Genomic DNA, 216,573 nt, shown 5'->3' on the forward strand with positions numbered 1-216,573 from the left:
ATACAAGCACCAACAACGACCGGTGCGTAGCTGGGCTGGTGGGGCAACCTCCACGAGTACTACCGATCTGGCGGCACGTGGAGTCAAGTGGAGATCGCCACACGCATGCGCCAGATCAGGTGGCCTCTGATGTTGCTGGCACCTGGTTGTGTCAGTGTGCCCTTGATTATAAATGTCCTTGGTAAGTATAAGCTGCATCAGCCCCGAGTCACAGAAAGCTAGTGCGTCTGCGCTGAATATATCACAACATGGAAGAAGAAGAAGAAGAAAAAAAAAAAAAAAACTATTTTTGATTACAATCACAGCAGTACGCTGTATTGATGAGTTTCAAGCGCTGGCACACTATGAGCCATATACTCAAAATACTGCATAAGATACTCCTTCGATCACAGCCACAATTTCTTCCTAAGGTGGTGTCTCCATTTTATTTAAACCAATTCATAATACTTCCACTATTCTGTTCACCTGCTCATACTAATGTTAACCAAAGTCGGTTGTATACTTTAGATTGTGCGCGACAACATACCATTTATTTAACTCGAACAACATGCCCAGGCCGCCCATCTCAGTTATTTCTTTCTCTATGGGAGCAGCATCTGTCTCAACCAGTCACAAAAACCTACTTTGTCGCAATGGTAGCGGTTTGTATCTTGTATGTATCTTTTTCTACTATGAAAATGCAGATTTCGGACATACATGCTGCGCTCTCCTCTGACGCAACTTCCTCTTTCTCCGGCAAGGCGGGATGTAGAGGGAGAGAGAAGTGACTCTGTATCATAGGGGACGGGGCACCGGAGAAGGAAAGCTGTGGGATTGTTAGTGAGGCGACCTCAGGTATGAGTTTGATCGGGGGAGAGGTGTCGTATCGCGAACAAGGAGGACAGTTGAAGATAAGAGGGAGAGATAGCAGATCATGCGGAGGGGAGATCGATCCCCCACCACCCCCGAATGCATGTGAGGGGACACCGATTCCCCGATCCCCGAATTCGTGTGAACAGACCGGTCCCCCGATCCCCCCCCCCCCCCCACCCCCAAGGAGGTTGGATAAAACAGGAGACGAAGTCAGCAGCCTGTCTAATCTATTATGAACGGAAACAGTTGTTGTAGTAGTACTCCCATAACAATAGCAACGAAATAAGGGGGAGGGGAACAGATTAATCTAATTGGATTCAACGTATTGACGTCACTTCATCTCCAACCTCCTTGGATTCCCCCCGATCCCCGAATGCATGTGAGGAGGGGTGCTCGGCGTGTGAGTGGAATCGAATGTGTGTGACTTGGTATCTTTGCAGTTTGAAAATGTAAGTGTGGCTTCATTTGCGCTGAAAGTTCTATTGTACCACTGTTTAAAGCCTGTTTTCCTTGATTTAATGTTTATTTTCCCACAGGGGCTGTACTCAAATTTCTGAGACCACTCTCTGTCGTCAAGTCCTTACTGTTCAACTAACAGCAAACCAACATGGGTCAAAGTAAACAAACACGAGTATTTCTCCTTAACGATATGGAAAAACTGGAAAAAAGGCTTTACAGGCTTGAACAAGGTAAATGGTGCATTGGATTTTATTATAGTTCTGGTCAATGACCTGATGACTTTTGCTCTCATTCATTGCTGTGGCAGTGATTCTACAAGGCTTATCTACAGTCTGCTTGTGCATGTTTTGAGCTGGAAATAAGTGACTTAGGTGGAAGTTCTATAAATGGCACGCAAAAATCAATGCAGGGAAAAAATCAACTCTAAACACTGTTCTATAAAGGGCGCTCGTATAGAATAGCAGAGCTGATGCCTGCACCCAAAGTTGAGCACTGGTGTAAATACCATGCATTTGAACCCTTAAATGGTGCTATTCTATAAGGCTGTATAATTGTCCCAATTGAAGTTCAGTGGGGAAATGTAGGGCATCCTTTCAGAAGTCTGCCGTAGCTCCTCTAGGGCCTGTTTTATTGTTTTCCCATTCTGCCTCATGGAAAAAGAAAGTCTAATAAATCAAAAGTCGGCAATTCATTTTCCCCAAAGCACTATTAGCAGTGTGCCAGTGCCCCTCTGATAGAAGTGCCAGAGGTGATTCACTTATTAGTTGTGATACGGGTCTCTACCAGTTGTCCTCTCTTTCATCATCCCTTGCATTCTGCCTTTCTTCAGCTGCGCCTCTCTCTCAATCCATCCTCAGTCTACTTTTCTCTTTTGTCTCTCCCATCCTGTTCTCTCTTGTCTTCTCATCAACTCGCATTCTTCACCCAGTCTACCTTCTCAATCCCTCTGTTTCAAGTTCCCCTCTCATTCTCTCTGTTCTTCACCATATTTCTCAACCCCATAGTTCTAATCTTTCTATTCCCAACTCCCCCAGTTGTACTGGTGAATGGGAATTCTCCCTGTCATCTTGCTATCCAATGCTTTTGCTATTGCTGAAACAAGTGTTCCTTTTTGTCTGCAGAACACTTAAGCTGATCTTGCAGTCTCATATCATAAGACTGCTGAATAGCATGAGAGTTCCAGCACTGTGGGGCTCAAACTTGAACTGAGCATGATGTGCACACAAAAAGAATAGACAGAAAAATCCAGAGCACCGGGATATGAGTAATTTATGGTGTCCTGGTGCCTAGGATTTGTTGAGCTTTGGTCTTTTCAGTGGTGACAAGACTACAGGAATAATTTGCAAGGACACAGCCTGGGAACTGTGTGGATCATTTTCAGATCCATTTCTGCAGGTAGTTGGAAACTAAGGTGGGAATTCTTTATTTGCAGAAATGGCGTTCTTACAAAAGTGACTGCCTGATGTGCAGGTAAAGGTACTTGTGAAGTTTTTTGTCCACAGAGAGCAGAGGTGGTGGTGGATTTAGGGAGAAGTTTGCATTTGGATGCATATAGGGCATTTACCAGTACATAAGCTTGTGCCTAGAGCTATTCTCCATTTACAGGATCAAAAGAACCTTTAATTGGTATTTTAAGTGCACTAATTGGTGTTTTTGTATTTAAGGCACTATTTTATAAAGTAGCAGTTCAGTGCTATAGTGCATAACTCCAAGATGGGTATAAACATGGGAGGAACATGGGAAGAGCATGGGCGTGGCACCAAGTTACATGATGATTTATAGAATGCTAACAAGTATGTGCATCACTAAGCACATTTAGGTGCGACTATTTGCAGCTGTCACTAACATGGTGTAAAAGGTCATGCCTGATTTTTGATGTGCCAGTGTGAGTTTAGGCCAGTGGTTCCCAATCCCGGTCCTGGAGGCACCCCAGCCAGCCAAGGTTTCAGTATTCACAATGAATATTCATGAGAGAGATTTGCATGCAGTGGAGGCAGTGCATGCAAATTTCTCTCATGAATATTCATTGTGGATATCCTGAAAACCTGACTGACTGGGGTTCCTCCAAGACCAAGTGCAGCTCAGTGCCGTTAATAGAAATGGTGCTAAGCATGCTCCATTGTAGCACCCAAATCAAAGCGCCAAATTATAGAATTGCCTCCATAGGTTTCAATTTTGAAGGATAGTATGTAAATTTTCCTGAAATCTCCTCAGACTAATAGTTTGCTGGAATCATTTTTAAAGGCCAATACCCACATGCTTTCCGTTCTGAAAACTGATGTCAGGTATATGGGTAGTGGCTGTCAAATCTATGCAGGCTGTAACCTGCAATTACCCCTCTGTTATTGATTACAACTGAAGACCCATTCTAGTCTGTTCTTACAGTCAGACATCAAATTCCTTGGCAGTATTACAAACGGACATTTATTAAAATGATAAACTGTTTTGACAGCAGAGATTTGGACCAGTTTTCTCAAGGAGCCCTTGGAAAGAGTGATTTGCAGCAGGCATTCCTCTTGTGCAGTTCATTTAATCATTTCATATTTAAAAATAGACCTGTGACATTTGCCACATAGGAATGTCCCTCTATAGATATTAAAGACCTTAGAAAAGCAGCACGTACACAAAATGACCCTTCTGAAGTTGGAACAGTATTTTAACAGAACTTTCCTGATAAGGCTGGGTATATAGTATTGAACTCTCTGCATACTAATTATATTGTAATGTGTGCAGCTGACTATTTTTTATTCCATGTGACTAGAAAGTTACAATTATTTGCAAGGGCCAGTTTTCAGTATCTCTGAGCTCTTGCTACTGTGCTGGAAGAAAATTTGATTCACTAAAAAAAAAAAAATAGGAAAGCTGTCCATGTTTGAGTTTATATGATTTTGTTTTACCATTGTAGTTTTCTGTTTATTTTATGCCTTAAAAATAAAAAAATTGAAAGCTATATCTTGGAAGTGGCTGGAAAAAGAGCCCCATTATAGCTCTGGAGAGAGGGCACAGCTAATTTGAGAGAGGTTTTTTCTGGTGTGGCAGAAATGCTGACTGTTGCTCTGAGGATTTAAGCTATCAGTGGCAGATAGCCTGGTGGTCGGTGCTAATTTTAGCAGTCTCATTTGTGAACGGATAGGACAGACAACCAGAATTGACCTAGTGTGCCTTCTCACTTAAGATTTCACATTGTACTCTTGCAGTCAGGATGACTGGTTGGTTTTGAACGCAAATTCATCAGTTTGGATACCTGTCCTAATCTTTGTTTTCTTGTTTGTGGTTGGGATTCACTAATTGATTGGGTACAGGTTTGTCGGTTATACTATCTTGTAGTCTCTCTCTGGCTAAGATCTGAGGGTAACATCTGAGATGAAGTGAAGGATAGACTGTTCTTGACCTTTTGGCTGAGATTGAGAGCCTGTACAACAGAAGAGTGTAAAACCCTGCTACGCTATTAAGGATTCAATTGCATTACTTGTCATCTACTATGTTACAATGGAGCTTATTTTCAAAATAGAAAAACATCCAAAAAGTGGCATAAATCTGAATTTGGACATTTTTCTCACAAAAACATCCAAATTGGTATTTTCAGAACCAAATTTAGACGTTTTTCTATGAAGTTCGTCAGAAGTGCATTCAAATCACAAGGGGGCATGTCAGGGGCAGGATCTGGGCCTTCCTAACAATTGGATGTTTTTCAGCCATAATGGAACAAAACAAAACCGCCCGGGACTAAAACTAAGATGTTTTGAGCTAGCCTGTTTTTATAACAAGAAAGGTGCCCTAAATGACTAGATGACCACTGGAGGGAATCAAGGATGACCTCTCCTTACTGCTCCAGTGGTCACTAACTTCCTCCCACCCCACCCCCAAAAAATGTGATTTAAAACATTATTTGCCAGGCTCATATGTTATACTCAGGTCCATTAGAACAGCATGCAGGTACCTGGAGTAGTCTAGTGGTGGGTGCAGTGCATTGCAGACAGGTGGACCCAGGCCCATACCTCCCCCTACCTGTTACACTTGTGGAGGAAACTGTGCGCCCTCCAGAACTCACCGAAAACCCACTGTACCCACATATAGGGGCCCCCTTCACCTGTAAGGACTATGGTAGTGGTGTATAGTTTGGGGTAGTGGTTTATTTTTTTTGGGGGGGGGGCTCGGCAGACAAGATAGGGAGCAATGGTGAGACGTGTACCTGGGAGCATTTTATGAAGCCCACTGCAGTGTCCCCTAGAGTGTCCTATTGCTTTCCTGGGATGTTTGGGGGACCAGTGTACTAAAAATGCTGGCTCCTCCTACAGCCCAATGGCTTGATTTTGTGCATTTTGGACTTTAACTTTTTTTTTTCCGAAAATGGGCCAAAAACAAAACGTCCAAATCACAAAACCTTGTTCAAAACAGTATTTTCAAAAAAAAGATAAGATATTTTTCTTTTTGGAAAATTACCTTCTTTCCTATTCAGATTTTGATTGTTTTGATTTAGACGTCATATCAAAAATGCCTCTCTATGTATCACAGCCATTGCCCAAGCAGAAGGATTAAATCTCCCGCTTTAAAAAATGCATACAAAATCTTTTAACTGTGCTTATATAATTGAACTCAGAAATTTTTTAGACAATAATGGTTTTAATCAGTTAGTAACTATATATTGTACACGTGGGTACGCACACACTCACATGTTTCTATCAAATACAAGCTACATAACTGCAAGATCCAAAAACCTTCCCCATCCCCAACAAAACCTCAGTGAAGCAATTACTGCTGTTACTCTACTACAGCAATAAGAACATTTGGGGGGTAATTTTTAGCTTCCTTGTAAGCTCATTTTCAAACGGAGTTCCCTGCAGGTACAAAATACTCATGGACATTTTTACCTGCTGGATGGTAACCTTGGATAGCCAAATAAAATTGCCCCATTTTAATTTCAATACCAGCTAGAAAATCATCCTCTTCCCATGAATATTACTGAAATGAAACGCTCAATAAAAGTATTATCAATTTCTTAATTATTAAAATAGGGAAGAAAAGCCTCAACAGACTCCTTGAAAGTTGGACTCCTGGGCACAAGAGCTGTGAACTGTTAACTCTTAGGAGTACTTACTGTCATCATAGGCTGAAAAAAAACTTATATCATGACTATGCCCAGACTCTTCCCACTTTTCACTGCTGACTATGGCCAAAGTTTTGGTGACTTCATCAGGGTCCGTGGTATATCCACTGTTAAGTAGAAAGAACTGAGTCAGAATATCTCCTGACACTCCTTCATAAATACTTTACTCAAGACAGTATATTCTCGTATCTCACTTCACTCTACAGCTGTCTGGTTCAGTTCTTCCCAAAGTCAAAAAATGGTGTTCACAGATATAAACTTATTTATTTATTTATTTAAGATTTTGCTCACACCTTTTTCAGCAGTAGCTCAAGGTGAGTTACATTCAGGAACACTGGATATTCCTCTGTCCCAGGAGGGCTCACAATCTAAGTTTGTACCTGAGGCAATGGAGGGTTAAGTGACTTGCCCAAGATCACAAGGAGCAGCAGTGGGATTTGAACCGACCACCTCTGGATTGCAAGACCGGTGCTCTAACCACTAGGCCACTCCTCCACAATAGTCATCAAAGAGAATTGACAACACTTCAGCTCTAGCTTTGAAATGAGCAAAGTCTTCAATAGAAATGGCACCATTCCACTTTGGAGTTCAAACTTCTCGGATGCAATGTTTGCAGACGAAAAATCCACTTCTGCTCCAACTATGAAAGCATATGTCTCCTATCACCTCCTCTGCTGTTAAATTCCATGTGTTGTAATACAACACACCCTAGCGACTTAAACATATGTTGTTCACTTTCACAGTGCATCACTAAAGGAGCGGATACCTTCTTCATATTAGTATTACTTTTATGCTCAAACGCGTCACTAACTTTCTTGAGGTTTGCCTGATACGTAACTTATTGCAAGGGCACTGAATACAATAAATCACATAATCCATTACACAAGACGTCCTTGACCACAGGGCAAAGCTTCTGCCCGATTTGGGGTCCACAAACTCAACTGTAACCATCATAACATCACACATTTGAGAGGCTCCACATTTAACATGATCTGGTCTGTTGAGATCCTGCTCTTGTGCTATTCTCAACACTGCGGGGCATAGGATCTTTTTCAGGTTTCTTCCCCTGCTATAGGCAAATCTTAACTTCATTTCCGAGAACATAGGTATCGTTTGTATTACATGCCAATGTTTTCTGATTGCTGTTGAGACCTTAGATGTAGCGGCTGTAAATTTCAACACACATGTCAAAACCTCATCATCCTCTTATTCCTTGGAGTTAATAAATAATCATGGTTATTAATTTAATTTGCTCAACCTAAACCTCTGCAATTCGGGGTGGAGCAGTTTTCATTAACAGTTTTAAGTTTAAGCCTAGGTTTACCCACTTAAAGACCTTTGAGAATAACTCACCTTGTAACTGTATTTTATAGAAGGGGTAGCATAAATAACTTTTTGCAATGACTCTCCCCTTAGCCATCAGTGGCTTTATATGTAAATGTATATGTATAAAGCTCTGTATAAAAATGTATTTTTATCTCGGGCATTTAATATACCATCCTTAAAGGGATAGCATAGCAGAGCAGTTGTACAAAGCTTAAAGAAAGATTAAAAAAATAAAACGAGCAAAGAGAAAAATTTACAGAGACTCGGGCAATTACATGGTCTATAAACTCCTGGAAGCTTGCTGAGACATCTAAGTTTAAATAGCTTTATTTTTAAATCCAGGGAAATAAAATTTAAAACAAATATACACTGGGAATACATTCCACTGTAAAGTACTTGAGTAAGAGAAAGTTGTAGCTCCAGAAATGTTTGTGATGGTGGCAGAAGGAAGAGAAGATCAGCTTGAGAGAAACAGAGAATAGGAAAGAGTACGAAGTGAGATAAGTAGCTAAATAGGTTGGAACTTATGAAACAAAAGTTTGATGACAAACTACACAGTTTTTTTGATTTAAATTATTACAGCAGAAATTACCATTTTACCATCATCTTGAGTAGGAAAAATATTTCTCATGTCTTCCAATTATTGTAACACCATATTTTTTTAGTCAATCATGGTCCTTTTATGATCGCTAATCAAAAACCTGAGAGACCCCTGATTGTGCATGTTACTTTGCTTACCATGTTCGTTCTGCTGTGTTCTCTTTGAGGGTTTGAACTTCAGTTTCGACTGGGCCCAACTTTGCAAGGGAAGCCAATTACTGTTCATACGAATTACCCAGCGCCTGGAGAGCAGTTTGTTCGCTGCAAGTTCAGGGCACTGCAGTGGCACAATCCAACGGGGAGAGAAGATGATTCGGACAAATACTGTCAACTTGACCTCAAGATAGCGGGATCATTCCAGTATTACTTCTGTCAGGAGTAAGTCATTTCCTTCTGCATGGCTTTGCTGTAATGTGAAATAGTTTTACATCAGATGACATGATTTACAGCAAAGCATCACAGCTGTTATAAGAGAACTCACCTAGTAAAGAACCACAAAACTATAGTTTTATTGAAAAATATATCGAGATATACTGCAAAGTTCATTCTGAAGATGAAAGCATATATTTATTTTAAACTGAGTCAAGATTAATTGGCTGCATCCAACAAGAAGCAGCATTTCTTTGGGATGGGAGATGAGGGCTGGGAGACATTTCTCAGTACATGGTAGCAGTGCTCTTAATTAGCAGTGACTCTGCTGGAGATTTGCAGCTCTGACCCTTCTGTGCAGTCAAATCTGAACAACTTTCTGAAAGTATAAGTTCCATTTTATTTTTGTAAGGGGTCCCTTTTACAAAGCTGTGTAAAAATTGGCCTTAACAGTCATGTAAAGGCAAGTTAAGACCATTTTTACCACTGCTGTTAAAACACTGATTTTTGTGCTGGGGGGGGGGGGGAGTTCATTAATGGCCATGCACTAATTGCCATTAGTGTTCGGCCATTTCTTTTTTTTTTTTTTAATTACCGTGAGAGCACTTACTGCCACCTATTTTTTAAGCAGGAAGGGCTCCGACGTTATCCTTGCACTAACCAGTTAGCATGTTGTAATGTAGATGCGCTAACTGGTTAGCACAAGAACACCTGCTGTCTGCCCCTGACATGACCCCTAAAAAAATGTCAAAAAAATATATTTACTGTGCGCACATCTAAAAGTAACACATGATTTAGTACATCCACATTGAGCCATTTTTTAAAATTGTTTGGCATGTGTTAGTGCCAAACACAGCTTAGTAAAATGATTCTTAAAATTGTTCCAACTTTATTCTCACTTTTCCAGTGTTAAGTGAGAGACAGCATATAACAAAAATCAATACATACACTTTAACATAACAATAACAAAACAAAAAAAATCAAATAAACCACAGCAAGCATGAAACTGAAAATAGAGAAATCATAACGCCAAGAAACAGTATAGTCTAAAACAATCAAAAGTCCTTTCAAGCCAAGGGGGCAATTCTGTAACTAGGTGGTACAGCTTAGGTGCAAAAGGTTATGTGGCCTTTGAGCCTATTCGATAAGAACACTTGTGTGTAAGTACTTTTATAGAATACTAACATAAGTTGGCATCAGCAAGCCTAAATTTGCCCGAGCACACTCATGCCATGTCACTAGCAGGCTTAAATGCACAGTCTTAGGACCTAATTCTATATATGGCGCCTAGAAAATTGGCACCAATCAAAAAGACACTTAGGCGTGGTTTACAAAATACACATAGCGCTGTCCACTAAAACTTAGGCGCAGTTATTTACACTAATGAAAAGCTGATGTAAACGCTCATACCTAACTTTAGACGCAGAATGGGTTATTCTATAACACTGCGTGTAAATTTTAGGAACGGACACACACCTTTCAGTTCTGCCTGATAGAATTTACGTGGACTTCTTTATAGAATACACTTAGCGAGTAGTGTGTTAATTGCTTGTTAAACATCAAATTATCTGCACTGATTGGCTCATTACTCAAGTTACGCACACGGATTGGTTGTGTGTGCCAATTTGCACGCATAACTCTAGGCACCATATATAGAATCCAGGAGTTAATGCATAAATATCTGACACTCCCATGCTCCTCCCCTTGTAAAGGTATCCTTTTATGCTGCATTAAGCACTAACATATACTTAACCCAGGAAAAATTGCTTGAAGGAAGATGCACTGAAGCATTCTTGGTTAATTTTGCCATCCAAGTGTGCAGTATTTTTTTTTTCTTAATTTTTGTATAGAGGGCATGTCGGGGAGCAGAGAATGGGCGTGGAAGCACTATTCAGCTAGCGCACTGTTATCGTTGCTGCACTGACTGGTTAGCGTGTCCATAACACAAGAGCCTTCTGCACCTCCTAAATAGGAGGTGGTAAGTGCTTCCGTGTTCATTTGGCTGTATGCTAACTCGAACATAAGCACATAACCAGAAACTCAAAAAATATAGAAAAATACCTCTTTATGTAGCTTCCCACTATTCCAGAATCTGTGGGATAGTTCTGTCCATCAACCAGCGGGTGGAGATAGAGAACTGAGCTATCTCTCTTAGCATCCAATCCAGCTCATCAGTATTTTCTATCTCCATCAGGTGGAAGGACAAACTTTTCAGGCTCTGGTTTCTTATGAAGCAGTATATTGCTGGAATTCTTTGCCTTCTAAAATTAAAACTGGAAACCAACTACTTGATTTTTAGAAAACATTTAAAGACTTCTTTTAAAAGTTTTAGTGTATAATTTTATATAGAGGTGTTCTAATGATTTTACTACTGTTAACTTGGATTATTTTTATTTGTTTGTAATTCCTACATATGACCAGTTCTCTTTTATTGTAATCCGTTGTGAGCTTTTATGGCTAAGATGCAGATAGGATATTGTACTGCACTTTGTTTTATTCAAATTTCAAAAAAGAATAATAAAATATCTGTTGGTAACTAGCCTTACGTTAAATCTGTAAATGACATGTACTCAAATCTAAAATCAAAATCCTCATATCCTGGAAGACAATGCTAATCTCAGAAATGCACAGGTTGAGCAGGATCCGAAAGTTAATTGAAAACTTCTAAATAATTCATGTGTAATGTTCGTCACCTTGCTGTTAGAAGGAACTATGTACTTTTATCTTGTGCAATCATAGACTGCTTCAATTTGTCATTTGAAAAGCATACTATACTTTCTCATCAGGAAGAATTCCAGAGATGTTGGTTGATAGAATGCATTTAAACAGCAGGTGCTGTGACTAAAAATTATTGGGAGCATGAAATCAAGGATAAAATCATAGAACATGCAAAACTATTGTGAGATTTTAGAATCCAAACTGATATCAGCAATCATCACAGTCAGAAATTGAGTTAATATGTCTATAATCTGGCAAAAGATATTTTCAAAACTCCATGTTTTGAGGACCATACGAAACTCAAAGTAGCTTGTTAAACTGCTCTGCAGCTAAAGAGCTCTGTAAGAGAGACCCAATGTAACAAAAAGTTGTTTGTTGTGTTGATTTCACAACTGGGAGCGATGGAAGCTGTAATAAACAACGCTGAGATGAACGCAGCAACCGGAAGTACTGTTGCTTGGATAATTTATCCCTTAAATACACTGGCGCTTCCAGATAAAAAGTGTTAAAACACCAAACACAGAAGAGTGGAGGAGTGGCCTAGTGGTTAGGGTGGTGGACTTTGGTCCTGGGGAACTGAGGAACTGAGTTCGATTCCCAGCACAGGCAGCTCCTTGTGACTCTGGGCAAGTCACTTAACCCTCCATTGCCTGCCGCATTGAGCCTGCCATGAGTGGGAAAAAGTGCGGGGTACAAATGTAACAAAACAAAAAAAATCTTAAATGTAACCCTGGCTGAAATTGGTAGCCAGTGCAGTCCTTTCAAAATATATGATCAAACTTCTTACCCTCTGCGACCAAATGAGCTGCTGTGCTCTGAACCAATTGAAGTCTCTGAAGACCAGTTTTTGTGAGACCTTGATGTAATGAATTACAGTAATCCAGCCTGCTAGTCACAAAAGCATGTGTCAACTTGAAGCCTTTTTTTGTCCAAAACTAATTTGGTCAATTGGCAAATCTATCTTAACTGGAAATAATGTGCTTTTATGACATTCCCAATCTGTTTATCAGCTTTTGAGGAATTCTCAACAAGAAAGCCTAAAGTAATAATGTCATCTTTGAAGGGGATAGGTTTGCCCATAAAACATTGGATAAATAGACAGTGGCTTACTAATGCGACACAACCAAAGTGCTTTGGATTTTTCTACAGTAGGCACTAAATCATGTTCAGCTAGCCATTCATTCAACAGGCATAGGTTGATTGAAATCAGACATCACTTTGGGGCTGATCCTCTTTCATAAAAAAATAGTAATTGGATGTCATCTGCAAAAATATGAAATTTACATCCCCAGCTTTCTAAGAAGACCACTAAAGGCATCAAATATAAATTGAAAAACATTGATGACAGCAATGAGCCTTGTGGTACCCTACACACCAAAACTTTACCAGCAGACCGCTCTTGATTCCAACATACCAATTGAACCCGATTAGTAAAATAAGATTTAAGCCATTGCAAAAATACCAATTTTATGCAGCAAATCAAGCATTTTAGAATGAGATACGATATCAAAGGCTGCACTTGAATCCAGATGGACATTGCATCATAACCCTGATCTGCCATAACCAACTCATCAACAATAGACAACAGAAGAGGTTCAGTGCTATGATGGCTATGATAGAATTGAAATACATTTGGTTTTATTAAGTATCAATATCAAGTGATAGTTGGGTTGGAAAAGAGCATAAAGTATTGGGATTTACAAAGTGAAACTTGAAGAATCTGAAAAAAGGAATCAATGACATTGACCAGTAATACAATGCTACAACTTTTAAACCTTGGGTAGGTCTTGAATTTATGGAGGGCACAGGTAAAAGACTGATAACTTTTCCAGCTGGGATGATATTTATGAAGTAGTTCATTGTCACCCCTCTAGATGTAATATTAATAACGGTGGCAAAGTCAAGCTCCCGATTTGTAATGTGCATAGAGGTGTCAACAGAACAAAATAGCTATTGAGCCGTTTAAGTAAACACAAGGTCTTGAATTTAATACCTCTTGGTACAGGAAGGCAATGTAGTGTTTTTGATACTGGCAAAATGTGTTCTGTATTTCAACCTTTGGTAAGATCCTGGCTGTGATGTTCTGGATTAGTTGTAATTGACTAGGCAGATCTTAGTTAAACTACAATATAGAATTGCAGATCTTGTAACAAGTAAGACCTTAACTGCCATAAAAGGTATAAACCGGTGCCGGAAAGAATATTTGAAGCGGGGGAGTCGGAGAAACTAAACAAATTCTCTGTAACCTTGGAGGATGTAATGGGTCAGTTCAGCAAGCTGAAGAGTAGTAAATCACCGGGACCTGATGGTATTCATCCCAGAGTATTAATAGAACTAAAAAATGAACTTGCGGAGCTACTGTTAGAAATATGCAATCTGTCCCTAAAATCGAGTGTAATACCGGAAGACTGGAGGGTAGCCAATGTTACTCCGATTTTTAAGAAAGGTTCCAGAGGAGATCCGGGAAATTATAGACCGGTGAGTCTGACGTCGGTGCCGGGCAAGATGGTGGAGGCTATTATTAAGAATAAAATTGCAGAGCATATACAAAAACATGGACTGATGAGACAAAGTCAGCACGGATTTAGTGAAGGGAAGTCTTGCCTCACCAATCTAATGCATTTTTTGAGGGGGTAAGCAAACATGTGGACAATGGGGAGCCGGTTGATATTGTATATCTGGATTTTCAGAAGGCGTTTGACAAAGTGCCGCACGAAAGACTCCTGAAGAAATTGCAGAGTCATGAAATCGGAGGTAGGGTATTATTATGGATTAAGAACTGGTTGAAAGATAGGAAGCAGAGAGTAGGATTGCGTGGCCAGTATTCTCAGTGGAGGAGGGTAGTTAGTGGGGTCCCGCAGGGGTCTGTGCTGGGTCCGTTGCTTTTTAATGTATTTATAAATGACCTAGAGATGGGAATAACTAGTGAGGTAATTAAATTCGCCGATGACACAAAATTATTCAGGGTCGTCAAGTCGCAGGAGGAATGTGAACGATTACAGGAGGACCTTGCGAGACTGGGAGAATGGGCGTGCAAGTGGCAGATGAAGTTCAATGTTGACAAGTGCAAAGTGATGCATGTGGGTAAGGGAACCCGAATTATAGCTACGTCTTGCAAGGTTCCGCGTTAGGAGTTACAGATCAAGAAAGGGATCTGGGTGTCGTCGTCGATGATACGCTGAAACCTTCTGCTCAGTGTGCTGCTGCGGCTAGGAAAGCGAATAGAATGTTGGGTGTTATTAGGAAGGGTATGGAGTCCAGGTGTGCGGATGTTATAATGCCGTTGTATCGCTCCATGGTGCGACCGCACCTGGAGTATTGTGTTCAGTACTGGTCTCCGTATCTCAAAAAAGATATAGTAGAATTGGAAAAGGTACAGCGAAGGGCGACGAAAATGATAGTGGGGATGGGACGACTTTCCTATGAAGAGAGGCTGAGAAGGCTAGGGCTTTTCAGCTTGGAGAAGAGACGGCTGAGGGGAGATATGATAGAAGTGTATAAAATAATGAGTGGAATGGATCGGGTGGATGTGAAGCGACTGTTCACGCTATCCAAAAATACTAGGACTAGAGGGCATGAGTTGAAGCTACAGTGTGGTAAATTTAAAACGAATCGGAGAAAATTTTTCTTCACCCAACGTGTAATTAGACTCTGGAATTCATTGCCGGAGAACGTGGTACGGGCGGTTAGCTTGACGGAGTTTAAAAAGGGGTTAGATAGATTCCTAAAGGACAAGTCCATAGACCGCTATTAAATGGACTGGAAAAATTCCTCATTTTTAGGTATAACTTGTCTGGAATGTTTTTACGTTTGGGGAGCGTGCCAGGTGCCCTTGACCTGGATTGGCCACTGTCGGTGACAGGATGCTGGGCTAGATGGACCTTTGGTCTTTCCCAGTATGGCACTACTTATGTACTTATGTACTTATGTACTTTCTACACGATTCACAGAATTAATTGCTTGGGACCGTCTGACATCAGTGTCATTCTGGTGTTTCTAACCAGTTTCTTCACATCCAATGTTTTATCAGTTGGAATGGGGATGTACCATTTGAAAATACCCTCTTCATTTTCATTGGTTCTCATAGGGTCTTGATCCCAGTGTTTTTCTGGGACAACAATGTTTTTAATGTTTATTAAAGTTTCCAGTGAATGATACTTGCCAGCTTCTTGTGCCTTCTTATAAAGAAATTTTCTGCCAGCTACAAGAATAGTGACCATTTCCAGCTCTCTTACAGAATCTACAGATGTCATGTTGTACCAGTGTTTTCTATGCTTGCTGTGAACCATTTTATCCGTAGTCTATGGTCCTCAGCTGCATTGCTCATCTTTAGGTTTCAGTTCACCTCTCATTAACCATCCATGTGTTTTGATTTTGATGAACAAATGATTCTTGGAGTAACACTTGCATTTCCCACCGTACTGATGCATTTGCCACTTTTTTTCCTCATTTAGTGATCTGATTCCTTGAAGAATGATTGAAATTGTGTATATATTAGTATTTCAGTTCTAGTTGTTGCCAGATTGTATAGTAGGATATCTTGATTCAGAGTATCAAAAGCTGCCGTTGTCTAATCAAATGGGCCTCATTTCAGTCTCCCTCAGCTCCTAAAAACTTATAGAGCTGTAATATCACCCTTTCGATGCTAAGGTTAACTTAAAAACCAAAAGCAATGGAGAGCAGTGTTTTTCAGTTGATCATTCAATTACTGAAATAAGTAAGGTAAATTGGCAATTGACAGCACTAGCATCATCAAGATTTCCCTTCTTCAAGACTGGCCCAACAATAACTCCCTGCTTCAGTAAGTCTGGAAAGGCCGTTTATGAGAAAGTAAGATGTCCTTCATGGCTTTTACCCATGATGCAGAGGGACTAGATCACTGGGTGAAGTTGTATACATTAAAACAGAGGCCTGTTTACCAAAGTGCGGTAAGGTTTTACAGTTTCTGTGGGATAAGTTTTAGCTCCTAGCCACTACTCAATTGTCCCTTCCTTCTCACCCATTACTTCCCTCACCCGTAACTGTCTTGTCTGTCTGTATTTAGATTGTAAGCTGTTTTGAGCAGGAACTGTCTTTTTGTGTCATATGGTCAGCGCTGCGTGTGTCTGGTAGCGCTATACAAATGCTAATAATAATAAGTAGGAAAACCTCTGTATTAGTTGCTCAGGAGATTCCCAGCATTATCCCAATCCAATATATCAGAATTTCTTTCTTTGCTTAAGCTGCGTGGCTTTAGATACATGTTTTGAAGTGCAGTTAACTGTGTATTATCACCTCGGCATTAAGTGTAAGGTGCAGCCTTGTCCATTTCATGCCCCTTTCTGCATTAGCTGTTTAACAGAGGAGTTAGTGAGTGCTGACAAGTTGCTGCGTTAATTATAAGCGTGGGGCTCACGCAGTTAGTTGTTTAACACAGGAGTTACCATGCATTGACACACTTTAGTAATTAGGCCCCTTTTAAATGTTTTTTTTCCAGATCAGAATTCAGACCGCTGCTAGTCTACATTAGCCCTTGTTTAGGATCTAGCTGATCTTGTAAGTACCCATTCTGAGTCTAGAGATTCTGGCAGATTTTCAAGATTATATTAAAAAAATTTAATTCCTCAGCATCCACTAAGGCTGTCGCATAGCCTAAGTGCCCTGTAGATTTATGAATCTTACTAAGTAGGTCTTTTGGTCTGTTCAAGGAAGCAGCCAAAGTAGATGAGCAGAACTTTATCTGTTTAATTTATGCACAACAGAAAATGGCACAGGCTTTATAAGACATTAAAACAGTAGAAGATCATTTTTTTCTCCGCCTGTGTTTTTTGCAACCGTGTCATTTTGAAACCTGCAAGTCCACGTGGTTTCATAGTGGTTACCCCCACCCCCTCATCTGCTTTATGCATTTAGGGGCCCATTTACTAAGCTGTGCTAAAGCACATCTAATTGAGTTTAAATTAGTGTACTACAGGATGCACTCGGGTGTCCTGTGGTAAGTGGCAAATGTGCATATGCTAACCACGCACTGCTAAACATTTAACTATTTTGAGGGTCCATGTCTGGGGATGGAGAGTGGGCATTGCTGTGCTAATCAGTTATCGCAGCTACATTACCGCATGTTAACTAGTTAACACAGGACTAGCTCGTGAGCCCTTACAAAATTGGTAGTAGTAAGTGCACACATGCTAATTTTTGTTAATAACCACATTAGCGCATGATCATTAACATAAAAGACCATTTTTATGGATGAGGTAAAAAGCGGCCTTAGAGCACAGCAAAAACCTGCACAAGGCTGCACTAATGCCACTTTTTACCACAGCTTAGTAAAAGGACCCCTTAGTAATGTATTACGACTCAAGGTGAGCCCTTGGCCCGCAGCCAAGTTGATGCTACCTAGCCAACCAAGGGGCTGCTAGGCCCTGACTAGCGGCAGCAGAGACACCTGGGCAAGGCTGGAGCTGGAAAACAGGGCTAGAGCAAGGCAGGTAGCATGGCAGGAACAAGGCTAGAACATAGAACAATGCACAGACAGAAAGAGGAGACAAACCTGAACAAGGCTGCAACACACTAGACAACTCTAGGAGATCTATTTCAAAGGCACTGGCTGAGAGTCAGGAACTTCCTTAAATACTACCAGACAGGAAGTGATGACATCAGTCAGTGCCCTCTTGCAGAGCTATACTGGAAGTGCTCGATTTCCAGGAAGTAAACAGGTCTTTCTTGGTGCGGAATTCTGCTGGAGACCACAGAGAACAGGTGAGGGGTGTGACATAATGGATACAAGTGTAAGGTGTTATAGGAGTACTTAATGACTGTTTCCATTCTTTTACCATATTGTCCAAGCAACCATGGGGGAGGGTGTCCTCTCATGAGGATCTGTGTCAGATGAATTCTGAAATTGTAAGTTATACTATCAGGCTTATTTTCGAAAAAGACGCCCATATTTCGACCCAAATCGGGAGATGGGCGCCTTTCTCCCGTGGGCGCCCAAATTGGTATAATCGAAAGCTGATTTTGGGCGTCTCCAACTGCAATCTGTCGCGGGAACGGACAAAGTTGACGGGGGTGTGTCGGAGGCGTGGTGAAGGTGGGACTGGTGCGTGTTTATCAGCCGAGGACAGATGGGCACCCTCGGCCGGTAATCGAAAAAAGAAGGGCGCCAGAAGCGAGAATTTGGGTCACTTTTTCTGGGCCCTTTTTTTCTCACGAACAAGTCCCCAACTGCCCAGATGACCACCGAAGGGGATGACCTTCCCTGACTCCCCCAGTGGTCACTAACCCCCTCCCACCCAAAAAAAGAACTTTAAAAACTTTTTTTTTCCAGCCTATATGCCAGCCTCAAATGTCATACCCAGCTTCATCACAGCAGTATGCAGGTCCCTGGAGCAGTTGTTAGTGGGTGCAGTGGACTTCAGGCAGGTGGACCCAGGCCCATCCCCACCCTACTTGTTACACTTGTGGTGGTAAATGGGAGCCCTCCTAACCGCCCCCAAAATCCACTGTACCCACATCTAGGTGCCTCCCTTCAGCCATAAGTTTCTATGGTAATGGTGTAGAGTTGTGGGCAGTGGGTTTTAGGGGGGATTTGGGGGGCTCAGCACCCAAGGGAAGGGAGCTATGAGCTTGGGAGGTATTTTAATTGTTTTTAATTGTTACAAGTGCCCCCTAGGATGCCTGGTTGGTGTCCTGGCATGTGAGGGGGACCAGTGCAGTACGAATCCTGGCCCCTCCCATGACCAAATGCCTTGGATTTGTTCGTTTTTGAGCTGGGCACCTTCGGTTTCCATTATCGCTGAAAAACGATAACGCCCAGCTCAAATCCGCCCAAATCCGATGCATTTGCCAGGCACAAACCGTATTATTGAAAAAAAAAGATGGACGCCCATCTTTTTCGAAAATACGGTCTGGCCCGCCCCTTCACGTACCCGTCCTCGGAGATAGACGCCCATAGAGATGGGGCGTTTGCGTTCGATTATTATGCCCCTCTATATCTAGTAGTTAACCCTTATTCTATGTTTATTAACATCTTCAAAAAAATCAAATATTGTAGCTTGGTGAGACGCCTTTGCTAAATCCATGTTAGTTCTACCCCCATAATCTATTTCTTGCCATATGGCCAGCAGTTTTACTTTCCAGAATAGCTTCTACCTAATTTCTCCTGCATCAACATTGGTCTTACTAATCTGTAGTTTCCCAGATGAACCGTTGAGCCGTTTTTCAAAATTGACTTTACATTGGTCACCTTCCAAACATCACAGGATAGGAGGCAATGTCCTTTTGTGTATTAGGAATTGTTTATTGGACAGAAAAAAGAAGGTAGGGTTAAATGGCCATTTTCCTCAATGGAAGAGGGTGAATAATAGGGATCTGTACTGAAACCGGTGCTATTTAACATATTTATAAATGATCTGGAAAATAGAATGACGAGTGAGGTGATGAAATTTGTAGATGACAGAAACTATTCCAAGTTGTCAAATACTTGCGGACATTGTGAAAAATTGTAGGAAAACCTTAGGAAACTGGAAGACAGGACATCAAAATGGCAGATGAAATTTAATGTGGATAAATGCAAAGTGATGCAGATTGGGTAGAATAATCTGTTTCATAGTTATCTGATGCTTGGCCCACCTTAAAAGTCAGCACTCGAGAGAAAAATCTAGATGTCACTGTAGACAATATGCTGAAATATTCTGCCCAGTGTGCAGCGTCGGCCAAAAAAGCAAACAGGGTGCTACAAATTATTAGGAAATGGATGCAAAATAAAGATATTGTAATGCCTCTGTATTGCTGTATGATATTACCTCACCTTGAGTATTGTGTTGAATTCTGGTCGCCATATCTCAAAAAATATATAGCGGAATTAGGTTCAAAGAAGAGCAACCAAAATGATAAAGGGGATAGAACTCCTCCCATGTGAGGAAAAGCTAAAGAGGTTAGGGCTCTTCAGCTTGGAAAAGAGATGGCTTATAGTGATGTATTTTAGTTGCTCTTAATCTTCACCATTATCAAAAAATATTTGTTTTCACTCTAGGTATTTCTTGACATCTCCCTCCGTAAAGTCCAAAACAAAAAATAAATTAAGTTTTTCTTATGTGGCCTTATCCTAATGTTTGTTTTCACTCTAGGTATCTCTCTGACATCCTGCTCAGTGAAGTCCAAAGTATAAAATAAATTTAGTTTTTCTTCTATGGCCTTGTCCTCCCATGGCCTTGTTCTCCCAGAGTGCCTCTTTTCACCCCTTGGTACAACTTTTGGTCCAACCAATTCCCTCCCAGGTTTCTTGTTTTGAAGGTACTTAGGGTTTTTGTTTTGGTTTTGGTTTTTTTTTTTTTTGCCTTGTGTAGACTTTTGTAATATCTACAAACTGTGACTTTTTTTTTTAATTTCCTCATATCTCCCTTTTTCCAAAGTTAAATACAGCTACTGTGGTTTTCCTTAATATCAACTGGGGACCCTCTGGGCTCAATTTTTTTTTAAGTATTCCACACTATCGGCATAGCACAAACCGAATAGTGAGTATAGGAAGAGAGCGCCTTCTAAACAGGAAGGGTTGCCTCAGTGTTTGGTGCATGCCTGTTTATTGCTTACTTCCTCCGCCACAACCACCAAAACAAAATAATGCAAGATATAAGCGATATTCAGATAACAAAGAAAGGCAGCTTGTAAGGTAGACCACTAGAGAAATCAGTAGAATAGAGAGAGAGGCATAGGAATAGTTTTAGCAGTCTGGGAGGTACTCCTGTATTTTCAAAGTGCAGCATCTTATTTAAAATATGATGCATTGATGTGGGTTGAATGACTTTCAGTGAGGTTGAAGGATTTGTCTGGGTTTTTTCCCTCACTTGTAACTAGATCATGTTATGACTTTTTTTTTTTAGAAATGAAAAGCGAGGTGAAGGTTACATCGTTGTGGACCCTCTTTTGCGTGTTGGAGCTGATAACCATGTGCTTCATTTGGACTGCATTACTCTTCAGACCTTCCTTTCCAAGTGTCTCGGACCGTTTGACGAGTGGGAAAGCAGACTTAGGGTTGCAAAAGAATCAGGTAATATATGAAACAAGAGGAAAAGAGTGGCTTGCCTGGCAAAGCTTATTTATAAAGCTGTAATAAACAATTTTCTTTTTTTTTAAATTTTTTAACCAATTATGGAACACCAAGAATAAATTCTTTCATATAAAGTCCACTTAAGTGCCTGATTCACTAAAAAGAGCAATTCTATAAGCTGACACCTACATATAGGTGGCAGGGGTGTAGCCAGACTTCGCAGTGGGATGGGGCCAGAGCCTGAGGTGGGGGGCACATTTTGTTCTGCTGCCCCGCATCCGCCTCGCCCCCGCCCTCTCGGCTGCCGCCCTGCCATTCCCCACCCCTTACAGCAGCAAATACCTTGGCTGGCGGGTGTCCCCAACCCCTGCTAGCTGAAGGGTTGTCCAGTGCCGGTCTCCAGTGCCGCTGCATTGCCTGCCGTGCTTTGTCTTCCCCTCATGTGATCTCCTGCATGGTCCATTTAGTGAAATTGAGCATGCTCAGTTTCACTAAAAGGAGTGTGCCCGACGTGAGAGGAAGACAGAGCAGGGCAGGCAATGCTGTGACGCTGGACAATGCTTCAGCTGGCAGCTCTTGGGGACCCCCACCAGCAAAACCAGGGGCCCAGAGGAAATTTGGGGGGGCCCAGGCCCCTGTGGCCCCACGTGTCTACGCCACTAATAGGTGGTAATAGTGCACCTGGTTTATGGAATAGTAGCGCTTGCGTGTATGATTAGTTCTAATAATTGGAGTTTTAGACACATAAGTGCTAGGCACTATTCTATAAACAGTGCGCCCAACTCACTTAAGGCTTCTTTTACTAAGCTGCACTAATGCACACTTCCTGCAGGTTAAAAGCACTTACTGCAGGATGCCTTGTCGCATCCTGGGTAAGTTCCAAATGTGTGAATGGGTGTTTCTACGCTATTAGCGCATGGCAGTGTAGATAGGTTAACTGATTAGTGCAGGACTAGCATGTGAGCCCTTACTGTCTACAAAATGGATGGCAGCAAGGGCTCTTTGCTAATTTTTGGTAATGTCTGCATGTTAAGCGCATGGGAAATTGGGAGGCGGGGATGTACAGTGTAGATCATCAAATAGATGATGTAGACGTAGCAGAGGTAAATTTCAAAACTTTAATGCACAAGTGTAATCGGAACATTACATTAAAGTTTTGAAGTTTACCTCCGCTATGTCCATGTCATCTGTTTGGTGATCTGCTCTGTGTTTGCATCGCAACATTAGCGCATGGCTGTTCAAAAAAAAAAAAAAATAGAAAAGTGACAGTTTTCTGGATTCAGTAAAAATGGCCTTAGTGTGTGGAAAAACCTGCATAAGAGCGCCCTAAGGCCATTCTCTACCACAGCTTTGTAATAGGGCCCATGAGTCTGTTTTTGTTTTGGGGTTTTTTTTCTCAAATATTAGCCACTAATTGATGTGAACCTTTCAGTTTAGAGCCAAGAAGTTTCATGTAGAATTAATGGCACCTACCTTCCAGGACATGTATTCATCGATCTCCCCAGAACATACCTCTCATTGACCCTTTGACAAATCAGCACATACACAAGATGTACCATCATTTGTAAATGTCAGAAAAATAATGCTGACACTTGTCATTTTCCCTTCGAAACACACAAAAGCAAGAATTAAATAACAAAACTTCCATGCAAACCTCATGAAACAGAAGCTTTGTTTGCCTTCACTTACATGAGTTGATACTATGGTCTCCACTATGATGCTTCTGCAAAACTGGGATTGTAAGAAACCATCTAGCTTGGCACAGAGACGGCTTTTTCTGTTCTGCAGAAATACTTGTGCAGCTTATAAAGATAAAGCACTGCTACTAGTTGGATTCTGGAATTCCATCTCTATAATCAGCCCTCTCTATATGGTATATCGTGTCTTTATAGAGGTGGTTACATTGTAGATATTATTGCAGATATCAGTTGCATAGACTTTTAAATAATTCCCCCCCCCCCCCCCCCCCCCAGCCCTTAACAATTTGGGCTACTCTTAAGATGTGTTATTTTACGGTTAACACCAGTTATTGCTAACTAGGTTGCACTACATAAAATGATATGTTCTAAATTAACATGAGTTAGTGGTGAAATAGCGCATCTTAATGGTAGCCTGCATTGATAACGGTGCCCCTTAGATTTAAAGTTAAAATGAGGGCGGAAGTTAAGTGTAACTAACTCGCTACTTAGTCCTTCAGCAAAGTGTCGCATGAGAGAAACACTTATGTGAAACAACTTTTAAGAAATGGAAGCTAGAAGAATGGTCTAAGGTTTGACAATTAAAATTCAATGCGAAGAAATGCAAAGTGATGCACTTAGGGAATAGAAACCCTCGGGAGATGTATGTGTTAGGCGGGGAGAATCTGTTAGGTACGGACGGGGAGAGGGATCTTGGGGTGATAGTATCTGAGGATCTGAAGGCGACGAAACAGTGTGACAAGGCGGTGGCCGTAGCTAGAAGGTTGTTAGGCTGTATAGAGAGAGGTGTGACCAGCAGAAGAAAGGAGGTGTTGATGCCCCTGTATAAGTCGTTGGTGAGGCCCCACCTAGAGTATTGTGTTCAGTTTTGGAGGCCGTACCTTGCGAAGGATGTAAAAAGAATTGAAGCGGTGCAAAGAAAAGCTGCAAGAATGGTAAGGGATTTGCGTTACAAGACGTATGAGGAGAGACTTGATGACCTGAACATGTATACTCTGGAAGAAAGGAGAAACAGGGGTGTTATGATACAGACGTTCAAATATTTGAAAAGTATTAATCCGCAAACTAACCTTTTCCGGAGGTGCGAAGGCAGTAGAACGAGAGGACATGAAATGAGATTGAAGGGGGGCAGACTCAAGAAAAATGTCAGGAAGTATTTTTTCACGGAGAGAGTAGTGGATGCTTGGAATGCCCTCCCACGGGAGGTGGTGGAAATGAAAACGGTAACAGAATTCAGACACGCGTGGGATAAACATAAAGGAATCCTATTCAGAAGGAATGGATCCTAAGGAGCTTAGCCGAGATTGGGTGGCAGAGCCAGCCGGTGCTGGGAGGCGAGGATAGTGCTGGGCAGACTTATACGGTCTGTGCCCTGAAGAGGACAGGTACAAATCAAAGTAGGGTATACACAAAAAGTAGCACATATGAGTTTGTCTTGTTGGGCAGACTGGATGGACCATGCAGGTCTTTTTCTGCCGTCATTTACTATGTTACTATATTGATTAATGGAACTAGATCAGGGGAGTCCAACCTCAACCCTCGCCAGGTCGGGTTTTCAGGATTTCCCCAATTAATAAGCGTAAGATCTATTTGCATACAATGTAGTCAGTGCATGCAAATAGATCTAATGCATATTCATTGGGGAAATCCTGAAAACCCGACTGGATTGCAGTCCTTGAGGACCGAGGTTGGACAACCCCTGATCTAGATAACGAAGCAGAAATATTAACTCTGGGTTTGGGGGTTATTTTTAAGCTTTTTTTATGTATAAAACAGTGCATAGTATGTGTATTGACATGGTATTGGTGTAGGGGTTCTGGTGGTGGAAGGTCAGAGTTGCCAGATAAACATGTATGTTAAAACATGCGAGTATCCTCATAAGTGTAGGTGGAAAAGTTTGCCTGCCTTAAGGCAGGTGTAACTTTGTACAGGAGCATTTGGGAAGGTGGTTTTATAAGTTAGGCCGAACCACATGGCCTACCTGCCTTCACCACTTAGGCTTTTTTCTATAAAATTACCCTCTCTGTTTTCAGAAGTGTTGTTCTGAATATTGAAGCATTTTGAAAGTAAAGCACCTTTTTTTTATTTACTAATATCCTGTTATGTAACATTATGAGAAATCTCTGTTTTTGTGTATTTTGCTAATCTCCAGGTATGTACATTTTAACTAAAGGACTCTTCTTTTTTTTAAATCATTTTGCAGGTTACAACATGATCCATTTCACCCCACTGCAAACTCTCGGCCTTTCTAGGTCATGCTATTCACTGGCAGATCAACTGGAACTAAACCCAGACTTCTCGAGGCCGGGAAAGAAGTACGACTGGGATGATGTGGGAAAACTTGTGGAAAAAATGAGAAAGGAATGGAATGTGCTTTGCATAACAGATGTAGTCTACAATCATACTGGTAAGTTGGTTTTGTTAGAAACAAATGGCTAACTTCAGTTTTATGATATCATCAATTGTAGTCTGATTTCTTTTCAGCTGATATATCTGTGGCAAAAAAATTTATGAAAAAATTGAATTTCTTTGGTCTTTTATCTCAGAGATTCTTGTAGTATTTTGTTTTTTAACTGTGTTTTGTTTAGTATTGTCTAGGGAAAGAATGCATCAATGTATGCAGTGTAATTTGGATTCTTTTTTGTTTTTGTAATTACATGTGTTTGCTGTTGTCCACGTTGAGCTACTACTCTTAAGTGTGAAATTCTAATTCAAATATAAATGTACCTTATGGAAGGAAAACCAACAGAATACATCAGTCTACTGCAACCTATACTTAGAAGTGTTTTCATGATTACAAGCTGTGTTCTTTATACATTATGGCATTATTTGTTCTTCTGAGGCCTGATCCTATAAAAATGCATGTTGAGAATATTCATTTTATGGAATATGAGCAACACCTGAGAAAATTTAAAAAACATGGGATAGGAGGCAATGTTCTGTTGTTGATTAGGAATTGGTTGATAAAAAACAGAGGATAGAGTTAAATGGCCAAGTCTTTCAGTGGAGGAAGGTGAATAGTGGAGTGCCCTAGGGATCTGTAGTGGGACCAGTGCTATTTAACATACTAATTAATGATCTGGAAATGGGAATGATGAGTGAGGTGATTTAAATTTCCAGACAACACAAAACTATTGTTAAAACTCATTCGGATTGTGAAAAATTGCAGGAAGACCGTAGGGAATTGGAAGACTGGATATCCAAATGGCAGATGAAATTTAATGTGGACAAGTATAAAGTGGTGCACATTGGGAAAAATAATCCAAATCATAGTTATTTGATGCTAGGGTCCACCTTAGGAGTCAGCCCCCAAGAAAATGATCTAGGTGTCATTGCGGTTAATATGCTGAAATCTTCTGCCCAGTGTGTGATGGCAGCCAAGAAAGCAAACAATGCTAGGAATTATTAAAGCCAAAGATGATTATAATGCCTCTGTATCACTCCATGGTGCAACCACACCTTGAGTATTGTGTGCCGTTCTGGTCGCCGTATCTTAGATATAGCAGAATTAGAAAAGTTTTAAAGAAGGGTGACCAAAATGAATAAGGGGATGGAAGTCCTCTTGTATGAGGAAAGGCTTAAGACAGAACTCTTCAGCTTGGAAAAGAGATGGCTGAGGGGGAATTTGATAGAGGTCTAAAAATACTGAGTGGTGTAGAAGGGGTAAATGTAAATTGATTTTTTTTTTTTTTTTTGCTCTTTCAAAAAGTATAAAGACTAGAGGTAACTCAAGGAGGTTACATGGTACTACTTTTAAAACAAATAGGAGGAAATATTTTTTCACTCAACGAATTGCTAAGCTCTGGAACTCATTGCCAGAGGATGTGGTATCAGCAGTTAGTGTATCTGGGTTTAAAAAGGGTTTGAACAAGTTCCTGGAGGAAAAGTCTGTTGAGCTAGACATGTGAAAGCCAGTGCTTGTCCCGGGATTAATAGCATGAATCTTGCTGCTGTTTGGGATTCTCTCAGGTACTTGTGACCTGAATTGGCCCTGTTGGAATCCGGTTAATGGGCTAGATGGACCGTTGGTCTGATCAAGTATGGCTATTCTTGCTTTATGAGACATGTGGCCTGTTGTGGTATAATACTCTTTTTAGGGGGGGGGGGGGTCCCTCCAGTTCATGAACCTACATCAGATTTTGGAGAAAACAGAAAATATTAAAGGCATTTTCCTAGACAGTCAAGTGCTGCCTGTATTATCCCCACCACCCTTAGATTGTCTCTGTGCTATGGACCTTGGAGGAACTTTCCAGGCCTGATATTGTTGAAGGGGAAAGGGGGAATGGGATTTGATATATCACCTTCCTGCGGTTACAGTCAGTGGTTTATGTACGGGTGCTTATTTTGTATCTAGGGCAATGGAAAGTTACTTGCCCAGAGTCACAAGGAGCTGCAATGGGAATCAAACCCAGTTCCCCTAGTCTGCGGGCTGATGCACCAACCATTAGGCTACAGCTCCACTTCACTGTTCTTTCATGGGTTAATTAATACATACCCATATCTTGTTTTGAATTGTTCTGTTGGCCATGGTTATTTATTACAGTTAGTACATGGTATGGTGGGAGAGAACTAAGGAGTGTTGTATACTTACCTGCCCAAGAATAACTGGATGGGTTGGCTCGTATTTTTCGCCATCATCTGCTGTTCAACAGTGAGGATTATTTTTGGGGCAGAAATTTAACCACAGAAAATGTAGGTGTGAATGTCTGTTACTGTGGAAGTAGGTTTGTATTTTCCCTTTAAAAATAGGTGGAAAGACCATAAGTAAAATGTAACTGCTGACTTTTGTAGTAGGACGGTACTAAATAGTGCTCTGAGACCCCCTTTTACTAAGGTGTGCTCACGTCTTTAGCGCGTGCTAAGATTGGGCACTTGCTAAATGTTAGAGACGCCAATGCATTCCTATAGGCGTCTTTAACATTTAGCGCGCGCTAAAAACGTGAGCGCACCTTAGTAAAAGACGCCCTGAATACATTATTCATATTCAGCCAAATAGTGGTTTGAATTTGAATATGGATCTGGGGGCTCTACTGTGATAAATCCTACTGAAATAAACACTTGATCTCTGATTTTACATTGAATCTTTTATTTGTTATGGTAAAGCTCAATGTTCATTATTCGTTTTTGGCCAAACAGTAAAATATGCTATTGGTACAGCACTACTTTGTAGCAATGTGGGCAGTTTGAAAACGGCTTCCTAGCTTACAGTTCATTGTATCTATGGTGTCTATCATCCCTTTTTAAAGCATCAGCAGAGTTTGTGCAACTCGATAGTGGGTAAGCATTCTGTACAGTGTGGTCAGTGATGTAAGATTTCCTTTCTTGCTAATTCCTCAGTTCACCCTAGGCTACTTCATCAGTATAAAAAGCAGAAACTGTTTTTTAAAGATAAAGGGGTGTACTTGGACACAAAAAGAAAAAAAAAATTATAATTTAACACATAGTAAAACTGACAAACCTAAGTAATCTGATATGACAGCTTAGTACAGTTTTTGGTAATAAGTGTTCTGCTTTAATTGTGAGGATGGAGGCTCCATCCCTGGCTCACCATCCTCAGAGGGACCTGTGTCTTTAAAATAATATGCCCCTTCCCCAGCATCCCTTCCCAAAATTAAGATAGTAAACCCTGGTGTGCCCTCCCTGCAGAGGGCAGTACTCAAAAATCCCTACTGGGCCATCTAGTCCTTGTGTGGGGCAAAAAGTGAGAATACCCCTCCCCCTTTTTATGGTTATCCCTTGACAAAAAGCAGGACCCTCTATCTCCCCACACAAACCCCAACTTGTTTCTGCCTCAATGTGACCATGTTGTAAAATGGCACCTCCTGACTCCTAACAGTATGTTGAAACATTCCACTCTAGGTTATTCTGCCGCAAAGGGAGCTATTTGGCACACTAAGGCGTAAGGGGTCAGGTGCTGCTATTTTGCAACAGGGCAATGCTGGAGCAGGAGTGAGTGGAGTTTGCCCCTGCAACCTATGGAATTCCCAGACTTAAGGGCCTGTCAGGTGTTGAGCAATCTTCTGACATGGAAGGGGGGGGCACTGGCCCATTAGGACTGTTCATCTTAATATTGAGGAAGGCACTGTATGGGGAGGGGGTATTTGTTTGTTTTTATATGTTATGTATTATGTTTTTACTTACCCTAATTTAGCTGATATTCTTCGCACCTTAATTGTAATAATATGTTGAACGTCTTATTCTGTTAATGTGATTGCCATTGCGACATAATGTAAGCCACATTGAGCCTGCAAATAGGTGGGAAAATGTGGGATACAAATGCAGCAAATAAAAATAATCTCAACACAGCAGCTGATGATCTTTGTGGAAGTTAACTACATCTTCAGAAATGTGTTAACTTTACAGGCCCAACGTGCAGTAAAGGGGTACATGCAAGCCGCGTTAACCGTTTAGTAATGAGCTACTTTGCCTACCTTTCACCTGATATTTTTTTTTTATGCTAAAGGTAGGTTAACATGGTTTAATGTACATTAGTAACCAGGTATGTTAATTACCACAAAACCTTCATTTGATACTACTTAGTAAATAAAGTCCCAAAGCATTTAAAACAATGTTGTTTCCAGTAAGTACAGTATATCTGCTTGCTGGCATTGCTATTAACAAGACATATATTGCATGAGAAAATATTTCCTTTTTCAGACAGTGAAAACCTTCAGATAAGGAAGGCTGCTCCTGTTGTGTGCTCGTCTCTTATGAGTGGGTTACTTTTAATTTGTATATTGGCTATGCTCCATGCTGTAAAGGTCAACCTTCAGTGGAAAGTAACATCTTCCATTTCATTACCGAACTCTAAATGCACTTGAGGTATCCCATATCATAGGGCAGTTTCCAGTAAGAAGCAGCTTTTCCTGTACAGAGAAACTGCATTTCTCATGTCTCCAGTCTTCCATAACTTCTCTAGGCCTTATTCTGTTTCTTGGATGATACTAATGGTGAAGCACTATGCTGAGAGGGTGTGGCACAGGAAGTCAGCACTGTTTCTGTGGCACTGCTACTACCTACTAATCATTTATAAAGTGCCACAGGACATGTATCAATTCCTTGCACTGTTCTGGAACTGCGCAGGGAATTAACTCCTCAATGATCAATGCTAATAACAATCAAGGTTAGGCACGCTATTAGTGTTGATCATCAGGGGAAAGCACCGGAGGATTGTCCCTGGGCGTGTGCACAGGCACAGTCCTTCCGCACTTGTTTGACAGATCTGGGTTGTCAAAATTCAGGACCTGGCAAACATTCCAGGAGCTGGAGGTCTGGTGGATTCCTGGGGACCCCCCACCACCACCACCAAAAGGCAAAAGGAGCTGATGGCCTAGTGCTCCCCAAGCCCCCTCATCCCCCTGGACACCGACACAGCATTGCATAGCTGTAATTCGGGTTCCTCTTTCCCACATGCATCACTTTACACTTGCTCACATTAAACGTCATCTGCCATTTGAATGCCCAGTCTCGTAAGGTCCTCTTGTAATTTTTCACAATCCTCTTGCAGTTTAACAACTTTGAATACTACTACTATTATTATTTGTGTTGTCAGCAAATTTAATTACCTCACTGGTTACTCCCATCTCTAAATCATTTATAAATCAGTGGCGTAGCCAGAAAGCAATTTTTGGGTGGGCCAACAGGTTGGATGGGTGGGCATTAGAGTTGCCAACTTTTTTGAAAAAGAAAAAAACAGCAAACCTGATGCACCCATGCTCTGTCCCTACCCCACTCCCCATAACTTCAATGAGTGTTGCAGTGCAGGCTTCAGTGGCTGCAGGCTGCACTATTCCCGATACTCTCTGGTGGTCATCTAGTCATTTCAGGCACATTTTTGTGCCTTGTTCATAAGAAAAACAGATCCGGGTGAAAACATCCAAGTGTTTGTCAGGGACGTCCTTGTTTTTTTCGATTATGGGTCAAGGATGTCCAAGCGTTAGGCATGCCCAAGTCCCGCCTTTGCTACGCCTCCAACACGCCCCCTTGAACTTTGGCTGTCCTTGCGATGGAGTGCAGCTGGAGGCGTCCTAAATCAGGTTTCGATTATACCGATTTGGACGTCCCTGGGAGAAGGAGGTCCATCTTCCGATTTATGTTTAGATGGACGTCCTTCTCTTTCGAAAATGAGCCCATTAGGCACTCAAGTGTCCATATAGAATAAGCTCTTGCCCTGCATTACGGGGGCACCTAAATGGAGACACCCTGATGTAGAATTGCCCCATGGTGAATGGGTTTGCTCTTAAATGAGCGTGTTAGCATCATGTTTGTTTGTTACATTTGTACCCCGCGCTTTCCCACTCATGGCAGGCTCAATGCGGCTTACATGGGGCAATGGAGGGTTGAGTGACTTGCCCAGAGTCACAAGGAGCTGCCTGTGCCTGAAGTGGGAATCAAACTCAGTTCCTCAGTTCCCCAGGACCAAAGTCCACCACCCTAACCATTAGGCCACATGTTACTTTATAATGTTGCTGTTGTTTGGTCTTTGTATTAGTCAATTGTTGTCAAGCTGGCAGAGATATAAGGATATTGTTAACAATGGGTCTTTGTTTTATTTTAAGAAACCATTAGAAGTTAGGATTTAGCACATAGTTAAATAATAAAATATATATATATATATTTTTTTTTTTTGCTGTAGCTGCTAACAGTAAGTGGATCCAAGAGCATCCAGAGTGTGCCTACAACTTAGTGAATTCCCCACATCTGAAAGCAGCTTGGGTCCTGGACAGGGCACTCTGGCATTTGACCTGTGACGTGGCCAGTGGGAAATATAAAGACAGAGGGCTGCCACCTCTGATTGAGAATGAGCAGCAGCTGAATGTGAGTAAGGACTGTGGAATCATTGTCAACATCTAGAAATGTGAAAACTGCACTCGGGCTAATTTTATATGCTGCTACCTCGTCTTAGTGTAAATGTGCGTAAGTGACAATGTACGTGCATAAATGACCATTTACTTTGGTCATTTATGTGTGGTGTTTACATGGCATGTATTTGCACTGTGGGCATGCACATAGAGTGCCTGCAGAGTGTGGGCAGTGCAGGCAACTCTGTGCATGGATTATAAAATACCATAATTGATGTACTTTCTTGCAAAATGTAGACGCATAGGGCTTGTGTGAGAGATTTGCACCTTTAAGGAGAATTTTTGGTTGCTTATGCTAGTATTGTATAGTAGGTACTTACTTTTCTGTATGAAATAGTCTTGAAATACTTTACCTTACTTTGTTTGATGAAATGCCTCACCAAAGAGCTCAAGGCAAGTTACAACAAACATATCAATACACAAAAGTACATCAACTACGTAATTATTCAAAATTAAAACAAAATCAAAAGCATTTCTTCAATACGCATCAAAAGGTGCCTATTCATAAAAGTCCCTTCTCAGAGGAAGGGAAACAAGAACAAAAAAGATAAAGTATAGGAGGTTAGAGGAAATTGAAAACCATCCCCTTTTCAACTTGAAAAGGAGTAGACTCCTTCCTTGAGATAGTTAACAGAGACACAAGACTTCTAGTCCCACTCCTAACCCCTTTGTATTCTGGCATTTACAAATGGATTTTGCTGTACTGCCTTGCTAGATTAATGATGAGATTGAGGGCTGACCAGCAGAAGCTTAAAAAGCACTTGTGAGTGTCAGTAATAGTGGGGGAAGGTAACCATGGCAGAGTAGCTGCAGGACAGAATCTGCCAGTCAGAAAGTAAACTGGACTCTTAACCTGGCTATTCTGCAACAGCTGCCCTTAGAATCTGTGCTTTTGATTAATGGAGGTACCTTCCAAATCTCTTATCAAACATATAAATTGCGAGTGACCGTACTCACCCGCAAATGCGCAGTGGAGACCGAACTTTCAAGGAGCAACACTCCAAGCCCCGCCTCCACCAGCAGCTCCTGTTCTGGACGTAATGCAGCCAATAGGGAGGGAAGGAGGGGGCGTGGAAATCGGAGGGGGAGGAGCCATGTACATCGGAGGTGCACAACAAATCTGCAACTATGGAGGAGGGCATGGAACTTGCCAACGGGAGGAACGGTGGAGGCGTGCAAAACGGCGCAGGATGGAGGGAGGAAGACAAGGGTGATGCAGTACACACACACACAGAACAAGTCAGGAACACAGGACAGAGGACAGTTGGTGGAAATCGGACGGAGAGGGGCGAAGGAGGGGGCGTGGACATCCGTGGGGGAGGGAGGGAGGATGGACAAGCACAAGGATAGGAGCAGAGGGAGGAGCCGTGGAAATCGCTCTCAAATGGCAGGCTCTCTGTTCGACATGGCATGGAGGGGGAGGAGCCATGTACATCAGAGGTGCACAACAAATCTGCAACTACGGAGGAGGGCATGGAACTCGGCAACGGGAGGGACGGTGGAGGAGGGAGGGAGACAAGGGTGATGCAGTACACACACACAGAACAAGTCAGGAACAGAGGACAGTTGGTGGAAATCGGAGGGAGAGGGGCGAAGGAGGGGGCGTGGACATCCCTGGGGGAGGGAGGGAGGGAGGATGGACAAGCACAAGGATAGGAGCAGAGGGAGGAGCCGTGGAAATCGCATGGGGGGGAGCAGCAGTGTAAATCGCTGGGAAATGGCAGGCTGTAGGGAGGGACAGCAGGACCACTACTATTTTCACTCAGACAACAGGAAGGAGGTCTGTTGTTGGACATGGGCATGGAAATCGGAGCAGGAGGCAGGACCAGGAGGGGCGTGGACATCAGAGGGGGTAGGGAGGGGGAGACTGGACAAAAACTAGGATAGCAGCAGAGGGAGGAACCGTGGAACAAAGATAACCAATGGCCAGAACCGCTACCATCCGGGGAGGAGCCAATGCGGAGACCTGGCCCACGAGAAACTAATGCAGGAGAGAAGAGAACCACCAGAAACCAAGCAGGGATCCAAAACTGTTCAGGAGGCCACAGCAAAGGTAAGCACATGCATTCACTTCGCTGCACACACACACACACACACACACACACACACACACACACACGTCCTGCTTTGCTGCAAGCAAGGCATACCTGTCACGCCCCTTTGGCTCACTGAACAGCACCAGTCAGCAGAAGGGGCGGAACAACAACAACATGTATGGGGGGGGGGGGGGGGGGGGGGGAAGAGACCTGCACGGGACTGCAAAATGAGCCTGCCTTTCAAACTGCTCCAACAACTGCCTACAAGGAGACACTGAACCTCCACTGAGACAGGGAGTACTAACAGCTCACTAGCACTCTCTCTCACTCACTCACTGTCTCACTCACACACACACACACACACACACACTAGCAGCTCACACTCACTGTCAATTTGCCACATAAAAACACTTTCTCTTTCATTCTCACACACTGGCACACACACACAATATTAAACGAAGGGGTGGGGGAAGGCAAATAAAAACAAAACCCTGATTTGCACCTTGCAACAAATGGATATAAGGAGCCACTAACCACCACCACTGTGACAGCTCACTCTCATGCTCTGTCTCTTTCCCAGAAAGACACACTTTCTCTCTCACTCACTCACTCACCCAAGCACACACACACACACACACACACACACACACACAATATTAGAAGAAGGGGTGGGGGCAGGCGAAACAACAAGGAGCACTGATTTTAACCTAAACAAAAAAAAACCATAAGGACCAACTGACCCACTCCACTCTGACACCTCACTCTCATGCTCTCTGTCTGTTTCCCAGAGAGACACACTTTATCTATCACTCGCTGACTCACACACACACAATATTACAAAAAGGGGTGGGGGCAGGCAAGTGGGAAAAAAAAGCACTAATTTGTACCCTAAAATAACTCGCTATAAGGAGCCAATGACCCCCTCCACTGTGACAGGGAGTCCTAGCAGCTCACTGACACACACAAACTCACTTTTCAAAGCCCACAAACACCGGCTACAAGGAGCAACTAACACTCACTCTCTAATACACATACACGCTCTGTCTCTCACTCACACAGACGCACACACACACACACTTTCACACTGCACACTTTGTCTACCACACACACACACAAAAAATATTACAAGGAGGGGAGCCAGACAACAGAAAAAAACATCAAACCATTGACCCTCCACTGTGACAAGGAGTACTACCACCTCACTCTCACACAGACACACACTTTCTCTAACACTCTCACACACACTCAGCTACAACAACATTACAACTGATTTGAACTACTGTGACAAATCAGAACAAGAAAAGGACTGTAACAAAACAGAAACACTACTATTAAAAAAGCAACCTAAAACAACTAATATGCCACGACGAAACTAGACACCACAGGAACTGAGCAGGCAGCTCATGATTTAGAATTGAAGAGGAGGAAAGCTCAAAGAGATAGAATTAGACATGAAAATAAAACAGAAACACAAAAACATGCAGAAAAAGAAAGAGTACGCAATTACAGAAAACATCGCAGTGAACTACAAAAACATGAAGAAAGACACAGACGTCAACAATCAAGAATCAACAAACACTTAGTGGACCTTCAAATGACAAGACACAAAGCTTTAAGAACATTACAAGAGTTTCAGGAAAAAAATATAAACAGTAGCAGCCTTGGCAACTTTTGCGAAATCTGTGAACATTGTCATGCAAAACACTTTAAAAATGAGAGACCAACAGATAAGAAGTTTAATGTTTGCTGCAATAAAGGGTCTATACATTTACCGCCTATACTACAAATGAATACATTAAGAGCTTGATGACTGCACAAGATCCAGATTCAAAACATTTATGAAAATATACGATCATATAATAGTGCATTAGCATTTGTATCAGTGGGAGCAAAAATGAATGTCCCTAGAGGTTTTGGACCATACTGTTTCAAATACACGGACAAATGTAAAAATCATTATTAAATGTTTTCCCCCCTTATTTAATTTCTTTTTTTCATTAATCGATGGAGGGAGGGCAGGGGACAGAGGAGGGTGGCTGCACATGGGGAAGAGCAGGGACAGAGCACAGTTGCTGCACATGGAGGTGAAATTTAAAAAAAACGCCCGTTTTAAACGGGCTTAACGGCTAGTTTAATTAGAAACAAGCCCATAGAGTCCTTTTCTATATAGTGTTCTTTGTGCCTGATCTATGGAGCTGTTTCCATCTAAAGACAGCTTAGATAGAGGATAAATGACAGTTTTTTAGGCTATTTTGTGGATAAATGACGTTTTTAGGCTATTTTGTAACAGGCAACTGGCCTTATAAAACAGTCATGTCTGTGTGTGTGTTCCTATTACTAATTATTCATCTAGTTGTATTAATAATTTTGGCACAGTTGGTAAATCACCCTGTGATTATGGGTTCACATTTCATGCTTAAAAACCCTGCTACCTTTTTCTGCCCATTGGAGAATTTGTGCAAGAATAAGTTCAGTGGACAACAGGTGAGTTGAGAAACACAGTAGAACTCTAAGTTAAGAAGGCAATATTTTTTCAAAGACCTGACACAGCCCTGTGTTTCAGCAGATTGCCAGTATCAGGGGTGTAAAACATACAAATAATTTAAAATGCAAATATTGAAACTTTCTGGCCATGAAACTGTCATATGGCATCTCCTTTTTTTCTTTTTTTATGTTTGGTGTTGTCAGTATACTATTTTAGAATTTCCATGTACATTTGGGGGGGTTTTTTGTATATATTTTTTTTTTATTGGCAAACAGCAACTAAAAAGCATGATAAAATGTTTGGGTTTTGATTTTTATTTTTTGATTTTATTTTTTTATTTTTTGAAGGAGTCGTTAGAGGGAGGGCTCCCTCCTGAGGAGGAGTTGGAGGATCCGAAAGTATTAAGGTTGTTTCATAAAGAGGAGCTCAGTACTCTTATTTCTGAGGGACTGGCTGTGCTTTCTATTGAGGAGCCTTCTGCTTCAGCGTCAGGAGTTCCATCTTCGTTGATCATGAGGGTTTTAGAGGTCCTTCTATTCCCAATGCATCCCGACATTCAGAACCTGATTGCAGCAGAATGGGTCTCACTGAACGCGAGGCTGAGAGTGGGAAGAGCCGTGGCTCACCTCTACCCATTAGTTCCGGAAGAGAAGGATAAATTGCGGCTTCTCAGAGTGGACTCCCTGATTTACGGTGGTGATTAAGAAGACCACTTTGCCAGTGGAAGGGGACATTGCCCTAAAAGACCTACAGGATAGGAAGTTTAGAAGGGTTTGAAGTGGCTTCTATGGGCCTTCATGCGACCAGTGTGCAGCTGATTCGTGGCAAAAGCATGCCTGAAGTGGCTTCAGCAGTACACAAATAATTTGGACGCCATAACACCCAGGTGGAAACAGAGTTGATCTATTTGGAGAATGCTATTTATGACATGTTATGGTTTACGGCCCCCAGTATGTCTTTGGCTGTCATGGTATGTTGGCAACTCTGGTTTGTGGCATTGGACAGCTGATGCAGCATTAGTCATGTCTAGTTAAACTGCCGTTTTGGAGCAAGTGGTTATTTGGAGAAGATCTCAGTATCTTGGTGAAGGAACTGGGGGAAAACTAAGCCACAGCTGTTGCCAGAGGTTAAGCTAAAAGCCTTTGGTCGTCTGTCTTCAGGGGGCTCTCTGTTTTGAGGCAGCAGATGGTATTGGCCTGGTCGTCAGCAATATGGTCTGAAGTCCTACTTTCTGGCACGTCAGTGTTCCTTTCGTGCAGACAGAAGTCCTGTCAGTTAACTAGAGCACCCGATGCCTCCAGAGATTCGCAATGATGTGAGTCTGGTCCACTCTTCTCTTCTCTTCCACTGGTGGGAGGAAGTCTCCAGGAGGAGTGAGCCTAAATTACATCAAACCAGTGATTCTGATTATTCTTACAGAAGGTTACAAGCTGGAGGTCTCCCGCCCAGTCACTTCTCTCTTCTTGCAGCCTCCTTGTTGAAAGGGAACCAAGGCAGTTGAGGTTCAGACCACCGTAGATTCCTTGCTGACATTCTGGGCCATTGTTCAATTCCCCAAACCAAAAATGGACAAGGCAGATATACCATGTACCTCACTGTCCCAAAGAAGGAAGGCACTTTTCATCTGGTCTGAGATCTCAAAGGTTTAAACCGTTGCTTCCTAGTGTCCCATGTTAGCAATGAGACACTAAGAGCAGTCGTTGCCTTGGTTCAAGCAGGCGAATTTCTTACTGCCTTCGACCTCAAGGAAGCGTACTTGCATATACTCATATGGCTGTCGCATCAGAGGATCCTACATTTTGCAGTTCTGGACAGTCACTTCCAGATCAGGGTTTCCCCTTCGTCTCGCCATGGCTCTAAGACGTTATCAAGGTTTTGGTGGTGATGGCATATTTTCTTTCATGCTAGGAATCGGAGTTCACCATATCTTGAAAACTGGCTCATTCGTGCATCATCCTATTTGGACAGCATGGCAGCAATAGATAAATTTGTTCGTGTTCTGCAGTCAGGTTGAGTGATCAATTTTGAGAAGAGCAGACCAACTCCATCACAGATACTGGAGTATCTGGCATTTTATTCGATACAGCACAGTAGAGGATCTTCCTCACAGGCGCAGGAGGTTGAAGCTGGTTCAACAGATTCGTATTCTCAGTCAAGGCACGCTCAGGATCTGGAACTACATCCAGATTCTGTGGTTAGTGATGGCAGAGATGGAAGTGGTGCATTGGGCAGGCTTCTCAGCTGCTGGTCTTCAGTGTCACAAAGTGCATCCTTCATTTTCTTGGACTTTGGTTTCCAGACGGCATATGCAGTGGTGGTGGTCATCCAGGAATTTGACCGTCTGAGCTCCCTTTCTGATAACACAATGGGAAGTGGTATCAATGGACGCCAGCAAGTTGGGTTGGGGAGCGCATTACAAGTTCCATCTGGCACAGGGCGGTGGCTTATATCAGCAAGCAAGGTGGGACCCACAGCCATCCAGTGGCAGTGGAGGTGGTCTCCCTCATGAGCTGAGCAGAGGAAAAATCTTCTCTGCTTGTCGGCAGCTCACATCACTGGGTCCTTTAATGTGGAGGTGGACTTTCTCAGCAGGCACTCCTTGGACCCAGAAGAATGGGAACTATCCAGCCAGAATTTTCAGCTGATAGTGGACTAATGGGATTCTGCACTTCTGGATTTTATAGCAGTGAAAAGGAATGCTGAAGTGTATAAGTTATTCAGCCATCGGAAAGAACTGGGCTCAGTGGGGATCAGTGCCCTACTGCAGCCCTGATCGGAGACATATCCACTGTGTCTTCCCTCCGTGGCCCACGGTAGAATGTGTTGTAAAGGATCACATTGCACCGGGATCGAATAATTCTCATAACCCCGGATTGGCTGTGGAAGCTGTGGTACACAGACCTGATTCGAATGCTGAATGGAGGTCCTCCATCTTCCACAGGTGCACAGCCTACTGAAGCAGGTCCGGTGCTCATGAAGGATTCCTGCACCTTTGGTCTTACACTTTGTTATTGAAAGGGCTCAGTTGAGGTGAAAAGGTTATTCTGATTTAGTCATTACTATTTTGTTTCAGGCATATGCCAAAGTGAGGAAGATGTTCAAGGGCTGGTGTGTTGAGCGCAGACTTCTTGCCTTTCTCCAAGCATGCCAACAGAAAGCATTGGTGTTGGGTTCTCTAAAAGTTTAAGTTGCAGCTTTGGCCTGTTTCAAGGGCCAACTACAGAAGATGTCTCTTGAGGCTTACTCAGATAGCATTTGATTCTTGTGGGGAGTGGGCTGCTTGCAGCCTCCCTTTGGTACGCCGTGTCGAGAGTGGAACCTTAATTTAGTCGTTTGGGCTCTTCAGAAGCCTCCTTTCAGCCACTCCGGAAGGCCTCCTTGAAAGATCTTGCACTAAAAACAGTGTTCTTAGTGACTTTTGCATCAGCACATAGGGTTTTGGAGCTTCAGGCTTTATTGGGATCCATTTCTTTGCTTTTCAGAGGCGGGGACTCCATCGTTTTGCAGAAGGCAAAGAGGCTCTGTATTCTTCCTTGAAGATTTTCGATGTTTATAGAGTCCTCGTTTGATATCTGGAAGTCAAGAATGAGTGTCGCAAATCATACAGATTGTGTGGTTTTTGGTAAACGGAGACTTGACCTTAGAGCTAGATGGCTGAAGGAGATGATTGCGTCAGCTTATTTACTTGCGGGGAAGCAGGCCCCTTAGACCTTGTGGGCTCATTCTATGAGGCGGTCAGTGATATCCTGTGTGAAAACTACCTTACTGTTTCCAGTGGATATTTGTAAGGCAGCAACGTGGTTGATACTGCATACCTTTACAAAGCACTACAAGGTGGATGTTGCAACACACTCTGAAGCTAGTTTTGGGGCTTTGGTCCTCAGAGCGGCGGCACCAAGATCCCACCCTCTCTAGAGATTGCTTTTGAACATCCCACAGGTTCTGGAATAGTGGGAAGCTACGTAATAGGAGACATTGTCTTACCTGATCATTTTCTTTCTATTAGTCTTTTCCACTATTCTAGAAGCCCACCCAAGGTATCTGAAATGTTTAGTTGGTACAAAATAATGGGTCAGATAACGACTGTCGCCTTGCATGGTGCTTCCTGCATATTTCTTGTTTGCTACAAGTTGTCCAGAGATGAGGTGTCTATACATGTTTGCTCGACTGGTTCGTGTTAGGTTAACAAATTGTTTAAGATGGTTGTGTTTTTATTTTGAGTTTCTTTTTACTTCTTGTCTACGTAAATACTGAGGGGCTGGACTGGATGCCAAGAGCGAGATGTTTCAGCTCAGTTTTCAGTTCTCTGTCTCCACCTGCTGGTTGATGGACACAGCTGTCCCAGAGGTTCTAGAATAGTGGAAAGGACTAATAAAGAAAATTACCAGGTAAGACCTAATTTCTTCTTAGCACTCCCTTTCGCGGGTCTTTCCCTCACGCTAAGGCCATTTTTATCATGGCTGAAAAACTCCTGATTTTCTGGGTGGGTTTTTTTTTTTGTTGTTGTTGTTGTTTTCCCCCCTCATTAATGACCATGTGCTAATATTGTCATTAGCATGCAGCCATTTTTAAAAATTACCACAGGAGCACTTAGTTGCAGACTAGTTAAGAGATGATCTTCTAAGGGTAGATGCATAGAACTGTGGCGCTGTTCCCTAGAGCGCCAGAAAGTACCGTCTCACAATGAGAAACAAATAGCAGCCAATGCTCAACACTATCAGCGTGCATATAATTTGGATGCTGGTAGTGTTGAACATTGGTTGGTAAAGGAGTCAGAACGTTCCTGGCGCATTCCCACAAGAGCTAAGCAGTAGGCACAGCTCTTGTGCACATGTCCAATGTACCGGGGGGGTGCTCCCAATACACTTAATAGGATTTTTTGCTCTCCAGAAGCAAGGAGTCGGCGGCCTCCTCTGTCAGACCCATTGCAGTACTAAGCCTGCGCCTGATCTTTAGGAAGATGCAAAAAAAGAAGCAGCAAGAACTATCGCCTTCCTTCCAACAGTCACTGGAGGCGCCTCAGACAGGTGCAGCAGCCCAGCCTTTGTTCTTCTGTGTCCTCACTTTCATGCTCCAACAGAAATCCTGGGCAGAGAGGACTATAAAAGTCACCCTGCCCTAACAACTAAAACCTACCGACAGCTCAGGAGCTGTTGGTAGATTTTAGGGCAACAGTTTTCCATGTGTTTTTTTCTTTGTGTATTGCACAGAATCACTAATGAGCTCATTTAAATACTAGCAAGCTAATTAGCATGGCACTTTGGGTCACTGCTTCTGTGCACAGTAAAGCAGTGGCCGAAAGCCTCTGACATTAGCTTTGTCAATAACGTTTCATTTAAATTGGCTAAAACAAGTCTAAATGAAATGTTACAAGCACGGTAACATTTGAGCATCTCCCTTCTAGTGATGAACATGATACTTGCTTGATTATAGGGAGGTCTGAGCACCTGAATCTTGTACCAGTTTTTTGTGGTACTCCAATTGCTAATAATTGACTATCGGCTTACTTTTATTTAGCAAATTGCTGAGTGGAGGAGCAGCCTGGTGGTTAAAGCACCAGTTGACATTCAGAGGTGCCAGTCCAAATTCCATTGCTGTTCCTTGTGATCTTGAGCAATTCACTTAACCCCTATTGCTTTAGGTACAAAATTAGATTGTGAGCCCTACAAGGACATAGAAATACCCAGTGTACCTGAATGTAATTCACCTTGAGTTACTACTGAAAAAGGTATGAGCAAAATCTAAATAAATAAATAATTTTTCTTCACACTGTGTCAGATATATACCTTAAAAGGATTCATAGCTAATAAAACTCTTCACTCACTGATACATTCTTTATTTATGTCTAGGTTGGATTATGGAAACATTATTTATGCAAGCCTTTCAAACATGACTGTAAAACACCTTCAGAGCTTACAAAACACTATCTGTCTTTTGAGCAACGCTCTACATCGAGATCATGTTTGCCCTCTCTTTGTTTTTCGCTGGCTCTTAATAAAATGCCATATCCTTGCTCATAAGGCATTCTATGAACAGATTCCTAGTTATCTTGCAGTTTTGGCCTCCCCCCCCCCCCCCCTCCCCAACCCATGTTCCTAACAAACCCTTTTGTTTCCTAACTGACTTTCGAATGGTCAGTACTCACCTTTGTAGAGCTCACTTGGCTACTACTCAAGAATCTGCTTCTTTTTTTCTATTTAGCCCCCTTCCTTTGGAATCAATTTCCTCGCAGCCTTCGAGCTGAAGGAATTACAGTGGGGGAAATAAGTATTTGATCCCTTGCTGATTTTGTAAGTTTGCCCACTGACAAAGACATGAGCAGCCCATAATTGAAGGGTAGGTTATTGGTAACAGTGAGAGATAGCACATCACAAATTAAATCCGGAAAATCACATTGTGGAAAGTATATGAATTATTTGCATTCTGCAGAAGGAAATAAGTATTTGATCCCCCACCAACCAGTAAGAGATCTGGCCCCTACAGACCAGGTAGATGCTCCAAATCAACTCGTTACCTGCATGACAGACAGCTGTCGGCAATGGTCACCTGTATGAAAGACACCTGTCCACAGACTCAGTGAATCAGTCAGACTCTAACCTCTACAAAATGGCCAAGAGCAAGGAGCTGTCTAAGGATGTCAGGGACAAGATCATACACCTGCACAAGGCTGGAATGGGCTACAAAACCATCAGTAAGACGCTGGGCGAGAAGGAGACAACTGTTGGTGCCATAGTAAGAAAATGGAAGAAGTACAAAATGACTGTCAATCGACAAAGATCTGGGCTCCACGCAAAATCTCACCTCGTGGGGTATCCTTGATCATGAGGAAGGTTAGAAATCAGCCTACAACTACAAGGGGGGAACTTGTCAATGATCTCAAGGCAGCTGGGACCACTGTCACCACGAAAACCATTGGTAACACATTACGATATAACGGATTGCAATCCTGCAGTGCCCGCAAGGTCCCCCTGCTCCGGAAGGCACATGTGACGGCCCGTCTGAAGTTTGCCAGTGAACACCTGGATGATGCCGAGAGTGATTGGGAGAAGGTGCTGTGGTCAGATGAGACAAAAATTGAGCTCTTTGGCATGAACTCCACTCGCCGTGTTTGGAGGAAGAGAAATGCTGCCTATGACCCAAAGAACACCGTCCCCACTGTCAAGCATGGAGGTGGAAATGTTATGTTTGGGGGTGTTTCTCTGCTAAGGGCACAGGACTACTTCACCGCATCAATGGGAGAATGGATGGGGCCATGTACCGTACAATTCTGAGTGACAACCTCCTTCCCTCCGCCAGGGCCTTAAAAATGGGTCGTGGCTGGGTCTTCCAGCACGACAATGACCCAAAACATACAGCCAAGGCAACAAAGGAGTGGCTCAGGAAGAAGCACATTAGGGTCATGGAGTGGCCTAGCCAGTCACCAGACCTTAATCCCATTGAAAACTTATGGAGGGAGCTGAAGCTGCGAGTTGCCAAGCGACAGCCCAGAACTCTTAATGATTTAGAGATGATCTGCAAAGAGGAGTGGACCAAAATTCCTCCTGACATGTGTGCAAACCTCATCATCAACTACAGAAGACGTCTGACCGCTGTGCTTGCCAACAAGGGTTTTGCCACCAATATTAGGTCTTGTTTGCCAGAGGGATTAAATACTTATTTCCCTCTGCAGAATGCAAATAAATTCATATACTTTCCACAATGTGATTTTCCGGATTTAATTTGTGATGTGCTATCTCTCACTGTTACCAATAACCTACCCTTCAATTATGGGCTGCTCATGTCTTTGTCAGTGGGCAAACTTACAAAATCAGCAAGGGATCAAATACTTATTTCCCCCACTGTATGTAAAGATTTAAAACCCATCTTAAGGCTCATTTTTTTTCACCTTGCTTTTGATGGCTAAACTATGGGTTGACTATAATTTCTTCCCATTGTCTAGATCTGGTTCTTCAAAAAAAAATTTCTTGTGTGACTGTCTTTTCTTAGTCTCTTTTCTATTTAAGAATGAACTTCTTTCTTTTTACTTAATGTAAATTTTATTATACATCGCTGAGATCCTTTTGGCAAAGCGGTATATCAGATTTCAAATAAAATATAGGTGGTTAAAGGGGTCCTGAGTTAGTATGTGGTAATGTTGATGTGCTAACTGGCTAGCACAGGAATAACCCACTCTGCCCTGACGCCCCCTTAAAAAATACAAAAAAATTACTACGTGGTTAGTGTGCAGACATGGCAAAACTGATTTTAATGTGTGTCCCATGTTAGGCCATTTTTGCTGCATTGGGTGTGTGTTAGCACCTAGCATGCCTTAGTAATAGGGCCCCTTAGAGCCCTACTGCTGTTTCTGTCTCATTCATCCCACCTGTGGCCCAAATCACTTGTTCTTTAGTTACTCGTCTGTGTTGCTGGTTCCCTCTGCCTTGCCTGCCTTTAGGGAATTGTGCCAGTTCAGTGCAATTCAGCTGTAATCATAGGGACACTAAATTGTGATGTTGAGTATTTTGAAAGCTGCTCTGTTACTGGTTAGCAGTTACAACCATATGCAAATTTGTGTACTAAAGGAAGAAAGCTGCATGAAATGTTTGCAGATCGCTTTGTGTTTTGTGTTCAAAATATTTTCAGATGCTTGAAAATTATTCTGTTTTGATTGTGGTAGAATGCTTTATCTGGCATACCTATGTTGTTCCAGGTAAGTATCTCGTATCATTTGTCAGTATTAATATGGTATAATTGCTTAAATATTTAGGACAATTTTCTAAGCTGTCTGTGTGGGTAAATTGATTTTTCTGAAAATTTGCTGGTTGAAAGTCTTAAGACTTCCACAGTTCATGTGCTTTCAGCTGTGGAAAAAGAGGCATTCTGGGAAGAGAATGGTATTTTAAGCTAAAACAGTACATGCAAAGCATGTAGGCACTTTCAGCAACCATTTCTTTGCACTTGATAATTTTCAAGGAAATGTAGGGTAACTTCTCTTTGAAAATTGCCTAGAATAACTCTTTGCAATAATTGCCCATGCACATAAGAAAAATAATGCAAGCTATTCAAACTGCCCTGTTATATATAATTTATCTGGAAAACATATTTGTAGCTTGATTTTAGTACCACATAAAGATTGAAAAATGTATAAAATTAAAATGGAATATGGTTTCATTGTTTTTTTGGGGTTTTTTTCTGCAGTGCATTCGTAAAATCATGTGGGAGGATGTTTATCCCAAAATAAATCTCTGGGAATTTTATCAAGTGGATGTTTCGAAAGCTGTTAGTCAATTCAGAACTCTTCTTGCCAAAGGTAAATGACATGCTGTATGCTATCTGTGTAGTTGAATTGATCTCTTCAGTAGCAGAGAAATCGTGAAAGCAGAACAGATTTCAAAACTCAAGCTATCGGAAACGAAACCTATATTGCACAAGTTCTACACAAGGTGTGGGCAACTTTTATACACAGAGGGCCACGTAAATGTCAGTACTATCCCTAGCAGGCCAGACACAGAAAATTCACAAATGCACCTTACAATTCATTGCTAACAAAAATCAATGTGATGACTGAATGTGCATGAATTTTTACCAGAATAGTCTGTCTTTTCAAACAGTTCTTGTCCCTTTGTTGTATCCTTCAGCAGTTCCACTGACAACTAACTGTGGTTAATGATGTTTTCACTTGAATCTTGTGTGGCAGTACATGAACTCATGTATAGCTGCAAAGCTCTTAAGGGTCAGGGCAGCCTGGAATATTATTAAGGGCCTGCTCCACCTTCTTGTTTTGTCTAAATTCTGAGATTATGCTACAGACAACAGCAGACATTCTGTTCTTATAGGGGCAGTTGTAAGGGGAAAAACAGTTTGTTTTATTGGAAAAAAAAAACAATTCAGTAAAACATATCATTATCTGTGTTAAAATACCATGCAAGTCTATGGACTTGATCAGGGGGCAAGTATATCTATAGAAAAGATACCCTGGTTCTCTGAAAAAGCATGTGATTTTTCTCAGTGGAGGAGGGTAAATAGTGGAGTGCCACAGGGATCTGTACTGGGACCGTTGCTATTTAACATATTTATAAATGATCTAGAAATGGGAGCAACAGGTGAAGTGATTAAATTTGCAGATGACATAAAACTATTCAAAGTTTGTTAAAACATGCGGACTGTGAAAAATTGCATGAAGACCTTAAATTGAAACACTGCGTGGCCAAATGGCAGATGAAGGCATTTGGTCATGGGAGGAGCCAGCATTTGTAGTGCACTGTTCCCCCTGACATGCCAGGACACCAGCCGGGCACCCTAGGGGGCACTGCAGTGGACTTCATAAAATGCTCCCAGGTACATAGCTCCCTTACCTTGTGTGCTGAGCCCCCCAAACCCCCTCTAAAACCCACTACCCCCAACTGTACACCAGTACCATAGCCCTTACGGGTGAAGGGGGGCACCTAGATGTGGGTACAGTGAGTTTCTGGTGGGTTTTGGAGGGCTTGCCGTTTCCTCCACAAACGTAACAGGTAGGAAGTGGGATGGGCCTGGGTCCGCCTGCCTGAAGTGCACTGCACCCACTAAAACTACTCCAGGGACCTGCATATTGGTGTGATGGACTTGAGTATGACATCTGAGGCTGGCAAAAAATATTTTGAAAGATATTTTTTGAGGTTGGGAGGGGGTTAGTGACCACTTGGGGAGTAAGGGGAGGTCATCTTGCCCTATTCTCTCCGGTGGTCATCTGGTCATTTCGGGCACCTTTTTGTAAAGTAAAGTCATCCAAGTGCTCGCCAGGGGCGCCCTATTTTTTTTTCCATTATGGGTCGAGGACGTCCATGTGTTAGACACGCCCAAGTCCCGCCTCCGATATGCCCCCTTGAACTTTGGCCGTCCCTGCGACGGAAAGCAGTTGGGGACGTCCAAAATCGGCTTTCGATTATACCGATTTAGACGACCCTGTGAGAAGGACGCCCATCTTCCGATTTGTGTTGAAAGATGGGCGTCCTTCTCTTTCGAACAAAAAAACCAAAAAAAAAAACAGCACCACGGGCCTTTAAAAATGGAACACAGTTCTTTAATGAATGAGCCTTGACAAAAAGACCCGACACGGGCCGTGTTTCGGTGACTAGCACCTGCGTCAGGGGTCACAGTGATGACGTGGAAAACTTGGGGAATAACTCGAATATATTCCTCTACAATATATTATTCCTTACCCCACGTCTCATATAGTAAAAGCTACAAAGCACCGTGTCGGGTCTTTTTGTCAAGGCTCATTCATTAAAGAACTGTGTTCCATTTTTAAAGGCCCGTGGTGCTGTTTTTTTTTTTTTTTTGGACTTTAGTTTGTACTTCGTTCCCTCTCTTTTGTTATATCCACGTCCTTCTCTTTCGAAAATGAGCCTGATAGTGGTCTTAGGCAGAATTTTCTTAATTCATTTGCTTTAATTGACAACCTTATTTTCTCGTATGTGGGGGCTGTTTATCTGCCCTTTCTATTACATGCCTCTCATTGGCATTAATTGGGGCTAATGACCAATATCATATATTTCTGTATTATTTCAAGTTGATAAATAGGCCTCATAGTTTGATAATTACCAATAGCACAGTAAGGGAAATGGGACTTGATATACTGCCTTTCTGAGGTTTTTGCAACTACATTCAAAGCGGTTTACATATATTCAGGTACTTATTTTGTACCAGGGGCAATGGAGGGTTAAGTGACTTGCCCAGAGTCACAAGGAGCTGCAGTGGTAATTGAACTCAATTCCCCAGGATCAAAGTCCACTGCACTAACCACTAGGCTACTCCTCCAGTCAGTCAGAAATTTGTGATTTAATAATTTGACTTAATAATGTTACATTTTTAGTGTGCAGTGACATGTAACACACTAGTCTCTAGAATGCAGATATTCAGTCATGATCTCTTTTTAATCAGGCAACAGCTTGCCCATTTAGAATTTAGCTGGTCAGCAGTGAGATGGATATTTTATACTTTCGAGGTTTATCTGGCTAACTTCCACAATTAGCTGGAGAAACCCTTTTAGTGAAAACTCCCAGGGGATTTCTTGCAAACTGTTTACTGGAGAAGAACTTAAAAAGCTCAGTTAATATTTATCTTTTTTTTCTTTCTTTCTTTTTTTTTTTTTGTCTCTCTCAGATAATGGGAAAAAGGTGGCTAAAGCTGACCCAAAACAACATCTGAAGATCATTCAAGATCCCAACTTTAAACGTTTTGGCTGTACTGTGGATATGAACACTGCTTTGGCAACATTCATACCACACAGGTATGCCATGTTTTTTACCATCATGATGTTGAAGGACTGTAGAGCACTAGTTTCCAGTTACAAATCAAACATTGTCAACTTACAGCTTTTGTGTGAAAGGTATTCTGCTTCTCATAAGCTGAACCTGATGTCACAGTGGCTTTAAGAAAAAAAAAAAAGGATCATTTGCAGTCCTATGTGGAATTCTGATATAATGATAGGGGTAATTAGCAGGAATTAATACTACCTCATATTATCAGAATGATAAAACACACAAACCAACTGTTTTCCGTTGTCCCAATAATACAATACAACAGAATTTATAATTCACTATATACCAACTAAGGATCAATGCAGAACTAGGCCATCATTAGGAAATACAAAATAAAAAAAAAATTGTATCTAAATCAATCTAACTAAATCAATACATAAAAATTAAACAAATAGTATTAAATAGAAAATAAGTGAGCCTTTAGCAGTTTTTGAAATCGCAAATAGGATTCCAGCAATCTCAACTCCAAAGAAAGAATTCCAACATTACACTGAGCAATAAACAAAACCTTAAGTATGAAAGGATTTAAATATCACATATTTTACAGAAGGAAACTGCAATAAGCAACGGTCCCTAGATCTAAGGGAACAAACTGTTGTTCCTACAGTGAATAACTCCACTAAATAATCTGGAACAAACTGTAAAATAGTTTATGGATAAGAATACAAAGTGAGCAACCTCTGACTCTTACATGAACAACTCGGTGAAAAATTCATTTAACTAATTTATTTTGTAGAGTGAGAAGGGAGTGGAGTGTTTAGCCAAACTGTTTCCTCATGCTCTCTTGGGTTTCCAGCTCAATTGGAACTGATCTTTGATACCACCTGGATTTTCCTTCATTTTACAATATCTTTCTCTTTCCCATAATCTAGTCTGTCCATCTCAATAAAAGTCTGGCTGGGGGACACAAACTGCAACTCCTTGATATATTCACACCCCAAAAAGAAAAGCATAAATTTAGGTAGCAAGAATGAATGTCACGACTGGTATTAGTCATTTATGCACAGATGTTGACACATAAGTGTGTAAATTAAAATTTTCCAACTATGTGGTATTCTATAAGTACGTGCAAATATTCAGTGTCGGATACTTTGCAGATGAGCATTCACATAGGTGAAGTTTGGGGGGAGTGTGGACAGGGTGCACATTTATGTTCCTGTATTGTTAAAGAATGCACATAGAGTACAAGGCACTAGCATTTAACCAGATGTATGGCTGCTGTAAATGCTTATAGCTTAAATGCTTGTGCTTAAAATTATAGGTATGAATATGACCTGTTAAGCTAGTGTTCTATAAAGAAGTAGGCACTGACTAGTGGAAGGGTGTGTGCAATGTTTTGATTGGTGTGTATACTTGCCAGTGTGCATCCGCAAGGATGGAGTTAGGGCAACGCATGGGCAGGCCATGTCAGTGCGCGCACAAATTGTAGTAAAGGGTAAAAGGTCCTGGATTTGACCTTTCTGTAGGACAACCATTTATTATATGTAGATACTTTCTCTGTCCCCAGTGAGCTCACTATCTAAGGAGCACTTTTACTAAGGCTTAGTTCAAGCTAATTCCGTTAGCATGCGCTAAATGCTAAGAAGCCCATTTTATACCTATGGACTTCTTATCATTTAGTGCATGCTAATTCTGTTAGCGCATGCTAAGCTTTAGTATGAGCCCCTAGGTTTTGGGGAAATGAGGGGTTGTGACATCCCCAGGGTCATAAGGAGCCACAGTGGGAACTGAACCCTGTTCCCCAGGTTCTCAGCCCATTGCACCAACCATTAGGCGGCTACTCCATAATTCACATGATTTCCAGCTGCAAGCATAAGTGATCATGCCTTAATATGTAGGCGTGTTTTCTGCCACTTGTGTGAATCATTCCATAAAGAAAAGTAGGTGCCTACTGGGTTTTTTTTACAGAATGGTCTTGAACTAGATGTCCTGTATAGTTGCCCTCCGCAGGTGTAATTTTATAAGAGGGGCATCTATGTCAGTGTAACAAGGTGGAACTTAATGCTTACTTTGTAAACACAACATAGGTATACATTACAGCTCTGTCCAAAATATGCCCCAGGAATGCCTAGGTGCAACTCATGTAGAACTAGATGCACTCTTTCAGTATACCTACTTTTTACACATGTATTCCCACACATAAGAACATAAAAATAGTCATACTGGGGCAGACCAGTGGCTCATCTAGCCCAGTATCCTGTTTTTCCAACAGTGGCCAGGCCAGGTCACAAGTACCTGGCAGAAACCCAAATAGTAGCAAGATTCCATGGGGTAAACAGTGGCTTCCCCATGTCTATCTCAATAGCAGATTATGGACTTTTCCTCCTGGAACTTGTCCAAACCTTTTTTTTTAAACCAGATAAGCTAACCGCTGTTACCACATCCTCTGGCAATGAGTTCCAGACCTTAACTATTTGTTGAGTGTTTGTTTTAAAAAGTATTTCCATTTAACTTCATTGAGTGTCCCCTAGTCTTTGTACTTTTTGAAAGAGTAAAAAATTGATTCAGTTCTACTCGTTCTACACCACTCAAGGTTTCGTAGACATATTTCTGAGAACCTTTTCTGCATGTAAAAGGCACCTTAGAAAAGACTTATGGTGACATTCAGAAAGTAGTTTTATAATGGCTGAGAAACCTTTCCACACCGAGCTGTAGTGACTGCCTTTTATGGAATCTACTAGTGACCCTAATAGAATCTAGGCATTTAGAGGGCACAGTAATATTTGGAATATCCTTTGTTTTCTATAGCAATGGTCCTGCTGCTATTGAAGAATGTTGCAACTGGTTCCGTAAGAGGATTGAAGAACTAAATGCTGAGAAGTTAAGACAAATGAATTACCATCAAGAGCAGGTTATATTACTCCGACTCTTTGTAATGCATTTGTTCTGACTTGCTCCTCCGTTACTGCTTTGGTATCATTAAATTGTATTTCTTTTGTTTTAGGCTATAAATTGTGTCTTGGGAAATGTATCTTATGAAAGATTGGCTGGCCAGGGTCCTAAGCTAGGTCCTGTTACTAAGAAGCATCCTATTGTTACAAGGTATCTTGTCTACACTGTCTTCTAATCATAGTATGGGTGGGGTGGAATGAAATGAATCCTGCATTTTATTTATTTGCTGCATTTGTATCCCACATCATCCCACCTGTTTGCAGGCTCAATGTGGATTACATTTTAGAAGCAAATATGATTTTTGGTTCCTTGAAATCTGCTTATGTAGGTGATAAATGCTGTCATACCTTTTATTTTTTTTATCTCTAAGTATCAAAATAATAGTCAAGAGAATACTTGTACAGAAAAGCTGAAAAACATGAGGAAAAACAAAATAATATCAATTCATTCAACCATGATAACTAATGTTTGGCTACAGCCCACAAAGAGCTATCCAATTTTATATAGACAGAAAAAGAAAAACTACTAATTACAGAAAGGAAAATAGTTGGCAAGCTAAACTGCTTAAACATAATCTTAAGACACCCCCCCCCCCCCCCCCCCCAGCGAACCCATCCTGAGATGTAAGCACAATAATCTTTTTCATAGCCAAAAAAAAGTAGTCAAATGTTGAGGTTCCCAAAATGCAAAATTAGTAGATTGATAGCAGTTTTATCCCAGCCCCGTTAGATGACATCAACCATTTATGTGCCTTATCAAGCTTGCTGTCTATGGAAAACATCCATTAACGTGTGGGCAACATTGTTTTACAGTAGTTTATTTATTTATTTAGATTTTGCTCACACCTTTTTCAGTAGTAGCTCAAGGTGAGTTACATTCAGGTACACTGGATATTTCACTGTCCCAGGAGGGCTCACAATCTAAGTTTGTACCTGAGATGATTATTTTACAACTGTATTTTTTGTTTTTATAGAAAAAGGGCAGATTCCTTGTATAGGGTAGCCTGTTCTTTCAGAGGGGAAGAAAAGTTGTTCATATGTTTCTATCATTATCCCTTTTTTTCTACGTTCTACAATATATTGAATTATATTTGTGTTTAGATATTTTACATATCCCTTTCAAGAAATTACCTTAGAAGAGGAGGAGACTCTGATGCATCGTCCAGATAAAGCTTGTCATTTCATGGCTCATAATGGCTGGGTCATGGGTGATGATCCACTGAGAAACTTTGCTGAACCAGGTGGGTACATGTAACCTAAAATCTGAGTTTCTGCATGTCTTGAGCTTTTTCTTGTTTGTAAAAGGACCCTGGAAGCTATTGTGTTACTTTATAATCTTTGCTAAACCAGGTGGCATACCTCCTTGAGCCAACAAAGAGGCATCAGATAACTGAAGCTGAGGTTTGCAGAGAAAGACTACAGGCTGGGGATCTGTTAAGACTCCATGGTTAATTTTAGTAAAATCAGGAAGGTAAATGGGAAACACGTTCAGGGCCTGCCCTTGCTCCTCTCCATGTGAATGTCCTTTGAATTTACACGTGCACGAAAGTTATAGAATACGGATGAGCAATTGACCTAGCACATATACTAATTCATGTTTCCTAAAACTGGTCCTGTAAGCACCCCAACCAGTCAGGTTTTCAGGATGAATATTCATGAGAGAGATTTGCCTGCAGTGGAGGCAGTGCATGCAAATCTCTCTCATAAATATTTATTGTGGTTTCCTGAAAGCCTGACTGGCTGGGGTGCCTCCAGTACCAGGTTTGAGAACCACCGTACTAACTGTTACAGTTATGCACATAAGTGCTAGTATTCTATAACTTACACACACAATTGGCGCCTAACTTTAGGCGACCTGTTATAGAATGAGGGAGTATATGCCTAGTGCTTGCGCAGAGTTAGGGTGGGAACAGAAATCTGTACATGCCGTAGCGATATTCAGCCACTGGACATATAGCCAGTAATGGTCAGTGTACTACATGTATATTCAGGGCTGCTTAAAATATGTATTTTCTTTACACAACAGCTGGCATTAAAATAAATAATAAAGCCGACTTCTGCTGGATATTGTACATTCTCAGTTGAAATCAGGCTAGGATATGGTGTATGAGCCTTCATTTGCATTACCCAAAGATTTTCTCTGTTTTATATCACCTTCAACACACAAATGCTTTAGTCAGGCTGTTGTAGTGACAGTCCTGGGCCGGAGGACGTAAAGCATGGCGCCCTCCAGAATCTGATAATCATGAACTAGTTAGCTATCTATATGTCACTCAATGCCATGGACATTATTCTCCCCACTCCCTGGACTGTGAACACTGACTTTTGTAGCTTCTTCAACACTAGCCAACCCAGGAGGTGGAACTACTGATCTGGGAATTGAAGAGAGAATCTTCTGTTTGGAGGTGCACAGCATTAACTGTTGGAGCCATTGGATTGCCCAGAAGACAGGATATTTCTGCAGATCTAAAATGGATAAATAGTATTTAATAAAAGAGGGCATCTGGGTGGTATTGCAGTAATGTCATAAATATCTAAGCAAAATAGAAAATGTAAAATAATTTTATTCTTTAAAAAAAAAATTGGATTAACACAAAAAACTGGAACATGGCAGGTAGACAGACAAAAATAATCCAGATATCTTTCATCAACACACGGGTGAGTGCAACAGGTTATCACTTTTGAAAGAATGATGTTTAATCTTGTGGGGCATTGGGGAGTGGGTACACGGGGAGAACGAATACTGCTAAGTAAGTCATGCGTCGTAGGGAAGAAATGTATTCTTAATCATTGGGTGTCGGACATGCCTCCCTCATACTGGTACTGGAGGAACAAACTTCACCAACTCATGTTATGGGAATCCAGAGAAGTGAGGGTTTCGCCAAAGAAACAGGAACGGTTCCTAGCAATCTGGATGCCATATCTTAATAAAGTATCACCTAGAGCTCGCAGTCAAATTCTGAATAGGTTGCCATGGGGTAGTAAGGGAGATAGGGAATAATCTGGTATGGGCAAGTATGCAGAACTCGAAAAGATGGACGACCAAACCAAGGAAGGGGGGGTGGGAAGGGGGAGGGGCCTGTAGAGGAGATGGTTATGGGTTAAGTGCTTGTATACGAGTTGTTTGCAATGTTACACAATTGGCAACATTAATTAAAAAAAGGGGGGGGGAAGTTTTGTAGTTTACAAGTGAAAGCACAAACATTTGGTTTATAGTAACAAAGATTTGAGGGAGGGCTGGGAGATTTATTCATATGCGTATGTTTGTCATGTTTGTAAATTATCATATATGGAATTGTTGTTTTTGTATAACATGCTGATTCAATAAAAACTGTTGAAAGATAAAATATCTTTTTGAAATTCAAGGTATTTCCATTGCATAGCTTTCCTCTATTCCAGAACCTGTAGGATAGCTGTGTCCATCAACCAGCAAGTGGAGATACAGAACTGAAAATTGAGCTGAGACCTCTCTCTTGGCATCCAGTCCAGCTCCTCAGTATTTACATAGACAAGCAGTAAGGAGAATCTCAGATTAAATACAACAACCTTAACTTACTAACCTAACACTAACCAGATGAGGAAGAACGTGTGGATCTCTCTCATCTCTGGACAACTTGTAGAGAACAAGAGATATGCAGAAAGCACCATACAAGGTGACAGTTGTTATTTGAACCATTACTTTGCACCAACTAAATATCTCAGAAACCTCGGGCGGGCCTCTGGAATAATGGGAAGGACTAATGGAATGAAAATTATAAGGTGAGACCTAATTTCTTCTTCCATTCCGTAGCTTCCAGCTACTTGTGGAATAGATTCAAAAGCAATTCCTAGAGTGGGTGGGATCCTGGCAGCTACGCTGCCCTGAGGACCAAAGCCCCAAAACTGGCTTCCAAGCGTGCCACAATGTCCACCCTGTAGTGCTTGGCAAAGGCACACATTCCTCACAACCCTCCAGACCGGTCAAGACGCTTGGGTTATGCACGCCTGCCAGCAGAGGGAGACTGACAACACTAACTCGAACTCTGTACATATAACCTGTGCCTAACCGTATATATCCAGTATTTCTCAGTCTGCAGCAGAGGGTAGACATGCAGCCTGTGCAGCTTGTCCGGTCTGGTAGGTCTTAGAGGTTTTCTTAGGGTAGTTGGCCTTATTTTCTCTTCCTTAGTTTATAAAAAAGAAAAGGAATCCCTGTGCCTGGTTTCTCAGTGTGCTTGGGGTTGGTGGGGCCCTCCTTTGTACCCCGTGGGGTGTCACACCCAGGTGGCCAGGTCCCTTCCCCTAGCCGGCTCTCCCTCTTGAGCAGCCTTGTGCCTTGGCTGCCATGGTAGGGCGGCAGCCTTGAGTGCCTTGCTGTCAGTAGCGGAGCTCAAATAAGGTTTTTTTTTTTTTTTTTTTTTTAACTGCTCCGGTTTTGAACCGGTGTTGTTCTGGCTGCTTGGGAGAGCTGAGGCTCACGGTGAGCCCGTGTGCGGGTTTGTGTGCACAGATTTAGAAAGCTTGGTTTTTATCTTTCCCCACTGTTTGTGATGTCAGGGAAACTCCTCCATTGCCGGTTTTGCGCGCGTCGAGGGTTAGACGCGCTGGGAGGTCAGTGCCGTTTTTGTGGGGAGCCCAAGCCTCCTTCCTCCACGCCTCCGCTGTTAGTGGCGGAGGTTCCTGCCGCATGTTTAGATGGGGCTGAGGCGGCACAAGCGGGAGTTACAGCAGCGGTCCCAATTTTGGCGGGAACTGCCGCCATCTTGGACTCGTCCTGCGCTGGTTCAGAGCCGATGCAGTCTGCGCAAGACATCCCTGTTCCGGGTCCGTCTGCAGTTTTAGAAGCCTCAGGTGGTATGGGGTTTCCTCCGGACTTTATTTGAGCTGTAATCCAAGCCTGGAATGCGGGTCCTTCTCGCTCGGAGCCCTCTGGTCAAGGGACTGGGGGGGGGGGTGTTACCTAAGAGTTCGCGTTTGGACTGGTCAGAGGACCTGGAGACTTTTTCTCTCCCAGATTCGGAGTGCGATCTCAGTGCGCTGGAAGAGGAAGAGGTGTTTCTGTCCTGTCAGGACAAAGAGGTCTCTTTGCCAGGCGAGGACCCTTCAGTGGTTCGAAGTTTTCACAGGGATGAGTTATCTGAGCTTATTGATCAGGTGTCTGCTACTTTAAAATTTGAGCCTGCGGAGGCTCCGCTGGGTGATGGGAAGCAGGAGGATCCTCTGGTTAAGGGGATTCGGCGGCTCCCACGCTCTTTTCCCATGAACGCAGATCTGAGGGACATGGTAGCGCAGGAGTGGACTTCCCCAGATGCACCGTGTAACGTGGCTCGGGCCATAGCCAAACTCTACCCTCTTCCTCAGGAGGATAGAGGTTCTTTGAAACCTCCTGCAGTGGATGCAGTGGTAACGACAGTTAAGGCCACAGCTATCCTGGTGGATGGTGGTGCTGCGTTACGGGATCCTCAGGATAGAAAGTTGGAATCCTTTCTTAAGCGGAGTTTTGATTTATCGGCTTTGGCGTTGCAAGCTTCTGTTTGTAGAGGTCTGGTAACTCGTTTGTCTTTCCGCTGGGCCGAGAGGCTTTTGGATGCCCCGGAGTCTGATAGGGCATCCTGGGGTCAGGAGTTGGCAAAGTTGGAGATGGGGGTCATCTTTTTTGGCAGATGCACTATACGATTTATTACGGGTGTCTGCAAAGAACATGACCCTAGCAGTTGCAGCCCGTCGAGCCCTGTGGTTGCGGGGGTGGGTTGCTGATGCAGCTTCTAAGTCAAAACTTTGTTTGCTCCCCTTTGAGGGCTCTATGCTTTTTGGGGAGGAGTTAGATAAGTTGGTGCGGGAACTCGGTGATGCTAAGGTCCCGCGTCTTCTGGAGCTTCGTCCTAAGGCAGGTTTCAGGGGGACATCGGTGTGCAGATGTTTTTGAGAAGCAAGGCAGTATAGGCCGGGTAGGTCTAGTGGAGTGCCCAGGGGTTGGTTTTTCCAGAGGACCCAGCCCTTTCGGTGTGGGGGCCGGGATTACTCCTCTGGAGCTTCCGGTATGGTCCATGTTTCCCAATGATGGTGCGGGGGCCCAGCCTCTGGTACGCGTCGGTGCCCGGTTAAGTTTATTTTACCACAGGTAGGTCCAGGTTACTTTAGACCAGTGGATTCTGCAGGTAGTACGCGATGGCTACATGCTAGAGTTCGACGGTCCTCTTTGAGATTTCTTTTTAGTGTCTCCTTGTCGCTCTCGGCGCAAGGTGAGAGCAGTGCGAGATACTCTGTTGCGTCTGATCGACCTTGGAGAAGTGGTTCCCGTTCCTCCAAGGGAAAGGGGAATGGGTTGTTACTCGATTTATTTTGTGGTACCCAAGAAGGAGGGTTCCTTTCGTCCCATTTTAGACCTCAAGAGAGTCAATGGAGCTCTCAAAGTCCCCTCTTTTCGGATGGAAACTTTACACTCGGTTATTGTGGTGGTTCAGAAAGTAGAGTTTCTGACTTCATTAGACCTGACAGAGGCCTACTTGCACATTCCCATCCGGGCGGCGCATCAGTGATTTCTTCACTTTGCGGTATTAGGGAAGCATTTCCGCTTTTGTGCGCTTCCCTTCGGTCTTGCGACAACTCCACGCACATTTTCCAAGGTAATGGTGGTTGTGGCAGGAGCAAGGCATTTTGGTTCATCATTATCTCGACGATTGGTTGATTTGGGCCAAATCGAGATCGGAAAGCGAGGATGGGACCGTCCGGGTGGTATCCTTTTTACAGTCACGAGAGTCAGCTAGTACCTTCTCAGTCCCTGAAGTACCTGGGGGTGCGTTTCAACACGGACAAAAGGTCGGGTGCTTCTGACGTCCTCGAATTTCCAAGTTGTAGGGTCAGATTCGGCAGCTCTGTGTGCAGAGGGCTCCCTCAGCCCGTTCTTACCTTCAGGTTCTGGGTCTAATGGTGGCAGCAATAGAGGTGGTCCCTTGGGCCAGGGCCCATATGCGTCAGTTGCAGGGGGCTCTGTTGGATTGATGGTCTCCTCAGACCCAGCAGTTGGAGGAGAAGCTTCTTCTGTTGGAGGCCCCTCGCCACAGCCTGCGCTGGTGGCTTCACACTCCGAATCTACTGAAGGGCATGCCGCTCGGCCCACCGGACTGGGTAGTTCTCACCACGGATGCGAGTCTGAGGGGCTGGGGAGGTCATTGCCTGGGGTAGGTGGCCCAGGGTCGTTGGTCGTTGGAGGAACCGGCTGGAGATGTGGGCGATTCGGTGGGCTCTTCATTCCTTTCAGTCCCTTCTCGAAGGCAGGGCGGTCAGGATTCTTTGCAACAGCGCCAGGCCGTCGCTTATGTGAATCGGCAGGGGGGAACGAGGACCTGAGCGCTGGCCGTAGAGGCGGCAGAGTTACTGAGCTGGGCGGAAGTGCATCTTCAGGATCTCGTGGCAGTGCACGTGGCAGGTGTAGACAACATGAGCGCAGACTTTCTGAGCAGGCACACGTTGGATCCTGCAGAGTGGTCTCTTCATCAGTCGGTCTTCGATCACATAGTGTTTGAATGGGGTCATCCAGTGATGGATCTCATGGCATCGGCCGACAATGCCCACGTTCCTCGCTTCTTCAGTCATCGGCGACATCCTCGAGCCGAGGGGATCGATGCGTTGGTTGTTCCGTGGCCAGTTCACGAGTTGCTCTATGTGTTCCCTCTGTGGCCATTGGTGGGGCGAGTAGTGCAGCGAATCGAGTGACACTCGGGCCTAGTGATCCTGGTGGCTCCCAATTGGCCACGCCGTCCGTGGTACGGAGATCCAGTGCGGTTGGCAGTCGAGGGGCCGATTTCGTTGGGGCCCGAGGTGAGGTTGGTTCAGGGACCGATCGAGATGGCCGGTCCCGCTCCGTTCTCGCTTACGGCCTGGCTCTTGAGCGGCACAAATTGAGGAAGAAAGGTTTTTCTCCCAGAGTAATTGATACTATGTTGTGTTCTCATAAGAGGTCTACTTCATTGGCTTATGTGCGTGTGTGGCGAATCTTCAAGAGTTGGTGCCAGGAGCGGGATTATCTTCCCTTGCATGCTTCAATAGCGGAAGTTTTGTAGTTTCTACAGGACGAATTAGACGGGGGCCTCGCACTGTCTTTCCTGAAAGTGCAGGTGGCAGCCTTGTCCTGTTTCAGGGGTAAGGTTCAAGGGGTATCCTTAGCGGCCTCTACTAACGTAGTGCGTTTCTTGAAGTGAGTGAAGTTGATCCGCCCGCCGCATCGTCCAGTGGTTCCTCCATGGGATTTGAACCTAGTTTTAGAAGTGCTGGTGGGTCCTCCGTTTGAGCCTTTGGATTCCAGCACCTGAAGGATCTTACTCTGAAGGCAGTTTCTTAGTAGCCATTTCATCAGCGCATAGAATTTCGGAGCTTCAGGCTTTGTCTTGTAGGGAGCCTTTCTTGGCATTCTCTAAGGAGAGAGTTACGTTGCAGACAGTGCCTTCCTTCTTGCCCAAGGTGGTGTCCACGTTTTATATGAATCAGGTGATTTCTTTGCCAATGTTGGGTGATCGATCGGGCGATCCTTCTCAATGTTGCTTGGCCAAGTTGTATGTTAGGCGCATTTTGCGTTCTTACTTGCACAAGACTCAGGATTTTCGGGCCTCAGGTTGTTTTGTTTGGAGGTCCTAAGAGAGGTGAGGCGGCCTCCAAGGCTACTCTTGCTCGGTGGTTAAAGGAGGCTATTGGTTCGGCCTATTTGTTGAAGGGACGTGTGGTGCCATCGGTACTTATGGTGCATTCTACCCCGGGGGGGGGGGGGGGGTAGCTGCTTCCTGGGCGGAGAAAATAGTTTTATTCGCAAGACATTTGTAAGGCAGCGGCTTGGTCTTCTATGCATTCCTTTGTGCGGCATTATAGAATTGACGTCCAGGCAAGGGAGGATGCCGGCTTTGGAGCTGCTGTGTTGACCTCTGGGTTTTGGAGGTCCCGCCCTTAATCTTATATTGCTTTGATACTTCCCAAGTATCTTGACCAGTCTGGAGGGTTGCTGAGGAAGGTGAAATTAAGCCTTACTTGCTAATTTTCTTTGCTGTAGACCCTCCAGACTGGTCAAGAGCCCGCCCGTATTGTGTCAGATATCTTTTTTTGAGCCTGTGTCCTGCTATGGCTGTTTCTTTAGTTTTTGGTCAATGTTGGGGAGGTTTCCTTGACTCTAGACTGGTGCAGTACGGGGCGCTGTTTGCGTTTGGTCTGCTTAAGCACACTTCGGTTTTCCTTGGGATTCCAGATACAAGGGTTTATTTTTAGTTTCCAATTGTGTGTTGAGATTTTCTCTGCTTAGCTAGTCGTATACTGGATATATATGATTAGGCACAGGTTATATGTACAGAGTTCAAAGTTAGTGTTCTCAGTCTCCCTCTGCTGGTAGGCGTGCATAACCCAAGCGTCTTGACCGGTCTGGAGGGTCTAGAGGAAAGAAAATGAGCAGGTAAGGCCTAATTTCACCATGTTGACCATGTCGCTACTTTGCAAATATCCTCCGAAGATAGTAAGGTAATCTCCACCCAGGATGTTGCTATATGCCTTGTAGAATGAGCCCACAAGGCCTGAGGAGTCTGCTTCCCAGCAAGCAAAGAAGCATACGTGATAGTCTCCTTCAGCCATGTAGCAGTTGTGGGCTTGGAAAACATCTGTTTACCAAAAGCACAAACAGTCTGCCCAATTTGCAAAACTCATTCTTGACTTCCAGATATTGAATGAGGACAATACGCACATCGAAAAGATTCAAGGAATAATACTGAACTGCTTCTCTCTGCGAAAGGATGGAAGCTCCACAGATTGGTTGAGATGAAATGCTGATAACACTGCACATGGTTCCTTCCTTTCTTCTGGTAGAGATCCCTGCCTCTGAAAGGCAAAGAAGGGAATCTCAACAAGAGAGCCTGAATCTCTGAAACCCTATGTGCTGATTCAACAGCCACCAAGAACGCTGGGTTTTACATAAGATCTTTCAAGGAAGCCGCCTGGAGTGGCTCAAAAGGATGCTTCTGAAGAACCCAAAAGACTAAATTAAGGTTCCATTCTGGACATGGCCCGCAAAAGGGAGACCGCAAGTGGCCTGCTCTCCACCAGAATCAAATGATATCCAGGTGAGCCACAAGAGATATTTATGTAGTTGGCCCCTGAAACAGGCTAAAGCCGCAACCTAATGCCAATCCTTTCTGAAGACCTGCCTGGAGAAATGCTAGTATGTGTGCGATCTGTGCAGAAAAGGGAGAAAGTCCACACTCAGTACACCAGCCCTGAAATGCCCTTCACACCCTCGCATATGCCATGGATGTAGAGCATTTTTGAGCCTGACACGAGTTAGCAATGACTGAATCAGAATAACCTTTGTCTCAGCTGAGCCCTTTCAATGGCCAAGCTGTAAAACCAAAAGGGTACAGATTCTCCATGAGTGCCAGACCTTGCTTCAGTAGGTCATGTACCTGTGGAAGACGGAGAGGACCCCCATCCAGCAGTTGAATCAGGTACGAGTACTGCGGCCTCCGGGGCCAATCCAGGACTACAAGAATTATTCGACCCTGATGCAGTGCAATCTACCATGGGCCAGGAGGGAAGACGCACACAGTAGATGTCTCCATCCAGGGCTGTAGTAGGGCATCAATCCCCATCGAGCCCGGTTCTTTCCAATGGCTGAAGAATTTGGGCAATTTGGCATTCCTTTTCATTGCCATCCAGTCCAGAGGTGGAGAACCCCATTAGTCCGCTATCAATTGAAAACTCTAGCTGGATAGTTATTCTCCCGGGTCCAAGTTGCTCCACATTAAAAGGGTCCAGTGATGTGAGCTGCCAAAAAGCAAAGATTTTTCTCTGTCCATCTCATGATGGAGGCTGCCTCCACCGCCATCGAACGGCTGCTGGCCCTGCCTTGCTTGTTGATATCAACCACCACCATCGTATCATCGGAGAAAACTCCGACCAGGGCCCCCCACCAGAAAGGGAGCGAATTTGTGTACAGTATTCCACACTGCCCTGCGCTCCAGGTGACGTGGTTGATGCTGCGTACCTTTGCCAAGCACTACAGGGTGGACGTTGTGGCGCGCTCAGAAGCCAATTTTGGGGCTTCAGTCCTCAGAGCCACTTCAATTTTTACAGAACTGCACTGCGAGATTAATTTTTTGTCAAAAGAGATTTGATTGTTACACCATTGCTTAGAGAACTGCATTGGTTACCGGTGCCCATTGGGCTATTTATCTCTAGTTTTATATCCAACATTAGGCCGGCCTTCTCAAAGAAGCTATTCTTTGAATCTTGCTCTTCCTGCAGTTAATAAGAGCCAATACAAACGTTTTTTCAGTAGTTCCTTTAGTTATTATGCAGTAAAGTTATGGAATTCTCTTCCTGTTCAGTTCCATGATGTTTCAGATTCTTTTGTTTAGGAAGACTTTGAAGACTTTAAATATTTTGAAATATGAATTTTTAATGTGTATTGAATATTGTAACCCGCTATAGTTCTGCCAGGAAATTAGCAGGATAGAAAAGCTGAGAATCCCACTCACTGTAAGGATTGCTTTTGAACATCCTACAGGTTCTGGAATAGTGGAAAGCTACATAATGGAAGAAGAAATGAGGTCTTATCTGATAATTTTCTTTCCATTAGTCCTTCCCATTATTCCAGCTGCTCGCATATTTCTTGTTCTCTACAAGTTATCCACAGATGAGTCCACATGTGATTGATCGTCTGGTTGGCGTTAGGTTAGCAAGTTGTTTAAGATTATGTTCTGAGTTTCTCCTTATTGCTTGTCTACATAAATACTGAAGAGCTGGACTGGATGCTAAGAGAGATGTCTCAGCTCTGTTTTGTTTGCTATCTCCACCTGTTGGTTGATGGATACAACTATCCCACAGGTTCTGGAATAATGGAAAGAAAATTATCAGGTAAGACCTAATTTCTCCATTTTGAAGTGGGGGGGGGTGGTCTTTGCTTATTTGTTGGACACATTCAGTGAAGAGTATGAATCCTTATTTGCTATACTGGTTCTGATAAGCTGAGTAGCTACACTTGTCCAGTTTAAGTCAGATGTAGTATACTGTGTTCTGATGTGAAGGTTGTTTTCCAGGTTCTAATGTTTACCTCAGGAGAGAGCTTATCTGTTGGGGTGACAGTGTCAAACTGCGGTATGGCAGTAAGCCAGAAGACTGCCCCTACCTCTGGGAACATATGAGAAAATATACAGAAATTACAGCCAAGCTTTTCCATGGAGTGCGTTTGGATAACTGCCACTCAACTCCAATTCATGTGGCTGAGGTATGGAACCATCAGATACCAAGAGTGACTGAAGCACCTGTTGGAAAGCATAATTCTATTCACTTTTCAGCAAAATATTTTTGATTACCTGATGCTGTGCAGGCAGGGGCATGGATGTGCTGGAAGTGCTGCTGAAGAGTGGCCCAGGGGAGACACGTGGACTTCACAAATGTCACCATTACCACTTATGCAGCCTGCTTCCAACAGAATTCAAAGAGACTACAGTCTGTTTTGCAGATCAGAGGATTGTCACTCCAGTGCCCAACTTGTTAAAGGTTATTAAGGGAGATAATCCCAGTTTATACAGATGAAGGCCACTCTTCATCTTCAAACGCCTGTTGTGAATGGCAGTGTCCAAGATTAAAGAAGGCTGTAGTTGAGCTAGTTTACCCAAAATAACTCTGGCATGTCTTAACTGCCTTTTTTACACCCTGAGGGTTCTAAATATCAAGTTATGTCCCTATTAGGCATATTTTCAAAGCACTTAGCCTTCCAAAATTCCATAGAAACCTATGAAACTTTGGAAGGCTAAGTGCTTTGAAAATGAGCCCCCAAATCACTCATTTTTCTGAACTGATGAACTAATTCAGCAGCAAGTATGTCTGTCCTTCAGGAGAAAGCGAGGCCACAGTTAGCTTGTTTCAGTCATAAATAATAATTTTAAAAAAAAGTGGCATCAAGTGTAGCTGTTGGGGGCAATTCTAATAAAACATTTTCTTTGTGTAAACCATGTTTTATACACAGAAATGGACTTTTGTGGAATTGTATGTGTGTGTCTGCACGTAAAAAATAGGCAAAGAGAAATCTAGTGCTTGCTTTTATGTGATTTATCTTAGGCATGCCCAAGGATGTAGTTTGGGTGGTTCAGAAGAAGAGTTGTGATGTGCTTGTTTGCTTCATTAAAATACACATGTAAGGGTAAATTCTCAAAAGATCACTGAGATTTAGGTGCCAGGATGATAAGCACAAATTATCTAACAGCAGTTCCTTAGTGGCCCTCCAGACCAGCCTAGACGTATGGGTTATGCACTCCTACCAGCAGGTGGATGGAGACTGAGAACTACAGACTTCTGGTGGAGCCTATAAGTTAGCTGTTCAATCCCTCCCACAGTCAGTATGTCTCAGTTTCCCAGCAGATGGTGGATGTGCGAGCCTGTGCAATGTTGACTGGGTCTGGTAGACCTGGGGGTGGACGGATCCATACCCCCTTCCTTTCCTATATCTCCTGGTTCCTTGGCCTTCAGGGGTTCCTTTTCGTTTCTGTTGGTCCTTTTTGTGCCTTGGCCCCAGGTGCTATCTAGGGGCCTTGAGTGCCTGGGAAGTGAGCTTCATGTTTGCACTACTCTGTAAGAAATAAAGAAAAAAAAAGAGCAAAATCTCTAGTTTGGCAGTGCTCCACAGTCTTTGTTTTGTGCTCAGTTTGGCAGCACCCAGGCTTTTGCCTTGCTTGTGGGCGGTTTTTGACGGTGTGTTCTTGGATCCTCTTTCTTCTTCCCATGGCGCCATAGATGATGGATTAACTGTGCAGCTCCACTTGATTTCTAACTAGTTTTTCAGTTGAACCAGTATTTCTGCTGTGTTTGTCGAGTTAGGGAAACCTTTTTGGGCTGCTTCTCCTGACCTAGGTTATACTCAGGTTCAGTTAAAGTTTGGAGTGTGTGAACCACGGCACCTACCCAACAGTGTAGGCTGAGGGGTTCCACGTCAAAACACCGCTTGCTGAAGCACAATCTGACTCGACACCACACCGCATTCCGAAGCGCACACTGAATCCACAAAGCACCACTTGCTGAAGTGCAAGCCGAAGTTCAACAGTGAAATCCAAGAGCACTGCTTGCCAAAATTCAAGCTGAAAATCCACCAGCAAAATCCAAGAGCACTGCGAGTGGCTAAGTCTAGGAGATTTTGGGCCACCACCCGTTAGCGTTCTCCTTATTTTAAATTCCTGCTTCCTAAATTTCCTCCGGTACTGCTCTAGAGAGAGTCTTCAGCGGTCTTGTATTGCTGCTTGTACCTGCTGATAGTCCAATGCCTGGCCGGTATCCAAGGCTCTATAGGCCACTTGCTCTTTCTCGGTCAAATACTGGGCCAGTCGGATAGCCCACTGGTCCCTAGGCTATTCGGCCACCGTAGTTGCCCTCTCAGATGTGGTTAGGAATGCCTCTGGGTCATCCCCTGGTCCTAGCTTGGTTAATGTCAGACCCCAGGAGGAATTGTCCCTTGAGTCCCACCAGCCCAGTCCACATCTGAGTCCAGTCGAGTCACACCCCTCTGGAGTCATCGGCCAGTCTCTGTAATTCTTTGTTTTGCGCATCCATTAGCTGCAAAGCGGGCTGTTGCTGCCACTGCAGCTCCAGAACTTAGGAGAATCACCTCTCCATATCCTCTTGCTGGGCCCGTATCTGGTCAGCCATCCATTTCAGGGCCACTTCCGATGCCATCTTCCTGAGAAGGACAAAAGCACAATTCCAAGTGTAGATCACTTAAATTCTGTAAAACCATCAAGCACACTCCCCCAGCCAAGGTACCCTTTACCTGCTCAGGCTGGTGAGGAGCACCTTCCCCGAGGGAACATATATCCTGGTCCAGTCTCTCCTTCGGCTGTTTCAGTGGAATCCTACCACAATCACAAAATGTGAACCCGTACCCGACAGTGTAGGCCAAGGGGTTTCATGTCAAAATGCCGCATGCCGAAGTGCAAACAGATTCCACAAAGCACCGCTTGCCAAAGTGCAAGCCAAAAATCCACCAGCGAAATTCTAGAGCACTGCTTACCAAAATGTAAGTCAAAAATCCATCACAATGCTTGCCAAAATGCAAGCAGACTCCAAAGAGGTCAGACTGTTTTTCTGGGCCTCCTGGGCTTTTGAGTCCTCTTTAGAGGTCCCTTTTCAACTCAGGGTGAAGTTTTTGTACTTCCAGCCACACTGTCCTGGATCACTCCAGATAAGTCCAGGGGCTCCTTCTAGGCTCTGAGAACCAATGGGTTCATCTTCCCTTCTCTTAGGGCTTAAAGTCAGTCCCAACTCTGGGTTAGTCCATATATGCAAATGAGTATTCAAATACCGGTTCATGTCAATGTTATTTCCACAGTGTCATCTTGCAACACTAATCCACTCCACTGCCTTTCAGGACTGGGTTAGTCTGTCCCTGCCACCTCCCACATAGTCTCCACCCTTGGACTACCACCACCCCAGTCTACCAAAGGAATTTCCGTTTCAAACACTACCCTTGGGTTGGGCTACAAATCCCAGAATATTTTAACAAGATAATGGTATTTGTGACTATTTACCTCGAGAAAGAGGGTGTGATGGGTGTGATTTATCCTTTCTGGATGACTGGCAGATCAGAGTCAATTTGGCCATGGAGAAATGCACAACAGCCAGAGTCACTCAGCTCAAGAGATTTGATCAGCAGTTTAGAAGTCAGAGCCATCTGGCTAGCCTTATTGGCCTTTTCTCCTGGATTCAGGGAACGGCAGTGCAAGGTTGTGTGTTTGGCTATATGCAATATTGGGGTCTCACATCAGCTAGCAAGGTGACTGAATTCTCGTTTGGCCTTAAGAAAAGATTCCTGTTTGTATGGACTAGAGAAAAGATGGACCTTTTGGTAATGATGATAGCAAGTGCTGACGACTCCCGTGTGGATTTCATCAGTCAACATATCCTGAATACAGGAGGTTTAGTTCATAGCGATAAGATGTTCAGATGGGGTGTCTCTTAATTGGATCAACTGGTGGTAAGCAAATTCTTTAAAAGAACAAGAGCCAGACTCCAGTAGCATAAATATGCTAATTCAGGTATAGCTGTGCCACAGGGTTGCTGTGGTGGCTACCGACAAGATGTGTATGTTGGCAAATAGAGAATCAGCTGTCATTGGTGATTCTTTGACCCCAGCCTAATCCAGGAACCCATAGTATGCAGATCAAACAAAGGTTTTGCCTTAACTGCCACTTACTAGGGGCCCTTTTGTCCAGGGTCCTGTTATGGCTGAACTGGCTCCATTTTCATATATGGCATGACCCTAGAGAGACAATTTTGGAGTAAGAATACTGGATATCTAGTTGGGTTGCACCCTCTGTTATACCTGAGCTTTGGACAGAAATTCTGCTGGTAGGGGGATATAACCCAGTTATCTGAACTAATCTGGCAGGATTCAAGGAAAGGAAATTAACAAGTCAGTCCAAGTTTTGTAAAGGATTGATAAATGGATAAATTGTGATTCTACCTGTGCTCCACTCAGACTCCTCCCCTCAACACGCCACTATAAAATTATGTACTTATACATGCCTAGTTGCACTGCACATTTTTTGCATGTGGGATAATTTTATTAGAGGCCTTAAAAAACACTTTATAAAATTATCCCCATAGAGTGCATTCACTGTTCATTAAGGTGCATCAAGAAGGGAGGAAGGTGGCTGCTCATTGGGCTGCATCCTCCTATTTTGCCACTTGATGTCAAACTGTACTCTAGTTTGGAGTTTGCCCAGGGCACCAGAGGAGAGGGATGCAGCCTGATGAGCAGCCTCTCCCCCCCCCCCCCCCCCCCCCCCTCACTTGCAGTAAATTGCCTGTCTGTTAATATGGGTTGTTACTGAGAAGGAAGGAGGGGCTTAGAGAGAGCACTAAAGGAGATTGCTGTGGGGGAGGAGAGAGAGCATGCTCAAGGGGTTTTGCCATTGGGGTGAGAAGAGCTACAGTGCCAGCTGCCACTGCTTGTGTTACATCTTTGCTCCTGTACACAATTTTGTGCAAAAAGTACAGGTTTCTGCACAGAAGGGGGAATTCAGCCAAAAATCTGCTTTGCCCAGGTGCACAGAATTTCCACAGGAGTAAAAAGTTCCATTTTGACATTTCTTAGTAACCATGTTATGAATTTACCCCCAAAATGTCTTTTAATCACTGTCATTATGTTTAGCCAGTACACATTTACAATTCAGCCTTAGTAGAATATCCATGTAGCTTGAGTGGGTGCTAAATTTTTATGTAATACACAACAGTGTGTCCCTATGGCAGCTGTCTTCTCTGTACCGGGATGTATCTATGCATACAGGCAGCTGATTTTCAGCTTAAGATGACTCAAAGCCATCATATTGTCCTTCTGGTAACTTTATATTGGGAACATCTTGCACATTCCTTTTTGGTGAAACCTGGTGCAACTTTCTGCCCCTGCAAAGATTCATGCTAGAAAGGTTTCAGATTGTACTAGCTGAAAGGTTCCCCTGAAGCAGGAGTTGGCAGAACACAGAAGAATAGCTGAAAGAGTCCTTTGCTTAGGGTCTAGTTTTCACAAACATTTGCTGGAGGTCAGAGCACAGTAGATTATGCATAAACTTCACTGGCCTTTGAAGATATTCTGGAGGGGTTTCTGAGCCAATGAGTTGCTTAATTACCTGTACTGCTTACATAGATTTTTCTTTCAGGTATCTGTTAGGCTCAGAAGGAGGTGCAGGAAACAGGTCTTACACAGAAATAAAGGAGATGGGAAATGTCATGCAGCTGATCGTCTACCTATCCACACAAATTGCTAAGCTCTACATTCCCTTTTGCCTCGGAGAACCTCTGCACCTTTCCCATGCTTTCTTAAATTCAGATACTGTCCTTGTTTTTGTTCATGCATCCACCACCCTTTTGGTAGAGAGATGTTTCCTTAGATTACTCCTGAGTTTACTCCCTTTCACTTTCATCTTATCCCCCTCATTCCAGTGTTTCCTTTCTTTCTTTTTTTTAATTTAAATGAAGTATTTATTAAACATATGCAAGAGAACATCAAAAAATACAGGCCATCATACAACAATAATTTTGCAAGATAACCCCCAAACCAGCATAACAGGCCCTCTGAAGTACAGATCACCCCTCTATTTATCAAGCAGTTTTCATAAAGCAACCCCTAAAAAAAAAAAATGGAGAGGGGAGGAAGGAGGGAAAAGAGAGCTTGGTAAACCCAAACAAACTGGTGCAGCAAAACTCAAAAGAAAAGAGAAATGAAAGAACCCTATTCACCCACAAATCTCAAATTGCAAACCGAACCCTATATTTTTTTCCAATTTAGCAAAACTATTAACTTTTACAGTTTGTAAACACAATACAGTCTGGCTCTCCACTTACATAACAAGGGAACTGCTGAGCTCTTCACTTTGAAGCCAAAGTCAGTTTAGCAGTATGTAGCAAATGATAAACCAGAATAAGCTGATGTTTCCACAATCCAGGAATATTCCTGTTCAGAAGGTAAATCCCTGGGTCCCAAGAAACGGTCAGACTAGTAATCCATTTAATCTGAAAACAAATTGTATTCCAAAAAACTGTCGCCTTCAGGCAGTACCACCAGGTATGGCCCCTAGTACCCTTGGCTCCACGTTCCCCTCCAACACAGGAGAGAGGCCTGTCAAAGAAGGCTTAAATCTTTTGGAAGACACCAAGAGGGGTATAATCAAAAGGGACGCCCAAGTTTTGCTGAGGACGTCCTCGCAAAACGTCCTGCTGGAGGGAGCGGGGAAACCCGTATTATCGAAACAAGATGGACATCCATCTTTCGTTTCGATAATATGGTCGGGGACGCCCAAATCCTGAAATTTAGGTCATCCTTAGAGATGGTTGTCCCTAGACTTGGTTGTTTCTGATTTTCGGCGATAATGGAAACCAAGGCCGCCCATCTCAGAAATGTCCAAATGCAAGCCCTTTGGTCATGGAAGGAGCCAGCATCCGTAGTGCACTGTTCCCCCTGACATGCCAGGACACCAACCGGGCACCCTAGGGGGCACTTCAGTGGACTTCAGAAATTGCTCCCATGTACATAGTACTACTTACTACTACTACTTAACATTTCTAGAGCGCTACTAGGGTTATGCAGCGCTGTACAGTTTAACAAAGAAGGACAGTCCCTGCTCAAAGGAGCTTACAATCTAAAAGACGAAATGTCAAGTTGGGGCAGTCTAGATTTACTGAATAGAGGCATAATGGTTAGGTACCGAAGGCGACATTGAAGAGATGAGCTTTGAGCAAGGATTTGAAGATGGGCAGGGAGGGGGCCTGGCGTATGGGCTCAGGGAGTTTATCCCAGGCGTGAGGTGAGGCGAGGCAGAAAGGGCGGAGCCTGGAGTTGGCAGTGGTGGAGACGGGTACTGAAAGGAGGGATTTGTTTTGAGCACGGGTAGGAACGTACGGGGAGATGAGGGTAGAGAGGTAGGGAGGGGCTGCAGATCAAGTGCATTTGTAGGTTAGTAGGAGAAGCTTGAACTGTATGCGGTACCTGATCGGAAGCCAGTGAAGTGACTTGAGGAGAGGGGTAATATGAATATATCGGTTCAGGCGGAAGATAAGATGTGCAGCAGAGTTCTGAACGGACTGAAGGGGGGATAGATGGCTAAGTGGGAGGCCAGTGAGGAGTAGGTTGCAGTAGTCAAGGCGTGAGATAATGAGAGAGTGGATGAGGGTTTGGGTGGTGTGCTCAGAGAGGAAAGGGCGAATTTTGCTAATGTTATAGAGGAAGAAGCGACAGGTCTTGGTTATCTGCTGGATATGCGCAGAGAAGGAGAGGGAGGAGTCGAAGATGACTCCGAGGTTGCGGGCAGACGAGACGGGGACGATGAGGGTGTTATCAACTGAGATAGAGAGTGGAGGGAGGGAAGAAGTGGGTTTGGGTGGGAAGACAATAAGCTCGGTCTTGGCCATGTTCAGTTTCAAATGGCGGTTGGACATCCAGGCGGCAATGTCGGATAAGCAGGCCGATACTTTGACCTGGGTTTCCGCAGTGATGTCTGGTGTGGAGAGATAAAGTTGGGTGTCGTCAGCATAAAGATGATATTGGAAACCATGGGTTGAGATCAGGGAGCCCAGGGAAGAGGTGTAGATTGAAAAAAGAAGGGGTCCAAGGACAGATCCCTGAGGAACTCCGACAGAGAGCGGGATGGGGGTGGAGGAAGAACCATGAGAATGTACTCTGAAGGTACGGTGGGAGAGATAAGAAGAGAACCAGGAGAAGACAGAGCCCTGGAACCCAAATGAGGACAGTGTGGCAAGAAGTAGATTGTGATTGACAGTGTCAAAAGCGGCGGATAGGTCGAGGCGGATGAGGATGGAGTAGTGACCTTTGGATTTGGCGAGGATCAGGTCATTGCAGTCTTTAGAAAGTGCCGTTTCTGTCGAGTGTAAGGGGCTCCCTTACCTTGTGTACTGACCACCCCAAATCCCCCACCAAAACCCACTACCCACAACTGTACCCCACTACCATAGCCCTTACGGGTGAAGGGGGGCACCTAGATGTGGCTACAGTGGGTTTGTGGTGGGTTTTGGAGGGCTCACATTTACCAGCACAAGTGTAACAGGTGGGGGGGTGGGCCTGGTCTGCCTGCCTGAAGTGCACTGCACCCACTAAAACTGCTCCAGGTACCTGCATACTGCTGTGATGGACCCAAGTATGACATTTGAGGCTGGCATACAGGCTGGCAAAAAAATATTTTTAAAGATGTTTTTTTAGGGTGGGAAGGGGTTAGTGACCACTGGGGGAGTGAAGGGAGGTCATCCCTGATTCTCTCCGGTGGTCATCTGGTCAGTTCGGGTACCTTTCTGTGCCTTGGTCGTAAAAAAAAACAAGACCAGATAAAGTTGTCCAAGTGCTCGTCAGGGACTCCCTTTTTTTCCATATGGGTCGAGGACGTCCATGTGTTAGGCACGCCCAAGTCCCGCCTTCGCTGCACCTCCAAAACACCCCCGTGAACTTTGGTGGTCCCCGCGACAGAAAGCAGTTGGGGACGCCCAAAATCGGCTTTCGATTATACCGATTTGGGCGACCCTGTGAGAAGGACGCCTATCTTCCGTTTGTGTCGAAAGATGGGCGTCCATTTCTTTCGAAAATGAGCCTGTAAATGCACTAACTGTAAATAGGCATAATGGTGTGAAGGAGGAAGTTCAAACTTTCTAGCCAATGATTGAAAGGAAAGTAGCTTGTCATCTTCATCATACAGTTGCCCCCAATACCTCATCCTTTTCTGTTCCTAAATTCTATAATTTGAAGGAACTAGACCCAGAGGAAAATCTGGATTATAACAAATTGGAGTATAATGAGAAAATTAAAAATCCATATCTGCACTCAGGGAATCCCAGATCCTAAAAGATGTATAAATCGTCTGAGACCGATCTTCATGCAAAACCCTATATCTCCAAGGAAGCCAAAGCAGTGGGACGGGCCCCATCTAATGCTGCTCAGTATGAACTCACAATTTATAGTCATAATGCTGAAACCACCATATAGTAGTTCCACAGTTCAGGAACCCCCCAACCCACCAAACTCTGTAGATCTAAATAAAATTCTATGAGAGAGCCTGGGCTTTCTGTCACACTAAATAAATTTGTGTAAACTACCCTGAAGAGAAGCGAGATCCTGATGCGGGATCCTGAGTGGCAACACCTAAAAAAGATATAACAGCTTGGGCAAAACATTCATCTTGATAGCTGTAATTCTATCAAACCAAGTCAATGTTTGACTTTTCCAGTGTTCCAAATCTTTACGGACAACTAGAAAAAGTCTGGAACAATTAGCTTTACATAATTGGAAGTAGCTCACTCTCAACCAGACCATAAGATATTTCAGTTCACTAGACTCCCACCTAAAGGGAAAGGATGATTGCAATTGCAACCTCATGGGCTCATCTATATTAATATTAAGTGTCTCAGTCTTTTGATTTTTAAATCCTGAGACCTGAGAGTATGCTATTAAATCAAAAATCAGGTTAGGTAAAGTAGTGAGAGGAAACGTTGAGGACAATAACATATCATCAGCAAACTTATCTTATACTCCATGTCACCCACTCTGACATCTTTGACATTTGGATTTGATCTAATTGCTGAAGCAAGGGGCTCCCAGTACTAGGGGGAAAGTAAGCGGGATAAGGGACACTCCTGCCACATTCCCCTAGAAAGTGAAAATTTAGCCAAGTTACCTCCATTCACTCTCACGCAGGCAGTAGGGTTAGAGTAGAATTCAGAAATCCATGCATGAAAAATAAACCCAATCCCGATAACCGACAAGACCCGATCCAAGAACGGCCAGTGGATCTTATGAAAGGACTTTTCGTCATTAATCCCCAAAAGGAATGACTGAGACCGTGATCTATGGGATAAATAATTCAAGTTAATAATCTTACGAATATTGTCCACTACCTGCCTCTTAGTAATAAAGCCCACTTGATCTGAATGCACAAGAGAAGGCAGCACCCCAATCAACTGTGTTGCCAGAACATTTGCTAAAAGTTTGACATGTGCATTAAGAACATAAATTGGATGATAAGGCTGACAGTGGAATCTTTCCTCTCCTTTGGTGTGACAGAAATCCATGCCTCCAGCATAAAGGGAGATATATTAGACACTGCCTTCACTGGTCAGTAGCTCAGCAAGCAAAGGTGATAACTCAGAAGCAAACACTCTCAAAAATTTCAGCAGCAAGCCATCCAAACCAGGAGACTTGCTAGTTGCCATAGGCTTTATGGCCGCAGCAATCTCATGTGACCGGATCTCTGCCTCCAAAAGGTCCGTCTGAGCTGCAGTAAGAGAAGACAGGTTAGGGGAGCTCAGATAAGTGTTTATCGCCTCCACTCTAATGGTAGCAGCATACAGTCCTTCCAAGAATTCCCGGAAATGGGCCTTAATAAGAGAAGACTTTTACAACAGATGCCCCCTACCATCTTTAATTTTCCCAACCACCTTATCGGCCCGGTTGTGGTATCTAAAGTTAAATTAAGGCAAGCATTAAAATCCCCAGCACAAATCACTGGGCCGTTTATAAACCCTCCCAACTGAAGCTTAACTACTGCAAAAAAAAAAAAAGTCCACTTGACCCATGTTGGGAGTATATATATTAGCCAAGGTCAACTCAATCTCCTCTATTTGAACCTATGCAAATATATATCTCCCTTGAGAGTCATTTTTAAAATTCTGTAGCTGTAGCCTTAGATCTTTATGCAAAAGCAAAGCAACACCCTGTTTTTTGCCCCCAGAAGAATCAGAATCAAAGTATGTGGGTACACTCCATGGTGTATTAAATGTTCATGTTTCTTGCGAAGATGTGTCTCCTGCACAAAAACTGTGAGCCCCTTGTCAGAGCACCTCCTGAAATAATAAATGATGCTTACTAGGTGAACTAAGGCCATTGGTGTTACTTATCAAAATACGAACATCGGATGTAATGAAGCACCCCAAAAAACACAAGCACACACATCCATCCCATCACCAGCCCCACAAATCGCACCAAAAGAAATCCTCCCTCTCTCCACCCCAAAAAAACACACACACACCAAACCAGCTTCCTAGTGAATAAAATCACCCTGAACTTCTCCGAACCCCACTATGAAACTCCCAATATCCTTCAAAAAAAGAAGAACCTAATCAGAGAAAGTCCATCCCTTCCCTGCAGGGATTTCCACCCCCTCCCCTGAGACATGCAAAAGCCACAGAACAAATATCTCAGCAATAAGCAGTTTGTAGTAAAAGCAATATCCAGACTCCCAACATCAAGTGGAGATTACTCCTCTCAGTATCCGTTTAGCATAGCAGACAATAGAACAAGGGATAATTCCCAGAAAAACATGAGCAAAAAGAAAAGTCACAAAAAGAACGTTCAACTCTGAGTATTATCAGAGTGACACTGCAATCTCTTCCCCTTGCTGGACGCATGGGCCCACCACTTGGCTCTGTTCTCCAAGGTAAACGAAATAACTTTGCTACCTGGTTAAGGGTCAGAAACCAACCCAGCTTCCTTTAGCACTTTCCAAGCATCGTTGGGTTTTTTGGTTCTACAGAGAGAGCCTTGCAAAGGGAAAGTTAATGCCAGTACGGTTTGAATTCCTGCCTCTTTGCAAGAGTAATGGCCGACAAATCTTGAAACACCGAAACTGTCATATCCTGAAACTGGACCGATGATACCAAGCTTGCGTTCTGCAAAATCAGCTCTTTAGCAGCAAAACGAGAAAAGCAAACGATATCGCGAGGTCAGGTGTCGGACACTGCTCTGATGGCCTGATTTGCACTGTCCAGGCTAAGATCAGGGTCGGTCTCCTTAAGATCCAACATCATATAGTGTTGGCGACAAAAAGCTTGGATCACCTCCTGTGCGTTCTCATGGTTATTATTTTCTGGTATTATTTTCCAGTATTCCTGCACTCTCTGTTCTCACAATGTCCAGTTTTATATTGTAGCTCCTCAAATTGGGTTTTCAGGTTAGTATATTTAGTTTGCAAGCTCAGGACTGCTTCCCCTTGCTCCTCAAACTGCACTTCCATATCTACAAAACAGCTCCGAGATCTCTCAGATCCCTGTGTATGGTATCAATGCAGGTCGCAAGTTCCCCTCTCATATCTTTTAATTCAGAGCGCAAGGTTCAAAAGCAGCGCTGCACTTCACGGCCCAGGCTTCTCAAGTTTACTGGTTCTGACTCTCAGCATCCACGGTTGAGGTCTGCAATGGAGATATAGGCTGCGAGACCTGCTGCATGGCTGCCTCCACTCCAGGCTGAGAAAATTGTCTCAAAGTCTCGTTAATGTCTGCTGACTTAGCTTTATGTACCATCAGGAAAAATATACTGCCCAGGATATAAAGAATCCAAGCATCTGAGACCCTGATGGGCTGAGATATTAGCTTTTAATAGGGGAAGGGATCAGGAGCCCAAAATCAAGCACCCATTCAGGCAGCTGATGTCACTTCCTCTTCTCCAGACCTTCCTTTCAAGTGAAAGTGGTCTGCTTCCTGTGCATTCCTGCTATGGAGGTATTTGTCCCTCATATCTTCCTTATTGTGTCTTTCCTCCAGGGTATACATATTTAGATATCTAAATCTGTCCCCATATGCTTTAAAATAAAGACCACTAACCATTTTAGTAGCCGCTCTGTCGACCAGCTCCACTGAAAGTGTGGTCTCCAGAACTGTACAGGGTACTCCTAAATGAGTCTTGCTGGAGACTTAGAGGCTATAACCCTTCTTTTTCCTCTGGTCATTCCTCTTCCTATGTGCCCAAGCAGCATTCTGGGTTTTACTGTTGCCTTGTCTACCTTTTTGTTTTTTTTAGCTACCTTAAACTCATTGGTCTGTCACCCAAAGACTTTTAAGCTTGCCCTCTCATATTTTGCTTCTTGCATGTAATGTCCAGAGAAATAAGTGCTATCCACTCCATTGTTTACTAAACAAAGTAAATTGGGACATTGCCTTCCTTAGCTATATCAGAACCTCCTGCAAGCATCCCACAGAAATGTGTACAGCATAAATACAGCTCTAGCGGTGAAGGAGTAGACTTAGTAATAGAAGAGTCCTAGTAAAAATCATATACCATTTAAAACAAACAAAAAAAACAGTCTAGAGCAGTTTGCAGGGCACACCCAGCCAAGTCAGGTTTTCAGGATATCCACAATGAATATGTAGTAGAGAGATTTGCATGCTGTGGAGGTAGTGCATTCATGTTTATCTCATACATGTTCATTATGGATATCTTGAAAACCTGACTGGCCTCGGTGTGCCCCGAGGACTGGCTTGAGAACCGCTGATCTAGGACAAGAAAGCTTTTGAAAGAGAGAAAGCAATAGGGCCAGCAAACAGGAGCTATTTTGAGCATTCAGATAACATTATTGCTTTAAGATTTAAATGTTCCAGGTGTTTCTAGGTTGAGTACAATCTGTAATGGCTTTGCTTAGGTCATTAAGAATTGTGTTACAATCTGTAGGAGATGCTGGCGACAGCCAGGTCAGTGAGACCCAATCTCTATGTGATAGCCGAACTCTTCACGGGCAGCGAGTATATCGACAATGTGTTTGTCAACCGCCTGGGAATTACCAGTCTCATTAGAGGTACAAAGAGCAACCTACAGTTTTGTGGGATTGCTGTGAAATGCTATGGTTCTCTTTTTATTGTAAAACTAACAATGTTTACTTTTTTTCCCCCCCTTTTGTCCTTATATTCCTTGCAAACTCTGTTCTGTCTCTCTCTCTCCTTAACTTGCCTTTTGTGTGGTATCTTTAATTCTCATTTTGTTTTGCCTGGGCTCTAATAATTTACTTCATGCACATATTTGATGATCTTGCTTTGCTGATTTTTTCGGCATCACTACCATCCTGCCATCCACGCCTAGCTTTGTCTCTTCTCCCATCGCTTTTCTGTCTCTGCCCTGTTTTTGGCTTCAATGGCCGTACTCTCTGCAGTACATGCTGGACATGGCTAGAAAACTGCAGCCGGATTTATATGTTGTGGCTGAGCTTTTCACTGGAAGTGAGGAGTTGGACAATATCTTTGTGACTAGACTGGGCATAAGCTCCTTAATCAGAGGTAGGCTTGCTGTGGGGTTGCATGTTTTCCAAAGGAGCATGAATGATTCACTGATTGATGATGAAACCAGCACTCGTGGGGATCACATATTACTTAACAGTATTTTCTATAGTTAACAATCACAGGGACCTATTTACTAAGCTACCTCATCGCAATAACATGTGTTAGAGGCTAAATAACATGAGTTATTTGACTGTAATGCATGTTTTCCTCTGACAATTTTTTTTGTTGTTGTTGTTACATTTGTACCCCTCGCTTTCCCACTCATGGCAGGCTCAATGCGGCTTACATATCGTACACAGGTACTTATTTGTACCTGGGGCAATGGAGGTTAAGTGACTTGCCCAGAGTCACAAGGAGCTGCCTGCCAAAACAAGGTGCAAAATCAGCTCTAAAATTGGCAAGTCTCATTATTCTTAGAAGGTTAACTGCAGCTTAAGGAATGTAGTTTAATTTTCCCCTGAGAGCATTGGTTTGCTGATGCTACTGGAACTATTATAAAAAGAGCCTGGCCTTTTTAAACACCCTCCCTTCCCCGCCGCCAACTTGTGCTGTTGATTCTCTGGTGGGCTAGTGGTAAGCCTTTCTTTATCTCCCTACACCCTAATCCTACTCTATTTAATAAGTCACGTATAATGTGCCCTTTCAGCAGCAACAGTAGTAACCCTGCTACCCCTACTGCCTGCATCCTTAACCCAGGGTATATTACACATGTAATAGACTGGGAAGCAGAAGCACCTACCCATCTCCTCTCCTATCACTCCCAAACCAGTCCCCCTTCCACCTCTTCTGACACTTACTTAAAATTCATGTAGGTACAGTGGAGGACAAGACTGATCCTCAGCTGTTCCTGCCCCACTGGTACCATTGTTAAAAGTGGCACCTCATCCCTAGAAACATACTGCCAGGGGTTAGGCTGACAAGATGACTCAGGATAACTCCTGGTGATGTATTGTAGCATATTGCTAGGGACCAGATTTAGAAGCATGGCAGTGCCATGACAGTGCTACCTGGAAATAGGTGTGTGTAAAGAATGGGTTAGGGTGCAGGGGGAGGTCCCTTGTGCCTACCAGCCTTATTACATTTATAGTACACTCTCTGGGTAGAGGTGCTTGTGGAGGAGGGACAGTGGAGAAACTGCCACAGGTGGGCTGTTATTGAAGAGGGTTAGGGCTTTCACCTAGTTATTCTGATAACCCTCACTAGGTGGGGGTATGGGAACAGGGGACATCAGACTGACCACTAGCCTACTAGGAATTTTGAGGTAACAGTACAGGAGGGCCTTATGCAGTGTAAACCACAAGATTGTTGAAATGCTCCTAGCAAAAAGAAGGGTGTTAGCTGTTTCCTGTATATTCCAACAGGAATTTTACCCACTGTGATTGTTCACTACAGAAAACACTGCCATTAGTGCTAGCAGCAGATAATCTGTTAACTCATGTTTAAACATGTTAGTGAATTGGCCTTAAATTGTGTGTTTTTCCCCCTGTGGTTCAGTGACGTTTTTTACAGTGCATTATGGCCATTTCCCAGTGGTGAAACCATATGTAAATCAGAGGTTGACCCTGATTCACTAACCACAGGATACTGAAACACCTGGCCTATGAACAAGGCTGGTATTAGACATGCTGGGGCCCAGGGCAGAGATTTGGAAGGGAGGGGGCCTCAAAGCCTGCCAGCAGGCTATACTTCAGTTTTGGGACCAACGTGGCAGGGATGCTCAGGGCAGTTGCCCTGTTTGCATTCCCCTAACACCAGCCTTTCCTATGAAAGATCAGTACAGATCCATCCATATTTGATAGTTTTAATGGCAGTAGCTTGACTAATAAATTGCACTGCATTCACTTTGCCCAAGGATTTATTAGCATTGACCATTTGTGAATGCTAGCACATAAAATGGCTTATTTTTGCACTTCAGAGGCAATGAGCGCCTACAACAGCCATGAAGAGGGACGACTTGTTTATCGCTTTGGAGGAGAACCTGTTGGATCATTTGTTCAACCATCTCTGAGGCCTCTGGTACCAGCCATTGCGCATGCACTGTTCATGGATGTTACACATGACAATGAAAGTCCAATTCTGGTAAGAGCATGATCACCTCATGTATAGATCAGAAGCGCCATCCTACCATACATTATACAGGCCCCTCATGGCTTATTGTTGCATGTGATTTGGGATTTAAAAAATGATTATCTCTGTTAAGAAGAAAATTGGAGATATATATTTCTCACAGAACTTTTTGTACTTAAATAAAGAACAAAAAAGCATTAGTGGTAGGAAACCTCCAAATACATTTTAGACCCCTTCAGCTAAAAAGTGGCCCAGCACACGCCCGAAAGACACACCCACACTACCGTGGGCCACTTTTTACCATGCCTTGGTAAAAGGACCCCTAAGATAGGAGGATTCCAATCTTATTTCAAGTGGTAGAGAGTTCCAGAGTTTAAACACCTGGTACTGAAATGAGGCTGAGAAGAATCTTCTATATCGAGCAAATTTTGTCGAGAGAAAATTAAGGCATTCCATGCTCTGGAACTTCTCAAACAAGTAGAAGGAAGAGAGAAACTTGGGGCTAAACCACATATGATTCAACTATAGTACACATGTAAAAAAAAAAAAAAAAGTACTTGTACTGGCAACCAATGAAGTTTGATTAAAAGAGGATTTGCTCTCTCCATTCAATGACATTAAAAAGTAGTTTGGCCACCACATTTTGTAAAATTTGTAGATGTAGAAAAGATCTTTCTATACACCCAACAAAAAAGTACACAATAGTCAAAAGAGGACAATACAATAGCTTCAATTAGTATTAATCATACTTATGTCAGTTAATTTCCTGCGACAGTGTAACTTTAATGCCAAAGAAATGTACCATACGTTTTAGTGATATTTGATAAAAGAATACTTCTAAATAAATGCAGTGTTCCAAAGCCACCAGTGAGTCACCTGACAATGGCATGTAGGGCCTGGGAAAGCTAACATTTTTCCTGTTTCTGCTTCAAAGCTGATGCAAAGCCACACATGAATCCCCAAACTCCTTAAGAAAGCAAGAATTTTATTCTCCACAAACAACTCGCAATGTGTCTCAATGGATTGCAATGGTGAATGAATGCTCAGTTCTTAATTCAGACCACTGCTTGGAGGACATTAAAACCACCTTAATATTTTACTGATGCACATAAAACCTCTGGAAATAATGAACTTTCATTTAAAAAAAAATTACACCTGTTGATAGCAGATGGTTATAAACGCGATTAGAGTCGCGTCTTTTGAGAGAGAGGCAACCAATCTATATCAGACATTTCCCTCAGGAGTTCAGACCATCAATATTGCATGAAAAAGCTTTTCTGTAGAATTTATTTGCCACATACCCTATGTGGTGGTGTGGATTCCTATTGGTATGCAACCAGTGCAGGGGAATATACTAGAGAAGGAGACCTGGTTTGCTATATTGATCATCCACGGTTCAGGGATGTGGGATTTGAGCACCTTGCTGGGTCCCAATGAACTCATTTCTTTGCTGGTTGAATAACCATGCTGGAAAAGATCATCGTTTTTCAAAGGAAAAGGTATTAAGGGCATCTGTTGTTACTGCTTTTACAATTCATGTCCTGATGTTCAGAACTATAGTGTGCCTTTGTGAAGAAACAGTGTGTTTTAAGCGTGTAAAATATATTGGATATTTTCCTGTCTTAATTATATCCTGAAGTGTGTTTCTCCTGTTTGGCCAGCAGGTGGTGTTTCTTTACTGTAAAGCTGTTACAGAGAAATTAATGCTCTTTTCTTTAGTTAACACAAACAGGAAGCAAGATGCAGTATATTTTTGAAATGTTGTGTTCTGGACTCTGATTGACTTGGAGTTTGAACTAACTAGCAGTTACTGGTTTTGAGTTCAGTCTTAGCCAGGGAGAAAAGAGAGACAGATCTGTTTGCTGAGACTTGGTGAATTATATATCCTGATCTTCACAGGCACTGTTTAGAAAGTAAAACAAATGTTTAGTTACTGTTATAATTGATCCATATTTCAATTAGCTGTTATTGTTTGCTGATTGCACTTTTTTGTTCATATTTTTTAGACAATAAACAAGTTTCAGTTTATTGCCTCTTTGTCTGGACTGATAAAGAATCCTGGTGGTTTGTGTGTTGGGTCTATGAGTGCTTTCTGGAACCTGTGGGACCACTGGGCGTGTGGCCCCAGTATCCTAGAAATCACGAGGAATAATTTGAGAGCGGAAGAGACGCCCAGAAGCGATTGGGACCCAGTCGGTGGGAGGAGGGTGCTAGTCAGGGTTGCCAGGTCTGCGGGTTTCCCGCCCAATTGGGCAGCTTTCTGCGACCCATTGTGGGCAATTTTTGCGGGCTGCGGGAAATTGGGCGGCTTTTAAAAAGCCGCGTTGCGGATTTGGGCGGTTTTCTGAGGCTTCTATTGGTCCAATTTGGTCCAATAGAAGCCCCGCAGAGACTGGGTTAACGATGTCGGGGGCGGGGTTAGTGACAGCGGCTACATCGGGGGCGGGGTTAGTGACGACAGCTACATCGGGGGCGGGGTTTAACTTTGTGCGGGGTTTGGGCTCATTTTGGGCGGGGAAAATTTTTTCAACCTGGCAACCCTGGTGCTAGTGTAGAGCACAAGCAACAGGTGCAGGTGGACCTGAGCTGTGCTGGGGGTAGACCCTCTTAAGTGGCCGCGGGGTAACCCCAGCCGGGTGGCTAGGTATTTCATGACAGCCTTCATCCTTCCCCAGCACTGATGTTTGTAAAATGTTTTCTGACACAAAGGCACTTATTTTAGAAGCATCTTCCAAGTTTCCAAATTTATGTAGAATTTCTTATTCTGCCCTTGGGATATCATCAGGGCGGCTTACAATTTAATAGAAAAGAGAGAGGAAAGGGGGGGGAGGGAGGAAAAAGTGATGGAAAGAAAAAGGACAAATAAGGTTAGTGAACGGGAAAGGAGGACAGAACTACAATGATTGGATAGTGGGTGGGGAAAGACATAAGGAGGGGGGCAATGAAGCTCCGTAGAATACCGGGACCCATAGAACAAATGCATCAAGTATTATAGGCATCATCGAAAAGTTGTTCTAAGGTCGATTTTAAAGGTATCGTCAGAGGGAAGTTCTCCCCACTTGCTTTGTTATTCTGCTTTGTCTCTAAACCCACTTCTTTTTATATGATAAGTAAAATAAAACAAACAAACCCTATGCTGTGAAATACTGTGGGTACTTCTAACCACAGAGCCGAAGAGCCCTTTTCAGTCCCATCCACATTTTACCTAACTAAAATAATTTCTCCCTATATATGTGTACAGAAGTGTACGTTTATGTGTGTTTTTCTTTCTCACAGTGTGTGCTGGTAAATAAAATAACCCCTAGAACTCATTCTCATTTCTCCCCTCTAGCATCGTTCAGCCTGGGATTCGCTTCCTAGTTCAGCCATTGTGTCCATGGCTTGCTGTGCCACTGGAAGCACTCGAGGCTATGATGAACTAGTGCCACATCAGGTTGGTTCCTGTAGATTTTCAGTCTATTCATATGTATTAAAGGGACTATTTATCATTTCATGATTTTATTTATTTATTTGACTTTATTTCACGCCTTTTCAGTAGTAGTTCAAGGTGGGTTATATTCAAGTACACTTGTGTCCCTGGAGGCAGTGGATGGTTAAAGATCACAGGGGGCAACAGTGGGATTTGGACTGGGCTTCTGGTTGTTCTAACCATTAGACTACTCCTCCACTCCATAATTTACAACATATGACAGGTTATTTAGAAAGCAATTAGCAGCTAGTTATTAAAAGTTTTGCACCTAACTGACACACAGAACTTTGTGTGCAAACAACCCAATTTAGAAAGGACATAGAAGTCAGAATCGAGACGTCCAGGTCAAAACATGTCCAGTTTTAGTAGTATTTTAGAACAAAATTTGCTGACATAGAGGCTGTTCTAAAATACACAGAAATGAACATTTATGATCAGTTATGTGTTATCACATAGCCGTTTTTATTTATCTCAGAAATTAAACGGTTATTATCCCAACACTGTCACAATGACTAGTTTTCCATGCCAGTTTGGATTGGGGGGTGGGGGGGAGCAGCTCCTCTAATCATTCCAATGGAGTGCTGCTCAATAGCAGCTATTTCACAAATCCTAAATGTGTTTGGTAGCAGGTATAACGCCTAGTGTTGATCTTTTAGGAGATAGACGTTTAGGGGCACTTTTACTAAGGTGCTTAGGTGCCTACGCATGTCCAACACGCATCAATTTGGAACTACCACTTGACTACCTCATCCCCCAGGAGGTAATTCCATTTTTTAATGCGTGTCCAATACACACGACAGAAAATATTTTTTATTTTCTCCCGCGTGGTGCTAACCGGTAATCGGCAGTGTACACGCTGACGATTACCACCTGGTTAACGTGGGAGACCTTACCGCTAAGTCAGTGGGTGGTGGTAAGATATCAAGCCCAAAATGGATGCGCGCTGATTTTTATTTTGCCGCACATCCATTTTCAGCAAAAAAAAAAAAAGAGGCCTTTTTTGCAGGTGCGCTGAAAAATACACGTGTCTACACCAGCGCAGGCCATTTTTCAGTGCATCTTAGTAAAAGGACCTCTTAGTCGTCTCCTGAGATGGGTGAATTTGCCTCATCCTTGCTCCCCCCCCCCCCCCCCAAAAAAAAAAAACATCCCATACAATGCCCCCTTGCCACCTGCACATATATGGGTTTGATACGTGCATATCCCAGGCTTTGTAAAATGGGGACTTAATGGTTTATACAAGATAAAAGTGCCAGTTCATTCACATATCATGTGTATAATGAGGGTCTAAGCATAAATTTGTGTGCACAAATTTATAGAATTAGGAAGACTGTGTTTTCTGTACTTCTTTCCACATTATGACATTTCAATTAACTCTGCAGCCCTCCTCTATAGTGAGCTATGAAGAAAGTGTAGCATTTTAATCCACTACTGCAAAAGTCAACAAACGCCTGTCGATCCCACATTTGAAGACTTGCAAATGAGAAAATTACCTAATTAGAGAAAAGCTAGTAAACTGGAAAAGGGATGTGTTTGATAATTGTGTCCATACCCTGGAAACCATTTAGGTATCTGTAAGGGGAAGGGAATGGCTTTTAGGTTTAGCTCATGCCTTTTTCACTAATAGCACAAGTACTGTCGGTATTTTCCTGACCCCAGAGGGCTTACAATCTAAGCAGTACCTTAAACAATGGAGGGTTAAGTGACTTGCTCAAGATCACGAGGAACTGCAGTGGGATTGGAGTCTGGCTTCTTCTGTTCTCAGCCTACTGCTTAACCAGTATGTTACTCCTCCACTCAGATAAATCGGTAGGAGTATAGAGAACATCAGTAGCACATAGCCTAGAGGAATCTGCCCTTACTATTGATTTTATACTGAAGGGCAATATATCAAAATCTAAATAAACTAAACTATCAGCTTCCTTTTAGAAATTTATGATAAAAGCAGATCAAAATGGAACAAGGCTTTTACTGTCTGTGAAAAAAGAGAGTGGAGAGGTACACGATTTAAAAAAAAATAAGAATCCTTTAGAGTTTGGGAACTGTGCAAGTGTGTGCATGCATACTTCTGATTGTGGCCCAAGCAGGAGTAGATGCATTTGAGTCTGAGATTCGGCCAAAGTTAAATAGAAGGCGTGTAATACATGTTTAGATGAATAGCTATAGCAGAATGGAAGAAGTGAATGGAGCACCTACACTGACCCCTGCTGCAGGCGTCTGTTAATTTTTACCTAAGTCTATGTTGAATGGTGACCTTTTATGTTTGTTTGTTTGTTTGTTTTTGTTTTGTTTAGGAATGTGCATTTTCATTCTTTTTAGCGTGTTTTGTGTTTTCATTCTGTTTTAGTGTATGCTATTGACCAAAATGAAAATTGGCAAAACAAAATGAAAGTGTCCTCTACACATCTCTACTTTTTAAATCAAATATCTCCATCAGATGCTCAGCTACTTACTAGTTGCTTGGTTATCGTCACATACCATCCACAAAATAGATGAGGACGGGAGGGTTTAGCTTACGGTTTTAAATCTACTTGACACACTTTTTATTCTCCTGCATTTTTGTAACTCTTACAGAAAATATGTCAAGGGGACAAAAGGCTATTGTTTCATTTGTAGTGTGTGTTTTTGGAGTCTTGGCGTTCAGATTATATCCACCTTTTTCATGCTTATTTTGGAATAGCACAAGAAAGGGCAGAACTGTTTTTAAAGAGAACTGGACTCCTCGTGTATGGAGAGGTTTTATGGTTATATAAATGTGCATCCAGTGGAATTCTTGGTGTCTTTCACTTTGTTCTATGAGGTTGTTGTGTTGGTTTTTTTTTTTATTATTTTGTTTATTTTGACTGGCTATGATGAAAGAATCTTGCCTGTTTTTTTTTTCCCTTTTGATCAGATTTCAGTAGTTTCTGAAGAGAGGTTTTATACAAAGTGGAATCCGAAAACAACAGTTTCAAGTCCTGGAGAAGTAAATCTGCAGAGTGGAATTATAGCAGGAAAGCAGGCCATAAACAGACTACACCAAGAACTGGGAGCAAAAGGTTTTATCCAGGTACTTGCTCAGAATTGCAGTGGGTGCTCAGCCATGGGCCTGCTCTCTGATGAAAGTTTCCAAACAGTTGTTCCTTACTGGTATACCCGCTTCCTCATCCTTTACCTAGTTAAGGATAAAGATGTTTTTTTCAGCAGCACTTAATCGGTTAGCAGATGCCACATAGTCATAGAAGTGCTGCTGACCAAGACCATATTTATTTGTTCAGGAACGTTATCCAGATAATGTCACTGAAAATTACTGCAGAACACCCGAGCGCAGGAGCAGTCCGGGGCTGGAATCAGAATTTATCTGCATACCAGCAATATTCAGCAAAAAGGGTGTCCAAGGTTTCCTAGATAGCTACCATTGCTCAATATCTGAATAATGCTGCCCACCATCTCTATGTCCTGATATCAACTGACACAGAAAAATTGAGTATATTTTTAAATTCTTCAGCTGACATTTAAAAGGAACGCTGACTGCAGTTGTTTAAAAACTTGACCAGTATGTTTTTGGACCCCACATAGACCCAGTCTGAGAATACTCTCCTCTAACCTTTTCAGGTGTATGTGGATCAAGTGGATGAGGATATTGTTGCTGTGACCAGACACTGCCCCCATACCCACCAGTCTGTTGTGGCTGTATCCCGTACAGCTTTCCGGGATCCCAAAACCTCGTTTTACAGCAAGGAGGTACCTCAGATGTGCATCCCAGGTATTTCAATTCTGTATTTATCTGGATTTTCTTAGAACATAAGAATATAAGAGTAGCCATATTGGGTCAGACCAATGGTCCATCTAGCCCAGTATCCTGTTTCCAACAGTGGCCAAGCCAAGTCACAAGTACCTGGCAGAAACCCAGATTGTGGCAACATTCCATGCTACCAATCCCAGGGCAAGCAGTTGCTTTCTCGTGTCTGTCCAATACAGACTATGGACTTTTCCTTCAGGAACTTGTCCAAACCTTTTTTAAACCCAGATACGCTAACTGCTGTTGCCACATCTTCCGATGAAGAGTTCCAGAGCTTAACTATTCGTTAAGTGAAAAAATATTTCCTCCTATTTGTTTTAAAAGTATTTCCATGAGTGTCCCCTAGTCTTTGTACTTTTGGAACGAGTAAAAAAATTGATACTTCTACTCGTTCTACACCAGTCAGCATTTTGAAGACTTCAGTCATATCTCCCCTCATCCGTCTCTTTTCCAAGCTGAAGAGCCCTAACCTGTTTAGCCTTTCCTTATACGAGAGGAGTTCCATCCCCTTTATCATTTTGGTTGTTCTTTTTTGAACCTTTTCTAATTCCACTATATGTTAGACTGGCTAATTGAACCTTTACCGTCATTTACACAAAACTTCAAATTAAACAAAGTATGTCCTAAGCATATTTTTCATAGACACAGAAAGTCCTATTTATTAAGGAGTGCTAAGGTTTTGCAGTAATAGCCAAAATTAATGCTTGGTAGCTGCAAAGGGGGAGATTGGTATATGGCCCCTTAAAAATCGGCACTGAAATTAGTGCTGATGAAGTGTATCCTGTAATCGGCGCCTATAGTTAGGCTCCGATTATAGCATATACATACCCTCGGATTCTATAATCAGTGCCTAAAGTTAGGCACTAATATCGGTGCACATCCATTTATGCCAGTGAAAACCTGTTGTAAATCTCAGCGCACAGATTTGGGTGCACAGGGCCATATTCTATAACAACGCACCTAAATTTTTAAATGCCCATTTTTGCCTGTGCGCATTAGAATTTAGGGAGATTCTATATATATATTTCGAACAAAAAATAGCAAGAACAAGATCAAACCTAGCGATAACACAAACATCCATCACCGAATTCCTACACGACTGTGAAACCGACAGTGTGCACATCAAGGCAGACAGAACCTGGTCCTCCTTCAAGACACCCACAACCAACACAGTCAAGACATTACTGACAAAATACACACACGTGAACTGTCTAGTAGATAAATGCCCTAACTGTATGATGAAACAATCACCAGACTGGTTCATCGAAAGCTTTACCGAACACATCACATACATGTTTCTGAATGGCCAGTTCCCAGAAGAAAATGGCAACATTGTACTGACCATAATACCTAAAAACACCACTAGTAAGATCAGTGATCTCACAAACTACAGACCAGTGGCATCATTACCACTACTGACTAAAATGATGGAGGGTCTGGTCAGCTACAGAGCACTGAATCGGTCATAACCACACTGATAACAAAGTTCAGAAGTCTAACATGCCAAGGACAGAGAATCTTACTACTACAATTCAATATGTCAAATGCGTTCAACCTAGTTGACCACACAACAGTAAGGACCCTGCTCGACAATATGGGTATTAGCGGTGCAGTGGCAACGTGGTTCAGTGGTTTTTTAAGGACCAGATACTATATTGTAAAGATGTCTAACCAGCTCTCAAGCTCCTGGATCTCTGAGTGTGGGGTGCCACAAGGGTCTCCAATATCACCTATATTGTTCAATGTTATGATGGCTCCACAGGCAAAAAACTGGAATTAATGGGCTTTAACCCATTCATCTACATACCTTTTAACAGCAGCATCACAGAAATACTGGACAAGATTAAAATAGGCCTGGACCTTACAAAAAACTGGGCCACAATTTTCAAATTCAAACTAAATAGAGACAAAAACAAATTTCTGGTTCTATCTAGTCCACACAATCCCAATACTCACCAAAAATTTACAATCGGCCCACAAATATACCAAATGGAAACACAACTAAAAATACTGGAAATTATACTTGATAAACATCTATCTATGGACAGTCAGGTATCAGCAGTCACAGCAAAAAGCTTCAGAACACTATGAAAACTGAGAAGGATTAGAGACTACTTTCCTAGACAATCATTCCAGGTAATAGTGCAATCGTTGATACTGTCACAACTAGACTATCGTAATGCAGCATATGTAGGATATAAAGAGAACACACTAAAATCACTACAAACTGTTCAAAACACGGCAACAAGACTGATATTTAAAAAGTCAAAATACAAAAGAGCAACACCGCTGCTTGAAATGCTACACTGGCTTCCAGTCAAGGCAAGACTGTTTGTTTTTTAAAACCAGCACCCTCATTTTCAAAATAATATTTGGAATGGCTCCTGAACATATGCTAGATTTGATTGAACTGTACCCAAGAAATGCAAACCCAGAAACTACTTACTACTTTAACTGTAAAAACATAACTTATCTGGAATCCAAATGGTGGAACTCGATACCCAAGGCTACAAGAAGCATTACTTTCTCCAATTCAGAAAAAAACTGAAGACCTACCTTTTCAAAAAATTCTATAGTAAAATAAAAAATGGAGCTGATGTCTCATACCAATTGTAGCTGTAATACACTACTGTAACTTCACCTCGCTGTAAATTGTAAGCCACTTTGAACCTAAACTTGTTTTTGAATAATTGTGGGATACAAGAATGCATGCATAAATAAATATATATATATGGCGCCTTAAAAATCGGCACTGAAGTCAGTGCTGATTTGTGCGCCTAAATTCTAATTAGCACCAATTACTGCTCTTTATTGCTTGTTCTGATATCAGTGCTGATTACTTTAAGTCCGTTAACTTATGTGCGGAATTATAGAATCTGCACTGATATCGGCACCTCATTTTAGGCGCCATATATATATAGACTCTCCCCCCAAATGTCTGCATTATCTATGGGGGGTTTTATGCAGCATTTTGGGGATGGCAACTGTGTCATTAAAAGTTGTTACTGTTAGTTAATGGCACAGCTGATAATACGCAATGCAGTTAGTCACATATCTTCAGATTGCATTAACTTCTCTTCATTATCAGCTGTGTTAAGAATTGATGCACAGTAGAGACCTCCACATTAACTGTAAGGCGCAGTCTCCTCCCATTCCTAGTCCCAAAATAGCATTTTCTATTTTAGCTGTTTAATGTGGAAATTAACGCACACTAACGGTTAACATGATGCACTGTTAGTGCAGCTCCATGCTCTTAGCTGTTTATTTCACCTTTTAGCACACACTAACACAACCTAGGCTTTTCCCATTTAGGTTTTCTTTACTTTTAGTTCTGGTGACATAGAAAAACTCCATGCTATAACTGATGTAATAATTTGTTAAAATACAGTGATGGATTTTTCCCCCACAATTTCCTCATGCAGGTAAAATTGAGGAAGTAGTGTTAGAGGCCAGAACTATGGAGAGGAAAGTCATGCCCTATGCAAAAAATGAGAATTATATCAATGGAATGCCAGAGTACACTGTGGAGATCAGGGAACACATACAGGTAACAGAGCCGTTCCTCATATTAAAGTCTTCGAAAACACAGAGAAGTTTCTTACACTTCCAATTCTTTTCTTTTACAAGCTGAAAGAGAGCAAAATCGTGAAGCAGGTCGGAATTACCACAAAAGGCCCGAATGAGTATGTCCAGGAAATAGAATTTGAAAATCTGACTCCAGGAAGCGTGATTATATTCAGGTACAAGAGTTTTGGTTTCCTGGTTAGATTGTTGTGGTTTTTTTTTTTTTTTGGGGGGGGGGGGGGGGGTTAATCACATGTTTTTCACGAGACTCCTTTTTGTTTCCAGAGTTTGATATGTTTGTTAATTCTTTGCCATTGACAGAGTTAGTCTCGACCCAAAGGCACAGGAGGCTGTGGGAATACTCCGTAGTCACCTGGTCCAATTCACACCTCATTTTACGTCTGGCAGTCTACCTGATGACAATGCATTCCCTATTCTTAAAACGCCGTTTGCTTCGTAAGTAAGAATCCTAAAAAAAAAAAAAATTTAAGAGGTAAATAAAGTAAATTAATCAGGTAGCTAATTGTGTTTAATATTTGATAGCAAGAATTTACAAAACCATTTTCACATGTTAAACAAGAGGCGTTTTACCCGTGGAAATGGATTTTTGAAACTGACCCATCTTGTGCATGAGTAAAAGTCTGTGCATTGTAGTGCAGTGACCAGGCTTCTACCTGCATTGAGTTGAGCCTTTCCTGGAGACAGGGTTAAGGCACTGGTGGGGTCAGAATTCAAACTTGCATCTAGTTTTTTCTTTCTCTATCCACTGTTTTTATTAGATATCTGCTCCCTTACATTTGGTTCTGAGTGATGTACAAATAAATCAAGAAGCTACTACATTCACTAGGAATTCCACATTTTAAGCATATTCTTGTTTTAAAAACAAATAATAATATTGCACCCAATAAGAATAGAATTATTTAGTGCAATAATATTTATCAAAGAGAAATACCTTCAGCCTCTGACAAAAACCTCCATATAGAGATTCCAGCCTAATATTCAAAGGAAGTCCATTCCACAGTTTAACTACTTGAAACTTGAAGAAAGAATCAAAAATACATTTGAATTTAATTCCCAGGACCCACTGGTATCTGAGAGAAACACCTGGAATGATTTAACTGGAGGGGTGGGATAAATTCTAGTTGAAGGGTTTAGTTCTTGTTATATTTAGGCAATGGGAGAGGTAGTTTTCCTTTTTAAATTGAGTTTCTTCTGTTTGTGATTCCCCCTCCTTTTCTTTCTTGGGTTCTCCTAGTTTATTGCTGTAATGGGGGTACACTTGTGTTAATTTGGGAGAAGAGTATCTTGGAATATTTTGATTGTATGATTCTTTTTTCCTTTGTTTCCTTTTAAGCTGCTGTTGCTGAAATTAATTTTCATTTGTACTCTTTTGCTATTCAAATGTTTTGTTTGATGTAAAATTTGAAATTATAGAACAATAAAATGAATCTATTTCCTGTAATTGACGGGAATTTGAGTAAAACATGATTCCTCCCTCTAACTGGACTTCTAGAAGCAAGGATTTCTAAACAGCTTTGCAAAATGATGTGAAATTATACCTCATAAAGAGTTTAAAATTATACAAGCTATTTTAACCAGGTAACCAATGAAGTTTCAGCAGCAGAATTGTTCTGTCAGACTTTCTAGCCTTAAATATCAAAATCTTGCAGCGGTATTCTGTGTGTACCCTTTCCTTCAACAGTTTTCAGAATGAATGTACATTCTTATTCCATAGCGTCCCTCTAGACCGCCACAGATGGGTTTAGGCACACCTGCCTGCAGATGGAGACTAAGAACCACTGAGTTTTTCAAGTAAGCCTATAAGTGGGCTGTGCAGTCCCCTGAATTCAGTCTGTTCTCAGTCTCTGCAGATGGTAGCAGTGGTAAGCCTATGTGGTCCCGGTCAGTGTGGGCCCTGGGGAAATGTTTTAGGCTTGTTAGGCTTTTTGGGAGTTGTGGAGAAGGACGCATGTGTGTTAACACTTACTGGCTCATGTATCCACACAGTTGCATCTGCCTCAGCAGGTGTAAATTGTGCACCTTTTTTCCCGGGATAATGGTATAAAGGCACATAAGTGCATAAGCTGTCTTTGTAAAATAGATGACATATGAGCTTATGTGACTTTCCTGGGTAGTGCCCTGTTCAATTACCCTCCACATATTCTGTATGTAAAAACGCCACTTCCCCCAGATTCTAAAATTGCATGCAAATAAATAATTTAACTAGCCGTTAACAGTCAATTATTGATAGTTGGCTCCAATTTGGATTTGTGTGTGGATGTGGCTACGTGCGATTCTGTAACAATCCACACCCAAATCCTCTTGCGTATAACTGAGAAGGGAGTGTGGCTGTGAGAAGGGCATGGACGAGTCAGGGGGTGTTCCAAAGAATTATGGGCCTCTTTTACTAAGCCACATAAGCGTCTACGCACACCCAACTTGCGCCAAATTGGAGTTACCACATGGCTCTTGCAGTAATTTCATTTTTGGTACTCATCCGATACGCACAACTGAAAAATATTTTTTATTTTCGGGCGCACGTAACAGACGTGTGTAGGTCATTACCGCCCAGATTCTTTATCGCTAGTTCAATGGCTGGCAGTAAGGTCTTGGACCCAAAATGGACATGCAGCTATTTTGATTTTGCCACACATCCATTTTCAGCAAAAAACAAAAAGGTCTTTTTTACAGGCGCGCTAAAAAATGGATCGGCGCACACCCAAAACCCGCGCCTGCACTACTGCAAGCCATTTTTCAGCGCACCTTAGTAAAAGGACCCCCTATATGCAGTATTATAGAATTTGGGGACAGCATTGTCCATGTTGCACATCAGGATTTACACCAGGTTTCAGTTGGTGTAAGTCTTTGCACCTAAAGCTGGATGCGAGAATGTGTGCTGAGCGCCCTTTATAGAACAACGCTGAGTGGAAATTTTCCCGGCACCTAATTTTCAGCATCTTTCACTGAATCCAGCCCTTTTATGTGCAGAACAATGCTTATAAAATTAGTTGTTTGTAATTGTACTGACTTGGGGTTTCTCATTGTTTCCCCAGTATTATATCTAAGCTGACATTAGCTGACCTAAATCAGGTGCTGTACCGCTGTGATGCTGAGGAACAAGAGGATGGCGGAGGATGTTACAACATACCAAACTGGACACCCCTTAAATATGCAGGTCTTCAAGGTCAGAGGGCTTGGGCATTCTTGCCTTAAATCATGCAGCTTTTTGGGAATGAATGCAATGTTGCTCGGTGACTTTTCAGTGAAACCATGTAGGTTAAGCTAATTGGGTTGACAAAGGCTGTGAATTTGAGCCAGAAGCAATAGCACTTAAAGTTGTCTGCTTCACTAGGGAAGAATCTTAAGATATGGTGCCGGTTCAGTGGTTTTGTATAGCTACAAAATGCTATGATGTGATGCTGCTGCAGGTGACTACAGGGTAACATCAATAGTTTTCTGCTGGTTTAGTGATACCATCTTGTATGGGCATAGAAGCCAGCTGTCTGGATAAGCAGTTGGAGGTTTCTGTGTGGTTGTGCCAAACAACGTTGCCTGTTCCTTCAGCAAGGGGCTTTGGGTACTGGTCCTTAACCCTGCCTTCAGGAGCTCCTTTCAAACAGTAGGTAAAAGTTAACATGTATACAGGCTTGTCAGGGCCGGTTTTTGACATGGTGGGGCCCAGGACAGAAATTAAGGAGGGGGGTGGGCCCTGATTCCCTCTCCCCACCTGCATTGCTACTACAGGATCCGAGCATCTCTTACTCATCTCCCCACCACAGTCCGTCTCCATCTCTTCCCTTTACCTTGCGGTCTTCTTTGAAAATTTATTTCCCTTCTCGGAGGTGCCCCAGCGCACATCCATCCTCACATGCTGCCTCCTACTGCCCCAAAGCTTTCCCTCTCTACTGCAGTCTGCCCAGGTGGAAACAGGAAATTGCATCGGGGGGGGGGGGCGGATTGCAGCAGAGAGGGAAAGCTTTGCGGCAGCCAGAGGCAGCTTGTGAGGATGTCTGCTGCACCTGGGCCCTTCTGAAAAGGGAAATAAATTTTTAAAGAAGATCGTGAAAGTGAGGGGAAGAGAGAAGGAGTCGGACTATGGTGGGGAGAAGGGGAAGCGATGCCTGGCCCGCGGGACCTCCTGGAGCTGGCCCTGAGGCTTGTGGCACATAAGTTTGTTTATTTAGATTTTGCTCACACCTTTTTCAGTAGTAGCTCAAGGTGAGTTACATTCAGGTACACTGGATATTTCTCTGTCCCAGGAGGGCTCACAATCTAAGTTTGTACCTGAGGCAATGGAGGGTTAAGTGACTTGCCCAAGATCACAAGGAGCAGCAGCGGGATTTGAACCGGCCACCTCTGGATTGCAAGACCGGTGCTTTAACCACTAGGCCACTCCTCCCATGTATCAAGTGGACAGTTTTGTAACAGGTCATTAATGCATGTGAAGCGCCACTGCACCTGCAGAATATCTTTAAAAATTACCTTCTGGAGTCTATGATAAAAAAAATCTCCTATTACCAATGGGATGATTTTATTCTTTATTCACTTCCTAAGATTGTTCAGCCATGTTTTATGTTTATTCCACACTTGATATACCTCCTTTCTGTAGATACAGTCAAAGCAGTTTATATATACTATATAGGAAGAGAGCACAGAAGTGCTGTTAGCAGTTGGGCTGAGCCATTCACTCTTTAAGTACTGACAAGCCCCTTCCTTAAACTATACAAATCCCTCTTACAGCTGTGATTTGGCAGAGCCACATAAACAAACCTTTGCCCTGAAGCAAGCCCTAAGGCAGGGATTGTACTCTTAGTTCACTTTTGAGTGTATCCAGGTTTTTTGGTAAGTCTCGCTTTGACAGTGCGCAGCCTCTTCGTGTGAAACTTCACTGGCTTCCCATTAAGAACCGTATTGATTTCAAGATCTTTGCCTTAACTCACAAGATCATTTACGGTGAAGCACCTGTGTACATGTGTGATTTGATCGATTTGCCGTTGAGAAATTCCTTGGTGACATCTCGAACTTATCTTAATCTGCACTATCCTTCATGCAGGCATCTGAAATATAAGATAATCTACTCCTCTTCCTTCTCATTCATCAGTCCGTGAACCTGGAATGCTTTGCCTAGACTTTGGAAAGAGTCAACGGATCATCAAACTTCTAAAAAAAACTGCTAAAACCTTATTTGTTTAACAAAGCTTACCCCGAAGTCAACAATGCTGTTTAACACCCTTATTCTTTTCCCATTTTGTTAGTTTATCCACTCTTTTCCCTTCTGTCAGCTTCTCTTATCTTGCCAATTTTTACTATTGTATAATGTAATTTTATTGTAACTTTGTTAGCCACATTGAGCCCGCATAAGCTGGGAAAATGTGGGATACAAGTGGACCAATAAATAAATAAATTTCTATTTCTAGTAGTAAGAGAAGCTACTAATCATTTCAGTAGTGCTACTAGATGTACATAGTTCTGTACACATTACATGCAGGTACTTTATCTATCCCTAAGACGGCTCACAATCTAAGTTGTTTTTTGTTTTTTTTTGTACCTGGGGCAATAAAGGGTTAAGTGTCTTGCCCAAGATCACAAGGAGCTGCAGTGGGAATTGAACCCAGGTTGCCAGGATCAAAGCCTGCTGTACTAACCATTAGGCTACTCCTCCACTGTGCGTACAGTTCACTACTGGACGTACGTAGCACTGTGCACATTATGGACTAGATTCCATTTATGACGCTTTAAAAAATCGGCGCTGAAAAAATACGCCTAAATTTAGGCGTACTTTATAGAATATTTCCTGCGACTATATTTAGTCACGGCTAGAGAATGACATGGAGATGGGGACCTGCGGTAACGATGGGGACAGATCCCGCAGGGACGGGGCAGGGATGGGAACAGAGCCCATGGGGATGGGGGCAAACTTTGTCCCCATGTCATTCTCTACTTTGAAGGCTGTTAATGAATTGGACAGTTATTTATGTTCGTGATACAGGCAATGATGTTTTCATTTTTTGTGCTGGCCACAGCTAGCAAAATTTGCATGGGGGAACCTGTACATGCCTGCTACCAGCACATCCTCTGAGAAGACATTTTCTAGTGCAGGAAGGAATGTGGAAGACAGGAGAGCTAGACTGAATCCTCAGGTTGTTGATGATGTCTTATTCATCCACAGATTTAAAAAAAAAAAAAATCATAACAGTTATTCATAGGGCATATTTCTCCCCCACTAGAGCATACAGAATGGGTTCTTTTTGTACCCTTGGACATTTTAACAGGGTGGATTAGGGTTCCTTGGAGTAGTAGAAATTGAGGTTGGAAGGGTAAAGGGTGGTGATGATGGGGGGAGGGTTATTATAGTTGCACAGCGTATTCCTTTTTATACTTTAATAAAAAGATTTAAATATAAAATCTTTAGATGAGGACAGTGCCTATGAGGACGGGGATGGAGGCAGAACCTGCGGGGATGGGGTGGGGACGGAGACAAATTTTGTCCCTGTGTTATTCTCTAGTCACGACCATTTACACCAATGACTACGCCTAGGTGACGCATGGAATGGGCATATTCTATAACACTACATATAAACTCTAGGAATGTCCACAGCCCTCCAGTGCCCCTCCTATGGCCATGCCCCCTTTTCAGATCTGCATCTTAGAATTTAGGCGTTTCACTTTATAGAATATGCTTTGAAAGTTGTGCATGTAAATTCTAAGTAAACCAATTAGTTGCTTGTTAAGTAGCAGTTATCGGTTTTGTGCGTGCAACTTAGGTCGGACTATATAGAATTTGGGAGTATATGCGAGTACTTGCTCTGAACCTAGTGGGCTCATAATCTAAGGGGTTATGTTTTTTGTACCTTGGGCAACAGAGGGTGAAGTGACTTGCCCAGGGTTACAAGGAGCTGGAGTGGAAGTCAAACCTAGTTCCCCATGATATCAGCCCACTGCACTAGCCATTAGGCTACGCCTCCACTACTCCGCGATTTATTTCTCTATTTATTTTTGTATTTATATCCCACTTTATCCCAAAGTGGGTAACAATCGGACCATTTATAAAATGTTAAAAACAAAACAGCAGATCGTAACACAAACTTCTTCATAATACAGAGCAACCTAAACTGATCATTCATATCATAGGAGCCACTCAAGTTTCATTCCTCCACAAAATCTTTTAAAAAGCAGTTGGTCTTCAGCAACCGTTTAAACTGTTGAAAATTGTCGCAAAATCTCAAATGGCCCAGAAGGCCATCCCATAAAGTAGGTCCTGCAATTGAAAAAAAATGCGTGCTCTAGTTTTGGCATAGTGATATGCCGTAGGAGATGATAACCATTACTGCTGCATTTTTTCAGAGTGCAGGGATTAAATAGGACAACGCATCTTCAGAGCAGTAACAAAATATACATTGCCGTAGACACGTTGGTAAATGAAGACAACAACTTTGGAAATAACAGCAGCAAGGCGCCAAAATGGCCCAAACAACAAAACAAAAGCTGTACAACAAGAGCTTCCTAAACTGTGGATCGTGATCCCAAATGGGGTCATGCACACTGCTTTTGGAGTCATGACCTGAGCAGGCGGTAGGTAAGCATATCATTACAATGTACCTTGGCAGGGTCACAGATGTCACTGGGGCCATGGCCCAGAAATGCTTAATAAGCTCTGCTATACAGAATCTCAATAATAAATTAATTAGTGGGCAAATATAGCATAAAACCTAAAAGTTGAAGAAACAAAAAGTAGGAACGCACACTTACATATAATTATGCAATGTGTTTAAGCTAATTGAGACTTATTTTTTATATGTAATAGGAAGTTTGTTCAGTGATGTCACACCAGACTGCTCTGTGCTTGACAGACATGGCTGTCGGAGCCCACAGTGTTGCAGCATTTAACTGTATGGTCGGAACAGGTCTTGCCAACTTACAAAGCAGTGACAGTACTGAGCGGCATGGCTATATTTGCTTTATTGACCTTTATTACTATGGAAACAAAATGGGTAGACACTCTATAGTAAATCTGTTCCTGTGTGTAATGAATAACACAGTTCAGATTATTGGGACCTCAAGACAGTTAACCCAAATTAGTCAGATTAATTTTTTCTGTTGGTAAAATAATGCAGCATAATTAAAACAAACTTCCAGTTTAGCTTTCTGGGTGGAAGGGCAGCGGCTTACTTTTGTTTATAATAGCAGGTTGGAGCTCTGCATATAACTGACACCTTTGTTTCTCCTGGCTGGGTTCCCTTTGTTCTTCAGCCACAATAATAATTGTCTGTAGTGTCCCTCCAGATCGGCCCAGACAAATGGGTTATGCGCTTCTACCAACAGGTGGAGACTGAGAACCACTGACTTTTGTATAACCTCCCGTTGTGGATGCCGTAGTCTCTGCAGTAACTAAGAAAAATATGGCTCCAGTTGATGGAGAGTACCACTCTGAAGGACCCTTGGGATGGAATCCCTTTTAAGAGAGAATTTTGATGTGGCATTGCTGGTTGGTGGAGTTTGGTAGACAGCGTCTTCAGCTTATTGTGAGCAATTGGGGAGTGCCTCTCTTAGATCTAATGGCAACATTTCACAATACCAAGGCCCCTCTATTTTTCATTCAACACAGGGACTCTCGGGCGGATGGTCCAGATACTTTAGTACAGTGGTGGCTGTCATCAGAGCTCTTCTACATGTTCTTTCATGGCCTCTCTTAGGCAGGGTTCTTCAGAGAATCGTGCAGGAATTGCCTTGTAGACCTTGGTACAAAGATCTAATATGCCTTCTGATAGAGGAACTGCTGCGTCTTCCACTTGTGAAGGATCTTTTGACACAGGGCCCAGTGCTCATGCCTGATCTGGCTCCATTTTGTCTTTTGGCCTGGATCTTGAGAAGGTGTATTTGCAAGAGAAGGGATATTTTGCGCGATTCGTCTTGATGCTCTTGAGTTATAGGAAGCAGTCTACTTTCTTGGTGTATTTTCATGCGTGGCATATTTTTGAAGACTGGTGCAGCAAGCATCTCAATCCATTGCGGGGGTCCCTTCTGCATATTATAGAATTTTTGCAGAATATTGGATAAAGGCCTCTCCTTAGCCTCGGTGCAGGTGGCAGCTCTGGCTTGTTTCAGAGATCTGGTGCAAGGAAATTGCTTGGCTTCTCATCCAGATGTTTGTTTCTGCAGGGGGGAGGAGGGGTGAGAGGTCGTCTTTTTCACTTGCTGGTTCGTTCTTCTCTGCCCCCTTGGGATCTGAATCTGATTTTGTCAGTTTTTGTCTCTCCTTCCTTTGAACCAGTTCAAGATAGTCTTCCTGGTGGCTATCACCTCTGTGTGCCAGATTTTAGAGCTGCAGGCTCTCGTGCAAGGAGCTCTTTCTTCAGTTTCCCAAAGAGTGGGTGGTTCTGCGGCTGGTACCATCTTTCTTTCCAAAGTGGTTTCTGATTTCCATCTCCAGTCGGTTCTGCTGCCGGTATTGATCGAGTGAGGAGGCTGTGTGGAGCAGCGGCAGCTACAGAAGTTGAATGTCCGCAGGGCTCCTGCGGATGTACTTGAAGAGAACTCAGGAATTTCAGCCTTCAGACTACCTGCTTGGCCTTTTGGGTGGCTGTAAGAAAGGTATGGCAGCTTCCAAGGTAGAAGTGCATAACCCATTTGTTTGTGCTGGTCTGGAGGGACTAAAATAAGGAAAATTATCAGAAAAGACCTAATTTCTTCTTTGTAATACTGATGATATTGACTAGGGTTGAATAGGAATTATGCCCTATACATACAAAAGGAGTCAAACCAATTTCAAACTTACCCGTAACATACATACAGTTACATAATGTGCTTTCACTATTTTAAATGTGCTTTAAAGGTTCTCTAAGCAGGACAATTATTGGCAATGTAGATTGGCTTTTAATTTTGTATTCACAAAATCCTGTCTACAAAACCATTTGTGATGCATCTTCAGGCATTAATACCTTTTTTTTTGTCCCCTCCTTCACACTTTCAGGATTAATGTCCGTAATGGTGGACATCAGACCAAAGAATGACTTGGGCCATCCTTTTTGTGATAACTTACGGTCTGGTGATTGGATGATTGACTATGTCAGTAACCGTCTCATTTCTCACTCTGGTACTTCTGCAGAAGTAAGTAAAGTAAGAATCAATGGTCAGTAGGTTTCTCACTGATGCTATTTGTGAGCAGGATTAGGGTTGAAACTTTACTTATTTCAGTAGATATACTGCCATAATTTCACAAACAGCTCAAAGCAGCTTCCAATAAAAACATATTTTGAAAAGGAAATTCTCCTTTATATTGAACATAAATTATCCAGGTATCAGATTGATAGATAAATTGGTGCAATGATTTATAAATTTAAAGGCATCTAACTAGATCCATTTTTACTGTGTGGGTTAGTCTAGTTCTGGTTTTACAGAGTGCTAAGGAGGAGTTGGCTATTGTGATACATGTGGGTACCTGTGGCTAGGAAGATGTGGGAAGAAAGTTCTAGAAGGCAAAATGTAGGCTTGTAGGTAGATAGCTGAATCCAGAAGCACTGCCGGGTTATGCTTGTATTCTGCAACTAAATCTGAGTGCACAGGTGCCACTGTAGAACAAGCTCTCCATGTGTGGCACTGGGGCACCTAAAAGGAAACACCCACTTATAGAATTACCCCCTTTATAAAGGCACATGAATGATTGTTTGTTTGTTTGTTACATTTGTATCCCACATTTTCCCACCTATTTGCAGGCTCAATGTGGCTTACATAGTACCGTAAAGGCATTCGCCAAGTCCAGTAGAGAAACAAATATAACATTGTGCCTAGATTAAATGGGCAGAAAGGAACATAGTTTTATCTTGCTCTATAAAGATAGGCTCTCTATAACAGTTATTCCCAACCTAGTTCTCAGGACATATCTAGCCCCATCAGGTTTTCAGGATATCCACAATGAATATGCATGAGAGAGACTTGCCCAACTTCATGGGTACACAGATCCCATTTAGGGATTTTCTTTTGCTCCACGTATCTCATCATTGGTTAAGAGATCCTTTTCATCTTTTTTTTTTGTTACATTTCTACCCAGCGCTTTCCCACTCATGGCAGGCTCAATGCGGCTTACATGGGGCAATGGAGGGTTAAGTGACTTGCCCAGAGTCACAAGGAGCTGCCTGTGCCTGAACTGGGAATCAAACTCAGTTCCCCAGGACCAAAGTCACTCCTCCACTCAGGCCTCAATGATTTGCTCACTCAGGCCTCAATACTAAAGCACTAAATATCCTACTGCATGCACACTGATTACCTAGATTACTGTAGCATTGTAGGCTACCAATCCTTTGTACAGCCAGAAGCACCTACAGCTTCTTCAGAACTCTGATATGAAGCTTTTATATAAAGCAAAGCACTTGCATACTTTTCACCCTTGCTCCAGGAGTAACATTGGCTTCCTTTCTCTTTTAGAATAAAATACAAACTACAGATTTTGGCACACCAGGGTTTTTATTTAGGGTTTCCTCTCTGTCTAAACTGTTTGGTGGTTCCCTACTGTCCCAGCGTACTCTTAAGATCCTCCCAAGCAAATTTTTCTCCTTCAAGGGTTAGGCTTGAGATATTACTCATAAAGCAGCTTTTATGGGCTGATGCTTAGAACTCTGGTACTATATCGAATAGCACAGAAAAATAGCTCCCCGAAGCTCAACACTAATTGCATGCAAATAATATGTGCGCTGTGAGACCGAAGGTAAGAGTGTTCCTGGCACATGCGCACAAGAGTTTTGTGTTAAGCGTGGCTCTTGTTAACATGCAGAAGGCAAACCCAGAAGTGAAGCATACATTGGCGCCATTTCTCTGTGCCTTTTACATGTAAGCCTTCGGTAAAAAAAAAAAAATTTGAATGACTTATTTAAGTGCAGAAAACAGGCGCCAGTGTGTGCTTTCATTTTCAGCTTTGCTCGGACTTGCACACATACGTTTCTCACTCCCAGCACTTGGAAGCAGAAAGAACACCCTGGGAGCCTCTAAATTAAATCAAAACTGACAGATTGTAAGGAGAAAGTCATGAGAAGTTATCTCTTCAAACATCCCAACGTCAGCTCTGAGCTGGCATTATGTGGTAAGGGCAGCTTTGTTTTGTGCGCTGTTCTCTGAGCATTGGGGAGGGAATAGGAAATTACCTCAACATCCATTTGACTACATTTAAATACTATTCACGCTAATCTTTGGTGTGCACGTTTCCCATATTAGAGCCCTCTTAAAAGATAAAATAATTTAGCCTGGAAATATATTGGTGTGGACTTGGTTTGATGCGTTTTAAAGTATCTGAATTTGTATGTTTTCAAGCATTGTGAAGGTCACAGGTGTGACATTCATCAGAAAATTATTAACTTGTCACACATTTATTTTTGTAATTATTGATTTAAAACATTAAAATTTGTTTGACTCTCATTTGAGTTATTGATAGTATGGAGTATTTATCAGTAGTACTCATTTTATGATCACTGCAGACTTCAAAGAAAATTGTAATTTCAAAGTCAAAAGCATTGGCCTCACTAATATTAACTGAAGCTGCTGGCTCTGGTGAGTTAGTAAGTACGTGTCCCTTTGAAATCTTTTTTGAAGCTGACGAGCCTAAATGTGGGCTACTGATAAGACAGGTTATTTACTGTAAACCCCAGTTATTAGTAACCAGGTCTCATTGCATAAAATGGGACCTGTGCTAAAATGGCATGAGTTAGTGGTAATATAATACATCTTTAGCACATGTTAGTAACTGTGACTCCCCCTCCCCTGTATCTCTGTAAGAATAACACAAGCTCAAGTGTGACTTGCATTTAGAAAAAACTTCTATTGAATTTTTACTTTTTTGTTGTTCGTGGATTTTTTATTCTATTAGGTTGGCAAATGGTTTAAAGCAATGTTCACCTACCTAAAGCAGATTCCACGTTACCTTATCCCCTGTTACTTCGATGCCATTTTAGTGGGCTCATACACCTCTCTTCTGGATCAAACTTGGAAGCAGATGTCTAGGTATGTATAATGCAAACAGCACATATCACAATTGAACAGAAGCGTATAACTTGTTTCAGTCTTTCATATGCCATGAGTCCCATTCCAGAGAAAGAATAAAAGTTCCTGGCCTACCTCCTTTCTTTATGTGCTATTTATGCCACAGATGCTCCATTATCGTAGACAGCAGTGAGATTTAACAAGTTTAGTTAAAACAGCGTGGGCATGTTAGTCCATTTGAATCCCCAGAGTTTAATATGAGTAAGTAGAAAAATGTAAGGTGAAATATTTATTGTAATAATTTAATACATATCTTGGGTTCCTTTCAGAGTCTATTGAATTAGTCCATTTTTTTTGTTCATTGTTTCCTTTCAAGCGTTACTAAACCGATGCATGCTCCCACTCACTGTTTTCATTATGAGTTAAGGAACTTTCTAAAATTGTCTTTTGTGTAAATGTATTAAACTTGGTTATTTGCCTTTTTTTCTCTGAAGGTGAGATTCTCTAAAATATCATTAAATACACACAAATGTGAATGCTAAAAGCATAATAATTCTACCTTGGGGTTCCTGGTGCATAAAGAATAATCTAAAAAAAATAAACCCATACTAATAAACAGAGCTATATCTAAGTAGAAATTGAACCCAGAAAGGTTCTATCATTTATCAGATCTTCGATAAGTAATTGATATTTCAGCTGACTATGAAAGCTGATAGGGTGGTTTAGTGTGCATCAAAGTAACAGATGTTAACATGACAAATAAAAACTCCAAAACTTCTCAGCAGTATTTAATGTTCATTCAGATCTGTGTGTTCTGATTACAGCTTTGTTCAGCAAGGCTCTACATTTGTAAAACATCTCGCCATGGGTTCCGTCCAGATGTGTGGAATAGGAAACTTTCCTGCTCTGCCGCCTCTTTCTCCTGCCTTGCATGACGTCCCCTACAGGATCAATGATGTCACCAAAGAAAAAGAGCAGTGCTGTCCTTCCCTAGCTGCTGGTAAGGAGCAATACAATTAATGTGGGTTGAAGGAAAATGTTTACAAGGAAGCATAAGTGAAGTGTGTACAAGGGCACATTTTATAAACCTAGTCATGACGTGTGGGAAGGTTAGTGATTACACACGCAAGACATTGACTGCATAAATATAAGTGAATTTTCGGTCACCTAAGAATATGGACATAAGCTTGTAATATGCATAAATTTGACCTCCACAAAAAGAGGTATTTTGGGGGTGTATTAATGAGTTTTGTGCTTTAACCAGGAATTTTCAGTTATATACATGAGCAGTTTGTCAATTGTGTGCATAACTTTATGGCCTACTAGGAAAAAATGCCCGTTTCTGAGCGGAATGAAACGGGCGCTAGCAAGGGGCCCCCTCCCTCCGTCCCTCGAAGCTACTTGCCTTGTTCGCTGTGGGCTGTTTCGGCCCTCGAGTGTCAATAGCTCCGCCCTCGACGTCATGACGTTTTGACGCGAGGGCGGTGCAGACACTCCAGGGCACACCGGATATCTCGGGCGCCTCAACTTCCGTGGAGGCTTCAGAACGTTGGGGTTGCCTTTTATATATATAGATGTTCTCAGCAAGCATGTAAGTATGCATTGTCTTGTCAGTGCATGTACTTACGTGCATTTGACTACACGGTTTTATAAAAGCCTGTTTCCACAGGTAATTTCCAAAGCCACGTAAAAAGCTTCTTTACATGCGGAAACCCAGTTTTAGAAAATTGCTCACCCCCAGATTCTCTATATGGCGCTTGAAAATCCACGCTGCAACTAAAGCATATTCTATAACAATGAGTATAACTTAATTGATTAGCTAATCAGCGCTGTTAATTAGATGTTAAGCAATTGTCAGCACTAATTGGCATTAATTGGGATTTACACTCACAACTTGCTAAGTGCACCTAAATTCTGAGTCACATAGTTGAATATGGGGCGGGGTGTGGGCGTTTCTAAAATCTGTGCACATTATTATAGAACACACCTGATCTGCTCCTAATTTAGGTGTCTGGATTTACACCAAGTAAAACGTGGCCTAAATGGACGTGACCAAATTTGATCACGTGGTGAGTCGGTGTATTCTATTTATCGTGCAGAACTTTAAATCTGTTCTATAAACTTTAGGTGTACTTTATAGAATACGCCTAGCCTAGGTTTTTTTTTCCATGTTGATTTTTCAGGCACTATATATAAAATCAAGTCCTCAGTGTATTTCAGGTGTACTCTTTACCCTATAGAGGGGGGGGGAGTTTGAAGCTGTGAACGTACTTTTTCAATTTTCAAAAGCAGGCATGTGTTTCTGCACAGAAAGTATCTGCACAAAATAGCAAGAGTAAATATGTGCATGCATTTCTCATGGGATAATTTTCAGCGTGAAGGTATGTATTTATATTTACTTTGAAAATCCCACAAAGTCTACAGAGTAAGAATGTTGCACATATATTTGACCAATATGGGCTGTAGGTCATCTAGGTAGGAAAGGGCACATCTAAGTCATGACATTGACAGCTTGCAAAATATTTTACAGCAAATGAGAGTAAGACCACAGTACTGTGGTGAGTAGAAACACTGAAAGTTTAGCCAGGGACTGGCAGTGGGGAGGGTAATTTTTTTACATGAGGAGCCTAATCGTTGGTACTGGTGTCATTACAAGAGCTGCCAGAGCATTCCAGCATTGGAAAAGTTTAGCAGAAAATGGTTTTATGTAAAAAATTTTTTACAACAGCCAAGTAAAATGTAAGTTGCCAGTCAAAATAAAAGTGGATGGATGGATAACTAGGTTTTTTGATGATAGGAATTGCTTCCCCATGCTGCAGGCTATGTAGCACCTCCTACGCATATATGCATATATTCCTAGTTTTGATGAGAAGCTTCCCCCCCCCCCCCCCCCCTCCCCAACAAAACTCTTTGAAGGCTGTCCCGGGAACCTGATTACCATCTACTAGGAAGCAGGAAATGTGTTATATGGACTGATACCAGTTTTACTTGGCACCGTCTGGAGCCACTGAACGCCTCAGGGAATGCTGCACATGCCAGTTGTGGTTCCTCCAGGTCTTACTGAACTGCACACACACCATGTGAATTCTGTCTGTAGTGTAGTCACAAAAGATGTACAGTGTATCCAGCAAATGACAAAGAACATGTAGAGGGTAACTTTATAAGAGACTTAACAATGTATAACAAACAATATTTTCCAGATTCAACTAGTCACTTAGAATATTGCCTGGGAGTATATACACATGAAAGGTAAATGTGTCCATGCCTAGGGAACAGAAAATGGGCATAATGGTGGGATTGGTATTTTCACATCTGTTTTATGAAATACACTTGCAAGTGCTGATTCCTTCTGGCACATGCACTTTCATTCCCTGTCACAGTTACCATTACCAGCATGTGGGGACATAACGAAATGAAATGCAACCTGGTTCATTAAAATGGCGGATTGACCTTTTTTTCTTTCCTGCTCACATTAGGATTACCTCATTTTTCATCGGGCATTTTCCGTTGTTGGGGAAGAGATACATTTATTGCACTAAGAGGTTTGTTGCTTCTGACAGGACGTTATTTGGAAGCCAGGTAAGTGCTGTTTGTAGTAACTGTATGGATACATATATACGTAAAAAGATGCTCACCATGACTGCCCTATAGATAACAGTACTTTGTGGAAACAAACTGGAAAATATACTATGAGTTAAAATAAATAAGTAAATGTAATTCTGGTTAACGGACTAATTAGCATTAGGGCAATTTTGAAACACGTGTGAAGTTTGCAGTCCTACAGAACACAAACTCCATTTTCAAAGGGAAAAACCCCTGATGGGGTTTTCCTTTGAAAATATGTTTAGCCACAGGAATGAAGCTGACTTTTCAGCAGCTGAAAATAGAATGCTTGAAAGTACATGTGTTGCTTTCACAGTGAAATACCATGTGTACTTTCCCCCCTTTAGCCTCACCATGCTTCTTCTTAACCTCTTTTCCATGCAGGTAAATGTAATCAGTTTTCATTGGATGTTTTTTCCCACAGAAAAGCTGTGAAAATCGTTCTGTTTTAATATAAAGAGCAGGGTTTCTCAAGTCCTCGGGGAATCCCAAACCAGTCTGGTTTTCAGAGGTAGTGCATTCAAGTATATCTTGAAAACCAGACTGGCTTGGGACTGGGTTGAGAAACCCTGATGTAGAAACAAAGAAAAATGACAGCAAATAAATATCATGCAGCCCATTGTCTGCTTATTTTATTTATTTATTTATTTATTTATTTATTTGTGACATTTATATCCCACATTATCCCAAACAAGTTTGAGTTCAGTGTGGCTTACAATAAATAGTGTAGCATACATAACAAAGAATAATGCATAAGAAAGTAATTTGTTGTAAGAATCCAATTTTACAATACAGTATCATAAACATGCTGGGATAACTATGGATGTTTAACATTTAGAAAATCATGAGAAATTGTACATGAAGCAAAGAGAAAGTTAATGGTAAATAGAGTAATAACCAATTCAGGTAATAATTAGTTTGACATATGGTTGTTCTTTGTGAGGGTTTCTTTGAATAGGAAGGATTTGAGGATTTTGCGGAATCTAGTATATTCCTGTATATTTCTTATTTTGGGTGGTAAGGAGTTCCACCATTTGGTTCCTAGGTAAGTGAAGTCTGCAGAGTGGACAGTTTTGTAGATCACTTTTTTGCAATATGGGAGGCGTAGTCCGAGATAGTTTCTTGCCTCATATTTAGCATTTCTTTGAGGTAAGTTCAGTGGCGTTCCTAGGGGGGGGGGGCGGTGGGTGCGGTCCGCCCCAGGTACACGCCGCTGGGGGGGGGGGGGGGGTGCCGCGCGCCTGTCTGTCCTCAGTTATTCCATGCTTCTTCTCTGCCTCGGAACAGGTTACTTCCTGTTCCGGGGCAGAGAAGAAGCATGGAACAACGGAGGACAGGCGCGTGCGGCACCCCCCCCCCCCCCCCCCCCAGCAGCATGCACCCGGCGGGGGGGGGTACCTTCGCGGGGGTGTCCTTTCGCCGGGGGGGGGTCCGCGCTGCATTGGGGGGGGCGCTGCACCCGGGGGGGGGCGGGGCGCATCGGCGATCCGCCCCGGGTGCCAGCCCCCCCAGGAACACCACTGGGTAAGTTTATTAATGGTACCATATAGCCTGGAGCTGTACCATTTAGGATTTGAAAGATAAAGGTACATAATTTGAAGGTGATTCTCACTTTGATGGGAAGCCAGTGTAATATGATTAATAAAGGGCACTTTCAAAACAAGAGATTTTGTCTATGAGCCAAGTTGCAGTGTTTTGATCTGTTTGAAGTTTTTTCAACAGATACTCCTTATAGCCAATTTGAATTTTAATTCTTGCAGAAACTGGCAGCCATTGTAGCTTAACCAGAAGTGGAGTGGCCCTATAAAACACTTTTTAAGATTTGATCTTGGGTTTTGTTTGTTTAGCTCATGCCTCAAGGCAAGGTTCACTCAGCTATAGTAGGTGTTTTCCTGTCCCCAGAAGATTTACTAACCTTTCTTAATGCATTAAAGTGAGTTTATTAATACACCCTATTGACAATAACGAATCTTGTGTTAGGTAATGTGCACTTAATTGCATTAATAGACATAAGTAAATCTTAGCATTGAGTTTGTAACTGAGGTGGTGGAGGGTGAAATGACTTTCTGAAGGTCGTAATGAACATCTGCAGGATTTGGACCCTGGTTCTCAGCCTATTATATGTAACCATTAGACTATGTGTGGTATGAGATGGTGCTGTTCTATGGAGCACTGTAAGTTTATGAAAATGCTTATCCCAACATTATGATCACTTGTTTTTGATTACAGGAACATCATTTTGGCATTTGCTTCTACCCTGAGACATGGCCTCATTCCCAATCTTCTTGGCCAAGGTACCCACGCCAGATTCAATTGCCGTGATGCTGTGTGGTGGTGGCTTCAGTGCATACAAGATTACTGTAACACGGTGCCTAATGGCACAGATATTCTGAAGTGCTCCGTTTCCAGAATGTATCCTACGGATGATTCTCCTGCACTGCCTGCAGGCCAAGTGGTAATAAATTAGTTGAAGATAGGGTGTTCTTAATTTCATTTAGAGGCTGACCAAATTTCGATTTTATATTTGGCACTGAAACAGGACCAAAATCCAGGGTTGGGTTTCAGCCAAAAACATCAAGCTTTGGTTAATCTTCTGAAATAGTAAAGTCAAAGTCCATGTCTCAAATTTTTAATCTAAGACAGTAGGTAGTGTTCATAGAATCAGGATGCCTGTCCTATTCGGCTGGGGCCACAGATGATCTAGATAGGACCATAGCTCACCATTCTTTGCATTATTCTTTTACAAGAAGAAAACAAATTCACAAAAGGCACCTCGGGATAAACGTAACCTAGCTTTTTATTAGCAATTGGTGATGTCATGCAGGTGCAGCCTATTGTTCATCAGAAAATTAGGTAAGCAGGTAGTAAATCAGGAGTCAGAGAATTCAGGCAAGTAGCACAATCAGAAGGTAATAACAGCAGGCAGATAGATGTAGAAACACCGGGGATCTTCTGTCTCTATCTGGGGAATGCAAGCAGCAGATTAGACACCAGCTCTAAAGTTCTGAGTCGTGTACTGGTCTCGACACAAGCATCTATACAAGATGTTTCAAAAGAGTTCTAACAGTCCCTACAGATGTCCTAAGATGGAATCTCAATAAGGAGGACTAATTGTTAGTGCAGTGGCCTAAGAACCTGGGTAATCAGGTTCAATTCCCACTAAAGATCCTTGTGACCCTGGACAAGTCACTTAACACTCCGTTGCCCCAAGTACAGAACTTAAATTGTGAGCCTACTATGGACAGAGAAAGTACCTGCATATAGTATATGTAAACCACTTTGGTTGTACCACAGAAAGACAGGATATCAAATCCATGACCCTTTACAAAACCTTACAATAAATATACTCTCTGCACACAAGAGATGGGTGGTTCCTCTAGCCAATAGACAAATATGTTTAGAACAGGTGTCCAGAGTGCTGTAAGGTCCAGGGGATGTTCCCATCTTACTGTGCCATGTTGTTTCTTTCTTATGCAGGCACAGCCGATAACAGAACTATGCAGGGAAGGCTCTTCCTAAAGCAGAAATGTGCAATAAATATGCTGTTGTAGTTTCTTAGCCAGAGAAGGGAATATATTGACAATATATGATTTTAAAGAGGCAGTGTTTCTAACAATCGAGTAGGTCTCTCGTTCTTATGTTATGCATTTTTTTAAATTAAATTTTTTTGTTTGTTTTTCCTTCTATTAGAATCACATTTTCTGTGCTACTGGCACATTCTCCTGGTAGCTCTGCTCTGATTGCCCGTCTTTTTGTTTAACTTTGCACAGGACCAATCTTTGTATGACGTGATACAGGAGTCACTACAACGCCATGTGCAAGGAATACAGTTTCGAGAGAGGAACGCTGGGCCTCAGATAGATCGAAATATGAAAGATGAAGGTAACAAGGCTTCTGTGGCAAAGCCTACTCTTCCTTTTATGTTCTTTACATATGCTCTCTGAAAGTGTCTATTCTTGCAAAGCACTTCCTTTTGCACTTTGAATTCATGCGGTGACTCTGCCAGCTGATTATTGACCAGATAATGTTCCCATGTGATTGAATGATCAGAAGATTAGTTTGTTTAGAAATCTAGTGTATCCAAGTGCTTAGAGATCTAGTATAATCAAGCAGCTGAGATGATGGGGAAGGGGGGAGAGGAACATTTTTCAGTGTCTGCTGTTGATCTCAATTCAGTTTTTGCTTTGCTCTGTTCTAGGTTTTAATGTGACTGCTGGAGTAGATCTCAATACTGGCTTTGTCTTTGGAGGAAACCAGTTTAATTGTGGCACCTGGATGGACAAAATGGGAGAGAGCGAGAGAGCACGCAGTCGTGGCATTCCATCTACCCCAAGGTATCGGTGTCGTCATCATTAACATGTTGAGAGCATGTTACAACAAAGCAGTAATATGTCTAGAGCAGGGGTTCTCAACCCAAACCTCGGTACACACTCAGCCAGTCAGGTTCTCAGGACACCCACAATGAATATGCATGAGATGCATCTGCATACATGCAAATCTATCTCTTGCATATTCATTGTGGCTAAGTGTGTCCCAAGGACTTGGTTGAGAATCACTGAGCTAGAATAAAGCAGATGAAGAAATGGCGTATATAGAAGTAAACAGAAGTAATTGAAGTACACCCAAAGCAGAGATAGCAGTAAGCTGGAGTGGAATAGTACACCCCTGTTCTTGATCGCACTAGAAGCAGCTGGACCGCAAGAGTTGCACAAATATACTACTACTACTAATTATTTCTATAGTGCTACTGGACACGTAGCGCTGTACACGTTCTCTGTCCCTAGAGAGCTCACAATCTCACTTTTTGTACCTGGAGAAATGGAGGGCTAAGTGACTTTCCCAAGGTCACAAGGAGCTGCAGTGGGAATTGAACCCAGGTTGCCAGGATCAAAGCCTGCTGCACAAACCATTAAGCCACTCCTCCACCCATCAGGCATGATTTATCAAAGCAGGCACTGGAACAACTTTTTTTTTTTTTTTTTTTAATTTCTGTGTCATGTATTTGTTCTCAGTTCTCATTTGTGCTAGCAGTGCTTCTAATGGGTATGTGCCCAGGGAAGGATGAGGGGCATTTCCACATCCCTTCAAACGCTCCACTCTCTGCTTTATTTAAGGCTTGCAGCAGGTCCTTCAAGTAAGTGTCACTAATGCTCAACAGGTTTTAAGTCCTTCAGGGGTCCTTTTACTAAGGTGTGCTGAAAAATGGCTTGCGGTAATGTAGGCATGGCGTTTGGGCACGTGCCGATCCATTGTTCAGGTGCCTGTGAAAAAAAGGCCTTTTTAAAACTTTTTGCCAAAAATGGATGTGCAGCAAAATTAAAATTGCCGCACGTCCATTTTGGGTCTGAGACCTTACCGCCAGCCATTGACCTAGCGGTAAAGACTTGCGTGGTAACCGGGCGGTAATGACCTACGTGCGCCAAATGCCACTTCTGCTTGAAACCTAAGCTTTAGGCCCCAGAGTTCTGTCTTCTTTCTCTTGAGCTGTTAGGCTAGAGCCACTTTTATATTGTTGCATTGATGGCTTTTGGTAATTTTTAAAGGAAAGGGCATATCTGCACCCAGTACTTTACCTTTTTGAGGTAGTGTTTCACTTTTGTTAAAACCAGGCTTTCTCACTGATGTAAGGAAGTCGGACAATTTAAGCCAGGGCTCTGCCATATCAGGTGGGTTTTATTTCATCTTTTGAGATGTGCATTTTGAATTACATATGGGTCATTGATCTGTTGATGTATCCCAGTAAGTCTCGGTGCTCTCTACCATTATCAGTTTTTGGTGGAGTTAAGTGGATAATCATAGAAACATGATGGCAGATAAGGGCCAAAAGGTCCATCCAGTCTGCCCATCCCCAGTAACCACTAACTCTTTCCTAAGGGATCCCACATGGCTTAAACTCTGACACAGTCCCCATCTCCACGACCTCCACCAGGAGGCCATTCCGTGAAAGTGTATTTTCTTCTATTTCTTCTTAACTTCATCGTATGCCCCTTCATTCCAAAGTTTTCCTTTATTTGAAAAAGTCTCACCCCCTGTACATTAACGCCACTGAGGTATTTAAACATCTCTATCATATCCCCTCTCTCCCGTCTCTCATCCAGCATATATACATGTTGAGGCCCCTAAGCCTGTCCCTGTAGGTTTTATGACCAAGACCTCTTACCAATTTCATAGCCGCCCTCTGGACCGACTCCATCCTGTTTGTCTTTTTGTAGGTGCGGTCTCCAGAATTGTACACAGTACTCTAAATGCGGCCTCACCAGAGACTTATACAAGGGCACTATCACTTCTTCTTTTTTTTTTTTCCTGCTGGTCATCCCTCTCCTTATGCAGCCAAGCAGCCTTTTGGTTTTGACTGTTGCTTTTTCTACCTGTTTGGAGATCTTAAGGTCATTGGACACAATCACTTTGAACTATGCCAGCAAGAGTTTGCTGGTCAGCCTATTGAAGGGTACAGGACTTTTTGTAGGCAGACAACAGTGGCAGAGCAGCACCCTTGCCTCCTTTTCACCCCTCTTCTAAGACCGTCAGGAGGGCTTATGCCTTGAATGTAAGTGTCCTGAGAGGAACCGTGGTTTCCTCCACCCAATCTGGGTGGAGCTTTGGTATGTTCCACTCGTCTGGATTAGTCTGACATGGATGATAAGGCAATTGAAATTTAAACTTGCCTTTAATTTTGTTTCCTTCAGTCCACCCCTCCCCCCCCCCCCCCCCCCCCCCCCCCCCCCCCAGGGAAGATCAAACATTTTTGCCTGACAAGTTCAGAAGACTGATAGAGAGTATGCTGTTACCTTGTCTCATTTCTGGGTTAATGATTATAGAGTGAAGGTTTTGACTGCTTGAGGTTTAGCTTTGGTGGTGAATTGGTTGCCTTCAGAGTTGCCAGGTGGGCGGTTTTACCGCCCAATTGGGCGGTTTTCCGCGACCCGCCGCGGGAAATGTTTGCCCGCGGCGGGTTGCGGTTTTTTGGGCTTTTTTTTTTTTTATTTTGGGCGTTTTTTTCGGCCGCGGGGTGCGGGGTTAGTGACTTTTGCGCGGGGTTACATGACGTTTTGGGCGGGGTTACTGACGTTCTGGGCGGGGCCGGTGACGGGGAGGCGGGGCCGGTGACGGGGAGGCGGGGCCGGTGACGGGGAGGCGGGGTTGATGACGCGGGGGTGGGGGTGTCAGGGGCGTGGTTTGAGTTTGGGCGGGTTTTGGGCTGTTTTTACGCTGGATTGGGTGGGAAAAAAATTTTCCACCTGGCAACAGTGGTTGCCTTAGTTTAGACAAAGGGCACTGAGGAGCTGAAAGTAGCACCAGATTCCTATAAGGGGAATGGGGTCAGCTCGGAGTTCTTTTTTCCCATCTGCTGACAGAAAGACATGACCTAATCACCTGGGCTGGGCTGGTAGGACTAAAGGAAAGAAAATTAGTAGGTAAGTTTTAAATTTCACCTTTGTTTTCCTCTTGTTTGTTTCTATCAATATTCTTATTTTGCATTTAGATCTAAACAAGGGAGTTGGATGTATTTGAGTCCTTTTTTTTTTCCCCTTCACATTGCATTCTAGCATGCCTTGCATTTCTGAAGGAATGTTGAGAAGCATGTTCTCCTAGAGATGATTTTTTTCTTTTTCTTTAGGGATGGTTCAGCTGTGGAAATAGTTGGTCTGAGTAAATCCACAGTTCGCTGGCTAAGTGAACTGAGTAAGAAAAAAATATTTCCTTATCAAGGAGTCACCATAAAGAGAGGTGGTAAGTAATGTCTGCTCATAGTACTAAAAAATGCAGTCGGAGATTAAGAAAATGTGGCAGAAAAATAGAGAGATTCCTAATTATCTTGGGTTCAGCTGACTTGATCAGAAAGTTTCCAACATACCTTGATCAGCTAGCTACCTTTATACATTACAGCTTATGAAATCCAGAAGGAAGCTCTCTTTGGCAGAATGCAGTCAATATCGGTAAACTTGAGAGACTGAGATCTTACTTAATATAACCTCCTTTCTTAGGAGTGAAGTTCATTACTCTCATGGTATGCATAACATTAAAGCAGAAACAAAACTGGAGACAACCTGCTGCAATATCCAAGTGAACAGAAGTGATCCAAGGAAGGGACAGGAGGGCAAAAGTTCACTCAATTGTAACTTTAATGGAAACTAGACCCAACCTGGACAAGTTTCGGATAACCTTCTTCAGAGGTCTACAAACAATAAACACAAATACATGTTAGTATATTCACTGGTAAATGCATAAGTAGCCATTATATACTGTAATTCCCTGTTTGTCGTATAAAAACCACATGTAAATACAGGTTCCTTAATAACATTTCTATAGTTTTAATACAAAATAATCCAACTGCCTTAAGTATAGGTTATAATTTTGGAAGGTTTTTATATGTCAACAGGGAATTGCAGTATATATTGGCTACTTATGCATTTACCAGTGAATATATTTGGAAATCATTGTGGTAATGTTTCTATTTTAATTTTAGTGTCTTATTTGATAGATGATCTACTACTACTTATCATTTCTAAAGCGCTACTAGACATACGCAGCGCTGTACACTTGAACATGAAGAGACAGTCCTTGCTGGACAGAGCTTACAATCTAATTAGGGCAGACAAACAGGACAAACAAGAGATAAGGGAATATTAAAGTGAGGATGATAAAATAAGGGTTTTGAACAAGTGAATAAGGGTTAGGAGTTAAAAGCAGCAGCAAAAAGGTGGGCTTTTAGCTTAGATTTGAAGACGGCCAGAGATGGAGCTTGACGTACCGGCTCAGGAAGTCTTTTCCAGGAGTATGGTACAGCAAGATAAAAGGAATGGAGTCTGGAGTTAGCAGTGGAGGAGAAGGGTGCAGATAAGAGAGATTTACCCAGTGAACAGAGTTCCTGGGGAGGAATGTAGGGAGAGATGAGAGTGGAGAGGTACTGAGGAGCTGCAGAGTGAATGCACTTATAGGTCAATAAGAGGAGTTTGAACTGTATGCAGAAACAGATAGGAAGCCAGTGAAGTGGCTTGAGGAGAGGGCTAATATGAGCATAACGACACTGGCGGAATATTAGTCGTGCAGCAGAATTTTGAACAGATTGAAGAGGAGAGAGATGGCTAAGTGGGAGACCTGTGAGAAGCAAGTTGCAATAGTCTAAGTGAGAGGTGATAAAAGTGTGGATGAGGGTTCTGGTAGTGTGCTCAGAAAGGAAAGGGTGAATTTTGGTGATATTATAGGGAAACAAACTACAGGTTTTAGCAGTCTGCTGAATATGTGCAGAGAAGGAGAGGGAGGAGTCGAAGATAAGCCCAAGGTTACAAGCTGATGAGACAGGAAGGATGAGAGTGTTATCCACAGAAATAGAGAATGGGGGAGGAGGAGAGGTTGGTTTAGGGGGAAAGATAAGAAGCTCAGTCTTGGTGATGTTTAGTTTCAGATGGCGCTGAGACATCCAGGCAGCAACGTCAGACAGGCAGGCTGATACTTTGGCCTGGATTTCGGCTGAGATATCTGGTGTAGAGAGGTAGATTTGGCAGTCATCAGCGTAAAGATGATACTGAAAACCATGGGATGAGATCAGAGTGCCAAGGGAAGAAGTATAGATGGAGAAAAGAAGAGGTCCCAGGACAGATCCCTGAGGTACACCAACTGACAGTGGGATAGAAGTAGAGGAGGATTCGCTAGAGTATACACTAAAGGTACGCTGGGAGAGATAAGAAGAAAACCAGGAAAGAACAGAGCCCTGAAATCCAAGTGATCAACTGACTATAGATTTTTATGTTTATATTTGTATTTATTGTTTGTAGACCCCTGACGAAGGTTATCTGAAACTTGGCCAGGTTGGGTCTAGTTCCATTAAAGTTACATTTGAGTGAACTTTTGCTGTCTCATCCTTCCTTGAATGACTGCTGCTGTTTGTACTGTATGTGTGACATTAACCCATTTGGAGACACTGCCTCCAAGAGAAAATTCTTCCTCCTTTTCAGTCCCTCACAGCCCAGGGTAAGGGATATCCACCATTATCCTATCTGTGGATCCAGATGTGGTTGAGGTCAATCTAGGATCAACAGCCTCTGTCACAATTTGGGCTTCTGTTTTCAGTGAACTTCAAAGATAGGCTGTTAGTCGAAAGATATAATAAATGTGTAAAGTTAGAGGCCTAGATGTACCCAAATATAATCCTCTGCTCAGCAGGGTCAGGCATGGGGCAAGGTTAGGGAAATAAAGTTGGGTGCTCTGTACTGATTTCTTTCACAACTGAAGAATCTACATTTCACTAAGGGGACCTTTTATTAAATCTTAGCACATGCTAACAGACAACAGTGTGTGCTAAGTGCCCCATGGCACATAGGTATAAAGTAGAATGCCCAGCATTTAGCGCATGCCAAGCTTTAAAAGGTCCCTAAGTGCACTGTTGTGATCACTGAAATAAGTATGGAGTTACTAGCTGGCCTGTATTAGGTACCTAAAGTTAAAGGTAGGTGCCTAGTTTCAGCCCAAAACTTAAGATCCTAAATTCAGGCAGTCAGTGATTTTTGAACATCACAAGTAACATAGTAGATGATGGCAGAGAAAGACCTGCACGGTCCATCCAGTCTGCCCAACAAGATAAACTCATATGTGCTACTTTTTGTATATACCTGACCTTGATTTGTATCTTCCAGTTTCACGGCACAGACCATAGAAGTCTGCCCAGCACTAGCCCCGCCCCCCACCATTCGCTATTTTGTTTAAATTTCTCTCCTGCTCCCCCTCAATATACTTTTATCCTTTTCTAATTCATAGACCAAAATGTATTTAGTTTTCTGCATCATCCATGTGGGAAAATTGATCACTAATCGACACTTCCTATTTCCCTGTCCTGATCACTGAAATAAGAGTAAATACTGGGTATGGATTGTGTGCGTCATTTGTTACAGTATGCTACAGTTTTTGGCAATATGCAAGCTTCCTCCTGTGTGCAGGAATCATTTTTCCATAATGCTGTGTTTTTTAGGAAAGGATGTGATGCTGACATACGAGGAATGGAACAGAAAAATTCAGGATAACTTTGAAAGGCTGTTCTATGTCTCTGAGGACCTAGAAAATCCCAATGAGGAACATCCAGATTTAGTCCACAAACGTGGTATCTATAAGGACAGCTACAGAGCATCCAGTCCGTGGTGTGACTACCAGCTCCGGCCAAATTTCACTGTAGCAATGGTTTTGGTAAGCTATGTACTGAAGTGCTCATTTTGAAATCTTTATTCAACTTACTGTTTATGATAGGAATATACGTTAAAAAAAGCATCTCAGTTCAGCATCCATTTGATTTGATTTTTTTTATTTATCTCATTTGTAAACCATTTTATATTCATACTGTTGTTTAGCTGCCATTAATGATTGCAGTTAAATTGTGAATGTTGGTTAAGGACCAGAGAACTTCAGACTTAGAGGGGTTCGTTGCTTCTTGGATTTCAAATAATAAGTTAACAATCTTGGATAAAAAGGTCTTATCCCAGGTATAGTTAGCAATTAATAGCTGAATATCATCAATGTAAATGTAAGAAGTAATACCTAAGTCTTGGATAAGAGTTACTTTGGAGTGATGAAGATGTTAAATAAAGAGGTAAGGATTGAGCCTTGTGGCACCCTGTAAGACAAAGGCATAACTGGAGAAAAAAAGTTATCTTTTGTGACATAAAAAGAGGTATATACTGTAACTTGATAACACTGGAACTAGAAATAACTGAAACTAGTTTGATGCAGTGCTCCACAGATCAGTGTCGTGTAGGCGCTGAAGAGTGTATATTCCACCACATCAAATGCGGAACAAGGAGAATAATCATTTGTACCATTGAGGTGACGGATAACGTCATTTTAACATAGATAGAAGTGCTGTTTTGATTCTGTGATAGTCACAAAAACCCGACTGCCTGGGGTGAAATGTAATGTTGGAGGACCAAAACTTGTTTACTTTCACTGTTTTCTCTGTGAATTTAGCCAAGAACAGGAGATTGCCAATGGAATGAAAACTTGAAGGTAGCGACACATCTTGACTCAATTTCTTGAGATGAGTGCTGTCTTGAGGATGAATAGCAGAGTGTTTCCATTGTAGAGTGAAAACTCCTAGTCAAGGCTCATATTAATAAGATCCTTTCAGGAACCATGAGGGGACTCCATTCAAACATGAACCAGAACATTTAACAGCACTGACCTCTTAAAAATCATTCTGTTTGAGGAATAGTGGCACCTCCTTGAAGGAGCACAACACCCTCTGTCAGTATGTGCAAATTATATACAGTCCGTGCTAGGCTAGGTGAGCATTATTTTTTGCCAAGGTTTGTAATTGCATTTTATTTTATTTATTTATTTCCAGAATTTTCTATACCACTCTGACTAGCAGAGCAGTATACAGGCTAAAAGCTTCGGCGCCGAGAGGACTGCTCCCCCTCTATACTGGAGGTGCCGACGCGTCGATCTCTTGGCAGCCCGATATCTCCTTCCGAGTCTCGACAGATTCTGCCACTGGCTGCTCCACCGATCCCGCAGCCTTTTTTGATGGCGGTTCTCGACGAATGCATCCGGGCCCTGCTTCCAGAGCTTCTGGAGGGATTGCTGTGCTTGCGCCTTCCATGCCGCCGGCTGCAGCGGCGTCTGGCCCTTTTCCTGCGGTGAGGTCCCCGGCCTCCGTGCCGCCTGTGGCATCATCGGCTGCCACCCAGGTTGACTCCCCTTCGACGTCAGTGGAGGAAGCTTCACCGCAGTCTAGGCAGACGTCGACTTCTCGACATTGCCATCGAGGACATCGTTCTTCGGCATTGAGGCAGGCTCAGTCTCGGAGTGCCCTGAGGGAGGTCTTATCCGATACTGAAGAGGAGCGTTCGTGGGAGTCAGAGGAAGACCCCAGGTACCTTTCTTCTGACGAGTCCTTTGGGATTCCCCCTGAACCTTCCCCTCCACCAGAAAAGAGACTATCTCCACCGGAGAGTCTGTCCTTTACATCTTTTGTCCAGGAAATGGCTACGGCTATTCCTTTCCCTATGGAAGTTGAGGATGAGCCCAGGGCTGAGATGCTCAAGGGCCTGGATTAACCTACTCCACCTAGAGAGGCTGTGACGGCTCCTCTACATAAGGTACTGAAGGAAGTCCTTATGCGGAACTGGTTGTTCCCTCTGTCTGGCCCCATGATCCCGAAGAAAATTGAATCCCAGTATCGGATCCACGGTGAACCTGGATTGATGAGGTCTCAGTTACCCCACAATTCCATGGTGGTGGACTCCGCCCTCAAGAGAGCCAAGAGTACTAGGGACTATGCCTCAGCTGCCCCAGGCAGAGAAGCTAGGACTCTTGATTCTTTTGAGAGGAAAACATTTCAGGCCACTATGCTCGCCACCAAAATTCAATCTTACCAGCTCTTCACGAGCATCTACTTGTGGAAACTCGGTGAGGCAACTGTCCAGCTTGGTTGATGCATTCCCTCCGGAGCAGGCCAAGTCTTTTCGCCAGATGGTCAGGCAGTAGAAGGCGTGTCGAAAATTCCTGGCCAGAGGTACGTTCGACACTTTTGATGTAGCATCCAGGATCGCTGCCCAAGGTATAGTGATGTGCAGACTCTCATGGCTACGTGTCTCTGACCTGGATCATTCGGTCCAGCAGCGGATGGTGGATGTTCCTTGCTGAGGGAATAACCCTTTTGGTGAGAAAGTAGAGGATCTAGTTGACCAGATCAAGAACCATAATGATGCTATGGATTCTCTCCCGCTGGGCGTCTTCTGCTAACTACCTCCTCATCTAGGAGGTTTTTTGGAGAGAAGAGGAGTGCTCCCAATGCTAGGCGTAGGTACACTCCTGCTTCTCGGCAGCCTGCCCAGGCTCAGTCCCAGCACGCTCATTCTCGTCAACAGTGTGTGCCTAAGGCCACTGCGGCTCCCCAGCAAAAGCAAGAGACGGGCTTTTGACTGGCTCCAGTTCAGCATAGCCTCAATATACGTCTCCGTACCGGACGACTTGCCGGTTGAGGGGAGGTTAATGTTTTTCACCAGGTGGCCTCTTATAAACTCCGACCGGTGGGTTCTTCAAATAGTCCGTTTAGGATACACCCTTAATCTGGAATCCAAGTCTCCAAGTTGTCCACCAGGAGCTCATTCTTACAGTTCCCAGCACAAACAGGTACTTGCAGAGGAACTTTCCACCCTTCTACAGGCCCAAGCGGTCGAACCCGTTCCACAAGGGGAAGAAGGGCTGGGATTCTATTCCAGGTACTTCCTTGTGCAAAAGAAAATGGGGGATGCGTCCCATCCTAGACCTAAGGGCCCTGAACAAATTTCTTGTCCGAGAAAAGTTCAGGATGGTTTACCTGGGCATGCTTCTTCCCATGATTCAGGAAAACGATTGGGTATGCTCTCTGGACTTAAAGGATGCTTACACACCCATCTCGATACTTCCAGCTCACAGGAAGTATCTTTGATTTCGGCTGGGAACACAGCACTTTCAGTACCATCTACTGCTCTTTGGCTTAGATCTGCGCCCAGAGTGTTTACAAAATGCCTAGCTGTAGTCACAACGTCACTAAGCAGACTGGGAGTGCATGTGTTTCCTTATCTCGACGATTGGCTGGTGAAGAGCACCTCGAAGGAAGGTGCTCTGGCATCCATGTGAATGACTATTCAGGTGCTGGAGCTGCTGGGGTTCGTCATAAATTATCCCAAGTCCCATCTCACCCCAGTCCAAACATTGGAATTCATTGGAGCTCTGCTGAACACTCAGACAGCTCAAACTTATCTCCCCGAGGCAAGGGCAGACAACCTTCTGTCCCTGGTGTCCATGGTTCGAGCGTCTCAGCAGGTCACGGCTTGGCAGATGTTGAGACTTCTGGGGCACATAGCCTCCACAGTTCATGTAATGCCGATGGCACGTCTACATATGAGATCAGCTCAATGAACCCTAGCTTCCCAGTGGTTTCAAGCTGCGGGGGATCTAAAGGATGTAATTCAACTGTCCACCAACTTTCGGAATTCTCTTCTGTGGTGGACAATTCAATCCAATTTGACCATGGTGCGACCATTCCAAATTCCTCAGCCACGAAACGCATCTCTCCTGGGGTAGGGAGCTCATGTTGATGGGCTCCATACTCAGGGAGCCTGGTCCTTTCAGGAAAAAGGTCTGCAGATCAACCTCCTGGAATTAAGAGCGATCTGGAACGCTCTAAAGGCTTTCAGAGATTGGCTGTCAAACCGAGTAATCTTAATTCAGACAGACGGACTTCCGGTGGAGCCGCGCGGCAAGATGGCCGCGGTCTGAGAGAGCTCCGATACACCGTTGATGGGCTCTCCGCCCCCCGCTCTCGAGAATCCCTCCATGGCGAGCTGGCAACACCTAAAGCTCCACAAAGCATGCGGACATATTTAGAATACCCCCTGGAACGTTTGGGAGTGCAGCGCAGCCGAAAATAGTGACTCGCGCGATCAGATCCAAAATGGCGATCGGAAGTGCAGCGCACGAGAGCGTGAAGAACTACCAGAGCTGAGGGCACAACGCCCAGAGTAAGAAATCGGGGGCTTGAAGCGAGGGCGGAGAAGGGAGTGCAGACTAGAGGATAAGGGGGAGTGCAATAAATTAAAACGCACAAGTTTCCTTCCGGATTCCCCTCACCCCCCCCATTCACAGCGAGTGAACAGGGGAAACGACGCTGGAATATAGCGGGGTTAAGACCAGGTTCGCTATAACAACCCCTGGAACATTCGAACATCTACCTCAAGTAAATTAAATCTTCCACAAGTGCATGCAGTCTTTAATGTGGATGCTGTGAGGGTGTGTAGTGAATTTACTTGCACAAAGATTGTACCTGAAAGAGGAGAGAGGTGGAACATCGTGCTTGGGGATCCTAGAGTGATACGGGGCCAGCAGCGCGAGCGGGACTGAGTCAGCCCGTAGGTGGGCTGATTTCAGTTCATACTTGCTTATATTTCACACAAGCGCACAACTAACTCAGTGGAATTGAACCGCTCTCCTTGGCAGTTTGGAAAATCTGAGAGAGCTCCGGACCCGCGGACGTGGCCCCCAATTAGTGGAAAACGGCGAAAGGAGGGTTTGCGGAGCCCAGGCATAAGGTATATAACATCTTGGGATATATACACTACGAGCATCCACTCTGCAAGATCAGACGCTCAGTATTTACAAAGTCATAACGTACTCTATATGGAGCAATTTCTGAAGCCTAAACTCACAGGAACAACTCGAAGCGGGGCCAAATACGATAAAGGGAAGAGTCCCATACTGAGCACAGGAGCCAAAATGGCAGAAGGGAAGCTGGAAAAGCTGGGGGACTTTTCTGAAAAACAACTAGCACAGATAACTATGGCGGTCAGTGCTGCACTTAACCCAAGATTTGACTTGCTCGAACGACAAATGAGCAGTTTGGAAGCTACTATGGCAGACACTGTAAGACGCATGGGAGAGGCGGAGAATAGAATCTCAACGGTGGAAGACACAAGAGCACAAGCAGCACAAGACGTCACCCGATTAATGGAACAACTTAAAGCTCAACAAGACAAGATCGAGGATATGGAGAACAGAGCAAGAAGATGTAATTTAAGAATTGTGGGCTTATCAGAATCAATCCCTGAAAAATCCCTGGGACATTTATTAGAGCAATGGCTTAAAAAAGAATTGGCTTTATCAGACAGCTATGGAGAACTCTGTATAGAGAGAGCCCATAGGCTTGGCCGCCGGCAACAAGGGCAGCAGCGACCTAGACTGGTGATTATTAAAGTGCACAACTATTTACATAAAGAGGAGATAATGAGGGGCTTTAGACTGAAAAGAGATACTTTGAAATATGACGGGAACCCGATTAAAATATTTCAAGATTACTCAGCCGGAGTTCAAGAGCAAAGACGCCGGTTTCATCCGCTCTGTACAACTCTGGTGAACAAGAGAGCACGGTTTATGCTGATTTATCCGGCTATTTTGAAAATTCAACATGAGAATCGATGGCGGTCCTTCCACACAGTATCAGAGGCTCAACAATTTATTGACGCAGAGTTCATGGTGCCGGAGGAGGCACCACCGTGAACATGACTTCCAATTTACTGACTGCATGTGGAGACGGACTTTGTGTTCGGCTTGCAGCCTTAACGAAAACAACAAGGAGACAGTTATGAAAGTAATGTTATATCTACTGTATAAAGTGGTTTAAGAAATGTTATGTTGCATGTTCCCAGAGTATTAACTGTTGATTAGCAAGTTGCCTGAAGGTTCTATAAGGAAGTTCCGGGGGAGCATATGGGGGGGAGAGGGGAGAATTCCATCCCCCCTTTCCGGATTAGGGGAGAACAAGGGGCTCGGGGGAGGGGGGAGAGTCAGGAAGCGGTACTACATCCAAGGAAGGGAAGTAGTTAGGGGTTAGGTAAGGGCACGGTCCTTAATGGAGGGCGAGGGGCGGGGGGAGGGAGAGTTCACAGGGGATTTCAAATCAAGGGTGGGAGGGATTTTAATAAGAGGACATAGGTCTCTAATCCAGATTAAACAAAAGAATAACTTGCATAGGAACTGCATGGGCATGAAGAGAAAAGCAAATAACAGGATATACCTCTCACAGCTACTGGGAAAGGGCTGGGACCCAGTGGCTGAATGTTACAAGCGCATTGTTATGGTATCAAAAAGTTTAAGAAATAACACATTGTAAAATAATCACTTGGAATGTGGGAGGTATTTCCTCTCCCATTAAAAGGAAAAAGATACTGGCGCATCTAAAGCACCTTAAAGCAGATATTGCGTGCCTGCAAGAAACGAAACTGACAGCCGAAGAGCATGAAAAATTGAGACAGGGCTGGGTGGGACAAGTGATCTATGCATCTCCAGAAGGGCGGAGAGGGGGCGTGGCAATTTGTATACACCGGCGGCTAGCGTGCACGGTGGAGACGATCTTACAGGATTCTAAGGGGAGATTCGTGCTGATTAAAATATGGTTGCAAGGGAGGGAACTATACCTTTTAAATGTATATGCTCCCACTCCCCCAGATGACTCTTTCTTCCCTAGACTGTCTAGGCAGTTACTCCCTTATGAAAGTAAGCAACTAGTGATTGTGGGAGATATGAATGTATTGATGGACCCAAAAATTGACTGTTCGAAGGGAGACCAGGAGGGGAGAGAGCACCGCAGGGGAGGTCGAATGTTAAAGGAATTTAGCAATTCACTGTCTGTCATAGATACATGGCGTAACTTACACCCAGGCTCGAGAGAATATACACATAGATCTAGGGCGCACGGCACCTGGGGCAGAATAGATTACATGTTTACTTCTCCCACACTATTTGCGTGTATTAAAAACACTAAAATTGAAGAAATATTGATATCTGATCATAGCCCTGTCTGGTTGGAACTGGAGGCACCTGGGAGCTACCAACCGACCAGGCAATGGAGATTCCCCAGTCACTTAGCAAGGGATAAGTCTTTTCAAAAATTTTTAGTTACAAAATGGGAAGAATATGGTTGGTTTAATAGACAACATGAATCTAATCCCCAATTATTTTGGTGCACTGGAAAGGCAGTCCTCAGAGGTAACATAATTGCCTTTATTGCAAATAGGCGGAAAAAAAACTCGGCTAGCCTCCTGCACTTAAATAGACAATTACAGAAAGCCAGAAATCGATATATGACTCGGCAAACCATAACTAATAGAGACTCTTATCTATCTATCCAAGCAGCGGTGAATTCCCTGCTGCATGAGAGAATGAAAAAAAAATAGAATCTTTCAGAAGTATAGCTTCCACAGGTTTGGGAATAGAACGGGGGGAATGCTGGCTCGGATAGTTAGGAGACGGGAGGGAGGTAGAACCATATCGGTACTAAAAGAAAAGACGGGAAGCCTCACCAATTGCCCGGATAGAATCCTTCAATTGCTCCAAGAACACTTTGCACAACTATACACAGCTGAACACCCGGCTGGGGAAATACAAATGAATGATTTTTTGAAAAGAGCCAAGATGCCAAAACTCGGGGATCTAGATATAGCGGGCTTAGAAGCTCCCATCCAACCTAAAGAATTAATAGAGGCAATTAAAGGACTGAAATCCTTTTCAGCTCCAGGGGTGGATGGGTATTCCGGAGAATTTTATAAGCTATTACAACCTCACTTAATACGGCCGCTCTTTGAATACCACCAGTCGGTGATACAAGAAGGGAAATTTCCCTTATATGAAAACACCGCCTGTATTTCATTACTGTTGAAGCCTGGGAAAGTGGTTGAAGATCCAGAATCCTATAGGCCTATTTCACTAATCAATGTGGATATTAAGTTGTTAGCAAAGATTATGGCTTCACGACTCGGTAGATGTATACCTAGTGTAATAGATCCGGCGCAGGTGGGCTTTATTCCAAAAAGACATTCTGTTGTACATATACGGAGAATGTTACTAGCAATGGCACAGTGTCAGTTCCACGAGACACCAGGGATATTGGTGAGCCTTGATGCCACTAAAGCTTTTGACAGAGTGGGGTGGAGTTATCTGTTCTATGTATTGAAGTGGATAGGACTCCCTCCTGGAATAATCCAAACTATTGAGACTTTGTATTCTGGCATGGAAGCATGTATATCAGCTAATGGGGGACTTTCGACACGGTTCAGGATAGGGAGAGGAACAAGGCAGGGTTGCCCCTTGTCCCCACTATTGTTTGATATAACGCTAGAGCCACTGTTGCGCCTTCTTAACTCCGACCCCAGAATTCGTGGGGTACAGCTGGGGGGACAGGAGATCCGAGCGTTGGCTTACGCGGATGATGTTCTTCTACTATTGACTAAGCCACGGGAATCATTTGAAGCGGCACTATCTCTGATAAAAGAATATGGGATGTTATCGGGATTTGAACTCAATCTCTCTAAATCTTGTGCGATGCCTATGAACTTGGGAACTGAGTCCCTCTGGCGGGGGGAGGCCCCCATTAGGTGGGAGACGAATAAGCTGAAATACCTAGGAGTATACATCCCGTGCGATAGGTCCGCTATGTATCGAGTTAACGTAGGCCCATTAATGGAGATGACTAAAAGTAAATTGATGATGTGGAAAGAGCTCCCGCTCACCATCTGGGGTAGAATAGCACTATTTAATATGATGGTGGCCCCTAGATGGTTATATGTTTTTCAACAACTACCACTCTTTTTGAAACACAAAGATGATAAGCAGTTACAGCGCTTATTACAAACATATCTTTGGCAGGGAAAGAAACCCAGAATATCATACAGCCAAATAGTGACGCCAAGGGAAGGAGGTGGCATGGGACTTCTAAATATCAAATTCCTAACGACTGCATGCTCCATGAGACATATAAACGACTGGTATCGGGGGACATCTGAGTTCTCCGCCACATTGGTGGAGACTTCGGTGTTTCCGAATATACATTTCAGTCATTTGCTACACACGGGTGCCCCATTACCACCGATGGCATTTAAGAGGCATCCACTTTTGCGACCCCTCAGGGAGACTTGGAGATGGGTGTGTAGAAAGTATCATTTTTCTTCTCGTGTAACCCCGTGGGTGTCAATTTGTAATAATCCTGCATTCCCACCCGGCAGAGGGATTAATATATTCAGTAGTTGGGCAAAAAAAGGGATTGTATACTTGGCACACATAGTCACAGAGGAGGGACGCATTCTGGAGTACGCGGAACTCCAGGCCAGATACGGAATTTCCCCAGTGCATTACTTTGCATATTACCAGTTGAGACACTATGTGGCCACATTAGAATGGACAGATATTACAGAAGATGTGGTGGAGGTTCTATCTGAAGAGTTTACATTGGGAGCTCAGCTGCAGGTGCCGCTAAAATTTCACCATAGACAACTCAAAGATACTACAGCAGAGCTGGATTTCCGGCGTCTAGCACGAGAATGGTCGGGGGATCTGGGTTGCACATTTACTGAGGATGACTGTAGGACTTATTTAAAATCCATTTATAAGCAGAGACTTTCCATTCCGCAGAGGGAACGGCTGTATAGATGGCTGCTTAGGACTCACATATCTCCGCAGAGAGCACATAAAGCGGGATTTAACACGACAGGTGTGTGCCCCAAGTGCAGCCAGCCTGCGGCAACCCTAGGCCATATGTTCTGGAGCTGTCCCTATACAGCAAGATTTTGGCAACAAGCATTAAAGGGAATAGATCAAATGTGGGATTGTACTCTCCTGAGGGAGCCGTTAATCTTATTTAACTTATTTAAATACACAGTAGACCCACCAGACGGGTTTAGAGCGTTTGCAAAGATAGCAATTTATTTTGGAATAAATACTATACTACAATTTTGGAGAGCACAAGAGGCGCCCCCATTACAGGTATGGCGCTCTCAATTAGTACAGCAAATGAGAATTGACAGGTGTGGGATACATGATTTGGAAAGCACAAGTGGTTTAAAGTTCCAGGCCCAATGGGAGCCCTTATGGAATACCCTTACACCGAAAGCACGTAGTCTTCTCTTGAATTTTTGACTTATCCGTGAGAATATCTGAAATTGGCCCTACCCAAAGAACTGAGTGATGGGATAAAGCCCGTCTATGTTTTCCTTTTAGATAGGGCCCTCAGTGTATTTTGCAAAGTATTGAACTCACTTCAAATATCAGAGAGGTGAAGTCGGGCCAGTTGTTTATGCTAATGGTTAGAGCCCTATTCAGTCCATTCTATTATATAGAAGTTGTGGAGACACCGAGTGGGGAGGGGGGTGGGTTGAGAGGAACACAAGATTAGTTCAGGCAGGGAGGGAGGGAGGGTAAGAAGGGGGGAAAATATAATAAAAATAACATATATTGTTTATTCTAGTATTGCACATGAGATGTTAGAAGACAATTTTTGTGTTATGCATTTTCTTGACAAGCATTTGTTATGTGTCAATTTATTAATAAAAACGATTTAAACATTAATTCAGACAGACAATCAGGTTGCCATGTATTACACCAACAAGCAGGGGGGCACCAGATCTCGCCCTCTATGTCAGGAAGCCATCCAGATGTGGCTTTGGGCTCGCCATCACGGCATGTTTCTCCAAGCCACTTATCTGGCAGGCGTAAACAATGGTCTGGCCGACAGGTTGAGCAGGATAATGCAACCTCACGAGTGGTCTCTGAACATGGGCATAGTCCGCAAGATCTTCTGAGTGTAGGGCACCCCCTTGGTGGATCTTTTTGCCACTCAGATCAATCACAAGGTCCCTCAGTTTTGTTCCAGGCTTCAGGCCCACGACAGACTAGCATCAGATGACTTTCTCCTACATTGGGGAACAGGCCTTCTGTACGCATATCCTCCCATACCTCTAGTAGCGAAGACTTTGCTGAAACTCAAGCAAGATCATGGAACCATGATTCTGATTGCTCCCTTTTGGCCTCGTCAGATTTGGTTCTCTCTTCTCCTGGAGTTGTCCTCCAAGGAACCATGAAGATTGGAGTATTTTCCGACCCTCATCACTCAGAACGAGGGGTCGCTTCTGCATAAAATTTGCCTCCTTGGGTCTTTCAGAGGGTGTCTCCCGAGTCTTGCTTGCTTCCAGAAAAGATTCCATAAAGAGATGTTACTCTTTTAAATGGAGGAGGTTTGCCGTCTGGTGTGACAGCAAGGCCCTAGATCCTCTTTCTTGTCCTACACAGACCCTGCTCAAATACCTTCTACACTTGTCAGAGTCTGGTCTCAAGACCAACTCCGTAAGAGTTCACCTTAGTGCGATTAGTGCTTATCATCGCCATGTAGAGGGTAAGCCTATCTCTGGACAGCCTAAGTTAGTTGTTCGCTTCATGAGAGGTTTGCTTTTGTCAAAGCCCCCTGTCAAACCTCCACCAGTGTCATGGGATCTCAACGTCGTCCTCACCCAGCTGATAAAAGCTCCTTTTGAGCCACTGAATTCCTGCCATCTGAAGTACTTGACCGGGAAGGTCTTTTTCTTGGTGGCTGTTACTTCAGCTCGTAGGGTCAGTGAGTTTCAGGCCTTGGTGGTGCGTTCACCTTTTACTAAGTTTCATCATAACAGAGTAGTCCTCCGCACGCACCTTAAGTTCCTTCCTAAAGTGGTGTCGGAATTCCATCTGAACCAGTCAATTGTCTTGCCTACATTTTTTCCCTGTCCTCATACCCACCCCGGCGAAGGCAGTTTGCACACCTTGGACTGTAAGAGAGCATTGGCCTTTTACGTGGAGTGGACGAAACCCTTCAGACAGTCCGCCCAATTGTTTGTTTCTTTCGATCCCAACAGGAGGGGAGTCGACATCGGAAAACGCACAATCTCAAATTGCCTAGCAGACTGCATTTCCTTCACTTATGTCCAAGCTGGGCTGACTCTGGAGGGCCATGTCACGGATCATAATGTTAGAGCCATGGCTGCGTTAGTGGCTCACTTAAAGTCAGCCTCTTTTGAAGAGATTTGCAAGGCTGCAACTTGGTCATCAGTCCACACATTCACATCTCACTAATGCCATCAGCAGGATACCCGACGCTACAGTCGGTTTGGGCAGTCAGTGCTGCAGAATCTGTTTGGAGTTTAGAATCCAACTTCACCCCCCTAGGCCCGTTTTATTCTGTTCCAGGCTGCACTCTCAGCTAGCTGTATATAGTTTCAGGTTAACCTATGTTATGTCCTCGCGGTTGCGAGGCCCAGTTGACCAGTGTTTATTGTTTTGAGTGAGCCTGGATGCTAGGGATACCCCACTTGTGAGAACAAGCAGCCTGCTTGTCCTCGGAGAAAACGAAGATACTAACCTGTAGCAGTTATTCTCCGAGGACAGCAGGCTGATTGTTCTCACAATATCACCCACCTCCCCTTTGGAGTTGTTTTCTTATTTATTTATATGCTTTTTGATTTAACTAGAAATGATAAGTAGGAGTAGGAGACACGCTCGCGACGGGCGGGCATGCGCAGTGTGTGCTGCTCGCGTGCCAGAAGACTCTGGCAAAGTTTTATATTTTTGCTGGAAAACGTCTGCCGCTTCCTGGGCTGACGCGGATCTCTAGATCATTTATAAATATGTTAAAAAGTAGCGGTCCCAGCACAGACCCCTGGGGAACCCCACTATCTACCCTTCTCTGGCAAAGAATTCCAGAGTTAAAAATCTTTTTTTAAAATGTTCCCTGGTGGTCCAGTGAGTCGGGCCCCTTCCCCCACGCATGCACACACTCCCCTCTGTCCCGACCCCACCCGCACCCCTCCGTGTACCTTTACAAGGTGGAAGAAGGCGGGCAGGAGCAACAGCTCCTCTCTCCTGCTTCAGGCCTGCCCAGAACACAGTGGCGATGCCCAGTGCATTCTGAGATGTACTGGGCAGGGCTAAGCACCTTATAAGGAAAGAAAACTCCTTATATGGTTGTGCTTCCATTGTCTTTCGATAAAGGAATCCTTTGTTTATTCTGCGCATTTTTGAATTCTGTTACTGTTTTCTTTTTCACCACTTCTCGTGGGAGGGCATTCCAGGCATCCACCACATTTCCTGATCCTGCCACCTCAATTAGTTCTCCCGTGTCCCCTTCTCTGGAAGGGAAAGCAGCAGGGTCGCTGAGAGAGGGGTCAAAATTCCCCGGGCCCAGGACTCCAAGGGGGGCTCGGTGCCGGGGTCTCTCACCCTCTCCTCCCAGGCCGCCAGTGCCGCAGTCCTCAGTCTCCACCTGCCTACCCTCAGCTCCCTTCTGTCTTCCATCCAATCCCCTGCATTTAAAAAAAACCTCGCCTTGGCTGGGCCGTCCTTCACTGTGTCCCGCCCTCCTCTGATGTAATTTCCTATTTCCGCAAGGGCGGGACACAGGGAAGGCCCGCCCGAGGCGATCTGCCGCTTTCATACAGAAGGTGCTGCGCTACCGATTTCGAGATTTTTTTTTTTTTTTTAAAGTGAAGGGGGTCGAATGGCAGACAGAAGTGAGCTGAGGGAAGGTAGATGGAGTCTGGGGACTGCGGTGCCCGCGGCCTGGGAGCAGAAGAGGGAGGCAACAGCAGTAGCGATTGGGGGGGGGGGCGGGTGGCGATCCTTGGGGGGGGGGGGGGGCTGGGGGCAGCCTTGCCCCGGACCCAGCTCAGTCTCTCAGCGGCCCTGGGAAGCAGTACAGCTAGAGGACATGTTAGTGCGTGCTAATGCTGTTAACACACTTTAGTAAATCTAGCCTGTAATAGTCTAAAGATTATGTGATGTTTGCTGATTTTCTAGATATATTAATTACAACTGTAAGCATTGTTATGGTAGACACGGCAAAAAAGTTATTGACTTCTAAAATACTGTTGTTCTAGGCTCCTGAGCTGTTCACTCCCAAGAAAGCCTGGAAAGCACTGGAAATAGCAGAGAAAAAACTGCTTGGTCCACTAGGAATGAAAACTTTAGACCCAGAGTATGTATAACACTTTAATAACCCAGTTTTCATTTGGTGTGTTATTGAGGCTTTTTCCCCATTCTCTGGGTAGTTTTATAACTATTGTTTTCTCTGTACAGACTTTACTGGATTTTTAAAGCAAAAGTATAGGTGCACTTCTCTTTTGAAAATTACCCTGGGAAAACCATGGGCTTACATTTACATCTGCTTCTTGCAGCACACATAGTTGCTGGGTTAAAATTCATATATCTGAATTTTCAAAAAATGTTTGTAAATGTAAACTCCTCCCCAGCCCTGCCCTTGGGAGTAGCACCTCAAACAGGCAGTACACGCATATGTGTACCAGCTTATTGGATAGGCAAATTTGTAACTGGCTGCGGAGTGCCTTTGAAAATTGTCCTCTGTCTATGGGAAAGGAGATAAGTAAATTAAGCCCTAAATTGCATTCAGAATGGGTTACACTGGATAGCTGCAGGAATTAGTATTACTTTCGTTTATAGTTGATTTATTCATTCAAGCACAGTGGATTGTTGGAATTATTTTGCTCTTGGGCAGCCAGATTCCTTACGCATAATTTCTAAGAATTTAATCAAATGGGGCAAAATTTGATATACGGGAAAAATGAGGAAAGCACACAGGGTTGAAAAATGGGCCAGATCAGGAGTTACAGAAAAACTGAATATACTCAAATATAAACCAAGGTAAGTTTTTACAACCCCTTTTTAGGGGAAAAATATTAACTTGAATATAAACCAAGGTTTATATTCCAGCATTTCTCCAAACTTGGATGTCCCTTTCTGACTTAGACCCCCTATACAGAATTGGGTTTTTGGTGCATTAAAATATCATAATAGGTTTCAGTTTAATTATTTTAAATACTTTCATTTAAACATATTTCAGTATTTTATAAATGCTCTTCAATATTTTACCAAACCCTGCTGTTTTTGTTTTTTACAGCGATATGGTGTACTGTGGGATATATGACAATGCTTTGGATAATGACAACTATAATCTTTCCAAAGGTTTTAATTATCATCAGGGACCTGTAAGATATTCATGTTTCTTTTTTTATACATTCGTTTTAATATTTACAAGTAAGCCTGTCTATTTGCTAATTCTTTTTATTATCTTTTTTTCTTGTATTTTTGTATAAAGGAATGGCTCTGGCCCATTGGATATTTCTTACGTGCAAAGCTGTATTTCTCTAGGTTAATAGATCCAGAGACATCTCTGAAGACTGTGTTTTTGGTTAAAAATGTTCTCTCCCGTCATTATGTTCATCTGGAGAGGTAGGTTCTTCATGCATGTGCAATAAAATCTAGTTTCTTCAACCGTTTTTCTCAAAAACCCAATAGTACATGATGTAAAATGGTAGTTGTTGTGACAAAACAGTGGGTTTCTAAGCCTGTTAACTGTATTATTTTACTGATGAAGTGTATTTCTCCTAATTGGCCAGCAGATGGTGCTTGTTTTCAGTTCTAAGCTGTTACAGAAAGTGACTGTTCCTCCTTTAGCATAGAGAGGAAGTAACCTGAGGTATAAGTTCAAAAAGTTAATGCTCTGTGCTCTGATTGGCCTGGAGTTCAGATACAGCCAGAAGTTACTGGCTTTTGTCTCAGTCTGGGAGCACAGAGGTAAACCTCTCTGTCCTAAGGTCCTGTTCAAGACTTAGAAGCAAATAACTTCCTGAAACTCCCCAGGTGCTACCCAGGTAGTAACAAAATGTTTAGATAGTTTAATAATTAATCCTATTTTAGTTACTTGTTATTGTGTGCTGTTTTTCCCATCTGTTTTTATGGTTCACTGTTCAATATTTTTTATGAAAATAAACATAATTGTTTATTGGCTCTGATGTCCTGGACTGACTAAGAATCCTGGTGGTTTGTGTGTTTGGTCTGTGGGGGCTTTCTAGGAACTGTGGGACCCCTGAGAGTGTGGCCCCAGTGTCCTAGAAATCACAGGGAGAAACCTTGAAAGTGGGGGACTCGCCCAGAGGCAAGTGGGACCCAGTCGGTGGGGTGGAGGGTGCTAGTGTAGAGCATAAGTGGCAGGTGCAGGCGGACCTGGGTTAGCCACAGGCGGGTGGCTAAGTGTTTTGTGACAGTAGTTAGTTCACTGCCTAAGAAGGCTTATAATCTATGTGTACCTGAGGCAATTGAGTGCCAAATGACAAGTCATAAGGAGTATCGGTGGGAGAAGTGGGATTTGAATTCTAGGTCCTCTGGTTCTCTCCTATTTCTTGTCTGAAATAGGTGGCTTCTGGGCTTCAGATCTAATGCTATCAAGCTCCAGAGGAAGAGACTCAGAAGAAACACCAGGAAATATTTTCTCATGTTAGTGGTGGTAGATATATATGGAACACACTCCAGAGACTTAAAGGGAAATTCTGTAAATGGCACTCAAAATTAGAACAATATTCTATAATGGGCATTCCGGGATCAGTGCTCTTTATAGAATAGTGCATAGTGCCAGGATTCACGCTCAAGTTTGGGTGCGAGGAGTTAACACCAACTGAAACCAAGTGTAAATCCTGGTGTACAAGTTGGGCGCAGATCCCCAAATTCTATAAAGCTGCACACATTTTAAGGGAGCATCACTGGCCACAATCCATTTGCAGATCCACATGGAAACACACACACTACTCTGTAAATGGGTGCATGTGTGTTTTCACACAGATCTGCCATTTCAGCACATTGCATCCGTTGCTTTTGACGCCAAAAATTCAGCACGGAAGTAGCTCCTAATGTTCGACGCCATGTATAGAATTTCCCCCTTAAAGCAGAGTTTGTAAAAGCATAGAATAAACCCAAGCAACTTTGGACAATTTTGCTGAAGTGACTGTTAATTACAATTTAAGTAAAAAAGAAAAAGTACACAATTGAAAAGAAAAAAAGTGGACTGCTGAGGAATTTAGAATCTTTGAATATCTGAGGATATTGTTCCAGAGATTTTCCTTTCTGATAGTCCTTTAATACATATAATGTTTATTAGTAGTTAGATTTGTATTGAGTATTTTATAAACTATTCATTTAAGCATGTAATTAATCCACAAAATGGGTGCATGGGCAAGAGCAGGTGGAAGTATAAGCAACATAAATTCACAAGGGGTGATATTCAAAATGTGCATATTTGAAGTTTGAAATTTCATTGCTACTCAGACACGGAAAAATTTGCATGTATTAGTTACATATGAGCTTAAATACAGAATTACCCCTTGTGTCTTGTTTTCTCTAATTTATAGACCATTGTACAGTAGTTGATTTAAATACAAAAAAAAATGCAATAAATATCAACTGCATATATAGCCAAACAGAATAACACATCTGGTCCTCTGACCTTATTCATCATGTTCCTTTTTTAATTAACACTGTTTGATTTGCTTTACAAAGTGCTAAACATTATTATGCTTTAACACAGAATTTTCTCTTGTTGCTTATTTTATAGATCTTCCTGGAAAGGGCTTCCAGAGCTAACCAATGAGAATGGACAGTACTGTCCTTTTAGCTGCGAAACCCAGGCCTGGTCCATTTCGGCTGTCCTGGAGGTCCTTCATGACTTATGAATGATCAGTTATTTGATTGTTATATAGGACTTGCTGTCTTCCGGGCGAGTGAAAAGGATGCAATGAAACGCGTTTGTTCTATCCTGATGTTCTGTTTGTACAGTCTCTGCATCATTTCAGTTTTAGGGATTTGATGTGATCATCGTTTAGGGGGCATATAATGTTATGTAGAATTTAGAGTGTGATGACCATCTCTGTGAAGACTTGTACAGAGGGACCCAGAAAAATGGGTTTTGATTTTGATGTAGGGGGAGTGTGTTTGTTGTTGTTGTTGTTGTTGTTTGTTTGTTTTGTTTGTTTTTTTATTTATCCTGAGTTTAAAATTTACCCTGGTTTGTTTACAATCTATTGCTGAGAATCTTCCCCCAGTGCTGTAGGGCAATTGTCTTAACCCCAGAAGTTTACCCCAATGGCCTGATATTATGCCACCAATAGCACAGATCATGTCTTTTTTTGCCTTTGAAGTTACTAAACAGAAAGCGGGAGAAGGCCGAAGTTACACTAAATGGCACTTTATTAGCACCATGTTTTATGCAGCAGTCAGGTATACGGGATGTTTGAGTGGCTTATGAGAGGCTGTCTCAGTTTTGATTTCCTCAGAATTTTAGCTGGAAGGCCTCTTGTGTGGAAAAAGCAATATTTTGGATAAAGTTGTGCAACTGCGCAATTTGCACATAATTCAGGGTCATATTGATTTTATCAATGGAAGCCTTCAATATTGTCAAGTATAGGTTGTTGATGTGCAAACCTTCATTTACGGTCCTGCACATTTATTTTCCTCTTAGAATATTAAGATTGCTGTTTAATTTAATAATAAAAATTACCTTAGAAATGAGAGAGATATTGCAGAGTACAGATACACATCAGGATATGTCAATTGTAAAATTATTTCTGCCGGTAACAGCATTTATTTAAGCTTTGACACTGATTACTGAATGTCGCTGTAGCAACTGATGAGGTAAACCTTCATATAACTGCAAACTGCGTGCAGAGTATAATAGCTAACGTACATGCACTGATTAATAAGAACTGTGTGCCCCAGGGATACCTGGCATCAGCTGCCACATGTATGAGATACTGCTATGTCACAAGCAATCCTGTTCACAGAAAATTAATGTGTGTTCATGTGTTATCCATCTGCATTCTTTTAATAACTTTCACATACTAAATCAAAAACCATTGTCGAGTGCAAATTAAAGAACCTACCTCCGCATATAACATGGTTCATATCAGTAATGCATGCTGTTCTTAAGTGAAGGAGGTGGTTATTGTCACAAGTTCTAGGTCTGTGTTTTCAGTGCATCTGCTGGATGTAGAAAATCCGTTGTCCTTCATATCACTTGTCTCCACTGCAGGAAATAAATGACTTCAGTCAAGAAAGCTGGTCTGTGTTGTTTTTGTGCCTGTGATATTTCCTGTGAAGTTATAGCTGGCGTTATTGCCCGCTTTAATATGAGTTAAGTGGGCTCATTGTGTATTATAAAGCTGCGTTACTGCAGCATAACAGGCTAATCGGGCCCAACACGTTAAAATTAATGAACTGCATCAGGTACAAATGCGTGCAAAGCAGTTCATTAATATGGACATCCAATAAGTATACGTCCAATACAAGCTGTGTTTAATTGTCCCCCGGCCAAAGGCTGCTCCCCCCTTGGTGTTCCCTAGGGTCAAGTGGAATAGGAGCAATTCACAGTCACTCCTAACCTAATACTACTACTACTTAACATTTCTAGAGCGCTACTAGGGTTACGCAGCGCTGTACAAATTAACAATTAAGGACGGTCCCTGCTCGGAAGAGCTTACAATCTAAAGGACGAAATGTCAAGTTGGGGTAGATAAGTTTTCCTGAGAAGAGGTGTAGTGGTTAGGTGCCGAAGGCGACATTGAAGAGGTGGGCTTTGAGCATTGATTTGAAGATGGGTAGGGAGGGGGCACGGCGTATGGGCTCAGGGAGTTTGTTCCAGGCGTGGGGTGAGGCGATACAGAAGGGGCGGAGCCTGGAGTTGGAGGTGGTGGAGAAGGGTACTGAAAGGAGGGATTTGTCTTGAGAGCGGAGGTTACGGGTAGGGACGTAAGGGGAGATGAGGGTAGAGAGGTACGGAGGGGCCGCAGATCGAGTGCATTTGTAGGTGAGTAAGAGAAGCTTGAACTGTATGCGGTATCCGATTGGGAGCCAGTGAAGTGACTTGAGGAGAGGGGTGACTTGAGTATATCGGTTAAGGCGGAATAATAGCACCATTCTTCAAAATGGTGCCACCTAACCCATAGCAGTGCATTACTGAGTGATATTTTTAATGGTAACTTTGCCAGGCTTTTCATATCACATTACTGTGGCCAGGAACATGCCTAGGTCCTGGCTGTAGTGACAAGGTAAAAATTAGCATGGGATTGGCAAGGTGGCAAGTTTTTAAAAACTAAAATCACGCTATTTTAGTACATTTAGGGCCCTGTTTATTGAGGCACGTTACTGTTTTTAACGCGTCTACAATTAGCGCATATGCTAACTGTGTAGGCACGTACGCAGTTAATATCACGTTAAAAACGCTAATGCGCCTATAACGTGGCTTAGTAGACGGGGCCTTTGTAAATAGATCCCAAAGCACTTTCTTTTCTAGTCTGAATTTTACTAGTTCTCTTTAAAATACTTCATTGGGCCTCTGTTCTTCCTTGTCTTAGCAGTTTCATCCTGCCCTTTTAAGATTTCTTAGTTGGCCAGGACAAATATCTGATTAGCACCATTAAACTCCATTCTCAACAAAATCCAAGGGGGTCTCCCATTTTAAACCCCTCCTATCAGATCCAGCCCTTGTGAACAGTGCTAGGACAATGAATATTGATCTCATTGTAGCTCCAACAGCGGCCAGCCCAAGCAACAGAAGCCATTTGTTGCTGCCATTTGTAAAATTTAGATGCAGATCCCCTGCCTAAATGTATGCATGTAAGTTCTAATTAAATCTTAACTAGTGCCAATAATTGTTAAAAAGCCAATTAGTGGCACTAATTGGCTCATTGTGTAATTGCGTGTGCAAATTGGGTGCACTCCCAAACTTGCACGCACAATTTTTATAGAATTTGGGGGGTAAGTATCAATTCTATAATTGCAGTTCTGCATGGAACTGCCACTGTAGAATACTAGTGTAAATCTAACTTTAGGTGTGAGCACTTAGCTTAGAGGCTGGTGTAAGTGTACACACAAATGCATGTATTCTAAAGTATGGATGCAGAAGTCCTGGACATGTCCTTCCCCCTGACCACCCCTGTTGCTGCTGCTCGTTATGGATTGTGCACACACGTGTTGTACAGTTCTAAGGTTAGTTGTGTGCTTAACTGCTCATTAGTGCCAATTACCACCAGTTAACAGTACTTGGTGCCAATTATTGCTTATTACCATCAATTTTTGGCTGATTATCATATTAAGTTTCATGTTTATTTCAGACTTAGTGTACTCTAAAGTAGTATATTATCAAAGTAGTTTACAATTAATACTATAAATTACAACAAATTGAAAAGGAAATACAATAAATAGGAAAAGAGCTGAACAAAGTAAGAAAAGAAAGAAGCAGAGGGAGGTTAGATACTGAGACCAAAACTGCACAACCACAACCCCAGTGGGGCAATGACAGGACTCCTAAAATACAGGTAAGAAGGGCTCCACTCTAAAATCCACCGGAATCTTCTGTCTGTCAGAGGGTAGATAAGGAAATTACCATCCTGGAGGATTAAAGCTGTGGAAAGCAGATACTGAAGGTATATGGAGCCTGAAAGGTCCACTGGTTATTGAGGTATTGAATATTTGTTTGCCGATAGTATATAAGAGGACTTGACAGCCGAAGGCTGTAAAGCAGTGCACATTCCCGTTACAACTGAGAAACCTACAAGCCTCCGAGGCCAACCTGCAAACCCAAAGATTGTTTGCAGTTTGGGTTTGTATGTCCATCTGCATGTGGTATATAAGACCCTGGAAACCCCACTGACAGGTACACGTGCCAATCAAGAAAACATATCAGCCAAGGCCTAATGATGCAGTAAACATTCTGTTGAGGCGGTGCACCCTCGAGCTCTGGCGATGCATAAGCAAAACCACCATGCTCAACAGCCGTTAACCCTTGGTTCATTTAGTTGTGGGTGGTATGTAGGGAACCAAATCTGTTGATGCAGATTACAACCGGGTGCAGTTAATCCCTAGGAAAACTGCAAGATTGACTGCTATTGAAGCAGTGTACAAGAGGTTCCGCAAAGTAAGTGCTACCAGCTCAAGCATCAAAGTAATAGGCTGTGTACTTGGAACTCCAGCAACGGGAGGACTGGTGGCCCGAGTATTAATATTGCCGAAACTGTGAAAGCCAGTGTCCACGCAATCTGTAAAGCGCATGAGAGCATAGAGAAATGAGCACTGGTTTGTGATACAGCATCGCAGCATCCTTTAACCAAAGTACCTGCTGAAGGCAGGGAATATGCTAGTGGGTTAATGATGAATTGATTGTGCCCTCAGCTCATGTACCAGTGTAGTCATGAAGGTAATCAGTACATGAGACTCAGAAGAAGGTTTTGAACTTGAAACTCCCGCTAGCAGCAGATCTAAATTGAAAGGACCTAGGATGCGATCAGCAGTCTTGCTTATTGCAGTCTACAAAATGCCTCCGACGTGGCCAGCGTTTTGCAGTTTTCTCACCACTGCATCAGGGAGTCATTGAATATGCTGCTCTGAGCATCACTCTCTTGTTTTCTTCATTTATCATTAAAGCACTTTAACATATGATTAAACATTTTGGGGGGAAATAACTTTAAGTGTTAGAGTCCTGAAAACTCATACCTAGCCTGTTCCTTATTTTGTTGCTTCTTTCTCTTTTGCATTTCATTCCTAGATCTCCTTACTTTGTGATCAAGTACATTTCCTTAGGTTGTAATACAGTCTTTTTGCAAGAAGTGTGTGCATTTGTGTTAATAGCTGTGTCTGTGGTTTTAAATGTGTGTTTTGCTGAGTTCATATTGAAGTTTATGCTGAAGCTTCTCTATTCTGAATTAGAGTTTCATCATTGTATACCTAGAGTGTCAATCAATTTGATTGGCTCTAGGGTTCTTTGTGGGGTCATGTGATAGCATTAAATAATAGCCATATTTTGAGGTTAATATACTATGTTGTGAGATGTTGGCAGGTGAGTAGGTTTAGCAGTTGTAGAGTTATTTAGTAATTTATTGTATATACAGTGCAATCCGCTTAAGTGCAAGGGTCTGGGACCAAAGAAATACATGCAGTTAACCGGAGCGTGCACTTAACCGTTGTGACCCAAAGAAGGTTGACATCTGATAAACATATGTAAAGTACTGTTTATTATACGTACAGTATACAGTCTCCGTTAACTGACGTTAGGCTTACTTGAAGTAATCAGTCATAGTCCTCTGTACACTCTTGTGTCTGTGAGTTCCATAGTCTACGTTTGCCAGACGGTAAAAACTGTCATAGCACTGACATCCAGTGGCTTCCAGATAGGCCCGCACAGTGTTGAGACTCTCCAGCACTCTTGCAAAAGTGACAGGAGGTTGTTGAACAGGAGGAGCAGGATTGTCCATCCATTCCTGTGGCTGAGCTGAATGTCAAGGACAGAATCAAACATATAAACAGCGAGTGACCGTACTCACTCGCAAATGCGCAGTAGACTTCCCTCTCTGTCCCGCCCCCGCGTCAATACGTGAAGACGGGGGGGCGGGAAAGAGAGGGAAACTGCGTGAAGGGGAGGGAACTGCTGAGGTTGCCACCGCTCCCCCTCCCCCCCCGAGGTCACCGCCACTGGTAACCCCCCCCCCCCCCGCCCGGAGTCGCCGCCGCCGTCACCCCTCCATCCGGCCCATCTCTTCGCTAATCAACTTACATCTCCGGAGCAGGCAGATCAGCTGAGCTGCCATTGGCCTTCCTTCCCTGCCTGTGTCCCGCCCTCGCCGACGTTACGTCACACGAGGGCGGGACACAGGCCAAGAAGGAAGGCCGACGGGAGCTCAGCTGATCTGCCTGCTCCGGAGATGTAAGTTGAATAGTGAAGAGACGGGCTGGATGGAGGGGTGGCAGCGACCCAATAGCCTGTTTTAATGGGCTCAACAGCTAGTCTTACAGAATTACCCTGTGTGCCTGCTAGGAATGTGCATGAGGAAAGAAATCCTTCATTTTGTGTCATTACATCAATTCATTTCATTTTATTTTCCTGTATATTGTTACATTTGTTTCATTTAAGCACACTTTAAAACAAGGTAATGCTAAACGAGGGGAAATCTCAAGAATATTTCCTGTTTCATTGTATGTTGTTTTCATTTTCTTTTTTATTATATTCATTTTATTGCAATGATAAGAACAGAAGCAATCTGCCTCAGTGGCAATCACAGCATAACACTAAAAGTAACAACATAAGAAGAGTAGTGGAGCCAACAGGCCCATAATTTTCAAAAATGTGCCCTCCAGTTACTCTCTTGGGGATACCTCATGTAAAGTTCACAGCAGGTCTCTGCCCTCCGTCATTGAACTTTTTATGAATATAAAAATAACCAAGCACACTTTGGACATCAAATACTCTTCTAAGAGACCCGTGAAATCCAGGCTGAACAACAGAAGTCAATGTGTTGGTTAATGAACCTCAGTAGGAATGCGCTGTGACTTTATACACATGCACAGTATCTTGCATACTTGGATTGTCACTGGTTCAGTAGCCGCCACCTTCCTACATAGTTTTTAATTGTTCAATAAACATTTTTAAAAATAAACTTATTAGACTGTCGTTATATTGTTCTCTGTTACTTAATACCTATCTTTAAGATATAACTTGATCTAGTTGGCTTAGGGGCATTCGTCTCCAACGGCATGTGTTTTGCTGGTATGCTTTATCAAGCATGTCCCCTAATATCAGCTGCTGCTCATCCTGCCGACATTTGCCAAACATGGTCAAGAGTATTTGATATCCAATGTGTGCTTGTTGAACAAATCCAGCATTCGTTTAAAGCGAAGCCATATTTATTTGGTATAAAAATAACCAAAACAGCAGTCACTCTTACCACTACATACAACCCAGTCATACATGCCTCACACAGATTTACCGATACGGGGCCATGGCCTGATCACTCAACCTAACCCTCTCCCTCCCCTTCCCACCCCTGAGTACCCGGGAAATGATAGAACATCCCTAGTCTTTGCATCTTCTGTTCTTTGCCGATACAGTGTCTGTTAAAAATATCCTATATAATAAAAAGCACCTCCAGTGTTCGGAAGCTGACTCCGTGGCACTTAAACCTTGAGGCATTCGTGCTCTCCATCTCATGAATTGATGTCAGTACTTCCTGGTACGTCACCAGCAACACTGACCAACCACATGAAAGCAGCACGAGGCACACCAACGGACTGAAAAAACAGCCCAAACAGCGTGCCCGAACATGAATGACACGCTCCACCCTCCCGCCCCTCTCGCTCCGCCTCGGAGCCCTGCTGATATGAAAAAACAGCCATCTGGCTCAGTTCCTCGTGCCGTGTCCCGCCCTCCCGCCCCTCTTGCTCCGCTCTCCCACCCCGCTTGCTCCGCCCTCCCGCCCTCGGAGCCCTGCTGATCTGAAGACACAGCCACCTGGATCAGTTCCTCACACCGTGTCCTGCCCTCCCGCCCCTCTCACTCATCCCCACCAGGGGCACTGACCTGTGGTGTACCACTAGGATCGATACTGTCACCTATTCTATTCAATATCTTCCTCAATATCTTCCTCAAGCTAATTCGGTCGATGGACACTCAGTTCTACATCTACGTAGATGATGTGCAGCTACTCATACCCATTGAACTGACTTACCTACAGCCCTAAATAAACTGATTACCTGTCTTACATCAATACAATAATGGGATAAATACAACAAACTTTGCCTGAACCCAAGTAAAACTGAGCTTCTCTGGGTACTTAACACAAGTGGACACATACCTGACATAAACATCTCTTTTGGGAAGTACGAACTCCCCCTCAAATCACAAGTCAGGAACCTTGGAATACAATTAGATTTAACACTTACTCTGATTCCCGAAATCTAAGCATCCTTCAAGAGCTGCTTCTACTATTTGCAACAACTATGCTGCCTCTCTCCTTACAATGAGAAGGCAAATCTTATCCCAGTTCTGCATCAAGAACATCAAGAACGGACTACTGTAATGCACTCTACACTGGTCTGACTACAAAGAGTCTGCAGCAGCTCCAATTGATTCAGAATGTTGCAGCAGACTAATAGAAGGTTGCAAGTGATGTGACTATATCACACCATTTTTGCAAAAACTTCACTGGCCACCAGTACAATACAGGACTAAATTGAACACTTAATTTGTCTGATCTTCAAGGCCCTTGAAGGAAATGGCCCCAAGTACTTGAAGAACAGGATTACCCTTTACATATCTCCAAGGACACTAAGGTCATCCCAAGGAGTATTCCTAACCACACCCTCTCCAAAAGGCATTACACATTTGATATATATATATATATATATATATATATATATATATATATATATATACACACACACACACACTCTCCTACCCTAGCTGAGGTAATATTTAATCACCTCTCTGACCTCATGTGCAACTTTTTAAATTAGTCCCCTTATTTTCTAACTCCTTTCACTCTCTTACATATCTATATGTTCCATCTTTGCTTATACCCTACGTTGTCTATTAAAATGTTTTATTATGTATTGTGTTGATATTGTAAGTAGTATGTTATATCAACCTATCAAAAGGAGTTTACTTATTAAATCATATATAGAGATGGTGTGAAGGTGTCCCTTTGGATTGATAAATAATATTAACAAAATGAACCTCAAACCTCCTAACAGGGAATCATACAAAATTATTGCTAAACCCCTGCTTCAATAGGAGTAGAGTACTATCATGGGTTCTATTTAAGAGAGTCAAGAGAGAAAAAATCCCAACGTAAAAACTCATAAAACATGAGAAAACCGATGGGATAAAAAACTCAATTCCTCTCTCAAAAATTCTATATCAATCTTACAAATGGACACCAATCATCTAGCCACCCTAAAAGACTGACAATAGCCAGTAAAGGACTGTCTAAAGAGAACCCTCAAAACAAGGATACACCCTGAGATATACTAAGGTACTATTTGTTGTGTAGTAAAGCAAAACAACGGTAAGTATAAAAAACTTTTTAACATTTTAAACCATCTTGAAACTTTACTTATACATTTGCAACAATTAGAAACCCACTCAGGCTTAACCCCAGATATAACAAGTGTGGAATACTTAGCTTCAACCAGGTGTAACACCCTCAGGAAGAAGACTATGACCAAATATCCCACCCTAAGGGACTCCGGAGTCCTATAAAGTTGCTGCAGCGGCGAAAAAACGCCAGCCCCTCGCCGCTGCAGCAACTTTATAGGACTCCGGAGTCCCTTAGGGTGGGATATTTGGTCATAGTCTTCTTCCTGAGGGTGTTACACCTGGTTGAAGCTAAGTATTCCACACTTGTTATATCTGGGGTTAAGCCTGAGTGGGTTTCTAATTGTTGCAAAATGTATAAGTAAAGTTTCAAGATGGTTTAAAATGTTAAAAAGTTTTTTATACTTACCGTTGTTTTGCTTTACTACACAACAAATAGTACCTTAGTATATCTCAGGGTGTATCCTTGTTTTGAGGGTTCTCTTTAGACAGTCCTTTACTGGCTATTGTCAGTCTTTTAGGGTGGCTAGATGATTGGTGTCCATTTGTAAGATTGATATAGAATTTTTGAGAGAGGAATTGAGTTTTTTATCCCATCGGTTTTCTCATGTTTTATGAGTTTTTACGTTGGGATTTTTTCTCTCTTGACTCTCTTAAATAGAACCCATGATAGTACTCTACTCCTATTGAAGCAGGGGTTTAGCAATAATTTTGTATGATTCCCTGTTAGGAGGTTTGAGGTTCATTTTGTTAATATTATTTATCAATCCAAAGGGACACCTTCACACCATCTCTATATATGATTTAATAAGTAAACTCCTTTTGATAGGTTGATATTTTATTTTTGAGTTTATTTTCTCCTATATAATTTAGAGATTTATCTATTAAGTAGTATGTTATGCCATACTTTGTATTGTTATTGGAGTATTTTTACTGCTGTAATTGTCTATTGCTTATGTTTGATTTATTCTTACTGTACACCACGTTGAGTGAATTCCTTCAAAAAGGTGGTAAATAAATAAATAAAACCTCAAATCAGAAGCCCTACTTATAACCTACCTAAGGAAAGTCAGCATTATTACAGCATGCTCATAAATTCTTAGAAATCAGAGAGATGTAATGGCTCATGTTCCCTTATTACACAAAAAGATACTGATAATGCAACAACTGTACATTGATGAATGGGGTAGTTCTCCTGGTGAAAACAATACAATATTTATTCAAGCACCACCCAGTTTACAATCGTTTCAATTATTGTAGAATCACCATTCCTTCAGTCTGCTCTAGGTAATGAAACCCTAGAATCTAGATGTACAAGGGAGGATATGAATCCATCCTTAATGTACATCACACAACAGATTATGAATTATCACAACTTTTTAGTTTGAGACATTGCTGTTGCAACAGTTATTTAAAATGTTTAAAACTTTATGAATTTATTTATTTTATTTTTATTTATTTGTTGCATTTGTATCCCACCTTATCCCACCTCTTTGCAGGCTCAAAGTGGCTTACAATACATCATGAGTAGTGGAAGAATGTTAGTAATAAACATTTAGTATTGCATGTTCTTGGTCAGCATGATAAGAAAAGCGAAGTAGTAGTATACAAGCAGATTTTAGGAGACAGTTCTAAAATTAAATAAGCGAATTGTGCATATTCACTTGGGTTGATCTTTTTGGCATGCTCTTTCAAAGAGATGGGTCTTCAGTAGTGCGCGGAAGTTCGCTATTTCGTGTATCGATTTCAAGTTGCTCGGCAGTGCATTCCATAACTGTGTGAATTTCTTCATGAGCCAGGAAAATTATAGTGGCAAACAAGTAACAATCTGAATCCTGTACAATTCAGTCTAGACCTGCAAGCTTGCACTAAAATTGTCTACAGATAAAATCTCTGATTATCTAGTACTCAGAAGTTCAGTGCTATGTCTTGCTTATCGTCAAATACTACACACGATTGTTTCTTTTTATATATTGTTAACATGTTTGCAAAACACTTTAGTTCAAAATTATTTTACAAAGATTACACAGGATAATCTTACATATATGAACATAAGAATAGCCCTACTGGGCCAGACTGATGGTCCATCTAGCCCAGTATCCTGCTTCCAACAGTGGCCAATCCAGGTCACAAGTACCTGGTAGAATCCCAGTAGCAAGATTCATGCTTGCAATCACAGGGATAAATAATGGCTTTATCCATGTCCATCTTATAGCAGTTTATTGACCTTTCCTCCAGGAATTTGTCCGAACTTGTTTTAAACCCAGACACACTAACTGCTGTTACCATATCCTCCAGCAACGCATGTGTGTATTATTAGGAAAGGAATGGAAAATAAAAACGAGGATGTTAGAATAACAACACAGATTCAATTCCATAGAAAATATTACTGTGTATAATACGATCTTAGATATTCTGTGTTTGTGTTTTCCTTTAACCACCATCCCTGAAAACAAGATTTCAGCTGCTTCGGAAGCCCTAAGCCTTTCTTTGTGGTTTCATGTGTGTTTTCATAGCAATAGACTATGATGTCACAAACACATGATGATGAGTTCAGGTGGTAATTAGAAGAAGGGTAATAATAGTACTGGCAACTGAAATGTATAGAAAATTATACTATTGCTTTGGTCGAATCATGTCTACATTGTAGATCGCATTTTGAAATTATTTTTGTGAACTTTGATACAATGTGTTCTGCAATAATATGTCCACCTATTGATCTTTTTCAGATAATAAGGAAAAACATTATATACTATTTATACACTAGCATTTTCATAGAGTGTGGCTATCCACTGAAGTGAGATTATCTGTTGATATTAGTGTAGAAATAACACGCTTTCATCACACATGAAGAAAGATGAAAACTGTACTTTTCATGTAACAAAGTAACAGTAGATGATGACAGATAAAGACCTGTACAGTACATCCAGTCTGCCCAAGATAAACTCATTACATAAGGCATGATATGGTACTTCACATGTATACCTGATCTTGATTTGTCCTTGCCATTTTCAGAGCATAGACTGTAGAAGTTTGCCTGGCACTGTCCTTGTTCTAAAACTTTTGAAGTTGTCATCGAAGCCCTTAAAAAGTTCCACTCTAACCCATCCAAATCTATTCAGTCATGATCAGAGCACAGACCATAGAAGTCTACCCAGCACTGGCCTTGTTCTCTAACTTCTGAAGCTGAATCTGTCCAACCACAATCAGGGCACAGACTAGCTTTGCTTCCCAATTACTGGTGTTTCCATCTAACCTGCTATCGAGCGGGATATAAATGCTACAAAAAAATAAATAAATAATCTCCACTAAGCTTCTTTGGATCCATTCCTTGTAAACAGGATTCCTTTGTGTTTATCCCACGCATTTGTATATATTTGTTTCATGCAGGACTAGCCTGACCACTAGATGGAAAAGCTGTCTGTCTACCATGGCACAAGTTGTAGAGACCACATCAGTATATTTAAAGAAGCTTCACTGCAGCTGATATGGGGCCTTGACTATTTTGAGTCCCACCTCCTCTTAAACAGGATGGATGCTCAAGGCCCTGCACCAGCCGCAATGAGGCTTCTTTAAACAAGTAGACGGCAATCTTGCTGCCATCCCTACCGGATAGGAAAGGGAAGCTGCTGAACACCTCATGGGGAGGGGGGGAGAAGAAAGAAAGAAAGAGAAAGGGCGATGCTAGACACGAGGGCAAGGATAAAGGTCTTCATTCACCCCTTTGTGGGGGAGGGGAGGGCCTTGAGTTACTTCTTGCTGGGGGTACATTGCGGAAGGTTTGCCTGGGATGTCAGAAAAAGTTCTAAAAACTGAATAAGTCCTAATAATGGAGCCAAATAGATTTTAAACAGGATTGGTGACAGCAGAGAACCCTGTGAATTTGCAAAGGAATGGCCCAATGGTTATAACAGCAGGCTGGAAACAAAGAAAGCCCCGTCCAGATCCTATTGTGCCTCCTTGTGACCTTGAGCAAGACACTTAACCGTCCATTGCCACAAGTAACTCACCTTGAGCTACAACTGGCAAAGGTGTTACCAAATCCAAACAAATAAATATGGGTGAAGAGTAGCATCCCTAGAGTCTTCAGTCTTGGAATAATGCAGCCAGCAGATACTCTGTCCCTAGTCATACTAAAGAGCAGCCAGAGCAGAATTAAGGCGCAGACAAACTAAGCTTGTGCCTAGAGCTCAAATGTTTAGGAAGGGCACTCTCAAATTTATCATTCAATGGCTCTCAAGGCAGATTTTTGCCTTGGTAAGTCAGCTACTGGCAGAGAGGAAAATGGGGCGGGGATGGCAGCCATGACTGCCCCTAGAGTTCTGTCTGTTCTCCCCACCTTTTTTTTACATTGTACTCCAGCCAGCAGAAGGCTTCAGGGAGCAGCACTTCTTATCTGCTGAATCGTCCTCTGCTATTAGAATTACTGGAGCCTCATTGATAGGAGTTTTAAAATGATTGGGGGGGAGGGGGGTTAACACATCTAGGGTGCACCAGAGGGTTAATGCTGCCCTGGGAACAGCCATTCCGTATCTGATTTTTATGTTACTAAACTGTTCACACAAATCCAAACCTCCCTCATGTGCTGACATCTGGTATGAGAGCTACTGTGGAATGTAGTTGACCACGAAGCACAGAATTCCATAAACACAATAAGGTAAGACTTTTATTAAAGAGGAATCAATATGGACCGTGTTTCAGTACCTTGGCTGCATCAGAGGTCTGCAATAATTCACACTGTTTAAATGTAGAAAGCAAATGGGAGAGGAAGTATTGGAAAGGGAGGGGGGTTGGGGAAGGAGCGAGACTTACAACAGGAGGGGGGAGGAAGGGGGAAGGGGGGTTTGTTTTGTTTTCAGAAAGTGATGATGATGTTTGTAGTCTGATGACTTTCAGGATGTTTGTGTAAGCTAAGGGTTAGCTGTCCTACTTTTGACAATCATCAATCAATTGAAGAACGGTTAGAGAAATGGGGGTGGGAGGGAGAAAATACAAATTTCTGATGACAAAGCAGAAGAAGCGTATAGAAGTGTACAACAATAAGGAGTTACTCAAATGTTATTTTTCATAGAACTGTTAAGTCTGTGTTTTATTCTGTGGTTCATCAATAAAAACTATTGAAACATAAATGTAGAAAGCAAAGTGTGCCACTGAACCGCTACTGTGGTTTGGTAAAAGAGGCCCTTTATATAACTCACTTCCTCATGGACTTAATAATAACCTCTCCTATTTCCACCCCCCACCCCAACCCCCCCTCCCAAACAAATAAATATTAGTACTAGCCATGGTTTGCTAAAGAGCAGTGAAACAGAATGTGTGAATCTTGAATATTTATTTAGGATTTATTTACACTATTTTGAAGGAATTCACTCAAGGCGGTGTTCAGCAACAATAAATAAAACACGAGCAATAAGGCAATTACAGCAGTAAAAATATTCAAATAACAATACAAAATATTCTGTCATGCTGGATTTCTTACAACACTTTGGAGGTGTACAAAAATTATTTTGCTCACCCACATATAAATGGAAAAGGTGGTGCTGGCTTCTGGGAGCTCTTGAGACAAGTCACTTACACAGTACTTATGATTACAGGTTATCATGTGACTCACAGGAGGAAGGAATAAGACAGAAAATCCTTTGCTTCTAAAGTGCATTCAGCATTTTTTCACATCCAGAGGAGAGGAGGAGGGAGCACTCCAGAGGAGCTAAAGGTTTTTGCAAGGTATGAGCAGATCATGTTTCAGGCTCCTAGTAGAGGATTTGTTTTATAGAGTCTAGGTTCTTTCACTAGAAGATAATTTTATCAGATGTATTCCACTGAAATAGGCATAGAATGAGGTGATAAGCAGGTCAGTGTCATTCGTTTATCTTGGAGTATTCATGTTGATTTTTCAATGGCTCAGTGTCACCTGCATTAATATCTCCCTCTTGAGTTGGCAGTTCAGTGAGTCCTGATTGCCTGCAAAGATTTTCCCTTCTGTATGTTTTGCCCCCTCCCCCCTCTTTCCTATTGCAATTTTGTAGTTCCTCCCTCTTTCCCCAGGTCTTCCTTTATTTGTAAGCTCCTTCTTTTTTTTTTTTCTTCTCCTTTATTTCTTTTAGCACTTTCCCTTTTTGCTACTTGTAGATTGTAAGACACCATGATGGTCCCCCCCCCCCCCCCCCCGAGGGCGAGATAGTAAATTCTAAATAAACTTGGAAACTTGTAATTTTGTGGCAAATAAAGTTTCATCGTTTACTGGGGTTCTAAGCCAGAATTGTTTCACCAGAGTTTAGTTAGACCATGAGAAATGCAAAACATTAGCCCACCTCAGACTGAACTGCCTTGCCTGTATGTGTGTGTGTGGGGGGGGGGGGGGGGGAAGCATAGCGTAACATTATTTCTGGATCTGTGCAGCACTTTAATGTAAACTCCTAATAGCTTACCCACAGACCATTTCTACTACATCGTTTATGAGAGACACTAAATTTTGCTACTGCATTAGCACTTCCTAACGCCTTTAATGCATGTTATGAGTAACTAGCTGACCTGCATAAAATGAGCCTTTTGGTAAAACAATGCAGATTAACAGCATTAACACACGCTAACATAGAAGTATATGTTAGTAATTCTAGTCAATCATTTGCGATATTTGAAGCACCAATGAGTACAAATATAAATTTTAAAATATGCTAGGAATAATTCCAGCAAAATTAGCAAAGAAACAAATTTTACTAAAGAAAATCTCGAATGTACCAGTAATAAAATGATGGCATTGGTTGCATTGGTCTCTTTAGTGGATGAGGTGGCAAGCAAACTGTCCAGGTCAATTGATGGAGATTAAGCAGAGGTTAGATGTTTCTCTACAGCAGCAAGGCCTTCAGCAAGAAATTACCAAATTACAGATTTTAAAATGGAGAGTAACTGTGGCAGACGAAGAAGGATAAAACTATCATCAAAAGAAGGAAGTCTTATTGAAGGATTCAGTTGAGTTGCACAGGAAGAATGAATCCTTATGAAGTATAATATGTCAGTTAAATTGTCCCTTTGTACCTACTATATCAGCGTTGCAAATGTGTAAGAAATTAGTGGTTTCTGTGTAACAAATCCCTTTAGAATCTGTAGCTCTTTCATCTCAAAGCGTATTATTTACCACAAGCTAAGAAGAAAAGTCAGGATCAAACTTTATTTCCTCAGCAACTGGATACTTTTGACCTAACAGAGTTTTTGAAGTCTTCAAGTAGTGACGCGGTTTCAACATCTACCCTGATAACTTCTTCACTTGATCCCAATAGAGATTGGCTACTTAAAATGTTCTTCAGAGTCAAAGATCCTGTTTTCATGGTAGTGTTAGGACAGGAGGGAAGGGGGAAACGCCTCTTCCTTATCCACTGTAGCCATGTTGGATTGGAGTAGCTCAATACCAAGGTCATACTTCAGTGGAATTTCTTTCTCTTGGTATGGTCAATCTCCCATGCACAGCCAGGAAAACCCTAATAGCAGCAGTCCAATCTAGTCTAGTAAACATAAAATTTAGATGTATCGAACACTATGCAGAAGAGTAGAAAACAATTTCCTTTGCAAATTAATAGAAATTCTTTATGTATATTTCATGTAAATATTTAATCATCATGCATAGACAAAGAGATGAATATATATATAGAGAGAGAGAGATTGATATTGAGATTCTTTTCAGTAAATTTGGAAGCACAAACCTTTAGTTCTCATGTAATGTCTACGCCCATGATCTGTAAAACATTGTTTGGTCATTGTTCTAGGTTGAGTGAACAGCTTACTCTCTGTCCCCTGTCCTTCAGTAAAATGCGATTTCTGAGATTAACTCATTTTTTTTCTGTCCTTGCTATACCTGCATGGAATAGTCTCCTAGCAATTATTTGGGTAGAGCAAAAGTATTTAAAATGTTATAAATTGTTGAAAATGTATCTTTTTAACACATAATTAGGCATCTCTGTATGTTCTCATTTATAGTATGAAGTGCTCAACTGTACCTGTAAGGTATTCTCTTTCACTGTACACCACATTGAACCTTTGTTTTGGAGAAACAGTGGTTAATAAGTACCATATTGACACTGACATAGCTCCATGGTTCTGGGAGAAGGTGCTAGCTCAATCTGCCATATAGAACAACCATCACTTTTATGCCTTTTTTCTTAGATACTTTTTCTTTTGATTAGTGTATTGGATCCACTCATGGACTGTTAGAGAAGACTAGGTCTATGGATTTTAAAAGTAATTCTATTTCCAGTTTTAGGAATGATTGTTTAGCCTCCCCTTTTGCTGTAACATGTGTTATTTGGTTGTGATTCAACTGTAAAATCGAGAAATATAAAATTAAAAGGAATAAAAAATAAAATTGGTACCATTTCAGCTAAGGTCAGTGGCCTTGACTGAACCTCTACACTGAAGAGTTGGGCAGTTTTTCTAGATAAAGTGTTATGGAGGCATCAGGGAGAAGTTGTAGGATGGGTAAGAGATGTCTGGTGGGGATCAGTGGGTAGATAGGTGAATGGATTGGTGGAGGAGTGGAGAAGGTAGGTAGGTGAGAGAATGGGGTAGATGGATGGAGGATTAGGTTAATAGGCAAGTGGGTAGTTAAGGGTATGGTTTGGGGTGGGGTTGGTTAGAAAGTGGGTGCTGTTGGGGGCTTTCTGTTCCCAGGACACTTACTCAGGGCTCCAGGGACAGGGTGTCCTTGGTATGGCTCAGAGCTCCCAGGCCAAGTGGGACACTTCTGTTTTAGCACATTTTTTAAATCTTTCTTCCATTTTAGCACATGTTTTTTACTTCTGTAATATTTGCATATCATTAATATATTACATGAATATGGAAATAAATCTATGTGCTTTACAATCTCAGATTTTTAATGCAGTCTTATTACTTTGGCCTAATAGTACTGTGTTAAGCTACTGTGGGATTGGGGTTTGGATATCACAACATAAAAAGGTGGATCAAAAGGAGGGAAAAGGGAAGCAGAGAATACACTGGGGAGAGGTGTAAAGTGGATGGGGAACAGGAGAGACAAGAGGGAGGAAACAAAGAAGAGACAAAGGGGTGAAGATGTCCCTTATACTTTATTTTCCTTGTTTCTTTCTATTGATAACTGTAGTTCCCTTTCTATTTGATTTTAATTGTTTTCATTATTGTAAACCACCTTGATGGATGTTCCAAAGGCAGTATACCAAATTTCCTAATAAACTTGGAAAAGACAAGAACATTTGCGATAAGGAGGAGAAAAAGAAGAAAAGGAAAAAGATAACATTGAAAGTGAGGAAGGAAATGTTATTCTGTGTGAGATCTTCTGTTTTCCTTGATCCTTGATCTCCCTTCTTAGACTTAGTGAGGTCAGCTCTCAGTTCACTAATCCAGGTGTGGATTTTATTTTTAACCACTGTTATTCACCTTAAGGTCTGCAAACCACTCTTTACACTCAACCCAATTAAAGCTTGTCTGTTCATGCTCTGTGCCATTACCTACTTTGCTATTCGATCCCACCTCTTGTATAGGCTTTGGGATCTGCTCTGCTGTATGATCAGGTTCTTTCAAGGACTGGTCTCCCCTTGGGTGCAAAAACTCCTTTAAATCTATTGTTTTCCACTTGGCTGTCATCTATTGTATTGTAGGCAATCTTAGGTTTTGCCTAAAATACTTCACTAGTGCCCATTAGCTGGGTTTTGCCTTTCAGCCAGTGAAATCAGCAAGCCCAGCAGCTATTTAGGTGGATAATGTTGAAAAATGTTAGCCTTGTAAAACCTATTTTGGAAGCAGTGGCGTAGCTAGGTGGGGCCACGGGGGCCTGTGCCTCTCCAAATTTCCTCTAGGCTCCTGGTTTTGCTGGCAGGGGTCCCCAACCCCTGCCAGCTGAAATGTTGTTCAGCGTCGGTCTCTGGTGCCATCGCCTTGCCTGCCCTGCTCTGTCTTCCGCTCACGTCCGACACGCTCCTTTTAGTGAAACTGAGCATGCTCAATTTCACTAAAAGGAGCATGCAGGACATGAGGGGAAGACAGAGCAGGGCAGGCAATGCAGCAGCACCGGAGACCGGCACTGGACAACACTTCAGCTGGCGGAGGTTGGGGACCCATGCCAGCTAAGGTATTTGCTGCGGCCGGGGGGGGGGGGGTGGCAAGGTGGTGGCGGTGGGGTGACAGACCAAAATGTGTCCCCCACCACGAGGTCTTACGCTCCTGTGTGGAAGTAAGAGAATTAGAAAATCCATTGATGCAATGCATATGTATATATTTGACAAGTTACAAAATGGTTTACCATGTTGATGGAAAAGAGATATGATTATTGCAAAGTTATAAGATATATAGCAGAAAAAAAGAGGTAAATTTGGCAGGAGCAAAAAGCAGTCTTGTTGACAGGCAATAATAGTATTAGAATAATAAGTTTATTAAAAGAGAAACGTAAAAACCAAATAGGGATCTGAATGTTCAAGACAGTCAAATGCCTGACATGTTTTGGCACAGACTGCCTGCCTCAGGGGCAAATTCAGAAACCACTCTAGCAGGACCACAATCCTACCTTTGATGCAAATACCTGAAATTCTCAAAAGGCCTGGTCTTAAAACTAGGATATTAATTGATATAATTTTTTTCTGAAGAAAAAAACATACAAAGAGCAATACTGTGTGGTAGAAAATGAAAAGATCAGTATTAGATGTATTATTATTATTATTAAACTTACAGCCTGCTGTTCCCAACCCCCAAAAAACTATGGCCTGTTAGATTACTGGCCATGTCACTGATCATTCTGTTAATCCTGTTCTGTTTGATACACCAATTGAACAGGTATCACAATTTAAGTATCTTGGAATGATTTGTGACTCTAGTCTCAGTTTTACAGCCCATATTTCCTCCGTACTGAAGAATGGATTTTTTGCTCTTCATAAGCTAAGATCTTTAAAAGGCATCCTTGATTTTGATGCCTTACTTACTCTGTTTCATGCCTTTATAGGCTCATGATTAGACTATTGTAGCATCATTTATGCAGGCCTTCCCAAGTTGCAAATTAAACATCTCAGACACTTCAGACATTTAGTTCTGAGCTTTGGGAGAACTGTTCTATCCTTTAATACCATCACCTACTGCCACACAAATGCTCTGTTCTGCTCAATGCTGGCACCATGTCAACCCTCTTCTTATGAGACTTCACTGGCTCCCTATTCATTTCCGTGTGCCATTCAAAATCCTTTCATTGATCTTTAAGGCTGTTCATACAGGTATTCCTGAGCACTTGACAAAACTGACTGTCCCCTATGTCCCTGTTTGCAACCTACATTCTTTGAACAGCTTTAGGTTAGTTCTTCCTAACCCTAGGCAGGCATATTTGGAGGCAGCAAGAAAGAGCGCGTATTATTTTATGGCTCCATTTTTGTGGAACAACTTACCCTTAGAGAGTAGGATTGAGCATTCATTTAAGAATTTTAAGGTTAGGCTAAAACCCTTTTTTTCCTGATAAGGCTAATTCTGGATCATGGAGTAAGGCCTTTACCAGTAGTGACAGGTGCCCCTTGCAGTAGGAAATATAGCGATGTAATTGATCTTGATATGCTTGTGTTCTTTCCTGTTGTTTGATGGCATTCCTTTCTTCCTTTTGTTTTATTGATTTTAATAATGATTTACATGTTTAAAAAAGCGATTAAGAAAGTTTTAATAAACATAAACATATGCATAGCAAGTTACAGCATACCATACATAGGGGTCCCATTACTAACCTACATTAACCCTGGGATTCTAAATTTTTATTTTTTATTTTTTTATAATTTTTAATAAACATCAAAAAATAATTTTTTTGAATAGGAAACAGAGATTCAATATGACTTCAATCAATCAATAATAGAAAATAAATATCCAAAACAATCTGTTCAACCAGATATGGTAGAGAGATCGCAAATTCACAGTTTAGAAGAAATAATACTTGGGGTCCTGTTTACTAAGCCACTGTGTAGGTGTCCATAGGAATATTATAGGCACCTACACAGTTTCCCCCGGATTCTATATATGGCACCTAGATAACGTACGGAGATATGCGCATAACTTAATCAATGTAACATGGCAATCAGCAGTTTTAACAGCATTAAAAAAGCAATAATGAGCATTAATTGGCAATTAACACAATTTATGTGCGGAAATCACTAAACGTATTCTATAGAGAACTGCGCCTAAATTGCAAAACGCACAGTTCAAAATAAACGCACGTAGTTTAAAAGGGGCATGTTTATGGGCATTCCAAAATTTCCATGCGTAACTAAAATACAGGCCAGTGCGCCTAAATCTACATGCCAGGATTTACACCAGGTTTTTATTGGCCTAAATGGGCGCGTGTAGATTTAGGCACTACAGTATTGGCTTAGTGTGTTATATACACCATGCCTAAATCTTATAGGATACACTTAATTCCACGTGGCTTTTTTTAGGCGCCATATATAGAATCTGGCCCTTAGCACTCTAATGGTTAGCGTGTGCTAAAAATGTTAATGTGCCTCTAGTGCGGCTTAGTAAACAGAGCCCTTAAAAAGAAAAGAAAAACTAAATAAGATACAAAGTGGGCATGGCCGAACTTATAACAATGCATGGCCAAACTTCAAAAAGAGAAGCCTCCTTACACCTACTACAGCCCTGTTACTCCTTTATCTTCAAGGAAAAATTGAAGCTGTGCAGGATCATAAAATATATAGGAATGTTGGTCCAAATAGACCAAACGTTTACACAGAACCTGAATTATAGCTACGTCATGCAAGGTTCCACGTTAGGAGTTACAGACCAAGAAAGGGATCTGGGTGTCGTCATCGATAATACACTGAAACCTTCTGCTCAGTGTGCTGCTGCGTCTAGGAAAGTGAATAGAATGTTGGGTATTATTAGGAAAGGTATGAAAAACAGGTGTGAGGATGTCATAATGCCGTTATATCGCTCCATGGTGCGACCGCAACTTGAGTATTGTGTTCAATTCTAGTCGCCGCATGTCAAGAAAGATATAGCAGAATCGGAAAAGGTGCAGCGAAGGGCAACTAAAATGATAGCGGGGATGGGACGACTTCCCTATGAAGAAAGACTAAGGAGGCTAGGGCTTTTCAGCTTGGAGAAGAGACGCCTGAAGGGAGACATGATAGAGGTATATAAAATAATGAGTGGAGTGGAACAGGTGGATGTGAAGCATCTGTTCACGCTTTCCAAAAATACTAGGACTAGGGGGCATGCGATGAAACTACAGTGTAGTAAATTTAAAACAAATCGGAGAAAAGTTTTCTTCACCCAACGCATAATTAAACTCTGGAATTCTTTGCCGGAGAACGTGGTGAAGGCAGTTAGCTTGACAGAGTTTAAAAAGGGGTTAGACAGTTTCCTAAAGGACAAGTCCATAAACCACTACTAAATGGACTTGGGAAAAATCCACAATTCCAGGAATAACATGTATAGAATGTTTGTACGTTTGGGAAGCTTGTCAGGTGCCCTTGGCCTGGATTGGCCGCTGTCGTGGACAGGATGCTGGACTCGATGGACCCTTGGTCTTTTCCCAGTGTGGCATTATTTATGTACTTATGTACTTAATTGAAATTTAGCTCCTAAAGCAATAACATGTTGTTTGAAAAATAGAAACTTCTTCCTCCTAAATTGAGTCCACTTGGAAATGTCTGGAAAGATAGAGATTTTCCAATCAAGAAAAAGAACATCAGAAGACCTGAAAAAAAGGCACATAAGTGCATCCTTAACCTGCTGAAATACAAAAGTTACAAGCAAAGTTGATCTAGAGACTACCTCTTTGACTGAACTTTCCAAGACATTAGTTAAATTTAAACTATCAGCAGACTTTTCTACCAAGGATTTACCAACAGGAGAACTAGAACGTCTGAACACTGGCAAATAATATATGTAATGCTGGAAGTCCAGAATCAGCATACTTAAATTTTTCTTTTAGAAACCTATAAAATAAATCTTTAGATGTAACAGTCAGAATTTTAGGAAAATTCAGAAGTCATAAATTTAAATGCCTAGTAGTTATCCAAATTCTTAATTTTTCACTGCAGCATTAATTTATCTTGAACCATAGACGCTTGAACACTTTGAGACTTCTGAATAGAAGAATCTAGTAAGTTCAACTTATCTGTCTGGGTCTTCAACTCTTCTTCATATTTGGTAATCCTTTGTGCCTGTTGATGGATTTGGGGAGAAAGTTCTGCACAAATCTTGTAACTGGATTCCAGGACAGTCCAAATGTTATTGAGGGTTACCTCAGTAGGCCTTTGCAAGGGACGGAGTGATGGAATAGCCTCCTCTCTCATCATACTCTTTACCAAGCCTCCAACAGGTTTCGGGAGCAAACTCCCTTCCCTCAGTGATGTTTCAACCGCGAGCGCTTCCTGAAGAGCCAGCATTCCCCTGATCACGTCAAACAACACTCTGTTAAGAGTTTGACGCACTCTCGACACCTGGGAGTCTCGCAGCTGTGGAGGTGGTGATGGTCCAATAGGGCTGAGCGAGACTTCGCTCCTGAGGTACGAAGTCTCCTTCAATGCCGGGCCAGCCGGTATGCCCTGAGATGAGAGTGTCTTAAAGCTGGTAATCAAAACCTGCCAAACTTATGAAGAGTCTTGGTACAGCCGGGCAGAAGCCGTTTGCCTTCCCCTCCTTTTCGGCATCAAAGAAAAGTAAAATTGCCGGCAAAAATGTAATAATAATTAAACAAGGCAGGAATGAAAAGAATCGGTGTCCTCACTGTGCAGTCATCTTGGATCGCTCCCCGGGATTCCATATATCGCGCTTTAATTTCTACAAATTAAGCAATTATCAGCGCTAATTGGCATTAATTGAGATTTATGCACACAACTCGTTAAGCGCATTCTGTAATGTGGTGTGCTTAAATTCTAAGTCGCATATTTGAAAAGTGGGTGGGGCCATGGGCGGGGCATGGATGTTTCTAAAATATGCACATTATAGAATACACTCGCTCTGCACCTAATTTAAGTGTCAGGATTTACACCAAGTAAAACATGGCATAAATTGCCATCACTAAATTTAGTCATGTGGAGAGCCGTTTGGCGTATTCTATGTACTGCATGGAAATTTACACCATTTCTATAAAATATAGGCATACTTTAGAGAATACACCTAGGCGTATATTTTTTCCACATGGAAGTTTCAGGCGCCATATATAAATCTAGTCCCAAGTGGTAATGTGTGCTTAACATGGGAAAAAAAGGCCTACCGCAAAATGTGATAAAGCTTTTTATGATAGTTTGCCTTTTATCGTGTGCTAATCATGTGTTATTTTTTAAAAAGATATTTTTTGGGAGGAGGTGTATTGTGGGAGAGGAATGGACGTTGAAGCATTATCCAGCTAGTGTACTCTGATTAGCGCTTGCTAACCGGATAGCGTAGACTTAACTGGAGAACACTTAGAGGCATATTTTCAAAGCACTTTGGGAGGCTAAGTTCCATATGTTTCTATGGAACTTTGGGAGGCTAAGTGCTTTGAAAATAAGCCTCTTAGTATCTCCTAAATAGATATGGGAGGGGAAGCTTTAAGAGTGACTTCTAGGGTCAAAGAGGAGAGATTAAGAGAGTGAGAGAAATACTGAGACTCCTGGACAGAGGGAAGAGGGATAGGAAGAGAAACAGAGAGAGAGAGAGAGAGCGAGGCTGAACCAGTGGAGAGAGGGAGACTGACTGCTGATATAGAAAAGGAAAGGGAGAGACAGGGGACAGGGAAGGTGAATTGAGAGAAATGTAGAGTGACTACTAGGAAAAAGGAAGAGGGGAGATAGACAGTGAGAATCTGACTGCTGGGGATAGGGAGGGATGATTGTGAGTTGCTACTGGAGATGAAAGGGAATAGAGAAAGAATCTCTGTTGAGGTTGATGAGGAATTCAAAGAGAGAGGGAGGGAGAGAGAGAGAGAGTGCTGAGTTTGTATCTATGTCAGTTTAGAGTTGGAACAGGCACAAGGGTATCTGATGCCCTAGGCAGACCTGTAGCCATGCCCACTCCAAGCAGGTCAAGGTCCCCCACCCATAGTCCAGTATTTCTCCTTGCCTTCCTTACCCTAGCCTATACCCTATGACCAGCATCTCCTCTTCCTTTCCTTTCTCCTCCCTGCCTCCCCACACCCAGCATCTCCCCTTCCCTTCCTTATTCTCCTTATCACCCAGGTCCCCTTAAATCCTCCCCCATATGCAGCATCTCATCTCTCAACCGCTTCTGCTATATCCAGCATCTTATTTCTCCTTAACTTATCCCCCATATTCAGCATCTCATTTTCCCTTACCCCACCCCTCCCTGTGGCCACTGCCTCCTAAATACTGCTGGCTTAGGCAGATGCCTAGTCAGTCTATTGGTAAGGATGGCCCTGGTTTGGAGCTAGGCAGGAAGGAAGGGATTAAATTTGTTTGGGACAAAGGTGATGGGAACAGGTGGCTTAGCAGAGGGAAAGGGCAGGAATAGGTTTCTCTGATGAATTTCACTTTATCAGTTACTGAAATCTAAAGCTTAATTAGTGGTTCCTGAGCAGGAATTTCCAGTTACTCAGGAGAGAATGTTTCTTCCTTTTCCAACCAATATCTTAGGACAGAGAAGAAACTTCCAAGAGTATCACTGTTATATAACGTTTACAACACTATGAAAAATATATGTATACATATATGTATGAAAAACAAGTGCTGACAAGTAATATACATTGAATAGAACATTCTTAAAATTAATTCAAATATATATCTGTACAAAAATCAATTCTGTTTATTTATTAGAAATTGCAGAGTCATGGAATCGGAGGTAGGGTATTATTATGGATTAAGAACTGGTTGAAAGATAGGAAGCAGAGAGTAGGATTGCGTGGCCAGTATTCTCAGTGGAGGAGGGTAGTTAGTGGGGTCCCGCAGGGGTCTGTGCTGGGTCCGTTGCTTTTTAATGTATTTATAAATGACCTAGAGATGGGAATAACTAGTGAGGTAATTAAATTCGCCGATGACACAAAATTATTCAGGGTCGTCAAGTCGCAGGAGGAATGTGAACGATTACAGGAGGACCTTGCGAGACTGGGAGAATGGGCGTGCAAGTGGCAGATGAAGTTCAATGTTGACAAGTGCAAAGTGATGCATGTGGGTAAGAGGAACCCGAATTATAGCTACGTCTTGCAAGGTTCCGCGTTAGGAGTTACGGATCAAGAAAGGGATCTGGGTGTCGTCGTCGATGATACGCTGAAACCTTCTGCTCAGTGTGCTGCTGCGGCTAGGAAAGCGAATAGAATGTTGGGTGTTATTAAGAAGGGTATGGAGTCCAGGTGTGCGGATGTTATAATGCCGTTGTATCGCTCCATGGTGCGACCGCACCTGGAGTATTGTGTTCAGTACTGGTCTCCGTATCTCAAAAAGATATAGTAGAATTGGAAAAGGTACAGCGAAGGGCGACGAAAATGATAGTGGGGATGGGACGACTTTCCTATGAAGAGAGGCTGAAAAGGCTAGGGCTTTTCAGCTTGGAGAAGAGACGGCTGAGGGGAGATATGATAGAAGTGTATAAAATAATGAGTGGAATGGATCGGGTGGATGTGAAGCGACTGTTCACGCTATCCAAAAATACTAGGACTAGAGGGCATGAGTTGAAGCTACAGTGTGGTAAATTTAAAACGAATCGGAGAAAATTTTTCTTCACCCAACGTGTAATTAGACTCTGGAATTCATTGCCGGAGAACGTGGTACGGGCGGTTAGCTTGACGGAGTTTAAAAAGGGGTTAGATAGATTCCTAAAGGACAAGTCCATAGACCGCTATTAAATGGACTGGAAAAATTCCTCATTTTTAGGTATAACTTGTCTGGAATGTTTTTACGTTTGGGGAGCGTGCCAGGTGCCCTTGACCTGGATTGGCCACTGTCGGTGACAGGATGCTGGGCTAGATGGACCTTTGGTCTTTCCCAGTATGGCACTACTTATGTACTTATGTACTATACTGTGTCCCCAGGCACTGGCTGCCTAAAGTGATTTACAATAAGAGGGATTCACACATCCCAGTCAAACCTAAGGAAAAAAAATCTGACTGTACTTTTCTTCAACAGAAGAAAAATGTAGACCATTCTAGAAGCAGTTATGAGCAGAAAAGCCAAACTGCTTTCATCCTTTTACCTTTAAAAAAACATAACCATGACCCATGGCCCTTCAAGCCAGTATTTCTCCACTATACTCTACACTGCCACACAAAGCAACATTTGGGTCAATATTCAAAACAATTTAACCAGCCATAAATGGCTCCTGGCCAGTTAAATCGCTTGTTTGGGGTGTTTCTAAAATTTGTGCACAGAATCATAGAATGCTGGGGATGTGCGTCCAAATTGGTCACCAGGAATTACTACTACTACTACTACTTATCATTTCTATAGCGCTACTGGACGTACGCAGTGCTTCACACTTGAACATGGAGAGACAGTCCCTTCTCAATAGAGCTTACAATCTAATTATGACAGACAGACAGGACAAGTAAGGGATAAGGGTTAGGACAGACAGGACATATCAGGGATAGGGAAGGTTTAGGTTTAGGAGTTAAAAGCAGCATTGAAGAGGTGGAGTTTCAGCTGGCATAACTCCTGGTGCCTAAATTTGGTCACCGAAATTGGTGTGTAATATTATTCTATAATGGGCGGCCATCTTTGAGTGCCTATTCTTTTCAGCACCCAATTTTGGGTGCCATTTACTGAATCTAGCTCTTAGTGCCTATCTGGAGGAGGAGGAGGAGGAGTGGCCTAGTGGTTAGAGCACTGGTCTTGCAATCTAGAGGTGGCCAGCTCAAATCCCACTGCTGCTCCCTGTGACCTTGGGCAAGTCACCTAACCCTCCATTGCCTCAGGTACAAACTTGTGAGCCCTCCTGGGACAGAGAAACATCCAGTGTACCTGAATGTAACTCACCTTGAGCTACTCCTGAAAAAGGTGTGAGCAAAATCTAAATAAATATCTGAAAATTTGCTGTTTTAGCGGGCATTCCAAGCATGTGGCCAAGGTAACCGCATATAAAGGACTGCATAAAAGTCAGTCCTATCTCTACGCAGTGCGCCATTTCCAGTTAAGGGGCCCTTTTACAATGTCACAGTAGAGCTACTGCTGCAGCATTGTCACGTGCTGATTCGACACTACTGCTGGCCCACTGAGAGAGACAGTGGTAGTGACACCCCCAGCGCTCACCATTTCCAGCATGACCAGAAATAATTTTTATTTTTACTGCCGGGTTAGCATGGGAGCCCTTACCGCCAGTGGCGTAGCAAGGAGGGCTGCGACCCGGGGCGGTTCGTCGTTGCACCCCCCCCCCCCCCGGGTGCAGCACGATGACATCCCCCCTTGGCGCATCAACACCTCCCCTGACCCAGTGCCTACCCTCCTCAGCTCCCTCCAACCAGCTCCCGCACCCTACCTTTAAAGAAATTTTGGAAGCCGTGGAGAGGCGAGGCGCAGCGCCTCGTACCTGCATGTAAAAAAAGTGTGGATCGTCATCAGGCCTTCCCTCATGCTGTCTGTCCTGCCCTTGCAGAAATAGGAAGTTGCGTCAGTGGAGGGCCGGACAGACAGCGTGAGGGAAGGCCCGATGAGGATCCACGCTTCTTTTACATGCAGGAGCGAGGTGCTGCGCCTCACCTCTCCACAGCTTCTGAAATTTCTTTAAAGGTAGGGTGCGGGAGCTGGTTGGAGCCGGAGGGAGCTGAGGAGGGTAGGCACTGGTCGGGGGGGGGGGTGTTGATGCGCCGAGGGGGGGGAGCTGGCAGGGAGCACACCCCCCCCCCCACGAGCTGGCACCCGGGGCGGACCGCCCCTCCCGCCCCCCCTTGCTACGCCACTGCTTACCGCCTCCTACATAGGAGATAGAAAGCGACCCCCCCCAGGAAATGGGCGTGTGGCAAGTTTGTACTTACCGCACAGTCATTTCCTTTTTTTAGAAAAAAAACCGCACTGCAGTGAAAGGTGCCTCAGCACGTGGCAAATCCACGCACTGATGCTACCACAGGACTCCTTGTACCACAGCTTTGTAAAAGGGGTCCTAAGTGCTGAGTATGACAATTAACCAGCTATACTTTATCCAGCTCCACAAACCCAGAAATTCAATGCAGAAGCCCGGACATCGCCTATCATTGAATTTCCATGCATAACACCAGTAACGGTCAACAAAAAGCTGAGCGCCGCCGGTTAAATAGCAACCCCATCTTGTTTTCTCTTATAGTGCTTTATCTCTGGTAATTCTAACATTCCATTACATCAAACTGTCTACCATTTATTATTCCATGAATAGAACAAAGAATAAGTGAATCCCTTTGAAGGAAATAACGTTTATATTTTTTTCTTTTCCTTTTCTTATAGATGAATCCTCCATTTTCCCCAGTGCTTATTTTCTTAGCACTTGCTTGCCCTCTTCATGTTTTTGCTTTTGGAAATGGAAAAGTCATACCAGCCTGTTTCACCATGGAGCCGCAGCATGGCACTACAGCCCAAACATCACCTGCTCCTTACAACATCACCATAAGTCAGGAAACGTACAAAGCAGGAGACAGAATCATAGGTAAAGAGAAAAACTGACAGTCTATTATACAAAAATCTCATCGGAAAATTAGAGGTGGTAGGAATTGTTTTTAATGAATTATTGTCTTCATTCTGTTATTGATAAATCCCTTGCCATTCCCAAGTACTTACCTTTAAGAATAGATACTTTCTATTCCCTGACTGAAAATTGTCTTCTGCTCAGCAATTAAATGTAGGCGCATGTACATTTACAGTGCCATTTTAAGATAGGTCATAGAAGAAGGAATTGACATGTAAAGGTCAGTGTGTCTCAATTTGCACCTGTATTTTAGAACAGAATCTGCTGATTAATAATAATGCCAGCTCTAAAATATAGGGAATCAGACATTTATACACTGGGGGGTCCTTTTACTAAGGTGCGCTGAAAAATGGCCTGCGGTAGTGTAGGCGTGGGTTTTGAGCCCACGCAGATCCATTTTTCAGCACGCCTGTAAAAAAGATCTTTTAAAAATTTTTGAAGAAAATGGACGTGTGGCAAAATAAAAATTGGTGCGCATCCATTTTGAGTCTGAGACTTTACTGCCAGCCATTGACTTAGCAGTAAGGTCTCACGCGGTAACTGGGCGGTAATGACCTAAGCGCGTCAGAAAATAAAAAGTATGTTTCAGACACGCGTAGCGAACGTATGCCAAAATTGAAATTACCACAAGGGCAACATGGTAACCAGGTGGTAACTCCAAATTGGCATGCGTTGGGCGCACATGGGCACCTACGCAGCTTAGTAAAAGGTCCCCTGGGTGTGATCAGCATATACATCTATTTTTTTAAAGCATAGACTATAGACATTTAGAAAACTGACACATAACCAGTTATGTTTCAAAGATTGCAAAGATAACTGGCACATAACATGGATGCATGTAGGCGCCTATGCGCTTTAGTATAAGAACTTCTAAGTGCTTTGAAATGAGCCCTACAGAGTACAAAGTAAATGGTCCCTTTTCACCTTTTCCACTAACATTTGGTATTTCTCCAAGAGCCACATCCATTAAAGATGACATGCTGATTGTAAATAAACAGCAAATGTTTTTCATACCATGATGTATTAATGTACAGAATCCATCTGATCAGATGCTTGGAAAGGGTGGAAAGTGAGAAAGAATTTGTGTAGGAGTATGGCTCTAATGAGAGAGAACAGCCTCCTCTCAGTTTAATTATGCTGATATTGAGGAAATGAAATTACTATTGTGTAAGTTTGGAAAAGGAAATAATATTCAGCATTTCTGTCCAGTTTGGCTTCTTAATGAAGCTTCAGGATACATTGCAAACTTGCTTGCAATGATGGTGAATGCCTTTTTGTCACCAAGGTCTTTATCCAAGCTCTTCAGAAGCAACCTTATGTTCCAACTACTTTCCTATCTTGAATCTTCCTTTTCAGTTCAAACTTACTAAAAGTGGTGTTACTAACCAATTAAAAGAATTCCTGGAGACAGCAAACTTACTTGATCCATATCAATTGGTCTTTTGTTCCATTTTCAGTACAGAGACCCTTTCACATGAAGTTTTTAATAGATTAAGGACAAATTGATGCATTATATTACTCTTAACATCTACTTTTGATACAGTTGAACACGTTCTTTTACTGGAAAGACAAAGACAAAAATGTTAAATAACATGCAGATCGTGAGAAATTGCAGGAGGACCCTGGCAGATCAGAAGACTGGGCATGCAAATGGCATATGAAGTTAATTTGGACAAGTGCACATAGGGAAGAATAACCCAAATAACAACGACACGATGCTAGGTTCCACATGAGGGGCCCTATTTACTAAGCCACACTATAGGCATGCTAGCGTTTTTAGCGCTTGCTAACGCTAGAGACACCCATAGGAAAATATGGGTGTCTCTAGCATTTAGCATGCACTAAAAACACTAGTAAACAGGGCCCTTGGAGTCACCATCCAGGAAAAGAATCTACACGTCATCACAGACCACACGTTGAAATCTGCTCAGTGTGCGGCAGCACCCAAAAAAGTAAACAGAATCTTGGAAACAAATACAAAAATATATTATAATGCTTCTATATTGCTCAATGGTGCAATCACACCTTGAGTATGGTGTGCATCTCAAGAAAGGTATAGGGCTTCATATACAGCCAGCAGCACTTAGTGTTTTACTGACCACCGCGGGTGCTAAACCTGAAAACTTAGAATCAGGATGCTGGTCTAGAAGGACCTTTTGTCTGACCCGATATGGCTATACTTAAGTTCTTGTAAATGTTGCTGTCAGACATGAAAGAAAACCAGTTTTCATCTTTCCTCTCAGATGGTTCTCAGAGAATGACTGTAAATTCACGTTCATTTATGCTAAGCCCATTTTGTTGGGCTATCCTGCAGGGGTCTCCCCTATCTCTAATATTATTTGGTATATATGTGCAGTATTGGTATATATGTTCCAGTACGAGGCATCTTGAACTCAGATGTTGCATCTACTCTGATTATATTCAGGTTCTTAGTTTCATTTGACCAAACTAATTTGCATACAATAATCTATGCTTGCTATTAGTAGTTGGATGAGAGCCAATTCACATAGCCGCAACTCTTGCATAGGGGCCCTTTTACTAAGACGTGCTGAAAAATGGCCTGCGCTGCTGTAGGCATGTGTTTTGGACGCACGCTGGTCAATTTTCCAGCACGCCTGTAAAAAAAGGCCTTTTTTGTGGCCGAAAATGGATGTGCGGCAAAATTAAAACCAGCACGTGTCCATTTTTGGCCTGAGACCTTACCGCCACCCATTGACTTAGCAGTAAGGTCTCACGTGCTAACCAGGCAGTAAGTGTCAACGTGCGTACACTACCGATTACCGCCCGGTTAGCACCACTCAGTAGAAAATAGAAAATATTTTCTGCCACGTATATTGGACGTGTGTAAAAATTGGAATTACAGCTCGGCAGGGGCGTAGCCAGAGATCGGTGGGAGGGGGGTCCAGAGCCCAAGGTGAGGGGGCACATTTTAGCCCCCCCCCCCCCGGTGCCACCGACCCCCCCCCCCACCATTGCCAACCCCCGCCGCCACCACCACCAACAACAACAACTTTGACCCCCCCTGCCGACAACTCTCTCGACCCCCCATCCCGCCGCCAACCCTCCCCGCCATCACCGTCGTCCACCTTTGCTGGCGGGGGACCCCAGCCCCCGCCAGCCGAGGTCCACTTCTTCCTTCATTCTGTTTCTGAGTCTGACGTCCTGCACGTTGTATGTGCAGGACATCAGAAACAGAACGAAGGAAGAAGAGGACCTCGGCTGGCGGGGGTTGGGGTCCCCTGCCAGCAAAGGTAGCAGATGGTGACAGCGGGTTGACAGCGAGTTAATGGTGGAAGGGGGGGTCGAGAGGGTCTTCTGCAGGGGGTCCAGGGCCAAATCTATGGGGGCCCAGGCCCCCGTGGCCCCACGTAGCTACGCTCCTGCTGCTCGGGTCACGCAGTAGCCAGGCGGTGGTTCCAATTTGACATGCATTGGATGCATGTAGGTGCCTAAACGCCTAAGTAAGGGACCCCTTAATCCTTTGAATTAAAAACTATGATGCAGGCTATGGAGTTACCTCAACTATTGAAACTCAGTTTATGTAAGATCCCCTCTAATAGCATCACACCATTTGCAGATGGTGAAAATGTCAGCTGCTAGCTTGTTTATGGGAGGTAAAGTTTGAGAAAGGATTACCTCGATTTTATTGGCTTCCGATAGCGGCTCAGGGTCAGATTTAACATCTTGATCCTGGCTTAAATGGTTGGGTCCAGTTTATCTGGTTGCCAAGGGCAGTTGGCATTTTCCTACCCACAACTTCAGCAAAAGCCAAAATAGGAGGGTTAACAACACCCTCTCAGTTAAGGATTTAAAGCTCAGTAAAATGAATTCAAGAACCATTTCTGGGATGGTAACCAGTTGGTGGTTTGTGCTTTTGATTTGCAAAAAGGTAAATGAGTAATTCACATTCCACAGGAGAATAAAAAGCAGTTTAACACTATGAATGCAAAATGATGTAGAGTTTCAGTGACGCACAATGCAAAGTTCTTCACAGCTGTGCTTTGGTGAGGTTTCTTGGCAGTTAATGTTAAATACTACTACTACTTAACATTTCTAAAGTGCTACTAGAGTTACGCAGCGCTGTACAATTTAACATAGAGGGACGGTCCCTGCTCAAAGAGCTTACAATCTAAGAGACAAATGAACGGTCAGTCCAATAGGGGCGGTCAAAATGGGGCAGTCTGGATTTACTGAACGGTAAGAGTTAGGTGCCGAATGCAACATTGAAGAGGTGGGTTTTAAGCAAAGACTTGAAGATGGGCAGGGAGGGGGCTTGGCGTAAGGGCTCAGGAAGGTTGTTCCAAGCATAGGGTGAGGCGAGGCAGAATGAGCGGAGCCTGGAGTTGGCGGTGGTAGAGAAGGGTACAGAGAGGAGGGATTTGTCCTGTGAACAGAGGTTACGGGCGGGAACGTAAGGGGAGATGAGGGTAGAAAGGTAGTGAGGGGCAGCAGACTGAGTGCAGGTCATGAATTTTCACAATGATGTTCACTGTTTTTTTGAACATCATCAGACAGGGTTGACGAGATTGTTAAGTACTGGAAAGTTAAGGATTAGATATAGTTGATTATTTATTTATTTATTTGCTGCATTTGTATCCCACATTTTCCCACCTATTTGCAGGCTCAATGTGGCTTACATTACATAGCAATGGCATCATCATTAACAGAGTAAGAGGTTCAGCATATTGTTACAATTAATGTACAAGAATAACAGGTAGGTAGGGTAAATAAAATGATAATACATAACATACAAGTGAGAGTAGGAAAAAATGTAATGATCAATAATGATAATATGATAAAATAATCAAATCAGAAGGGATCAATATTGGTTGGTTCTGGTATAGATTAGGAAACAAGTCATTAAGGAGGATTCTTTTTGTAAGTCTTTATGTTGTCACTATAAAATTCTTAACTGATCTCTGATTTGTATGTGTAGATGGATCTTATTTTTAGCTAATTTATTTGGATTCAATGTTTATTGACATAAATGTTACGTTACCTCTGTTTCTTCAATATTTTAATTGGGTCTGAAGGAGCCATAATTTCTCTGAAAAAACAATAGAAATAAAACAAAATAAAACATGGAAAGGAAAATAAGATGATACCTTTTATATTGGACATAACTTAATACATTTCTTGATTAGCTTTCGAAGGTTGCCCTAATCAACTATCGAAAGCTAATCAAGAAATGTATTAAGTTATGTCCAATATAAAAGGTATCATCTTATTTTTTTTTCCATGTTTTATTTTGTTTTATTTCTACTGATTACCTTTAAAAGTGGACTAACACGGCTACCACATCTCTCTACTCTGAAAAAACAACACATTAAGGGGTCCTTTTACTAAGGTGTGCTAAAAGGTGGCCCACATTACCTTTAGTATGTGGGTTTACCATGCACTGCAGCCACATTTAGTTCTCCAGAAAAAAGGCCATTTGTTTTTTATAATGGCCACATGCTAATTCCCCCCATTAGTGCATGGCCATTACCACAGGCGCCCTTACCATCACCTATTTAGGAGACGGTAAGGGCTCCCACACTATTTTCATGCCAATCAGGTCATGTGTGGTAATGTGCCACTGCTACCCAATTAGCACAGGCACGCCTGCTCTGTGACCATGGGCAAGCCTCCCATATTGGAAAGTAAAAAATATTTCCCAGTGTGGGATTAGCGTGCACTGAGCAGAAAACTGCTGCGGACACCTCAGCAAAGTAACATAGTAACATAGTAGATGACGGCAGAAAAAGACCTGCACGTTCCATCTAGTCTGCCCAACAAGATAGCTCATATGTGCTACTTTTTGTGTATACCTTACCTTGATTTGTATCTGTCTTTTTCAGGGCACAGACCGTATAAGTCTGCCCAGCACTAGCCCCGCCTCCCAACCACCAGCCCCTTGATTTGTATCTGTCTTTTTCAGGGCACAGACCGTATAAGTCTGCCCAGCACTAACCCCGCCTTTCAACCACCAGCCCCGCCTCTGCCATCCAATCTCCGCTAAGCTCCTGAGGATCCCTTCCTTCCGAACAGGATTCCTTTATGTTTATCCCACACATGTTTGAATTCCGTTACAGATTTCATCTCCACCACCTCCCACGGGAGGGCATTCCAAGCATCCACCACTCTCTCCGTGAAAAAGTACTTCCTGACATTTTTCTTGAGTCTGCCCCCCTTCAATCTCATTTCATGTCCTCTAGTTCTACCACCTTCCCATCTCCGGAAAAGGTTAGTTTGCGGATTAATATCTTTCAAATAGTTGAACGTCTATATCATATCACCCCTGTTTCTCCTTTCCTCCAGGGTATACATCTTCACGTCAGCAAGTCTCTCCTCATACGTCTTTTAAAGCAAATTCCATACCATTCTCGTAGCTTTTCTTTGCACCGCTTCAATTCTTTTTACATCCTTAGCAAGATACCACAGTAGTGCCCTTTTACCGAGCAGTAGGCCTGTGTTAGGCCTATTTCACCAGATTCTATATAGCGCATCTAGCATTCCGCGCCAAAATTTATTATTTATTTATTTATTTATAGCATTTGTACCCCACATTTTCCCACCTATTTGCAGGCTCAATGTGGCTTACATTTGCCGTAGTGGCGATTGCCAATTCCGGTCTACAGAGTGGCACATGGTTTTACATTCAGTGCGTACATACATGGTATAAGAATACATTGTGATCTTGCGTAGGTGTCAACATTATATTGTTGCTCAGTTATCGACATTAGGGTAGAAAGTGATAGTGTTTGGCAGTGAGGTTAGTCAGCATTGTGTGGTTACATAGTAATCGATTTTAGATTAGAAATGGGATTGTTTGTTTATTAAAAGCATTGAGGTTATTCGATCGAGTGATTAAGGTCGATCCAGTCTTATTCTTCAGTCTTATTGTTTAGTAATTATGACGGTTGTTTGTGGTATGCCTTCTTGAATAAGTCAGTTTTCAATAGTACAATAAGACTGAAGAATAAGACTGGATCGACCTTAATCACTCGATCGAATAACCTCAATGCTTTTAATAAACAAACAATCCCACTTCTAATCTAAAATCGATTACTATGTAACCACACAATGCTGACTAACCTCACTGCCAAACACTATCACTTTCTACCCTAATGTCGATAACTGAGCAACAATATAATGTTGACACCGATGCAAGATCACAATGTATTCTTATACCAAGCTTATTCTATAACATGTATAACTTAATTGGCTTAACAAGCCAATCCGCATTGTTATCAGCACTTAACAATAATGAGCACTGATTGGCAATAATTACAATTCAAGTGCATAAATCCCTAAGTGTATTCTGTAATGCACTGCGCCTAAATTTTAATGCACGCAGGCAAAAAGGGGCACGGTAAATGGGCATTTTGTGGGCATTCCCAAAATTTGCACGTGTTGTTATAGAATATTGTGCCTACATCCATGTGCCAGGATTTATGCCACATTTTCATTGGTATAAATAGTTTTAGGTGCTGGGATATCAACTAAGTGTATTCTATATATCATGCCTAAATCTAGGCACTGCTTATAGAATACACTTAAGCAGAAATGTTTTCCGCACAGTTTTTCTGGACACCATATATAGAATCTGGCCCATTGTGCCTTATTAAGGGCCCCTAAATTACATTTTCCTCCTTTTCTGCAGTCAAGGGAGTTTTTTTTTTAAACTACAAAGGGACCAGATGCTGTTTCAAAAGGCATATGTTTAGGAATTTGTTCTATATTGTAAGCTATTTCACATTATTCAGTGTTAAATATTCACATAGGAGAAATGGAGAATGTGGTTAAAACTGCCTTTTACCCAAGGTAAGGGCTGGATTAAGGAGAACATCAAACAACATGTGGGAAGAAGAGATACATTGGGAAGGGAATCTGGAATAAACCAGATGCTCGAGAGAGAAGCAAGGTACAATTTTCAGAAAAATAAGGCCAGTACATTGTATGTTGCAATTGAGAAGTAAGTGATGAATATAGATGAAGTAAATGAGCAGTAAATTATATGGGAGTGGAAGGGAGCGTCTGATGCATTACTGGTAAGAGATACAACCTAATTTTATGATGCAATGCAGCTGCAGTACTGGAATTAATATATTTGAAATAATGAATTGTGTAATGGAGTTGGGAACCTACCAGCACAGTTTAAGCATAGGCAGGGTAGTTATATCTTGCATCAAATATTTCTGATTGTCCTCTTTTTCCCAGTGCACAAGTCATGATAGCTATTAACACTGGAAAAAGAAGCTGAAATTTAAGGACACTGGAAAGAAACCTGTCGTGAATAAACTAAGAAACCCAAGGTAGCCCATTAGAAACTGGTTGACTGATAGAGGATAGTGGTAAATGGAATTCACTCGGAGGAGAGCTATGTGAGTAGTGGAGTGCCTCAGGGACAGGTCCTGGGTCTGTTCTGTTCAATATCTTTTTATGTAATACTGTATACAGATTCAGGGCTGGATTTAATATTATGGTGTCTATACATAGAGGACCAATGAGAAAGGGAGTCCCTTAGTGATTAGAGAGTGAGAGGTCCTGTGCCCTAGTTTTGGGGTAGCTTCAGAATATAGTGCCCTAGGCACATGCCTATGTTGCTTATGCCCAAATCACTCCTTGGATAGATTTGAAAGTTTGTCTTTCTGTGATGACACAATTTAATTTAATGTACACATTTATATTCTAATTTAGCTAAAATAAGTTCAAGGCAGATTATTTTATTTATTTATTTATTTATTGCATTTGTATCCCACATTTTCCCACCTTTTTGCGGGCTCAGTGTGGCTTACAATAGGATATGAATAATAGAAATACATTTGTTACAATTTGGTTATGGATTACATTGTGCAAAGATATACGAGACATTCAAATATCAAATTAGGAATATGACAATGGGACATCAACATAGAAATAATTGGAAGGGGACAATGGGAAGCTAAAGGGTAGTGTTAGACAAAGACATATGATGTCCATAGTTCTGTGGATAAGTGCATGATAGACTGGGGTGCGGGATGAGGGATCAAAGTGGATGTAAATTGCATTGATGAATAGTGAGTATGGACTCTATGTGAGTTGGCTCTTTCCGTAAGTTTGTTCAAACAGGTGAGTCTTTAGTAGTTTACGGAAGGAAGCTTGATCGTCAATCATTCTCAGGTTGCGCGGTAGTGTATTCCAAGCCTGCGTGCTCTTGTGGGAAAAGGTTGATGCGTGCAGCGTCTTGTATTTCATGCCTTTGCAAGTGGGGAAGTGGAGGTTTAGGTGTGTTCGGGATGATCTTTTAGCGTTTCTGGGTGGTAGGTCTATTAGATCAGACATGTATGCTGGGGCTTCGCCGTTGATGATCTTATGGACTAGTGTACAAACTTTAAAAGTAACGCGTTCCTTAAGTGGAAGCCAATGTAGTTTCTCTCGTAGTGGTTTTACCCTTTCATATCTTGGATTTCCGAAGATGAGCCTGGCTGCTGTGTTTTGGGCTGTTTGAAGTTTCCTCAGTATTTGCTCTTTGCAGCCCGCGTATAGTGAGTTGCAGTAGTCCAGGTGGCTGAGGACGAGGGATTGCACTAGGCTGCGGAAGACGTATCTTGGGAAGAATGGTCTTATCCTTTTCAATTTCCACATGCAGTAGAACATCTTCTTGGTTGTGTTGTTTGCGTGGGTTTCGAGTGTTAAGTGGCGGTCGATGGTGACTCCAAGATTACAGAAAAACGTTAGGTCTCTCAATTATAACATGTCTAATATAATTTGAAATAACAATGTATATCTTACAAAACCCTAAACCTGAAATTTAGGTGACATCATTCAATCCCTCATAAAGTTCTCTAAATAACATGTTAATAAAACCCTCCTGAAGTCTTTATAGTGGAAGGTAGGGTATTCCAAATCTCTGGACCTTCTCCCAAAATAGTTTTCATTCAGGTATCACATAATCTTAATTCTTTCACTGAAGGGTTTTTCATATGAATTTCATCTCCAGAATGCAGTTGCCATCTAGGTGTATATAAGAAAACATAGTAGCTCAAATACACTAGGATCATCCCATGAATTTCTGTGAATATAAATAACAAAAGTTTAAATCGTATTCTGACTGTATCTGGAAGCCAGTGCAAAGCATTTAAAAATGGGTTCACCCTATCTGCCTTTCCCCTACCTCCTCATTCCACAAATCAATTTAGCGGCTACATTTTGTAGCATCTGTAATCTTTTCAACTGTTTATTCAGAAGGGCCAAAAGACTGATGTTACAATAACCAAATTGAGACAATACTGTTGACTGAACTACCAATTGACAAGGTTGCATACTTTCCCATTACCTGTTCAATCTATATGCAGAACACTAGAGAAGCAGGACCGTATGAAGAAGGCTGAGGTAAACTTGGTAAAAGACTCATCATCAATCTTTGCTGTGCTGATGATACTTCATTACTGGCTGAAGGTGAAGTTAATCTGAAACATCCAGTTATAAAGATCAAGGAACATGGTCTCAAAATGGGCTGCACCTTAATATGAAGAAGACAAAGATCCTGACAACAAGTAAAATCAATAATTTCCTTCTCGGTGGAGAAGTAATAGAAATAGTAGATAACTTCAACCTGTTTGGATCAATAATCAATAATGAAACAATGAGCAGTCAAGAAATCCAAAGACATATCACTCTTGGCAGAACGTCTGTGAAGGACCTAGACAAGATCTTCAAGTGCAGAGATGCATTTCTGCATGCAAAGATTTGACTTGTCCAAGCCATGACATCTTCAATATCTTCAAATGGATGTGAAAGTTGGACAGTGAAGAAGCAAGACAGGAAGAAAATTGATGCCTTCAGATTATGGTGCTGGAATAGAATACTGTCTGAAGAACAAATCAATTGGTATTGGAAGAGATCAAACCTAAGCTTTCCTTGGAAACTGAAATGACAAGGCTTTGACTTTCATATTTTGGACACATCATGTGAAGAGAAAGATCATTAGAGAAAGACATCATGATTGGCAAGGTTGAAGGTCAATGCAAAAAAGGAAGACCAGTAATGCAATGGATTGACACAATAACAGCAGAGCTATGGATGTCAATCTTTCAACGATTTGCTGTCTGACTGATGACCAAACATGTTTCAGTGCAACTATCCGCAGGCTCACCACAAGTCAATACTAACTTGAAAGGAACTTAACAACAGAGGAGACACAGGGGACATATAGTACAAATGTTTAAATACTAGAGGAGTAGCCTAGTTGTTAGAGCACCTGGGAAGCCTAGTTGAAATCCCACCACTGCTGCTTGTGATTTTGGACAAGTCACTTAACCCTCCATTGCCTCAGGTACAAGCTTAGAAATATCTATTGTGTCTGAATATAATTCACCTTGAAATAGTCCTGAAAAAAAGTGTGAGCTAAATCCAAATAAATAAATAATGTACAATAAATTAACCTTTCCAAAGGGAAAGAAGCTGTGGAACCAGGGGATAGGGTTTGAAAATTCAAGGAGGCAGATTCATGAACATCAGGAAAAACTTTTCACAGAAGACAGTCTTTGGATGATAGAATCATGAGCTAAAAGCAGGCAGCTGGTAAAATCCTGCTTGCAGTCATGTACATACGGTCCCACAATGTTTAATAGTATTTCTAAAAAAGTGAGCAATTACCAGAATGTAGTTCCCATCGGGGACCTCATATGGGGATGTTCCTCATCCTAGAAATTCACTAAGAGGGTGGCCTGGCTGTTGTCTCAGATGAGAAGCTGGTTGTGACTTCATCTTGCTGCACATCAAAAAATGATAAAACATGTAAACGAACAAACCCAATTTATGCATTCTTGATTCTGTTTACACTGGCACATTTGGAGATGTTCATATCTTCTGATCTTAAGATGGCCAAACAGAAAAATCAATAGTAAAAGCCAGAAGGATACTTGGGTGCATAGGGAGAGGAATGACCTGAAGGAAAAAGGAGACGATAATACTTCTGTATAAGTCACTAGTGATACTTCCTTTAGAGTACTTTGTACAAATCTGGCTCAATCCATTCTTCTGATGTATTTTCCCCTAATCTTCATTTCTGGGAATTTTTAGAAGTTCTCAGGGTAGGGGGAATTTCGAATCATAAACTAAATTCAGATATTTACTTTTACCCCCTAATTCTGTGAGTTTATGTGCCCAATTCTGTGGTCAGGGTGCAATGTTGCACACACAACTTTTAGAATAACCTAAAGGTAGTTGTGCATGCAACATAATAGCTTAGGGGCCCTTTTACTAAGCCATGTAAGGGCCTACGTGCACCCAATACGCACCAATTCTGAGTTATCACCCGGCTACCATGTGTGCCTGGCGGTAATTTCATTTTTGGTGCACATCCCCTTCTTGCACCAGAAAATAATTTTTATTTTCAGGTGCGCGACACTACCAGGTGGTAAAAGGCATTTCATGTGCATAGACCATTACCACCCGGTTAACATGTTAGACCTTACCACTAAGTCAATGGGTGGCACTAAAGTCTGAGACCCAAAATGGATGCACATCAATTTTCATTTTGCCGCACATCCATTTTCGGTTAAAATTTTTAAAAAGGCATTTTTACAGGTGCGCTGAAAAATGATTCTACATGCGGCCAAAACATGCACCTATACTGCCACAGGCCATTTTTTCAGCGAACCTTAGTGAAAGGACCCCTTAATTAGCAATAAAAAACAGTTGACTATAATTGGTCTTATTTGGCTTTAATTGGCAATATTAGTAGTTATTCACATAGCTGCCCTAAGTTAATAATCTATATGCACACAAAATCCAAAACACACAACTGTAAGGGGGAGTGGTGTGGATCTGGAAAGGAATGGAAAATAAAAATGAGGACATTATGATGCCTTTGTATCGCTCCATTGTGCGACCACACCTTGAATATTGTGTTCAATTCTGGACGCCGCATCTCATAAAAGATATAGTGGAATTAGAAAAGGTGCAGAGAAGGGCGATGAAAATGATAAAGGGTTTGGGACAACTTCCCTATGAGGAAAGGCTAAAGCGGCTAGGGCTCTTCAGCTTGGAGAAAAGGCAGCTGAGGGGAGATATGATAGAGGTCTATAAAATAATGAGTGGAGTTGAACGGGTAGATGTGAAGTGTCTGTTTACGCTTTCCAAAAGTACTAGGACTAGGGGGCATGCGATGAAGCTGCAATGTAGTAAATTTAAAACAAATCGGAGAAAGGTTTTCTTCACTTAATGTGTAATTCAACTCTGGAATTCGTTGCCAGAAAATATGGTTAAAGCGGTTAGCTTAGCAGAGTTTAAAAAAGGTTTGGCTGGCTTCCTAAAGGAAAAGTCGATAGACTATTATTAAATTAAACTTGGGAAAATCCACTATTTGTGGGATAAACAGCATAAAATGTTTTGTACTTTTTGGGGGTCTTGCCAGGTATTTGTGACCTGGATTGGCCACTGTTGGAAACAGGATGCTAGGCTTGATGGACCTTTGGTCTGTCCCAGTATGGCAATACTTATGTACGTTCTTATGTAGGTTAGTGGTTTGCCCAGAACTTGCATACACAGAACATAGATATTGTTTATTGGTTTTTCTATACCGACATTATTTGCATAGCAAATCAAATCGGTTTACAATATAAAAAACAGGCAACATAAAGGAACTCCGTTAAAAACAAAGGAAAGAGGACCAAAATACATCATTTAAAGAAGAAAACTGAAATCAATTCATAATTACAATCCCAAAAAAGACTTAACCTAAGACAGCAATCATTCATTAACAGCACTCAGAGCCCTATGGGAAACCAGTTATTGTATCTTCTGTTGCAGAATCTGTAGCTGAGAAAGAAAAAACTTAGGAAGTCTGGAATGTTAGCTGAAAGAAGTATGTTTTCAAAGCAGTGCGAAATAGTGTATAATGCCTAATGTAGGCATTTAGGGTCCCTTTTACCAAGCTGCGGCAAAAGGGGGCCTGTGCTGGCATCGGTGCGTGTTTTTGACATGCGCCAAGGCCCCCTTTTACCGCAGCAGGTAAAAGGTAGATCTTTCTTTTTTTAAAGAAATGGTCATGCGACAAGTGAAACACTTGCTGCATGGCCATTTCAGGGGAGAGCCATTACCGCCACCCATTGCGGTGGCAGAAAGGGCTCCTGCACTAACCCAACGGTAACCGGGCAGCGCACGGCACTACCCAATTCCTGCTGGGTACACACTGGTGCTACAAAAATAATAATAGAGTCTTTTTTAAAAAATCTTTATTTAGAACCAGTAGGCAGGATGAACCAGTGGCTTAGCAAGGGTGGGGCGGTGGGGGCGGTCCGCCATGAGTGCACTCTGCTGGAGGGTGCAGCCATGAGTGCTCTCTGCTGGAGGGTGCAGAGAGCAGTCGCACGCCTGTCAGCTCCGCTGGTTCCCTGCTCCCTCTGCCCCGGAACAGATTACTTCCTGTTCCGGGGCAGAGGGAGCAGGGAGCCAGTGGAACTGACAGGCGTGCGGCTGCTCTCTGCACCCTCCAGCAGCCAAGAATGCACCCGGGGGGGGGGGCTTGATGTGCCGGGGAGGGGGGTGTCATTGTGCTGGGGGGGGTGTCGTGCTGCATCCTGGGGGGGACGGACGGTGTTGCACCCGGGGGGGGGTGCAACCGAAAATGGATGTGCACAGCGGCGATCCGCCCTGGGTGGCAGCCGACCTAGGATCGCCACTGGGATGAACAATCAAAAGTTAACATGAAATATATCAAGAACATCAAGATTATACATAGAATCTATATATGGCGCCCAAAAAGCACTATTTTATAAGCTGTGCTTAAAGTTAGGTGTGGTTTATAGAATAACGCTTATGCCTGGGAATCGCACCTTACTTTAGATGTGACCATTTGCACCAATTGAAATGTGGTGTAAACATATGCACCTAATTTAGGCATGTATTCCCCCTTATTCTATAAAAATGCACATAAATGCTAGGAATGCCCACATTCTGCCCATGCCCCACCCATTTCCATGCCCCCTTTTTCCACTGCACATAAAATTTAGGCGTGGATTCCGCAACTAAATTTATATGCATAAAGTCCAATTAAATTTTTAAAAGCCAATTATTGGCACTAATTAGCTTGTTATTCAATTAAAGTGTGTGTGCAGACTGGGCACATGCCCAAATTTATGCATGCAATTGTTGGCAGCTTTTATAGGATTAGGAAGTTAATGTACAACAATGAGGTTTTGTTATGTTGTATTTTTATAAAACAAGTTTAAAATTTGCTCCCTTAAAAGGCAATTTTCATAACCATTTCCATGTATAAATCGAGGTTTATGCACAGAAATCAGAATTTACAGAATCCTTATTTTGTTACATTAGATAGGTGATGTAAGATTGGAAGGAATCTCAGAAGCGGTCTAACCACACACCTCTCTTTGCATTTCAGTGACTATCTCAAGCAATACGAATTCTACTTTATTTGCGGGATTTCTTCTACAAGCAAGGGAGGCTTCAAATGGAAATACACCTGTGGGCTCCTTTCTGATCAGTAACTCGGATATGCAGGCATTAAACTGCTCTAAAACATTTGTAAGTCCTGACTACATGTGCTATGTAAATAGAGAACTAATGCAGTACATGGTATATTGAGAGACTGACAAGCACTGTGGTCCCCACTGTGGTTTATTATAAGAGATGGTGTGAAATCATTGTAGGGTACAAGAGATGCCCAACAAATTTGACCCCTGCCTGTTTAGAAGCTGCGCAGCAATGCCAACACAGCCCATTCAAAGTGAATGGGCTGTGTTGGCATTAATGAACCAGCAGCTGTTAGTGCAGCTATGTAAAGAAGGGGGTTCATGTGCTACTTTGGGTGATGCTGAAAATAGATCTCTTTTTTTTCCTTTTTGTTTTTGTTATTTCCTCTGTTCTGCTGCTTAATTTAGAATTGGTTAGCTCAACTTCTGATTCTTTGCTCTGACTCAAGGTGCCTATGCAATAAATTACATTCTAAACAAATTTCAGCTTACAAAATTTCAAGATTACAAAGAAAAATCCATCTATTGCAAATTGATCTCTCAAAAAGAAATAAAAACATAGGCAATGCACAGGCCACAAAACAGGAGAGGATCAAAGAGAATTTCGTCTAAGAAAGGTGAAGAACAAACCTTCCAATTTATGGGAAAATAAAGAGGCATCAGTCCACCTCATGGAGATTACAACTGTGCCAATACATCAAGTAACTTAACTGGAATCAGCTTTGACCACCTAAAGCATTGAGTCTAGTCCTCTGACCAAAAAAAGGAATTGCCCTAGTTCATTAAAAAAAACGTATTACCTCCTAACTTTATTTCACTTTTACAAGGAAAATGCACTCAAAAGGTGGCCCCTAAGGAGATCACCTCATGCCTCTTTAAAGTGCTAAAAATAGCAAGCTATGCAAAAAGACCTTTCATGCATGTTGAAGTGGTCCTAGAAGACATTAGTGTGAACATACAAAAATTTGTGAGCTTGAGTATGCAAATGAAGGAATGTCATATTCAAATGAGGAATTAGTGCTATGTACATAGTGATAGGCCAGCAGGATCTGAATTGGCCACTGCTGGAAAGAGGATACTGGGCTTGATGGACCTTCGGTCTGTCCCAGTAAGGCAATACTTATGTTCTTAGGAGGGGACAAAGGGGGCAATTCTATTACTGGAAACCGGAACTTAAGCACCTAGATGCAGTCCATTGAGCACTAATTCTATAATGGCATCTGGACGCCAAGACTCTGTTATAGAATGCTAGTATAAGTCGGCATTTATGGCCCTACATTTGGGCGTAGCCAGACTTCGGCGGGAGGGGGGTCCAAAGCCTGAGGTGAGGGGGCTCATTTTAGTGCCCCCCCCCCCCGGTGCCAGCGCCACCAGACCCAACAACTTTGACCCCCAACGACGACCCTCTCGACCCCCCTCCCGCCGCCAACCCGCCGTCGCCTACCTTTGCTGGCGGGGACCCCAACCCCTGCCAGCCGAGGTCCTCTTCTTCCAGCGCAAGGCTTCATTCTGTTTCTGAGTCTGACGTACAGCGTGCAGGATGAAGCCTTGTGCTGGAAGAAGAGGACCTCGGCTGGCGGGGGTTGGGGTCCCCTGCCAGCAAAGGTAGGCAACGGCGACGGCGGGTTGGTGGTGGAAGGGGGGGTCAAGAGGGTCGTCGGCAGGGGGATCCAGGGCCAAATCTACGGGGGCCCAGGCCCCCATGGCCCCACGTAGCTACGCCACTGAGGCACACCCACTCATGCCATCCCTATGACAGATGTAAAAGTGCACATCTAAATGTAGCACTTACACACACAGGTTACTGTAGTTTGTAAGTTATGTGCATAAATAGGAGACGTGCCCATGACCCAACCATGCACCTTCTCCTGTGAATGCCCCCTCCATTTATACACTAAGGCAGTTGTGCGCATATGTTATAGAATACCACTGAGTGTGTACCTAGCACATATGTGTTTAACTGTAGCAGGTCATCTAACTTTAGGCGACCTGTTATAGAATGAGGGGGATAGTGAGCATATGCTTCCTGTCTTCCTAGCTGCTCTTTTGCTATATTGCACATGTCCTTCATAATAAGAAAATATACAATTGAGAAAACGGAGAAGAAGAGAGACTGAGTGCTGCCAACCAGCCATCACTGGCCTAGTGGTTAGGGTGGTGGACTTTGGTCCTGGGGAACTGAGTTCGATTCCCACTTCAGGCACAGGCAGCTCCTTGTGACTCTGGGCAAGTCACTTAACCCTCCATTGCCCCATGTAAGCCGCATTGAGCCTGCCATGAGTGGGAAAGCGCGGGGTACAAATGTAACAATAAAAAAACAAAAAAAATGCCAGAAAAAGGGAAAGCCAACCTTTTAGACATGGTAATGTTTGCAACAGCTTTTATCAAGTGGATGCCCTATATTCTGGAAATATGCAATTGGCCACCCTACTGTAAAGCAAGAGCCAACATGTGGGGCTGTTACCACTAATAACAAGGGGACAACGCATGTAAAGCATGGATCATAGAGCTCTTTCCAACTCCTCTGTGTGTGTGTGTGAATGCACGCATATATCTGTGTGTGTCTCTGACCTTGGTAAGGGGAGTAGAGGAAGGGGCAGCCTGAATGGAGCAGTTCCTAGACATTCCATTAGTTTGGAAAGAATAATAAAATGTCACAAACTGTGATAAGCGAGGAGAGACCACAAAAAGTGGAGGAACACTCGATCCCTACGTAAAGGCAGTCCAGCAAAGTAAGGAGTAGGGTGGGCTGGCTCTTTCAAAAGACCAAGGGAGACATATATGCGATTATAAGTCTTTATTTAGGGAGCACCAAGTGACTCGACACAGCTGCTGTGTTTTGGCGCTTCTGCATCTGCCTCAGGAGTCTTGTAATGTTTCCAAGGTCTAATACAAAATAAAAGCTGTTGTTTCTCAGTTCTAGCACAAAGAACAGAACTCAAAGCAAACGTCACAATCCAAAAACTCGAAAATAGTACTTTCAAAGGCTACCGCAGCATTCAACATATTTATAGTGGAGTTTGGTTGCTGTTATAGATATATTTTCTTCATTATTCTTCTGTTATATTGCTAACAGTAGACTTTTCTGGCATCCCCAATCCAATCCTGCCCATTTTCAAACCTGACATTTCTTTCCGCAATTTTCCACCCATATTACATTTTGGTGCAGTCTCATTCAGGGAGTCTTTAACAAAGGTGTGCTAGCATTCTTTGCGTGCGTTAAGTTTTAGCATGCACTAAATGCTAGAGACACCCATGTGGGTGTCTGTAGCATTTAGCACATGCTTATTTTTAGCGCACGCTAAAAATACTAACGAGCCTTTGTAAAAGGACACCTCAATTTGTGAAGAGTTATTTTGTCAATGCATTGTCATTTTATCATATTGTTAACCCCTTAAGTATAATTAGTTTCCAATGTTCTATTGGGTTGGAATGAATAAAAAGTGAATTATTAGAAAGGGGTCCCTTAATAATAAGAGACACGCTTCAATGTACTTTTATTCCCACTGAGATACTATTAGAAAGTAATTTAATAATAGGGCACCTATCTCTCTGATCTCCTTTCCTTTAGATTCTTCTATACATAGCTACATAGATGTATATGTTGTGCCTATTTTATAAATTAACGAAGTTCTACCTGCAGCGAGGCAGGAGTACCTTTGTGCATATATATGCTAGTAGAAATTGGGACATGTGTCTGTGTTTTATTAAATGCATACATAAGTGCCTATCCTGCCACCAGTCCACCCAGATTGAACTTGTGCTTTCCATCTTGTGTTTTTTTCCTGACAGGATGCCGTAAGTCATACATCTAATAAGAAGAAAACAAGCATTCAAGTGACTTGGATTGCTCCAACTGACATTACCAGTGACATTCTGATGAAGTAATTCATTTGTTCATGCATCCTACTGTGCAAAATACTCCTAGCTGTGTTATTGCTTGCTGTGACCTTGTGAAGGTCATTTTTAATAAGTATCCACATGTGGATTTAGCAGCAGCATTTGCATATAGATTGGATACATGTGTAAATGGTGATTTCAGAAAATGGCTATTTATGCCTGGAGACCCAAAGAACTAAGGTCAGTGCAGGGCACACTTTGTAGGTCTATGTTCTGCATTTGGTAATCCAGTTTAGGATGGGCTGGAAAGGGCTTCAACAGCAACTTCAGTAGCTGGACAAGATGGATTCGGATAGGCTGGAGTGAGCTTTGATGGCAACGCCAGTAGGTGGAACATAAGGACAGAGCTGGGTGAACCTTTATGATCCAGAAACGCCATAGAAAGACCAAAATCAAGTATATAATATCACGTTCATTGTTGATTTAATCATGAATCGATAACAAGTGTGATTGTTGGGCAGACTGGATGGACTGTTCAGGTCTTTATCTGCCTTCACTTGCTATGTTACTTTGTTAGAGATTTCAAAGGGATGTATTTAGGGTGTGATTTGTGCAGTCCAAAAAAGTATACATGTAGTTCCCAATTTATGGTTTATGGTTTACTTCATTTGATATACTGCTTTTCCTTTAATAATAACAAAGCAATGTACAATATAACAAATTCTTCCAACGTAAAGAAATGAATGCCAAATTTATGATAAGAAAGATAAAGAAGGAGGGTAGCATTAAGGGAATTGGATGGGGGGGGCATTAAAAGGGAAGTATGAAAGAGAGAGGGCATATACAATAAGGGTATAAGGAAGGAGGAGATTGCAGGATCTCTACTGTCACATAGCTGTAGAGGAAACATTTTTTCAAAAAGGTAAGTTTTCAGTAAAGATCTGAGTTTGGGGTAAGATAGTTCAAGTCTGAATGGCTGAGAGCGAGAATTCCAAAGGTGCCATACAGAGAAAGTTTTTGTTGCTTGTAGCTTCAAAATGGACCTGACGCATAGTAGGAATCTGAAGGCATTGGACATTGACAGAGGGAAGAGTTCTAGGAGGGAAATAGGAATGAATAAGGGAGGAGAGGTAAGGATGGGTCTCACCCTTATGAGTAAGGGTGAGAATTTTGAACTGGACACAAGAGGCAATGGGTAGCCAGTAATGATGGATAAATAATTGGGTAATTCAGTCAAACCTGGTGGCATGAAAGAGAATACGGATAGCAATATTCTGAATTGTTTGAAGGCAACAAACTTGGTACTGTGGGAGACCAGAATAGATAACATTACAATAGCTAATATTACAATAGCCTTGATGGAATATCAAGAGATGGTAGAGAAAGGTCTTTTGAGAGTCTTCATCAAGGAAAGAATGGATTATTCTGAATTGGCAGAGTGATAGAAAACAGGCTTTAGCTAGAGTTCAAATGTGTTGGTTGAAGTAGAGTTCTTGTCAAGAGTAACACTCAGGTATTAAATAAGAGACAAGTAAGATGAGGATGACATATAATTTTGGAGAGCGTAAAGGTGCAGTGAAGTGCAGTTGCTGGCGATCCAACGGGCAGTGGTTTTCAATGGGTTAAGAATAAACTGGGTTTTATGAAGCCAAGAGGAGATTTCTGCTAGGGCAGACTCATGTTTGTACAAATCAAGGGAAAGTGGGCTGGTGTAATGGAGAATGAGAATGTCATTTGTGTATTAGAATTCATGTGTGCCAAGATCCTGTATAAGAGTAGTCAGTGGATTTAAGAAGATGATAAAAAGAAGAGGAGCCAACACGGAGCCCTGTGGGACACTGCACAGAACTGGATACTTCTCAGAGAGGGAAGAAGGATGGAGTTTGCTGAATGTATGGTTCTTAAGAAAAGAAACAAACCAAGAGAATACTGAACTGTAGCCTTCATCTTAAAGTGTATGGGACAAACTTAAAGATCTCAATATGTATACTTTGGAAGAAAGACGGAAAAGGGTAGATACTTTCTATACCTATCCGCCTAAATCTTCTCTTCTTTTCCTTATTTAATATTTTCACATCACTAATTGTATCTGACATCCTGGAATGACAAAGCCATAACAGAACTCTGTAAGCCACGTTGAGCCTGCAAATAGGTGGGAAAATGTGGGATACAAATGCAATAAATAAATAAATAGAGACATTTAAATACCTCTGTGGCATAAATGCACAGGAGGCGAGTCTCTTTCAGTTAAAATGACATGGCCAGTGCATATCCATAGCAAAAACAAGATTTGAACTAAGGTCTCCTGATTCCCAGATCCAATTATTAAGTAAATTCTGCATATCAAATCACCTGCCAGTTAGAAGCTTTCGGCAGCAAAGACTACCTACCAGTACTGAGTCCTGGGCTTCAAAGACTAGCCATTGAATAAAAAGTCATAAGCCTGTCTTTTTCTTATATTTCTACTCTTATGGAATTTCTGGTAATTTGGCTTTATACCTTTATAAGAATCCAACAAAAAAAGCACTTAGCCTTTCAAAGTTCCATAGAAACCTATGGAACTTTGGAAGGCTAAGTGCTTTGAAAATATGCCTCTAAATGTCTCACACAGACACACATGGACACAGCTTATAGGTGTCTTCTTTTTCTTATTCAGGGGCCCTTTTACAGAGCAGCGGTAGTTCCGGGTCGAGCATGTGCCACTTCTGGGGGATAAAACCCCCAGAAATGGTTAGTGTGGCAGTAACCCAGTGGTAATTGGGCATTACCACACATTGCCTGGTTACTGCCGAAAGCTCTGGAATGAGGGGGCATAGGATGAAGGTGAAAGGGGGCAGACTGGGGAGTAACCTAAGGAAATACTTCTTTACAGAAATGGTGGTGAATTTGTGGAACAGCTTCCTGGTGGAAGTGGTAGTGATAAAGACTGTATCTGAACTCAAGAAAGCTTGGAACAAGTACATAGGATTTCTAAAGGAGAGGGAAGGATAGAAGATGGTATGGATGGCCAGACTGGATAGGCCATATGGTCTTTATCTGCCTTCATTTTCTATATATCTATGTTTTCAGTAGTAGCTCAAGATGAGTTATATTCAGCTGCAGAAGATATTTCTCTGTGCCCAGGGGCTTTACAATCTAACCACCCTGTTTACTAAGCCATGCGGCAATGCCGACACAGCCCTCGTTAGGGGGAGTGTATTTCTCATGTGCTCCTACTTTAATCTGGCCCATTTTCTAACTCGGTGTGTTTTCACCAATTTTCCCACTGTCAGATTTGGTCCTATTCTTTTAAATTTTTTGAGAGTTACAGACAAAGAAACATTCTCAACTCCTTATGTATTATTTTGGATACCACTCCATTTAAATCTTTCAGCCTCTCTTCACTCTCCCATTTTGGCTCACAAGAGAAAGATGAATAACAAGTGAAGAAACTCTACAGTAAAATCAGGACTGAGAGCTCCCATATCTTAACATGAGGTAACATAACATTTTTTTTTCTTTTTAGGGCCACTGTTGTAGCTGAGAAACCCACTTACTGGACTAATGTTCAAGGACCAAGGCTCTCTTTCAGTGGGGGAAGCATCAGTGGGGGAAGCAGTAGGCCCAACATCATGGTAGGTATCACCTCTTTTGACTTAAAACTGAAGCTTCCATTGGAAAGGCTTTTGATAACAAAAGTCTCATTACAAATTATGCTAGGAACATAGATAGCTTAATTTGGATTTAGCTCAGGCCTTTTTCAGTAGTAACTCCAAGTGAGTTACATTCAGGTATCTCCCTATCCCTGGGGAGCTGAAAACCTAAGTTGTACCTGAGGCAATAGAGGGTTGGAGAGGGGGTGGGAAATTCTATAAATGGACACCATAATTTAAGCACCCAAATTATCTGTATTTATTCTGCCCTTATCTAGCACCGAGTACAATAAAACATACACAATCGAACACATAAATACTTCATCGACAAAACAGTACAAAAGGCAGAATCAAGCAAAGCAGTCCAACTGAGACAAAAAGTGAACAAAGGCAGGTCTCGTGCTGTGGGTGTAAAATAGGCTAAGCATCAAAGGTGTTCTTTGAGCTGCCACTTAAACAGCGAATATTGTGTCTGATTTTTCAGTCGAAGGGGCAATGTATTCCACTCAATGGGTCCAGTCACTAAAAATACTTCCTTTGATGTCAGTCCCAGGCGCAGGTGGTGCAAGGGTGAAACAGCAAGATCACCTCCATCTTCTGACCTCAAAGGCCATGCTGGAACATACTGGTGTACACAGTTTCACAAATAAGCCGAAGACTCTACAGTGAACCATAGACAATAACTTAAGTGGACGGTGAGCCTATTCTATAACAGCAATTATGCATGTAATTTCTGTTATAGAATACTAGCATAAGTCAGCGGCACTATGCCTATATTTAGGCACGTCACTTACACCATGTCAATAGCAGGCAAAAATGTGTGTGCTAAGTGCAGCATTTATGCATATAACTTATAATATGTCCACGCTGCTTCCCCTGTGAATGCCCCCTTGTATCTACACTCTACTGCTGAGCACTTAGGCATGTAATTCAGGGGTTCCCAAACTTTGTCAGTTTGTGGCAACCCCCAAACCACATGGGTCTCTGTGGCACCCCCTCCCACGGCTACATAGGTCTCCGCGACACCCCCCAGTCACATGGGTCTCTACACCTCCCCGGCCACATGAGTCTCTGTTTCCCCCCCCCCCCCACACATGGGTCTCCCTTTCCCTGCAGCCCCCTCCTCTCACACCAGCACAGCTCTGCCTCCCTGCAGCCCCCTCCTCTCACACCAGCACACCTGTTCCTTCCTGCAGCCTCCTCCTCTCACACCAGCACACTGCTACCTTCCTTCCTGCAGGTCCAGGATCACTGCCTCTTCCTTCTCCTTCCCCCGCCACCGCTTCAATGCTTGCAGCTTACATTTTCAGGCCATCTGCAATTCACACAGGCACTCTGGGGCCTTCACCAGTCTGCCACATTCAGCCCTCTCTGATGCAACTTCCTGTTGCGAGGGCCGGACACGGCAGAGGGAAGTCCCCATAGCGCCTGTGTGAATCGCAGATGGCCTAAAAATGTAAGCTGCAAGCACCGCAGCAGCGGCAGGGGAAAAAGCAGGAAGCAGCCAATGCCGGACCTGCGGGAGGAGAATTTAGGAGCGATGTGCCGCGGCACCCCTGAGAGTTCACTGTGGCACACTAGGGTGCCTTGGTACACAGTTTGGGAACCACTGGTATAATTGTTGCAGTTACACGTGTTCTAGTGCTCTATAACTTAAGGGTCCAATAATTTAGTCAGTGATGCTCAGCATTTTGCTGACGGCTGATGACTTTAGTCCCGGATATTCAATGTCCAGGTAGCGACATTCAATATCCAGGCATACGTGGCTGGATAAAACATAGCCAGTTAAGTGCAGTATTCAGCACTTAACCAGCTAAGGGGGTCCTTTTACTAAGGCACGCTAACAGATTTAGCACACACTAATGATTAGTTCATGCTAAATGATAAGATGCCCACTATATTTTTATAGGTGACTCATCCTTAAGCGCAAGCTAAATCTGTTACTGCATCTTAGTAAAAGATCCCCTAAGTGCAAACTCTGCCCCCAGAATGCCCACAAAGTAGCCAGTTTCGACTTAGGCACTAGCCAGGCATTTTTAGCAGTGCTGTTTGGTTAAGTGCTGCTGAATATGCCCAGTTAGCCCTAGGCGAGCAATTTAAACAGCCAGGAGTTGGTTTTGGCTGTTTAAATTGCTTTGAATATCAACCACTAAGTGTGCAATCAGCACCTAACTTTTGGCAACCTGTTATAGAATGAGGGGGTAAGTGAGTGATGCCCAAGATCACAAGGAGTGTCAGTGGGATTTGAACCTCGCTTCCCTGGTTCTCAGCCCATTGTTCTACCCCTTAGACTATTCCTCCATTAGAAGTCAATATTGAGATAATATACTGACATGGTGGCAAATTAATGGTTTATGTCAATGGATGTACTTTAAACCCCTAATTCTATTTAAAAAAAAAGTCACCCAAAATTGCATGTGCAAATTTGGTCATGCGCCCAATTTGCACCACAATTTAATTGAATAATGAGCTAATTAGCACCAATAATTGGCTTTTAAACAAGCAATTATTGGCACTAATTAGATTTAATTGTCATATTCGTGACTAAAATTTACGTGTGATCTGAAAAAAGGGACGCAGAAATGGGAGGGTCATGGGTGTAATGAGGGCATTCCTAAAATTAACACACATTGTTATAGAATACCAGGGATATGCATGTACATTTACATCACTTTTCAGCTGGTGCAAATGGCTGCAGCTAAAGTTAGGCATGATTCCCGGGTGTAAGCACTATTCTATAAACCACGTCTAACTTTAAAGCATGGCTTATAGAATTACGTTTTTTTTCAATACCGATTTTTTTTTATGCCATATATAGAATCAATTCCTAAACCTTGATCTTGTATTGCTTTCTTTCAGAGTCCTGTTATCTATTGTGGCTTATTCATGCTGACTGCTCTGCTGAAATGATTGGAAGAATGCTAACTTTTTCACTGACTGGAAAAACTCAACAAATCTTTTTTCCTCCATTTTGCACCTGTGGTTTTAAATATTTGTGAATAAAATTCCATTGATGATACTACTGGTTTTAAGAAGTATGAATACAATCTATAATTGAGTCTTGCATGGTAAAGATACTGTATTTTGCCCCACAGGCCAAATTAATCACAAATGAGCTCTTTTATGAGTATTGTAAATTGGTCCGAGAAAGCCAACAAGGCTGTCCCCATCACTTCTATAAATTAATTTGGCATTGGAACTGCTGTCCATTGCCATCAGAACAGATGTGTGAATCACAAGTTTTCCATTAGGTCATCGAGACCACAAATTGCCAACATATGAGACAATATTTTTATATATACCACTGTAGATTTCATCCCTGCACCGTTAAAAGACCTGACTGATTTTTAACAGATATTAGATTATATAGTAAATTGGAACAAGATGAAAGTACTCTCAGGTACAAGGATGTGATCAAATATGAGTTTGGTGTAGAACTACTACTGCAAACACAATACAACACAACAAGGCAACATGGTAAAGGAACTGGTGATCCACTGGTATCCATTTCATCTGTCATGGTGGAGGCATCTCTTCTAATCTTTTCGTGAGAGCACTTAGTTCTTCCCCCCCTCCCCCCCACCTCTCGTACTCATCTAGAAACTACTCACTATTCAGCCTTCCTTTTTCTCGCACCTATGCTTTGAAACACTCCTCCTGTTCCACTGCGAAAAGAATTGTCTTTGAAGAAGTTTGTTATTGATGAAAACCCATTTTTTTCATTGGCCTTTGCCATCTAATACCCCCCCCCCCCCTCTTTCACAAAGCCATGCTAGTGACTGCCACACAGCCCATTCACTTTTATTTATTTGGATTTTGCTCACACCATTTTCAGTAATAGCTCAAAGTGGTACACTGGGTATTTCTCTGTCCATGGAGGGCTCACAATCTAATTTTGTACCTGAGGCAATGAGGGTTAAGTGACTTGCCCAAGATCATAGGAAGCAGCAGTGGGATTTGAACTGGGCACCTCTGGATGTCAAGACTGGTGCTCTAACCACTAGGCTACTCCTCCACTCCACTCCACTTTGAATGGGCTGTGTCGGCATTACCGCACTGGCAGCCGCTAGCGCCACTTTGTAAAAAAGGGAGGGGTTATAAGTGGTTGGAGTGTGGCCAACGGATCTGGAAGCATGGGTAATAACGTGTTTGCCTTCCTTTTCCTGTTTTAAATTTGTAGGCATTTTTATTGTACAACCACTTTAATCCGCATGATAGAAAAGGCGGTATATAAAGTCATTGTAAACATTGTAAAGAATTACACCCCAAGCATGTTGTCATTATTCCTTTTGTCTAAATGTGATAGACATAGAGTCATACCTTGTTAATTTTCTCTGAAATAATAAAACTTTTCATATCTCTGTCGGCAAACTGCAAGCTGAAAAGGAACAAGGAGAAGTCACATTCCTTTTCTCCAGGAAATATCATATAGCCCAGAATTGAGTCAGTGTGCCTGTTGGATGCAGATTCAGAATACTCATGATCTTCCTACCAGGGTAGAACTACAGCATGGACACACAGAACCCCTTTCTTTAGAACTATCGGCCAGAATTGTCATTTCTTCAGTCTCACCAGGTCATTACATCATCCCATATGGCACTAAAACACTAGATGAGAACATGGAAACACCAGGAGTGTCTTCCAAATTGACCTCCTTATGGCTTAACAAAAATTTCAAAATTCAAGGAAAATAACTCAGCTGGACCATGTGGCAAAACAATAGTATTAGGACTCTAGAACATTTAGGGGCCCTTTTACGAAAGGTTAGCATGCGCTAAATGCTAAGAAGCCCATTAATGAATAAAGAGGAACTATCATTCTTTCAGGACATGCAGGCTAAATATAATCTACGTCCTTGTCACCATTTCAGTGGTTAAAACTGACCCACTACATACACACAGCCAATCTAAAACACAGGGACTTAGACCAGATATCTCACCAACATGTGAAAAGGTTCTGTCTTCCAAGAACGTCACCTCCATCTTGCATTATATTCTCAGGCAAGATATTAAGCAACCCAGCTTGGGGCTTCAGAAGGATTGGGAGTGTGATCTCCAAGAGGTATAGGAGCAAAAGGTATAGACATATTTCTGGAGTAAATCGATCTGTGTTTCTCAGACACTAACAGGGTGCTTAGATTTATGTGCATGTCACACATGCGAATGTTCAGAATAATTGCAATGACAGGCATGTGCACACATATGGGCATAAATGTCAATATTCCAACTAAGCGCTATTCTGTAAGAGCACACCTAGGTGGAATAACATATAAATGCAAGAGGCGAATACACAGAGATGGAGCATGGGCACCCAATTACATGTGTATCTTATAGAATACTGTAAGAAATGCAACTCCCTGCCACATTTCGGCAACTGCACTCCAATGTCTTAGCCAAAAGTGGGCCTGGGCTCAGGCCCATCCCAAATTTGTACCCCTTTAGTGTGGCTGGTGAGGATCCCCAAGCCCTGCCAGCTGAAGATCTCTTCCCTGCCAAATGAACTTACATCTTTGACAGTCAGCAACAGTGCCCTGGGGCTGCTGCTGCTAGCCACCGTCACCCCTGTGTATGCTCAGTTTTCACACATGAACAAAACTGAGCATGCACAAAGACCAGAACACTGCCACCAGTTACTCAAGTTGTAAGTTCATTCAGTGGGGAGTAGGTCTTCGGCTGGCAGAACTTGGGAATCTCTGCCAGTTTAAGTATTTTAGTTTGGGGGCATAGATTATTATTATTATTTATTGCATTTGTATCCCACATTTTCCCACCTTTTTGCGGGTTCAGTGTGGCTTACAATACATTATGAATAATGGAAATACAATTTGTTACAATTCAGGTTATGGATTACATTGTGAAGAGTTAAACGAGTCAAAATCAAATTCGTTAAGGAGTAAATCAATTGAAAGAACATTGAGACATTGGAAGGAGACAACAGGAAATTAAGGGGCGTTATATGAAGCAAATGGTACACATTTTTCTGTGAGTAAATGTTTGGGTGTAGTGAGATTAGGGTTAAGAATTCATAAGTAGATGTATTGATGTATAACTGAACAGTGAGTGTGAGCTTTATGTGTTGTGGTTTCTTCCGTAGATTTTATCAAAAAGATGTGTCTTTAGTGATTTACGGAAGTTGGTTTGTTCGTAGATCGTTTTCAGGTTCCGCGGTAGTTCATTCCAGTACTGCGTGCTCATGTAGGTAAAGGTTGATGCGTGCAGCGTCTTGTATTTCAGGCCCTTGCAATTAGGGAAGTGGAGGTTGAGGAAGGTTCGGGATGATCTCTTAGCGTTTCTGGGTGGTAAGTCGATTAATTCAGACATGTAGGCTGGGGCTTCGCCGTGAATAATTTTGTGGACTAATGTGCATACTTTGAACGTGATTCGTTCCTTGAGTGGAAGCCAGTGTAACTTCTCTCGTAAGGGTTTTGCACTTTCATATTTTGGTATTCCAAAGATGAGTCTGGCTGCTGTATTCTGGGCCGTTTGCAGTTTCCTCAAGATTTGCTCTTTGCATCCGGCGTACAGTGAGTTGCAGTAATCCAGGTGGCTGAGTACGAGGGATTGTACTAGGCTGCGGAAGACGGATCTTGGGAAGAATGGTCTTATTCTTTTCAGTTTCCACATGCAGTAGAACATCTTTTTGGTTGTGTTGTTTGCATGGGTTTCGAGTGTTAGGTGTCGGTCGATAGTAACTCCAAGGATTTTTAATGTTTCTGAGATTGGAAGGCTTAGGTTAGGTGTATTTATTGCAGTGAATTCGTTCGTGTTGTATTGGGAGGTGAGTATCAGGCATTGGGTTTTTTCTGCATTTAGTTTCAAACGAAATGCATCTGCCCAGGTGTTCATGATGCGTAGACTTTGGTTGATTTCATTGAATATTTCTTTGATGTCTTGTTTGAAAGGGATGTATATTGTTACATCATCGGCATAGATATATGGGTTGAGGTTATGGTTTGATAGGAGTTTTGCCAATGGGGTCATCATTAGGTTGAAGATGGTTGGTGAGAGAGGTGATCCTTGTGGTACCCCACATTCAGGTGTCCATGCGGCAGACGTGGCTGAATTTGATGTGACTTGGTATGAACGTTGGGTTAGGAACCCCTTGAACCAGTTTAGGACATTTCCTCCTATGCCAAAGTATTCAAGTATGTGTAGTAGGATTCCGTGGTCTACCATGTCGAAGGCACTAGACATGTCAAATTGTAGGAGGAGTATGTTGTTGCCGGTTGCAATCATTTGTTTGAATTTAGTCATGAGGGTAATTAATACTGTTTCCGTGATGAAATTTGGGTATTTCTTTTAGATTGGGGGGGCACCAGGTGGGGTGGAGATTAAATTTTAAGCCGACTTACTTTGGTCTTAGACCTAAATGGGCTGTCTGGCTTTCCACTGCTGCACTTATGCCAGCCCTACGGCTAGAGTAACTGCGAGCACCTATATGTTAGACATGCTAGTAATTCTATAATGGAACCTGGGCACCCATGTACCATTACAGAATAGTCTCTCACCACACAGCATGGGGACATCTAAATATAAGTGCCCTCTATTTAGCCCTCCTTCCCAATTTCCTGGAAATGATAACCAGTAGAAGGCTGTATGGGCTAAACCTTCAGGAGGTGCTTCTACTTTGATTCACTCTTTTTACACTTTAAATCTTATCTGTTCTATTATCACAGGAAGAGATATACTCTGAATCAATTTGTAAAAGAAATTTCTTTTTAATTTTTTTTTTATTTTAGACACCAATCAGACAAAGCCAATTACATTGCAATTTCATAAAACATATATTCTGTAACAAGCAATTGGGTCTCTTCCTTCCTGTGAGGGGAACTAAAGCAAAGTCTTCAGCAAGAGGCTGATCATCTTTACTAAAGTTCCTCCACTCCTCTTTCTTTAGCCTTATTTTTATATCCTTCTTTTTTCACTTCTAGCTGTACACACGAAAAGCTCCACATCTGCTGACCCCCTCTCACCTTTCCTAGTTTCTGCTAAATCTGCAGTTAATTACTTACTTCTACACCCTACCCCCTTTACTTTCTCAGTTCCATTCTTATCTAGCTTCACATTCCATTCTTATCACTGAGCTGCACATTATACCCTAGAGTCCATAGTCCATCTTCACCCTTCTGGTATTCTGCTGATGTCTTCACTTGTTATCAGTTTTCCCTGGCAGGCTGCTATTGTTATCACACAACCTCCTAATGAAACAAAGCTGGCCAAACTCTGCTTCACTCAGGGGTTAAAGAATACACAGATTCCATTTTTCATAACAAACAACTATCATATGCACAGAGATTTCTACACCACTTACAGGATTATCCCTCTATTTTATAACTCATAGAGCAATTTTGATACCCTGCAAAGTTGCCAAATTGACTAGCTCACTCTAAGCCAACTATTGGTTTTGTAAAACAGAGAAAGGTACTCCCTACATGATGTTCTCTTGAAATAATTTGTGGGTATACTGTCAAGAAGAAATGGAGAAAGTTAGCTCCATTCTCCACATACAGGAAGAGCTTAAATTGAAACAAATTTGAAAATCATTGGGTTTAGCACAGCCTCTTCCAAAACATCATTCCGGGCTTCTAGATGTGTTGCTTTCTGTGACACTACAAGTAATATTACTTAACTGGAAAGATATGGTGAAATATATATGATATGTCACAAAACAGAAGAAACTACCCCCATGGATAAAAGTATACCACGTAGAAAACAATAGAGGAAAAAAACTCTCTTGCAGATCGTATCCAAAGAGCTTTTATTCCAAAAATCTTCAGGAACATTAAAAGAGACCCAACATGACTCGTGTTTCGACCCTACTGGCCTGCATCAGGGGTCTAGGAATTAGTATTGTCATATGTATTCCCAGAAGAATCATCAAGCAAGTCTCTTATTAATAGTCCAAAACAATATGTAAAACTGTGAAAAAGTTCATGCAAAAAGCACTGACTCATTGCCATATCCACCAAGGAGGTGGTGGTAAGGGCTCCTGCGCTAACCTGGCAGTAACTGGGCAGTGCCAATTACCACCAGGTACACACCAATGCTACAAAAATAAATATACTTTTGTAGCACCGGATATGATGGCACACTGTGGGTGGGAAGTACATCAGCAGCCCAGCGATACTTCCTTTTTAGCAAGCTGTAAGCCCGCATTGGGCTTACCACCACTTTGTAAAAGGAGCCCTAAGGTTGCCAACTGTTTCCAGATTCGCCAAGCAGGATTAATCCAGTTCAGGTTTTACCCCATTGCATGCAGGGACTTGTAATCTTGCTTTTCTTACAGAATCCACTTTGAAAAATCAGAACTACAATTCCCTGCAAACAATGGGGTAAACTCTGGACTGTATCAACCTTGTCCGCTGAATCTGGATTCAGTTCAAACACTAGGATGATCAATTCCTGCAAGACCTTAGATTACGGTCTGCTTGTCTTTGCTTATGTAAGGGTAGCAGAAAAGAGGCAAAATACTCTTTTTCACTCTAAAACTGGGTCTTAAATAATCAAAGGAGCCCCCTGGCTCCTCCTTTGGGCAATTCTCACTTGGGGACCCAGTTCCAAGCTTGAGAGTTTTGGCCATTCCTAGTTTTAAAGTTACATCCCAAAGCAGTGAGTGGGGGGTTTGTAGTGCCTGATCTTGCCCATTGAACTCAGTGCTGCAAGTGCTATAATACACTAGGATAGGGTGGTCAGAAATTTCATTTCATTTCATTTTTACCACTTAGAAATCCAGGTCTGTTCCAAAATCTCCAACCTGGAACTGGTAACTTGGTGCCTCTGCAATTATAACAAATCCAAGGAGTTCTCCTCCCTATGTTCAATCCAGAGCAGTTTCACTTCTGATAAGCAATGAGTTCCAGAGTTTAATTATTCATTGAGTGAAAAAATATTCATTGAGTGTACCCTAGTCTTTGTACTTTTTGAAAGAGTAAAAAATAGATTCACTTTTACCACTCAGGATTTTGTACACTTCAATTATATCTCCCCTCAGCCATCTCTTTTCCAAGCTGAAGAGCCTTTCCTCATATGAGAGGAGTTCCATCCCCTATATCATTTTGGTCGCTCTTCTTTGAATCTTTTCTAATTTCGTTATATCTTTTTTTGATATAGCACAATCAGAATTGAACACAATATCCAAAGTGTGGTCGCACCATGAAGTGATACAGAGGCATTATAATGTTCTTGGTCTTATTTACCATCCCTTTCCTAATAATTCCTAGCAACCTGTTTGCTTTTTTGGCTGCCACCACACCCTGGGAGACGATTTCAGTGTATTGTCTACAATGACACCTAGATCTTTTTCTTTGGTGCTGACTCCCAAGGTAGAGCCTAGCACCAGATAATTATGATTCAGATTATTCTTCCCAATATGCATCACTTTGCATTTGTCCACATTAAATTTCATCTGCTTCTTGGATGCCCAGTCTTCTTGCAATTTTTCACAACTTTCAATAGTTTTGTGTCATCTGCAAATTTAATCACCTCACTTGTTGTTCCAGTTTCCAGATCATTTTTGAATGTGTCAGATAGCACTGGACCCTGTACAGATCCCTGCGGCACTCCACTATTCGTCCTCCTCCATTGAGAAAAATGGCCATTTAACCCTACCCTCTGTTTTCTGACCAATAACCAATTCCTAATCCACAACAGAACATTGCTTCCTATCCCATGATTCTTTAATTTTCTCAGGAGTCTCTCATGAGGACATTTGTCAAAAGCTTTCTGAAAATCTAGACACACTACATCAACTGGTTCACCTTTACTCATCCACATGTTTATTCATGCTTTCAAAGGAATGAAGCAAATTGGTGAGGCAAGACTCCCTTGGCTGAATCCATGCTGACGCTGTCCCATTAAACTATATTTTTATAGGTGTTCTGTAATTTTATATTTTATAATAGTTTCCACTATTTTGCTCAGCACTGAAGTCAGGTTTACCAATCTGTAATTTCCCGGATCATCCTGGAACCCTTTTTAAAAATCAATGTTCCATTGGCCACTTTCCAATCTTCAGGTACTATGGATAATTTTAATGACATGCTTTCTGTATCTGATGTACCTGAAAAAGTTGTTACTGTGTTTTTGTCTCTGAAGCAAGTTTCTCTTCATATTCTTTTTTAGCCTTCTTTTTTCTCCATTCAGGTCCTTTTTCCATTCATTGAAGGATGCTCTTTTGGCTCTAATAGCCTCTTTTGCTTCACCTTTTAACCATGCTGGGTGTTGTTTGCTCTTCTTTCAAAAGGCATTTGACAAAGTACCTCATAAAAGACTCGAGGAAATTAGAAAGTCATGGGATAAAAGGCAATGTCCTATTGTGGATTAAAAACTGGTTAAAAGATAGAAAGCAGAGTAGGATTAAATGGTCAGTATTCTCAATGGAGAAGGGTAGATAGTGGGGTCTGTGCTGGCACCACTGCCTTTTAATATATTTATAAACAGTCTAGAGATGGGAATAACTAGTGAGGCAGTTAAGTTGTTGATGACACAAAGTTAATTAAAGTTGTTAAATCGCAACAGGATTGTGAAAAATTGCAAGAGGACCTTACGAGACTGGGCATCCAAATGGCAGATTACTTTTAATGTGAGCAAGTGCAAAGTGATGAATGTGGGAAAGAGGAACCCAAACCATAGATACGTGATGCAAAGTTCCATAATAGAAGTCACCACCCAGGAAAAGGATCTAGGTGTCGTCGTTGATGATACGTCAAAATCGTCTTTTCAATGTGCAGCAGCAGCAGCTAAGAAAACAAATATAATGTTAGGAATTATTAGGAAAGGAATGGAAAACAAAACTGAGAATGTTATAAAGCCTTTGTATTGCTCCATGGTGCGACTGCACCTTGAATACTATGTGCAGTTCTGGTCACAGCATCTCAAAAAAGATAAGAGTGGAATTAGAAAAAGTATAGAGAAGGGCAACAAAAATGATAAAGGGGATGGGATGACTTCCCTATGAGCTAGGGCTCTTCAGTTTGGAGAAGGCTGAGGAGAGATATGATAGATGCTTATAAAATACTGAGTGGAGTAGAACAGGTAGATTTGAATCATTTGTTTACTCTTTCCAAAAATACTAAGACTAGGGGGCACGCAAAGAAGCTACTAAGTAGTACATTTAAAACGAATCAGAGAAAGTATTTTTTCACTCAATGAGTAATTAAACTCTGGAATTTATTGCCAGAGAATGTGGTAAAAAGGAGTTTGCTTAGCAGGGTTTAAAAAAAAGGTTTGGCTAGTTTCCTAAAAGTCCATAAGCCATTATTAAGATGGACTTGGGAAAATCCACTGCATATTCTAGGATAAGCAGCATAAAATCTTGCCAGGTGCTCGTGACCTGGATTGGCCACTGTTGGAGATGGGATACTGGGCTTGATGGTCCTTTGGTCTGTCCAAGTATGGCAGTGCTTATGTTCACCTTTGTAAATACATGGAATGCATCTGGTCTGGGCTTCCAAGATGGTATTTTTAAATAATGTCCATGCCTGATTTTTTTAATTTTTGTTACAGTTGTACCCTGTGCTTTCCCACTCATGGCAGGCTCAATGCAGCAGGCAATGGAGGGTTAAGTGACTTGCCTAGAGTCACAAGGAGCTGCCTGTGCCAGGAATTGAACTCAGTTCCTCAGTTCCCCAGGACCAAAGTCCACCACCCTAACCACTAGGCCACTCCATTGAGTGAAGAAATACTTTCTCTGATTCGTTTTAAATGTACTACTTAGTAGCTTCTTTGCGTGCCCCCTAGTCTTAGTAATTTTGGAAAGAGTAAACAAATGATTCAAAGTCCTAACCTTTGCAGCCAATCCTCTTAGCTTCTTTTTAACCATTTTCTTAGTCGCCCTTTCAAAAATTAAATGATGGTACAATAGATTTCCTTTGTGACTTCACTCCAGATGTTAGCTCAAATTTGATCATGCTATGATCACTATTTCCCAGTGGACCCAACACTGTTACTTCTCAACCTATGCCCTGCATACCATTAAGGACTAGATCTAAAATAGCTCCCTTTCATGTTAGTTCCTGGACCAGTTGCTCCAAGAAGCAGTCATTTATTACATCTAGGAATTTTTCCTCCCTAGCGCTCCTTGATATAACATTTATCCACTCAATATTGTAGTAATTGAAATCACCCATTATTATACTGTTGCCCAATTTGCCAGCTTTTCTCATTTCTGTATGTATTTCTTCATCTGCCTGTTCGTTCTGTCCTGGCAGATGGTAGTACAGCCCTACCAGCATACGCCTTCCCTTCTTGGATGGAATTTCTATCCATAAGGACTCCACGCTGTTTAATGTAGAATGTTTATTTTGTTTGACTCAATTCCCTCTTTAGCATATAGTGCCACCCTCCCTTCAATTTGATCCACTCTATCATTGTGATATAATTTGTACTCTGCTAACACAGTATCCCACACCTGTGTACTAGGCTGCGCGTTTGGTCATGCTATTCTCTAAAAGGCTAAGTTAGAAGAAGAAAAGGAATCTTTATTTCTCACTGCAACAGCACAAGAAATAGTTTTGGCTCTTGGCATTAGTAGTTTTACAGAACAGAGTCTAACAATAGGAAGGAACATTTTATTCCTCACTGTAATACAAAGGTCACAGAACAGAGAGAAAGAAAGGAAGCAAGAAAGAATCTTAGCTATAGAGAATTAGTTTATACAAGGGGGGGTAAGAGTACCCCCCCCCCCCCCGGAAATAGGCTGTGGCAAGGATATGAAATTCTCCTGCCATCCAGACTATTTCAGAGTCTCTTTAGATGAGCAGTTACTTATATATCCTTCCCATCACAAAGAACCACTTCATATACTGTATCACCCAATCAGCAATCCTGCAAGTACATAGGAGACCTGTGATAGGGCCTTAGTGTCCTTGCCACACCTCTGCTCAGTAACAAACAGTTGGGATGTCATGACAACAGGGGGATCCAGGGGCATAGGCAGACCTGACATTTTGGGAGGGCCCAGAGTTAACCTGGGTGAGCCCTTCTCACCCCCACCCCTACCCCTGTACATACTACTACTACTTGACATTTCTATAGCGCTACTAGGGTTACGCAGCGCTGTACAATTTAACAAAAAGGGACAGTCCCTGCTCAAAGGAGCTTACAATCTAAAGGACGAAATGACAAGTTGGGGTAGTCTAGATTTCTTGAATAGTGGTTAGGTGCCAAAGGCGACATTGAAGAGATGGGCTTTTAGCAGGGATTTGAAGATGGGCAGGGAAGGGGCCTGGCGTATGGGCTCAGGGAGATTATTCCAAGCATGGGGTGAGGCGAGGCAGAAAGAGTGGAGCCTGGAGTTGGCGGTGGTGGAGAAGGGTACTGAAAGGAGGGATTTGTCTTGAGAGCGGAGGTTACGGGTAGGAACGTAAGGGGAGATGAGGGTAGAGAGGTAGGGAGGGGCTGCAGATCGAGTGCATTTGTAGGTTAGGAGGAGAAACTTGAACTGTATGCGGTACCTGATCAGAAGCCAGTGAAGTGATTTGAGAAGAGGGGAGATGTGAGTATATCGGTCCAGGCGGAAGATAAGACGTGCAGCAGAGTTCTGAACATACATACAATATAGTATTTTTTTTTTTTTTAATGACCTGACGCCTGCCCATTTCTCTCTGAACCCCCTCTCCCGGTCTTACCTCAGAAGTGACATCATTGAGGGCAGGACCTGATAGAGAGAAGCCTGCAGCTGGCGCAGGATGCCACCAGCAGTCTCTGAGGTAGACAGGGAGGGGGGGTAGAGAGACAGGCAGATGCCAGGCTACAAGTGGAGAAGAGGGCGAGAGAGTAGTGAGGCGCTGCCACTGAAGACTTTTGGGGAACTCATGGGCTGCTGACTGGGCGGGCCTGAGGCAAGAATGGGTGGGCCTGTGCCCACCCAGGTCCACCCTTAGCTACGCCACTAGGGGGATCTGGTCAGTTTGTTTGTAAGAAGACAGTTGGTTGGGATGTCATGACAATGGTCTTGTCAGTTTGTGGTTAGCCAGAAAGTCCTGTCTTGCCACTATCAGTGGAAACTCACAGAAACAGAAATAAGCAGACCCAAAAGAAAAGGCCAGAAAATTCCAGAACACCTGATGTTAGATGTTTTTTACTGTTATATCTTAAAAGCATTAGTAAAGAAAGTCAAACAAAAAAATTAATTCTGTTTCATTGTACATTTTGCACATTGGTTGTGAAACACTGGGCTAGATACTGTTGTAGGGTTGGCATTATGATGGGATGAATCAATGGAGAGGGTTCGTTAGTGTGTCTACTTACAAGTAATGCAGGCTCACCCCCCTCCCCAAGTCATAATAGGGAGAGGAATCATATATTACAGCATAAGTTGGTGTAGGTTTAGTCACTGAAAGGTGTGAACAAAACTGAAATTACAATTACAAAACTACTATCACAAAACTGGGGTGATTTGTTTACTAAAGCAGGCCTTGAAACAACAGAATGAAACTCTGTGTGTAATTTCCTTCTTTAGCTTTCTTGTAAGTGTTGTATTAAATTTGGGGGGAGGATTTTTATTTATTTGGATTTGGATTTTGCTCACACCTTTTTCAGTAGTAACCTTTTTTTTTATCCTGCAGAGCTTTAGAAGTTTATGGAAGTTTAGGAGAACCATGTAGAAATGGCCACTAAACTCAAATCAGGACTAAAAACTATTTTCTTTAAGTTATGACATAAGCTGGCATCAGGATTAGGGTGAATCAGCTTAGGTGGGCCGGGGTCAGGAACAGGGCCGCCAAGAGGGGGGGGGGGCAGGGGGACAAAATTCCCCAGGCCTGGGCCTCCAAGGGGGGCCCGGCGCTGGGGTCAGGCCGCCGGTGCTGCAGTCCCCGGTCTCACCTGCCTGCCTCCTCGGCTCCAGGCCCTCTGCATTCGAAGCGGCAGTCACAGATCGCCTCCTTTCGGGCTTCCCTCCCTGTGTCCCACCCTCGCGGAAACCAGAAGTTACATCAGATGAGGGCGGGACACAGGGAGGGAAGGCCAGAAGAGAGGCGATCTGCGACTGCTGCTTTGAATGCAGGGGGCCCGGAGCCATGGAGGCAGGCAGGTGAGACCAGGGACTGCAGCGGCGGGGGGAGTGACGGGTGGGCAGCAGCGGCGGGGGGAGCGACAGGGGGCAGCAGCGGCAGGGGGAGTGATGGGGTGGCAGCGGTGGCGGGGGGCTGAGGTGGGGTGGCCTTGCCCCAAGCCCGGCCTAGTCTCTCGGCGGCCCTGGTCAGGAATGATAAATTGTGTTGCTCTGTCTCTCTCTCTCTCTCTCTCCACTTGTCTTTTTTTCAGCTATCTTTGTATGTGTCTTTGTTTATATTTTAAGTATTGTAAACCCAGTACTGTTCAAAGCACTAGTCAAAATACTTAAGTAAAAGAAAATTAAGTAAAATTTTTTATGCATTCCTCGCTTTAAGTTAAAGTAAAAGGATATTGTCTAATATAATACTTTGGAGAGTGAATGCAACTACTATTAACAGTTTTGTCCCAACAACTTTATTGGTCTACTTTATTAAAGACTGTCATTCGTGTAGGTGTGCTTGTGAGTCATTATTAAATCAGTACAGCTAAAACGGTGTTCTGCAACTGCACTGTGATAGAGACATATGTCTATTCAACAAGAATTAAAATTACTTTAATCACGCAACTTGAAAAACAATCTTCAAAGAATGACCCGACATGGGCCGTGTTTCGACGCTTCAGCACCTGCGTCAGGGATCACAAGGGTCAGAAATACTGTGTGCAATAGCATGGCGTACTCTTCCGCATGTGTATCAACATAAAAACGCTGTCCTATTTATTAACACTTTAACATCAGGGACAGCACTTTTATGTTGACACATGTGCGAAAGAGTAAGCCCTGCTATTGCACACGGTATTTCTGACCCTTGTGACCCCCTGACGCAGGCGCTGAAGTGCTCAAACACGGCCCATGTCTGGTCATTCTTTGAAGATTGTTTTTCAAGTTGTGTGATTAAAGTAATTTTATCCCGATTTTGAAGGTTCCTAGTTCTTTCTTTTGCTATTTGGACTTTGTTTGGTACTTTGTACCCTCTCTTTGCTGTGCTGTATTCAACAAGAATTGCAGTCAGCTTCAGTGACCCAACTTATCACTGTTCTGTTTGGCTGGAGACCAGTAACCAGTTCAACAAACACAGATAACTCCACTATTCTCATAGGTTATATTCCCTAAGCAGCAAAATTTAAAAAGAGATAATCTGCTGATGAGGATTAGCATAATCCTCTCCCAGTTTTTGCTGCTTACATTGTTTACATGTCACTTCTGCTTTCACTTTCAACTGCAAGCATCAGACTAAGGGGTCCTTTTACTAAGCTGCGATAAAAAGTGGCTTGTGGGTGTGTGTTTTTGGTGCGACCTGGGCAACGGCTGGGAAAAAAGGCATTTCTCAATGGGGCAGTAAATGGCCATGCACTAAAATTAAAAGTAGCATGTGGCTGTTTACTGCCTGAGTCCTTACTGTCACCCACTGACATAGCGGTAAGGGCTCACATGCTACTCACGCAGTAATCATGCAGTGTATGCAGGAACCAGTGCACGCCAACTTCAGAATTACCGCCGGGCACCCACACTACCCCTGCCAATTTGGCATGCACTACTCATACTATTAGCCCTACAAAGACCCCTAAAAGTGGTAAAAACTGGTAAAATTAGTACTTTGATAAAAGTAAATGTTTCCTGTACTTCTTTACAAGATAAAAGTAAAAAAAACTTTTACTTAAGTACAATAATTAGCTACTTTTACATATGAGTAGTTACTATACAACACAGTATAAACCATCTATATGCATGGCTGATATGTGGTATATAAACATAAATATACAAAATATTGAAGAGTCCAGTATTATTGCAAAATATTTATCACTACTCTTGCTTAAAACGAGGAAAAGACCTCAAAACACCCAAACGCTTACTTGGATTTTAGCGTCTTTATCTGGGGTTCTGGTGATCATCATCGGTCTAAAAACCTCATAGTATTTATTTTCTATTTTTTTCTCAAATTCGTTTTTATTTGTTACATTTTAATCCTTAGTTTAAAACATATATTTTTTCTTATTTCTTTTCTTCTTAATTTTTCACTGGACAGCATTCCTTTATTATTTATTCATAATCAATTTATATTAAACTTATTTTTAAAAGAAAAAAAGTCGAGCACTTAGCTGTTTTTTAGACCGATGATGATCACCAGAACCCCAGCTAAAGACGCTAAAATCCAAGTAAGCGTTTGGGTGTATTGAGGTTTCTTCCTCGTTTTTTTTTTTTTTTTTAATATTTTTTATTGCATGAGGAGTCAGTCACCATACAGCATATGTCTCCAACATAACAGAACCTATACAGTCATAATAAAACTCTTTATACAACTATATATAATAAGCAAGAGTAGTGATATATATTTTACAATAATACTGGACTCTTCAATATTTTGTCTAATTTGATTTTTTTAGAGCCATAGTTATCTTTCTCCCTTTTTTTGATACTGAGTAAATTATATAAACATAAATAAACATTTGTCGGATACACTGCTTTTTCTTCCTAATGGATTGATTTCTCAAGAACTGGAGAACTTTTCTGGGATTCCATTTTTCTTTGTTTTTCTTTACGGACTTGTTATAGTTACTAGTAGTTAGTTTTGGTACTTAGGGTTCGTTTTACTTGGAGAGGCATTTTTGTTATGAATTCTAAATGCAATTTTGGACATTTTGTGAAAAACACACAAAAATCCAGTAGTGAACATTGCCATTTTCAAACCTGAAAAAGGTCAAATTTTTTGTTTTGAAAATGGCCATTTGCTAGACATTTTTATGCTCAGTGCATCTATCTTTTAGGACTATTTTCAAAATAAAATGTCAAAGGGAAAAATGCACGAAAACATGTCATTGGGATGTATGGGAGGCACCAGCATTCTTAGTAGACTGGCCACACAGACATCCCAGCACAGCAGTGGGGCCCCTTTGGGGGGGGGGGGGGGCATCACAGTGGACCACATAAAAGGTCCCAGGTACACATCTCATCATTAACCCCCTGGAGGAGTAGAGCAGTGGTTAGTGCAATGGACCTTGATCCTGGGGAACTGGGCTCAATTTCCACTGCAGCTCCTTGTGACTCTAGGCAAGTCATTTAACCCTCCATTACCCCAGGTACAAATAAGTACCTGTAGATACCATGTAAACTGCTTTGAATGTAGTTGCAAAAACCAAAGAAAGGCAATATAATCAAGTCCTCTTTCCCTTTCCCTCATATCGTATGGTGAGCCCACCAAAACCCTCTAGTATCCAACTATACACCACTACAATAGCCCTTATGTCTGCAGGTGTCACCTATTTGAAGGTACAGGAGGTTTTTGGTAAGTTTTGGGGGGCTCACATGTTAGAGTGGGATATGGACCTGGGTCCCCTTTTCTACAGTGCACTGAACCGACCACTAGATTACTCCAGGGACCTGCTTGCTGCTCTAATAGGACTGGCCATAACATCTGAAGCTGTCATAGAGGCTGGTATGTACTGTTTCTTTCACAGATTTGTGATTTGGAGGGGTCCGTGATCACTGGAGGAGTAAGTGGGGTCGTGCAGAACCTCAGACTCAGAAACAGAACGAAGGAAGAAGAGGACCTCAGCTGGTGGGGGTTGGGGTCCCCCACCAGCAAAGATAGCAGACGGCAACGGCGGGTTGGCGGCTGGAGGGGGGGTTGAGAGGGTCGCTGGCAGGGGGTCCAGGGCCAAATCTACGGGGGGCCCTGATCCATTTACACCAAGTAAACTTGGTATAAATACCAGCACCTAAATTAGGCTCAAAGCAGGTATATTCTGTAACCCAACACGCCCCCATGAACTTTGGTCGTCCCCACGACAGAAAGCGGTTGGGGACACCCAAAATCGGCTTTCCATTGTACCGAATTGGGCGACCCTGTGAGAAGGACGCCCATCTTTCGAAAATAAGCCTGATAGTATACTACTTAAGTCAACACAATATGTAATAGAACATTTTAATTGATAGTGAAGGGTATAAGCAAAGATGGAACATATCGATAGGTAAAAGAATAAGAAGAGTTAGAAAGTAAGGTGACTAATTTAAAGAAAATTGCACATGAGGTCAGAGAGATGAATTTAGCTCACACCCTTTTCAGTTTTAGCTCTAGATGAGTTACATTCAGTTACACTCGGTATTTTTCTGTCCCTGGAGAGTTCACAATCTAATTTTGTACCTGAGGCAATGGAGGGTTAAGTGACTTGCCCAAGATCAGAAGGAAGCATCAGTGGGATTTAAACCAGTCACCTCTGGAGGTCAAGACTGATGTACTAACCACTAATCAGCATTGTACGAGCACTGACGATTACCGTCTGGTTAACGCGTGAGACCTTACCGCTAAGTGAATGGATTGCGGTAAGGTCTCAGGCCCAAAATGGACGCACGGCAATTTTTATTTTGCCGCACATCCATTTTCAGCCCCCCAAAAAGGCATTTTTTGCAGATGCGCTGAAAAATGGACCTGCGCACACCCAATACACGTGTCTACACCAAAGCAAGCTACTTTTCAGTGCACTGTAGTAAAAGGACCCTTTGTCCATTACACTAACATATGATCTAGGAGTAGGCTAATTTGCATATCAGAGGGTAACAACTGTGGCCTAATTCTCTTTAAGATTAGCCTCTATAGTCATTTAGGGAAAAAAATCCTTTTGGAAATAGACCTCTGTTTAAGAAAAGTTCTACCTTCTATACAGGTAATTACTGTGTAAACATTAATCTATTTATTCATCCATAATTTTGTGAAAAGGAAGAGGATGTAAAGGATAAGGAAGTAGGGAGTACTTTTTAATAGTCAGGTACAGATCCCTTCTTTCTCCTATCCCCATAACTTCCTAGCTAACATAATTTTGATGAGGATAATTAACATGATATGCCGGAGGTACTAAGCATGTTTCCCAAATTACAAAATTGGACAAGCCATTTCTGGCCCGGTTGCTCTATCGTGGTAATCTGTGTTTCCACAAACCTGTAAAGTCCATTATATAACTTTGTATGTCTATAAGTGACACTCTCTTTCATCTCATGATCGCACGCACTGGAATATGAAACAGCTTTAAGTATGGTGCAATTCTTGCTTTCGGCAATGCGAGACAGCAAAGAACAAATTACACAATTTCCAGCAGCTTAAGCAGCTACAGTAGAGATGGATTTTTTTTCTACTGAAGTTGAAAAGAATGCAAGAAAATATTAGTAGACATATGGCAGTTTCTTAGTGTGACCTCTACAACCTTTGTGCCACTGTGGAACAGAATACCAGAGGAAGTTAAACAAACCTAACTTTGGTAAAATTGAAGTGTGCATTAGAGAATGACACAGGGACAGGGATCCGTAGTAATCACGGGGACGGGGACAGAGCCCATGGGGATGGGGCGGGGACAGATCCCAGGTGGACAGGGCGGGGATTGGGACAGATCCGAGGGGGACGGGGCGAGGATGGGGACATAGCCCCGTTCCCCTGGGATCTGACCCCATGTCACTTTCTACTTTGAAGCCTGTTAATGAACTGGACTGCTATTTATGTTTGAGTGATGCAGATGACAATATTTTTATTTTTTGGAAAAAGAAGCAAACATGCTGGCCACAGCTAGCAAAATTTGCATGGGGGATCCTGTACATCAGTGGCGTAGCCAGACCTGAGATTTTGGGTGGGCCCAGAGCTAATATGGGTGGGCACTGTGTATATAGTAGTGTTTCTTGTGATACTACAAAATAATGCCTTAGAATGCCCTCGATAATGGATTTCTAAGTAGTCTGCCCAACAGCTGCCCTGAATCAACATAACCACATACATATTTACACTTGTGATGGTAAATGTGAGCCCTCCAAAACCCACCAAAAACCTACTGTATCCACATATAGGTGACACCTGCAGCCAAAAGTGCTATTGTAGTGGTGTACAGTAGGGTACAGTAGGTATAAAGGAGTAATGGTGAGATATATATACCTGGGAGCTTTTAGGTAAAGTCCACTGCAGTGCCCCCTAGGGTGCCCCACTGCTCTGCTGGGATGTCAGTGCGGCCAGTCTACTGCTGGCTCCACCTACATTTTGTGCATTTTTCACTTGGTTGTTTTTGATTTTGAAAATGGACCAAAAGGATAAATGCACAGAGCACAAAAATATATAGCAAGTGGTCATTTTTGAAAACGAAACAAAAAAAAAAAGACGTTTTGCTGTTTCGAAAATGGCTATATTTACTATTCGGATTCTGGCCGTTTTGAGCAAAACATCAAAAATGCACCTAAAAGTCTTCACATTTCTCTTAAATGAAGGGAAATTAGACAAAACATGAAAGCACGGCTGCAAATTCTGGAAGCCTGATAAGCAAGCAGTTTCTCAGTTTAAATCTTTTAGCAGCTCTTGAAATAGGAAAAGCAAAGGGAGAATTATGTAATGCTGTTATAGATCTAATTGAAGTCGTGAACAACAAATGATGTAATAAATACTCTGTTCATTTACCATTTATGATCCTATACAGTACACATGGAAATTTAAACAAATTACTTCTACAGGTAGCTAATGGAGCTCTACAAAACAAAGAGAAATTTTATCATATTTCTGCAAGGAAAAAATTAATCTCACAGAAGTGTTCTGGACAGTCTACAATTTTCAAATAACTTGTTTTGAAGAACCAACGTATATGAGATTATAATAATCCAATTTAGCCAGTAGAAGTGTTTGTACCAGCAACCAAAATTGCTCAAAATTTGAAGAATTACCCAGCACATCTCAGATTTCTTAAAAGAAAAAAAGAACTTTTAACCAAAGCGTAGAATCTTAACCAAAGAAGAGAGTGAATACTACCAGGTCTGACTGATGATCATATGATCCAATAATGGATCCAGATTATTATCATCAAATAATAGAAACTTAGTTTTATCACTGTTTAACTTCAATGTATATTGTACCATCCAAAAATGTATCAGTGCTATACATTTCTGTATTACTGTTTTAATTTCAGCATGCAAGTATGCTCTTTTTTCCATCTTTCACCTTGTCAGAATCACACACTTCAAGCTTCACAGCATTTATGGCATTCATAATTTCTATGCATTTTATTCAATTGTAACCTTTCTTCACGTGCTAATTTTTTTAGGACTTTGATTATTCTAATACCTTCTAGATTCCATGTCTTGCATTCTGCCTCTCCAACTCCAACTGAAAACAGAGATCAACCAAATTAGCTTCCTTGCTTACCGTGCACCTCCTTGGTCCCGACAGTGTCCTTTGACTGCCGCGTCCTGCCTGCCTACGCGGAAACAAGTTGAATCACAGGCGGGACGTGGCACCAGAAGGACCCCGACGCCGGCCCGCCATCCTGTCCTTACCATTTCCTGCAGGCCCACCCGTAGCTACGCCCCTGCTTGTACATTCTGCTACCAGCACATCTTCTAAGAAGACATTTTCTATTGCAGGAGGGACTGTGGAAGACAGGAGAACTAGACTGAATCCTGAGATTGATGATGACTTCTTATTCATCCACAGATTAAAATATATGCTTCATAGGGCATATTTCTCCCCTCTAGGTCATACAGAACAGGTTGTATTTTGTACCCCTGGGCATTTTAACAGGGTGGATTAGGATTCCTTGGGGTAGTAGAAGTCAGCTATTGTTGGGGTTGGAAGGGTAGAGGGTGGTGGTGGTGGTGGTGGTGGGAGGGTTTATTATAGCTGCTCATTGTTATTATTGTTTTCTGTTTTGTAATTTATACACAACAGTTGCACAGCATACTGTTCCTTTTTATGCTTTAATAAAATGATTTAAATATAAAATCATAAGTGTTTGAGGCTGCTCAAGATGAGACCAGAGCCCATGGGGATGGGGACAGAACCTGCGGGGATGGGGTAGGGTTGGAGACAGGGCCTGCGGGGATGGGATGGGGATGAAGACGGGGCATGCAGGGAAGGGGTGGGGATGGAGACGGAACCCATGGGGACGGGGACAAATTTGATCCCCGTGTCATTCTCTAGTGTGCATGAGATAGACAGAGGGTAATTCTGTAAACAGGTCCTATTATTAGGCACCACAAATGCTATTAAATGGCTATATGTGCATTTCCACACATAAGTGTCAATGTTCCAACTATGTGCTGTTCTATGAAATGGTGAGTAAATCTGATGGCATGTAGTTTGAAGGTGGGCATACACTAGGGCAGAGTCTAGGCAGGCAGATAAAGACCCTATGGCCTATCCAGTCTGCCCATCCATACCATCTACTCTACCTTTCACTCCCTTAGAGATCCTGTGTACTTGCAGTGACTTGGCCAGGGACACAAGGAGCTGCAATGGAAATCAAACCCAGTTCCCCAGAATCTCAGCTCATTGCACTGACCATTAGGCTACTCCTCTACTTTTCTCACTGCTTCCGATCCTTCAGTTTTGCTCCTAAGTTTTCTTTTTTTCTTGCTATCAAGTTTTATTTCAGGCATTAGTTGTTATCATATAAATTCAGCCCTGGAGGCCATGGTAATAAAATTAAGCACTTGTACCAGAGCTTAAGTTTACATGCATATTCACAGCACTATCCATTTAATTAGCATTGCTGAAAATACATATAAATTAATGCTCTACATGGTGCTTGCTCACACTTCAATCACCAAGGTATCCTCAAAAAGCAAGCTCGTGGTAGGCGGAACTTTTGTACAGTAAAGTAATTAAAGTGAGCCTAGAAGGACTAGGTGGAGATCAAGATGGCGGCCTGAAGGGAGGGCGGCGAGGTTGCTTGGAGGTGCATTTTTTTTCCTGAGTACCGTTTCCTGCGGAATGCCGAAGAGGAAGGGCAAGCGGGTGCCTGGTCCTGTGGCGCTCGCGGGACCCGCTTCGGGCACGATGGACCGCTTTGTCGTGGTGGGAGGAAGCCAGCGGAGTTCGGAAGTCTTGTTGCCAGGAGGGGTGGAGAGAGGTGAAGCGTCCCTGCTGCCTGAGACGGAACTCAGCCCGGAGGTGAGGGAACCGCCTCCCATGCCTGCATCAGTGCGAGATGCACGCGGACAGGGCTTCCTGGCCTCCAAGGAGGAGGCGGACGGCCCTGTGACAGGATCTGACTCGGGCAGGAGAGTGCAGCATACCCCGGAGGTGGGATTTACCAGCGTGCAGGGTGGCGGTGCTCCAGGGGGACGACATCTGGAGGAGGAGGCCGGTTTCTCCCTGGGGTCCGAGAGGAGTGCTGAAGTTTTGAGTAAGTCTTCACTTTTGCCTAAACCTCTGAATTTTACCTTGGAAACTATATGGGATGCGTTACTTACTTTGGAAACTTCATTGTCCAAGAAAATGTTATTACTATCGCAGGCCTCACAGCTTCCAACTGAGACTGTTTCAAAATTGGGACAGCAATTAAAAATAGTAGGAGAAAGATCTGAGGCCCATGATTTGGCCATTAAGTCAGTTCAATCGGTACAAACAACCATTATTAAAGAAAACAAATGGTTGCACAGGAAGATTGAGGCCCTTGAAAATCGGCAGAGGGCAAACACTCTGCGAGTGATAACTTTTCCTAAACAACAGCTGACTGCACCGATTCTGACTTTTAAAAAATATCTCTTTGAGGTGTTAAAGGTGCCTGAACCGGCATGCCCGCCTATCTCGCAGATTTATTATTTGCAACCTTTTAAGCGAGTGGCTCAAGGCGAGCAGGCTGATCTTGTGGAGTCTGCTGTGCGGTTTGACACCTTGGACTTTATTCGGGAGTTGGAGGGCGAAGAGGAGCGGCGGGAGCGAGCTACTCTTATAGTGACATTTGTTTCACAGTTAGATAGAGATTGGATTCTGAAGTTATTTTTTAAATTTCGGAAAGAAAAGTTTTTGAATGTTCAAGTACGGATATATCCTGATGTGACCAAGGTAACGCAGAGGAGGCGACAAGCTTTTCTTAAGCTGCGCCCCACTGTGTTTCAATTGGGGGGCCTTTTTTGGCTCAATTATCCCTGTAAATGTATGGTGAAGTTGAATGCTGTAAAGTATGTGTTTTTTGAACCTTTGCAGTTGAAAGCGTTACTGGACTCCAGGGGGGGCGGGGGTGCTCCTTCTCTGTCACCTGGAGCGGAGATTGTATCTACACCTCAGTCTTAGTTGTCTTCCACATCTCCCTTCAGAGTCTCTTTTGTGTTGGAATGTGTTATAGTTTACTTTCTTTTCCCAGAATAGTGGCTTGGTCTTTAGCTTCTGTTGTGGACTAATATAGGAGGCGGGAGTGTAAGGTGGGGGTAACGGTTTCCTGTGTAAAGATGTACCTACTGTTCTCCTACGTTGTACAAGAGGTGTTCTTGGTACTGCATATATGAAATGTATAAATAAAGAAATAAAAAAAAATAAAAAAGTGAGCCTAGAAACAAAAGGATTGGCTCACTGAGCATCTGAAGCCTTTTCCTCTGCAGTATGGTAGTAGAGGGAAGTTGTCTTGCTTTTTGAGGATACCTTGAAAATACATATAAGCAATGACTAAGTTGGCTGCTATTCATTTAATTTAGGTCACCTACCATGGAGGCCTATAATTAAACAGATACCTTATAAGAACATACAGCCTCCTTTGTCTGCAGATTTGATGACAATGTTTTGGTTATTTTGCAGGGTTTTTATGGCCACTCTTTCTCGTGGAGAGAGGTTGTACAGAATTTTCTTTTGTTTGCTGAAAAGTTGTGATTTTACCCTATGTCGGAAACTTTCTATGTAGTTGTCTAATTTATTTTTTTGTCCATTGTGTGCGGTGAAATATACAAAACACCTTAAAACTCTCCCAGCTATTTCCTGAGCCTGAGCTTCAAAAGTGAGATTAATATCTGGCTATTTACTGAATTTAATGGCCTTGTATTATCAGTATAATTCAAAAATACATGAACATAAAAGTTATGTGTTCACTACCTGCTGGCAAACATAGAACTCGCTTTGAAAATTAAGCCCCATACTGCTAATTATTACAGATACTGACTGTGCTAATTAATCAGTTCATAATCTAAAGCTAATTAGTACAGAGAACATCAGCTGGGTCTCTTTTTCAGAGATTAAGAGACTTTCCAGCATTCATAGAAATGTCACAGTACTGGGGGTGTGGTGACAACCCAGAAGTGTGACAAACTATTTGTGTTTACTGAAGCTTTTAGTGGAGGAATAGCCTAATGCAGTGGTTCCCAAACCTGATCCTGGAGGTACCCCAGCCAGTCAGGTTTTTGGGATACCCACAATGAATATTCATGAGAGATATGTAAATCTCTACCATGAATATTAATTGTGAATATCCCAAAAAACTGACTGGCTAGGATGCCTCCAGGATCAGGTTTGAAAACCATTGGTCTAATGGTTTGAGCAGTAGATGGGAAAACCAGGATTCAAATC

At 42.4% G+C, this 216,573-nt stretch overlaps 2 protein-coding genes across 4 annotated transcripts; both read left to right on the forward strand.

Moving 5' to 3' along the window:
- The first annotated feature begins 735 nt into the window (after positions 1-735).
- On the forward strand, positions 736-137,918 carry AGL (amylo-alpha-1, 6-glucosidase, 4-alpha-glucanotransferase). Of its 3 annotated transcripts, none has more exons than XM_030207631.1 (34): positions 736-834; positions 1,389-1,541; positions 8,512-8,722; positions 21,292-21,458; positions 25,359-25,562; positions 31,791-31,972; positions 45,715-45,826; positions 48,661-48,787; positions 51,567-51,669; positions 51,763-51,860; positions 52,811-52,950; positions 63,757-63,944; positions 77,646-77,769; positions 80,163-80,326; positions 83,646-83,747; positions 86,677-86,832; positions 87,378-87,528; positions 90,987-91,111; positions 91,192-91,304; positions 91,450-91,584; positions 94,182-94,312; positions 101,099-101,235; positions 103,982-104,115; positions 104,919-105,094; positions 107,571-107,673; positions 109,927-110,152; positions 111,468-111,579; positions 111,896-112,031; positions 115,316-115,428; positions 118,664-118,875; positions 132,897-132,994; positions 133,934-134,021; positions 134,132-134,265; positions 136,421-137,918. In XM_030207631.1, exons 2-34 carry the CDS (start codon positions 1,460-1,462, stop codon positions 136,536-136,538), a joined length of 4,602 nt encoding a protein of 1,533 aa, XP_030063491.1. In that variant the 5' UTR covers positions 736-834; positions 1,389-1,459; the 3' UTR covers positions 136,539-137,918. The 3 variants fall into 3 exon arrangements, with proteins under 3 accessions (XP_030063491.1, XP_030063489.1, XP_030063490.1); XM_030207629.1 differs by lacking the exon at positions 77,646-77,769 and adding an exon at positions 78,121-78,244; XM_030207630.1 differs by lacking the exons at positions 736-834; positions 77,646-77,769 and adding exons at positions 1,209-1,301; positions 78,121-78,244.
- Positions 137,919-151,271: 13,353 nt separating this feature from the next.
- On the forward strand, positions 151,272-192,246 carry LOC115472313 (putative defense protein 3). Its single transcript, XM_030206542.1, has 6 exons — positions 151,272-151,447; positions 166,057-166,255; positions 181,665-181,807; positions 185,548-185,639; positions 189,101-189,209; positions 192,087-192,246. Exons 2-6 carry the CDS (start codon positions 166,057-166,059, stop codon positions 192,135-192,137), a joined length of 594 nt encoding a protein of 197 aa, XP_030062402.1. The 5' UTR covers positions 151,272-151,447; the 3' UTR covers positions 192,138-192,246.
- Positions 192,247-216,573: the final 24,327 nt, after the last annotated feature.

The sequence above is a fragment of the Microcaecilia unicolor genome, chromosome 6 (assembly GCF_901765095.1).
Source record: "Microcaecilia unicolor chromosome 6, aMicUni1.1, whole genome shotgun sequence".
Lineage (NCBI taxonomy): Eukaryota > Metazoa > Chordata > Amphibia > Gymnophiona > Siphonopidae > Microcaecilia > Microcaecilia unicolor.

What these genes read in the sequence shown, in the direction of transcription:
- LOC115472313 (XM_030206542.1), top strand. Translation starts at nt 166,057, where the DNA reads ATGAATCCTCCATTTTCCCCAGTGCTTATTTTCTTAGCACTTGCTTGC. An exon ending in ACCAGTGACATTCTGATGAA is followed by an intron (nt 185,640 to 189,100) that starts GTAATTCATTTG and finishes TTTTCTTTTTAG; the next exon opens with GGCCACTGTTGTAGCTGAGA. An exon ending in GCAGTAGGCCCAACATCATG is followed by an intron (nt 189,210 to 192,086) that starts GTAGGTATCACC and finishes GCTTTCTTTCAG; the next exon opens with AGTCCTGTTATCTATTGTGG.
- AGL (XM_030207631.1), top strand. Translation starts at nt 1,460, where the DNA reads ATGGGTCAAAGTAAACAAACACGAGTATTTCTCCTTAACGATATGGAA. An exon ending in TAGGGTTGCAAAAGAATCAG is followed by an intron (nt 21,459 to 25,358) that starts GTAATATATGAA and finishes ATCATTTTGCAG; the next exon opens with GTTACAACATGATCCATTTC. An exon ending in TCACTGTAGCAATGGTTTTG is followed by an intron (nt 118,876 to 132,896) that starts GTAAGCTATGTA and finishes CTGTTGTTCTAG; the next exon opens with GCTCCTGAGCTGTTCACTCC.